General features: G+C 36.8%; 8 protein-coding genes across 18 annotated transcripts; 4 read left to right on the top strand and 4 right to left on the bottom strand.

The window, feature by feature from the left end:
• Positions 1-6,591: 6,591 nt before the first annotated feature.
• On the bottom strand, positions 6,592-11,036 carry LOC131428507 (uncharacterized). Its single transcript, XM_058592498.1, has 7 exons — positions 10,665-11,036; positions 10,422-10,577; positions 10,062-10,363; positions 9,749-9,872; positions 7,168-9,024; positions 6,975-7,098; positions 6,592-6,907 (listed from the first exon to the last, which is right to left on the bottom strand). The coding sequence occupies exons 1-7, from the start codon at positions 10,817-10,819 to the stop codon at positions 6,881-6,883; spliced, it is 2,745 nt and encodes a 914-aa protein (XP_058448481.1). The 5' UTR covers positions 10,820-11,036; the 3' UTR covers positions 6,592-6,880.
• An 8,739-nt stretch (positions 11,037-19,775) lies between these two features.
• Positions 19,776-21,055, top strand: LOC131431371 (uncharacterized). 3 transcript variants are annotated; one of them, XM_058597047.1, is made up of 4 exons: positions 19,776-20,041; positions 20,291-20,633; positions 20,685-20,794; positions 20,918-21,055. In XM_058597047.1, exons 1-3 carry the CDS (start codon positions 19,849-19,851, stop codon positions 20,791-20,793), a joined length of 645 nt encoding a protein of 214 aa, XP_058453030.1. In that variant the 5' UTR covers positions 19,776-19,848; the 3' UTR covers position 20,794; positions 20,918-21,055. The 3 variants fall into 3 exon arrangements, with proteins under 3 accessions (XP_058453030.1, XP_058453031.1, XP_058453029.1); XM_058597048.1 differs by having other exon boundaries at positions 20,895-21,013; XM_058597046.1 differs by having other exon boundaries at positions 20,850-20,982.
• Positions 20,677-37,776, bottom strand: LOC131428757 (dynein axonemal heavy chain 6). The gene is given in 17 exon segments (XM_058592799.1): positions 20,677-20,784; positions 20,845-21,190; positions 21,314-23,783; positions 25,300-25,566; positions 25,625-26,361; positions 26,421-26,562; positions 26,634-29,025; positions 29,082-29,651; positions 31,612-32,888; positions 32,947-34,792; positions 34,850-35,082; positions 35,138-35,443; positions 35,496-35,591; positions 36,441-36,870; positions 36,934-37,385; positions 37,442-37,612; positions 37,673-37,776. Coding segments are annotated over 16 exon segments (11,805 nt in total). The 5' UTR covers positions 37,744-37,776; the 3' UTR covers positions 20,677-20,784; position 20,845.
• Positions 37,777-43,539: 5,763 nt separating this feature from the next.
• On the bottom strand, positions 43,540-57,552 carry LOC131428535 (mitochondrial proton/calcium exchanger protein). 3 transcript variants are annotated; one of them, XM_058592537.1, is made up of 6 exons: positions 57,185-57,551; positions 45,092-46,749; positions 44,787-45,032; positions 44,619-44,723; positions 44,276-44,536; positions 43,540-44,107 (listed from the first exon to the last, which is right to left on the bottom strand). In XM_058592537.1, the coding sequence occupies exons 1-6, from the start codon at positions 57,243-57,245 to the stop codon at positions 43,919-43,921; spliced, it is 2,520 nt and encodes an 839-aa protein (XP_058448520.1). In that variant the 5' UTR covers positions 57,246-57,551; the 3' UTR covers positions 43,540-43,918. The 3 variants fall into 3 exon arrangements, with proteins under 3 accessions (XP_058448520.1, XP_058448521.1, XP_058448522.1); XM_058592538.1 differs by lacking the exon at positions 57,185-57,551 and adding an exon at positions 46,871-47,102; XM_058592539.1 differs by lacking the exon at positions 44,276-44,536 and having other exon boundaries at positions 57,185-57,552.
• A 23,981-nt stretch (positions 57,553-81,533) lies between these two features.
• LOC131430446 (serine-rich adhesin for platelets) lies at positions 81,534-85,501 on the top strand. The gene is made up of 6 exons (XM_058595451.1): positions 81,534-81,942; positions 82,004-82,179; positions 82,237-83,186; positions 83,327-84,319; positions 84,616-84,986; positions 85,051-85,501. The coding sequence occupies exons 1-6, from the start codon at positions 81,809-81,811 to the stop codon at positions 85,358-85,360; spliced, it is 2,934 nt and encodes a 977-aa protein (XP_058451434.1). The 5' UTR covers positions 81,534-81,808; the 3' UTR covers positions 85,361-85,501.
• LOC131430447 (U6 snRNA-associated Sm-like protein LSm1) lies at positions 85,448-86,168 on the bottom strand. Its single transcript, XM_058595452.1, has 3 exons — positions 86,018-86,168; positions 85,775-85,959; positions 85,448-85,717 (listed from the first exon to the last, which is right to left on the bottom strand). Exons 1-3 carry the CDS (start codon positions 86,064-86,066, stop codon positions 85,547-85,549), a joined length of 405 nt encoding a protein of 134 aa, XP_058451435.1. The 5' UTR covers positions 86,067-86,168; the 3' UTR covers positions 85,448-85,546.
• Positions 86,169-96,880: 10,712 nt separating this feature from the next.
• LOC131429937 (exostosin-3) lies at positions 96,881-100,605 on the top strand. Its single transcript, XM_058594470.1, has 3 exons — positions 96,881-97,310; positions 97,370-99,958; positions 100,028-100,605. Exons 1-3 carry the CDS (start codon positions 97,164-97,166, stop codon positions 100,130-100,132), a joined length of 2,841 nt encoding a protein of 946 aa, XP_058450453.1. The 5' UTR covers positions 96,881-97,163; the 3' UTR covers positions 100,133-100,605.
• A 19,661-nt stretch (positions 100,606-120,266) lies between these two features.
• On the top strand, positions 120,267-266,954 carry LOC131428555 (regulating synaptic membrane exocytosis protein 2). Of its 7 annotated transcripts, none has more exons than XM_058592593.1 (23): positions 120,267-121,113; positions 150,716-151,485; positions 155,802-156,006; positions 164,294-164,413; positions 164,841-165,263; positions 165,338-165,581; positions 206,102-206,667; positions 221,270-221,468; positions 221,673-221,873; positions 222,124-222,395; positions 222,455-222,592; positions 222,663-222,800; positions 227,216-227,413; positions 228,250-228,384; positions 239,161-239,527; positions 239,585-239,789; positions 239,863-242,423; positions 242,486-242,644; positions 248,446-248,605; positions 256,905-257,091; positions 257,166-257,333; positions 257,401-257,603; positions 262,591-266,954. In XM_058592593.1, the coding sequence occupies exons 2-23, from the start codon at positions 151,376-151,378 to the stop codon at positions 262,754-262,756; spliced, it is 7,125 nt and encodes a 2,374-aa protein (XP_058448576.1). In that variant the 5' UTR covers positions 120,267-121,113; positions 150,716-151,375; the 3' UTR covers positions 262,757-266,954. The 7 variants fall into 7 exon arrangements, with proteins under 7 accessions (XP_058448576.1, XP_058448580.1, XP_058448578.1 ...); XM_058592597.1 differs by having other exon boundaries at positions 257,401-257,535; positions 262,591-262,730; XM_058592600.1 differs by having other exon boundaries at positions 120,269-121,113; positions 242,212-242,423.
• Positions 266,955-288,358: the final 21,404 nt, after the last annotated feature.

Genomic DNA, 288,358 nt, shown 5'->3' with positions numbered 1-288,358 from the left:
TTTAGCTCACCAATGAAAATGAAAATTTCCGGAGAATGTTTCACTTTTTTTCAATCTCATTGGTAATAAATGTTTATAGTGGCAGGACTGTGTAATTAAAATAGGCATCAAGCCGTTTTTCTTTTTAGTGAATTAAAGTGTAACCAAAAAAGATTTGTTAAATTAGTGTAAACTCGAAAGTGTGTTTAGTTTTACGAGAAGAATGAACTGTTGTGTTCCACACTGTGGTCTCATTAAGCATTTCTATCCAAACCTGACTTTTTCCGGTTTCCAAAAGATCTGGTAATACGTCAACAATGGCTTCGATTTTTCGTTCAACATGAGATATTTCGTGTTTTGTCATCAAAGCTCAATTAATTGTTTTTAAGCATTAATATATAATAAAGAAATGCATTCACCAAAACACGTTTTATGTTTATTTCAAATTAAAAACCTAAAGTCCAAAAATTGAAAAGTAAAATTTTTTTTCCTAGCATAGTTATTAAAAAAATCTGTAAATATGGCTACACTGTAGCCGATACGTTGGTATTTATTCCACAGGGCGAAAATGACGAGAAGGATGATTCGGAAGGAAGAATAAGAAGCCAGTTGTCAGGTCTTGTCTTAGGGGAATACAAGCGAGACAGTTTCATAAGAATCTGATTCAGTGTGTTGATGTACAAACACATCAAATCACAACTCACAAATCGTCTCTCAGTGGGTTCTAATATTTGATGAGCAGTCAGCGCTCATCTGCTGATTGCTTGACACTACGATGTTGAGACGCTGTTTTCTCTATACAAATGGGTACCCAGTTACTCAACTCGTTCAGCGATGCTTTTGAAACCGATTTGCAGGTGAGCTGAACTCGGTGATGATGAAGTACTGAGTTGATTATTGCCAGCCCTGCTGTCCGCAGTTGCGACCTAGCAGTAGTATTGGGTTTGTGAAGAGAAAACACACGCTACTGCCAGACCCGCCAAAATTCCTCCCTCCTGGGCCCGGACTTTTTCAGAGGGCCTGGCATTTCGGAGATTCAAAATTGTTGTTTTCATCCTTCATAACAAAACAAAATATCAAAAATCTAAACAAATTATAAAAAAAAATCTTGATACGATAATATTCCCATGCCCATAATGTTTTTCAATTACCATGGTTAAGGGCCCGTAATATTGCAGTCCCCCCGGGCCCGAATTTTCTCTCGACAGCCCTGGCTACAACTATAGAAAAATTTCGAAAATCTTGACATCAACTATGTGCATTAGTTTGAGTCAGTGCCACCAACGGAAGTGCAGATTGACGCAGCGACTTTTGAGGATGGTTGGAGGCCACACACTGCAGGCTAACATGCGCAGAAATATCAGTGGTAACCTTACTGGCTGGAGCGTAGCACTTGCTAAGCAACTCGCGATAAGACAAGTACTTCAGAAGTGTCGTGAATACAACGAATTTACAATCAGGGCCATCGAGAGAATGGGGAGAGGTGGGTATCCTGCGACACTCTTAAGTTCTATTTGCGCTTCGTTTACGATGTTGATATTGTGACACGTAACTTTGAGATGACGATGGAAGCATACATCCGAGTGCAAGCCGAAGCTAGGTGTATAAGAGGAAGACATGCTAAAGAAGAAACACAACGCTTGCGACCACGTATTTCAATATCGAGGTGGATGACGAGTTTCTGTTTTTGGGCTCACTGGTGACCGCCAACAATGATACCAGCAACGAAATACAGAGGCGTAATTTGACAGGAAATCGTGCGTACTTTGGGAACAGAAAGGTAAATAAAGTGCGCCACCCTATGAAATTGAATTGGCTTATTAGACCGCTTATGCTCTATGGTCACGAGACCAGGACTATGTTGACTGGACTAACGGCAACCCAGTAAAAGTGGTTCTGGAATCGTTCAAGAAAAATAGGAGCTCAGCGAGAAAAGTAGATCGATCAAGTGAAGGGTTATTTACAAAGTATCCGCGATGGTAAGTGAGTCAGTGAGACTCTACTGATTATTCAGCAAATGAACTTTTACTAAACTGATTACTGAAGCTTCACCTGTTTGAAAGTCAGTACAAATTTCATGTGATGCATAACAAATTTCAATTGCGTGAAAATCAATACAAAAGTTTTTTTGATTTTTTTAGAGTGTTATAAATTGAAAAGCATCAATCGAAAAGGTGAGTGGATTGAATATTTATGAGGTGAAATCGATCTATTTCGTGATTTAATACCAGATGCTATCAAAAATTTCGCAACCAAAGTTTTTTCCGTCTTTTTCAAAATGTCTGCCAATTACGGTTACATTTTTTTCGACAAATCGCGAAAAATTGTCAGTGATATGCAGAGATGTCAAGTCTGCAAATTTGTCTGTAAATTATCAAATGTCTTAGTTAACATGTAATTTTTTTTCGTTTTAAGACTTTTTACAGACTTTTAAAACTTCGATTGAGTGCAAACATTCGTCAGCAATTACAGACCTTTGGAAATTGGCGCAACACTCTCCCCTATATTTTTTTTTTATTTAATAATATAATAGACTTAGACTCTGAGATACCGAGGGCATCGCATTGGGGTAACGGTGATCTACTCTGGGGGATCCTGCCTCCATATGGATTAGTTAGTTATTAGTTGGTGGGTTTGAATTTATCCGATACATATCGATGGCGGCCGCATCCTTCAGTTTGCGGGAAACACCCTCGTGTCACGAAAACCCGACGACTGGTCGCATGCTGGTCATCGTCATGGGCGGCCCTTGGTAAGCGACTGTTGTTGATTTTGTCAGGCAAAAAAAAAATATAGGGATGTAAATGATACATAAAATAAATTTAACAAAGAGGAGGGGAGCGAAGGAAGCTAGAGTCAACAAAAAGATCTTCACTTGATTTTACGTTTCGTCTTAGACTCATTAGTGCGTAGCAGTTTATGTTGAACTGCTACCTCCGACCTGACGGTTCAACATAAACCGCTAGGCAGACGTAAAGTTAATGCTATTTGCAAAACACTTCTTTGATATTACACCTAAGTATAATATCAAAACCGACGTCCCGAACGAAACAAGTTTCGGCTTACTGGACGTACAGATTTCCTGATCTTTTGCTCAGAGAGGGGAATGGGCGCGTTGTATCAATTTGGTCGTGATACAGTTCGATTGGGAGTCTAGGTTTACCTGATGCTCAAAAGAGCCTGAGTTTATGGTAAACACAGACAATGAACAATCGAAGATAACGAAATGGAAACATGTACTAAAAGTAATATCTAAACAATGAAAGAGTAAAAGTATAATTTCGTAGTCTAATATCACTAAACGTTAGCTTCATGTTCACATTTCCTTATCCGTTGAACCATTCTGAGTGCAAAACACACATAATTGAAATAAAGTCCACTAACTCTTGACCTCTCCATTACACTTACTTTCATAACACATCTATGATGAGGGAAACAAACGGAATGAATCAGGAGCGCTTTAAAAAAAAACAAGTACACAGGGGAAAAGAAAGGATGAACATAATTATTCAGCACAATCAAAAAAAACTTTACAAACTAGGAATAGCAGGACCTAAACAGGAAAAAAAACATTTAAGGTATGTGTGACGGTGGACCCTCCGTTACTTCGTCGCTTGGTGACTGCAGCGAGTACGGAAACACGTCGAGCCGTCATGGTGGTAGAGCTGGCAACGCTGAGTCAGCGAGCCATCAAAGAATTGATTAACAGAAGAAGAAAACTAGAATAGGTAAAAGTTTACAAGTGAAAAGCCGCGATAAAAAGCTGTCTAAAGTTTAATAAAATCTGTATACATATTATATTATATTCCTAAAAATATAAATTCAGTTATCTTAAATGTAAGTTAAATTCTACAATATTTACAATTGTCACTTTGTTATTTACAATATTTACATTGCGAAGATCGCAGATACAGATTTCAGCTGGTAGATTTCACCTGCCACGTGTAGTCGTAACTAAAGATTTTCTGTATACCGGAACGGTACACCCAAACCACCGTTTACGAACACTTTTTATACGTTACCTCTTTTTACGTACCTCTTTTTACGAACCAAATCTCAAATAACGTAATCTTTTTTTACGAACAAAATCCCAAATAACGTAAACTTTTTTTACGAACCTACTTCGTAAAAAGAGGTTTTGTCATTCATCGAAAGCGATTTCCGACTCCATGGAAACTACTACAATATGGGTATTTTTGAAACGGGTTTAAAGAGTAGATTCCGGAAAATTATGTTTGAGGTATTTTGGAAATCCAAGATGGCGACTTCCGGTTGATTGATATTCCTCGAAAACCCTTGCAATATGAGTATTTTCGGAACAGAATTGATGAGTAGATGTCGGAAAATGATGTTTGAAGTGGTTCTGAAATTCAAGATGGCGACTTCCGGTTTGTTGATTTTCCTTGAAAACCCATACAATATGGGTATTTTCGGAACGGTATAGTGTTTTAAAGGAATACCAAGTTAAAGGAAAATGGGAAAAACTTTCAAAAGATACTAATAAACCGGAAGTCACTGTTTTGCATTTCAAAACCACCTCAAGTATAATTTTCCGACGTCTACTTTTAATTCTCTTTCCGAAAGTAATATGGTAAGGGGTTTCAAGGAATATCAACAAATCGGAAGTTACCATCTTGGATTTAAGAACCACCTCAAACATCGTTTTCTGACAACTACTCATAAATCCCGTTCCGAAAATACCCATATTGTAAGGGTTTTCAAAGAATATCAAGAAACCGGAAGTTGCCATCTTGGATCTAAGAACCACCCCAAACATTGTTTTCTGGCATCTACTCATCAATTCCGTTCTGAAAATACCTATTATGTAAGGGGTTTCAAGGAATATCAAGAAACCGAAAGTCACCATATTAGATGTCAGAACCACCTCAAACGTCGTTTTCTGCTATCTAATTATCATTCCGGTTACGAAAATATCCATATTGTTAGGGTTTTCAAGGAATATCAACAAACCGGAAGTAGCCATCTTGAATTTCAAAACTAACTCAAACATCCTTCTCTGACATCTATTCATTAATCCCGTTCCGAAAATACCAATATTGTAAGCATTTTCAAGAAATACCGCCAATACCGGAAGTCGCCATCTTGGATTTCAGAACTACCCCAAACATCGTTGTCTGATATCTACTCATTAACCCCGTTCCGAAAATACCCATATTGTTAGGGGTTTCAAGGAATATCAACAAACAGGAAGTCACCATCTTGAATTTCAAAACTACTTCAAACATCGTTTTCCGACATCTACTCATCAATTCCGTTCCGAAGATACCCATATTGTTAGGGGTTTTATGCAATCTCAATAAACCGGAAGCCGCCATCTTGGATTTTGAAACGAGCCCAAACATCATTTTCTTGCACTTACTCTTCACATCCGTTCCGAAAATAAACATATGATGCGCGGTTTCCACAATAATCACACAAAACTTTTTTACGAAGTAAATTCCAAATAACGTTTTTTACTTTTTTTACGAACCAAATCCCAAATAACGTAAACTTATTTTACGAACCAAATCCCAAATAACGTAAACTTTTTTTACGAACTTCCTCTATTTACGAACCCCCGTTTAGTTCGTAAATTAAGGTTTCGGTGTATAATTCCACGCAAGTGGTTTTTGATAAGACCCGCTCATTAATCCAACCGGTTCACCAAATAATTGTAAATAAACTAAATGAAAATTGTTAAAACCTAACCTAAAATAAATATAATTGCAGTTGAAGCATTCCGAATTAAAACCGTGTTGGTGTTATCACCACCTCCACAGTATGGATTATAACCATCTATATGATGGATTCAACAGTGCTGGTATGATCCACATATAGCTCCCAATTGGTTAAATAACAAAACAATTAATAATAACATCAGAATTGCACGTCTCAACTACCTTGAACACATTATAAGAAGTTGCGGAAACGGAATTCTAAAGAAAGCTCTGAAATACAAAATACCACTTCCAAAGAAGAGAGGTTGGCCGGCTTACTCGGTAAGAAATAACATGTTCGATGACATAGATAGGAGTGGAATTCCTCTACAGAATTGGCATGAAACAATACTAAACAAACAAAAAATGAAGGAATTGACAAAATCATTGTTTGAAAAAATGGTCGAGACAAATTACGAAATCAGAAGAATATAGCTCGGACGAATGAGGACTTGTTCCCTGGCGATTCAGAAACAGTATCATTCATTATCCACTACGACCATTATTATTTTGTGCTTTATTTTTGCCTTGTATTAATAGGAAATTATGTTAAAGATACATAAAAGGACAGTGACCGTACCCAGTAAGTATAATTATAATTAACATTTTTGGTAAATATTTCAGCAACACATATCCTAATTTACAAATGGGGAAAGGATAAATGCACAATTCCGGGCTAACGCCAGTGTTTAGTTGGTCAACATAGACTAGTTCGTCAGGCGTTGAATTGATATTGTATATCCTGGATCCATAAATGGGTCCGGTTCAGAATTTGCGCTATTCAGCTGCCCGACCGGTGAACCCACAATAAAAAAGAGAGGAGGGGAGCGAAGGAAGCTAGAGTCAACAAAAACATTTTCTCAACATTTTCAAGCAAATTGGGATGTTGTAGTAATTTTGGCTATATGCAACATTTATTCCAACTAACTAGATAGTAAGTATTAATCATAATTAATGCAGTTATCTTTATGGTAGTAAAAATAATAAATTTCCTGCGACAAATTCCAAAACTATCGAGATTATAAACAAACAGAACAATTAATAGATGGAAAACTGAAGAGGGGCATGTTTGGGCATGGGTATTGTCTCCGTCATTAAGCGGCGGATTGATATTATCAATAATGTTCGGTCCGAATGGTGTACGTAGGTCCTCATACACTCAGTGTACATACGGATTCGATAATTCAATAATACGCTCTGCGGGGATTATTCTAAATCAAGAATTCAAAAGAAATAATTACAAACCACAAATACTCTATTATGTCGTTGAAAACATACCAACGGATTTGGTCGAAATCTGTAGGCAAGCATCATGCGCTTACGATACGCATCATACTCGTTATCATCCACCTCGGGATTATCTGTTACAACTCCCAACCCTTGGTTATCACGTTGCGCTGCTCTGTAAAATAAAAAAGAAAGATTTCTGTCGCTGTTTTCAACACGAAAATAAATAAACTATGAAATTTACTTGTTAATAGGATCAACAATACCGCTGCCATCCGCTCCCAACCCCTGTCCCTCTTTCCAGCCCAGCTTCTGTAGCATTTGAAAGCCAACGTTGTCCTCTTTTAGTTTATATTCCTTATAATCACTCAGACTTGGCAGACGATTGTTCTTCTGAGCATCATATTTTTCCATGAACTTTCTAAGCTCCTCCGGTGGCAGAAAATCTCCAATGTGATGCTTTCCTTCGGATTTCTTTGTAAGCTCACTGGCCCACAATTGTGTTGCTTCCATTTCTTGCGATCGAAGTTTATGTTCCCAAGTGCCCCCTGTGGTATCCTCATCCGAATCATATTCGTACTTGAACTTCCCACAGGCAGCCAATCTGTCAATTTCTTGGCGCTTCCTCAACATATCTTGGTACAGAAGGTTTATTTTGTAATGATCTTCTGCTTTCTTCCAATCTTCTTCCGATAAGACAGTCGTTCCAAAATTTTGCCTTACGTAAGCCAACAAGGCTGGATCCGTACGACCCACTGTGCTAAGTTTTGGAGTGCTAAAGTTCGAGGAGGAAGGACCGGGAGTTGGTATTGGCATTGGTTTAGGCATTGAGGAAGCCTGTACCGATTGGTTTTGAATTTGATCACCCCAACGGCTTCTACGACGTTTGATATTTTTGTCATTTTCATTCGAAACGGAACCTAGTTGCTCATTCCCATCCATGTTTTCTACGTCCTCTCTTTTCATACCAAGGAAATCCGAATCAGTAGAACTATATTCTCCACGGGAATTTGTTGAAACTATTTTTGCTTGTTCAAGTTTGAATTTTTTGTAATCTTCAAAATTCGGTTGACGATCACTAGTTTTTCGATATTTATCAAAGAAGCTTTCATATTCATCTCGCATGAGAAATTCTTCCAAATTAACTACACCAAAACGTTCGTAGAATGTTGTGATTTCATTTATCCACAGCAAAACGGCTTTCATTTTGTCCGAATTCAAACGTTGGTCCTCTTCTACTTCTATCTGGCCGCCACCGGCACTGCGCATTAACCGATTGCTCATAAATCGTTCGTGGATTTGGATTTTGTTGGACATATCTTCATAGAGTAAACGGATTCTGAAATGCTCCTCTGCCTGCTTCCAACTTTCCGGACTAACATCCACAGTGCCGAAGCACTGAAATACAAACTGCAACAAACCGGGATTCAAGCGGGAATTCGGATGCTGCGGTTGTGTGCCGTGTGAGCTGGAAGGCAGCTCGGAATTGGCAGTAGTACTGTTATGGGAAGCATCTGCTGAGCCTTTGCTATCGTCAATCAAATCGTGACCTTCTGTACTCTCAGCATTGTCCCCCCATCGTGTTTTTTTCTTATGCTTTTGACGAACATTTTTACCCCCACCGGAACTTCCTCCCTTTTCACTGTGTGTGTCTTGCTTGCCCTCCGATGATTCGCCGAAATCGTCATCCGTATCGGTTGTACTGTCCTCTCGCACATTTCCGGCATTCATAGTTTTGCGCTTTAAATTTTTCAAATTTCTCTTCCGTGCCTCCCGGACATATTCGGTATCGGAATCAGTCTCAGTTGTAGATTTATCATCGTAAAAATGTTGCTCGTCGCCGTAGTAGTTGGGCCGCATCTGAATCGGTTCGTCATTCTGCGGTTCCTTTTGATCGACCATGACATTCGGCTCGTCCTCCATGTTGGTATCATCCAAAACATCTTCCGGGTCATACTTGGAATCATCCGCAGCCGACTCTGGAGCGTGAAATGGTTGCGGAGGCGGTAGAGCATGCTCTATACCTGCCGTTTTGAACAGTCTAGCTACAATCATATGCCGGTAGTTTCTGTAGGGCTCTGACTGTTTGTCAAACAAAAACCTACGCAATGAGAAGAAGGTTTAACATAGCATGAAAATATAAAAAGAAATTTATCATTTTTAACACTGAACTCTTGGTATATTACAAAATATACTGGCTTGACGGACAAGTTTCGATCGTTTTTCTACGAGTATGGTAGCTAAAATTAGATTATACTCAATGCTGTCACAAATTATTAAACCATGTATAACGAGGCGCTGCTTTTACGTATTAATGGGCGCGGGGGCAAGATTGATTTGTGAGCCCCTATCTGAATGACTTGTTTTTTTTTTCTTTAGATTCCGTCAATAGCCCTCTAAGACCGAGTAACGTGCCATTAAAAGCGGCCCTGATTTAATGACTCGATTATATCAGGTTAAAAACCCAAAAAAAAAATTTATCAAATTTAGTATACCTCTTGATTGAACAAAATATTTCTCAAAAATTTAAAAACAACCGTGAAGTTCTTCTCCTAAAAGCGACGGCGAACTTCTGGGATAATATTCGCATGTACTTAGAAAGTAAGCAAAATTACACATAACCATGTCTCCAAATAACTACCACAATTCGCAAAAAACAATCGAAACAGTTGCCGTCGTTTAGCTAAACCATATCTATGCTCCTGTGGGTCAGCACTGATGGCTTCTATCGCGTGTGCTCTGCTGTCTCCGTGCGTGCTTACAGTTGATTGTAGTTATTATGCAGTAGGAGAATGTAAGTATATATGTATAAGTGAAAAAATTACCAAAGCGATGGATGCAATTCATTTTTACGTGAACTTAATTTTTCTTCATAAACATCACCGATATCGGCAACCAATTCAACCAACTCTTCAACTGTTGTTGGTAATTTATCATTCTCTGAAAATACTATACAAAAATTATAACTAAAAGAACAGCAACTGGTCATTCTCAACAGTGATAGAAGCAGATAGTGGAATGGGCAAATCCAGTGAAACAATTTTTAATCGCAGATTATTTTGTTCTAATCGTTACTTTACCCGACCCCAAACCCATTCCACCATAATATCCTATCACGATAACTGCTTTCTTACTAACCTTTACAGTTGGCTCCCACCTCTGGTACTTGTTCTATCGCCGGTGGCTGTGTGGTTTCGATCGTATTTATCATCTGCTCAATTGGTGGCGCAATATCCACGATGGCATCTGGAATCGGCGGAGGCAATGGAGCTGGTTGCATCAGTGGCATAATTGGTGCAGGTTGCGACATATTATAGTACGTTGCAAACGCAACATCCACTGGCACCGTCGGGATACTGGGCGGAATAGGTGGTGCTGGAGGTGGCGGAGGAGGTGGTATTGTTATTAGCACTTCCTCATCCGGTTTAAATTTTTTTTCACTAGAAATTATAATCTTTAGGTTATACAGAAAATAAAATGATTCAGCATTTGCCGTACCTATTGGAAGCATCTTCTTCAGCTGACCTTTTATTCTGATCCTCGGTGCTTTTTGCAATTTTTTCACTAAGCTTCTTAAAGTTTTCTAAGAACGATCCATCGTTACTAAAAGGTATCTTCAGTCCGCCTGGTTTATCCGGTTCCGTTTCTTCGGTACTATTGAGAAAATACGGCATATTATATAAGGTATCTATTTTTCTTTGATACATATCGCTGATCTATTCAATGATACTTTTTACTTACTTCGCATTGTTTTTACTAGCTTCAGCGACAATTTGTTTAGCCATTTGCAGAGTTCGTTGCTTTTCTAAAATCTGCTGTCGCTTCTGAGCGATAAGTTGCTCTTGTTGAGACATCTGTGCTATTCGATCAGTTCTGGTAAAATTGACGCGAGGCATTTTTCTATTTTGTAGTTGTCGACTGAATAGGATACAACACGTACACTTGTGATTAAGTGATTAAGAATTTTAGTGTTTCGAGTGCCTAGCCACGAGAGTAAGATAATTATTTCTTCCTAATATAAAAAAATTGATAGCAAAAAGCCTATACAGGAATTTTCAATATTGAAAATTTGCTAGTGGAAAAACTTATCAAATCTGCTAATGACGTTTCGTATGTGACATCCAAGTGACAGTAAATAATCAACACGTAACAAAGGGGTTCGTCAATGATGTTACATTAAAACCTACACTGAAAAAAAACATGATCAGCGAATGTAAGCAGAGTGATCCCGACGACACGACCTGCTACCAAAGATATTATCTTTGCTGCCACCAGTCGCGTGTTTTCCTCGGTGCTTATATTTTATTTTCCGAAAGATACATAGCATTACGCACCCTGTTCCAAAAACATATCAGAAACGTGTTGTAATTCATCAACATTAAAATATTGAAAAGAAAGTGCTTACAAAATGAGCTCTAACAACAAAGCTCAGGACAACCAGTATTCGATTAAACGCTTCGTGGACTAAAGCTACACATTTTGACTAAATTAGGATCCACAAACGAAGTTTCGGAGAAATCGTGAAATGAAAATGAGTTTGACTCACAAAATAATAGTTGTATTTGTGTCACAGACTCACAGACAGGACACTCAAATTAGATTCTTCAATCATTTTAACGGTCATTTCGAATATTCCTTTAGTTGGGACAGTACACGCATATGTCATGATGTCGCCACGTTACCTTATCAAAAACATCCTGTCTGTCATCTAGACTGTGTTTATATTTTTCATTTACCAACAAAGTTGCCATTTATACAGAATTACCTGTAATGTATTGATTTGTATACGTCCATGCGAATTTCATGCAGGATACAGATTTAATACATATTGCCAAAACTATATACATAATTGTGCTATTTCTCATCCTCCAACGCAATACAAAATCGAACCCGTTTTGTTACAATATTTACTTGCATCTGGTCTGCGCCACTTAATTTCGGGTGAAAATTACCAACACAATAAAAAATAATCTAAATGAGAAACGTTGAGAAAAATAAATGGTTACCTTCCAACATCGCTAAAAAAGTTAAATATATTATCAACGTAATCCAATAATTTATTGTGATGATTCATTTTCAAATATGATGAAATCAGGCATCCCTGCAAGCAGCTGATCAGTGTTGACAAACGAGGGGTAACCAACTAGTAAAAAAACTCACATAACACAAGGGGTGTACCGATAGTAAATAGTTCGCGCAGTACAATATAGGTGGAACTAGTGTATCACGAAAAATTATTTTTATAAGAATTTACTCATACTGTCATGTCTGTTAGTCTATGGTTGTGTAGGGGCAAACCGACGACACGACCAGGTACTCCGAAGGAAAATCACAATAAAAAGTGTTTGTGAGAGATTCACGTCCAGTTACCACAAATCGGATATCCCCTTGTAAATCAGTAAAAATATCTTCTTAGGCAACACTGTTCTAGTTCCTACAAGGGGGCTACCACGTTTGGCATAAAGTCGTTTGGCATAATACCGTTTGGCATAACGCCGTTTGGCATAATAGTTATTTGGCATAATGGTTATTTGGCATAATGGTCATTTGGCATAACAGATGAACATGCTGCTTAATGGAAATTGTTTTTATTTACTGAAATTTTGTAAGGTCTAATGAGGCTACGCCTCATCGTTTTTAATGACCTGCTGTCCGACCTCGCTGTCGCTCGTTCGGACCTAACTGAGGGATGGCTCCTAGCTTTGGGTGATCCGGGCAAACGCCCGCAACTAGACAGAGGTGATTTCTGCGGGGGCGCTGCCCCCCCGCAGTGGTCGGCGCTTCCGACGGCGGGTCGCCACTAAGTGAGTTGCTTATATAAAATGACAGAGTGCTATTCACTACAACATTTTAAAAATAAAAAATAATAATGCTATTTTACGTAATATCGTTCGAGTTTTCCTTGCAAAACATCACTCTATCGAGAAATAAACGAAAATTTACATTAGAATAAAATATTACGAATCCAATTATTATTATGACAAATGGCATTATGCCAAATGACCATTATGCCAAATGGCCATTATGCCAATTAACTGTTATGCTAAATAACCATTATGCCAAACGGCGTTATGCCAAACGGTATTATGTCAAATGACTTTATGCCAAACGGGCCGCCCCCCCTACAAGTTAGTTACATAGGCGCCCTAGTAATATAAATAAACAAATTGAAAAAGTTATTCTGATTTCTAGTATCGATCGAATACTTCTGGATAAGTTTAATAATAATATTTCATTATTTTCGTTAAAGTCTTGCATCTAGTAGGATATCTCATCATGAGTAAACCCGAAACTTGGTAACAATATTTGTAAGCCGATAGCACCAACAATCTCTCCAATTTTGTAAGATACAAAACCGGTTCATAATACACGCTTCTGTTTTCTGCATCTGTAGATTTGTATTCTGCTCTTAGAATCGAAGTTTCAAGTAGGTACCATCTCAGAGTTTTGAAATCTGAATGCCCAAGATTTTGCACGAAGTACGATGTTTTTGTGCAACTATGACATATACCAGACTTCGCATGAGAAGCTAAAATTTGAATGTTCTTAAGTATGGATATAATAGTCCTAGAATACAGTCAGTTACTAGACCTGAACGTGTTCATTCCATAAGGTAAATATTGATCTTACCATGCACGAAATGCAGCATGGAAATGTTTATTTTATCCATTTCTACTGCTTTCAGAAAATCATAAGCTGATCATATTTAATATATATGCAGCAACTATCATCGGTTAGGTGCTCTGCTATACGTCCTGTTCCTGGGTGTCTGATTTCACAAGTACAGAGTGCTAAAACACGGATGAACCAGTTAAGGTATGACTCTCGGCACTCGTAAAACGCTGTGAAGCTATAAGAAGACATGGGGGCGCGCGTACAGATGCATACTATTAAACAGCAGGCCCGGTACTAGTTTTCTGGAAGGACTAAAAAATCTAAGAGATTGATTATTAATTTTTTGTCTCCTAATTAATTTTTTTGTCTCCTAGAAATTATAACAACAGATGGCCAAAGAAAAACAGCATCATATCAAAAAATACTCTTTATTTTACAGAAAATTTACTCCATTAATCAATCTTAGTGAAATTAGATAGTTTTTGGTTTGAACCAAAATTTTCCTTATTTTATCTTAACCATTTTCAATTCAATACGAATTCGTCTTATTTTCCTCCTACGAGTTTTTATCCACGAATCGTTTTATCAAATCGTCAACCATATTCGATACAGTTAGTCAATTTTCAATTTCATGAACTCTGATGGCTTATTTGAAAACATTTGTTTTATTTTCCATTGTTTCTATGTTTTTTTGAACCGCATTCTGATTTACTTTATTTAGAGGATCTTATTGTATATTTATATTATTCAATTGAACCAAACAAGTAGCCATGGTTCTCGTAATTGTTATTCTAAAAACAACATTTTATCAACCTGGGTTGCCAGTTTAAAATATATTTTCAAAGCTTTCATTATGACGTTTCGAGTTACTGAGGGGTAGTTAAATTTACGATACAGTTTTGAACAGCGAGTGGCAGGTCGTGTCGTCGGGCAAACCAAACCATCAATAGATTTTTCCAACGAGCTGGTTAGCTACTCCAGAATCTGAAGTGAATCAGGTTAGTTACAAAGTAAAAATAATGAAATGAAAAATTTCAAGAGAATGTTATTCTCCTTATAGGTAATATTGACACTATCCAATCGCGCGGAACAAAAAAAAAGCTGAGCTGAGACAACAAGTGAAATCTACATCAACGGTAGAGTAAAACCGACTTCAGATTTCTTTTTCTGTAGTGATTAATCACACTGGTGACATTTGAATTGAAATATTACTTACAACGACCTCTAATGCGAATCATTCATCCCTTATTTTTATCTGCGATTTTCTTTATAAGAAGTGAAATTCAGAAAGTTCGTTATTTTTTCTAAATACTCGAAGCAGAACTGTTTCAAAAATATGTTTAATAATGCTACCTAGAGAATTATATAAAATGCTTACCTATTTTAAAATTTATGGATCAACATTATTTTCAAACAAAGAATTAGCCAAATTTGTAATGAAAGTCTTTTTTGTGCCTTTCTTTTTGTTTTTCACGTTGCCGCATTTCTAATGCTTGGGATTTGGGATTTATAGAATTAAGAAGTCTTGAATTCACGTTTCCTTTTAGATTTTGATGCACTACTTTCATTATCGAGAATAGGTTTGATTTCAGTATGTTTTAGAAACTGTTTGTTTATTTATGCTGGGGTTCCTTGGAAACTAGTTCGCAGCAACTAGAACAGTGTTGCCCACGCAAATTATTTTTATTAATAACAAGGGCTCACTAAAACTGTGGTAACTGATGGTAAATAGTTAACGATCACTTTTTATTCCGATTTTTCTATGGAGTGTCTGGTCGTGTCGTCGGTAAAACCTTATAAAAACAAAGCTTTGAGTGTACTGGAATCTCAAATTATAATGTTGGTTAAAGTTACGGTTGGCTCGGGTTGGCGGTTCAATGCATACGGCATTGGTTTTACAAGCCAGTTGTCATATGTTCGAGCTCCGACCTGGAAGGATTAATAGTGTCGTAGTACTAGCCATGCAATGATTCTGTACGCCAAGAATCTGCAAAGTCTGTTGAAACAGAAAGGCCAAGTTCCACAAAAGGAATGTAATGCGAAGTGAAAAAATTAAAGTTGCGGTGGAATTGTTGTTCAGATGGATCCAGACCTTATTAAACATATTTTGTCGTGAATACGACTTACTTTACTATGGGGCGCCTTTTCAAAATTTACCCTCTGAGAGAGTGATAAGTTCTTGATCGTGAATATCTCATGTTATATCTAATTAATCAACATAATTCTTGCTACACGCCATCGGAAATATGATGACAATTTTATAATAAAATTTTCAGTTCTGTGACATATTCTCAAATAGTTCAAAATTAAACTTTTCTGAAATGTTTGTTATAAACGACTATTAAAGAAGATAATTCATAAGGCGCGTTTGCTTTTCTCGTATTTTGAAAGCTCATAGCTCAGTGATCTGTAGAAGGATTTATATAATCTAACTACCAATAGAATCGAAAAATTTTAACTTGAACGTGTATTGCAACAACATTGAAGTTTTTCAATAGTACACTATTGAAAAACCTGTTTGATTGAACCCATGAAAGCACCAGCCAATCAGAACGCGAGATGTCTGAATCTATACAAGAGCATTCATATAAAAGTTGAGTGGTTCATTTTTCCTACCATTTGCTGAGCAACTGTTCCCGAAACAAGACACACGAGAGCAACATCGAGGACCTGTCGTCTCACTGTTTCCCGATCTGAATGCACGAGACACCGTCAGTACAATGACACCGAAAATTGGTAGAAAGGCAGCCAAAAAGTCCAGCAAGGCCCATTGCTGAAACAAGACACACACGAGAACCATATCAGATCTCAATATTTCCTACCAAAAGATTCATCAAGATGGAAGCTAAATTAATTTACACCGTCACTAACACATTCAATTACGAACGGCAATGCGAAAGCGAAAGTGATGATTTTGAACACATCTTTATACTAGTATACAAATATGCCGTGCGAAACAGAGTTGAACAAATTGAACAAATGAAAGAGATAAACATATGTTTCCACTTGATTTGCGCATTCTACTTCCCAGGCGTATCAGAACGGGCTAAACTTAAAGCAATCCTAAATATTTCTTCATCACAGTGATGTGGTCGTCCTGAAAAGGACGGGGTTTTCAACTCCTCATCGTTACGGATGGCCAGCTGCAGATGGCGAGGGATGATTTTCGTTTTCTTGTTGCCGGCAGCATTACCGGCCAGTTACCAGTAGCAGGTATAAAATGAAATGTGATGTGAGAAATAGCGTCATTTAAGTTAAAGCAGCTACTCTGAACGTACGAGACACCGTCAGCTAGATGGTACCGAAAACCGGAAAAAAGGCAGATTTGTACCGTATCTAACACATTCAATCACGAACGGCAATGCGAAAGCGAATGTGATGATGTTGAACACATCCTTTATACTAGTATGGGGCCGTGTGAAAATATGCCATGCCATATATACAGGGTTGCCATATGTACAATTTAATCTGTATTATTATTATTATTATTATTATTATTATTATTATTATTATTATTATTATTATTATTATCATTATTATTACTATCATTATTATTATTAAAATGACTTGCATACCGAAGATCGTCGATACATTTCAAACCAGGCCATTGTAATTGTTTCGTACTGAATTCAGATATCTTCGAACTTCATAGCTTCAATAAAAATAAACTACAAATTTGTCGTACCTAGCCTCCTATATTGGCAAATTAAAAAGGAATTGTTTCAAGTTTGGAATATATAGCTGTAGAATAGTAGCTGTTTAATATAACTAATCTGTACTTTAATGTAGGTGCATCGATTCAAACTCTATTAGTGAAAAAGGGGAACGCTTGCACAATTCATACAATCAATCAACTGATATTCGGAAAAGTGATGGGAGCGTGCCAGTTTTTTCGTATTCACGACATCCAGTTATGTCTGACATTACCCACCCGCCTTTTTTTTATAAATATTTTGTTTTCATCGACATAAAAAATATCTGCATTCCCGTCACACAATGAAGAACGTCGTTCACAATGGCACATAATATAACACATTTCCGATTATCAGAGCCCACACTCGAAATGTTGTGCATGTTTGTGTGTGCAAAATTGAAATGCTTAATTCTCATAGATGACTGAACCGATGGTTGCAAATGAAAGTGATTCAAAAAATATTTACGCTATTGTTCTTGGTTTTATATTACTTATCGAGTTATATAAAATTTGTTGTAAAAACAAGCAATTTTTTAAGAATATCTGTCAAAATTGACCTTGTAAACAAAATATATTTCAGACTTAGATTTCATACGGTAATAACGAATGTTTCATAGGTTTGTTTTTTTTCAAAGGGAATTACTCTATTGTCTGAAAGTTGTTTTGACAGTGAAGGTGACGTCTCAAATCAGTATTGTTTGGCAAATCATCAAGAATAGGTTAACTCCAGAACAACGCTTACAAATCGTAGAAAATTATTTTCATAATCAGTCTTAAATTAAATCTGTTTATAAAGCACTTTGTGAATTTTATGGTGCACATAATCGTCCGTCTGAGATCGCCGTTCTTTATTTCCAAATTTCGGTTCACATTCACTCTTTTGGATGCCAAACCATCAAGAATTACCGATGCTTCCCGATAAAAGTACTGTTTTGTGCGGTCTATGAGCTGGTGGCATAATCGCTCCTCATTTCTTTAAAAATAAGGAAGGACGACTCGTTAACATGAATGAAAATCGATACAGAACCATGATCAAAGATTGTTTGTTCAGTATTTGCAATGACTGAGTGGAAACATATATTGGAGAAGCCAAATGAATGAAAAACAGGCAGAAAATATGATTTTTTGTTGCCATTATGAATGTAGACGAAATGTGGTATCAACAGGATGGTGTCATTTGTTGTGCTACGGCGAAACAATTGGCTTATTAAAAGAACATTACAACCACATTGTTTCAAGAAATGGACTGGTGAATTGGCCTTCGCATTCGTGTGATTTAGTCTAATCACTCGATTATTTTTTGTAGGGCTGCGAGAAGTCATTGGTTTATGTGGATAAATCGGTAACGATTGATGGTTTGGAAACCAATCCTCAACATGTCATTGCTGGAATACGTTATCAAATAATAAAAATGTTGACCATTTCATAATTTGGCATCTGTTTTATTCATATTTCAAATCACCAAGCTCTTGAAAAAATATATTTTTTTCATCGTGATACTAGTGCTATGGTCATTCCATTAGTAGAAACTCCAGATTATTCTGTCGATTACTCGACTTTCAATTACGAATTGTGATAAAATCGGATACAATGGGTTGTATGAATGAAATGTAGTTAAATCTGCTGTTTGTAGTATCTTCTTAAAAACAAATTCAACAGAGTATAACGCGGTTTTGTATGAATAAATAAACATGTTCGAATATGTGGTTAATGCTGCGTTCGAATTTGAGCATTTACTGCATGCCGTATTACCACTGAGCCTGGAAAAGCTGGAATAAACATGTAGGGTAACAGAGGTATTTTGGCCCACTTCAGGATTGATTTTATTTTGGCCCACTTTGTAAAAATATCCACCAAATGTTGTAATATCTTTGAAAACCTCTTCCGCAATAGGTAATTTAATGTGATTAGCTTCAAAATGATGCAACATGAGTTACTTAACATCGATAAAATCCGATGAAATCTATAAAGTTTGTTAGGTGGGCCAAAATATATGAAGTGGCCAAAATACCTCTGTTACCCTATAAAGAACGAACGTACTTACTGCGGCAAAAATGCCACTTGTTCAATTTTTCTACTTCACTTTATCAGTAAACACACGAGTAGCAACCTCTAGAGCTACCTACCGAAAAATTGCAGTAAATACTACAGTTTGTAGCATGTTCGAAAGTTGTTGTGTAATAAAGTCTCTGCTTGTGGCAGGAACGTGATCCACATGTAGCATTCAGTACCGAAATTCAAGCTTGCTACGCTTTATTCATGCGTCCTAATAACTTTGCTGCAGTTCTAAGAAGCAATACCGAACAAAAAATAATTTGAAAATTGCTCCTATTTTCAGCTTACCCTTCAGACCAATCAATCAGAGACAGCAGATCCCACTCTAATGGTTTTTGTATATGAGATGATTATCGGGGCCATTACCCTATATGAAACCATTAATTTGTTTTTTTTCTCAGTGCAGAGTATTGCGTAATTGTTTTGTCTCATCTCATGTTGAGCCCCCCGTTTCGCTTCATTATTCCGTATTTACCATTACCTTCTGAAATAGTCTTGAGTTATCTCAAAATAAAAGATTTTAAATGGCAGTTACAGTTTTGTGTTGATATTTAAGTTAAAATGAGCGATATGAGGCATTCGCATAATCAAAGCGACTTGAATACGTCGTGCGCAGACGAGATTAGGATTGAATTACTGAAATTACACAAATCTGAGTTAATCATTAAAATATTGAAACTATCGGGTTGTCCTATATCCGTTGAAAACAGAGCCCTTCTCAGTATATATCAATATGATGGCTCACTTCCCTTCGGTAATGGTTTTGTAACAGATAAAAGCAACAAGAAGTCCAACGAAAGTGTTCCAATATTGATTCCGTGTTAAGTGATGGATGTTGGACCGGAACAATCCAACACTCGAGCATAGCGCTCAATATGACTCCTGTACTGAAGCAATATTCAACCATTTTTAAACATTTTTATTTGACTTCTTACTGGGAATACATTCAACGTTAAGAAGTATTAAATGCATTCTTTAAAATATTTTTTCTCTCATTCGTTAGGTTTGGAAAATATTCGAAATGTTGAAACTGGATACCACGAGAAACTATCACTAACACGTTTTATCGAGACAAATATATTAGATATGGCACGTCCAATTATACACAACGCACTCAAATTAACAGATAACAATTTGAACGCTCTTGGAGTGTCAGTTTATAAAGATTATGTAAATGTTCTTGAGCTAGAAGCAGAAAAGAGAAAATTAACAGAAATGTTGATAAAACTCAAAAATCGAAAATTACATTTCATGAATTTGTGCGCCGAAATGCGAACGGGCCCATACCAAAAAAATAATATTGAAACAAAGAATGCTGAGAGTAAGGCATTACAAATAAAAGCTGAGTAGGTATACATATTTTTATTACGATTTTATCAAACAGACTTTCCTTCCAGGACTATTCAAAGAGTTATGATCCACGAAGTAATCACAAGCACGGCACACGCTGAAAAGGCTGTAAAGGAAGTGGAAACCAACATTGATGCTCTATTAAGTCTGAAATAAAGTAAGTAAATCCGTCATGATTTCTCATGTCCATATAACCGATATACCCACCTTAGTCGGTTACATGAGTCACTAAAGCAGTTCCTCGTAAAATCCAATAGTCAGGAGGTTTGCGTGTTTCTAGCAAAATCGACAGAACAAAGTTGGTTGAATGACCGGTTGTCGATAATACTCCTGCACGAATGCTGGTTTTGTATAATGGAGCTTCATACCTGCCTCCAACATCCAATTTTACACACGGTTTCAACCAAACTACCGGAAGACGGGATACGAGCTCTCCGATCCTGGCATCACATAAAATTCCTTCTCGACCATCCCAACGACCAGCTTCAATAAACAAACCGTGCACTAATACACCATATTCCGGTATTTTAAGGTCCTCGAAAAAAGAGTTGCTCTGTAATTAAAAAATAACAGTTTAGTGTAAGAACACAGAGTGCGATTTTTTCATTGATGATAGTTGATGACGGCCGATAGTGTACTTTTGACGAATCATACATTTCATACTAGCAAAACTTACTTTTTGTCCACGAATCCTTCGTTCGTAAATGACTTGCTGATTCAGGGTACAATTCATTATTTCAAAATCAAAACGCAACGTGTCAATTGGTATGTCATTTTTCCTCGAATACGTTTGTAATGTTCCCGTTAAGAAAGATTGAGGAAAGAACAGGCCGCAAATCCACGAAGAAATTGGAAGTCCGTCATCGATCCAAGATTGCACATAGTCGATACGTTGTTGCAAATCTAATATCCAGCTGCCCAATGATTTGGTAGATAGGAATCCTACCTTATGCCACAACTGTGGAACTTGATTGTTGGTAAATGCCCGATAGATGGTTTCTAAACTTTCTGACATTACCACGAAACCTTGAATAGCTTTCTCTAAATCGTTAAGACTGATGTGAATAACGTTTAGCAATTTATCGAATCGTTCAATTTCTTGCAGCAGTACTGTAGTTAAAGATGGTATTCGATTTTTGCCATCACGCTTCATTAGATCCGGGTAGGGGTTGTCACTATTGATATTTTTGGCGATTGCTGTTCGTATGGTTTGAATTTTTTCTAAACATAACTTATCCATTGCTGCCAACGCAGCTTCACCCGAAATCTGACCGCCACTTATGCTGTTCAAAAGTGTGTCCACGAAAAACCTGGTTTCATTTCGATTAAATATAATGTTGGCATTTTCGTGCATTCCGAACACTTCAGGTGGGTCATGAATTGGTAGACTGTTGGCATATGTGATATACTCCTCCAAGCTACGGTTATTAGGGCAGTAGTAAAGCCCACTTTCACTATATTGGTATGGGTCAGACAAAATCTTTCTTGAAGAAAATATTTTCAAAATCGATTTCAAACATCTTTGGTCCCAACTATCTGTCACTCTTCCACCATACGTTATTTCCCCGTTGATGTACTCTAGTGCGTCCCATGGGATGGGTTGTTTTAGTTCCCGCTCGCAATAAATATCCAAGGTCCGTAATGCACATTCCCTGTCACTTTCATTGAATTCATAAGTTATATTCCATCCGAGGGGACCGAATTTTCTTCGCTCTAGAATTATTCCATGGAACATGCACAATCCAAACACCATGCTTCTCCACTGCTGTCCCAACACGTGTAGTTCGAAGCTTCCTTTCTCTAGATCATCCAATGAGCGAATCAAATTTGCGCGCAGACCTTTCGGTGGTTCATTGGTAACTTTGACGGAATTTTGCAAGACACTGATAGGAAACGTCTTTACAGGCATCGAAGATAGAAACAAACGAAACGCTGTGTTAACTGGCTTTATGCACATGGCAATATTCGTCACTATTTTTTCCATAGACTCCATCCAAGAGGTCGCCAGGTGACAGTTCTGAAGAAACACCCAGTGGCCGTGTTTGGTGCCGTTCTCAATAAGGGCTTCAGCGGCAGGCCCTTGGCCCTGACCTAACGAAATGGAAAAAAGTTTCTCGACATACTCCTTTTCTTGTGCAAATTTGATTAAAGCGGTCATTGGATCAGACCCCGGAGACAAAACAAACACCAGAGGAGTCGTGGACGAAATGTCTTCGTAGAGTGAAGGTAAAGTTGTGTTTTTCGGTGGTTCGGTATAAATCTTTCCCAGCTTGAATCTTATGAATTCAGTAATCGCTATGACAAGACTTTCCTCCTTTAATGCTGCTACGAGCATCAATTTTTCCGACACAGATAAAATGCTGTTCCAAGGTTTTGTCGATTCGGCGGCTTTGCTAGCAAAGGAAAAATTCGCCGAAAAGTCCTGGATTGAGATTTCAATAATCTCTTTCAAACAACGAGATAGCCCCGAGAAATTTGTAAACTTTTCCTCTAAGTATCTACAACTGTACCACTGGTTGTCTGTCACATATTCGAGTTTATCATCAAGAGAGTAATTTCTGTTTGCGGGACCTCTCAGAATAAAATGCAATTGATCGTCAGTGAATTCATTATCTTCCTTGCAAATAGCAACAGCTAGCAGGAAACAATAGATTATTTTATGCTTTTCCAGCAGACCTCGAGAGATGTTTGAAAATACGGTAAATGTGATATCATCCAATAGACGATTCAGTCTTTCAGGAAGTTCCACTTTTTCATGGGGTCGTGCGATAACTGAACAGTACACGTGCGAAAAATACCGCAAACTAAACTGATACATCGGATCAATTTCTGCCAGCGATGAAACGACAAAGTATAGAACTGCCCCACGTGAAGCGAGAATTCGATATTTTTCTCTGGTTGCCGCGATAGTTTTTTCAGTTTTCTCCGTTTCTATCAGCCGATCTGCTATGATTATCGAGGTTTCCTTGGACTCATTCAGTGCGTCTACCAACTCTTCGTCATCCAGAATGTTTCCTGTCGAACTGTAAAGTAATTTCAGCACCTTATCCTCCAGCAACAACAATTGCTGCTTGTCAGCATTTATACGAACGATCAAATCACTACGCTGAGTTTCCATTTCCGGAAGTTCGATTTTGATGATATCGCTGTAAACGAGAATAGAGAAAATATTAGTAAGTAATTATGGTGTAATCTGGCTTTCGAATATAACCCAATTTGATGTTTATCTGTTTTAACATGTATTTGTTTCAAACAAGTCGGATCTAAAACATCATTTTTATTCGAAACGATTAATTTATGTAATCTTATTCTATTGTTTCACAAAAACATAAACCAGGATCAGCAAACCTTACACAACAATATACAAAGCGGATTAGGATTACAATTTTCACTTTTACAATTCAATTCGATATAACCTGTTTTATGAGTCACTGTTTCGATCTGAAAAAATCTCGATCTCGCTGATCTAGTTTTTCTGTTTAATATAGAGAACCCATCAGTCCTTGATTGGTTATGGCCTTTCTCATTATCATTTATATGAAAAATCGATGTCATTTCTATTACAGAATTATTATTTTCAGTGTTTACGGGAGACCAACTTAGCAGAGGTAAATTTGTTTAGCCGTCAACTAACAAAACCTTACCAGCCGAGATTCAAACATCGGCATCTGGCTTATTATTCCAGTGGCTTATTTTCTGAGCCGCCGCCGAATAACACCAGTACTAGAAATTGGATGTGAAATTAGGAACCAATGTTGAATCCCGTATGAGACAGATTGTTACAGTAAATAATCCCGCAATTGTTTTTGTTTTCTAATTTTTCTTCGTAATGCATGAGCGAAAATAAATTGAAAAGTCAAATAAATAAAAAAAAACCTTAGAGGCAGTTTTTTTCCTTCATTTGACTTTTCATTAAGTTTTCCACTAAATAACTAAAGAATAAAATAGTTGAAAAAAGTGTTCGCTATGCGAGATATTTTCAGCAAACTAATAAATTCTGAGAAATTTTCTATTCTATGAAACGACTTCCGACGAAATAAGTTGTGGTAAACAGTTTGCAAAATGTGTTACATGGACGAATGAAAACTTGGACCGCGATTAGAGCTTTTCTAATGAAGAAAAAAGTTGAAGCATTTCCGAGTGTCAAAGAGTAACTTAAGTTTGTGGCAAACATAACTGTTTCAACACATACAAATATATCAGAATCCGTGAACGTTGTGTTAAATCGGTTGTAAAAATGTGTCATTTTAGATGCTCGAATTTGTTGGGTCTCAAAAGACGTAAAATAATCACGATTCTTTTTCTAACAATACACACTTAGAAAAATTTACATCCTAATAGATGCACATAAAAGGAGCGTCGCGATTCACTTACATTCACAATTCAAAATATGTAAAAATAAGACATCTTTAACTATCTTTAACTTCACAGTTAATTTAGCTGAAGCTTACATCGATACAGACGCAAAATTTATTTTTACATGTGAGTAGATGTAATATAGTGTCATCACCGAAGAAATTACGGCATACTTGAATTTACGCCAAGCGTAAGTTTCATTTTTTCTAAGAGTGTAGATTCAACAGTAAATAATTAAATGTTTAATAACAGACTACTGAGCTTTCGATATATAATAATGCATGGGTAAGAATAACTGATACTTACGCCAGAAGCTGATCCTCCAAACCACTTCGTGATACCAAAAAGTTCACCAAACACACTTGGATGCAAATCTCAGGTAAAAAATGTGGATTTGCTAACTTTGTTGTCATGTATAATCTAAAGCTATTGTCGTAATCTACATCAACATCACCTAATTTGATCATCGGTCTTCCATTTTGTATGAAAATTCTTTTCAGTAGAACCGATTCCAGTACAGGATCTAGAGTCTCTTGTATATCTTCTATAAGCATTGGAATTCCTTGTCTTATACTAAAAAAAACATTAACGTTTTTAATATGATTTGTGGGAAAACCATACCACAAAATACCAAATCTCCAGTATGCGCATCATGTTCACATCGCTTAATTTTATTATCTTAAGCTCGTTCTCCGTTTCCATGTTGCGTACCCAGCGATTTGCTTGCTCCTGTGGATCAATCATCAAAGGCCATCTACCACCCTGTGTGGAAATGATTGCATTTTCTATGGAGATTTCATCTCGCGGTAGTCCATACATATTCCACTGTCTAATTTGAAAGGAATCACCCAAAATTTTCACCAGATCGAAACTAGCACTACTCGGTATATTCAAATTACGACACTCTTCTACCCATTTTATGGAAAGTTCGCGTCTGTAGTGCATGGGAAATGCCCCAAGATAAGCAACGTACGCCGAAGCCACTAGTACATCTCCAGGAACAGCGAATTGTTCCGCCGTTAGTTCCTGAACTGTGTCACGCCATCGAATCTCTTCATCGGCTAGGGCGGATGTCAAACGACCAGCTCGATTCAGACGTGTAGCCGTTAGGTCATTATGATCCTGTAGAACTTTCATTTCACGTTTTTTCTCATCCAGATTTGACATTAACATGAGAATTTTAGCCTCGATTTCCGCTAGTTCATTTTGCTTCGATTTCAACAACTTCATCACTTGACTCAGTTCTTCTTCGGCCGCCTTTTGCTTTTTTATTTTCGGTTCAACCAGTTTGTACACTTTGGCATATCGTTCGACAGCTATCACCCAAAGACACATGGACTTGGCTACTTTGGATACTTTTTCTATGATCTAAAAATATATTTAAAAAGATAGGTTGATAATCATTGGTGCTAATACGAAATACTGACCGGAGGTTGAAAATCTTTATGGTCTATGTATGTCTTGAGTTTCTTTAAAATTGTTTCAGGAATGTGTTCCTTATCGTATTCTTCGAGTTTTTTCAAAAAATTAACGTCTGCCATTACCACTTTCGCTGAGTTCCAGTCGGTTCTATCAATTAATTATATGTCATATTTAAGTGTATTATTATAATATCTAGAAACGCGTTGATTTGTACTTACTTCGATCCCAATAGAATAAGTACGGCCTCCATCACAAACTGTACCAGCCTAGGCGGTTTTTGAAATACTCGTAGTTCATTAATATCATTTTTGTTTAATGCTTTAAGAGCGTCCTGTGCCGCTTGCAATGTTGGCATCACAGTTTCAAGATCTTTAGCTGCTTCATCGGCAATCTCCTGTGTTTCTGCAGCTTTAATTTTCGCTTCTGCCTCGTCCTTCGCAACACTTCGCTTGACACCCTCGGCGATGGTATTATCTTTATCAAGTTTAGCCAGTAATTCTTTCATATTTCTTGACTTTTCCTCCAGAATGGGAACAAACTGTTTCAATTCTTCTCCCATTTCTGCTACCACCACATTTGTTTCAAGTATTTTGCTCAAACCATTTGCAATTCGGTCCTTTTTTTGTATGATTATTTCTATCCGCTTGTGAACCAACACACGATATTGATTAAGCAACTGTAGGTAGCTGCTCGGAGTTGTGTAGTAATAACGTCGCATTTCTCTGTAAAATCTTTCGGAAATCGCTTCAACACTCTCGTGCATCATGACACAGATTTGTGCAAGATGCTTACTTTGCGTTTCATTTTCCGAGACGTCTTTCAATGAGCCGACTGCCACAGATAACAGTGCCTCGGTAGGCCATTTCACAAACCAATCGATGGTGCAACAATTCACTAACGAAGGAAACATCCTGCAACGCCGCCTAAACGTATCACCAACAGGGCTCATACAAATTGTCACATGCAAGTTGGCACGAACTCGTTTTATGAAAAATTCAAATATTCCGTCGCGGGTGGTGTTAGCGAATCCACTCTCAATGCACGGTTGCCTCGCATTCAAGATAATTTTTTCATATTCATCTCCTTCGAACAAATTAGGAACTTCTCCGGAGTTTAAAATATTATTTATATCTTCCATGAACTCTTCTCTTACAATTTGTGTGTCCGTAATCAGGAAAACGATCGGCTTATTCAGTACACCAGCGATCCAGTAAATTTTCCTCAAATCTTCATGAAAGCATGCGTGATCATATCCACGACGTAATGCAATTTGATTGCACTGATAACCATTAATATGCGCCGCTAGTCTCGACAAACTTTGCTTCCCCATTCCAGACACACCAACCAGAAGACCATTTCCACGCTCCGACCTCAAAAGCCGTGCCAAGCGGACGATGTGTTCGATGGCATCCATGAAAAACACCAGATTCATCTCCTTACCTCCCATTGAGTTGTAATCTTCTAAATAGTCCAAGAGAATGCTTTTCAGTTTCTTCATGTCCTTAATCTCCTCGTATATACGATCTTCAGACGCTTGTCCATATATCATGAAATCTCCAAACAACACGGTTTCGTCCGGATGAACGACAGTGGTTTCAAAATATTTTTCGCAACAATCTTGCAATAACTGAGTAAAGTACGATTTATCACTTTCACTTATCAAACGATCATAAAATATTCGCATAGATTCGTGATAGAATAAGCGCAGTATTTGAATCGGATTGACACACGAGGACGGATCTGCTTGCAGAACTCCTTGAATACACTTCGAAAGATCGCGTAGATTGAAAACGTAGTGGGACTTTTTCGGTGTAGGTAGCAATTCTTCCGAGATTCTTTCATAAACCGCAACAGCAGCCTCAATTATTGGTTCGGCTAGTGGTCGTATAACACTGCTGAAGTCGGCTAAGAATCCCGCTAGTATTGCTTTGAAAATGGTCTTCAGCGTGTCGCTGTTAGGTGTCGGAAGTGAAAGAAGAGCAAAATGCCGAATAAACCGCGGTGTCAAAATATTCCGACCTCCGCCTGGCGGGGCACAAGCAGCACCTAGAGTAACATCAACGATGCTTTTCCAATACATTTTTTCCCGGTCGTATACTCCTTGAAAGTCCAAGAACTGCCGCAGCAATTCGATAGGCGGTTGGCTTCCATAGACGTCCAGTTTAGGCATGTTCACATCATCGATAAAGATTATAATCTTTTTATTGATTGGTGCACCCAGAAGAGTCTTTTTGCGTCGTTCAAGTCTAGATTCGATAATTTCCTGAGTTCGAAAACTCTCCGATTGTGCCGAAAAGTTTACGAAAATGGGTATTACGTTTTCTCTCATTAACTTGCTTAAAATATTTCTGGCCAGAACTGATTTCCCAACTCCGGTGTCTCCAGTGAAAAGTACAGGGTATTGATTTTTAAACAGCATTTCCGCTACGAATCCATACTTCGTTGTATCCAATGTTGGAACTAACAGATCAAAATAAGCAATATTCGAGTTATAATCAAATTTTGAGTGAACAGTAATCCAATTCTCCCACGTTTTTGCAGCTGGGTTGATCCGGAAGTCCCACAATGAACCATCGGGTAATCTAAAAATAATAAATTAGGCATAAATCGCTTAATAAACATACTAATTTGTTATTACTGGGAAGTTTCGTGTTGGTCGAATAAACTTCTTAGAAATTTTTCGAAACCAATTTTCGATTCATCCGACAAGTTCCCCGCAAAGGACCACAATGCACACCAGGTAAACAATTTGAAAACATAACTTTTCGCATCTCCTCGTTCCATTAGATTGATGTTTTGCGTATCTTTCAGGAGCAATAACATTAGTTTCGTCATCATTGAAAGTTTGCTAATATTAACTTGATGGATATTCCAGCGGCACTTCCTGTTTATGTACCTGACCATGTCATCATAATAACGATGGTAAAGCACTTGAATATACTCTTTGAGGTCCATATCCAGATGGACTTCATCGACGGTGTTCAACCATGATACCACTAACGGCGACCATCCTAAATGCAACGGATCCAAATACACCATGCCGCAGCGAGATACGGTCGCTGGTGAAGCCTGTGCTAGATCTTGTACCTCGAAAACCATGTGCACCCAACTTGTTAGCTTTATACGTTCGGAATTGGCCAAACAAAGCATCTTATTGTCATCTAGGACAGTGTTGAGATTTTCAATCCAAACTGCGTCTACCGGTCCGTCACAAACTACCCACTGATGTTCCTCTTCTGAAATGATAGAAAGAATTTATGCAATGATCATGAAACCTTAAGATTAAGGAGCAATTTAAAATCTTTGAAAAACGGCCATTATTGCAAAACGCAAAAGCTGTTTTTTTCGCAGTCGTTGAGCGGAAATTCAAAAGAAAAATTATGTTTTTACCTTTTTTATAAATATAAAAAATAGGTATAGAATTCGCTCAAACTTTAGAAAAAATTTCCGAGGCCCGGAGGGCCGAGTGTCATATACCAATCGATTCAGCTCGACAAACTGAGCAAATGTCCGTGTGTGTGTCTGTATGTGTGTTGTCAACTAAGAGGTCGAGATCTCAGAGATGGCTGGACCGATTTTGATCAAACTAGTCGCAAATGAAAGGCCTCCCCGTCACCCAGAACGCTATTGAATGGTTTTCAGATGTTTACTTTTTGAGTTATACGAAGTTTTATGTTAAAATTTTCAGTTTTCTGCCAATATCTGTCACAATTGACCTTGAAAACAGAATATGTTTTTAGACTTAGATTTCACACGGTAATAGCTATCCAACAAGCCATAGACTGTTAAAATCCGTCCATTTTTAACGGAGATATCGATATTTTTGTGTAAGTGACTTTTCGCCTTATTTCAGTAGTAGGAATTTTGAGCGTTATATGATAATGCAATGCTTGGGAGCAACGTGAAACACGATTTTTTATACTGTTACATACGATTGTTTCTAAGTACCACTAAGACTGTGTACAAAATCCTTTTTCATGACAGTTTGTCTCGGACCGATTTTAGCACGGTTCGTTTTTGGCAACATAATCGTTCGAAGACGACATATGTAAATCAGATGATGGCCAAGATGGCAGCATTTTCGAGTTAAAAACAATTGCATAATTATATTGATTTAAACTACTGACAGTAATGAATGCTGGAAGAACATGACACCAATATACCATTCGAATCAGTTCGTCGAGATCAGCAAATGCTTGTGTGGAACATAATTTCACTCAATTTTCTTGGAGATGACTCAATCATTTTCTACAAACTCAGATTCATACGAGAAGTGCTTCCAAACAAAGTTCCTGAATTACGTCTGGATCCGACTTCTGGTTCCTGAGCTACAGGATGATATGTCAAACGAAATTAAAATAGTGTAACTAATTTTTCTCATAGATGGCTGAACCGATCTAAGATTCAAATGAAATCTAAGAACCATCTAAGATTCAAATTAAGGGTCTTAAGATTCTATAAAACATCTTGCTTTTTAGTCAGTTTGCACTGATTTTCGAACATTTTGAATCAAATGTAAATTATACAACTCCTCAGGTGAATTTAACTGAATTTCAAAAACAAATATTCAAATTATAGGATTTATGGTCCCATGCAAAATTGATTAATTTTATCCGATTTTGATTTCCGATTTTGGAATTACAGGGTGATGAGTTTTTAAAATTCAAGCCGATATAGAAGATGACAATTCTAAAAAGCTCCAAAGTTGGACTCAAAACTATTGCAATTTTTTGGCCATACGAATCGTTTTAGGTTATGCTGGTTCCTGAATACCGGCTCTGGAAGTACCGTAAATAACCGTAAACTCTAAACTGAAACTTTCTTCGACATCTCATGGAATGTTCAATCGATTGTCACACGTTTAGATTCAAATTCGATCCGATTTGCAGCTTCGACATTACAGGGTATTGATTGATTAAAATCACAAATGCCGCTTAAAACGACGGTCATTGAAATAATGTCATGAGAACTAAAACACCGAAGAATATTCATGCAAAAAACTCATGCGGATTGATAAAAAGGTATCATCTCACTGCTAGGTGGATTAAACATGTTTTTCCTTAAAGATTCATCAAACAGTAGCGGAGGAATCTGCTTTAACGTTTTTCAGCAATGGCTGTTTCCCTGATATTGTAAATAGAACCTGAAAACAAACAACGTTCGGCTCGTTGAGAATTCATTACAATTTTGACTTACCTACAACGTTCACCGCAGCGCGTATAGCGAGTCCTAGTAACCCATCCTTCCACTCCATGGTGGCAAGGTTTACGTAACCGTACAACTCATCCATAGTTATCGCTTTTGGATTCAAAGTTTGAACATTGACCGGCCTGTAGTATGGACCATCGACGATATCAATGTACAGTTTTTCCAGTGCACAAGCAAGTGTATGAAGTACACTGGTTTTCCCGCTTCCAGTGGGTCCAACAAGCATCACACCCCAACGCACCACCATTGTTTCGTATAGCTGGAGTGTTTTAAGAACTAACTCTGGCACTGGTTGCAAATTTCTATTCTCCATGCAAGCTTCGATTCCACCCTGAAGACTACCTCTCTCTGGCTCGGGTAGTTCCACTCCCGGAAACAAATCTCCCAAGATCCCATTGAAAAGAATAGCGTCATTTGCTAGAAACTTTGGAAGGTTTGAATCTCTTAACGCACAAATCAGTGTTATATTTTCGGGTTGGTCAGGTGAAGCTCGTTTCAGTGCTCCTGCCATTACTAGGACGCTTTTCACCGCTCGCATTCCAAAGTCATAATGATCTTGCTGGCTAAGCTGTTCGCTACACAGTTTGTACATCTGTACCATTTTCTTGGCTAGAACCTTCGAGGCTTCAAATCCTTCCGAGTACAAAATAATTTCCGCTATCAGCGCATAGTCGGGCACCATCATAGAAATGGGCCGAAACAGCGCTTTCAGATTATCTGGAAGCTCCGTTCTACCCGCATAACCTGGATTCATTGTTATGAATGCCGCACACGAAGGCTTCAACTTGATTTCCCGTCCTTCAAAAAGAAATCGCTTCATTTTCATTGCTTTGGCATTTCTAATCGTAATTAATTGCTGAGCAATTACCGACAGTACTTCGATATCGATTCGATTAAACTCATCGAAACAACACCATGCGCCCGACTGAGCAAGTCCGGTGAAAAATCGTCCCATCATTTTATAATCGAGACCATCGGAACAGTTGAACACTACACACTGTATTGCCAAAGCCTTTGCCAGATCTTTGGTAGTCTCTGTTTTTCCAGTACCCGCTGGGCCTGCTGGAGCTCCGCCTAAGTCCATTTGCAGTGCACCCATTAAACACAAATAGCAACGATCAGTCAGAGGAGTTATAACCAAAACACCTCCGGCTCCTAAATATTCATAGAAGTAGGGTAAATTTGCGGAAGCCATTTTTGTTTCAACGGTGTCATTCTCAGTTATCCAATAGTAGCGAAGCATTTTCAACCATTCAAAATCGGATCTAAAATGATGAGTCAATGTTAGTTCTTAGTTAGTTGTCAAACAACAGCAATTCTCACGATCGAGTAATTTGTTTATCAACCATGTGGCAAATTGTATCCATAGCGTGGACATCGATGGTTATCAAGGCACACAAAACTTTACGAACAAGTTTAGATATGTTAGTACGAGCAATTGAGGCAGATATCGCCAAATTTTTTACTAGTTTATCTCTGAAATTTTCCATCTGTTTGATGACGTTTCCATCACCGTCAAGAATGGAATGTACAGACGCACACCATTGTTGTTGTGAAACAGTAAGTACTACTTGATTGGGGTGCTCCTGCATCCAAAATGATCGATCCTTGGTTGGATAGCAGCGATAACCTAACCGCATATATCGTTTTACTGCTAGGAACATTGCTTCTTCTACCTTGGATAACCAGTCCTCGACAGCTCCACGTGCTTTCAAGCCTACTCCAAATGTTAATCTTTCACCTTCCGGAGACATCATAGCAACTATGTCATTAGTCATCACTGACTCGCCGGTCTCAGTTTTCTTCTTTCCAAACTCAATGCTAGCTATTGCGTCGAAACACTTTCGCAGATGAGGCTGTACTGCATGTGGGTTTTTAGTCTGGGCCAAGATTTCCAGTAATTCATCGTTCGAAAGAAAATAGAATCTTGGAAATGCCATTCGTTTCACCTCGAGATAGGCTTCCAAACATCTAGTAACCTTCTCGAGTAAAATGTTGTTAATCTGCAGTTGCTCCAATACCCCCTCAGCAGTCATGGCACTTAACGCCAATGGAGATTTTTGTGTTCGTCGCATGATATCCTTCCAGCTCTTATCAACTTGTAAAAACATCTGCGTCTCGTGCGGAAGTTGACGTTGGATGTCTGGGGCAGAAAAAATTGCTTCTAAATAAATCCATGACTGCTGACAGATCATCCATTCATCCAAAGTACGCGAAAATAGATCCAGCTGTTTGCTCCAATCATCTACTTTCGGTTTAATGGGACCAACATGTCTCGATGCCGCTATGGTACTGACATTGATGCTGGACTCGTCCAAAATAGTTTGCAACTCATCTACCCCAGCAAGAATGAATACGTCTCGTGCATCTCTGTGGCTCACTACAGTTAATTCCAACTCCTTCCACGCATTTTCTACCTTACTGAGCAGCGTTTCAAGGCCAGCCTCAGCACTTGCCATATTAGCAACCTCCATCAGCTCCATAGCATTTTCTTCCTCGAATGCATTCGCATCCTCAAACGTGTGCAGGAAAATATCATCTTCACCGGCAATTCTTCTATCTAAAATTTGTTCAATTTTGATCCAGTGTCGATTCTTCAATGCTGGATTTCTAAGATATGAAAGCACCGGTATTTTCTCCTTGAAATCTTCTGCTTCGAGTTTCAACTTTGGAATAATATCATTCCTTGGCAAGTTCTTATCAAGCATGGCACAATTTTTCAAAACTTTTGTATTCAAAGCTTCAACTTCTTCCACGTTTAATTCGAAAAATTTTATCTCATTCCATAGTTCCACGCTGTCCTTCCATTGTTGCACACTGTCCCAAAGGGTCTGCCGTAACTTTACCTCATTCATAACCATAGCTAGTTTATCAAAACGGGATACTTCCAATCGAAATTCTTTTTGATATTTTTTGTACTCTTGGGCTTTGCGCTGACACAAATTAAGACGCTCCGACAGGTCGATCAGGAAGTCACGAATTTGAGCCGGATCCGAATTTACATCCAACAGCCATTCCTGGAGAACCTGTTCGCTGATATCTTCCACCTCGGAAAAGATCTTCGCTATATCTGTCTGAAGGCAAAGATCGAATTTGTTTATCAGTTCCTGTTTTTGATTGCGTTTTGTGTTCATTATGTCCATTATTTGCACCGTTAGTTCTTCCATATCTAGAAATACATAAATGTTAGAAGACGAGTTATCGTTAATGTTAAACAGCTATCAACCCAAGTATTTATCTTTATCTTCGTTTTTGAATGGTACGTTATAAATTTTCATTATTTTCAATGCCTCGTATGCATAGTTTAATTCTTTCTCCAGATTTTCTACGTGTTCGTGACATATCTCAAGAAAGTTGAAATAATAGATGTAGTGATTTGTCTCTTCAGGTATGATCAAAAGCTTGGTAGAAATTTCTTCACCCTTCATTTCTACGTAGTTTATTTTTTCCAATGCAAGTCTGAAATTAATTTGTCTTATTAGAAACGACAATGATTTTCCCAATGTGTGAATACTTTGGCAACGTCTCGTCAAGTACTGATATAAGATCTCGACAAACCGGAATGATTTCTTTACGGAAAGTTGCTTGCTTGACCTTCAGTAGTCCCAAATGCTGCGACTCCTGTATATTCTCCAATGCGACCATTTCAGTGTTGTAACGTTCACAAAAGCATTTTAATTTGCTCAAGTCGGTTTCATTCCGAATTATGTTTCGATCCATCAATAAAGCCTCCAGGAAATTATCTCTGATCTTATCAAATTGTATTATGTATTGATCAACAACATCAAATGCTGCGTTGATGTTGTGGATGATAGATTTCCTAAAATTATTCATATTAAATCAAATATTCGTAAGGAATGATGTCCACTTACATGTTATCCAATAATTCAAAATCGTTTTCTATGATGAAGTCGAAACTAGGAGGAGTTCCACACAGACGATCTTCTCGGCGTCCCATAATGACTGGTCTGTTGAAATTTCATTTTATTATGATCTTTCGTAGAAGCTTGTATACTGTTTGTTTTACTCCTTGATATATTTCTACTACAACAAACGACCTTCTCGAATACCGAATCTGTTATTTCATGCGAAATTTGGTCGAAAAATCAACATCCGTTTGTGAGCATTCACATACACTACTATGTAAGAATTTGGACCCATTTATACCATTAAATCTTCGGAACCGAAAGTGATAGTCAATTGATCTTCGAACTGGACTCACATTAAAGAAGTAGCTTTCAAACGAATCAAAGCTTTCTAAAATCGGCTTAGCTATCTTTCAGAAAATTGAGTGGAGCAAAATAGCGTTTTGTCGATTACGTCGATTACCGCCGGTGACCGCCAACTGATCTTTGAACTTGATTCACATCCCAAGAGTAGCTATCAAACGAGCCTAAATTTATTAAAATCGTTTCAGCCATCTCCGAGAAAATAGTATGGAAATAAAAATCTTTGAAAAGTGCACACACATACTCATTTTTAGATCTCGTCGAGCTGAGTTGAATGGTATATAACACTAGGGGTCTCCGGAGCTCAGATCAAAAGTCGGTTTTTCTAGCAATTCAGCATAAAAAAAATTTTGATTGTAAAACGGCCGTGTTAAGCTTAAGTGCAAAAGAGTCGAATGAAAAAAAAAATCTCGAGTTGTGATCTCACACTCAAGAGGTGCATTGATATCTGATATTTGAAAGCTTGCACGCAGGAGGTATTCGCGTGTATTTGCCAAGTCAGTTTGTTTAGCAAGGACCGATTTTAGTGACCAGATCGGTGATGGATATAAATTTATCGAATTTTGGTACGAATGGAACAACACTTACTCGGTGAACAGTACAAAGTATGGGTCACTCTGAAACCGCTCGATACTCCTGGCAGATTCCGTCACCATCGAACAAATCTGCTGCAGAAATGACACAGATATTTCTCTCGATGGGTCGACAGCGATTCCGGTCGATTTCAGAAGCAGCTCGACATTCATGAAAGGAAGCTTTTGATTTAGATTATCCATTTCATAACCTTTGAACACGTTTGATAAATTGCGAAAGGATTCGCTTAGAATTTGATGCAATAAATTGATCATCATGTGATCTGCGTATCCAAGAAATCGGGTCAGCAGGGCACACAGCTTTCGCTTGTTGGCCCGTTCCGTAAAACTCATAACATCTTTTCCTTTTTTCTTATTTGTGTAGTTTAGTGCTTCATCATGTGGCGAATATCCTCGATCGATTAGAGTGTTGGAACATGCATCAACTAAAAATAAATTCGGTATTGATTTTAAAAGCATTTACTTATGTTCAAAACGCAAATGCTTACACAATACTTCCTTCAATTTCTTGTCCAGTTTTATCAGAAGATCACGAACCTGTTCAAATGTAGTCATCTGTGTTTCCACAAAATAAGGCAAGTGCCAGTTTTCAGTAATAGAGACATCGAAATATCGAAAATGCACCAATTGCATGTACTGCTCCCGCATGTACAGAAGTGCCTTTGCTAGTCGCGGCATTGCCAGAAACAAATTGGTTGACAGAATGTGTCGTGCAGTAGAATACTTTTCCCATTTTATATTTTGGCGCCATTGACGGAAGGCTTTGGCGTAGCGATAGTGCCGGAAGAAATTAAGTTTCAATAACGTTTTATATTTCTCATAATCTATCAACCAATCATCCAGTTGACTGAAGTGATTATCTGCATCGCTCCAGTATGTAACTCCATGCCGACTGACCGTGAAGTATTCGTGCTTATCGACTTTGCTGAACGGGACCTCCCTAAAATGTGTTCTGTAAGACATTGATGATTTCTAAACAGTCAATGATCACTATACAAAAACTTATAGGCTCCGAAGTGTTCACTAGTTCTAGGATAAGCATACGTAAGAAAAATAAAGCTGTTGTCCTTTAATTTCCGTATCTTTTTTTCGATCAGCTCCTCAATGTTGATGGGTGTTGTTCGATGAAGTAACATAGTTCGAGCGGCAATGCGCTTCTTTCTGTCTCTGGAAATAGGGAAAAAAATGGTTATACAAAAGTATGTTTCATATTACTATCCTACATACTCGTTAGTTGTGCTCGATATTTTTACAGTTTTCGATTTGGCCAAATGGGCCCTTGTTTTCAGCTTCTCCATTGTTCAACTGCCGGCTAGATTCACTTGATGCCAGTAACAAAAACCGTAGTCAAGTCGACTGCCATGGAAACGCCAAGCACTGCATCGAAGTAATATGCACAACCAAACAATACGCGCAACACGTGGGTCTTGTATTCGCAAACACACTCTCCCAACGGTATGAAAATGTTTATAGATTAATGTTCAGTGAAAATTATCAAATGATGATCATTTGAAAACTATACTGCGACTATCTCCTAATAACTCTTTGTTTTTCGAAACCAGGGAAGAATGTACTCCTACAAGCACAAAAGATACGATTATTGTAACTGTTTTCCTAAATTTTCATAATTTCATAGATTTGTTTGATCGACTAACTTTAGAAAACATGTTTCTTTTACCTTATATTTTCATGAGCATCTGCATATGCATCATCTTTCAAATGTTTCAAAAAAGAAATCCGTGCGGTTTATTTCCTTTGTAATTATTCGGAGCAGTGGTTGTCGGGTTATGATAGGCTCATATTCCGAAAGCATGTTTTCAAAAAAAACACAATTCAAGGTTTTGCTGGAGATCAATATCAACGTCCTTGTCGATAGAGCACTTCAGGCAGAGAAAAATATTGTAGAAATAACCAAATTTGGGTTTTACACAACGAACAATTTTATTGAAATAGTGACAGAACTAAATCTGGGTAGATATTGCAAATATTGCTACTTGAAACTACAAAACATGATGATTAATTTTTCTCAGTAGATTAGTTTGCTTCAATCAATATTTTGATAAAAATAACATAGATTTTACTTGTGCGTTCCTGTCAATTTCTTGTCAAACAATTTCACAGTAAATTCAATTGGAAAAATTTGTTTAAAATGAACGAACTCTAGTTTAAGTTAATTATTTTTAGCGCTTTTAGTTTACAAACATTTAGTTGAAATGAATGAATTTAAATTCAGCTATTTCAATTAACGCTTATGTTTGTTATAATCATATATTTTTGTTTGTTTTTAAGACAAATGAATTCTTTTCGAATCCGAGTTACGATTCCGGAATTACAGGGTAATATGTACAAAAAATGAAAATAAGGGCACTAACTTTTCTCAGGGACGGCTGAACCGATTCTCACAAACGTAGATTCGAATAAAAGGTTCAATTGCCCCATATAAAGTTCCTGAATTTTATCAAAACTGGATCCTTGTCACTTTTCTCGAACCAACTTCGGTTATACTGGTTCCGGGATTCCGATTTTGGAAGTACCTGCAATAGTGGATCTCACTTCGTTTCTTCAGAAATAATTTAACCGAGCTGAGTACTGTTTCACTCTGTAGGTTATACTAGTTTATGGACAAATCTCTTTGTTTTCTAAGAATCAAATAAAATTATTTCGAAGAATACCACACATTTATATATGAGAATATGAAAGATATGAGAAAGGCATCAGGGTTTCTTAAAAAAACATCTTTTGTTTTTCGTTATTTTTCAAGTAAGACGAAAAAAGTATGGTCGGACAAATAACTGGTCTCTTCTCCGATTGTACTTCAAGCGAACAACATGTTTTATTTAACAAGTACCGAAATACCTGATTTTTTTTGTCGTGAATACGTCTTACTTTACTATGGGGCGCCGTTTTAAAATTTACCCCCTGAGAAAGTGGTTGAATATCTCTTGTTGTATCTAACGTATCAACATAATTTTTACTACATGCCATCGGAAATATGATAACAATTTTATGATAAAATTTTCAGTTGTGTGATATAATCTCAAATAATTCAAAGTTAAACTTTTCTGAAATGTTTGGAATCAACGAGTATCAGAGGAAAACACATGACAATTGTTTGCCTATCTCGTGTTTTGAAAGCTCATAGCTCAGTGGTCTGTGGAATGATTTATATAATCTAAGTACTAATAAATTCAAAATTTTTCAACTTGAAAGTTTTTTGAAATATTGCAACAACATTGAAGTTTTTCAATAGTACACTATTGAAAAATCTATCTGATCCATTTCAGCATTTCAGAACGCCAATCAGTACGCGTTCCGAGGAAGAGAACAAAATATGTGCTGCTCCAGCGTTATAAAAGCTGAAGACACACACGAGAGTAACATTGGTCCGGCCACACAGCGAAACCTCACCAGAAGGCTGCCGCTGATGTCATCAGTCGTCAAGGAAGAACTGCTCAGTTAGGTTGTGGGAGCAACATCGAACATTTCACGCTGAAATGCAGCGAGCGATAGTCGCAGCCGGGCCGCGGCCACACAGCAAAACCACACCAGAAGCCTGCCAGTTGAAGTCATCAGTGTACACGCAAAGAACCATCCGGGATCTAAATCATCCATCGGAATTCGAATTCAACTCACTCTCCAACACGAACGCCTATAAAAGAAGGGTCTTTTCAGAGCCACCATTATTTTAGTATAAAGAACTATACTGATTATTTCATAATAGTAGTGAAAAAGGGGAATGCTTGCACAATTCATACAATTGATCAACTAATTGATATTCGGAAGTGCTAAGGAATATGTCAGTTGTTTTCGTATTCACGACATCCAGTTATGTCTCTGACATTACCCACCCGCCTTTTACAGATTCATATAGTTTCGGACATTATAGATACTGCATTTTTTATTTGCAGGTCACATAACATTTACAGGACAAAATAGATGCAATTCATTGAAAATTATGTGCTTTGCACTTAGCTTTCAACTTATACACATAACTTCAATGGATTTGTAATCAAATCGAGATCGAGTGATTTGTTAATGATTTTTCAATGAATACTTTTCTCAGTAGTAAAAGGGGTCAAAGGTGCACGACATCCTGGAAAGAGTGACAAATATCATATCATACTGTTTGTATTGGCAGTTTGATTGACTTAGCTCTGGTTGTCACAAGCCCCGACCTCATACCTACCCGGTGTCAAATGACTGGTGACTCCTGTTTTTGGCAGAATGAGGCGGTGCGGAGTATTAGCAAGCGGTGGGACAGAGTGCAGCTGTTGATAAGGTACTAACATCCTACTATAGATGTGATAACTCGACTTTTGGTAAGTTGCGATATGGCGGGAGAAAAAGGTAAATGCGCTACTATTTTGATTATCATTTTATTATTATTATCATTATTATTATTAGTATTTTGCCTTTCTTCACTGTGAAAACCGACTTTTGAACCGAGGCCCGGAGGGTCGAGTGTCATATACCATTCGATTCAGTTCGTCGAGTACGCAAAATGCCTGTGTGTGTATGTGCGTATGTGTGTATGTAACGTTTTTTTGCACTAACTTTTCTCGGAGATGGCTGTACCGATTTTCACAAACTTAGATTCAAATGAAAGGTCTTGTGGTCCCATAAAAAATATTTGGATCCAACTTCCAGTTCCGGAGATATAGGGTAAAATGTGCAAAAAAAAGAAAATATGTGTTCTAACTTTTCTTATAGATGGCGCGACCGATTTTCACAAACTTAGGATTCGGAAATATAGGGTGAAGTGTGTTAAAAACTTTTTTACCATCACTCAAAGGCGCGAAAAATCGTAAAAAGTTTTCTAAATCGACCTCAAATCTCAAAGTTTTTATCAGTAGACGGTCATGCAAACTGATTTCGAATCGAATTATTTTGAAGAATACCACAGTATTATATATGATAGTATGATTGATATGAGAAAGGCATCATTACACCACTAGGTGGATTAAAACAGGTTTTATTATTATTATTATTATTGTTCCGTACGCTTCATTTTCAGCCATAAACACAGTAGTTAGTAGTAGTTAGTAAGCTTCTAAATGCTATATTTCCCTATTTGTCTCCACTATCCCTAATCTAATGTATCTGAAACCAGTGAGACTCAATCAACAACAACGGTCAGGCTTTAGTAGGCTCACAACCAGCTTGTAGTGAACCTCACTCAAGCAGATGGGCGGACACTGTCTGCCAGGTTGTGGGCTGGTAAAGTACAATCACAAATTACAATTACTTTTTTCAGTAGTAAAGAAAAACCGTATCCATACGGAGGAATCCTTGATCGCAAAACAAGTAAAATGTTAGTTATTTCTTTGAACTTGTTTGATTAACATTTGACACAACTGAAAGATTGTTGATTTTTTTAAAACATCATTTTGCATTTGTTTTTAGCAGTTTAGCAACGACAAACATACCAATCGAGTAATGATACACTTTAAGCAGTAACCTAAGATGAATCAGCCCGTGATACCAAAAGCCTGTTATGGTGTTTAGGCAGTCCGAAAAGACTTTCTTGGTGAAATATGTCCGTTTCGTTTTTATTTCGCCGAAAATACTTAATAAAATATAACGTTTCCGACCGAAACTAAGAACAAAGTCTCGTTAACAATAAGACCATCGAAATGAGTAAACCTAACGAACAAAAAGCACCGGTCGTTGTCGTTGATCTCAAACAAACTCGTCTTACTCCGTACAGCAGATTGAAGCAGTTTGAAAATTCTTCGTTGGTTGCAGTCGTATCTTAGGAATCGTCGTTTAGCAGTTAAAATTGACGATCATACTTCCGGGGAGCTCCTCGCATCATCCGGAATACCACAGGGAAGTCATCTAGTGTACTTCAATGATATCAATTTTGCCTTGAAAGGTCCTCGCTTATCGTTTGCTGATGATGTCAAGATCTATCACATCATCCGCAACTTAAAAGACGCAGCCTTTCTCCAGCGGCAATTGTTAATCTTCGCAGATTGGTGTAAAGTTAACCGTATGATTGTAAATGCAGACAAGTGCTTGGACATTACGTTCACAAGGAGAAAAATGCCATTGCATGTCGAATACTTTCTGGATGGATCCTTGATTGGAAGATCGACTAGCGTTAAGGATCTTGGCGTCCATCTCGATGAACAACTTACATTCAAGCATCACATCAGTTACATTGTAGCTAAAGCTTCCCGTAGCTTAGGATTCTTAATGAGAATAACTAAGCACTGTACAGACATACACTGTCTAAAATCGCTTTACTGCTCGCTTGTTCGTTCAACTCTCGAATATTGCTCGGCAGTTTGGAACCCATGCTACCTGAACGGTGCTTATAGAATTGAGGGAATACAGCGCAGATTTGATCGCTTCGCTCTTCGCCGATTGCCGGGGACCGATCCTCATCAACTATCTAGTTATGAAAGTCGCGGGTTATTAATGGGTCTCGACTGTCCCGTTTTGCTCAACGAAATTAATGTGCGAACCAGAGCTCTCCGCAACAGTGCTTTTCTTCGACTTCCTATACGACGTACCAACTATGACGCAAACGGTTCTATTATTGGTTTACAGAGATCGTTCAACCGTGTTTCATCTGGGTATGATTTTAATGTGTTACGAAGTAGAATACGTACAAATTTTCTGAATATTATTAGGAATTATCATTAGGACCAAATTGTGTCTGTTGATTGTAAATAAATAAACATCAATGTGGGAATGGGTTTAGCATGGTGGGTTAATCGATGCCTTTCATGCAGCCCACCCCAATGGGGGTTCGATTTCCAACCTCGCTCATAGGATCAGAAAGTTTTTCTGACCCGTAGAGACGAATGATCTTAAGGGTTGAAGGGATATCACTTGGAAAAGGCACATTTGCTTCCGCAACATATTAAACAGAGTTTCCTTTACAGTTTAAATTGAGATGCATAATTTCAACAGCAGTCCTATCTGATTTAATATGCACTAGTGCGTGCATGGCAGAAAATGAAAGAAAGTTATTCCTTTTGAAGGTTTCGTCAAGGTGTGAAAATTTTCACGGGATGATATTTTAGTAATAATTTGAACCCACGTACCAAACATTACATAAAGATAAGACAAACAAAATCACGAAATACATTATTAAAAATTTTATTTCTGAACAGCAGAAAAGGTATTGTCAATGTTTAACAACATTGGAGGATTGCGTTATTCTGTGTGGAAACAATAAAAAAAATATGTTAGAGGATCGGGTTTTAAATAAATCTTTTTTACAACGCATAATTTACAGTTACATTATTGTTCACAAATATTTTCATAATCACTTGTTCAGACACTGAATTTCAGCGCAAAGTACTATCAGCATTGCTGTGTATTCAACTATTCTGATCCACTAGGAATACGGCCTGATGTCGTTGCTCAATGTCCTTTCATCGGACTACTCCATTATTCACCTGGTACTAGGTTTTCGCAGATTGGCTATTTGGAATCAACAGTAGTTTGTTTTTGACTGCGTCAAATTCGTTTATCTTGTGTTGAACTGGACGACGCTGGTGGAGGAACGATTGTTGATGGAATTTTTGCTGTGTTATTCCCCGATGCCGACGACGAGTTGATATCGCTGGTTATACTAGCGTCAGACAACTTTTGTTGTTTTTTCCTATCGACAGCGTTTTGTTGAATATCAAGAATTGGTTCATCAAGCTGGTGGAGAGAACGGTAACATTTTCAATTTTAGAAGCGTCAGATTATCATAGCAGCTGAGGAAAGCTTTCGGTTAGCATTGTAAATAAATGGTAACGATGCAGTTGATGGAATGTATTTTTAGTCTGTAACCTCACTTTAATAAATGTACTGACTTTATGAACCGACCTTCGTATCGTTTCCTTTACTTGTTTGACCATCGGCAGGGGAAAGACTCAAATCAGTTGCTTTATCCTGTAGTTCCATCAACTTCTCTTTCTCTCTTCTCTCCTGCTCCTTTTGTTTCTCTTTGGCTTCCAGGCTCTTACTGAGGGCTTTTTCGATCTTATCCTCAGCCTCCAGAACCTCTTCCTTGTCTAACAAATCAATTAGCTCATCAACTTGTTTGGCATTCAAATGAACATTTTCCTTGCCGATAGTTTCGATCACCTACAAAATATGGATAAACACAGGTCATGCCGTTAGCACAAATGCACAATGAAATGAATTTTCTGAGTCGTCGAGTCAGTACCTTCAAAACGTCTTCCACTTTGATGTGCCCATCGTGATCGTCGTCTATTTTGCCAAGGATTTTAGAAATTTGGTCTAACCGGGAATCATCAGGAATCTGCTGAATCTGAAAGAAAAATATTTGAATTATTTATTTTTTTTAATAGATTTTTTTCATTTTAAACCTTACTTTTCTTATAACGGACATCAGTTCATCGATTCGCACCAATTCCTCGCTAACAATGCTTGCTGGTCCATCATTATCGGTAGTACTTTCTTTGACAGCGCTGACTTGTTGCTGCAGTTCCTGTTCCTTCTTCTCTAGATCAGCAAGCACTGTGTCCATTTTACTGATCATTGAATTAACTTGTTTGTACAGCATTTTGGCAGCGCGCGATTCTTTTACCTTCATCTCTCCAGGAGCCGCGGTTATGACCTATTTCATAGTAAAATAACATTGAGTTTTACAATATCTAGGATGCGATTATAGTTCACCTCTTGAAGTTCCTGGACGTCTTCTTGGTAATCAGCAATTTCCTCCTTCAAGTCCTTAATCTCTTCTTTCTCTACAAGCAATGTCTTTTTATCCTTACTCAAAGTACCCAGCGCATCGCCAAGTGCTTCCAAGTCTTTGCTGGATATTTCCTCCGCAGCCGAAACCACAGGCTGTTCTGCTACTGGTTTAAGCACCACAGGCTCTTTCAAATGGATAACCTTCTCTTCGGTGACAATTGGAGCTTTGTCGACCAAAATTTCGGCGATCTCTTTCTGTTTTTCTTTTTCTTCTTCAAGCTCTTCCTTGATTCTACGTTGTTCTTCCTTGATGACTTCGATTTTGGTTTTGTTATCAATCTTTCCTTCCCGTTCACCGATAGCGGCCTTTGTAACGGTAGCAACCGAATCGGGAAGGGCAGAGATAGTAGCCTTCAGTTTATCACTCGTAGTGACATTTTCTGGTAACATCAGAGCTCGCGAAAGTAGTAGCAGTGATGGAGGTACTTTTTCGTTTAAACTAAGGTTAATCCACTCTCGAAGTTGTGCTTGTAGACGTTCCTCGGTAGCACCATAAGCACGCATGCCACGTGCACGACAAGCTGCCTGCAGCTCAGATAGATTTAATGATTCGATGCCTTCTTTCTGTATAGTGCGATCATCTGCAGCTAAGCTACGCAACTTCAGCCTTAGTTGAAAACGCAACAGATTAGAAGTTCCAATCGGAGACATCTCTAGCACCCGACAAAGTGCTTGCAGCTGTAGCCGCGACAGCGAATCCAACGTTATTTCATCCTCAAACAATTTAGAGTACTTGATGATATCCTCATTAGTCACAGTAAAGTCGTCCGTGGTACGCAACTTGGCGAAGAATTCACTAAAATCCTTTGCTGCTTGTGAGCGGTGATCTTTATTTTGCACAGTCATGTCATCCAAAGTCTTCTGCAAGAATTTGGCCATTTCTAGTTTCACCTTAAGGTTTTGTTTTATTTTGTCCTCCCGTTCCGTTGCAGTTTGGAACGTTGATGGTAGCATTCCCGGGAACAATTTTATCGCTAGCGGGAGAAGCAATTCCATAAAGGGCACTATGATGAACACTGAGAATGGTAACAGACGGAACATATCCGAGGTGGTTCGTACGAGCAGTCGGTGTTCGCGGCGTGTCAATGTTTTCCCATTAAGTACCCGCCATATAAGCTTCCGACTTACATTGATATCAATAAATAGTAACCGAAAACCATGATAGTAATGCACTAATTCGGCCCATATCCGTTGCTGGAGTGTTTTTTTCACCGGTTCTGTTACGACAACTTGTGTGGGTGGAACAGCTGCCTCTGCTGTACTCGCACTGGTTGCCGTAGACACTGTGGCAGCAGTAGCTTCGACGCTTTGCTGTTGCTGTTCGTGCTCTTTTTTCGATTTTTTGATCGTTTGCACTGTCACCTCCACCTTGGATGACGGTTGATCAAAGTGCACCACACTTGTCGATATACATCTAATAGCACCATTATTACTAAAGCTATATCCTAGCGCATCAATCAGTGAAGGAGAAACTGCCAACACAGCCACGTTTCTGCCACCAGTGGAAAAAGTACTGTAGCATTGCTGATATAGACCTAACCGTTTGGCTCGGTAGCTTACAACTCGGTTCCGAACTCCCACTAAAAATAAAGAAAAGAAATATTGCTGAGTATTTTTTTTTAATTTAATGAATGTGATTTCACATAAATATTGTCATTCGCTGTAAGATAAAGAGACCAACACATATTATCATCTAATTACCACGACTTCCTGGGCTGGCAAAATGTCCCAACACAATCAATGCCTTCATATTGAAAAACAAAAAAATAGTTATCACGCTCTATTGTCACTTTAAAACGATAGCTTTTGGTTATCGCTTATTTCAGGAAGAAGCGGAAATTTCCTACGACGTCGGTATAGTTGCAAAAAAAAATATTAAAGAGGACCGATAGTTTGCGCACAGACAGGTGGACTACGGCAATGCCACTGAGCAGCTGTTGTAGACACCGTCAAGTGCAGTATCTGATGTTCGTTGAAAGAGACTTGAAAACGTGAGAGGTGAGAATGTCAACAGTGATCCAAAGGGCAGCACTTACTCGAGTGAAAATATCACAAATACAGTGCAACATCGTTGAATCATGTTCTATTATTATTATTATTATTATTGGTATTATTCGAAGCTTTATTGCCGGCACGGAAAAATATACAGGCCGCCGTTTCTCACAACACAACACTAAAAAATGCAATAAGACACTGTAGCATGTGTTGTTGGTATAGGTTTAAGTTGAAATCTTAATTTGATATGGGTTCAATTAAAATCTTAATTATTTGGTATATTCACTAGATTTGATTTGATTTCCTTGGGATTTAGGTATGATTAGGCTTCTTAAATGCAACATGACAAAGAAGAATATTGTTCACTTTTTCCCCCAAAAAATTAAAACTCAACAAGCGTACGAAAATAGCGTGATGGTAAGTCGATGCTTCTCATGCAGCCGGCTTGAGTTTGTCGATTCCCAACTCAAGGGTAAGAAAGTTTTTCTGACCATAAGGTTGAAACCTCTATAATCAAAACAAATAAACAAAAATGAAGGCTTTCATTGTATCATCAATTTATTTATTTATTTATCTATTGCAAAATCAACAAACCCATTGTAGTTCTAATGATAATTTCTATTCCTTAGTAAAACGATGCACAGTAGGGAAAAAACGATCAAAAACGCGACTTTGCTCAATAATTTTATAAAAACATGAGCAAATATTTTCAAAATTAGTATTTCTTATGCAAATATTTCTGTAGAATCGATTTATGATAGTTAGAAGATCCGCAAAATTCACTATCATGCCCGTTTTGCTCCAATTCTTCCTTTTTCTGACTTTACTTTGAAAACTAACTGTGAAACTCAGGAAAAAATTCAATTCCACCAATCGGAAGGTATTCCTGACATGCTCATAAGTTAGATAAATGGATTATTTTTAATAAGATTGACCGCAAACAACTGTATCCTGTTTTACCCCCAGTCATCTTCTTCCGCGAATTTACAGAAAAAAAAAGTTCTACTGATCGGTGTTTGGACCAATTTTGGTTAAACAAGACAGTTCTATGTTTCGAATATAACCTCAAATAATAATTTACAGATAGTGTTCATGATCGCACGCTTCGTGCTACATCGTTTTACCCCAATTTTCCGACAAATATAATTTTATGTTGAATTCAAATTTACAATCCCAAAGCAGATCCAATATGACCTACCAATACTGGTTCATATTACGTGCAAAACATCTATGATCCAATTAAACACAATGAGAATGACAGTACTAGCCTGTTCAACCCGTTTTACCCCAATTTAATTCATAAGTCGTATTTCTGGTTAAACTTTCTTTTGCATACCAAAAGCAGGCTGATTGCCGTTGATGAAGATCGATTGATATTACGAAGAAAGACCTGAAATTAGGATTACAAATGAATTCAATGACCGCACGAATCTTGTTATACCATTTTACCCCAATTTATTTCATAAGTCGTATTTCTGGTTCAACTTTCTTTCGCATACCGAAAGCAGGCTGATTGCGGTTAATGAAAATCGATTGTTATTACGAAGAAAGACCCGAAAATAGGATTACAAATGAATTCAGTGATGAAGAAAGACCTGAAAATTGGATTACAAATGAATTCAATGTGGAGCAAAATCTAAAGACTCAGTTAAAGGATAAATTGGGGTAAAACGGTATAACAAGCTTCGTGCGGTCATTGAATTCATTTGTAATCTTATTTTCAGATCTTTCCTTGTAATATTAATCGATTTTCATCAACCGCAATCAGCCTGCTTCCGGTATGCGAAAGAAAGTTTGACCAGAAATACGGCTTATGAAATAAATTGGGGTAAAACGGTATAGCAAGATTCGTGCGGTCATTGAATTCATTTGTAATCCTATTTTCAGGTCTTTCTTCGTAATATTAATCGATTTTCATCAACCGCAATCAGCCTGCTTCCGGTATGCGAAAGAAAGTTTGACCAGAAATACGGTTTATGAAATAAATTGGGGTAAAACGGTATAACAAGATTCGTGCGGTCATAGAATTTATTTGTAGTCCTATTTTCAGGTCTTTCTTCGTAATATTAATCGATTTTCATCAACCGCAATCAGTCTGCTTTCGGTATGCGAAAAAAAGTTTAACCAGAAATACGACCTATGAAATAAATTGGGGTAAAACGGTATAACAAGATTCGTGCGGTCATAGAATTTATTTGTAGTCCTATTTTCAGGTCTTTCTTCGTAATATTAATCGATTTTCATCAACCGCAATCAGTCTGCTTTCGGTATGCGAAAAAAAGTTTAACCAGAAATACGACCTATGAAATAAATTGGGGTAAAACGGTATAACAAGATTCGTGCGGTTATTGAATTCGTTTGTAATCCTATTTTAAGGTCTTTCTTCGTAATATCAATCGATTTTCATCGACCGCAATCAGCCTGCTTTCGATATGCGAGAGAAAGTTTAACCAGAAATACGACTTTTGATATAAATTGGGGTGAAACGGGTTAAACAGGATAGTAATGTCATTCTCATTGTGTTTAATTGGATCACAGATGTTTTGCACGTATTATGAACCAATATTGATAGATCGCATTGGATCTGCTTTTGGATTGTAGATCATATTTCAACTGAATATTATAACTAGAAAAGAAATGGGGTAAAACGGTGCAACGAGTTTTCTGCTAAACTACATGCAATCGATTTGTTAGACTTTTTTACATCGGAAACACTCTATTCGCTCTTTTGCAAGTTCTTCGGTTTCATGTTATATAGTTAAGCTTGAATACAATGCAGTATAAAAAGGGAACTTGGGGTAAAATGAACATGATAGCGTTTCGTGCGGTCCTTCTAAATACATGGAATTGATTTTACTGACCATTTTACACCAAAAAAGTGCTTTGTGGTCAGCTGTATCATGCCTCCAAAAAAATCGGAGCGTTTTTGGTCCATTTTTCCCCACTGTGCGATGGCTTGAATTGTGCTACGTAGAAGGTTGAAGTCGAAACTAGATGATACTCAATAGAACGATCTTTGTAAGCCGATAACGGAACCGTTAATTCCATAGAGAGGTTAATTTCGGCGTAGAGGTAGTCGAAGAAAACCGTTGTTACGTAGAGCACGAGGATGAACATTAATATTAACTTCAAGGAGCAAAGCGGGATCAATCCTATCGTTCAATACATCTGCTATCATTGAAATATGCGACATTTTCCTTCGCACTTGTAGGTTGTTTAAGACCAATCAACAACCCACGATTTCACAGCTCGGTAATTGAAGAGGATTCTCCCAAGGCAAACAACGAAGAACAAATAGAATCTGTATCGATTCTATTCTCTGAGTTTCATTGAGGTAATGAGGGTTCCAAACTACTGAACAATATTTTAAAACAGAACGAACGAGTCAATAGTATAAGGGCTATAAGCAATGCATATAAGTAAAATGCTTAGCCATCCTCGTCACGAATCTCAAGCATCGAGAATAAAGCACAATGTAGTTAATGTACTGTTTAAATTAAACTGTTCACCGAAACGGACGCCAAGATCTATGACTCATGTCGATTTGCTAATCATGAATTCTTCAAGACATTATTCGAATCTGAACGGCACTTTTTTTCCTTGTAAACGTAATGGTTAAGCATTTTTCGGGATTCAGTATTATGTGATTGATTTTGTACCAATCTGCAAAGATTGCCAACTGCCGTTGAAGGAAGCCCGCATCATCTGAGCTGCGGATAGTATGATAGATTTTGAGGTCATGTGCGAAAGATAACCGCGGTCCATCTAGTGAAAAATTTACATCGCTGAAGTACAGTAAGAAAATCTGAGGGCCTAGATGACCTAGATGGCCCTGTGAAATTCCGGATGTTTCAACAAATTCTTCGGAAACATATCCGTCCATCTTGACAGCAAAATGTCCATTGAAGGACGTTTGCACCGAAGCCGATACAATCTATCAAATGTAATGTCAAATAAAAAACTAAACCAAAGCTAAAACAGAAATGTAGAGTAGTACTTGGTATGTTGTACGAGAAAAGGATTCCGTAACGAAAGTTTCGTTACACTAGCGCCGCTTTAACGTGTTAACGGGCCCGGGGCAAGACTTATTCGTGTGCCCCTAACTAACTGAATGAACTTGTGTCGATTGGTGACATCTAGGGCCCCTAAGACTTTGGGCCCGAGGGCACGTGCCCCTTTGTCAAAGTGGCCCTGTTTTACACATTATTGTTGGGCCACAATAGTTTTAGGAGGGTTTGCCCTCTTTCTCATTCTTGTTTGTTTTTGTGGATACATTTTCGACTGTTTCTCGACTTCTTTCGGGTTTCGTTGCACGGTTTTGCGGGTTTCGTGCTCAAATCGTGCGATCTCCTAGTCGTAGTACATAGTCTAGAAATTATATCATTGTTGGCAAAAGTACAAGTAAAAGTAATTTTGAAGAGCTATTACAGTAATTGCAGTTTCACTAATATCATTCTAAAATACAGAAGTGTGTACATTGAGCAACAAACCTTACTTATTACTTATCTCGAATGGAACCCTACACTGATAAAAATTGTCACTACCGATTCATATGTGAATAGGACTTCAATTTTTCACTTAGCCTAGATGTGTTTGCTTGTAGTGTGTTCTCCAATTGAACCGAGCTACACTGCCCATACTTGCATAACAGTCCCATTGGGAAATCGGCATGTCGAAAAAACGACGATCAAAGTTTCATATCCGAAGTATTTGATTTATTGTGCTACCTAATGCAAAATCATGATATTGTTACATGAAATATCGGTAATACACCTTTGCAATTTCAATATTGCAACAAATGAAATTATTGAAATTTACACTGAATGGGACTGACATGCGGGTACTTTGCATATGGTACAGACATGAGTTGATATTTTTTTCACATTTTACTGAACAAATCCTCAACTTTTATTGCAATTTCTGATACTATGAGGATAGATTTCATTCCTCTAGCTAACTCAAAATTGGCGAAAATCGATATGGGACTGATATGCGAGTAGGCAGTACAGGCGTTAAACAATTCTTTTCTTTTCATAGTGGAAATGAGCTCAGCACGAATGTATATGAAAAGGGCTTAATTCGATCAACTGTGATTCAATTGAAATCTATACGGAAAATCAGTGTTGGTGATTGCCGAAAATTTGACAGAAGCTGCTATATTGCTATCTATATTGTATACAACATTTTCAATCCGGTAGAAGTTGCTACAAGAACTCGAGTCTCTCAATGCATGAACCGTGAGAGAATTTTGCTACATTTCTTCGCTCCACTTCATACTCTGAGTATTTCACGCCCTTAAAAAATTTACAGTCTCGAAGAAAATCGAATCGATGATTCAACTTGATGATTCTCATACTAGGTTGCAATATTTCAAAACCCTTGTGTGGAGCATTCACAGACATTATATGACAGGTTATATGCACATAGTTAGAATAAGCGGCAATAGTAAAATGATTCTATCGCCATTATCAACTGCCTGTATAGAATCGGATCACGCAACGTGAATAAGCGACCGTTTGTTGCTTCAGAGAGGATCCCCACAGCAGCGTGCTAACCTTTGATTTTCAGAAATGTCATCGAGAGAAATTCGCTCTCGCACTGGTGTCGTATCTATGCCAAACGACATTCCGGGTTTTTGTTGTTGCGATGATATCCGTCTCTCTTTGGTGGCACTGATTCAATCGTATGAAGAATTGCCATGGAGCGTTCTTTGATACGATAAGAGCTATCCTTGCGGAAAATATTATTCCATTCATATGAAATTTGTACAGAATATGTCGGCAACGATATTTCTTACTATTGTTATTAGATGAGCATTTCAAATAAATGTATTTTCACAAAAAAAAATCCGTAGTTTTTGCACTCATTAGGTGAATTAAGTGGAATTTTGGGGGGACGGGTATAGCGTGATGGGTAAACCGATGCCTGTCACGCAGCCCACCTGGGTTCGATCCCCAACCCCGCACATAGGGTCAGAAAGCTTTTCTGGCCCGAAGAGGTGAATGACCTTCAGGTTAAAACCTCTATAATTGAAAAAAAATGGAATTTTCATGAATTTCAAGTATTTTTCTAATAAATGTACATCAATGTCCTAATTTTTCGACAGTCCGATAAGGAGGATGTCTTTACTTCTCAAGCGACCCGTAAAACTATTCCCGATCAGTTAAACATAAAATTATTTAGTGCTTGTTTTCTATTACGTAACATAATTCACCACATCATTGAGTTATTTTATTGTAGGAGAGACCGGGGCTAGTCCGTACATGGGTTAAATCGGACGGCTGAAAAAATATCTTCTAAACCAGCAATTATTTCGATCCATGGATTGACTTTGTAAACGCGCTGTCACGTGACAAATAGGCGGCAGTTAGCTGGATGACAATTCAGTTTGGCTTCAATCGTGTTCGTGTCAAGGGTGTATTTTTACTGAAATTTTCTATTTTCTCGGGTATATTTGATTCCTGTGCATTACAATGACATGGCACAATCGAACACAAATACCTAGATATGGATATCTATATATTTCAATTTTACTTCTTATCACCAATTAAAACTAGATTTACTACAAATTTAATCAAGTGTCCGGCTTAGCCACGGTCTTCCCTATGCTTATGTTAATAAATTATAGAAAAGCCGAGTTCTTATATTACTGTGGGATTCTTCAAAACACTTTGCATTGAATCTTGAATAAAAGTAAGAAAGCGTGTTTGGCCAGCAACTAAACTAACCAATGAAATTTAACCAAGTTCAGCAGATTTTCTGCGAAATTTTGCTCTAAAATTTACTCTAAAAGACGGTTTTGAAACTTAAACTTTACCCTATGATTCCGGAACCGGCAAATCGATTCTAATAAAATTGAACAGTAGCTTTTGGCACCTTAAACCTTTCATTTTAGACCCAGTTTGTGAAAATTGGTCCAACCACCACCAGAAAAGCATTTGTTCTCGTTCGACACGTCAGTAGCGACATAGCACTTTGGTGCGAAATTTGACAAGTAAATAGCATTTACTTTACGTCTGATTGACAGTTTATATTGGACTGCTAAGTGGTATTAGGAATTCAGCATAAACTAGAAATGCACTGATGAATCGAAGACGAAACGTTGCTACATCCCATCTAAAATACGATCATCAATTTATGATAACACTTTCAGTTGTATGACATAATCACAAATATTTCAAAATTTAAGTTTTGTTTGATATCAACGAGTATCAAGGAAGAAATCTAATGACGCCTTTCTCGTAACGGAGCAAACGGTTTTGATGTAGTAAGCGACATTTCATTTCTGCGTTACCTACTGGGTAGGAATTTGAGATTAATACGGATCAATCCGCACAGAAAGGAGTTCTGCTGCGGGACGTTTGCAGTACAAGTTTCGTTTCCAAACATGATCGTGTCATCCAGCTGCTGGTCGTTTGCATTGGAGCAAAGTACAACGAAAAGTGAACAACGATGGAGAACATTCAACAAAATCAGACTTTCTAAGGGCTCTGAATGTTATCTAAAACGAGCGTCTTCATAAACAGTTCTTTTCAAAACCACCATAATTGAAGATGAACATTGGAAAAGGTCCCAAGTATAAAAGATTCTCTTCTCTTTGCTTACTTTCTCTTTCGATTATTGGGGTCCAGTTAGCAATCTTTCCAACTAACACTTCATATAGGATAATAACAACAGCCATCAACTTTCGATATGCACTGTAGAATTTTTCGGAAATTCTGTAATTTAGTGTAGGTGCATCGTATTTCGAATTCTAGTTGTGAAGAAGAGGCAAACTTGCGCAATGCACACAATCGATCAATTAATATTTTGATGTGTTCCAGTTATATGCGGATTCACGTAATCCTGTTATGTCTCTGACATGACCCACCTGCCTTTTTGCATTGTCGCTCAAAATGACGGTTTGAAATTTCAAACACACGTCACCTTGTCACCAACTAACAAGACCTGCACAATTCATGACTATTTGAAACGATAGCGCACACGCTTTAGAAATCTATTTTTTTACTTATCAGCTTGTAATTCCAGAACCGGAAGTCGTAAATGGATAAAATTTTCCACATTTTACTCCGTTACTCTACAACCGGAAATCGGATCCAAAAAAAATCAAGAGTATTTAAATCTGAGCTTACGAAAATCGATTAAGCGGTCATTGAGAAAATCCTGTCCATTTTACCCCATTACTATGGAACCAGAAATTCGATTCTAATAAAATTCAATAGCAGCTATGGGACCTCGAGACCTTTGATTTGAATCTGAGTTTGTGAACATTGGTCCAGTCATCTTCGAAAAACCAGGGGATATTTTCGCACACACATATACATTTCCCCATCTCATCGAGCTGAGTCGAATGGTATATTACACTGGGAGGCTGTTTTATTAAAATATCGGGAGTAGTTTTGCGCTCGATACACAAAATCGAATCGAAAACAAGAACATAAATTTGTCTTAAAATGACAAGTAGGATAAAATGGAATGTAATCGCCTCGCACGCATTAGAGTAAACCGTATTAGTAAAATTTTTCTTGTGCCCGGATGACGGATAAATACCAAACATGCTAGACAACAAAATTGACCAGACGTTGTGATAGGCAACAAAAAAGTTCTAGACTTTAAGATTCACTCGTCAATAAAATAAACATTGTATAATACTTTCTTTATACATTCACAAATACCAAATAAACTTTTTATCGGTTTTGCGTCATAAACGAAAATAAATTCTAGATCGAACCCGCTATTAGATGATCATCGAACATCACAGATTTTGCATCTAATTTAATCCCAAATCTAATGCCTGCCTCAATGTGCAATGTGATATCGCAGTCCATCGAAACGGAATGCTTTTGAAAGCTCTACACAAAAGCTACTTGCATAATAGTGCTATAAAATTGATACTCAATTTTGTCCCATGTGCATAGAGATTCAACTGGAAATGAGATGGTAATGCGAAAAACGACAGTACAATGCTGATGTCGTGAAACCGTACATTAAATTCTACATGCGGAGCATTACAAAAACTAGAATACGTTATCATTTGTGCAAATCCAGCTCAATCATAATTTTAGACGCTATCGATGAAACATTCGTGATAATGAAATTGATCAAGCGATACGATCATACTTGTTATATATGATGAATGAATACTAAACAAGAAAAACGATACATCACAACCACATGTATGGTCATTCAATCAGCTGCTTGACGACACACTTCACACTTTGTTCCGCAACAAATACAGCCACTAAATAACACGACCTATTTTTCACACGCCGGTATACCGATACTTTTGCGGACGCGCGACACAGGTTTTATAATTAGAGTAATCCTGTATTGGCAATCATCTGTGCCAAAATAAATACAACTAGGATCAGTGGCGATCATTCCGATTCACGTGTTGGGATTTACAGTTGATTTAAAGGGCATTTTTTGACACGTCGACGAAGTTGAACTTTGAGTGTTAGAACGACATTTGAAAAAAATATTGGGTATATGATTAACATGCTTTTCTATACAGAATTGTCTCATTTACATAAGGAATAACATTGAATGGGACTAATATACGAAAACCAATGCTGCCGAATGTTACATCAACAAGCATCGTAGTGGTGCGTAAGATAAAACACTACTACACACCAAGCATGTAGCAACATCCTGATCGTATGATTTTTCTCTACCTTCTAATGCAAAACTAGTTTTTGCTTTCATCGTACACGGCATCGATTCCCGTAGGTTAGAACACTCTAGGTCATTATTAAATTTGTAAACACACACAGCAGCGCAACACGAGCTTAACTTTCACAGCTCATTGGTACACAAATTTTAAGTCAGATTACATCAGCATTGTATGAAAAATCTATCACTGCTTACGTATTCGGGTAGGATTTACGGATAGAAGCTACCTTATAAAGTTTCATGAAACATATTAGTATTTCTGTTATACTCTTTACGTTACGTAAACGTAAAAGCACTTTTTTTAAATAGCGACAAAGAATATCTCTAACGATTATAAACAGTACTCACAATCCAGGTAATACCGGTTCAGTCCAAGTACTAGCTTCGGAGCTCTGAGAAATGCACTCATTTTGAATTTATTGCTGTAGCGTATTGAACTTTTCCTTATTCATTCAAACAAATCAGCATAGATCCTTTACTTCAAGTAAACTTCCTGGGTACTTTTCCGATGACTTGAGTTTTACCGCTTACTTTTCGCGAAAATGCCGTTTTGGATACAATAATTTTCTGTTAGTAACAAATTATAACTTGCTAGACCTTGGATTCGATTTTTTCGCGAAATTCTTCCAATCGAAAGATTTTTTTTCCATTTCCAGCTAGAACAAATGCGAACTACAACATCACGTTTGAAAGCAGAAAAGTCGAAATGAGCAATAATGATGATGATGACATGAGTTGAAGAAAATTTGTTATCCAGTTTGTCAACTGTGAACCCACTGTTAAAGCGTATTGAAGCATTGGTGTACACGCTTAAAAAAGTTACTCAAAGTTTGAGTACTAGTTACTCATTTTCAAATGATACATGGAAACGTCAAAAATTGAGTACACGCTTAGAAAAAGTAACTCAAAGTTTGAGTACTAGTTACTCATTTTCAAATGATACATGGAAACGTCAAAAATTGAGTAGTTATCATCAATGATATTGAGTAACTCCTACTCTAAATTTGAGTTTAACGCAAAATCTCGTTTTATAGTTACTATTCGCATTCGCGATGAGTCTAAAAGTTGTAATAACCATTTGTAGCAACAGGTTGTATTTTTTGTTAGTGAGACGCGTATTTCGAGGGTGAGTCGATCAACACAAACGGTGTTGTGTCTGCAAAAACCGGAATGATCAGCTTCGTGTTGTGCTTTAGAATGGAAACGAATATGCTCAAATGTCATTTATGAGGAATAAGTGTATGATTGGTGCCTGAGCATAACACACTACTCCAAGCGACCACCACTTGATATAGTATTGAGTTCAATTATTTAACATTTTAATACAATACACTCAGAAAAGGAGCAATTTTTGTGCAAATTTGGTATATGTGAAATAGAATTTCACACAAAATTTGTCTGATAGTTACTCTGTTTTTGTACATGTACGAATAAAGTATTACTCAGTAAATGAGTAGATTTTACCCAAATATCGTTTCCAGTGGAAGAACTCAAATTTGAGTAACTTCGGAGTTACTCTAAATTAGAGTTGTTCCACTTTTTCTGTAGATGAGTGAGATCTTACTCATTTTTGAGTAACTATTTTTAAGCGTGTAGTTATCATCAATGATATTGAGTAACTCCTACTCTAAATTTGAGTTTAACGCAAGAACTCGTTTTTTTTGTTACTATTCGCAAGATCAGTCTAAAAGTTGTATTAACCATTTGTAGCAACAGGTTGTATTTTTTGTTAGTGAGATCGCGTTTTTCGAGGGTGAGTCGCTCAGCACAAACGGCGTTGTGTCTGCAAAAACCGGAATGATAAACTCCGTGCTGTGCTTTAGACTGGAAACGAATATGCTCAAATGTCATTTATGAGGAATAAGTGTCTGATTGGTGCCTGAGCATAACTAACATGTATGTTAATTTGCGATTGACACACTACTCCTAGCGACTACCACTTGATATAGTATTGAGTTCAATTACTTAATATTTTAATACAATACAATCAGAAAAGGAGTTATTTTTGCAAATTTGGTATATGTGAAATAAAATTTCACTCAAAATTTGAGTGATAGTTATTCTATTTTTTGACACATGTACAAATAAAGTATTACTCAGTAAATGAGTAGATTTTACCCAAACATCGTTTCCAGTGAAAGAACTCAAATTTGAGTAATTTCGGAGTTACTCTAAATTAGAGTTGTTCCACTTTTTCTGTGGATGAGTGAGATCTTACTCATTTTTGAGTAACTATTTTTAAGCGTGTATGTCGTTTGGCATCAGAGATGCCAGATATTTTCATAGAAAATCTGTATTGCTACACTCAGAAAAATAAGATAATAACAGCTACCATATGGGAGGTTAGTTTAACTAGAGTGACTATAATCAGAGTGGCGACAGCTGTTCGTTTGGAATGACAGCTACCAGTTCCAAACGAGCAAACGACCTGTCAATTCAATGTAAAGCTAATGGAATTTTTTTAATTGTTGCCAGCATTACGGATGAAATGTCGCCACTCTGGTTATAGGCACTCCAAGTTTAACCATACGAGTATAGTGGTTTTCAGCACACAATAAAATCAGATGATGGTAACAATATGCAAGCTTACTTTTACTATGAATGGTTTTGGCTCTAGAATAGTAAAATTGAACTGTATATCGTATGAATAACTACAATTGAAATGTTTAGCATAACCGTGAAAGCATCTTATTTTTACATTGTACTTATTGTTTTAACTAGTGCCATGGTATTTTTGACATTTCACATCTGGTTCTTTCGAAACACGGAATTATGGTTAATTTGACAATGGTGAATATCATTCGAACATGCAAGAATATTCAAAAGTTATATTTATTGAAATTTAGGTGCAAAAATAACAAGAATACATTGAAACCTGCTTTATTTTTCTAATACATTTTTCACTGATTTAACATTATAAATGTAAGATCATCTATAAAATTTTAAAAATTTATTTATATAGGGTGATTTTTTAAGAGCTTGAGAACTTTTTTAAACAATGAAACGCATAAAATTTGCAAAATCTCATCGGTTCTTTATTTTAAACGTTAGATTGGTACATGACATTTACTTTTTGAAGATAATTTCATTTAAATGTTGACCGCGGCTGCGTCTTAGGTGGTCCATTCGGAAAGTCCGCTTTTTTATCGACAAATTTTGTTCAGCGATGAGGCTCATTTCTGGTTGAATGGCTACGTAAATAAGCAAAATTGCCGCATTTGGAGTGAAGAGCAACCAGAAGCCGTTCAAGAACTGCCCATGCATCCCGAAAAATGCACTGTTTGGTGTGGTTTGTACGCTGGTGGAATCATTGGACCGTATTTTTTCAAAGATGCTGTTGGACGCAACGTTACAGTGAATGGCGATCGCTATCGTTCGATGCTAACAAACTTTTTGTTGCCAAAAATGGAAGAACTGAACTTGGTTGACATGTGGTTTCAACAAGATGGCGCTACATGCCACACAGCTCGCGATTCTATGGCCATTTTGAGGGAAAACTTCGGAGAACAATTCATCTCAAGAAATGGACCGGTAAGTTGGCCACCAAGATCATGCGATTTGACGCCTTTAGACTATTTTTTGTGGGGCTACGTCAAGTCTAAAGTCTACAGAAATAAGCCAGTAACTATTCCAGCTTTGGAAGACAACATTTCCGAAGAAATTCGGGCTATTCCGGCCGAAATGCTCGAAAAAGTTGCCCAAAATTGGACTTTCCGAATGGACCACCTAAGACGCAGCCGCGGTCAACATTTAAATGAAATTATCTTCAAAAAGTAAATGTCATGTACCAATCTAACGTTTAAAATAAAGAACCGATGAGATTTTGCAAATTTTATGCGTTTTATTGTTTAAAAAAGTTCTCAAGCTCTTAAAAAATCACCCTGTAGTATTTCTGTTTATGAGCCATTTTTTTCAGCAATGAAACGAGCGACTTCTGGCAATTGAATTTGATTTTGAATATTCGTTGCCTTCAACTTTTCTATGATGATAAAATTACCTTCACTAGTTAGCGCAAGAGCTTGGTTTTTGAACGCTTGTAGACAATTTCTTGGGGAATAATACTGTTCCTATAAAAGTGTGAAAAACGTTATATAAAAATTACTAATAGAAGTATTTACACAGAAACTTAACGGAAAACTCAGCAAATTTTTCGAATATTATTTCCGAAGAAGCTTCTATATCCGCTAGAGATATTCAAGTGTCAGACGCTTTAATTGACAATTTGTATAGTCGCACTAAGAAAATACATAGTCGATTGAAAAACACTATACGACGATGTTCTTTCTAAATAAATTATGTTGATATGAACAATATGTATAGTGCTTTCAAACTGGACAATCTCTATCCAACTATATGTTTATTCATGGTAACATTATTATATTCTGAAGAAGAACTTACTCACATGGTAGTCATAACTATATCACTTCTCAACTTTATGGTGACCGAAAGCTCAATTTCACCTTACTTGTAATTGTCATTGGGTCTTTTTCGTTCTTATTTTAATGATTGTCAGAATTACCACGCCAGAAAAGTCATAAAGACAAATAGTATAGTCAAGTGGTAGATTTTTTATTCTAGTGCTTATTACAATACAGATGGTAAATAATCTGATATCATGGTCGTTACTATTATTTGAGCGCATAGTTGAAATGACTATGAGGAACAGGTTGCGGTTACTGTAATATTTTTCTGAGTGTATGTATAAAAAATCAGTATTAATCTGTATTCACTAATAAAATGAAAATCTTACAACAAAATGATGCCAAAAGATGTTATTTCAATAGATTGTGGTTGTAGGTAGGTAGATTCAATCAGTCATTGCTGCACTCACAAGAATATTCAACGACGAAATTTCATAGTTTTTTGTTTTTATTTTTTTATCCACAACAATTGAATTGTAATTACGTAATTTATCTAATTTGAAATTGTTGACTTCATAATTTGAAATGGAATTTCAACGCCCAATATGCAACGTCAAGTCGGGTCATACAACCAGCCCGGTGGCAACAATAAGGCGCTCCAGCTAGTGCTATCGTAACCAACATCTCAGTCCTTCGGGGCCATCAAAGCTAGCAAGTCAGTGAGAGCAAAGTAAACAAAATGAAGTAAAATACAACACTTCATTGATTGTGAAAGTCAGTATTACAATTTGGCAGCGCACGTTTCATAACGATATCACATTTATAATCAAACATTAAAAAAATCAACTTTCACAGCTAAATATCACATATATTTAGCAACAACGAACTTACATACTTCTTCATTGTTTTCGTCTTTGCGGAAAAGATGATGGTCACGAAAACATGGCGGCCTAGCAGGGACTTGCATACAACTCTCAGTTTGACAGTAAAATTTCATGATGCCATTTGTTCCATGAATATCAGTTCAAATTGGTTTCAAATTATAATATAAATGGATTTCACAGCAGATTTCCATATGAATTTGTGATTTGTCCGTTGATTGAAAAACTTTTTTTTCATCACTGGAATCAAATACTAAAACATAGCTTAGACAGAAAACTTTAATTTTTTCTTTCTTACTTTTTGTGAGATCTGTATAAATCTGTATTAAATTTAGGAAATCTGTATAAAATCTGTACTCTGTATTAAATCTGTATGAGCATATAAAAATCTGCATAATACAGATAAATCTGTATAAATGGCATCTCTGTTTGGCATACATTTTTTTGACGTAACAACACTGCTAAAAATCAACACTTTTTTGAAATGTGTTTCTCTAAGTACATTTCATATTTCTAGAAGCACTAAAAATCCAGTACGCTTCATTTGAGAATTAAAAGCATATCGCATACATGTAAAGTGTGTCGTCATATGACATGTACAAATGTCATCACATTTAATTCTCAAGTGTGAACATGTTGATATCGAATGATTTGAACATAAGACTAAAGTGTGTAGCTTTATGACATATGTCGATGTCATAACGTGTTGGTTTTAAGTGTCACCATATTGATGCATACACTGAGCAAAATACAATAGTAACCGTAGCCTGTTTTCCATTGTCATTTCAACTATACGCTTAAATAGTAGCAATAATCATGATATATGACTATTCACCATCTGTATTGTATAAATTACTAGACAACAAAGACTACGACTTGACTAAACTATTTGTATTTTTGACTTTTCTGGCATGGTCATCCTGACAATGGTAGTCATCTCAAATATAAGAACAAATAGTTAAAATCACAATTTATAGTAAGGTGAAATTGCTCTCGAGCCTTGGTATATATGAGGAGCTAAATAGTTATTGCTACCATGTAAATATGTCCACAGTATAATAATGTTACCATAAATAGATATATGGTTTAAAAGAAATTATGAAGTTTGAAAACACTATTCATGTAGTCCATATCAACAGAATGTATGTAGTAAGCACATTATCGTATAGTGTTTTTAACCGACTATGTTTTTCATTTGAGCTGACTATACAAATTGTCAATGAGCGGGTGTACTGTTATTGTCACATAAAGTTACAATTTAGCAAAAAAATTCGTACATGGGTAACACATCAGTGATGGATTAGAACAAAATATTCTATATTGTGACTGTGTACTTTGGTAGGTCTTGCAGGTAGGTAAAGTTTGTAGCCTTACTAGTTTCCTAGGTTGAAATTCAATTTTTCAACAGTTTTTCCGGCAACTGTTATGTTTTCCAGTGAAATCAACATCTCGTATACGGTTTATTATTCATTATCGGTCGCTGTAGAAACAACATCAAGCAATTGATGAAAAGGAAGATTATCATTTGATTCCCGGATTCAATTCGCTCGAATCCCACGGAAAATCGCAGATGGGTATCGAGGTTTGCATCTGGACTTGACTAATAATTTCTTTCCTGCTGCTAATTCCTGCTAAGCAATATTTCACCAGGTATATTATCATTTGATTTGATGCGAAAATAAAATAGAGTTTAATGAAATTATTTTGGTTTTCTTGTTTTAGAATTTAAATTCATATAACTTTTCAACATTAGCTCATGTTTTGCTAATCTTCAGCATTGTTGAATCAACCACTGCTTTTAGTTTCAAAATAACTAGAAGTGAAATGTCAAAAATACCATGACTCTGGTTATAGCAAGAACTACAATGTAAAAAAAATATTCGGTCATGGTTAGGCTAACCATCTCAATCGTATTAGTTATTCATACAATACACTGTTCAATATTACTATTCTAGAGCCGATACCATTCATAGTAAACATGAACTTGACCATTGTTGAAATCATCTGATTTCATAGTCGGCTGAAAACCACTATACGCTCATGGTCAAGTTGGCCCTCTATATAGTAACAGTTACCATACTATTTTTCTGAGTGTATATCTCGGTTAATTTTTCAAAAGGGCGTATAAGCAAGGGACAGTTTCTCTTTTTTTACTTTCTCTTCTATTAATTACCAAGCGGTTTCCACGTTTATCACTTAATTCATTGCATGAAATGATACCCGTAACTTTCGACTTTCAAACAGAATAGTGATATCAAAGAAAATCTTTTTAATCACATCACAATAATCGAAAGAGAGAGTGATTAAAGAGAAACTGTCACTTGCTTATACGCCCTAATAACAAAATCAACCGAGATATGTCTTATCAATAGTATTTATTTGTCCAGACAATTGCGACAGTATTAAGCGTCAAACATATAATAATGATTCGCACAAAATGGCGGAAAGAAGCATTAAGAGTTAATTGAATCTAATGGCGTTTTCGTTTTTAATTTGCACTACACTGGTGCAGTGCTACACCATGGCATGAATAAACGAACAAAAATGACGAAAACATAAACAGTAACCATTGACTACAATAAACGATTCCACTGCACAGAGCTACACCAAACTTTTGATGAGTGCTACACCAGTGGTATCGGTGCAGAAAAAGTGTAGCACTGATGTAGTGCAATTGGCAAAAACGAACGGTTTCAGTGCAACCTTACCTACACCGCTGTAGTGCAATTTAAAAACGAAAACGACATAATTTTCTATTATGTCCTAAAAATTGTTTGCACAGTACAATCATTTAATTGCTGATAAATTTTTATGAAAAACGCTTTTCTATCATCCAAACTAGGGGCTGGGGTCCACTAGGAGATTGATAGTACCTATTAGCTCTCTCCGGACTGTACCAGCCTAGATGCCGTGTGGAATCCGGCGGAAAAAAATGAACCAAGAATAGATCCACTGGGTTCCTGCTTCCATGTCGTAAAAGGCGACAATTGCAGGAGTTTCTTTTTCCTTTCAGTTATCAGATATTTTCAATGTTTTATTTCTGATTACTCTATTTTACTAAATCATCTCTATTCAATCTATCAATTTCCGTCTAGCTTCGGAGAAAAGTTTCATTAGGAATGATTTCTTCTTCCATGTTATTGATTGTCTTTCAGGATTATAAAATGAATGATAAAAATAAACTATTGCGCAAATCCGTTTATATTACAAAGTTAATAACAGAGATAACATATATCGGTATATTGAATACATAGTAAAAAACACTTGATATTAATATTTCAAACAGTAAATTAATATTTTTCTCGGTAGCCGGCTGCCCAGATCAACTAATATAACCAATTAATAATTTCAATAAATAATTAAAATAATAAAGCGGAAATAATAAAGAATCAAGACGCGCGTGAAATCTGTTGACCTCTGTTTGGTGATTTAAAATGATTTTATAATAACTGTTTAGAATATTTCAATGCAATGAATCAACTTTTTTGTCTAAATCCTATTCGCTCGTTTATTTTGTATCACGTAGTTTCATTTATAAAAACGTGCTTAATACACCTAGCAGTGAGATGATACCTTTTTTTTATCAATCCGAATGTGTTTTTTGCATGACTAAAAAAACGCGAAAGGTAGATGCATGAACGAGTGACTGCATACTCGACAGCCGGCTGTCCGGAGTTTTGTCAATTTCGGAGATTGACTGTTTCGTGCATTATATTGCCAGCACAAAGTAACACATAAAACGATAATACTTTAAAACATTCTTGGTAGCCGGCTACCCAGAGCAATAAACACATGATAACATTATTAAAACATTTACTAACAAAGTATCCTCTCCTGTGATGCATGTGGGAATGCAGAGGATTCCTCGGTTCTTAGTAGCAACATGCATCGAACTAACAATCCTTTCCCTCCCAAGCAGTGCTGGAAACGGTCCCTTCACGTGACAGTTTTAAGTGAAATTCCTATGTTGGTACCTAAAACTGTAGATGTTTACTTTGAATGTCGTGTGCTGGAAACTTTCATGTTGCCTACTATTCGGGCTGTCACACATGAATGTCGCACGAACCATACAGATGAAAGTCGCATGTGACAGTCATGAGCGAGCGTTTCATGAATGTAGTGGCGGCAGTATTACTCGTGTTGGACGATGAATGTAACGAAAGAATGATAGTCCTCAATATAATCGGCTGCATTTTGTCTTCGGTGCGAATTTCATTTCTGGCAATAAACTTTCATGAAGAAATCCAAAACGCCGTCATTAGTGATAGTTTTCATCTCGATACTGTTCCATGAAATGGTCAAATTTCATACCATTATTGCAAAAGGAGAACGTCAATGTCAATGAAAAAGCGCGGGTTAGGGTTGTCAATCAACGAAAATTCTTAATTTTTTAAAAGAAAACATGAATTAAATGGAAAAAGAAGTGAATATTAATCGAAAATCACAACATTTAAACATTTACTAGATGCATAGGGTTGTCAACTAGCGCAAATTTTCAATTTATGAAAAAAATGTAAAATAGCAATAAATAAAAAGTAAGTCTTTAGAGTACAAAATTTACTATATTCATGTACTTTAAAAGGGCATAGAGTTGTCAACCAGCAAAAATTTACTACTTTTGAACAGTTTCTAGTTTTGTTTCAATAAAAAGTAAAGTCAATAGTTAAAGAAATTTACCAAGAAAAAATTCAAATTACTTTCGTAATAATCGAGGATGTTAACAAAATCAAGAAACGAAAAAAGTTTATGTAATTTAAAATTCATTACGTAGAATAAGTTGACGATATTTCAGATTTTCCACATAATTTTTATCTTATGTACATTATTCGACATAATATAATGGATATTCATATCGACATTTGTAACAAACCATAGCAATATGAGTATTTTTCGAATGGATTTGATAAGTGGATGTAAGAAAACGACGTTAGAAACCGTTTCAAAATCCCAGATGGCGGCTTCCGGCATACCGATGTTCGTTATAAACCATCACAACATGAGTATTATTCGAACGGATTTGATGAATGGATGTTAGAAAACGACGTTAAAAGTCGTTTCTAAATACAAGATGGCGGCTTCCGGCAAATCGATGTTCGTTACAAACCATCACAATATGAGTATTTTTCGAACGGATTTAATAAGTGGATGTTAGAAAACGACGTTAGAAGCCGTTTCAAAATCCAAAATGGCGGCTTCCGGCATATCGATGTTCGTTACAAACGATCACAATATGAGCATTTTCCGAATGGATTTGATAAATGGATGTTAGAAAACGGCGTTAGAGGCCGTTTTTAAATACAAGATGGCGGCTTCCGGTAAATCGATGTTCGTTACAAACCATCACAATATGAGTATTTTTCGAACGGATTTAATGAGTGGATGTTAGAAAACGACGTTAGAAGCCGTTTCTAAATCCAGGATGGCGATTTCCGGCATTTTGATATTCGTTACAAACCATCACAATATGAGTATTATTCGAAAGGATTCGATGAGTAGAAGTTGAAAACGGTACTTACAGTCGTTTCAACATCCAAGATAGCGGGAATGAGAATAAGTTGCATTATATTTTTGGTGCAAATTTCATTTTCGTTATAAACTGTCATAAAGAAATTAATAACGACGTATTCGTGATTGTTTTCATTTCGATACTCTTATAAATCTTATATTCCTGCTGTGGAGGCGATCAAAAACCGCAGTGGTTTTTCAAAAAGATGTTTTTTTTGGCACAAGCACACCAGCATGATGTAATGGCTTGCCTACTGCTGGTTGTCACTAGTATCAAAATTTTCGATCGTTCTGAATTAAATGCTAGCGAGTGATGCTGGTGAAGAAATTCAAGATATCGACAGAATGAAAATCTTGCACTTTTTAACGGAATTCATGATTTGTTCTGATAAATGGAGACAGTATAAAAAATTAGGAATACAGATAGTAGTATTATACAGCAATATTAGTATATATTAATACAACAATAAATTTCACAACAAATGCACATCTTGTTTAGAACGATTCAAGTAGGATTTCTTATTGTTTGTAATATGACAAATGCTGATTCAAAAATATTTTTAAGAAGTAATAAGTTTGGAATGATATGTTATTGCGTGCAACGACTCTGTTTTTGAAATCCAAAGATAAATTTTAAGCAAAGTCGAAGTTTGCTGGGACAGATAGAAGAGTATAAATTTAAAAACCCGAAAAAAAGAGAATTTTTTTATTGGTATGACTGTTGACAAGTGTCTTCTTATTAGACTTTATCAAAATATGCGACAATTTTCTTATTTCGCTCTTAAATCGAAATTAGATTATAGCAATAAAAAGTCCATTTGAAAAAGTATGATGTTTTTCTACTACAAATCAAATCAAAAATAAATTCAATCGTATCGTGCAACATTACCTGGAGCGTTGCGATGTATTCTTAATATTACCAATTGAAATCGATTTACTTTCCGATTAGCGTGTACGTGTTTTATAACAGCAATAGAAGACATCATATAATCAAGATATTCAGCTCTCATATTTTCCGAACAAATCATTAGCGACATACTTTTTTGATAGCATGGTGCTGCCAGTCGTGTCCGCATCGTAACTCGTACATACAAGTAGATGAGAAAATGTAAAATTCGCGCGTGAAAATAACAGCACTGCATACAGGGCTTGTATTGTGAATCCTCAAACAAACGAAGCAACAAAAAAACACCCGCTGAGAATACTTTGCTTGACATAACTGAATGAGAGTCCTATATTAGAGAGAAACTGGATGCGTGAGAGTATATGCTACTGAGCAGACCAGTTCCCTTGTTTGGTAAATTGCCTGTGCTCTTAGTCTCAATTAACACATGAACTAAGCAATCCATGGCAATGCAATGAAATGAAGGGTTCGCTCTCGTTTGTACTGTACGAGAATGAAGAACTTTGCTTCACGGCGTGCTACAAGATGCGAAGCAAGGTCATACAGGCAATATTTACGGTGTCTTTTTAGTGTAGGTTTGCAGAAATCATTTTTGAACATAACGTTTGTACTCCAAGACCAAATTTGATCACATTTCAAAAATATTTCAGACATTTCATAGCATAAATTTTGCATTTGAGTCCGTTTTCAAACGATCCATTTTTTTCTTGGAAGATTAAACTGTGTATATATCCTACAAACACAAGAAGCAATGTTTTTTCAATTAATATTCATTGGAACTAAAAGTTATCAATCTAGTTTTCTCATAGGCATCTTCAATATGCGAACCATTCATCAAAGGCTAACCTCATGAAGCATACTCATCAGCTGGCAGACATGTTCAGGAACTAATGAACGTACGAAGCAGCTCTCCTTGCTTGGGTTGAGCTGTGAGTTCTACCTAACATACGAATGTATGACATACACTTGACATGATATGTCAGCTGTTTTTCAAAGAAGGGCGAATCTTACATAAGTAAACAAATCGAGTTGGCAAGCGTTTAAATTATGCTGGTGTGCTTGTGCCAAAATACTGGCAGCCAACAGAAATGCAAACTGGCCATATCGTAGTCATATTGGCGTTCTTTTCCATTCAATTCATGTTTAAATTTTTTTTGGATGGTTGTAAACATTCGTTGGTATGAGCAAAATCTAATGATTTTCGATCCCTTAATCCGTAGTTCAAATATTATTACAATGTTATTTCTTCAAAAATTGTTTGCTTTCGAAAAAGTACTACGATTTTCGATCGCCTTCATAACAGCAATATAAGATTTGGAAGAATATCGAGATGAAAACAATTTATGAATTTCTTTATGACAGTTTATAACCAAAAACTAAATTCGCTCATTCTGTCCACCATCTAGGATGTTGGAATTACTGTAAGCATCATTTTCAAGTTCTACTCATCGAATCCGCTAGAAAAATACTCATATTGGAATGGTTTCTAACGAATATCGATACGCCGGAAGTCGCCATCTTGTATTTAGAAACGGCTACTAATATTGTGATCGTTTGTAACGAACATTGATATGCCGGAAGCCGCCATCTTGGATTTTGAAAAGGGCTTCTAACGTCGTTTTCTAACATCCATTCATCAAATCCATTCGAAAAATAACCATATTGTGATCAATTGTAACTAACATCGATATACCGGAAGCCGCCATCTTGGATTTTGAAACGGCTTCTAACGCCGTTTTCTTACATCCATTCATCGAATCTGTTCGAAAAATATTCATATTGTGATAGTTTGTAACGAACATCGATATGCCGGAAGCCGCCATCTTGGATTTTGAAACGGCTTCTAACGTCGTTTTCTAACATCCATTCATCAAATCCATTCGAAAAATGCTCATATTGTGATAGTTTGTAACGAACATCGATATGCCGGAAGCCGCCATCTTGGATTTTGAAAAGGGCTTCTAACGTCGTTTTCTAACATCCATTCATCAAATCCATTCGAAAAATACCCATATTGTGATGGTTTCTAACGAATATAGATATGCCGGAAGTCGCCATGTTGTATTTAGAAACGGCTTCTAACGCCGTTTTCTTACATCCATTCATCGAATCTGTTCGAAAAATATTCATATTGTGATAGTTTGTAACGAACATCGATATGCCGGAAACCGCCATCTTGGATTTTGAAACGGCTTCTAACGTCGTTTTCTAACATCCATTCATCAAATCCATTCGAAAAATACCCATATTTTGATGGTTTCTAACGAATATCGATATGCCGGAAGTCGCCATGTTGTATTTAGAAACGGCTTCTAACGTCGTTTTCTAACATCCATTTATCGAATCCGTTCGAAAAATATTCATATTGTGATGGTTTGTAACGAACATCGATATGCCGGAAGCCGCCATCTTGGATTTTGAAACGGCTTCTAACGTCGTTTTCTAACATCCACTCATCAAACCTTTTCATTTTATTATTCAATTATTATTTGATTTTTTTTTCAAAATATCCCTTTTTGCATTCGTTGACAACCCTACGCACCTTGACAAAGTTAAAAGCTACGGTATTTGATCCCCTCCACAGCAGCAATTTGAAATTCAACCATTTCATGGAACGGTATGGATATGAAACCCGTCACTAATGACGCCGTTTTGAATTTCTTCATGAATGTTTATTGCCAGAAATGAAATTCGTACCGAAGACAAAATGCAGCCGATTCTATTGAGGACTATCATTCTTTCGTTACATTCATCGTCCAACACGAGTAAGACTGCCGCCACTACATTCATGAAACGCTCGCTCATGACTGTCACATGCGACTTTCATCTGTATGGTTCGTGCGACATTCATGTGTGACAGCCCGAATAGTAGGCAACATGAAAGTTTCCAGCACACGACATTCAAAAAAAATGTCAGCAGTTTCCAGCACTGCTCCCAAGTAGATCTGCATTCGGACGTGGCTGGCGTCGGTATTGATCAGCATGCATGATTCAATACAGTTTGCACAGTGTGAAACAATGTGTTATTCCCAAACATGTTACTTCAAAAAATCATTTTGCAATCTCAATTGGTCCAGATCAATAACGGAGTAGCAACACACGGGCGGTCTCTAATTCTAATTCTTCTTCTAATTCTAAAACGCTTTTCTATCATCCAAACTATTTGTATTAAAAATATAGTTATCGACTGAGTATTGTAATTTTTGTGAGAGAATTATGATCGTACCGCAAAATCGGAAGTAAAGTAAAAAACAGAAAAACCATATACAAATAATAATACTCGTAGGTTTCATATAAACGGATCACCATTATTTGGTTCGCCAAATGATCCATTTAACCTAGCCTATTTTTCTATTAAGCCTTGACAAGGAAGACTAAGCGAAATGTAACTGGCAACTTTATTAGAAGTTGCTATGGTTATATTATTTCTGTTAATTTAGTTTTGTTCACAACGAATGTTTCCGCGAATGTTGTCGCTGAAAGATGAAAATAATTAGTAATAATTGAAAAGGACGATCGTAAGCATATACCCGGGGAAGAACATTATCCTTAATTACATCAATATTGTAAAATTATTGTTTCAATGAGCTTAATCGATCACTAACGTTAGAACGATGTACACTGACTCTAGGGACCAGCCGAGCTTTTCATTATTGAACGAGTTTCGTCTATTAAAGACTTGGGCATTATTCTCGATTGCAAGCTTTGTTTCATCGAACAGTTTTCATTCGTTACTACGAAGGCCTATGCAGTTTTGGGACTAATCAAACGAAACACTCAAGACTTCAACGACGTGTACTGCCTCAAGACAGTTTACATCGCACTAGTACGCAGTATTCTGGAGTATGGAGTTACAATTTGGGCTCCGTATCACGGTGTACACATCGATCGGATCGAAAGGGTGCAGAAGTGCTTCGTCCGTTTCGCACTCCGAAGACTACCTTGGATAAATCGTTCTCAACTACCTCGTTACGAGAGTCTCTGTGCTCTCATCAACCTACCTACTTTACAAAACAGACGAATACTCCTTCAACAACTCTTCGTGTTCGACCTACTGAATGACAACATTGATTACCCCATACTACTGGAAAGAATTAATTTTAACGTTCCGGGAAGATCATTGCGAAGAACGGATTTTCTTCGTCGCTCACTTCATCGCACACAGTATGGCCAAAACAACCCAATGGATGTCTGTTGTCATCGTTTCAATACCGTGTATCATTTATTTGATTTTAATATGAGCAAAGACACATTCAAATCGAAAATAATATTTTAAGTTAACATAAGTGTGCAGCAATAAAGTAAAAGTCTGTGCGATAGGTCACCTCTAGTCGAAGACAATAAAGAAATAATAATATAATAATATTTATCATGACATTCGAATTGAAATGCTGCTGCAATTTGTTCGGGGCTTCATTCATATATAGTAAAACAGCCAAATAACAATCCAAAGTATATTTTTGCGACGTGAGAATGTTTTTCATCAATGCGAAATAATAAATAGTGACCATGGAAACGCAGCTTGTAATTCATTTCGGTATTCAGCGTTGCTAGTTTTATATATAATTTATCAAAGTACACTGTCACTCTAACAATGTATCTAGACAGTGTACCTTCTAGCGTACAATGTGTCCACGAAAATTCACCTGAGTACTCCGTATTATAATTTGTATTTGGAAAAACTGCCACTTGCTGAAGCAGCTTTTTGAATAAATCACCAGAGTTGGTTTTATTCTTATTTCTATGATTCATAAAATGATTGTGTTTTCAACTAATGGAATTGTGGAAGGCCAAACAAAATCGCTCAATTCATTCAGAGAATTTGTGTCTGACAACGATGGTGATAGTCATCGTTTTACAATGTATAGTATAAAAAAAGTACAGGTGTGTAATGTCAGAGACATAACTGGATATCGTGAATACGAATAAAACTGGCACTCTTTCTTTATACTTCCGAATATCAATTAGTTGATCGATTGTGTTAATTGTGCAAGTTTTACCCTTTTGCACTTCTAGAATTTGAAACGATACACCCAAACTACAGTACAGATTAGTTACATCAAACATTCAGACACACAAATATTACAAAATAACCAGTATAGTCTTTATGATAAAATATTGGTGGTTTTGGAAAGAACCTCTTATGAAGGCGTGCGTAAAGGGCCAAATTGTAAAATTTTCTAAGATATTAAACACTGATTGGGTATAAACGATTTTGAACACTGTTTCGAATTTAGAACTGTGAAAATTGCAAAAAAAAACTGATCATATTATCTTAGATTTACACTGCACTGCTAATTTTAATTTTTGATTTACAAAGAAGTAATCTTTATAGTTCTTTATGTAACATTTAAAGCCATTAGAAAGGCTGATTTTGCATAATGTTCCACATTGTTGTGCATTTCCCGTTGTATGCAAAAGGCCACCAACAGAATGATGTAATCGATCTTCTTCGAAGGGACACTGGCTCTGCGACCTGAGCGTTTGAGGTTTGGTACCACACAAAAGGTCTGCTTTCATTGACGACTGCTCCACCTGACGACTGAAGTCCAAATCAGAGTTGCGACCTGAGCGTTTGAGGTTTTTAACCACGCAGAAGGTGCGCTCTCCGAAGCTGCTAGTCCCACGACGTCTGCTTCCGTCCAACGCACAAGAAGAAATGATCGATTTTTTTTACCACGGTTCCCCTTTTATACGCAGTCAGTTGAAGATATGTGCCTGACTACCTCAAAATCGTCGTCCTTGCGCGAAAAAGCCAAGCAAAAGTTAAGAGTTTTTCGCGTTGTTTTCAAAGTTTGAGAAAACTTAATTTTTGAGTTGTTTGTGGTCATCTCACACTGTTCAAAATATTATCCTCAATTCCTGATCATATTTTTGATGAAATGGTGAAAGAATTATGTTGCTACCATTAATACAAGTCTAGATATTCACGATTAAGTTCTGCCCATTCTTCCATATGGCTAATTTTGAAAAGGCACCCCATAGTAAAGTAAGTCGTATTCACGACAAAATGGAATCAATCTGGTGTTTGCTAGATGGAATGAAAGTATATTATTTTCTGAGTATCCACAAAAAGTAAAATTTCTAGCAATCATTTTCCGTTCTCTAATTTAGGATGGTTAGCCTTTATCATAGATGATTTGTTTCACACAAGCTCAAAATAAAACGTTTTACAGTGTTGCTTTGTCTTTTATACTCGAAAATGTCAAACCAGAGCAATCCTTGTCACCAGTGTTTTTCAATGATTAAACGTCACGAGTCTCCGTTTCGTTTAAAACTTCTATAAAGTGACGATGGTAGAATCTTGTTTACCGAAATCATGACCTTAACTATGCAATGCAATGCATATCACGGGTAAGAAGTTTGGTGAAAAGTGAATACAAATGACTGAGAAGGAGAAAGGTGTTTAATATTCGGTAATCATTTTCGAACGATCTTAAATATTTATTATTTAAATTAATAGTTTCGCTTAGAACTAAAGTGACGCAGGTTGCCGGTCTCTGCGTTAAAAAAAAACACGAGATTAACAGCGTAGCGTTGTGACAGTGTAATAATCCCAGAAATCAACTACAAAAATGATGGCCAATTAAGGATCAACTTTCTCCGAAATAGACTAAACTTTATATACTGTTTTAGTTTGATAACCGAAGACACGACCAGACACTGAACAAAAATTGGTTCGAAAAGTGTCCATTGATGATACCAAAAATTGAGCGGTGTCCGCTAGACACCCATCATTCGATATTCGATTGTTCTCCATCGGATACGGATCTGAGAAGTAAAGATGGGTCTCCGTTTCCTTCACGATGCGTTTAGTGAATGAATGAACATCCATTTTCATAACGACTTACTTTACTTACCAGACCAATAACAATGCACAACTACGCCCAATCATAAATTCAAATACTTTTTTCAATCATATGCAATTTTGTCATCCACACACGAAACTTGTATCTTCCTATGACAACATTGGACACTAAGGTAACTGTTATTTGAAATCAACAGTTGTTGGTTTTTGTTGAAAATTTCAATAAATTTTCAAACGATTTCATTTTGACATTACCAGTTGCTGAGGGGTAGTTAAATTTGCGATACAGCTTTGATAGGCGAGTGGCAGGTCATGTTGTCGGTGAAACTTTGAATGGCTTCTGGCTGAACCACTTCGTGTTAAGTTACGAGTGTCTTTACGTCCGTTCTTGACAATGGATAGTATGAAAAAGAGGACGATCGTTGGTCACGAGTATTCTGGTGTCAAGGTTGACCTTGCTATTAACATTTTTATTACAAACCTCAATAGGTTATTATACCTGTATGTAACAAGTGAAAATTATCCTCGTGTATGGTGTAGAGCTGGGACAAAATAATATATTTTATATATTCGACGAACTAATAATTACTAAGTCGAACGTGTAACTGTAATCCAAGAATCTGAATTGGTCCGGCCTCTTCATAAATTCACACGAGAAGCAATGAGTGTAATTTTTACATTTAACCATGTGTATGATGAGTCACAATATATTTTTGCTATATTTGGTATGAAAATATAGATGTTATGTTCCTTGTTATGAGCTACTCCAAATGTGGATTACAATAATTCAGTTGGGCTGATGTGAAATAAACCAATTAACCATATGCATTATATCACTGCACATTTACAACTCTATTTTTACATTGTTAATGTATAATTACACTAATCCTACATACTTCAAAGCAATGTGCATAAACTTTGTATTCAAAATGTAGCTGAGCATTATCTTACAATAACCTTCCGCCGTGCTATATATCGACATCCAATGCTATATTTTGTGGCTATGAAACTTTAATAATAACAATGCAAGGAAATCGAATAGCTGCATTGAATCAATGTTTTGGTCTTGATTAAAAGTGGAGTAGTTCTATGGTTAAAAGCTAGTCTAAATTTATCTTTATTTACCAATATGTGTCGGTAGTACAGAAGTAAAATGGATTACCGAGGAAAATTTGCCTTTTACTTACATCGGAACATTCGAAAACAACACTATTAACATTCTGCAGCGTTATGCATTGGGAACATATACAAATGTTATGTAAAATTGTGAAATTACTAGGTATAATGCAATTAGTTATAAAGCAAGATTTTTATCTGCGAACAAAACATGTCGAGGTTCCAGGTGAAAGGTGCTGACCACGAAACCAGAGAGCTACGGTTTATAAGATCAAATCCAAATGAATATAGAACTAATACGCCATAAACAACATTAATAGTGATCTTCATTTATTCATGTTTAATATTAAATATCTCTTACAATATTTTAATTTCATTCGTAACTCATTATTTAAGCACTTGTATTGCTTTGTGACATTTATAATCTACAGTTGAAATTGTTACTGTTATAATGCGTCGTGGTTATTTGGGATATAAAACTATACTACGATTCATATCAGATGGTTAACCAGAAGTTCTTTATATTTATTTTAATGACCTGTAATTTTTTGTTACTAAAGCATATTATAAAATAAATATATACTATATTGCAACAACAAATCATATTATCTGTTTACAATACTTTGTGCTCATTATAAACCGTGTTTATTAGGCTCTCTGACAGCTCACTTACAACCACAAATGCAAATGAGATTAGTTTGTTTTCATCAGGAAACGAATGCATTAAACACAGTTCAGACGATCAATCAACTTCGGTCGACGTCCAGATTGGTTTATTAATTTTATTTAGCCGAATATTGCTCACGTAGCCGACGTTAAAAAGTTCCGTGAACTTGTCCTTTCATATGAATTGCTTACAATTAATGTTGTTGTTCCGTAATCGTTCCATTCAGATGATAGCCGCTTGATGCTGCGTGTGAATCGCTTTAACATATTGTTTTGTTTTCATCAGGAAACGTGTTGGCCACCAATTTTTCAGTAGGGCCGCCGTTAATTTTTCACCGGGCATAGAAACCTCAATAGTTGAATCTAACACATACCATAAAAAATTAGGTTACCACACACACAAGAGATTTAATATATTTTTTGTTATGCCAGTTGCTATTTTTGTCGTGAATACGACTTACTTTACTATGGGGTGCCTTTTCAAAATTAGCCATATGGAAGAATGGGCAGAACTTAATCGTGAATATCTCGACTTGTATTAATGGTAGCAACATAATTCTTTCACCATTTCATCAAAAATATGATCAGGAATTTAGGATAATATTTTGAACAGTGTGAGATAACCACAAACAACTCAAAAATTAAGTTTTCTCAAAATTTCAAAATAATGCGGAAAACTCTTTACTTTCGCTTGGGTTTTTCGCGCAAGGACGACGATTTTGAGGTAGTCAGGCACATATCTTCAACTGAATGCGTATAAAAGGGGAACCGTGGTGAAAATCGATCATTTCTTTTCGTGCGTTCGATGGGAGCAGACGTCGTGGGAGTTAAACCTTCAACCAGCAGCGACGGAGAGAGCGCCTTATGCGTGGTTAAAACCTCAAACGCTCAGGTAGCAACTTTCATTCGCTTGCTGGCCTTCAAGGTGAGAAGACTGCCATCGCGAGATTTAAACCATCAACCAGCAGCGACGGAGAGAGCGCCTTCTGCGTGGTTAAAACCTCAAACGCTCAGGTAGCAACTTTCATTCGCTTGCTGGCCTTCAAGGCGAGCAGACTGCCATCGCGAGAGTTAAACCTTCAACCAGCAGCGACGGAGAGAGCGCCTTATGCGTGGTTAAAACCTCAAACGCTCAGGTAGCAACTTTCATTCGCTTGCTGGCCTTCAAGGTGAGAAGACTGCCATCGCGAGATTTAAACCATCAACCAGCAGCGACGGAGAGAGCGCCTTCTGCGTGGTTGAAACCTCAAACGCTCAGGTAGCAACTTTCATTCGCTTGCTGGCCTTCAAGGCGAGCAGACTGCCATCGCGAGAGTTAAACCATCAACCAGCAGCGACGGAGAGAGCGCCTTTTGCGTGGTTAAAACCTCAAACGCTCAGGTAGCAACTTTCATTCGCTTGCTGGCCTTCAAGGCGAGCAGACTGCCATCGCGAGAGTTAAACCATCAATCAGCAGCGACGGAGAGAGCGCCTTTTGCGTGGTTAAAACCTCAAACGCTCAGGTAGCAACTTTCATTCGCTTGCTGGCCTTCAAGGCGAGCAGACTGCCATCGCGAGAGTTAAACCATCAACCAGCAGGGACGGAGAGAGCGCCTTTTGCGTGGTTAAAACCTCAAACGCTCAGGTAGCAACTTTCTTTCGCTTGCTGGCCTTCAAGGCGAGCAGACTGCCATCGCGAGAGTTAAACCATCAACCAGCAGCGACGGAGAGAGCGCCTTTTGCGTGGTTAAAACCTCAAACGCTCAGGTAGCAACTTTCATTCGCTTGCTGGCCTTCAAGGTGAGAAGACTGCCATCGCGAGATTTAAACCATCAACCAGCAGCGACGGAGAGAGCGCCTTCTGCGTGGTTAAAACCTCAAACGCTCAGGTAGCAACTTTCATTCGCTTGCTGGCCTTCAAGGCGAGCAGACTGCCATCGCGAGAGTTAAACCTTCAACCAGCAGCGACGGAGAGAGCGCCTTATGCGTGGTTAAAACCTCAAACGCTCAGGTAGCAACTTTCATTCGCTTGCTGGCCTTCAAGGTGAGAAGACTGCCATCGCGAGATTTAAACCATCAACCAGCAGCGACGGAGAGAGCGCCTTCTGCGTGGTTGAAACCTCAAACGCTCAGGTAGCAACTTTCATTCGCTTGCTGGCCTTCAAGGCGAGCAGACTGCCATCGCGAGAGTTAAACCATCAACCAGCAGCGACGGAGAGAGCGCCTTTTGCGTGGTTAAAACCTCAAACGCTCAGGTAGCAACTTTCATTCGCTTGCTGGCCTTCAAGGCGAGCAGACTGCCATCGCGAGAGTTAAACCATCAATCAGCAGCGACGGAGAGAGCGCCTTTTGCGTGGTTAAAACCTCAAACGCTCAGGTAGCAACTTTCATTCGCTTGCTGGCCTTCAAGGCGAGCAGACTGCCATCGCGAGAGTTAAACCATCAACCAGCAGGGACGGAGAGAGCGCCTTTTGCGTGGTTAAAACCTCAAACGCTCAGGTAGCAACTTTCTTTCGCTTGCTGGCCTTCAAGGCGAGCAGACTGCCATCGCGAGAGTTAAACCATCAACCAGCAGCGACGGAGAGAGCGCCTTTTGCGTGGTTAAAACCTCAAACGCTCAGGTAGCAACTTTCATTCGCTTGCTGGCCTTCAAGGCGAGCAGACTGCCATCGCGAGAGTTAAACCATCAACCAGCAGCGACGGAGAGAGCGCCTTTTGCGTGGTTAAAACCTCAAACGCTCAGGTAGCAACTTTCATTCGCTTGCTGGCCTTCAAGGCGAGCAGACTGCCATCGCGAGAGTTAAACCATCAGCGACGGAGAGAGCACCTGCCATCATTTGGTTTTCGGTAGTCATAACGAGAAGTTCAATTTTCAGATTGTAGTTCCACAATATAGGTTTAGAATTCAGAGCCTGCGTGCTGAAACTGGATTCTGGAACTGTATTCCGGAACTAATTTGAGTTTCGAAATTGCAATTCTAGAATTGAAACTGGATTCTGAGTCTGTTATTGGTTCTAAATTTAGTTCTTGAACTCAGGATCCAGTTCTTTATTCCAGACTTCTTCTATTCGGTTCTTTTTAGAACCATAATAATACTCCTAAAGAATTATGCGGAAATTTACTTTACTGTACTCTATAAAACCCATTCTGGTAGTCATGGCGAAAAATCGTCTTCATGTTTTAGAGCTTAGTTCTGGAATATGTGTTTAGTATTCAGAGTCTGCGTGCTGAACTAACTAGGCGCATCGTTTAAATTTCTAGTAATGAAAGAGGGGAAAGTTGCACGATTCAAACAATCGATGAACTACCAATTCGAATTCGGAAGCAAGAATAAAGCGTGTCATATTCGTATTCACGACAACCAGTTATGTCTCTGACATTACACACCCGTACTTTTTTTAATTGAGGTTTCTATGTCCGATGAAAAATGAACGGCGACCATTTTTCACTAGGGTCGGCTTTCAATTTTCACCGGGCATATAAACCTCAATTCTCGGTTGATTTTCAGACGGCCGTAAGAGCAAGTGACAGTTTCTCTTTGTTTACTTTCTCTTCTATTAATTACCAAGCGGTTTACACGTATATCACTTAACTCTTTGCATAGAAAGATGCTCGAATCGTTCGACTTTCAAACAGAACTGTGAAATCCAAGAAAATCTTTTTAAATCACATCACAATAATCGAAAGAGAGAGTGAACAAAGAGAAACTGTCACTTGCTCTTACGGCCTTCTGATAAATCAACCGAGAATTTTCACTCATATTTGAGTTCATTTTACTAAACATTGAGTTCTTTCACCTTAGAATATTCTATTTCACAAATTGTATATTTAACAAGTTTCATAATTTTACAAATTTCATAAATTGTATATTTGACTAAAATGGCGTCAATGTCAGGAAAGGGTCTTCGAATCATCAATGAACAACAAATTTATTCAATATATTCTTTACAAGTGTTTGTATTTGAACAACCCGACGGTTAGATTTTTTTCACTCAAATATTTGAAAACTCAACGCTTACTCTATAGCGCATGAGTAAATGTGAGAGAACTGATAACTTGAGTTAATTTTAATCAAACCAGAACTCAAATCGACCATTCCACGACAAAAGGGTCTAACTGCAAATGACAGTTTCTCTTTGTTTACTTTTTCTTCCACGATTTACCGAACTGATTTTATATTTGACGCTTTACTCTTCGCAAAATTTTCAATGTAAAACTACAAGCTTTCGATTTATATTGGAAAGAGAAATTGCAAGAATGGCTCCGTAATAATCAAAAGAGAATGTAAAAAAGAGAGGCTCTCATTTTGCAATCAGGCCCTTCTGTCGTGGGACTATCGAAATGTTGACAGATTGCTTCACTGTATAGATTTGAGTAGTCGCAACCCAAATTTGGAGTCATATCCAATGAACGTGTATGAAAGTCGTTTCTGATGACACTGTTTTGAAAATTGAAAGGCCTTTTGTTCGAACGATTTGACACTAGGATCATTTCGGTTTATAAACGGCGCACGAACTTTTTAATTTTTTGAATCCGGTTTCGGTTCCGAAGTGTTTAGACAGTATAATAAATTCAACTGTATTGATTTAAGTATTAAGAATCATGGATCTTACAGACGAAACGTTAGACATATTATTTCGAATGATTTAGGGTTGCTAATTAAAAAGCAGTGATTTGATCGTTAAACAAATTAATATAATGGCATAGCGCATGTAAAATTCCTGTTTATTAAATAAATAGTTGTGTTAGATTATGTGTGAAACCGAGGGATCAATCCTGTTGGACCAGGAGATTGCGCACCGATTGCAAAATGAGCATCCTGAGCAGTTCAACACTCTTGTTAGAATGCACCTGTCGTTCGAACTCGATTTGAATACTGATACTGAGTAAATGATACGAGAGTAGAACATTGAAGCATAACATCTAATATTTGGATAATAATTTCAGGAACGATCCAGCAGTAATTGAGAAAATGAAAAACAAGAAATGGAAAGGCTTTCATAAAAAGGCTAAGTCATGCGCTTCCACTAAATCTACTTCACCGGAAGCGGTCAAAACTGTACTTACCAAACAGAACATTCGTGATGTGCAACAGCTGATCCAATTTCTCATACAGGATAAAAGTATTAGCGCTCAATGCACTAGCGTTGCGTGTTTAATTGCATTATCTAATTTTACAGATGTAACACAGGAAGGTATTTTTCGAAAGACAGGTTCGCTCAGTCGACAAACCGAACTGAAGAACGCTTTAGTTCAAGGTATTCCTATATGCCTCGAAAATGGAGACTTCACAGCCCATGATTGTGCTAGCGTTCTGAAGAGTTTCCTAGCGGATCTCTCTGAACCTCTACTGACAGAGTTGTACTATTCGGCATACTGTCAGGTGGCGGAATTTTGCCATTCCAAAGATTGCGTTACAGTTCGCGAGGATCGGTTGCTGAATGCGATTCAGCTTTTGTTTCTATTACTGCCGAAGGAGAACAGTACACTACTGCAATGCATTATCGACATGCTGCACACCACTATCCAGCACGAAGCAATGAACAAAATGTCTGCTGATAATCTAGCCACGTTGTTCACACCTCATCTGATATGCCCCCGTAAGCTCTCTCCAGAAGGTCTGCACGCAACAGCCCAGCAGATGTGCAGTATTATAAGTTTTATGATCAAAACGGGACCGAGATTATTTCATATTCCACCGAAGCTAGCGACAGACATACGTGCATTCTATGCTGAGCGGAAACGTCGTAAGACGATGTCACCAGATCACATACTGAACGAATCGATTACTTCGGATTCGGTTGCCAATACGGTTTACACATTCGTGGATCGTGAAAAAACCGCCGAAGCTCACAGTATGAACTCGACCGACACCGCACTGGCACAACTGTATGCGCACATCCAAAGTCTCCCGGAATCATCTCGGAAGAAAAAACTGATCAAACAGTTCAACCGGGAAAATGGTCACGGAACGCCGTTACAAGTGTTAATGTTAAGGGAAAAAAATTCCGGAGGTTCGACTGCGAAGGCACCCAAATCGATTGGTGATTCTATCAAGAGACACATCTTTCACAAAGGAATGATATCGAAAACTCCGAAGCGGAACAGTCAAACTCCGGTGTGCTTCCAGGTAAACGTTTTTCAATGCATGCTCAAATCGTTATTAATATAACTTTGTAACTTCTTTTTCCATATCATTCACCATCATTGTTGCTAACGCATGCATAATTTCACATTATTTATTGCTTTTGCATTGAACGAATGAATCAGACTCCAAACGGAGCAGTTTCTCACATCCCGAAGCAACGGGTGCTATTTCAGACACCAGTTTCCTCGGCATCCAACTCTCCAATGGTGCTAGCGAAGCGTTGTTCGACGATCTCTAGCTCATCATCTTCGTCTTCTGAAACGGGACTTACCACATCCCGGTCATGTTCTTCTTCACCAAACCGAAGAAGTACCAGCAGCAGCACTTCTGCTGCAACCATGCAATCGAACCGACACGAAACAAAGCGAACCGTAGAATTTGTCGATAGTGAAGAGACGGACATAAAAAGGACTCGATTCGAATCGGTAGATGGGGAAGAGGAACCACTGCCTCCCGAAGACGACGATGATTTCGTTGAACAGGAAGGTGACGACATCGGAGGCTGTGATGACGAAGTTCATGAAAACATCATACTAGAGGAAGGCAGAACGCTCAGTGACAACGAAGAAGATCGATATTGTTCACCGAATCTAAGTGACAGTAGATCGAAATATAAATCCGAACCCAATTTGAGCACCATAATGACCGAACAACCATCGGCACAAGCGGCCACTGGCAAAGAGAGAAAAATTTCTTTTCTCAAGAATAAACTAATCAAAGGTGTTTCGATGGGAAATTTGCGGTTACCCTTTGGCCAGGAGAGCCGTACGGCCAAGAAATCGTCGTCCTCAACGTCTCTGCTGAAATGTTGCTTTGAAGATAACCTCAAAAGTGCCAAAAAATCTATGGAAACCTGCTCCATGTCCGGTTCAGTTGGTTCTGTTGTTTCTCCGGATTGTCGTTTGATGGCTTTATCGACGATTCTCGGTAAAACTGGTCAAACTAGACACGGACAGGAGGAGTACGATTTGGTCAACATGGTGAACGAAAACAACGCAAATCTAGATGCGAACGGTTGGAGTCACGGTTGTTTAACAAGCACTCCGGCGCTGAGCGGACGCGAATCTATGTCACCGATCACCAAATCCACCCAGCGGATGCCGAAATCAATGCAGGTCGGTAACAGCTTTTGCAATGTTCAATTCATCACACGTCATTCCATTCATTGTGTGAACAAAATTTTCCGATCATTTCAATTAAATCTTATTCAAAGGCAGTTTAATGGGAGCTGTAAAAACCATTTTGGAAGTATCCGTTTTCGAATTTACCAAACTCAACAAAAAAAAAGTATAAATTTTCGTTTGTTAATCCAATAGATAAGAAAAGTTTCACCTTATTCGTTTTGTATTGGCTAAATTGATCCAGCCAAACACTCATTTATTTAACCAAATTTTCAAACTTCACCCATCAGGAATCTATCATGACACCAAGGTCTCGCAAACCGGTAATGCTCCTGGCGGGCCTGAACGTGGGAGAGCAGCAACAGTCTTCGTACGCAAATCAAAACAGCTTCTCCAGTCTACGTGAAGAAGATGAAGATGATGCTGCCGAAATAGCGATTGCCACATTCCAGACACATGCCGGCGAGAACTCTACCCAGCCCGATCCCTGTTCACGGACGGGAAGCCTTAGGACTAGGCAATTGAACGATACTGGAATACCGGCGTTTCCAAGCGAACGGTCTGCAGTGGCCGAATCTGGCTTATCCATGGTTGACGGTGCCGTCAATGTAGGAAACAACGGCGCTGATGAACAATCAACTTCTCTAACCAGTACGTTTAGGTAAGTATTGGCATTGATTGATGTTCCTTCAGGAATGATAGTATGTCACTTCGATTGATTGCAGAGATTATTTGTTAAGCCGTAGTGTGATGACCGACGATAGCCCAGCGGATTTGTCATTCTCAAGTCAGCCTGACGACTACGACTCCAGTGCCGAGTTAGACCATCTGAGTGAGTCAAAAATGAGCGAAAGTCTACTGTTTTGTATGAATGGAAATAAACCTACGGAGGGAAATTACGACAAAAATCTGGTCAAACTACGACATCGTAATGTACATCAGGTTACTTCCGACCCATCATCTCGAGAAGAAAATATCTCCTCGAATCAGTTCCCAATAAGCAGTGGAACAGAATTGGACGAAACATCTCTTTAAAGAGCTGCGATGCATAACCGGAAATTGGTTCAATCAATTTCACTTTATCTTACAATATTGCAGTTAATCAAACCATCAATAAACATATTTTTGTTGGAAAAAGAAAGTAGACCTATAATAAACCTTAGCGATACATCGAAACGTAGTTTCTGCTAAAAATGTATAATATGAAAAACAGTTTCCTGCCTAAAATTCGTCTTGTGTTAGTTCAGAGTTCATGTTTAGACCTCGTTCTTTTAGGGCTTTCGATATCAGTCGATGCTTCTCCTGTTTGGCTTCTTGTTCTCGTCGTTGTGCATCCAAGATATCATCAACAGAGATTTCTTTAAGAGGAAGATTATTTTCCTTTTCTCTGTCCTGTAAATAATTTTAAAAATAATAAGATTGAAATGGTTGGTTGAAATTTTTACGTACAATTTCGCCTAGTAGTACAACGTTTTCACCCCGTATTATGAATACGCCACGTTGAATATCACCATACTCGTTCCCAACGTGTATTCGCTCAATAGTACGGTGCAAAACTAGGTTGGCAAATTGATCGACACTGCGTAAGTATCCTATTAATGTCCGACCATCCCTTAATAAAACCATCAATTTCTCTACAAAAATATGCATTATCCTAAGGGTTTGTACAGAAATTTTATTTCTAAATCTTACTATCCACTTCATCCAGTAGATGTGCTGTGCCAAAAAGTGGATTTTCCATGTTCAACTTGCAACTTGAAACGAATTTAACAGGATAACAAACAATAAATTACAATAAAACGAGTATACTAATCACAAACGAACAAAACCCTAGACCGAACCGGTAAATGTAAACAAAATTTGACATTTCATTCCGAAAAATTTCCTGAATAGGCTTTCTGTCCAATGTTAAATAGTTCGACTGTTTTCAAAGAAGGGCGAATCTTCCACACGCAGAGAAATTGAGCATGCTTAAAATAACAAAACAATTTGATTTATATTCATTTCAAGCTAGAATATGATTGTTACAAACCAATTTCTCCCTTCAACAAAAAAAAAACGATCTCTGTTTGATTTGAATCAAAATTTTGGTCCAACCAAACCAAAAATTTATTTGTTCCGGCTGAGTTTATTGTTGAAATAAAATAACATTCTTTTACATGTCAACCAAAGTTGAGTTAATGTTATCGGTAATGTCCTCGTTGACTCAATCCTGCTATACCTTCACATCAAGAAAAAAATTGGTTCAATTTCTCTATGATATTATTTGTGTAATGATACAATTAAGTTTACTGTTTAAATGAACCGCGTTAGTTTTATTTCATATAAACCAGAACATTTTTTTCTCGCGCGTATAAACCACAGCATTATTGTCTCCCACGGAAGAAGTTTGTACGCGTTTCATAAGTAAAATTTGATCTGCTTCTTCCATTTCCTAGGGGGTTTCCAACAATATAAGTGTATGTATTGATGATTAAGTATATTTTACAAATTTGCATAACATTACATAACACATTTTCTTTACAAAAATATTTGATGCAGGTTCTCTGTTTTGGTCAGACTGAAGGAGCACCGAATCGTTTGGATGCTATAAAAATAAAAAAAACAGGGCTTTACAGCGGTATGTGAATAATTCGATCGTGTAAAAACGGGAATGAGTAAAATTGATTATCATATTTTGTAGTTTCAAGCAGCAATATTTTCTATATCAAACAAGATTTTCTTTTGTCACTATTTTAACAAAAAAATCGTTGCGTGAAACCTAAATTTGGTTACATTTACAATTTTTTTTCTCTGCGAGCAGAAGCAAAAAATCGAGTTTCTCTTTCATACGAATAAATCAACGAAACCATATTATCTGGATGTCTTCAGCTCTCACATTTTACAAACAAATTGTAAGTAACATACTTTTTTGCGAGCATGGCACCCTTAGACGAGTCCGCATCAAATCTTGTCAAATCCGTGCGCGCCTAAACAGCACACAAAAAATAATGTTCACACTAAAATTTTTTAGCTGAGTCTCGGCAAAAAAATTTCAAGATCCGCAGAGCCGAGTAATCAGCAATCATTTCGGCAAAAATTAAAATTACTGAAAATCTCAAATTTGACAAACGTCAAAGCAGAGAAATTGAGCATGCTTAAAATAACAAAACAATTTGATTTATATTCATTTCAAGCTAGAATATGATTGTTACAAAACAATTTCTCCCTTCAACAAAAACAACGATCTCTGTTTGATTTGAATCAAAATTTTGGTCCAACCAAACCAAAAATTTATTTGTTCCGGCTGAGTTTATTGTTGAAATAAAATAACATTCTTTTACATGTCAACCAAAGTTGAGTTAATGTTATCGGTAATGTCCTCGTTGACTCAATCCTGCTATATCTTCACATCAAGAAAAAATTTGGTTCAATTTCTCTATGATATTATTTGTGTAATGATACAATTAAGTTTACTGTTTAAATGAACCGCGTTAGTTTTATTTCATATAAACCAGAACATTTTTTTTTCTCGCGCGTATAAACCACAGCATTATTGTCTCCCACGGAAGAAGTTTGTACGCGTTTCATAAGTAAAATTTGATCTGCTTCTTCCATTTCCTAGGGGGTTTCCAACAATATAAGTGTACTGTATTGATGATTAAGTATATTTTACAAATTTGCATAACATTACATAACACATTTTCTTTACAAAAAATATTTGATGCAGGTTCTCTGTTTTGGTCAGACTGAAGGAGCACCGAATCGTTTGGATGCTATAAAAATAAAAAACAGGGCTTTACAGCGGTATGTGAATAATTCGATCGTGTAAAAACGGGAATGAGTAAAATTGATTATCATATTTTGTAGTTTCAAGCAGCAATATTTTCTATATCAAACAAGATTTTCTTTTGTCACTATTTTAACAAATAATCGTTGCGTGAAACCTAAATTTGGTTATATTTACAATTTTTTTTCTCTGCGAGCAGAAGCAAAAAAATCGAGTTTCTCTTTCATACGAATAAATCAACGAAACCATATTATCTGGATGTCTTCAGCTCTCACATTTTACAAACAAATTGTAAGTAACATACTTTTTTGCGAGCATGGCACCCTCAGACGAGTCCGCATCAAATCTTGTCAAATCCGTGCGCGCCTAAACAGCACACAAAAAATAATGTTCACACTAAAATTTTTTAGCTGAGTCTCGGCAAAAAAATTTCAAGATCCGCAGAGCCGAGTAATCAGCAATCATTTCGGCAAAAATTAAAATTACTGAAAATCTCAAATTTGACAAACGTCAAACATTGCCGAAATCGTCAGAAAAAGATTTATTGTTTGTTCAGTAAAACTTTCACTGAATATTCGGCAAAGCAATGAAATTTAAAAAAAATCGAGTCAGCAGTAATTAGTAATTATCCTATTGATTTGGCTTGTGATTGATCAACGTTATACACACGCCATGTAGGGTCAAAATATCATTTTATTTGCACTTAAAGGAGGTTTAAGATTTTTTTGCAAATAGAGTTAAAGTCTCTATCTGAAAACAAGTGGCACAAAAAATAAATAAAATTAAGTTGATACCTATGGTAGAGTAATCTAGCCACAAGAGAGAACAATAATAAAAAAATACATCGTGAAACAAATATTATAATAATTGAATTACTAAGTAATCCAGATACAACTCAAATAATATTGTAAACAATAATTATATTGGTTTACTAAATGACGCAATATAGTTTTAGCATATTTATAGATTGTAGTCTAATTTCTATAAAACAACGGTAATTATTGCGATACAGACAAACTTCAATCTAAGTAGTCTAAAACAAAAAAAAAGAGGATTGACTCGACGAATTTCATGAAGAACGGGTGCATTTTCCTCCTGAAAATTTAAAGGATGAACAAAGATAGCAGAATTCCAAAAAAAAATCACGAAAATACCGCATACTTTAAAAGCCATGCAAAGAGTATTAAATGCTGACAGTATTTCCGATTCGATGCGGATTACTACTTTTCTACAAACTAAAGATCAGTCTCCTTCACCAATTTCTCAGACATCCCTGTTAACTGCGGCTTTTCCGGATGCGGACGCTTTGAGCCAAGGTGGAAGTATGAAAATAAAGAAAGGTTTTAGTATATTTATTTTAAACTTCCAACATAATGTTGCATATACGGTATTGTTCGATTTGAACGAACTTTGATCCATTTAACTATTCCTTGCATTGGGTTAGTTTATCGTAATCCCCCTAAATTTTGTATCGAGCACGGAAGCGAAAACGTAACGCGGCGTACTGAATTTAGGCAACAGCTAGCGCATATTCCGAAATCTCGGCAAACGTATCTGCTGATGTCGGCATATCTGTTGTTTACTGATAAATTCAGCAAGCAATTATGTCAAACTTGCGTATTGATTACTGAGTAATCAGCAAATTAACGTGTTGCCGTTCTGTTTCGACATTTTATTATGAGAAATGGTTTTAAGTGTGTTGGTTAATTTAAGAAGATCGTTGGTAAATTTAGTTGGCTCTATTTTGCAGATAGTAAAAACTATTAGCTTATGAACTGAAATACTTTAATTTCGAGAGTAGTTCTTCATTGAGTGTAAAACACTAGAATGATAGTGTGCTCATATTAATGTATAAAATAGCTTTTAAAATCGGCTGCATATATTGATGGGGAAATGAAAGTCGGAGATTGGATTCTTACCCAACCGAAAGGATTGCAATATTTAGCACTATTCAATAAGCTCTCAGGAGTTGATGAAGGAGAAATGATCTTCTCTCGTCTAGTACTGTCGCTACATGGAGAAAAAAGCAGTAGATTCATCATCTCCCGAGTTTCGATGCGATACGAAATAGTTAAGTATGTTTAATAACAACAACATACACTCACCTGAAAATATCTTCATTCGGTAATGTCTCCTAACCTTTGCACATTGTGCATTTCGAAGATAAAATAACCCAGTGAATTTTGTCGAGCCGCAGCGTGCCAATTATTGAAGACATATATGTAATAAACAATACTGCAATGCCAAGAGAACAGTTGAGAAAGGCATAAAACCGTTTATGAAACTCTATAACACGTAATGGAACTGGCTTCTACTTGGTTCATAAGTTCATAGCTTATGAAACTCTATATGCATTTTCCGCAATGCATGATTATGAGACAAAAATGTTTTTACCGCAGTGTAAGATTGAACCTACAACAAACTTTGACTTCGGCTCGCACACATTTTAATTTCGTGTATGAATAGATTTGTGCACAGCTCACTTACAATCACAAATGCAAATGGGATTGGTTTGTTTTTATCAGGAAACGCATGCATTAAGCACGATTCAGATGATCAATCAACTTCGGTCGACGTTAAGATTAATTTATTATTTTTTTAGCCAAATGTTGCTCACGTACCCGACGTTGAAATGTTCCGTGAACTTGATGTAGTGTCCCTTCATATGAATTGCTTACAATTAATGTTTTTGTTCCGTAACCGTTCCATGCCGGCGATAGTCGCCTGATGCGGCGTGTGAATCGCTTTTACATATTGTTTTGTTTTCATCAGGAAACGTAGGGTAACAGAGGTATTTTGGCCCACTTTAGGATTGATTTTATTTTGGCCCACTTTGTACAAATATCCACCAAATGTTGTGATATCTTTGAAAACCCTTCCGCAATAGGTAATTTAATATGATAGGCATCAAATTGATGCAACATGGGGTTCTTAACATGGATAAAATCCGATAAAATCGATAAAGTTTGTTAGGTGGGCCAAAATATATGAAGTGGCCAAAATACCTCTGTTACCCTATTGGTCACCAATTTTTCAGTAGGGCCGCCGTTCATTTTTCACCGTGCATAGAAACCTCAACAAGATTATACCAAAGACATCATATTAACAAGATATCCAGCTCTCACATTTCCCGAACAAATCTTTGGCCACATCCTTTTTGCGAGCATGGCGCCCTCAGGTGAGTCCGCATCGAATCTCGTGCATAGAAGTAGGGGAGAGAAATGTCAAATTCGTACGCGCCAAAATAGCAGCACCGCGCACCCAAACAATTGACATGACATGTTGAATGAGACGCCGTGCGAAGGCGTTGCCGAACTGAAGATTGATTTCGCTCCAAGCTGACAGGGTCTGATCAAATAGCAATAATAATACCCCTAAGTCCCATATAAACGAATCGCCAATGTTTGGTTCACAGCATGAACAAGTAAGCCTAGCAAATATCTCCCTTTCGTTGCGATAGTGTGAAAATGTGAAAGGAGATCGTTTCTGGCAACGCTTTATGCTAGTTGCTACGGTGCAAAACAAACTTGTTTGTTTATCGTTGCTGTATTAAACTGCAACAATCAATCTAAATATCGCCGGCTAATAAACCGAGAAGCCTTCGAAATGGTGAGAAGTTGCTTAGTAGAGGGATGTGACACACGAACAGGGTCGTCCGAAATTTCGCTCCATAGTTTTCCTAAGGATCAAAATATGTAAGTAATATGTTTACATATTTTTCACTATAATAAACAGTAACTATAGTGAACTTGTTCTTACCCTTCAGTGTTGCTAGTTTTATAGAAAATTCGTTAAAGTACATTGTCACTCTGACAGTGTATCATGACAATGTACCGCACGATGCAAAATGTGTCCTTGAAAATTTGTCGGAGTACTCCGTATTATAATTTGTATTTGGTCTGATTATACCCTGCAACTCAGATGTTTTTCAAAGAAGGGCGAATTTAACATTGAAAGCCAATGGAGAAATACATTGATGAATGTTTTGACTATTTAGAAATTACCGTATATCGTATATTCTTAGAATTTTTGATAAATCGATGAACTGTTGGTTTATCTTTAAAAGGAATGAAATTTATTCCACTTTTCCTTTATATCAACTGAATAGATCAACATAAAAATGATTTCGCACTCTTTTGATTTGTTTACTTCTATGCTCACTGTGTGAATTGCGAAGTTACTCCACGCTAATTTTTCGTGAAATGGGCAAGTTTCTGCGACTAAGACAAATCTGCGGGTAATTTTATTCTTTCGTTTACTATTTCGGGTAGTAAAAAGATCGGAATCCATCTAAAATATCGAAAATAAATAGTTTCGCCCTGTTTGTTGGCAAGGGACACGAAGGGCGAAACTTACGTAAACAAATGAATTGATAATTTCGCCCATTACATTTTTTTTTATTACTAAGATTGAGAATTTTGTAGAATCCGAAAGTTTAGGCAAAATTTTAGGATTGTGAAACATTTATTCGAACGAGAGAGAAACTCGATTTGTTTACTTTAGTAAGATTCGTCTTTCTTTGTAATACAGCTGAATTGAGGTTTCTATTCCCGGTAAAAATTGAACGACTACCCCAGCGGGAAATTTCCGGCCAATATATTTCTTGATGAAAACAAAACAATATTCATGAGCGATTCACTCGTGACACCAGTCAACTATCACCGACTTCTACACACTTAAATTTTATAGCTGAGTCTTGGCAAAAATATGCCGAGATTCGCACAGCCGAGTAATTAGCAATCATCTCGGCAAAAATGAAATTACTGAGCGTCTCGGCATCCTCAAATTTGACAAACGTCAAATATTGCCGAAACCGTCAGCATAAGATTTACTGTTTGCTCAGTGAAACGTTCACTGAATATTCGGCAATCCAATAAAACAAAAAAATTTCGTTCAGTTTGCTGGAATGGTTTGTTGTTGTTTTTTCTCTTGCAAATATAGTGTGAAAATTAAGAGTTACCTTTTCATAGAAATAAAATTTGTTGTTATTCTACGTGAAGTAGAAACAAATACAAATTATAATACGGAGTACTCCGACAAATTTTCAAGGACACATTTTGCATCGTGCGGTACATTGTCATGATACACTGTCAGAGTGACAATGTACTTTAACGAATTTTCTGTAAAACTAGCAACACTGAAGGATAAGAACAAGTTCACTATAGTTACTGTTTATTATAGTGAAAAATATGTAAACATATTACTTACATATTTTGATCCTTAGGAAAACTATGGAGCGAAATTTCGGACGACCCTGTTCGTGTGTCACATCCCTCTACTAAGCAACTTTTCACCATTTCGAAAGCTTCTCGGTTTATTAGCCGGCGATATTTAGACTGATTGTTGCAGTTTAATACAGCAACGATAAACAAACAAGTTTGTTTTGCACGTAGCAACTAGCATAAAGCGTTGCCAGAAACGATCTCCTTTCACATTTTCACGCTATCACAACGAAAGGGAGATATTTGCTAGGCTTACTTGTTCATGCTGTGAACCAAACATTGGCGATTCGTTTATATGGGACTTAGGGGTATTATTATTTGTATTTGGTAGAAATATTGTGCAGGTATGTAGTGTTAGTTTAAAAAAGTGGAAAAAACTTCTCTCCAGAAATTCTCCAGTAAAACTAGTCCAACGGGGCTCCAACTCCTCATATTAAAAATGGCTCAACAATGGACCTCTGTCTGCCGGGTTTGTTGAAAAAAAAAATGGCATTCGGTACAACGGTCTGTTTCAAAATCGGCAAACGAAGGTCCCGTGTTGGCCTCCCGTTGAACGATTGATTGGACTTCCATTGGACCAATGATCCTACGTATTGGACCAATGAAGGACCACCGTTGAACGTTTTTTTCTAAGAGGGATGCCATAACAAAGCACGCTACCCATTTTTTACGATCAAGTCAAAATTTGAGTAGATACACTGAGCAAAATACCATAGTAACCGTAGCCTGTTTTCCATCGTCATTTCAACTATATGCTTAAATAGTAGCAACAATCATGATATATGACTATTCACCATCTGTATTGTATAAATTACTAGACAACCAAGACTACGACTTGACTAAACTATTTGTATTAATGACTTTTCTGGCATAGTCATCCTGACAATGGTAGTCATCTCAAATATAAAAACAAATAGTTAAAATCACAATTTCTAGTAAGGTGAAATTGCTCTCGAGCCTTGATATATGAGGAGCTAAATAGTTATCGCTACCATGTAAATATGTTCACAATATAATAATGTTACCATAAATAGATACATGGTTTAAAAGACGATTATGAAGTTTGAAAACACTATTCATGTAGTCCATATCCACAGAATTTATGTAGGAAGCACATTATCGTATAGTGTTTTTCAACCTACTATGTATTACATTTGTGCTGACTATACAAATTGTCAATGAACGGGTGTACTGTTATTGTCACATACAGTTACAATTTAGCAGAAAATTTCGAACATGGGTAACACATCAGTGATGGATTTGAACAAAATATTCTATATTGTGACTGTGTACTTTGGTAGGTCTTACAGGTAGGTAAAGTTTGTAGCCTTACTAGTTTCCGTCGTTGAAATTTAATTTTTCAAAAATTTTCCGGCAACGGTTATGTTTTCCAGTGAAATCAACATCTCGTATACGGTTTATTATTCATTATCGGTCGCTGTAGAAACAACATCAAGCGATTGATGAAAAGGAAGATTATCATTTGATTGCCGGATTCAATTCGCTCGAATCCGACGGAAAATCGCAGGTGGGCATCGAGGTTTGCATCTGGACTTGGCTAATAATTTCTTTCCTGCTGCCAATTCCTGCTTCAGGAAAAACTCCATCGGACAGAGCCTTGGATCAACTGATGCTATCAAGCAATGCTAAGCAATATTTCACCAGGTATATTATCATTTGATTTGATGCGAAAATAAAATAGAGTTTAATGAAATTATTTTGTTGTTCTTATTTTAGAATTTAAATTCATAAAACTTTTAAACATTAGCTCATGTTTTGCTGATCTTCAGCATTGTTGAATCAACCACTGCTTTTAGTTTCAAAATAACTAGAAGTGAAATGTCAAAAATACCATGACTCTGGTTATAGCAAAAACTACAATGTAAAAAAAATATTCGGTCATGGTTAGGCTAACCATCTCAATCGTATTAGTTATTCATACAATATACTGTTCAATATTACTATTCTAGAGCCGATACCATTCATAGTAAACATGAACTTGACTATTGTTGAAATCATCTGATTTCATAGTCGGCTGAAAACCACTATACGCTCATGGTCAAGTTGGCCCTCTATATAGTAACAGTTACCATACTATTTTTCTGAGTGTAACAACCTAACTTAGGGTAGCTTATAAAAGAGCTCGGCCGACGACACGACCAGACACTCCGAAAAAAAATCGGAATAAAAAGTGTTCGTGAGCGATTTACCACCAGTTACCATAAATATAGCGACCCCTTGAAAATGACAAAAACTAACTATTCAAGCAACACTGTTTAAGTTGCTATGAGCTAGTTACCAAGGAGTACCAGAATAAATAAACAAACAGTTTGAATGAGTTGTGGAATAATTCCACATTTCATGATTATTCAAAATCATTTACAAAAAACTGCAAAAAATAACAATAATTCATTCGAGGCTAAATTGTGTATAAAGTTTGTCAAACGCTGCTTGGTGAGTGGTTATCTTCATATATTCTAAACGCTAACTAAAACTAAAAACACATAGTTCGATCTCGAAAAAAGAAATTATGATGGATTGATTAGTATCATTACTAGTGAAGTTGTCTGTAGCGAATTATCAAAAAGTCTACATTCAATCGGCTTGGTGGACTAGTTTTAGACCAGGAAGCTCGAGCATTGGCTTCATTCCTTACGGGAGGTAATCCTGGTCCGTTTGCGATAAGCTTGAAAGATTGCAACAAATAGCGACAATTCTGAATCTAGAGAGCGTTTCAGAATTACCTGAGTATTAGGATTCGTCTTCAACAACATGCCGTCTGACACCTAGCGAAGTCCGGACAATTCTTGCGTTAAGGTAAGCATTTACAGGTCATTCTGATCCCCAACGCAAAAGCAAAAATGTTCTAGTACAGATATATTTTTTATTGAATCTGCAGGCTGGACTTCAAAATAGACGACATAAAAAGTTGAAACTTTAAACGAGGAATGTAAGTATTTCTGGGAACGTTATGAATGTGATAAATGCTTAATTAGATGAATATATTCCCTCTGAAGATAACACACGATAAGTTTTTTATTGCCCTAAACAACCGAAATCAATTTTTTGGTGGTGAATAATTTGCGTTGCCAGTACGGTACGCCACTTCAAATTACATTTTCGTTATGAGACAAGTACTCCAGAAATGTCGCGCCATTGACTTCAAAGCGGCATACGACACAATCGCTATGGCAGATTATGCAGCTATGGCAGATCTCTGAAAGAATAAATTTAATACCTACCAGCCGGCCAACTACACTTAGTGGTTTCGTTTTAAGTGAGAATCTCTTGTTTATGTTTACATTTCATATGTGGTTTCCAAGGATACTGGTAACTGTTTTTCAAAATCAATAATTTACCAACTTGTGTTGCCAGTTCCAACATTTTTTCAAGCGATTCCGTTTTGACATTACCAGTTACTGAGGGGTAGTTAGATTTGCGATACAGTTTTGATAGTCGAGTGGCAGGTCGTGTCGTCGGCTCGGCAATGAGTCATTTCTTCTCAAAACAGAGTTAAAAATTATTTTCAGTGTATGCTATTCATATATTTCGCACTGGGATGAAGTGTCAAATATGTAAACATTGTTGAAAAATATCGAAAAACTCCAAAAAATTTACTTAATAATTGTTTCAAAACTAAAAATCAGCGTAAATTTGTGTTAAATGTAATTGTTTGTAAAGTGTAATTGATATGTTCATGTGGCCTAATATTCCATTGTGAAATTTCTAGTGTAAAATTAGAGCATACCTCAGATTATTTTGTAGAGATTTTCCTCACTTAATAACTAGAGCACTAGGTATTCAATTAGTTATTACCTTCACTATGATAGGCAATTAAGTGAGGGCTATGTCTAGCTACGAATCACTACTCGGGAACTCCACATCTAGTGGAATTTGTAACTGGTTCAAACGTAAGAAACTTTATCGGATTGGTGTCATAATCGCTGTCTGCTTATTGTTGATTCCTTTCGTATTTTATTGTTTGCTACAAAACGTAAGTTTGAAGTTCAAAGGGGATTCTTTCTTGAATTTTTAATGGAAAATTTGTTCCAGGATGAATCCAGCACACCCAGCAATGATATTCACAGAACACGATCGCAGCTTGAGGCTTTTGAGGATATCAGTCCGATTAAGGCAGCAGATTTGAAACTTCGGATAGATGAAATGCTTAGGATAAAGGGGACAGTTTCGTTGGAATTACGAGATTTAGAAGCCAGGCGGCAAAAGCTGCAGTCCGATATAGGGCTTTATAATCAAAAAATAGATGAGCTCAAGCAGGAATTGGGCAGACAACAGACTGAACTGGAAAGATTGAAAATATCTGTCGAGCAAGCACAAGTTGCACAACAAGAAGCAGTTCTGCGAAATACACCTGAGCTAGCACTACCGAAACCACTGTTTCCTGCATCGTTACCAGATTTGAACCAACCCATTAGCATATCGCAAGTACGAGGATGTAAAATGAGTACATGTTTTGACCACTCTCGATGCAGTCTTACGTCTGGGTTCCCAGTTTATCTGTACGATCCAGATGTTGCTTCGGTTGTTGGCCAAGGTTTCGATATCGAAGGATTTCTGAAGACGACAATTAAACAGACGCTAGGGTACAATGCGCATCTTACCAATGATCCCAAGAAAGCGTGCGTGTTTTTCGTGCTTGTAGGTGAAGCGCTGTCCGAACAGGAAACAGTGAAAAACGGCCGCTACGGTGCTACAAATCTGGATAACACCAAACGTTTCGCAAGTTCCAGTTTGAATATGACGAAAATAAAACAACTACCATACTGGGGTGGTGACGGTCGGAATCATGTATTGCTAAATTTTGCCCGACGAGATTTGAATGTGGGAGCTACGAACGTGTTTCGGAATGTGGATACCGGTCGAGCAATGGTTGCGCAGTCCAGTTTCGAAGAGCGTCAATTTCGACGAGGATTTGATTTGGTTGTACCACCAATTCTAGGTCCCCCGGGAGGGGACATCTGGCAGGACTGTAGTCCAATGTTACCGGCCAGAAGGAAGTATTTGCTAAGTTTTCAGGGAGAGATAAACGTTCGCCAGAACCAGTCATCGCTGAACAATATCGACGAGGAGGCGGAAACTGTTGATGATTTTATAATCGAGCACATGAAGGAAATGTCATCTGGACACACACAAGATCGTTTCTTGCTTCAGTTTGAATGCATTCCTGCTACAGAACTGCGAAGTTCTTCAACGGTTCGGGATTGGTCCCTATGCGGGACGGATAATTCGCGAAAGTCAGTGCTGAAGGATGCAACGTTTACACTTTTGTTGTCCCCTGGTGGGCTTAGTGTAAGTACAACATTATTCCAAGCACGTTTGTACGAAGCTCTTCGTGCAGGTGCTATTCCGGTGATTCTGGGAGGTGATCAAATTGAGCTGCCATACGCAGAGACAATTGAGTGGCGACGTGCGGTTGTACTACTACCGAAGGCAAGAATTACCGAGTTGCACTTTTTACTACGAGCAATTCCCGACGCTGATCTTTTAAGCATGCGTCGTCAAGGTCGTATCTTCTGGGAAAGATATCTTAGCTCAGTTCAGGCAACAGTTGATACTATTATTGCCAGTATACGAGATCGTCTCGGTATTCCACCGAAGCCAGTTTCATCCGTTGTGGCTCATAGTGTATTCAATTCAAGTTTCATTCCGCTAAAATCAGATCCTGTTCTGGATGCGGAGCCGGAAGAATCCTTAGGACCGATTGAACCACCCTATCCAAGTCCAGCATACCGACGCAATTATACTGCTCTCTTGATACAGTCTCGGGAAGCGTGGAATGATTGGGCAGATCCGTTTGCTCTTTATCCACAGCTTCCGTTCGATCCCGTACTACCATCGGATGCAAAGTTCATTGGTTCGCATATGGGTTTCCGTCCCATTGGCAAGGGTGCCGGTGGGGCTGGTAAAGAGTTTGGGGAAGCTCTCGGTGGCAACTATCCCCGAGAACAGTTCACAATTGTGATCCTAACATACGAACGCGAACAAGTGTTGATGGATTCACTCAGCAGGCTCTACGGACTTCCTTACTTGCATAAAGTCATCGTTGTATGGAATTCACCCAAGCCTCCCCTGGAAGATTTGCGCTGGCCGGATATAGGAGTTCCGGTACATGTTGTTCGTGCGCCTCGAAATTCGTTGAACAATCGATTCCTACCGTTCGATGCCATTGAAACCGAAGCAGTTTTATCGGTTGATGACGATGCCCATCTACGACACGATGAGATACTGTTTGGTTTTCGCGTGTGGCGAGAGCATCGGGATCGTGTTGTAGGATTCCCCGGACGCTTTCATGCCTGGGATACAAATACTTTGGACGCATGGAATTACAACTCTAATTACAGCTGTGAGCTAAGCATGGTACTGACAGGGGCAGCGTTCATTCATAAATACTACACATACTTGTACACGTACGTGTTACCCCAAGCCATCCGTGACAAAGTCGATGAGTATATGAACTGTGAGGACATAGCGATGAATTTTCTAGTATCACATGTAACTCGAAAACCACCAGTTAAGGTAACATCTAGATGGACATTTCGTTGTCCCGGTTGTCCTGTGTCCCTCAGCGAAGACGATACACACTTTCAGGAGAGACATAAATGTATCAATTTCTTCACAAAGGTATTGTAGAACATTTTGAAATCCTGTTATCCCAAGATAAAATTGATTGAATGCTCTTTTCTTTTACAGGTGTTTGGTTATACACCCTTGCTAAATACTCAATACCGTGCCGATTCCATCCTGTTTAAAACGAGGATACCACACGATAAGCAAAAGTGTTTTAAATTTATATAGACTGTCGTACAAGTACGCCATGTTTCATAAAACAAACTGCACCATCACAGTGCGCCTCGTCTCGTTTACCGGAAGCGCATATTTCCGTAGTTAGAGTCCATTCCAGTTGATCTCTACCACCAGCACCAACGTCACAAGTTCTGTAGGGCACAGACGGAAATACATTAGACCAAAAACTAAACATAACTTTTAAATGACAGTTATAAAACTAGTGACAAGCAATTGTAGTTCTGTAGGTAGCCTTGTAATTCTGTATTAGATGTGTAAATTGAGTTTATCTAACGGCAGCTTGTATTGACGATTTTACAAGAAAATAACTAACAATTTAGTTTACAGGTTATGTAGAATTCATTTACTCAGTGGTAGTGCAAAATCGTGCAAATTCTTATGTTTTTAGTCGTTTTTATGTAAAGTGATTCAGTTTTATTCGAACAGTGCCAGATTATTTTTAATAATGTATTGAAAAAATAAACAGAAACGATTTTTTTTCTATCATTTACCATCTTATTCGAATCTGATCACGTAATCCTTTTCCGGTGGTTGCATCTTACAGCGTTTCCTTTTGCTGACCTGGTCTTGTATCCTAATTTGAACATATGTGGTCTTTAACAAGAGATGTCTCTAGCAGAAACTCTTGTTGACATTTGCCAGATCTAATACGCCCCATCGTTATTTCTGTCGTTTTGAAAATACCAACATGTATCAGCATCATTTTTTTTCTGTCAAGATGTTATGTGCTTAGCATGCGTCATTTGCGGAAACTTTGATTTACTACTTTGAATATACGACAATGTTTATAAAAGGCGGGTGGGTAATGTCAGAGACATAGCTGGATGTCGTGAATACGAATAAAATTGGCACGCTTACTTCACACTTCCCAATTTCAGTTAGTTGATCGATTGTGTGAATTGTGCAAGCATTCTCCTTACTCAATACTAGAATTTGAAACGATGCACCTACACTTAAGTACTGATAAGCTACATCAAACATTTTGACACGCAATCATACATTACGGAATAATTTTTATAGTTCTTTATGATAAAATAATGGTGGTTCTAAAAAGGGCCTTTGATGAAGACGTTCGTGTTGGAGAATGACGAGTTGAATTCGAACTCCGATGGAAGCCGCTGACTTCCGTCAACTATTTTCAAGCTGACCTGTTATCCGTGGATGATATACTGAAAGGGTTGATAGCGTTCACAACCGATTATAATCTTCCAATGAAGCGAACAATAATTCGCTGGGTTGAGTAACTTGTGAAGGAACAGATTTCATATTTTTACCAGCATATCAAAGGGGGCGTACTTGATTTCATATTCCGCATAGAAACATGAAATATATTAAAAAAAACTTTTTAAACAAATGTGGATTTATATCGGTGCTAAAAAATGCTTTCCTTTCGCAACATTTAAATCTGTATTTTTTCAGGAGAAATAAAATACAGATTATTCTGTATATGTGGCAACCGTGTTTCGCACGGCATATTTCGCACTAGTAGTACAGTTCGCTTTCACATATCATCCAAGTCAGTCGATATAACAAAACCGCTTACGTACGGGACGGAAGAAACCAAGTACAGTATTGTGTAGTGAACAATAGAACGACCTCGAAATGAGTGAACCAAACGAACAAAAGCTATTGCCGACACTAAAGAGTACAATTGTTGTTGACTTCAGGCAGTGCAAAATTCGACCTTCGATAAGAGAACTTGTAGGTTTGCTTAAGGAGCAAATGCATCTTGACATTAAACGTGTGCATTTACTTCAATGCAACAAGACAAATAATGTTGTTTACATCCAGTTTAATAAAGAGTTGGATGCAATCCAATTCGCAAAAGACAATAACAATATGCACTATGTGGAGTACGAGAACATTAAGTACAACATTCCAGTATATATGGAAGATAGTGCTACAGAAGTGCGTGTGCATGATCTTCCCTCAAGCGTCACCGATTCTTATATTCGCAAAACTATGTCCCAATACGGAGAGATTCTCTCTATCGAAAAAGAAAAGTGGAAGAACTTTTTTCCCGGTATTCTAAATGGCGTACGTTTGTTACGCATGCGCTTGAAGAGGCCTATACATTCTTATGTGACTTTCGGTCAGGATACAAGAATTCCGTGCAAATCACTTGTTACCTATGACAATCAGATGGCCACATGTCAATATTGCCAAAAAGCTGTTCACTACGGTAAGCCATGTGATAAACTGGACAAGGAGACAACCACACCAAAGGACAACGGTGCTTCCTTCACACCAACCCCAGTACACCTGTGACAACCACCAACAACAATGAAGCATCCCCTTCAACGAAACCATCAGTATCCCCTATAGAACAAAGTACACCAGCTGCAGTTAACAGCTTACCCTCCAACCAACCAGCAACTGCAACCAATGTACAACAAGGCGCATTTACAGTAACTCTCAACGAGCCCAAGACTACGATCAACAAGGAAAACGAAAAGAAAACGGAAATCACATACAACACCGACGATGAAGCAATGGATGATGAGATAAGCCGCGGACAAAGTGACCCCCGATCCTCGTTGGATGGAAATGGAAACTCATCTCCCCCTAGAAAAAGGGTGACAACGAGATCCAATAGCAAAAAAAATTGTTAAGAAACAAAAATGTAAGCCAATCGGCCACGTAAAGCTTTTACGCAAAAAGGCCAGAATAAAAATTTTATTAAAAAAAAACTAGTAGTAGTATAAAGATGCGTTCTACATCAATACTTTTATTCTTGCATTGCGTGAGAGCGCTGCCGTCGTAATTGAATGTATTAGTGACGGCGCAAACTTGTTCAACATCCATTTGGATGAATCAGATGTTTTTGGTGGAAAATGAAGAAAATTCATTTGATTCGTAATGATGATCTGTGGGACTGAAAAGTGCCTTTGAGGGCTGAGGACCAGTGCTGTAAAACTTCATTCAATTCAATTGAAACTGAATGTGGAACACATTGACGATCTCTCGAATGCAGTAAACTTCACTCTCTGACACACACAATTTTTGCTGACGGCCCGAACGGGCAGCATTCAGTCATCAATCGTTTCTCTTCAATCGAGGCTCAGTTTAACCACCGTCAGTTGATCTCTTGAAGTAACAAAATATCTCTTTCAATAGTGTGAGAGCGGCCTTCAAATGAGGTTCATGTAAACATTCCAATTGGTTCAAGATAATAGATGAAAGACAAACCAGATTGCTGAAATATCAATCACAGAATACACATAAATTAATTGTTTCCTCCTTCAGTTTTCATTTTTAATACTTTACTCCACTTATAATTCTATTCGTTCAAATTTGCTTACTACCAAGAGCGAAGGCAATGAAGGAGCTACACTACTCCGCACTTGAAACTGAGCAAGCAAAACTTCAAATGACTATCAACGATTATTCAACTGACGATGAATTCCGGGAGCTTCACTTGAAAATGGCAGCAAAAGTCAAATGAATTAGTAGGGATATGCTGACGGTCAGCGGCCATAAATTTCGTTTTCATCTTATATTATTCGATTGAAAATGAAATTTTACCGCACTGCTGAGGACAGTACCGTAAAGTGGTAGGTTTTTTGATATTTTCCCGTTTCAAATTAAATTTTCTTGGAAACGGTGCAGAATATAGAAAAACCCACCTGACAATGTCTTCGAAATTTAGTTGAGAATATTCTGTGAAATTTTCAGAATGATTCATTGAGTTTAGCGGTCGTGTTCTATTTTTTCTGACTGAAGAACTGCTGAAAATTGGAACGCTCGGAAATGCATACCTCTACTTGTTCATCGAATATCTTGGCTTTGAAGGCTTGTATCATAAATCTACCGTGACAAAGTCTAGATAATTTAGTTTAGATGCGATTAGTACATAAAAACATATATGTTATCGCGATAAAAATAAAGTCTAGTATTTTTCTGTGAAACAAAGTCAGTTTCAATGCATCCGCCATTTTTTTTTACTTTGGTTTCCTGATAGCATTCTGAAAAAGGAGAGAGAAATAAAATTGGCTCGACAAGGCTGCCAAACACACAGACATTCAATCTTTGAGAAAGTTGAATATTTTTTCATTGTTCATTGGAATCCATGTAATGTCCAACTCATACGATAGATTTATGTGATAAAACTTCTCATCAAAATAATAAAATGTATGCTGGCAACCCGGTACAGTTTGCTCATGTACGAGAGAGTACAAGAGAAATACGATGCTCAAAGGGAATTGAGCGAGCCACGTGGTCGATTTAAAACTCAACACGTGACCCTCTGTCTTCAGACCTTAATTGTCACGATCAACAGGATCTGCATTTAGAGCTGAAATGGTTTTTGACGTGTACACTCGGTAAGCTCGCCCAAGATTTGACTCGGAATTAATTGTGATTTCTAATTGGGTTCCAAAGATGAAACAATCCATTTCGGGCGAAAACAGTAGGTGCATTTGGAACGCACAATGAATTCCGACTTAAATTCCGGACAACTTAACTGAGCAGCGCTCCCATTACGACTGACGACATCCACTAGTAGGTTTTTAGTGTGGTTTTGCTGTGTGCCCGGATGAGACTGTTCTTCGGCACGATTCTACTGTTCGGCGATCGCAGAATTCAAAAAATCGTGTGGTCTTCGATGTTACTCTCCCGTACGTTTCGCTTCGATAAGCGTTGCTCAGAAAGTAATGGAAAAATGTGGACAAGAGATATTCACGATCAAAAACTTATCACTCTCTCAGAGGGTAAATGTTGAAAAGGTGCCCCGTTATAAGGTATGTTGGGGAATATCGACTGCTATAGTCTTCTTAATGTCGGGAAATATCGACTGCTATAGTCTTCTCGGACAGCTCGGAATAACCTTCAGCAGTACGGTAATATTTCATTTTCAATCGAATAATATAAGATGAAAATGAAATTTATGGCCGCTGACCGTCAGCATATCCCTACTAACTCATTTGACTTTTGCTGCTATTTTCAAGTGAAGCTCCCGTAATTCATCGTGAGTTGAATAATCGTACCTAGTCATTTGAAGTTTTGCTTACTAAGTTTCAAGTGCCAAGTAGTGTAGCTCCTTCATTGCTTTCGCTCTTGGTAGTAAGCAAGTTCAAACGAATAGAATTATAAATGGAGTAAAGTATTAAAAATGAAAACTGAAGGAGGAAACAATTAATTTATGTGTATTTTGTGATTGATATTTCAGCTGGTCGTCAAATGGTGAGATAACTAAGTCCTCACAAGTCCCTATCTCATGCCTCCCCGAGCGTCTATGATGACATTTGGTCAATAGAACGGCGTCGACTGGGTGCTATCGCCTTCTGCGTTAGTAGCAGAATGAGAGGGTGCGAAATGGCTTGTAGGTTGAAGCCCATCATAAAGTGCAGTGTTTATCATAGTATATTACAACATAGAATTCTGTTGTTTATTACATAATGTATTATTATTATTATTATTTTTATTATTAGAAGAGCGTAACTTACACTGCGACATTACCTGTTATGTTGTATCATAGCATATTATTTCATATATTATCGTCTTACACTATTTTATGTTATTATATACTATGTTGTATGGTATTATACTGCATTGCATTGCATTATATCATATTATATTGTATTATATTATATTATGTTATATTGTATTCTATTATATTATGTTATATTGTATTGCATTATGATGTATTATATTATATTATATTATATTATGTTATAGGGTTTATTATGAGTAGTACTACGTACCTCTGCGCAAAATATAAATACTAAATATCAAGGTCGTCACAAGGTGAGCTTGGTCCTCACTGGTTCCTGTTTCATGCCTACACGTGTGTCTGTGGTGACAATTGGTCGATGGAATGCGTTGATGGCAGAATGAGAGGATGAGAAATGACATATAAATTCAAGTAATATAATGTCATAGCATATCGCAACATATCATTTTTTTCATTCTATTATTTGTTATATAATTCATTGTACACTGAGGTCTTTTTTTGTGCGGTCTTTTTTTATGCGAATTTTCAGAGTTATGCGGTTTTTTTTATGCGAAGTTTCAGAGTTATGCGTTTTTTATGCGAAGTTTCAGAGTTATGCGGTTTTTTATGCGAATTTTCAGAGTTATGCAGTTTTTTTTATGCGGTACGTAAATTCGCATAAAAAAAGACTTCAGTGTACTATATTATATTGTTTTTTATTATTATTTTCATTATTATATTTATTGTGATTATTATCAATTTGTCATCAATAATAATAACATATATTATTTTTATAGATGTGGATATTATTATTGTTATTAGAAGAGAAATATTCTACTTCCTGCAGTATTGCGAAGATAGAAGAGCATAACTGACATTCTACATTAACTGTTATTTTATATATTGTTTTATAATATATTATATCATAATTTTAATTTCATTACACTATGTTTCATTGTATTTATCAATATAAAACATTTTGCACGGGGGCGTAAAGGGGAGGGAGCATCAGGGCATCGGACGAATTGATGACTGGACGAGGGATTGTGGATAGCCAGCCCAAGTCACTTGAAGGAAACTTGTTTCCTTCTGAAGGTTTGAAATGAGTCTGACGCGCCCTTCTCAAACAAACCATCAGGCGGGTTCAAGCATGTATAGCGATATGCTTCATCTATGCACTGGATATTATGGTTGGAAGAGCATCTTTTATTCCCGCGGAATACGAGTAAGTGACTCTACTTACGTATCCGCCCAACCCTTTTTGTTCGCTTTTCGGTAACAGCTATAGTAAGAAGGTGAATGGATGAGTCATATCGGGGCTACTGTAAGTCTACCCGCATCCACTGGCAAGTCCTTGAACTGATGGTGGCTTCACTTTACATCACATCACATCACATCACATTCTGTGATTGATATTTCAGCTATCTGATTAGTCTTTCATCTATTATCTAGAACCAATTCGAATGTTTACATGAACCTCATTTGAAGGCCGCTCTCACACTATTGAAAGAGATATTTTGTTACTTCAAGAGATCAACTGACGGTGGTTAAACTGAGCCTCGATTGAAGAGAAACGAGTGATGAACTGAATGCTGCCCGTTCGGGCTGTCAGCGAACATTGTGTGTGTCAGCGAGTGAAATTTACTGCATTAGAGAGAGCGTCAATGTGTTCCACATTCAGTTTTAATTGAAATGAATGAAGTTTTACTGCACTGACCTTCAGACGCAGATCTACAGATTGCTGAAACGAATTACACGTTGTACGAATACAAGCAATCAAAAATTGCACGATATAAAAAAAAATTTTTGGCGATAAAAAAACACGTAGAACATTTGGAAATTTGAGTATTCCAGAAGTTTCTTAGTAGTTCGTTCAGTCATAGATAACATATATACAGGTTCCAACAAAAATTTCCAATATCCTGTGTAAATTTTAATTTTCTACACGTCGCAAATAATGAGCTCACTAGCGGCCCTTACACGATCATTAAAAGTGTCATTACTAAAAAGTAATGTCACTTTTAATGATCGTGTAAGGTCTACGAGTTCAGTAATGACACAAATAATGATGGAATTCCGGATTTTCCATCATTACCAACATTATTTCTTCTTCTTATTTTTTTGTGGAAGTGCTGAATATCTTTAGAACTATACGCGAAAAAATGACAAAGTGTAGATTTAAATTGTTAATATTTCATCAACCTTAACGCTTCAATGGCAAATCACATTTATTTTCAGCTAAACGAAAATAAAAATATTGCTATTGCTATTGCTGGAGTAGTTATAAAAACTCATCATTAATAATGAACGTGTAATGCTAAAAAGAAAAATGATGTACAGTAATGACGAGCGTTTGAGCAGAAGTGTCATTATTTAGTAATGACACTTTTAATGATCGTGTAAGGGCCGCTACTACGGCCACCTACTCGACTATTCGCCGCGATCTTTCAAACGGTGACATCTGCAAGCACGACGTAAAATACACTGGTGGCGTAGTAAGACAGGTTTGGTTGTGTTGGTAATTTTCTCACGAAATTAAGTATGGCGCGCCGGGATTCAAGCATGTAAACATAAACAAATGACCATTTCAGATCGGGATTTCACTCCTAAGTTACTCCAGTTGTCGCGCAGCCTGGCGAATCTTTGGCACTAATTGAAAATCTGGACATTTTTTCTTCAAGGGCTTGCAAGGTAACGTCGAAATATAGAAAATTTTACACACATCCGATTCTGTTCATTTCGTTGGAGGAAGGATTTGGCGGATCGCACTGTGGTATCTATTACAGTTATTATGAATAATGGAGTAATTGTGCTGTGGGTGGTATTTCAAATGCAGGTGATGAAAACGATTGAAACATCCCGGAACAAAACACCGCATTTCACTGCCAATATTTTCGCAAACAGAACCAACTCTAAATATTTTCATAAAAACAACTCCCGAAACGTCATTTGTTTATGTTTTTTTTCTTCACGTCTCTCTGTTATTCCAAAATAAAATGACAACCGCACTAACACATAGAAAAAAGTGATCACCAGGTATTTTACATCGTGATCTGCAAGTATACGCCACGACGAATAAGTAAATTTTTAATGCAGTTCAGATGCGAGCCTGTACAACTGTTTTCTGTGGCAATACGTTGGAAATACGCTACCTGCTCCACCTGCTCGACTATTCCCCTAAGTTTAAATAGCTCCTTCTTTGTAAACTTGAACATCGTGCGCATCGTGCACGAAAGAGTGTAGTTTTCCAATTGTTATAGTTGAAAAATCCTATAATATAGGGTAACGGTACCCTCATTCATCTCAGCTGCAGTAGTCTTTTCGTATACGAAAACCATTAGTTAGAGTGACATCTATTGTCTCTGTTCATTTGCTTCGAGTTTTCGCGAAGCAGCATATAAATTCAAAATGTATGGAACTTATTATTTTTTTATTCAATAATATAATGTTTATGTATGGCACTTAGTATTAAATTCACTTGACACTTACTGTCGTGATGTCAGATAAGTGCATATGAACCGATGAAAAAGATTAGATTTTAACAGATTTATATCTAGTTCTCATGTAGAATTTGAATTTTCATATGAGGTGCATAGGAATTCGAAATTGAAATGTCATCATTTAGATAAGAGGTTCTAAACTTTTTGCTGAATATTGTTTGTTTATATGTTATGTTATATAATTTTATGATGTTAATTTTTAATTTTGGTTTTCGTCGACTTATATAATAACCTTGAAAAAATTGAACGTTTTTGTAGCAACCCATAGTTCCATTATCGCTGGAAACACAAACATTTCACGAGTCCTACAAATAAAAAAGGAACCAATTATTGCTAAATTTTTTTGAAAGACGCATCAGCAAATGACGGTTTCTTTTTGTTTACTTTATCCTTCAAGTTCAAGTACCAAGTTACACACTTTAGTCCTATGTTCATAGCATTCGATATCAACATGTCCACACTTAAGATTAAAATTTGATGGCATATGACTGAGCCTTTTGACGACACACTATACATTTATGCCCTAAAGCTGTGAAGAACAAATGAAGCGTACCTGGTATCCTAGTGAGTCTAGGACTTGAAATGTATTTAGGGAAACACATTTAAAAACATTTTTTAATCCACCTAGTGGTGTAATGATGCCTTTCTCATATTACTTATGTTATCACTAGAAGATTTTGTCATGGTTTTCTTTTTCAAACTTGAATAAAATCAAAGAATTTCTTTGGTGTAAACTACCATCACCTTTTCAATTTGTAAACAGTTATGTTAAGAGCAAATTCAGCAGCTAGAAGTTCTATATAAAAGATCTATAATAGAACAGAAACTGGAACAAACATATCCCCAGCAAGACGTTCTAGTTTTATTTATTCGAGCAGTTCTTCTGTCAAATTTAAAATTGGTCTACAATGCCGTTCTATTTTTCTTGTTATAAAATCCAGATTTAAATTTTGTAACTGACATAAATTATGCATCTAGAACTAGAACACTACTTAATATGCCCTATGTTAATAAAGATTTAAATGTGGCAACCGTGCACGCTATACAAAATTGAACAAAGCACGCTTGGTGGGTGCGTTTTCTTCTTCTTCCGTACCAGTATGTACCGATGCGCACCGATTTTGCATCATTCTGAATGACAGTTTGAAAGTTTTGATACTCATTGCCCTATAATTTTGGAACCGGAAGTCGGATCTAGATGAAATTGCAAAGTGTCTTTGAAGACACTGAGAGCTTTAATTTAAATCATGATTTGTGAAAATCGGTTCAACCGTTGCTGAGAAATCGTAGTGAGTTCCGTTTTTGGAGCTTTTCTCTACTATTACCGGTGCATTTGGAAGCGAAAACCGGGCACTAGTAGTCCTAAAGTATATTTATAGATCCACTAACTAACAAGATCTGCCAACTAGATAAATTTACCAGTATTGCACCTCGTATCACCATCGCTTGTGAGAAAATACTCACGAAATTGAAAATGTTTACTGGATCAACTTTTCTGAAACTTTTCAAAGAATTTCAAGACCTTTCATTTGCATCGTAGTTTGAAAATATCGGTTAAGAAATTTCCGAGAAAATTGAATGCGCATTTTCTCATAGATTTGCACATAATGCCTTGTAATTCCGAAACCGGAAGTCGGATCGAGATAAAATTCAATCTATTCAACCAGTCACGTACCCAGAGGCGGGGGCCCGGGGGCCCGGGCCCCTCCCGAAATCAAAAACAGATATATAATTATTTAGAAGGTCTAAGACATGTGTTGCAAAAATAACAAGACAGTAAACGTGAAGAAATGTAATACAATAACAGTTCCAGTGGAAAAGTTTGAAGTGTCTGTTAAAAGAACTCGTAAAAGGCACACCGAGAATTAGGTACATAAGCAATCTTCAGTAACATTATTTTTTATCTTTGGGCCCCTCCCGAAACGAAATCCTGGGTACGGGCCTGTATTCAACATCTTACAACGTCGGATATTTTCCATTATGTACACGCCGCCCAAAAATTATCTAATTCAAAATACTTTCCATCCAATCCATCCAAGTCCTGGCATTACATTCCTTTTGTGGAATTTGACCTTTCTGTTTCAACAGACTTTGCAGCCGATTCTTAGTGTACAGAATCATTGCATGGCTAGTACTATGGATCCTACTGACACTAAGAATCCTTCTAGATCGGGGCTCGAATATACGACAACTGGCTTGTAAGACCAGCGTCCAGAGAGAAGTTGTGTGCATGGACTAAATTAAGTAAAAGAGGTAGATGTTGGTTCTATGTAAAAAAGTATTCTACACTCTCATTCAACACAACTCAAAATTGAGTGACACACCACTCAAATTCATAAAAAGTGCACATACTCTACTCTTGAGTTACCATCTATCTACTCATTTTTTAGTTAAGAGACGAAGCTTTAAAAAATTTGAGTATTTTTACTCAAAATATGAAAGAAAATATTTTTTTTCCGAAATTTGAGTTAGTTTAACGCAAAACTTGAGTTCCTTGTACTCAAAATAAAAACATTCTTATTCGTAAATGTTTATATACAAAGCCATTCTTCTTTCTTTTAAATGGAAAGCCCAGAAAAGTGATTCAAAACCGTTTCCTTTTGACCGGTTTAAAGTCGAAATTGAACGATGTTGATATCCTTGTTTTGTACTTCTCACTTAGCATAATTGAAACCACAAAATTTCTATGAAAACATCTATGATTGATGGTTCATGGTTTCAAAAACCAGATTTAGACGTGGCAATGAAAAACGAAGTATTCTTGCATTCGATAAGAATATTCCGATAAAGAACTCAAACCATGAGTTATGTTCAAAGAGCGTGTACAGCAAGTTGGTTGAGTTATTTTCTATTCAACGTGAGGTTGAATGTGGTTTACCTAATTTTTAACATTTCGCAATGAACTCCCGCCGCTAGGTGGGGGTTTGCTCTTTGTTTTCTATCAGCAACTCAAAAACAATCAAAAGTAGGTGAAAAAACTCAGTTGTTGTGTATTTTTTTCTCTTCGGCATACGGACTATTATTATTTTTTTTATTATATCGTTTTTTGCGTCGATTCCATCGCATGCTACACCCTCATTGAAAATAACTCAAAATTAAGTGACACACCGCTCAAATTTATAAAAAGTGGATGTACTCTAGACTTGAGCACTTGAGAGGTCCTACTCATTTTTGAGTTAAGGGACGAAGCTGTCAAAATTGGAGTGTTTTTTACTCAAAATAAGAAAAGAATATTATTTTCAAAATTTAAGTGTTTATATACATGGATTTCTAGTTAAACTAATTCTTCTTTCTTTTAAATGATTTATGTTTTCTGATTTCAAAAACCGGATCTAGAAACGGCAATGAGAAACGACGTATTCTTGCATTCCTAAATTCGATTAGAATATTCCGAAAATAAAACGCACTGAACTACGAGAAGCATTTTTTGCACTCAAATGTTTGAAAACCTTACACTTACTCTAATGTATCAATTAATGCGAGAGAACTCATAGCCTGAGTAAATTTTACTTAAATCCATACTCAAATTTTTACATATTGTTCTTGTTTATGAATTTGAGTAATCGCAACTCAAACCATAAGTTATGTCCAAAGAGCGTGTATGTTTGCTGAAGAACAAAATAATAAAATTTGAAGAGAAACTCTCATTAGCTTTTACATCCTGTCATTTGCTTTTACAACCTGTCGAGATCTTCAAATGATTTGTGAATTTGAAGGTATTTGTCGACTCGACGGCATTGAAAAAAATTGCATTTCTTTTGAACAATCTTTGCCGCCCTGTCGGTTGATGGTAGTTCGTTACTAACATGAAATACTATGAGGCACTTATACTATGTATCGTTGCATGGTATTGTGAACCGGAAATTTTTTATGTAGAAAATTCCTTCCATTTTTCCTTCGCCCTGATATAGCAGCTTTTCCTCTTATTTCACATCAACGATTGTTTAAGTTAAATGTATCCTGAATAGATTATTCTCGTTACTACCTCACACGTTCAAGTGCACCTATTATATGATTTATATTTACTATAGTGCGAAAAGTGATTGCGCACAGTGGGAGCATAGAAAGAAAATTTAAACAAAGAAAGGCTCTTATTGTAAAAAAAAATAAACTACATTATTAACGAAAAGTAAAAAAAAAATTGCAAAATTTGAATAATTTCTGCTTATGGGAAAAATGACCTCCATCCAAATTTCGTCAAAAACATTTGATTACTTGAAAAGAAAAAAGTAACCTCATTTTTGCGTCGACAATGTAAATTTTTGGTTTCAAAATTTTGTATCAATGAATTAAATTTTTAGTTTTTATCTTCAGTTTCATTATGCTCGGCAAATGAAATTGAGTATCAAAAAATATGATTCTATAGATTTAATTACAAATCGAAAGTTGCAAAAAATGATAATCACATGAAGTTCTGAAAATCACCAATCGAATGGCTTGGGTCACAGAGCAGTACACTGAAAATCATTTCTACCTACTTTTTGAGGAGAGATCACTCATTATCGAGCTCTTCTATAACCTACACTCAGAAAAATAAGATAGTAACAGCTACCATATGGGAGGTTAGTTTAACCATACGAGTATAGTGGTTTTCAGCACACAATAAAATCAGATGATGGTAACAATATGCAAGCTTACTTTTACTATGAATGGTTTTGGCTCTAGAATAGTAAAATTGAACTGTATATCGCATGAATAACTACTACAATTGGAATGTTTAGCATAACCGTGAAAGCATCTTATTATTACATTGGACTTATTGTTTTAACTTGTTTTTTTTTTTTTCATAAATACGTTTATTTCTTAAGGCAGTTTACATAAGTTTTTCTTCGCCGCAGCTTCACTTTTACATAATATTCTTATCCTAATTTAATTCTAACATAGTCACAACGTTTTGCATTTATTAAAACATATTCTCTTATTACTTAAATATCATCTTAGGTAACTCGTTTTTAATTATGAAATCTACTCGGAAATATTATTTGAACCAAACGATTAACTTCTATAAATTATAAAATAAGCTGTTATTTTCAGACATTTTGTTAATAATTTCATAAACTGTTTCGAGTTTGTTTGTATCATTACATTATTTTTATTCTAATTTAGCTATTGGTTGAACTCATGGACGCAGCTGGGATCAGAACTAAGTCTTGAAAGGGGCCTTTATTAAATTGAAACTCCAGTTTTCTTTATGAAATGATAAATAAGTTTCATGTATGAAAGGTCACGACAAGCAAGAATGTCTCGAACTGGGATATTGGATAGTCTACCTTGGGTACGCAAAGAATTTATTAGTTGAGATCTGACATCACGATACTCCACGCATGTCCAAACGACATGATCAATATCTCGATAACCTTCGCCACAAGCACAATGATTAGTCTCGGAGAGCCCAAATCGAAGGAGATGTGCATCTAACGTGTAGTGATTGGACATGAGTCTGGACATCACACGAATGAAATCTCTACTCACATCCAGTCCCCTGAACCATGCCTTTGTCGATATTTTCGGAATAATTGAGTGCATCCACCGACCCAGATCATCTTTATCCCAAGAAGCTTGCCAGCTGGCAAGTGTTCTTTGGCGAGACGAGCTATAGAATTCGTTGAAAGCAATTGGTCTCTCATAAATTTCACCCTCAATAGCACCACGTTTGGCTAAAATATCGGCTCTTTCATTGCCAGGAATGGAGCAATGAGCCGGGACCCAGACAGTTTTAACTTGTGTCATGGTATTTTTGACATTTCACATCTGGTTCTTTCGAAACACGGAATTATGGTTAATTTGACAATGGTGAAGACCATTCGAACATGCAAAAATGTTCAAAAGTTATTTCGGTGCAAATATAACAAGAATACATTGAAACCTGCTTTATTTTTCTAATACATTTTTCAATGATTTAACATTATAAATGTAAGATTATCTATAAAATTTTTAAAATTTATTTATAGTATTTTTGAATCTGAGCCATTTTTTTCAGCAATGAAACGAGCGACTTCTTCACTAGTTAGCGCAAGAGCTTGGGTTTTGAACGCTTGTAGACAATTTCTTGGGGAATAATACTGTTCCTATAAAAGTTTAAAAAAAACGTTATATAAAAATTCCATATCCGCTAGAGATATTCAAGTGTCAGACGCGTTAATTGACAATTTGTATAGTCGCACTAAGAAAATACATAGTCGATTGAAAAACACTATAAAAAACTTCTTGTTCTGTTCTGTTCTGTTGTCCTGTTCTTTCTACATAAATTATGTTGATATGAACAATATGTATAGTTCTTTCAAACTTGACAATCTCTATCCAACTATATGTTTATTCATGGTAACATTATTATATTCTGAAGAAGAACTTACTCACATGGTAGTCATAATTATATCACTTCTCAACTTTATGGTGACCGAAAGCTCAATTTCACCTTACTTGTAATTGTCATTGGGACTTTTTCGTTCTTATTTTAATGATTGTCAGAATTACCACGTCAGAAAAGTCATAAAGACAAATAGTATAGTCAAGTAGTAGATTTTTTATTCTAGTGCTTATTACAATACAGATGGTAAATAATCTGATATCATGGTCGTTACTATTATTTGAGTGCATAGTTGAAATGACTATGAGGAACAGGTTGCGGTTACTGTAATATTTTTCTGAGTGTACCTAAAATTAGGTCGTTATCTACTCAAAATTTGAGTTGGTCGGTAAAAATGGGTAGCCAACTTTGGGCAAACTCACATTTACCCAAATTTTGAGGTCATCACTTGTTACCTAAAATTGGGGAGATGCACTTTAATTGATTTAGGGTAGGTCTTGACCCAAAATTATGTAGCGGCTGGTAAGTGTGTAGGCAGCCTTGGGCCACTGCTCGTGAACAGAATAAAAGAGAAAGAATCAACAACAGTCCTGAAATGTTTTTTTTTTAACAAAAAATCGTAAGAAGTTCTCAACACCTAGAAAATCAGCAAAAAAACGTAAAAAAAGTGAATGAATTGTGTCAAGTGTAGAAAACAATTTCTCTTCAAATAAACATGTTATTTTTTATTTTTACTTGTATGATATTATGCATAATATTTTACGATATGATGATAGTTAGTGCGCCAAATATCAACAAATTTACATTTTAATTTTTTATGTATAAATTATCAGAAAATCCTTTTACAAAATATTTACAGTGTGGATAAGGAGCGCGGAATTTCTGTATATATTTCATTTATAAAAAATGTTAAGTGACAAATGGTCTAAGGCTACCGATTTTCCCCAAGATACCTTGCGAGCAATGTTGCCAGTAGAATTAGTTATTCGTTCTGGTAGCATCTCCCCGTATTATACGCAGAGCTGCCATATAAAGTTCTGTGAATCAAAATTAAAAAGGCGGGTGGGTAATGTCAGAGACATAACTGGATGTCGTGAATACGAAAACAACTGACATGTTCCTTAACACTTCCGAATATCAATTAGTTGATCAAATTTATGAATTATGTAAGCATTCCCCTTTTCCACATTTTTCGCAAAAACAAGGAAGGCTTCACTTGATCTAGATTACTGTGAATTTCACACAGCGAAAAGTGCAAAAATCAAATCGAACAGTTCTAGATTTGCACTAAACTAAGGATATTTCCCTTCGATTTGCGAGCAAGAAATCCTAATAGTTCTCTAAAAAACTTTTAGAGCCATTAGAACGACTAATTTTGTGTAATGCTCTCCAGCGTTGCTTCTTCACCAATGCAAATGACTGGCAACTGTGACGTAATCCCTTTTGTCGGAAGCGAAACTAGCTTTGCAAACGACACAAAATACATCTGCTCGCAGTGGCGATAGAATCCAAACTGATCCTATTTTTGTTGAGAGGCTTGTTTTTACCTGATTTCGTTTGTAGCTTTTTCACTAATGGGCGGTCCTAGCGGCTATTAAAATAGCAGCATATAGAATTTTAATTTCGGTATTTCATTTCGGATTTGAATTTCATTGAAAGAAACTATCCGGATGCTATACGGGATGCATTCCTGCTTTTCAGAAGGACCAAATTGTGGAACTCACTACGATATTAAACACTGTTCGGAACATTTTCTCGAACGATTTGTTGTACAGCAGCAGATATTTTGTTCTCTTCCTCAGAACGCGTTCTGATTGGCTGGCGTTAACATGGGTCAAATGAGACAGGTTTTTCAAAAGTGTACTATTGAAATACTTCAATGCTTTTTTCACACGCTTAAGTTGAAAATTTCGATTCTATTGGTAGTTAGATTATATAAATTCTTTCACAAATCACTGAGCTATGAGCTTTCAAAATACGAGAAATGCAATTGAATTATGAATTATCCTCTTTGATACTCGTTTATACCAAACATTTCAGAAAAGCTTAATTTTGAATTTTTTGAGATTATGACACAACTGAATATTTTATCATAAAATTGTGATTATATTTCCGATGGCATGTAGCAAAAATTATGTTGATTCGTTAGATAAAACAAGAGATATTCACGATCAAAAACTTATCACTTTCTCAGAGGGTAAATTTTGAAAAGGCACCCCATAGTAAAGTAAGTCGTATTCACGACAAAATCTTTTCACCATCTGCAATTCACGCATGAATTGCATACAAATCTGTGAAAATCTTGGTGAAACATAAAAAAAATCAGGCAGTTTTTCGGAGTTATCATGAAAAATTTGAAGAACCCTGTGATTTTTTTCTATAATGTGAGAAAATCTGTGATCTGTGTAGCAAAGATGAGTGCAAATCTCTAGTTGGTCAGAAATTTGTGTGAATATGGTAACCCTCATTACATTCGCAACGTTGTGATGGATTGCTGTTCTAAAATGACAGGCTGTCGAATAATTTAAAACTATCAATAATAAAACTCGAGCTTGATGATCTCAACGCGAAGATTTAAAATATGTTCTACATTTGCCTGGTCATGTATTGGTGTTATGTAAACACACTGTGATGTTTCAAATCAGAAACAAACAAACAAAATAAATGATTTCGAAAACGATATAAAGGTTTGTCACGAACTTCTAGAGAACATTTCTCGATGATAGTGAGCTACAGTGCTTTTATTAACACTGTATTATTCAGTGCAAAACATTCCTGCTTATTCTGACAATTTTTGATATGTCATTCGACGCTTTGACATTTCGTCTGTCAGATCTCGCTAACCACACTCATTCACTATTTTTTACCTGGAGCTGTTAGCGGAATACATTCAATAGTTGCACTATTTATGTACTATTTAATTCCACTATTTCACTGTCACGTTATTACACTTTCACAAAGTCACCATACTTTAATGAAGCATAACAAACGTTACAATACAGATACGCGTATTTCGGAGTGTTATTTACATCCTTCTTCAGTGTATCGGTTTTATAAGTTTGCCAGAAAGAATGCTGTAATGCTGCTCCTTTTAGGTATACGAAATGTCTTATTGTCAACGGGTAAACACGGGAAGAAACAGGTTTAGTACGGGTAGGACGGTAGTTTGATCGTCAGCGGAGGGTAACAAACTGAAGAAGTGGGAGATTAAGAGATTAAGTATTTTCTAAATTTATTTGTATGTGTCGGTAATAACTTGAATAGCCAGGAGGGCTTATTTCCTTGGTCACGATTTAATAAAGAAACGGAGTAGGTTTTAACTTATAAAACCGATAAGCTGATACACTTTCGGAAAAATAGTGACTTTGTGAGAGTGTAATGACGTGATATAGTGGAGTTCAACGGTACAACAACAGTACTATTAGTAAGAATATTCTACTAACAGCTCAAATAGAAATAGAGTATTTTTGAAGATTTCTAAACTTTCGGCTGTGTCTAATTTCCATGGGTTGGAAATTTGTCTTCTGATTTTTATGTCGTTGGTAGTGAGTTCATGATCTTCAGAAAAGGCATGTTCAGCTACTTTTGACTTGAAATGATGTGGTAGTCCTTTCTCTAATTCTTTAGATGCTTTCGCTATTTCAGCGACGTGCTCTTTGAAACGGATGTCTAGAGTTCTCTTTGTTTGTCCAATATATATTTTATCACAATGAGAGCACGAGATTTTGTATACCCCAGATTTTTTCAAATTATCCGTAGGATCTTTTGCAGAACCTAGTAAATTTTTCAATTGACAGTTCATGCTGCTGAATACTAAATCTAAACCAAATTTATTTAGTTTTGATTTCAAGGGATGTGCAATGTTTGGATTGATTTGAAACAAATTCGTCGAGCAGTTTTAAATCTGTTCCAAATTTGTACTCGAAAAATAGAACTAGATCTCAGCGTTGTGTTTAACACGGTTTAGTCGTAGATTTAAAATAGATCAACCCATACGTAATAAAACAGAGTTGCGAACAACCTTATGGTGCAGCTGACCCAAAGTGAAACGAATTTCATCTGAATGTGAATATTGACAATACAAACAGAAATTGAGATCCACGACACTTTGAGATATTGAATTTCGAATAATTTTTCAAAATTCAACATTTCACGCATTTTCTTCGACAAAACAAAAGATCTTTCGACATTCATTTTTAAGAGAATGTGGAGTTGATCGGTATTGTTGATGGTAATTGATTGCATATCAATATCGACAGCAGATGAAAGAGAAAATGATTAACTTTAACCGGGTACCAAGTGTCCTTTAAGAATAAGTCTTAAATGTGACTGATGGTTTACCGAGCACTACCATAAAAAAGTGACTTGCAATCGATGATAAAATGTGACCATTTTGGAGCATTGTCACTCACTGTCACAGGTTTTCCACCCTCAGTAAAATGTTTCTGCGCTTGGTTCACGACTTTTGCTTCCCACTGACTGCTGGCTGCCTTTATAGTGGTATTGGTTTTCCTAGGTTAGCCCGGAGTGTTTCATTAAATTCGGCGTGTGATAACGATAGTTAATTATTTGACATTAATGTTACTCCTCGTTGGTCGGCCGTCATCACCGTCGTCTGTTGAGCCGTGCACTGCCTGGTGGACTCGTTTCGGAATCGATCCCGGTGTGTGAGAGTAAGCACTTGCGTGTGGTCGTGTGCTGGCCCCAGAACGGGTGGTTGTGGCATAGATACACCAAGGCAGCAGCCCATCGCCCTGTCGAGCAACAGCAGCAGCAGCTTGCTAGCCTAAAAAAAGGGGGTTCATCTAATACAGTTTTCTTTCGTGTTGTCTCTTTCTAGCTGGATGTTCGCTCAGTTTCTTGCAGTGATGAGTCGGGACGGAAACCACAAAAAGAATCACACACCTACGACAAGTCGAAGCGCAACCGTGGCCGTCACTAGCAAACAAAACCATTTAACGTAACTGTTAGTGTTAGCATTAGAAAACATCCCAGAAACAATATGTTCCGGTGAAGGCCTAAGCTATTGCGAATTACGGTGCCAGCAGAACCAAGAATTATTACTTTCTTCGGTGACAGGACAGTTTGGGAAAGTTTAGTGAACTCACAGTTCGCATTCGATTACGACGCGCTGCTGACGGAATCACGGAACAGAGATTTGTGGTAGTGTGTGTGGTGGATTGTGTGTGAGTTTCACTGTGTCGAATCGGTGGGGTAGAGAAAAGCTTTTGTGTGCAGCCAGTGAAAATTTTCTCGGTTTTTCACCAACATACTTGAAGAGGGGTCGAAACGTGTGTCCCCGATGAACTAGCTTTTATCGTGGAAAAATGCTGAAAAGTGCACGAATGTTATGAAAAAATCGGAAATTTTGGTGAAGACAAATGTTTAGAATTGCCACAAGTGTAATTCCGCTGCTGGTGAATGAAAAAAATGTGATGCGAAAAACGATGATCAATTTCCTAGTATCGAAGAAGAAAAAAGATGGAGAGTAGAAGGAAGCATGTTCGTGCGAGGGTATTTTCGTTGAAAAGTGATTATAATGAAGGCAATTGAAACCAAATTGTTACAAACCAGTGATCCTTTTCATGATCTACGTGAAGGATAACCGTAGAAAATTTAAACGTGACAATGGAAAATGAAATTTTCTTCGGTATTGGAATTGAGTTATGAGCGAATGCCCAGCTGTGCAATGGAACTAGTGTCCAAGCTTTATCCACCGTAGCGCTGCACAATGGTAAATCTAGTTTTTCCTCATCCTCTATAGTACAAGTTTTATCTTGCAAACGTTGAATATGGCCAGGTTTTATTGCACATCTGAAAACAAATGAATAAAAAATCAGTATTAGAAATGAAGGCTGTCGTCTCGCACTGGGAGAAGAGAAAGAAAGCTAACTAGTATCTGAGTAGATAGGAGCGGTAACGAGGGAAACTCAAGTGAAAAATCAATATGTTGAAAATGGAAGATAATTATTATTAATATCGTTATCTTTTGGCCTTGTACGTTACGCATAGGGGAATACATTCGGATTACGATCATCTTGCTAAAACATGGCGAGGAAATATGCAATTGATAAGCGACAGGACGAATAGTTGGCCTCAGAGGGTCGAACCAGTTAGTAACAGCTGTGACCTCCTTTATTGTCTGTGCAGTTTCCCACACTCTCCGTTGTGATTGGCATGCATTAGAGTCATCGTGTGAAATGCCATACACAACCGAGAGGGATTCGATGACGACGTTTTGGTTTGATCTTAGTTACATTAACATGAGATTTATGAGCTTTTGGTTTCCCTTTCAAAAGTTTTATGATATAAACCTCGGAGCGGTAATTGTAATCGCGAAACTTTCTTTGTGCTCTGGAAAACTGCTGTGAACGCTGATAAAATTTCTTAAAATGCATGTTTTCATCAGATTACTTACTTATTTTGAATGTGAGCGAAAGTGAATTATCATGAAACTAGAGAAACTCCAATATATCTGTTTTTTAACGAAAAATATGTTAACATTCGACAGATTGTACTTTGAATTACGCGTTTGATTCCATTGGTTCGAGATACATTTTAGTCTCTTCACAATTGTGCTCAACGCATGCATACTGGTTTCGATAAATTTGGAAACCAGAAATATTTGGCTTAACGGCACATTTTTCTGGTAGCATAAAATTGAGTAATATCATCCTATAGAAGGGGGAAAATAGTGTCATGAAAGAGAGACGTTGGCTTATGGTATTAAAAATGTCAGCTCCTAAGTCATGTTAAATGTTATTGCTGAGAACCGAATTAGAACAGGAGTTGAATTGAGTTGTTCGTAAACGCAACATCTTAGAAGTAACCATAATAATCTTTATAAGCTTAAAGTTAAAGTAAGAAACATATTTAAAATTAAGAAACTATCTATTCGGAGAGTTATTGCGTTCAATTATTGGATGTCAAACCTCGTGAATTGTCTCGTGCATACAAATTTGGCGTTAACAACTCGAAATATGCTGTCACAGGAACAATGATCATTGACCAATAGATAATGGGAAAGCCATCGACTAGTAGTCAGCTTCAAAAGTGGATTGTAATTAAAAGGGGTCGTATTGAAATAATCACCTTAGCATTTGGTTTAGCTCATATAAACGGCTGAATGCAAAAATCGAATAAGTTTAGAAAACCTCGTTCAAATAATTTTGAGTATAAAAACCGCATAAAAACTTAGCAGCATTTCGCATAATACCATTTGGCATAACGCTGTTTGGTATAAAGTCATTTGACATAATCGTATTTTGACATAATGCCATTTGTCATAATAATTATTGGACTCGCAATATTATCATCTAATGTGAAATTTTTTTTTGTGTTTCGATCGAGTGATGTTTTGCAAGGAAAATTCGAACGGTTGGGGGCGGGGTCTTCAGCCCCCTTGCAGAAATCACCTCTATTTAGTTGCGGGCGTCTGCCCGAATTGCCCAAGCTAGGAGCTATCCCTCAGTTATGTAGCGATCGACTGTAGGCGATTAAAAACGATTAGACCTTTCAAAATGACTAATCTTTACGTTACGTCTTCGACTCGTCAGTGCAGAGCAGTCCAAATTGAACTGCTTACTGTAAAAACACAAACAGTTCAATTTGAACCGCTAAGCAGACGTAAAGTTAACGCTATTTGCGATATACTTTTTATATTGCGCCGAAGTTTTAGCACTCTGCACTGACAAGTCGAAGACGAAACGTAAAGAATAGTGAAATCGGTTAAACGGCTTTTAGCCAAACCCGCAAATAATCTTTCAAAATCTCGGTTATACCAAACGACCATCCCAAAGATTTGTAAATATAATGCCAAATGACTGTTATGTCATATGACCATTTTGCCAAATATCCTTTTGCCAGATGGCCATTATGCCAAATGGCTTTGTGCCAAACGGAGTTATGCCAAACGGTATTATGCTAAACGACCTTATGCCAAATGGGATGGCCCCCAATTTTGCATTCAGCCGTTCATTTATACGAGGCACGTCCGGAAAGTAAACGTACTCAATTTATGTAGGGTTAAAAAAAATATTTTCAACATAGTCCCTATCCCTAAACTGATGGACCATTTGAGTAGTACTAGTCTACGTAACTTTTGTGAAATCTGTGAAAAACTTTTTGCTGCGACAGAATTTAGCTTGGTTCGTGACCTTTATTACCTGTTCAACATATATTTTCCATGATGTTTTGAATTCAGTTCGCTTTCATATCTCATCCAAGTCAGTCGATAAAACAAAACCGCTTACGTTCGGGACGGAAGAAACCAAGTACAGTATTGTGTAGTGAACAATAGAACGATATCGAAATGAGTGAGCCAAACGAACAAAAGCTTCCGCCAATACGAAAGAATACAATTATTGTTGACTTCAAATGCATATTGACATTAAACGTGTGCATTGACTTCAATGCAATAAGACAAATGATGTTGTTTACATCCAGTTTTATAAAGAGCTGGATGCAATTCATTTCGCAAAAGACAATAACAATGTGCACTATGTGGAACACGAAAACATTAAGTACAACATTCTAGTATATATGGAAGATAGTGCTATAGAAGTGCGTCTCCATGATCTTCCCTCAAGCGTCATCGATCCTTATATTCGCAAAACTATGTCCCAATACTGAGAGATTCTCTCTATCAAAAAAGAAAAGTGGAAGAACTTTTCCCCAGTATTCTAAATGGCGTACGTTTGGTACGCATGCGCTTGAAGAGGCCTATACCTTCTTATGTGACGGTCAGGATACAAGAATCCCGTGCAAAACACTTGTTAGCTATGACAATCAGGTGGTCACATGTCAATATTGCCAAAAAGCTGTTCACTACGGTAAGCCATGTGATAAACTGGACAAGGAGACAACTACACCAAAGGACAACGGTGCATCCTTCACATCAACCTCAATCAACCCTAGTACACCTGTGACAGCCACCAATAAAAATGAAGCATCCCTTTCAACGAATCCATCAGTATCCTCTATAGAACAAAGTACACCAGCTAACAACTTAACCTCCAACCAACCAGCAACTGCAACCAATGTAGAACAAGGTACATCTATAGCAACTAGCAACGAACTGAAGACTGCGAACAATAAGCGAAACGAAAAGATGACGGAAATCAATAACAATACCATTGATTCGGCAATCGAAGACGTGACGAACCACGAACAAAGTGCCCCTCAATCCTCGCAGGAGGGAAATGGAAGCTCCTCTCTCCCTAGAAAAAGGGTGACAACGAGATCCAATACAAAAAAATTTGTATTTAAAAAATCGGCTCAATCGGCCACTTAAAGCTTGTACGCAAATTGGCCTGAATAAAAATATCTTTTAAATAAAAAAAAATCATTCAAACTCCGCAGGTGCTCTTGTGGCATTTTATTCCAGGCTGCCGAAAGCTGTCGTTTAGAGCTTTTTCATGATTTTTAGACCAGATTTCGGTCTCTAACATACTCCTGACAGCGAAGTCCATAGGTTGAGGTCCGGTGAACTCGCTGGCTACTTCGAGCAAAAATTGAACCTTTAAAATGTTCCGCAATTCAGAATTAGATTGTCTTTCCTATATGAGCTTCTTGGAAAACACTATCTCTAGAAAAAGTGATCACCAAATAGTAACTTAGCTATGGAGGCATTCCGAGCATTCTAGTAGACGTTTGTGCGTTTGAGCTTGCATTTAATTGCAATTCAATGGAGTAAAATCGTACGCAACGGGGAATTTTAACAAATTTTCTCTTCTGAGCTTTACACATTTATTTAAAGGAACTTTTCTCCAGTTTAGATTTCTGTTCTAAATGTCTGAATTGAGTCTTTAGTAGATTAAGTATGGGGACTTAATGTAAGCTTTATGAGAATTGCACAAGTCAAGTACTTATGGTAGACAAGTACAAGATGAGACTCTCGATTGAACGCCTGAGAGCAAAAATCGGATAGGTGCAACTTAGTTTGGAAAATCCGTTTAAGTATTTTTGAATGCAAAAATCGGATAAAAACATTGAGAGCAAAAAACGACAAAATAACTTTGAATGCAAAAACCGGACAAAAACTTAACCCGTTCTTCCAAAACAAATGTATTTATCCGGTTTTTGCATTCAAAATTTTTACCGACTGTCGCTGTGGACGAAGCATGGTTTGCTTGTTTGTTGAGGGCAAAGGTTTTTGTCCGGTTTTTGCATTCAAAGTTATTTTGTCCAGTTCTTGCAGAAATGATGTTTTTAAACGATTCTTGCATTGCAAAATCCATGTCCGTTTTTTGCTCTCAATGTTTTTATCCGATTTTTGCATTCAAAAATACTTAAACGTGTTTTCCAAACTAAGTTGCACCTATCCGATTTTTGCTTTCAGCCGTTCAATTGTCTTTACAAAACTTACTTTACAGTATGTATGATGCCACTCTCAACAGCTGTTTTGAGATCTTTTCCCGTAGTTCTAGTTTATTGGTAGTTCACCAACTTTTCATTATTTTCATTATTCCCTACAGAATGCGAAGAGTCGTAGTTTAGGCGTTTCTCTTAATTCTCTCCTCCAAACGATTTTAAGGACTATTCACACATATCCGATCCGGTGCAGTGCCGGCACGACACCGTGCCTGGATACTAATATTATCGATTTTGTTTTAGGCTTTGTTAAGACGTAAAGCCATCCCCGTCCCTGTTCACCATCTTCATTGGAATTAACAAGATCTTTTTTTTTGTCACTAACTTTTTCGTTCCCCTTTCCCTGTTTTTTCACCATCTCGATGGCAACTAATTAGATCTCTGTCGTTTTCAAACATTTTGTTCCCACACCCCTTTTTTACCCCGTTTCCCACAATATTTACTTCTTTTTTTCATTCTCTTCCGTAACATCACCATCACCGGAAGACCGCTCCAGTCAATGACCAGCATGCGGGCCAACCGCCGGGCCTTCGTAGCCTGGGGGTGTATCCCGCGGACCCTCACGGACCGAAGAATGCGGCCAACATAGAAAATTACCATCGCCATCTGGAATCATCTCATCCTAAATTCAATTCACCGGCCACTACCGATCGCCAGATACTATATTACATAATGATACTACTCTAGTTTTAAGTTAGACGATAATTAAGATTAGTAAATACCCTTGGCATCTTAGAGCTTAAGCAGTGTGCCTTAATATTATATTATATTATTGAATAAAAAAGACGTAAAGCCGCTTTGAGCTAGTTTTAATATGATCAGTATCTAACGGGAAACAGATTGGAAAACCGACATGTGAACACAATGATGTAATGAAAACCGCGAAAATGTTACCGCAGAGACGGGACTCGAACCCGTAGCTAACTCCTAACCGGGGAAATTGTTTTACCAATTAAACTACCCTGCATATGAAAACACATGAAGAGAAAGTCCAATTGATTGGACGAAACTAAGCATGCTTCGCTCTACTTAGCCACTAAGGTATTCACTTACAGTCCCGTATCGACGGAAACAAATTCAACAGAAACACATACAATGATCACGAGTCTATTTCTACCCATCTGCTTTTGTCGCACGATACTGATTTGAGACTTTTGTTTTTGTCTATTTCGCTATCTACGGGATAACACACGATAGTTTCATCCATCGATTTAATGGATCTCCACTAGTGTGTGGTAGCAGCAGTGACGATTGTGTGATCTCAAACACAATGGTAAAGGTAGACAAACCTTTTATTGTCCTTCAACGATTTTGTTTTAGGCTTTGTTAAGACGTAAAGCCGCCTTGAGCTAGTTTTAATATGATCAGTATCTAACGGGAAACAGATTGGAAAACCGACATGTGAACACAATGATGTAATGAAAACCGCGAAAATGTTACCGCAGAGACGGGACTCGAACCCGTAGCTAACTCCTAACCGGGGAAATTGTGTTACCAATTAAACTACCCTGCATATGAAAACACATGAAGATAAAGTCCAATTGATTGGACGAAACTAAGCATGCTTCGCTCTACTTAGCCACTACGGTATTCACTTACAGTCCCGTATCGACGGAAACAAATTCAACAGAAACACATACGATGATCATACTAATATTATTTCATTCGTTTTCTATGGGCGCATTCACACCTATCCGACACAGGGCCGTTTCAGTGCAGATCGCTGTCAGTGTAACGTCCGTCCAGTAAATTCAAATTCGACGTCACCGATATTTTTTTATCTTCACTCACGTCGATATGTCACTGCCATTGCTGTGCCGGAACGGAAAGGTTCCGACAAAAAAGACCACTGACGGCACACTGAAGGCATTCCCACTGAAACGTCACGGAACTGAACCGGAACGGAAATGTGTGAATAATCCTTTAATCTATCTAACGGTGTTATGCCGTTGCTTTCATGAGCGTACGTGAGAAATAGACTTCCGTTTTGGAGATTTTGTTTTCTACTTAGGGTGTATTCGGAAACCGTGAACCAGCATAACCGAAGTGAGGTTATTTGGCCATCAATTAATGGGATCCTCTATAGGACTTCTCATGTTGAGATGTCGTATGTTTAAAATATCACAATTTGTAATTTTCAGCACTCATCATACCGGGATTTCGGAATAGACATTCGGATCCGGACATAATTCAATAGCAAGATTGAGATTGATGTGAGTTTCAGTAGGCGTCTTCTGGTCCCTACTTCGGGAATTATTATACTGATAAGAACATCAAATTAATATAGTTTATATGACATTTAATACTCCCCCATGAAGAATTTTTTTTAAATTAAGTTTCATGAACAATAGAGTACTTATTATATTAAAGTGCAAATAACTTGACAATTCATACTACGTTTTCAGAATTTTTTTACAGTTTCAATATTGTGGATGACGCAACTTTCTTTTTCAAATTTTGGCGCCTTTCCCACTTTCTGTCAAGTGTTACTGGAAATGCAGTCATCGATGTTACGCATTTGTATAGTGCGTGTCCGAAGTACCGACTACCACCGCTCTCAATAACGCGCATCTTTTCTCTAGAGTAAAGTCCAATACTTACATGCAGGGGAACTATTTCTTTTATCGTTTTCGCTAAAACATGTTCGACAAAAAAAAGTACAGGTGTGCAATGTCAGAGACATAACTGGATGTGGTGAATACGAATAAAACTGACACTCTTTCTTTATACTTCCGAATATCAATTAGTTGATCGATTGTGTTACTTGTGCAAGCTTTCCCATTTTTCACTACTAGAATTTGAAACGATACACCCAAACTACAGTACAGATTAGTTACATCAAACATTCTGGCACACAAATATTATAAAATAACCAGTATAGTTCTTTATAACAAAATAATAATTTTCGATTTACAAAGAAGCAATCTTTATAGTTCTTTAGGTAACATTTAGAGCCATTAGAAGAGCTGATTTTGCATAATGTTCCACATTGTTGTCCGTTTCTCGTTGTATTTCTCTCCAATGCAAACGACCACCAACAGGATGATGTAATCGATCTTCTTCGAAGGGAAACTGGCACTGCGACCTGAACGTTTGAGGCTTTATACTACGCAAAAGGTCTGCTTTCATTGCCAACTGCTCCACCTGACGATCGAAGTCCATATGAAAGCATTGCCGACTTCTCCACCTGACGATTGAAGTCCGAATGAAAGCACGACCTAAGCGTTTGAGGCTTTATACCACGCAAAAGGTCTGCTTTCATTGACCACTGCTCCACCCGACGGCTGAAGTCCAAATGAGAGCACGACCTGAGCTTTTGAGGTTTGGTACCACGCAGAAGGTGCACTCTCCGAAGCTGCTGGTCCCACGACGTCTGCTTCCGTCCAACGCACAAGAAGAAATGATCGATTTTTGCATTTTTTTGCATAAATATCTGTTTATTAATCTTATTTTTGTGTATTACATCAACATTTTACAGTACAAGTGTTTTGACCCTTTGGCCTTTCATCTTTGTTGTTCATACGATTCGTTATTAATATTAGGTGTTTTAGTTACTCTTGTTTTACATACTAATGTTTAATCATAATATTTATTTTAATTATTTATAAAATGTCTACCTACTTATAACTATCCTTAACCTAATACGTACAAATTTTGAATTATTTGTATTTCAGAGATTGAGCACCTCTCTTCAAATTTCGTGCAGTATTGTTCGAATTTTTGTTCTAGTATATCCAGGGAGGCCATCTCATGTACTTCACTAGTTCTTGTCCAAGGGGGTAGATTTAGAATCATCTTTAAGATCTCACTTTGAATGCGCTGAAGCCTAAGTTTGTGTGTTCGTGCACAGCCCCGCCAAACAGGGACTGCGTATTCAATTGCGGGGTAGATGATTTGTTTATAGACAGCCATCTGATTCTTCAGGCATAGTTTAGATGTTCTACAAATCAGCGGATACAGAGACCTAATGAGTATGCTGCATTTTTGAACGATTTTGTCAACATGTGGCCTGAATATCAGATGTCTGTCAAAGGTGAGTCCTAGATAGATAACTTCGTCGGACCATTGAATGACCTCATCACCGAATCGTATTCCGCATTCGTCTGATGGAACAAGTTTTGGAGATCTTGAATGTGGAAACAAGATGACCTGAGTTTTTGCTGCATTGATCACAATTTTCCAGCTTGTAAAATATTCCGTTAAAGCGTCCAGACCTGTCTGTAGTTTATTCTTCAGAGCATTAATGACACGACCTTTGTAAAGAATGGCAGTATCATCAGCAAATTGTGACAGAACACCACCACCTGGAAGAGGTGGGATGTCTGATGTAAAAATGTTGTATAGAATGGGACCTAGGATACTTCCCTGGGGTACACCAGCAGGAATAGTAAATCTTTCTGAAAGTGCATTATTCAGAGAAACCTGGAATGCTCTATCTGCAAGATAATTTTTGATAATTTTAATAAGATACATGGGAAAATTATACCGATGCAGTTTAAACACCAGACCATCGTGCCACACATTATCGAATGCCTTTTCAATATCCAATATTGCCATGGCAGTCGTTTTGGACACTGATTTGTTTTGCTGGATGACGTTGTTAACCCTTGTGAGTTGGTGGATGGTGGATCTTCCTTTCCGGAACCCAAACTGTTCTTCCAGAAATATATCCTGTTCATCTGCGAAAGCAAGAATTCGCCTTTGTATTGACTTTTCAAACAGCTTGGATAGGGCAGAGAGTAAGCTGATGGGCCGATAGCTCTTGGAAAAGGAAGGATCTTTCCCCGGTTTCAAAACTGGGATAATTTTAGCTAACTTCCACATTGAAGGGAAGTAACCAAGCTCCCAGCACCTGTTAAAAATTTTAGCTAAGAAGACAAATGAGCGAATACTCAAATGTTTCAGCTCAATGTTGAATGTGTTGTCGAAACCGGGGGCCTTCATATTTTTGGTTTTTTTCACAAAAGCCATCAGCTCATTCGCAGTGACTCTACTTTCCTCAGGAACCAAGCTGTCTGATTGGTCAACCTCAGCTACGCTATCAGCAACGGCTCTTTCATATGGACTAACAATGTTAAGTCCTAAATTGTGAGAACACACAAACTGCTGGCCTAGCGCATTTGCCTTCTCTACTGGTGTGATTAAAGGTATTCCTTCAGCTGCGTCCTGGGGTGACATCAGAGGAGGAATAGGCTTCGGTTTTTTCTTAAGCACCTTCGTTAAGGACCAGAAGGGCTTTGAATGTGGGAGAATTTCTCGAAGCTTTTGCTGGAAGTTCCTGTTGCGAAGCTCAGATATCCTTTCCTGGATTATCCTAGTTAGGTTGTTATAAGTAGTCTTCCTATCTAGGATGCCAGTTCGTTGATACTGTCTCCGGTAGATATTCCGAAGTCGGATGAGTTTCTTGGTGACACTGTCGATTTGAAGAGAGGAACTCGGCATATGTTGTACTGGAACCGTCCTATCACGAGCGACTGTGATTGAATGCTGGAAGGAAGATAGGGCCGCATCGATTTCCATCGGGGAATCAAGTGGCAGATCAATATTAATATGTTGGTCGGCGATTTGTTGAAATTGGACCCAATCGGTGCGATAATAGTTCCTCCGAGGTTGAATAGGCACTGTTTCTGGTGAAGATCCCAACGTCAATATTACTGGAAAGTGGTCAGAAGAGAGCGCGTTGAAGACAACTGGAGAGCTGTCTATGGCGATGTTGCTGATGAATATATCCAAAATGGAATGAACTCCCGATCTGGAAAGTCGCGTTGGTTGATCCGGAGCGAAGATGTTGTATTGTCCAGCTTCGTAATCTTCGGCAAGTACGAATCCGTTTCGATTCTGTCTTCTGTTTCCCCACAGATCATGCCGTGCGTTCAGGTCCCCAGCAATGATGAATTTGTTCTGTCGTCGTGTGAGCATAGCCAGATCTCGCTTCAATGATGCACACGTACCATCTCGGAGATTGGTTTGTTTGGGGCAGTATGCTGCAATGATGATGATGGGTCCCATCGTCGTTGTAATCTCAATTCCGATGGCTTCTATGAGTTGCAATTTAAAGGCTGACAGAAGCCTGTGCTGAATGGATCGTTTAATGGCAATGGCAACTCCCCCTCCTCTGGTAGTTGCCCTGTCGAGCCTGTGAATCCTGTAATTGGAAATAAAAATAGAAATTTCAGGTTTAAGATGAGTTTCAGTTAAAATAGCAATATCGGCATTCTTCTCTTGAAGAAAGTCGGACAATTCAGCAGTTTTGCTCCTGAGTGAGCAAGCATTCCAATTTACTATAACCAACTCATTATATTGCATATTCGATGATGAATTTGCCTAAGGCGTTGATTTGATCTAACCGCGTTCTGCAGTTTCGTAGTTTTGTTGTCATTGTTTCAAAAATGACGATCAGTTGTTCAGCAGAAAATAAATCACCAGAGTCATCCTTTGCTTGTGGTTGATTATTGCCCCATCCAGGAGGGATTTTTGAGGAAGATTCTTTTTGTGATCCAGCGGCTGAATCTTTCGGAAATCAAAGGCTTTAGTCCAGCCTCCGACAGTGCCTGCTTTAGTTCGGCTTCCATCATGTCGGGTAGTCCTCGAAGTACAACCTTCATAGGTTTGTTGGCGGCAATATCGTGTGTGAAGTATTCCGCTTTCGTCTGCTTCAGATAGCATTCCACTCCTTTGTAGTGGTTCAAAGCCGGAACAGTTATTTTGTAGCCTTCAGTACATAAACGGATTGTTGCCTGTAGTCCTTTGCTGATCAGTGTGTTGAAATCCGAGCGTAGAGTTGGTGGGAAGCCCTTCAGGTAGAAAGGCGGCATTTTTTCCTTCTTCTGCAGTTCCTCTTCGACATCAACTGGCAGATCAGCATATTGGTTTTTACTCAGCAAACGGTCGTTCACCTGTACATCACTTGGTTTCAGACGCTTAGCATCCTTTGGATCCTTCTCGGATCTATGGCGGTTTTTACCCATAGCTTGGGTAGGTAGACAACTGCGAATAAAAAAATAAAACAAAATCGAAATTAGTCGTAGTAGGTTATTCGTCTATCCACAACGAGTGTTAGATGACGAATTTGATCGATTTTTGACCACGGTTCCCCTTTTATACGCAGTCAGTTGTAGATATGTGCCTGACTACCTTAAAATCGTCGTCCTTGCGCGAAAAAGCCAAGCAAAAGTAAAGAGTTTTCAAAGTTTGAGCAAACTTAATTTTTGAGTTGTTTGTGGTTATCTAACGCTGTTCAAAATATTATCCTAAATTCCTGATCATATTTTTGATGAAATGGGGGAAGAATTATGTTGCTACCGTTGATACAAGTCGAGATATTCACGATTAAGTTCTGCCCATTCTTCCATATGGCTAATTTTGAAAAGGCACCCCATAGTAAAGTAAGTCGTATTCACGACAAAATCATATTGGTTTACCCATGAATGGGGTATTTAAAGAGCTTTTATGGTTTTCGATCAGACGAGCTTCAGTGGATCTATACAACTATTGTTAGACAAATTTAACATAAGAGTCGAATATTAAGTAGTTCTTATGCAATAATCTTAGCTATAGGAAAAAAGTTGGGATGAAAGTGTTAGGAGTGAAGAAGTTTTCGGCAATACAAGGTGAGATGAAAAAACTGCAACCAACTTCAGACTGCTGTCATTTCTAAACCGCTCGTCCCACAGCTGTCAGATTTATTCTAGTGACAGCTCATTATATTATTTACAAGCGCACAAAAGCATTTTGGTGGGAATTTTTCAGAAAAAAAGTTATTTGTGATGGAATTCAAGTGTGATAGTGTGATTGCTTTGCATTTGGCTGGAAAACCACAAGTGGCTATCGTTAGAGCCCTCCAGCATTTAAAAGTGAATAAATCTTTTGTGTCTCGTACCATCGCTCGTTACCGTGATACTGGTAGCGTAGCCCGACGTCAAGGAAGTGGACGAAAAAAAACAGCAACATCGGCAGAAATGGTTCGAAAAGTGAAGAAGCGAATTGAACGAAATCCGCGTCGCAGTGGCCGAAAAATGGCTCGTGAGCTGAACATATCGCAATATGCCATTCGGCAAATATTGAAAAATGAGCTTGGACTAAAGCCATTGAAGTTCCAAAAAGTGCAAGATCTTACTGATGCGCAAAAAAAAGTTAGACTCGAGAAAGCTAAAGAGTTGCTTCGCTTGGCCGAAAGTGGTGAACTGCCGAATTTGGTTTTCTCCGATGAGAAACCATTCGTTATCCAGCAGTTTGTAAACAAACAAAATGATCGTGTTTACTTGCCAGAGAGGTCAGCTGAAAATTTGCAACTTCGGTTGGCCACCAGAACTCAAAAGCCGGCCATGGTGATGGTGTGGGCCGCCATAACAGCCGATGGTCGCTCGCCGCTCGTATTCATCGACCGTGGGGTCAAAATAAATGCGCAAATCTATCGCGAAAATATTTTGGAGGGAGTTCTGAAGCCCTGGGCACGCAAACATTTCGGCCGCAGACCTTGGACATTCCAACAGGACTCAGCACCATCGCACTCAGCACGCGCCACCCAAGAATGGTTAAGAAATGAGGTTCCTCGCTTCATTTCCACCGCACAATGGCCACCAAAATCTCCGGATGCCAATCCGTTGGACTATTGTGCCTGGGGTATTTTGGAAAGCAAGGTTGGCACTAAAAAATACCAAAGTGTCGATCATCTCAAGCAAGCGCTTCGCCGAGAATGGGACAAAATACCGCAGAGCCACTTTCGGGCAGCGTGTGATGGTTTCATTGGCCGTTTGAAGGCCATAGTTCGTGCCAAAGGTGGCCAATTCGAACAAATCTAAACCGATTCTCAAATTTGATGTTATTTCCGACATTTTTTGCTTTCATTCAATAAAATTTAAAAAAAAAATGAAAAAATTATGGCGTTTTACTTTGTTGCAGTTTTTTCATCTCACCTTGTAATTACAATGTGTTCAGAGATGATCGCAATTTACAAATGTCTGATAAGAGATCGGGTGGTGGAGTACTAATTGCTATTTCTACAAAATTTAATGCTGAGATCATAACCACTAGAAAAATTAAAGAATTCGAGCACGTATAGGTGAAAACTCGTCTGGCAGAGGAAACACATATTTTCTGCTCAGTGTATTTTTCCCCAAACAACACCCGTAAAGAAGTATATGAACATTCAGTAAAAACCATTCAAGCGAAGAGGTTGTGTTTCGATTGTACTGGCTCGTGAGTTAACGGCTGCTACCGAGACAATTCTAAGCTTCAGGTAGTTAAACTGCCCATAGCAAACGCAATATTCGGGGCGTTTCCCGACTGGAAAGCTAGCAACGAAGGCCATCCCGTTCATACGCACAGAGGTGTAGAGACACAGAGGTGCGAGAGCATAGAAGTGACGAGTCACAGAGGTGCCATCGCATAAAGGTGCGAAGACGAAGGGGTGCAAAGGCACAGAGGTGCTAAAGCAACCCAGTGCTGATCTACCAGGTACCAGAATTTGTACGCTGCGTAGGATCAAAAGAGACGGCATATATCGCGAGGTGCTACACTGCAAGCATCGCATTTGATCGCCACCAAGAGCAAAAGCACTGTACCTGGGGTCAGGTACAGCAAGTGCAGTGGTGTTCACAACGACGGCAGAGCAACTGAGATAGCAGTAAACGACAGAAGACTGCCAATTGGAAACAGCAAAAGACTGCCAATTGGAAATCGTTGGAAGAGCTTCACGTCGTTCTTCACGATAAAGGAACAGAGACATCAGCTACAAGGTAGATTTAATTTAATTTATTTTTTATTTCTTATATCTGAAATTTTACTAAACATAAGTTTTTATTTTGGTATTATTAATTTACAAAAAAAATTTAATGTAATGGATGATCTCATGGAAGATCATCCGAATCCGATTCCGGATACTAGTAAAAGTTTAAATACTCCGAGGGCTAAACATTATCCACAGGGTACCACTGGGCCATGGATAGTCTATCTTCGAAAAAAAGAAAAGATTTTAAACTTGATGCAAATTACAAAGGATTTGACATCACATTTCTCTGAAGTTAAAGAAATCTGTAAGGTTAATAGAGATAAAATTCGAGTTGTAGTTAACGACTTGAAACAGGCAAACGATATTGTAACCTGTAAATTATTTGCTATTGAATATCGAGTTTACATTCCATCGAAGGAGGTAGAAATTGACGGTGTTGTGACTGAAGCAAGTCTGACAGCAGATGATTTACTTAAAAATGGAGTTGGCCGTTTTAAAAACTCCATGCTTGAGGGAGTTAAGATACTCGAGTGCAAACAATTGTACTCAGCATCTATTGTCGATGGAAAAAAGTCTTATCGTCCCTCAGATTCGTTTCGCGTAACATTTGCCGGATCTGCATTGCCTAGCCATGTCTATATCGATAAAATTCGTCTTCCTGTTCGGCTTTTCGTACCGCATGTTATGAATTGCACGAACTGTAAAAAATTCGGACATACAGCTACTTACTGTAGTAATAAGTCCAAATGTATCAAATGTCAAGGGCCTCATAAGGATAATCTTTGCGATAAAGATGTTGAAAAATGTGTTTATTGTGGGGAAAGCCCTCTTGATGATCTTTCAGTGTGCGCTGCATTTAAGCTGCGTAAAGACAAAATGAAGCTTTCTTTAAAAGCACGGTCTAAGCGCACATATGCAGAAATGCTCAAAACGGTCATACATGTCTCCCCTTTGGAAACCGAAAACGGTTTTTCAAATCTTGCGGAGCCAGAGGAATCTGACTCTGACGGAAATAGTGAAGATACCTCGTTTGTCACTCCTCAAGGGTCTGTTAAGAGGAGATTAACAAACCACAAAATACCAAAAAAGACACCTAAAATTATACCTTCAAAAAAAGATCCCCGTGTTAAAGCTAAAAAGCCAAATTTAAAACCAAAAACTGTGCCTCCTGGTTTGTCAAATTCACAAACCAATCCAGGAACTAGCTCAAGAAAAGACAATAATCCAGTGGGCTCCATTTCACATTCACCAACAGGATTACTGAAATTTTCGGAAATTGTAGAATGGATTTTCGCTGCATTCAATATTTCTGAACCTCTAAAGACCATCATAACAGCATTCCTTCCAATAGCTAGAACTTTTTTGAAACAGTTATCAGCTCAATGGCCAGCTCTTTCAGGTTTTGTATCATTTGATGGATAATTTATCATCCGCCGCAAATGATTCAATCACTGTCCTGCAGTGGAATTGTCGAAGCATCATGCCAAAACTTGATTCATTTAAAGTTTTGTTGCATAGTCAAAAATGTGATGTATTTGCTTTGTGCGAAACATGGCTTACATCAAACATAGCCTTAAATTTTAATGACTTTAACATTATACGTCTCGACAGAGACTCCCCGTATGGTGGAGTGCTTTTAGGAATTAAGAAATGTTATTCCTTTTATAGATTAAACATTCCTTCGACTTCTAGTATAGAAGTTGTTGCTTGTCAAATAAACATTAAAGGAAAGGACATTTGCATTGCTTCGGTATATATTCCTCCAAGAGCTCAAGTTGGACAACGACAGCTTAATGAAATTGTCGAAGCCCTTCCTGCTCCACGTTTGATTTTAGGAGATTTCAATTCGCACGGAATGATGTGGGGTTCCGTTTACAATGATAGCAGATCATCTCTAATATATAATATTTGCGACAATTTTAGCATGACGGTACTAAATATGGGTAGCATGACACGGATCCCAAGACCTCCTGCACGTCCAAGTGCATTAGATTTATCTCTTTGTTCGACTTCAATTCGACTAGATTGCACCTGGAAAGTATTTCCTGATTTACATGGTAGCGATCATTTACCAATCATCATCTCAATTAGCAGTAACAAAGGCATTGCTAATTCAGTTAATATTCCATATGATTTGACAAAAAATATTGACTGGATTAAATACCAAAGTAATATTTCAAGTGTCTTAACTTCAATGGAAGAGCTTCCCCCACTTGAAGAATATGACTTCCTCGTTTGTTCGATTCTGGAGGCCGCAGAACAAGCCCAAACCAAACGATTTCTTGGTCCATCGTCTAACAGAAGACCTCCAAATCCTTGGTGGGACAAAGAGTGCTCAGATGCTAAACACGCGAAACAAAATGCTTTCAAGACGTTTTTAAAACGAGGAGGAGGAACTCCTCAGAATTTTGAAAAATTCTTGGTTTTAGAAACCAAGTACAAGAACATACTTCGGGTTAAGAAATGCAGCTATTGGAGACATTTTGTGGAAGGTTTGTCAAGAGAAACCTCAATGAGCACTCTTTGGAATACGGCCAGACGAATGAGGAATCGTAACGTAGGAAATGAGAGTGAGGAGTACTCGAATCGATGGATATTTGATTTTGCGAGGAAAGTTTGTCCAGATTCCGTTCCTACGCATAGCATTGTTAGGGAGTCTTCTTCAAATGATGATTCCATTGATAGCCCCTTTTCAATGATGGAATTTTCCATAGCACTCATGTCTTGTAACAATAACGCTCCTGGATTGGACAGAATTAAATTCAACTTGGTGAAGAATCTGCCCGACCTCGCAAAAAGACGTTTGTTGGAATTGTTCAACAAGTTTCTTGAGCAAAATATTGTTCCACCTGACTGGAGACAAGTGAAAGTTATCGCCATTCAAAAGCCGGGGAAACCAGCTTCCAATCACAACTCATATAGACCCATTGCGATGTTGTCCTGCATCAGAAAATTGTTCGAAAAAATTATTCTACGACGTCTCGACACTTGGGTCGAGACGAACGGTTTGTTGTCAGATACTCAGTTTGGCTTCCGTAGAAATAAAGGGACGAATGATTGCCTTGCATTATTTTCGTCTGACATCCAAATTGCCTTCGCTCAAAAGCAACAAATGGCATCTGTATTTTTAGACATTAAAGGAGCATTTGATTCAGTTTCCATTGATGTTCTTTCAGACAAGCTCCACCAACATGGACTCCCAGCGGTTATAAATAATTATTTGCACAACCTTTTGTCAGAGAAACGCATGCATTTTTCACATGGCGATTTGGCAACAATCAGAATTAGCTACATGGGTCTCCCGCAAGGCTCATGCCTCAGTCCGCTCCTCTATAATTTTTACGTGAATGACATTGACAGCTGTCTAGTAACCCCATGTACACTAAGACAATTGGCAGATGATGGCGTGGTTTCAGTTACTGGATCCAAAGCTATTGATCTGCAAAAACCATTGCAAGATACCTTAGATAAATTGTCCGTTTGGGCTGTTCATCTTGGTATCGAATTCTCTGCGGAGAAAACAGAGCTGGTCGTTTTTTCAAAAAAGCATGATCCCGCGCAACTTCAGCTTCATATGATGGGAAGAATAATCGAACAGGTTTTGACTTTCAAATACCTCGGGGTGTGGTTTGATTCCAAATGCACGTGGGGAGGACACATTAGGTATCTGATAACGAAATGCCAACAAAGAGTAAATTTTCTTCGAACAATAACAGGGTCTTGGTGGGGTGCTCATCCGCAAGATCTAATAAAATTGTATCAGACAACGATACTTTCAGTGATGGAATATGGATGCGTTTGTTTTCGTTCCGCTGCAAATTCTCATATTATCAAACTTGAGCGAATTCAGTACCGTTGTTTGCGAATTGCTTTAGGCTGCATGCATTCGACACATACAATGAGTCTTGAAGTTCTGGCGGGAGTTCTTCCATTAAAAGATCGATTTTGGGAGCTTTCATCACGCCTGCTAATAAGATGTGATGTGCTGAATCCCATGGTAATTAATAATTTCGAACGACTAGTCGAGCTTCGATCTCAAACAAAATTCATGACAGTATATTTTAACCATATGTCACAGGAAATCAACCCTTCAAGATATATTCCTATCCGTGTCAGCCTCCTAAATGTACCTGACTCAACTTTATTTTTCGACACATCCATGCAGCGCGAAGTGCGTGGAATCCCGGACCACCTACGCTCTATGGAAATCCCAAAAATATTTTCAAGTAAGTTCAGGCATATTAACTCTGAGAAAATGTTTTACACGGACGGATCGCGAATGGAAGAAGCGACAGGGTTTGGTATGTTCAACAATAATGTTTCGGCCTCATTCAAGCTTCAAGAACCTGCATCTGTTTATATAGCAGAGTTAGCAGCAGTTCATTATAGCTTGAATGTAATCGTCACATTATCTCCAAACCATTATTTCCTCTTCACAGATAGTCTGAGTGCAATTGAAGCCATTCGCTCAAACGCTGCTGGCAAAAATGAACCGTTTTTCTTGGGTAAAATAAAACAGTGTCTGAATGACATATTGAATAATAATTATCTAATCACAATAGTTTGGGTTCCGGCTCATTGCTCCATTCCAGGCAATGAAAGAGCCGATATTTTAGCCAAACGTGGTGCTATTGAGGGTGAAATTTATGAGAGACCGATTGCTTTCAACGAATTCTATAGCGCGTCTCGCCAAAGAACACTTGCCAGCTGGCAAGCTTCTTGGGATAAAGATGATCTGGGTCGGTGGATGCACTCAATTATTCCTAAAATATCGACAAAGGCATGGTTCAGGGGACTGGATGTGAGTAGAGATTTCATTCGTGTGATGTCCAGACTCATGTCCAATCACTACACGTTAGATGCACATCTCCTTCGAATTGGACTTTCCGAGACTAATCATTGTGCTTGCGGCGAAGGTTACCGCGATATTGACCATGTTGTTTGGACATGCGTGGAGTTTCGTGATGTCAGATCTCAACTAATAAATTCCTTGCGTACCCAAGGTAGACTATCCAATGTCCCAGTTCGCGACATTCTTGCTTGTCGTGACCTTCCATACATGAAACTTCTTTATCATTTCATTAAATCCATTGGAGTTCCAATTTAAATTTTATTTTATGTTAAACTGTTTTCTCTTCCATGAGTTCAACCAATAGCCAACTATAGGATATTGAATATAAGTGGTGAACTGATACAAACAATCCTGAAATAGTTATAAGATCATGTACAAAATAAATGTATTTTATTTAATGTAATTAAAATAGCAACTCGCTTGATAAAAACAGTGTTTAGATTAACTAATGAGTACCAACATACTAATATGATATTCGAAATGTATTAGGTTTAAACTACTATGTATTGTGGATGCCACGGCGAAGAAAAACTTATGTATATTGCCTATGAAATAAACGTATTTATGAAAAAAAAAAAAAAAGAAGTATATGAAAAGTTTTTCCAGATTGCTGAAGAAATCATAACTAACCTTTCGAAGTGAAAGTACACATTTATGGTGACTTCAATCAACGTTACATTGACTTTTTCCCAGACTCAGAAAATGAGAGCATCCTACTACCAGTGGTAGGAGAGAATGAAATCCTCCAATATATCTTTGATTTGATCATTTTCAGGGAGTCTAATGTTGAAACTTATGTGGAAATGTTTTATAAGTTTATTTGATACTATTAATAATCAGGTACCTTTTAAGAGAATCAGACGACGACTTAACTATAAATATCCAATATGGTATAAAGATAACATTAAAAATCTAAAAAATCGAAAACAGAAGGCCCATAAAAAATATAAAAGAGACAGTAGTAGCGTCAACTTAGTAACTTACTTACAAACTTGTGATCAGTTGAATCTGGCAATTGAAATCGCTTCCGAGGAGTACTATTCAAAAACGGAGAGTGAAATCAAATCTTGCCCGAAGAATTTCTTCAATTACGTAAAACAAAATCTGAAATCTAATAATTTTCTCTCAAAAATGTTTTTCATGGGTAAGACTGCTGACAACTCGGAAGATATTTGCAAATTACTTCCAAGAAACCTATACTACGTTTTCCGAAGAGAATCGAGACCGTGAATATTTTAATTTCTTCCCTGAACATGCTTGTGATATTAATATTCATCACATTAGTGTCCAAGATATTATGCAAGCGCTCAATAAATTAGATATCTCTAAAGGTCCCGGACCTGATGGAATTCCTCCCATATTCATGAAAAAACTATCGTTAGAACTAGCCACACCCGATTTACCGATTTACAAAAGTGGAAAAAAAATTCAGATGTGTGTAATTATCGAGGAATTGCAATTATCTCCTGCATTCCTAAACTTTTTGAAGCGATAATCAATGAAAAAATGTTTTATCAAGTTAAAAATAGAATCACTAATATTTTTTAAGGGTCGCTCGACTAATACAAATTTACTCGAATTTGTCAATTACTCACTGGCTGCTATGGATAAGGGTAATTACATAGAAGCTCTCTATACTGACTTCAGCAAAGCATTTGATCGCATTGATATACCTATGTTATTATTCAAACTACAAAAAATAGGAACTGGTCCTGAACTACTCAAATGGCTTGAGTCGTATCTGACTGATCGTCAGCAAATGGTTCGATTTAAAGGGAGGATATCCAACCATGTCTTAGTAACCTCAGGAGTTCCACAAGGTTCTCATCTAGGCCCTCTCTTATTCATTTTATTTGTAAACGATATATCTCTTATTTTAAAACACATAAAAGTGTTGATTTATTCCGATGACATGAAGCTCTTCCTAGAAAAAAAAGTGAGGTAGACAAGGTGGTATTTCAAGATGAAGTGCAAACGTTCCATGTCTGGTGTAACAAAAGCCTTTTGAAACTAAACGTCAATAAATGTAAAGTAATAGCTTTCAGTAGGAAACAAAACACACCAGATATCACAATTAAACTAGGCGAACAAACAGTAGAAAGATATATTAGAATTAGAGATCTAGGAGTAATTTTAGATAAAAAGTTGACTTTCATCGATCACTATAATACGATAATAGGCAAAGCTACACGGAAAGACCGAAATTAGCATTTTGGCGAAAAAATTAGTTGATTTTCTGATTTTAGTTAGTTATTTTTTGAGACAATCAAAAAAATCTTACTTTTGCTAATTTAGATTTTTTAATTCTAATTTTCTTAATAATAATAAAATATTTGTTGAAATGGCTATTTTTTTAGTTGAATTCACCAATGAAACGTGCTGTCATTTCTTAGCTAAGGCACGCTTCATATCCATTCAACTAATTTTTTAGTTGAATTAGAGAAATAAAACGTTGTTTTCAACCAACATAAATGGTTGAATTGGTTTCTGCAATTAGCAGCTGTATGGCGCTCGTTAGCACCGTAATGACTACTAGCCACTAGATGGCACACTACTACCGAAAAAAATTTCAGTCGCGGTTATCTTTTCTATATTTGCAGGTATAAATACGATGTTGTATTGGAGAAAAAGACATAAGCGAGACATAAACTTCTTTTTGAAAATTTTACTTCTAAATCGCTGTTTTCTTCATTCGACTTCGCGAAATCGACTCCCTCACTGAAAACTTTGAGCACTCGGAAAACAAAAACCGAATACAAGTAGTACACCGGACGGCGTAGCCCGGAATGAGAAGATACAAAAAAAAAAATCATTTGACGTGTACAATTAGAGTGCAACATTCGAAACTCACTTCACTGTTTCGCGTAAAAACATTATTACGCACAATCGCTTTAACTGCGCACAAATTCTGAATAAATACACTTTCCACTAACAGTTTACGGCATTTTTACATATCGGTTTAGAAAATTATATAGGGATATATCGTAACACATGCGAAAAACATCTAAACAATTTGCGAGCAGTTTCAACAAGACTGTCCCTTTTAGCTTTTTAATGGATTGTTTTGCTTTGACACTGCTGTCCTTCAGTAATGACGGTGATAGATAAATAGAATCAAAGTTTCTGATTTTAATAACGAAATTAGTTGTCAATGAGAATTTCGTGTTGGATTGAAATATTGCTGGTTTGTGTCCAGAATATTCGCCAACTAAACACTTTCTCTAAAAATAAGAGTTTTTTCAGCACAGTAAATTCTACATTTTAACTAATTTTATAGTTATTTTGGAAATTTTGTTGTTAAAATCAACTAATTCAAAAACAGTAATACGAATTAGGCGCAGAGCTAATTTCGGTCGTTCCGTGTAATAACATGCTTGCATTTATAAAACGCTTCAGCTATAATTTTTGCGATCCTTACACGATTAAAACATTATATATTACCTACGTAAGGTCTATACTTGAATATTGTAGCATTGTTTGGTCCCCATTCTCAATCACTCACAAGGAACGTATAGAATCAGTTCAAAAGCAATTCCTATTACACCCAAACCTCCATTTACGTAACTTATATATGTATAACAGTTCGGCTGAAAAGTTCGTATCGTTTAATAGAAACACACATTTTTTTGCCAAAATTCGTTTTTATTATTCAACATAATTGCCATCAGAGGCGATACAGCGATTATAGCGATCTTCCAACTTTTCGATACCATTTTTGTAGTACGATTTGTCCTTTGCCTCAAAATAGGCCTCAGTTTCAGCGATTACCTCTTCATTGCTTCTAAATTTTTTATCAGCGAGCATTCTCTTGAGGTCTGAGAACAGGAAAAAGTCACTGGGGGCCAAATCTGGAGAATACGGTGGATGAGGGAGCAATTCAACAGCTCCAAACACTTCTCAGAATTATCAATTCGTTGTTGTTTTTGATCGATTGTGAGCTCACGCGGCACCCATTTTGCACAAAGCTTTCTCATATCCAAATATTCGTGAATAATATGTCCAACACGTTCCTTTGATATCTTTAGGGTGCCAGCTATCTCGATCAACTTCACTTTACGGTCATTGAAAATCATTTTGTGGATTTTTTTCACGTTTTCATCGGTAACAGCCTCTTTTGGACGTCCACTGCGTTCATCGTCTTCGGTGCTCATATGACCAGTAAAAAATTTTGCAAATTACTTACGAATTGTTGCTTCGCCCGGTGCAGAGTCTGGATAACACTCATCAAGCCATTTTTTGGTATCGTCGGCACTTTTTTTCATCAAAAAGTAGTGTTTCATCAACACACGAAATTCCTTTTTTTTCACAGTAACAAAAGTAGCTTCACTCAAAATGCAATATCTCACAAACTAATAATCAGACAGCTGTCAAATTTATACACGTATCTGTTGAAGGTTGGTACTAACTTAAAATGGTATGGATTTAATTCTAGTGGCGCCCTCTCATAGAAACGATACGAACTTTTCAGCCGATCTGTTATATGAATTAATATAAGTACGCATGTGTGCAAATATTTGTATTTTCTAATACATATAAATATTGGTGAAGTAAAAGTGATCATTTATATGTACAAATATATACACATATACGCAAACGAGTGAGTGTGTAAGCATACATACATACATATATAAGGTTCGTAAATGGAGGTTTGGGTGTATTTGCACTCCGTAAGTTAGGTTTGGCAAGATTTCCTCTACCTTCATACAAAGCTCGTTGCATGCTCATTGACATCCACACACTAGAAGAGCGTCGATAACAATTAATGGTTTCATTCATACATAACATCGTTACACATCGGGTTGATTCATCTGGACTTCTGCCTAAACTTAATTTTTATATACCTTCCCGACAATTACGAAACCGAGCTATATTCTATATAAGTCATTATCGTACCAACTATTCTAAATTTGGCCCATTAAATCAAATGATGTCAACTTATAATAAGCATTCCGGAGCAATTGACTTTACAATGACGACAGCCCAGCTCAAACAATATTTTAATTCAATACGATCTAGGTCCTAGAACATAATGCACATTAATGTTTATTTTAGAAAATATCACACGTGTTAAAATGTAATCAATACAATGTAATGGTCTACTATAGTTTGACGACAAATAAGTAAAAAAAAAAGAATGGATACTGGTAGCTACTGTCGAGAAATAAGATTAGGGGAATCTTTTTCACCAGGCCGATACTATACCGTGATCCAACAGATATATTCGATATATTTTCAAACTTAAAAGAATTTATTCCTTGTCCCGATAGTTAAACGGCTTAAAGACACTGAGTTAAAATAATTTGAAGTCAAATTTAATGATTGCATGTCGAATTCAAACCGCAGAATTTTTTATAAGTATCACTGAAAATTTATGAAAAAATCTGTTGGCTAGCACTATTAGTTGAATGGCCCTAAACGTTTTCGTTGATCTAGAATTAGCCTAATCTCTGTCAACTCGTTCGATAAGGCACAAGATTCGCTCTTTGGCTGTATCCGAACATGCAGGACATTGTCAAAACATGCAAACTAACGCCCAGAAAAATGCGAATGTGAATCTGAAAATCCAACTGATCCAACTGACAATTCATAATCTTATTTGTAAGACCAACTCAGACTTGGTATTGAAAACTCAATTATCAAATGGCGACTATAACCTTTTTTTCTCCACACATATTTGATCCTGTTCTTGGTGAAGGATTTACAGTCGTTTTCACCTGAAGTTGCAAGTTAGAAGGAAAAGTAGTGAATGAGTCTTTGTTATTCTTGACCTTAGAATGTTATTGTAGAATATTTGGCATCATTCATAGAGTGAGTTATAAATCTTTTCGGCAAACGGAATTCTTCTGCGTTCATCATCCGCTTGGAAGTGCAGTATAATTTATTTATGCTTATCACAGATGGCCATTTTCTTCCTTCCTTAGCTAGAAAATTATATGAAGCCAAAATTGTCAAATAATGAAAAGAACGTATAATCTAAGACAATTTGTTTGGTTTTCTAATTCTTAATAGAAACATATTCCAAAAACGTGCTTAATCCACCTAGCAGTGAGATGATACCTTTTTTTTATCAATCCGCATTGTTTTTTGAATGAATATACCACTCTTCGGTGTTTCAGTTTTCATGACATTATTCTAATGTCCGTCGTTTTAAGTGGCAATTTGAGATTTTAATCACTCATTACTCTGTAATGTCAAAACTGCAAATCGGATCGAATTTTAATCTAAAAGTGTAACGATCGATTAAACATTCCATGATATGTCGAAATAACTTCCACTTTAGAATTTAGGCTAATTTAATGTACTTCCAAAGCCGGTATTCAGAAACCAGCATAGCCCAAACCGATTCGTATGGCCATATGACGAATAAATTGCAATATTTTTGAGTTCAACTTTAAAGCTTTTCGGGAATGTCATCTTCTATATCGTTTTGAATTTTAAAAATTCATCATCCTATGATTCCAGAATCGTTAGTCAGAATTGGATAAAATTGGATTTATTTTTATTTGAACTTTTGTTTCTGAAATTCGATTTGGATTTTTCTGAAAAAAAAAAAAACGATTGAGCTTTGAGAGACGATTCGATACAGGAACCGGAATTCGAAATTCGGTGTAGCCGAACTCAGACAAATTCACCTGAGATGCTGTATAGTTTACATTTGTTTCAAAATGTTTGAAAATCAATGTAGACATCTTTGAGGAATCGTAGTGCGAATTAAATTTTTGGGTGCCTTCCGAAACGAAAACTGAATACAACCAAAAATAAAATAAGTTTACTTGGTTATCGACTATCCAAATCTGCTAACCCGATAAACCTGATTAATTAAGGTGAAATAGACATTTTTATACTAATCACCCTGTATCTCCGAAACCGGAAGTTGGATCTGACTGAAAAAAACAAGATGTTTTATAGAATCTTAAAACTTTTCATTTGAATCTTAGATAGTTCTTCGATTTCATCTGAATCTTATATCGGTTCAGCCATCTACGAGAAAATGAGTTACACAGTTTTAATTTCGTTACACATATCATCCTGTAGTTCCGGAACCAGAGGTCGGAAACGAACATAATTCAGGAATCTTGTTTGGGAGTATACGACTTTTCGTATGAATCTGAGTTTGTAGAAAACGGTTGAGCCATCTCCGAAAAAAATTGAGTGAAATTATTTGCCACACACGCATTTGCTGATCTCGACGAACTGATTCGAATGGTATTAGCTGTTGTGTTCTTGCAGCATTTATTGCTGTAAGTAGTTTAAATCAACACAATTATGGAATCGCTTTCAACTCGAAAATTCTGCCATCATTTCGTTTACATATGGCATATTCGAACGATTATGTTGCCTAAAACGAACCATGCTGAAATCGGTCCGAGGCAAAATATCATGCTGTACACAGTCTTTTGGGTACTTAGAAACAAATGTATGTAACAGTAGAAAAAATCGTTTTTTATGTTGCTCCCAAGCATTTCTTTGCCAGACAGCGCTCAAAATTTCTACTGCTGGAATAAGGGAAAAAGTCGCTTACACAAAAATGTAGATATCTCCGTTAAACATGGACGGATTTTAACAATCTATGGCTTGTTGGATAGGTATTACCGTGCGGAATCTAAGTATGAAAATATATTCTGTTTTCAAGGTCAATTGTGACAGATACTGAAAAAAACTGAATATTTTGACATAAAACTTCGTATAACTCAAAAAGTAAACATCCGATCTCAAAACCATTCAATAGCGTTCTGGGTGACGGGGAGACCTTTCATTTGCTACTAGTTTGATCAAAATTGGTCCAGCCATCTCTGAGATCTCGACCTCTTAGTTGACAACACACATACAGACACACACACACACACACATATATATATATATATATATATATATATATATATATATATATATATATATATATATATATATATATATATATATATATATATATATATATATATATATATATATATATATATATATATATATATATATATATATATATATATATATACAGACACACACACACACGGACATTTGCTCAGTTCGTCGAGCTGAATCAAATGATATATGACATTCGGCCCTCCGGGTTTCGGAAAATTTTTCTAAAGTTTGAGCGAATTCAATACCTATTTTATACTTATAAAAAACCTGCATTAATCCACCAGATTTTTTTTACATATTCTGTGTCACCGAGAGAACCTAGTCAGATTATTTGACATATACACATACTAAGCAATGTCTCAACCAAGAGTGGCAAACACTCGCTCATAAGATTCGATTTTTTCTATTCATCAGCTCACCTCATGATTTACGATGCAATCCGTAAAATGATGGTAAAGATGAAACTCATCGCTGATCTAAACAAACACACTCACCTATACAGAGCACCGCTGACATCAAATTATAATGGTGTTGATGGTTCTCAGTTTTCATTTCATAGCATTTAACTCTCATTACTAGTTTTAAGAAGTGAGTACTGAGTTTGGCATCATCGGTGAGTGTATGCTTAAACCACAGAGCTGCCAACACAACTTCGGTTTTGTTTTTGCTGGAACTCAAAACGAACCCGAACATTAATGTACGAAAACAAAAGTCGAACTGTAGCGTGATGTACCGTAGCGATTGAATTTCATGTCTCGAGCTAAACACAACTGGCTACTGGACCGAATGCGTTTTCCAGCATACGAGAACATGTCTTGAGAATTGGATTGAAATGGCATCGATTCAAACGTTGGCCGCCCATAGCAACTCTGGTGTCATAAGAATCTGATTCAATGTGTTGATGTACAAACACATCAAATCACAACTCACAAATCGTCTCTCAGTGGGTTCTAATATTTGATTTGCACTCAGCGCTCATCTGCTGATTGCTTGACACCAGAGATGTCTATCTCCTCTGTGTGACGAAGAGCAAGCAAAATTTCTCCCCTCGCACTGACAACTTCAACGAGAGCTCTTCTCTTTCACATTTATACACCACTGTTGTGTAAGTGTGCACGCATCATGAGTGCGTTTGTTTATTTCCTTTTACCTCTTCCACTGAATCGCACCAAAGTGCTAGAGCATTAGCTAATAAATTCTCTAAGGTGGATGCAGATACTTTCACAGAGGTGTATACGCCGGTGAGCACTCTGCTGTATGGTTTTCGTAGATGAAGCGTGGACACGCAAAATCAGCAAAATAAAACAATTTATCGTAAAATTTTCGGTTTTCCTTGCAAATTTTTCATAGCAAGGCCAGATCTACTCTCTATTAATTGAAGTTCACAGAAGTGTTCGCTCAACATCACGCGCCAGTGGTCACTTGGGTGTATTTAGAAAATGGATATGATAACTTGTTCATAAAAGGCGTCTGATTTGTAATACTCGAACTGTATCTATAAATTCCTAATAAAATGTTTCTGTTTGAATATCTGGGTAGCAGGCTACCGAAAGAGACAACCCAATCTCTAGTATGCCGTGCTGATATTTTGCTTTCTAATCTTTAGGCAGTCGACTACCGAGAGAGAAATATGTGGATTTTTCAAATGATACAAGCTAGCCGTGCAATGGTTCTGTACGCTAAAAATCAGCTGCAAAGTCTGTTGAAACAGAATGATCAAACTTCACACAAGGGATGTAAAACCAAGGCATTACTAGGCTTCACAATTTGAAATGATGGTCATTTAACTATAAACTGTTGTTATCAAAAGAAATTCAGACTACTGCTTGTTGTTCTATTTATCAGACAGATGCCGTGAATAAACATGAAAAAGACATGAATACAGATATGTATACTCGATTAGCGACACCCAACGGATACTAGTTATCCTACAAATAAACCATTGTATTACATACATATTCTGATTGTTACGGAGTCCGTAGAAAATTTTCTTCTGTTGTTGTGGCTTCAACGCAACACGCTTTTTCACTAAGCCGCTAGCATCATTATCGCAAGTCAGTAGTGTTCCAAATATATGTGAGCTTGTCGAAAACCCCACCCATTTCGGCCTTCGACCCAACACATTCTATGTATTTGGTAAATGTTTTCTGTTATTTGGAACGGATTTCCACTTTTTTCAGTACAATTAACAGTTTCCGAATTACAGCGATTTTAAGAAAGTCTTGAGATGAATTGATTTCTTCGTTAGGACAACATAAATGGTTTGCTAAGCTTTATCCAAATAACTCCAAATATCGATCGTAAAGTCTGATGATGCGTTACGCATTTCTGTTGCTTTGATAGAAAATATTTCCTCTCAAAGATTGACCATAACTAGGTTAAAGCTGTGGTAAAACATATAAAACGATATAAAATAATATAATAGAAAATTCTCTAACGCGAATGTTATGGAAATTTTATTAAAATCAAATCAAACTAACCAATGATAACCGCTCTTTTTTTCTTTTTTATTTCCAGGACACATAGCCGGTGGCACCGGCATGCACCATAGAGGAACTCCGGTCCTGCGAGAGCTAGGTGCAATTTGTCAGTCGGAGATTGTTCCAACGCATGTTGCTATTCGGGGAAGCTGTGAAAATGTTTACCAAAACTAATCGCGACATTCGTTTTTCAAGTGTAGCTAATGGTGAAGACAATGATAACGACAGTAGCGGGTATCAATTTTCGAAATGTGAAACTAAACTGAAAAAATACAAAGTGGCAACCTCCGATGTGGGCTCATCGGTTTTATCGGTGATTAGTGATACATATAACGAAGTGAACGAAAGCGCAAATACTTGCAGATATTTCCTATAACGATAGTTTTTTTGAACCGGTAATCGGCGTAGTAGTGCTTAGTGTGTAAATAGAGTGAAGCAGAACGGTATCTAAGGATCGGTGTGTAGTCAAGCATACGCAAAAAAAATAACGAAATAGCTTTTAGGTCATACTCACAAATAGTGCTTCATTATTATTTTATTGAAAAGCATTGCGTACCTAATAGCGCATATTGAACGTTGAACGGGCATTTGAAAAACACAGAATCTAACTATACAAATTATTAACCAGTTCAAGGCTAACCAAATTGTGAAATACGTTAGAAATCGTATTTCTTGTCACGGCTAGGATATAACCAAAATGGCCGATATGCCTGATTTGTCTCATCTGACACAGGAGGAGCGCGCTATAATTGAAAATGTTATGCTACGGCAGAGACAGGAGGAGGAGCGGGAGAATGAGATTATGCGGTACGTATTTTATAACATCTTGCTAATAGTCTATCGATTTGGATAGCTACGACCTGGATTTAGACTTTAAATATTTATCATAGACATCCGTTGCAAATCTTGAAAGCATTGTATTGTGGCAGCCTTGTGCAAAGAATTTTTGATTTTCAAGCACTTTGAACATTTGGAGGCTGCTTTATGTAATGTGAAATAATATTTTAGCAGAGCCTTGTGCGATTGGTATGGTGTATAGTATTGATTGAACCATGAAATCAATTTGACTTCAATTCTTCATATTTTCTAAGAATTTCCATCAAAACCCATCGCAAAAAGATTGAAAAGGAGAGCGACTAGAAAATTTTTAAAACTGAAACAAACAGATTTTCTTCAATTCGACAGTCCCACGACAAAAGGGCCTACCTGCAAATGGCAGTTTCTCTTTGATTACTCTTTCCTTCACAATTTACCAGATGGATTTTATATTTGACGTCTTACTGTTCGCAAAACTTTCAAGTTAAAACTACAGCTTTCGATTTATATTGGAAACTTTCATCAAGTTGCAGTAATATAACCGTAATTATCAAAAGAGAAAGTAAACAAATAGAGGCTCTCATTTGCAGTTGGGACCTTTGACGTGATACTGTCGAATTCTTTGAATATACTCTCCAAATTTTTGAAAATTGCGCTTAACGTGCCCGGGTTGGCAAATCAATGCGCATGGCGCTGGTCTTTCAAGTCAGTTGTCGTATGGTCGATCCCCGACCTGGAAGGAACCGTAGTGTCAGTAAGATCGTAGCGCCAGCCATAAATGGTTCTGTATGCTATGAATCGGCTGCGAAGTCTATTGAAACAGAAGGTCAAATTACACAAAAGGAATGTAATACCAAGGCTTTGCTATTACATGACCATGATTGAGTAGATCTTACGCTTCAGGTTGGCCCACCAATTCTCGACGTGACGCAGCTGGTGTTTCACCGACTTGGGTAGCACATCGATATTCAGCCGCTCCATCTCCTCCAATGATCGCTTCGAGTAGAGGGCCGACGCAACATCCGGCCAGAACACCGAGTCTTAGCCCTTATGGTATTTCTTGATAAATGACGCAACTTCCGGCAAGCATTCCGTACAATAAATTTCCCCGTTCACGGCCAGTTCGGAGCGAAAGAAGAGCGATTTGGACATCCCCTTCTCGCTGATTGTCAGCCACAGCAGCACCTTCTTGGTCGACTTGGTCTGTCACTTCGGAGCTCACTTCTTTCGTAGGGTAAGTAAAAAAGAGCCAGTCGTTGCTATCCAAAAATGAGATAGGTCTTGTCGTCGTTGTTTTTTAAAGCAAACGTTGTGAGAAAGTTATCCGTACACCACTAGGTGTATTAAAAAAGGTTCTTGTATAACTCGTTGTTATCGTCTTCCTTGAATGAGAAGCGTTCTCATTGCTATCTAACGAATCAAACGAGGGTAATGGTTCGCTATTCACGCTTTTTGTTTTTATGGCTGTCACAGAAGAACTGGGATTGTTTGTGGTCGGCGTAGAAGAAGCACCGTTGTCTTTGGGGGTGTATGTTCAGTTCCTGTTCAGTTTTCACAAGGCCAACCGTATTGAATAGTGTTTCGACAATATTGGCAAGAGCCATCTCATTGTCGTAGGTGACAAGCGATTTACATAAAAACCTTGTGTCTTAGCCGAAAGTCCTATAAGAAGGTACGGTTTTCGTAAGAGCGTGCGTAATAAACGATCACCATTCAGAATATCGGGGAAAAAGCTCTACAACATTTCATTTTCGATGGAAATAATCTCTCCGTACTGGGACATATTATTTCGAATAAATTGATCGCTAACTGCACGCACTCTTATGGCAATATCTTCCATATAATCTGGGTGATTGATGTTTAACGATTTGAATTGTTTCCATCTCGTTATAAAACTTGATGTACACAACATTATTTGTTCTGTTCAGTTGAATCAAATGCAGTTGTTTGAAATCTAGATACATTTGTTCTTCAAGCAAAGCTTCAGGTTTTCATATCGAAAGTCGATTTTTTTTTGTGGTGAACCTGGTTTCGGTAGCTTTTGTTCATTCTAACATAAGGGGTTTTCCATTTACCTATGAGAACTGCTATTATGATAAGTTATAGCTTTAAGTGATTATGTATTATATGGATCATTATAATCTTTTGAAAGAAAGGAAAAGTATATATTGATTGAAGTAGAATTATTTATTTCTACTTAAAACATGAAATTATATTTTGAAGTTCTAAACTAGGTAAATGCTTCTGTTTCAGGTGCTGTTTTGCTTCAGTAGTCATTTGTCGATCTGTGCGTCTGCGAAAATCTTTGTTTCCGTTAGTTGCGAAGTTCAAGAACGGCTGCAGAAAAGATAGTTGCACTGATTTTCATAAATTAGATTCATATAAAACAGTTTTATATTTCCAGGGGTAGTTATCAAACTACATTCGGGTCTAGTTTTCGGTTCTGATTAGTGGTGGGCAAAACGGATCAGGGTTATTTCGTTGAAAGCCATTTCACTGAGAGCCGTTTCACTGAGAGCCATTTCGCCGAAAAAATAATTTTGTCGAAGGCCATTTCGCCGAATTCGTCATTAGGCTTAATATCGTAATTGGAATTAATAAAAAAGATCAATAAAAAATGATTATGTTTACTCCCGTTTTGTTGACCTACATTCGTACTTCTGATATGATCCAGAGACTAGAATAGTTTTTGTAGGTTTATTCATGATGCTCAGATCGGAATTCCCAAAATAACTTGATGACTTTATTAGTGTACATATCAGGCAATTATTTGCGGTACTTTCCGATAACTGTATGCAGATGGAAAAATATATAATGCGGCTTCACCACATCGTTTTGTTCGTATGCTATCCGACCTCGCTACCGCTCCTTCGGACCTAACTGAAAAAAAGAAACCCAGCTTTGAGTAGACTGGGCAAAAGAGGCGGTTACAGGTTTCTTTGCAAGAGGCCGCCGCTTCCGACGACGGGTCGACGGCCAACTCAGCTGGGAACGCCTCGGCGGCCAACTCAGATGGTGTCGCCTCGGCGGCTTTGTGCCGTCAAGCCATCTTGGCTTCGGTTATGTAGCTGCGCCACATGCGGAGATATAATAACAAAAAGATATTTTTGACCCTAAAAAAATTACCCTTTCGGCGAAATGGCTTTTTCGGCGAAATGACCCTTTCGGCGAAGTGACTATCGTTTTTCAACAAAGAGCTGTTTTTCGCTCAATCTTCCAGAAGGACTAGTCCTTTTGAGCCATTCGCGAACGGATAGTCCATCTCTAGTTCTGATATTGTTGGCGCGAAATCGGTCCGTTCAGAGATTTCGCGCCAACAATATCAGAACTAGAGAAGGACTATCCGTTCGCGAATGGCTCAAAAGGACTAGTTCTTCTGGAAGCGTTCAACTGGCCAACTACTACCACACATTTAGCTGTTTATCAGGTGCATATATAGGAAATAATTCAATACAATTACATATATAGGAAATAATTCAATATTCATTACTCTCTATATACTTATTACGAAATAAAATCGGATTGAATTATAAAGGGTGATTTTCTAAGAGGTATAGGATTTGATTTTCAAAACAATAAAACACAAAAACTATGAGAAAATTGATGAAAAATCTATCGGAATCGATAGAACGATCAATATAATTTAATGTTTGAAAATAATTTCATGTAAATGTTGGCCGTGGCTCCGCTGTAGATGGCGCAACGTCTTATTTTGGCACATTCTCTCCAACATTTCGGCCGGTATTTAACGAATAATGCCACCGGCCCATAATCCACTTCAAACAGTGACAGTAGGATGCATTGACTTCTGACTGGTCTTCACTCCAGATCCGGCAATTTTGTTTGTTGACGTATATCCATTCAAATAGAAATGAGCTTCGTCGCTGAACACAAATAAAAGAGGGAATCTTACTCCAACTTTACCAGCGCCCACTTATGCTTAAATTACAGACCAAACGATGATTCATGATTAAATTATAGACCAAACTGAACAAGTTTGACAATGACACAAGACACGAATCACGCGTGATGTGTCAAAAACAGTTTTGCCAAAAAGATACCAACAAAACATCACCCTTTCTAAGCAACATAATAGGCGTATTGACTAATGAGATGACTGTTAGTGCAATAGTTCTGCACCTTCATTATGTTCAGAGCATTTGTCTACAGTTTTGTGCAAATAAACTATTGTACATAAATCTTCCTCACGCAAAAAAACATTGAAGTGTGATCAATACTAATTATCTTAGCGTTGAATCAAATGAATAATTAACCAATATCATATTTATTTTCATCTGTTTCCACAGGAGAAAACAAGACGAGGTGGCTACACTCGTCGACTCCATCAGACAAAAGTCTGAGCAGCAGAAGAAGTCTGGGATTGAACTCGACGCGACTTGCCACATTTGCCTCAAAACCAAATTTGCGGATGGCATCGGGCACATCTGCAATTATTGCAACATTCGTTGCTGTGCCAAATGCGGAGGCAAAGTCACGCTGCGTAACAACAAGGTTAGTAACTGCCATCTGCTGTTTTCTGGTAGCCACTACGGTTGCTGTGACTGGGATGGGATAGGATTTCACAGACCGAGAAGAAAGTGCGTGGAAGTAAGCTTCGTCATTTTGGGGTGGTACGAAAGATTTGGCATGAGATAAGCCGGAGGATAAAAAAAAACTAGTGATAGACAAAAGATAATAGTCTGCTTCATTGTTGGCTGGCAGACGTTCATTCAAAATAGCAGGCACCAGAATTTGAGGCGCCTTCGGCGTCGAAGGGATTTTGCCCACGATTTGGCGTTAACTGCGCTAGCACGTGATAGACAGATAGACAATGCGATGAGATGAAATTGTTTATTTCATTTTTTATCGGAGAATGAAGAAAGACATTTTCATTATTTCTCTATTGTTTTAGTTTTTCCAGCGTCTATATTAGTTTTCTCTGGAAAAATATAAGTACAAACTAGATGGAATGTTTGCATTTGCTATTTCATATACACGCTATTGCAGCCGTGTGCTGAACATGTTCTAGTAAATGTTTGCGGCAATCACTGCAAAAGGAATAACACTGAAATCAACAATGTACTCTAAGCCTTAAATTAGCTTGTGAGGTTTTCAAAATCTACCACTTCATTTAATATTTAAAATGCGCTATAGCGCTTGGAAGCACATGGAATAATGGGTACCAGTGCGTATGCTGTTAGCAAAGTTATATGTTTTCTACAGTACGTGACTGAATATTTTGTGTTTGCTTAGCATGTACTGTCAGTCTTAATGCGTCTGTTGATGCATTGAAAAAATTCAGGAAATTCTGCCACAACTTAAGCGGGGCATTCTATGAAATGTTTAAAAAAAAGATCAATTCTCTTTATTTTGTTGTACAGGAACAAAAATAAAAATCAGGAAACATCTGTTTGGAGTATTCGTTAATAGAGGGTAAGAGAAAAAATATCAAAAAAATCATATTAGCTGGTATATTGAGAATCTCTAGAGGCTGATTAAAAAGGTGTCTTTCCATTGACACATCGTCTGAAGTTGAACTTTGATTCATCCAAATGATGTTTCAAATTGATGAGAAGTCTCACATAATGAATGAGTGTTAAACAATCTGCAACATATAACCATACCAACATATATACAACGAAAACTCAATTTACGCCCAGAATTGGGTGCTCAAAAAAAAAAAAAAAAAAAAAACGTCACGGTATTTCAAATATTCAGCGTAAAAAGGTGTTTTCAATTACATTTGATTTTGGTATAAATAATACACAAACCCTAACTACGTTTCATACGCAATAGAATCTGAGTATATTCTGAGACTATGGAAACCCATGTTCCAATATCCAAGAACTACTTGGAAATTATTCTCATTAAATACACACTCATACTTTTAGAACTACACATTGTTTATTTGTCTACCTCGATCTGTTCTAGGGATACTCTCATTCATTCAAGAGCTTCTGCAAGAACAGTTATTGGGATCTACATAAAGGCTATAGCAGAATAAGCATGTGAAATCTGCCCCCAAAAAAAATTCATATTGTTATACCACATTCGAAAGGTCATAGACTGGAAACAATTTTCTCAAAGTTTCAACCCTTTAACTGCCATATTGACGGAGTTGCATAAACTACTATAGCAAAGCACCATGCGTTTCCTTTTAACAGAACTTGATGGGAACGCATGGTCGACTTTTAATTATTTTGTAGAAAAAATCAAATATTTTGGTCGTCTACATTTTAAAAAATATGAAAATATATCACTTTAACATGTCAATTCTTTATCTATCACTAAAAAATCCAGGGTGGTGCAAAAATTGGAAGAGGGAAAAAATATATTTCAAAATTTTCTAGTATTTTTTAATGGAAGAAATACATATTCAAAAATTTTGAAAAAAATTGTAAACCTTCCCCATAATGCCTTAAACATGCCTGATTTTTTTCAAATTTTTCGGAGGAGCAGTTTCTTCAGAAATCAAAAAAAAAATAAATCAATAGAACCACCCTAGCTCCGTCAATATGGCAGTTAAAGGGTTGAAACTTTGAGAAAATTGTTTCCAGTCTATGACCTTTCGAATGTGGTATAACAATATGAATTCCCTTTGGGGGCAGATTTCACACGCTTATCCTGCTATATCCTTTTGCAATTTAGTTCAAAGTCGTGGAGCTACATATTGCATGTTGTTTTTGGTTGATCCAGAGCATCTACAACAATCCTATTAATTGAATGCTGTATCATGAGTATATATCGTACAGAAGAATCCCACTTTTGTCATCGGTTACAGTGGTAGATCTCAAGGCCTGTAATCATGCAGTTTTTGGATAACCTAGAACATTTATAATTAGCATGCTAATTGCATGTGAGCATGGACTGTGTACAAGAATACTTTTAATTCACTTTCTTATGCTGGTAAGGCCTTAAGGCCTTTACTCCAGGCAGCTTTTGGGTGAACCAGCATGTCCTCATAATTTATCCAAAATGATCCCATTAGTTGAATGTGATACCACGGGTATGGACCACAAACAAGAAACTTACTAATGTCATCGGTTACGTTGGTAGACAATAAGGCCTATGTTTCAAGGAAGTTTCGGATGAGCAAAAACTTCTACACGGATTGAGCAAGAACTTAGGGTCCAGTTTGGCTAAAAATACGGCTATTCATAGGTAATTCTTATTCAGTGTGTGTGTGCATTTAGAAAGCTGAAATCGAATTGATTTATAACAGATGAGCTTTCAGATTGTAAATATAGAGCTATGAGAATTTTCGGTGCTCTTATAAGGCAATTTTACAGACATTATTATAGCATACTGGTCGTCTGGGAAAACGCGTAGAAAAGTCGTGTAAATTAAGGTTCTAGTGTAGAAGAAAAACAAACATTTTTTGATGTTCGTGTTCACTGTGAGAATAGGCGGTTTCGAGAAAACGGGCTTCAAAGTTTAGGTGCTTTAAAGGAATGGCTGAGCGCGAGTAAATTCCAAGATCAATATCTTCGGAAGTACTTGAAGTTTGATTTTGGATGTTTGTAATTATGTTCTCTGACATTATATCTATCGAATGAAGTAACTTTAAAATAAGTCAAATTTTTGTAGAGTGATCTTTTAATTCACTGAAAAAAACTTGATTTTGGAGGTCTCTAATAAACAATGCATCATATAACGACACTAATGCCTCTAAAGCGTTCATGTCTTAGACATGTTTTCTTGTTTAAACATGATCTACAACTTTTTTAAAGACGCATTGTATGCAAAATAATTTTTTTAACTCACTTGTAAGTGGATTAAGGGGCGGGTAGGGTCTAACACTTTTGAAAAATCACTTTTTGCCTTTCTTATATAGAAAGGTTATACAATCACTGTGAAAACCGAATTTTGAACCGAGGCCCGGAGGGCCGAATGTCATATACCATTCGACTCAGCTCGACGAACTGAGCAAATGTCTGTGTGTGTGTATGTATGTATGTATGTGTGTATGTGACAAATAATGTAACTCGATTTTCTCAAAGACTACTGAACCGATTTCCACAAACTCGGATTCAAATGAAAGGTCTTACGGTCCAATAGATTTCTATTGAATTTTATCTCGATCCAACTTCCGGTTCCGGAATTACAAGGCAATATGTGCAAATATATGAGAAAATGCGCATTCAATTTGCCCGGTTTCCGCTTCCGAACGCACCGATAATAGTAAAGAAAAGCTTCAAAAACGGAACTCACTTCGATTTCTCAGCAACGGTTAAATCGATTTTCACAAGTCATGATTCTTTAAAGTGTTTTTAAAGACACTGGGCAATTTCATCTAGATCCGACTTCCGGTTCCGAAATTATAGGGCAATGAGTATCAAAACTTTTAAACTGTCCTACCAAATTTTGCAAAATCGATGCGCAACGGTACGCGCTGATACGGAAGAAGAAGAAGAAAACGCACCCACCTAGCGTGCTTTGTTCAGTTTTGTATAGCGTGCAGGGTTGCCACATTCAAATCTATATTAAGAGCAAATTCAACAGCTGCAGGATTCATATGGGTGGTCTATAATATAACAGAAACTGAAACAAGCTTATCCCCAGCAAGCCGTTTTAGTTTTATTTTTTCGAGCAGTTCTACTGTCAAATTTAGAACTGGTATACACTGCCGTTCTATTTTTTATATATTTGAAACAGATAAAACGCTGTTGGGGCTGGCAAGTTATTTTGTTATAATTTATAGATTTAAATTTTAAAACTGACATAAATAATGCATCTAGCACTAGAACACTCCTGAACATGCCCTAACTTGACATAACTGATTACAAATTGAAAAGGTGATGGTAGTTTACAACAAAGAAATTTTTTGATGTTATTCAAATTTGAAAAAAAAATCTTGACAGAATCTTCTAGTAATAAAATACATAAGTAATATGAGAAAGTCATCATTACACCACTAGGTGGATTAAAAAAGGTTTTTTTTATATTTTCTTATAGTAAAACATTTCATGAAAATTCTGTTAAATATTCAAGTATATCGGATCAAAACTCAGTAAGTTATGGGCCTTTATCTTTGCTTATATCATACTGTGAAGAAGAAAGAGCTCGACGCACAGGCCCAAGATTTCGGCTTCAATTGACCATAAAACTTGACAAATATTCTTGAAATGTTTCATTATAACAAAATACAAAAGAAAAAGTATAATGTTTTCAAAATGTTAGACCCTACGGTCTCCCTAGAGTAATAAATTGTTTCCTTCGATTTTATAGACAAAAACCTTTGAACTCGTTATTCTTGAAAGCAGGTTTTGAAAGTCCGTGTCCATCGTCGGTCAAAAACTACTGCACGAATTTATTTCAAATATTGCACACACTTTCCACATGTAAAATGCCACTCCCCAACGTTTTTTTTTTCGTTGTTTATTACTTTGAGGAGGTTTTACAAATACAAAATGGCGGATGTTTTCGTGAAAAATCGTAGTTCTGACTTAAAACAATCACCAAAAGGTAACAAAAAATTAAAAAATCCAACAGAAACGTTGGGATCTATAAACACATCTACTCTATCTATGCTGCTTTGATTTATTGACTTCGGATTAGTCTGCGTTGAGGTACAGTGGACATCGCAAATCATGATTTTTATGAAGCGTCCTCAAAAAAACCTCTTTACCGACTTGTTCCTCAATATTTTTCCACGAAAAAATTATAACATGTTGTTCGAATGATGCTTTTTATTAAGCAAAACATGTGAATTTATTTTGTTGAACGATAATTCTGTAAAAGAAACGCGAAAAGTTATGATTTTTTTCATCATTTATATCCTAACCCCCTTGACAATTCTTCTATATTGCACAGAATAATAGCTAAAACTATTATTTCTCAATCTGAGCTGAAAAAAATATCGAAAAATACAGTACTATTCTGTAATATTCGAAAGAGAAAGTGAACAAAGAGAATCTGTTATTTGCGCTTGTCAAAAATAAAACTCTAGCTTGATGATCTCAACGCGAAGATACAAAATATTACTTCTTTTCTACGAATTCGCAGATTTTGAACGGTTTTGACGGCTTGCAACGGGTTTTCGATAAATTAAGATTTTGTATCTGTTCTTGCTGTCACAAAATGAGTACATGTGCAATTGGGAAAATGGGTAAGAAAAAGTTCACCTCGGTATTGCTGTTCCACAAATGAAATGGGTAAAATTTCACTTAATAATAGTTGAAAAATGTTCAGCAGATTGAGATTCTTTAAAAGCGTTCAGCGAATATCACGGTGGTTTGATTTGGTATCAGTTTAAAAGCAAAGGATACTTTTGAAACAATGGATTTCATACAAAGAAGGAGTGGTAGTTATGAGTAGTCGATTATTAAGTATATTTTCCTCGATTGCACTTCCCTTTATCTTTTCAATATTTACTTCAGAAATTGATACTCCCTTCGATTGCTTGATTATTTTCGCCTTCCTCATATAAAAAGGTTATGCAATCACTATGAAAACCAATTTTTGAACCGAGGCCCGGAGCGCCGAGTGTCATATACCATTCGACTCAGTTCGACGAGTACGCAAAATGTCTGTGTGTGTATGTGCGTATGTGTGTATATAACGTTTTTTTGCACTAACTTTTCTCGGAGATTGCTGAACCGATTTTCACAAACTTAGATTCAAACGAAAGGTCTCGTAGTCTCATATAAAATTCCTGAATATTATTTGAATCCGACTTTCAGTTCCGGAATTATGGGGTAAAATATGCAAAAAAATGAAAATATGTTTTCTAGCTTTTGTCAAAGATGACGCGACCGATTTTCACCAACTTAGGTTTAAATGAAAGGTTCTGTGGTACCATACGTAATTCTTAAATTTCATCCGAATACGACTTTTGGATCCGGAAATATAGGGTAAAGTGTGTTATAAATTTTATACCATCACTGAAAAGGACGAAAAACCGTACACGGGAGAAATCCGTTACTGCTGTTATGATTAGAAAATCATGAAACCAATCATTTTAACTTAGCATGAAATCATGAGAAATAACTCTTCTCCCATGAAAATTAATCATGGTTCGAAAATGCGTTGCTTAAAGAATGCAGTTCTTTCAAAGCTCGTAACTCTAATTTTCTACCCGGATATCACATTGAACCCTCTGCCTCAAGTGATGTGATAGATTAATAGATTAATGGTAAAGCAGACATTGAAAAGCAAGACCTACTGAGAATGTTTACTTGATCCTGAAGTATGTTATTTAATAATCGTGTTGTTTTACCAACATAACATAAAAATAAAGATAATGAACCGAAAATTGACATCATAAGAGACATTTTTCATTTGACAAACATCAATGTTACATTTTGTTCGAGTGTATTCTTACATATTTGATGTGATCGTTGTTGCTAGAATAATATTCCGAGAAATAGCGTTTAATTCGATTGTGAATTTGGAACACCATCTAACGAAAATCAGAAAAATAATTTTTTCGACCACTTTGATTAATTTGTTTCATAGATATAACAACACAAGCTGTATTGATGCACCTAAATATTATGAATAAGACGATTTTTTTGCAAGAATTCGACATAAAGTTTCTTTTTAAGAGGCTTGATTCACTCGTGTTTTTTCATTTCGTTCGTTTTTCTGAAACACAAAATCAAAACTGAAGTAATGAACGCAAGTAAACACGTTATCTCTTGCGTCGTCGTTTTTCAAAAACAGAATATTTTAATTTTAAAAGAAATTTGTCGTGCTTTTCACTGAATTTATATTGCAAAAATGACCATCGCTGCAAAAATCACACATAACGCCGGAATTTATGTTTCAAAAATTACCATCGTAGCAGAAACACTCCTGAAGTTATACCCAACAACTTCAAGTGCATTACGTTTAAATTTCATCGAAATCAGTCCGAATGGATCATGATCCGAGGAATTTTAATCATGGTGTATTATCATAACATGAAAATATATTATTTTCCACAAATCATGACTCGTTTTGCTCATTTCTAGAATCGAAATTTTGCCCGTGTAGAAAAATTTCTACATCGACCTCAAATCTTCTCCAATTGATAGTTTTTATCGGTAGACGGTCAAACAAACCGATTTCGGTTATTCTATTAACAATCGAAGAAAATTATTTTAAAGAATACCATAGTATTATATACGATAGTATGATTGATATGAGAAAGGCACCATTACACCACTAGGTGGATTAAATCAGGGTTTTTTTTAAATTAAAATGGCATACTATCAAGTTAAAAAAAAAAACGTACGAATTCCATTAATTTATTCAAACTTGCGATTTTTGCCTGCATAATTGAATCTAACAGTAAACGTTCGGCTGATCATGAGTTGTGTTCTTCATCCATTAACAGCGAAAAGGGCAGTGTAACATGCAATTTTCAATCGTTAAACAACTTCAAATCTGTTTCAATTTTGTACTCGAAAAGTAGAACTAGATCTCAGGGTTGCGATTTCTAAGTTTAAGTCGTAAATCTAAAATAGATCAGCTTATAGAAAACAGCATTGTGAACAGCCTATTTGCGAACCCTACTCAATTTCGCGAAAACTATTTATTTGATGAAGCTACCCTGGGTCAGTTTTAGCTTTCTCGACCGAAAACGACATAACGACTTTTGTTAACGCAGAAGAAACTAGCATCCAGTCGACGCCGTTCTGTTGATCAAATGTAATTCTAGACTCACGGGAAGGCATGAGATAGAAACAGCGCTTGGTTATTGCTAATCGATATACAAATTGTATGTCGGATCACTGAAGAAAAATAATTAAATGACTAAATGTAATCTTTTCAAAAGTTTTTGTGCTTCAAAATATTTTTTTTTCTTCCTGAACAGGTGATATGGGTGTGCATCGTATGCCGAAAGAAGCAAGAACTGTTATCCAAAACAGGCCAATGGATAAACAAAAGTACCAGTCCCGATGGGATCGCTCGTCGGATCGATGGCGATTCAAGGGTAATTCTTACGATATGAGCCCCAATCCGACGAGGTAGCAGGCTATAGGCAATATATTGTTGTTTAAAATGTTTTTTTTTATTTTTTTTAAATTCCTTTACACTAATTTGATCACTGCCACTATGCACGTCCTACACGTTTGCCAGAATGTATGCACACATGTACGTATTTCGGCTACTACTCATGATCATCATCAGTGTAGTGCAGTTACTGAAATATGTTGTTGTATATCCACTACATGGTTAGGATTGTGGACTTTTGTGAGTTGTAGATCTCAAATTAGTGTAGTTGAATTAAAAACAAAACCCTTAGGTGTATAACTAATATTGCAAAAAGCTACAAAATATTGCCTGCTGTAGACTACCTCGTCGGTTTATGACTTTTCTGTCAGATCAGGATCGTGAATCGTTGTCTGGTCATTTTCTAGAATCTTCCCCATCCATCGCTCGATCCACTCGATCCTTCCGACAAACGACCAAAATTGGAACGGGCACGAAGTGCTGCCGAGAAAGAGAACGATCCCATGCAGCGTTCGGGCAGTCAACTGCGGCGTCAATACTCGCAACAAGATCCATCGCCACGCCGGATGTCCCAGTCGGACAGTGGAGTGGACATATCTACCGGACAACCGCAGGCGCGCCTACCGATGCCACGGATGCACCCCCAAGCTATTCAGCATCAGAGTTCATACGGGCAGTATTCGACACATGCTGGGCTTCCACAGCCGCCAGTACAATCGATGCCCTATGGACATCATCAGTCGCACATGACACCCCAAGTGCAGATCACTCGACCAAGCGGCAACGCAGGGATGAGCGGATATGGTCAAGATGATCCTAGCTACTACCAGGTATTACAATCGACGGTCGATATCTTACAGAGTTCTAATTCTCTGTCGTTGTTTTTTCACATTTCTTTTCTTAGGGAGAAATCGAAGACTTAATGCGCGCACATCCTCACTTGGTTCATCCTCGACAGCAGCAGCACTACGCAGAATCGATGCAGTCGGCAGCACCAAGCTACGGTAGTGGAAGCAGCAGTGGGATGGTGCTTTCTGCCGAACCAACGAAGAAACATAAGCGCCCGATGGGCAGTGGTCCTTATCTTCCGCAGCAACGATCCTTCAGTAGCTCCGACGAAGATATCCGCTCAACACCGGAGTATGAAGGTCAGTGAACTGTTTGCTGTCATTTAGCCTATCTGTACAAATGCTATTTAGTTTCTCTTAAGTTTTATTCTGTACTTTTCTTCACTAATCTCTGATTTGAAATATTTTATTCTTAATCCCTAATTTTACCTGAACGAATTATGTCAAGTGGTGGGGGGTTCAAAACCGTGTGTAGGAGTAATTTTTTCATACGACATTTACTTAACGGTAGACAGACGAGTTAAAAGAGTTAGATAAATCATTTCTGTGAATGAAGGAGTGTATGAAAGAAGGAAAAATGATGCATTGAATCCTATTGATTAGGTGTTTCTGGTCTATTTTCAATAAGTCTCTTTTTTTTAATTTATTTGATAGTACAGTACATGATTTTTCAATTACTTGAATTCATAGATTTTTTTCTGATTATTTCCATGATTTGAATTACTGTCCATAAACTACAGTGAGATCTGCAGTCTCTACTCGATCCATTACCTCTATGGGAAAGGTGAAAATAGGTCCATTCGCTTCAAGTTTCCCGTGGCATTGTATTCGAAGTGAAGACATTGTATTCGATTTTATCGTAATTTGTTGAGCAAAAGTCGAGTAATCCGCAAAATAACATGCAAATCTTTTTAGATGACTATTGGTACACTAACCCTATACGCAAAAAAAATGAACTGTTGGGTAATTTCCAGTGTTTCTAAGTCGAAGCTTTTGGTTCCATCCATTGTTACATGAACAAACATTTATCATTGCAGTGGTTTTACGTTAGTTTTAAAGTGCGGGAAAATGTTTTTATTAATGCTCCGATAAACGAATTTTACGAAAAAACCGGCTTAGATATATCGGTTTAGGAGATGTTTGAAGTATGTTGACATGTATTTTGGCAGGTCGAATCCTTTAAGGAGTGTATCGAAAATAAACTATCCACAAATTTTTCTTTCAAATTATGATAAAAAACGATATTTTATTCAAACTAAGAATTGATCTTTTATTGTACGCGGTTAAACTTGAGCATAATGAAAACCGGATGAAAATTAATTCACGAATTTTCGAACTTTTGATCGAACGCTCTTCATCAAGTTGCGACACTTGTCCAGTGTTGCATCGCATTTTTTTGGACGCTTGAGCTAAATATTGTTTGAACTCCTGCATGTTCCCAGCTGCCTTACCAGTCTTCTTGAAGGCCCTCTTCACGATTGCCCAGTAATCTGAGCATAAAAAACATTACAAAAAAATGCGTACAACACAAATGAATGTGGATAGCTTATTTTCGATACACTCCTTATTCGAGCTCAAGATAAAATTATTGGTATGGAATTGTCATAAATGGAATTAATTTTGAAGTTATGGATTTTCGGTTTCATAATCTGGATAAGCAGAATTCTAAAATTAAAACAAATTACTCCTTAGAACTTTGAATAATCACAGAATGAAGGTTCGACTTAGTCAGTTGGTCAATTGTATTTACAGTTGATAAGAGCAATTAAGAAATTCTAAAAAGCTAGTTGTTCCTTGTTTTTGGAAACACGTAAAACAAGATAGAAGACTGGCAAACAGAAGGCAAACATACAGAAGACAGTAAAATAAAAACAAATGACAGGCAGAAGACAGACAAGAGACAGACAGAAGACTGACAGAATACAGACAAAATAAAGATAGATGGCATAAAGAATAAAGATGGAAGAAACGACGGAAGACATAAGAAAGACAGAAGACAGACAGAAGACAGACAGAAGACAGACAGAAGACAGACAGAAGACAGACAGAAGACAGACAGAAGACAGACAGAAGACAGACAGAAGACAGACAGAAGACAGACAGAAGACAGACAGAAGACAGACAGAAGACAGACAGAAGACAGACAGAAGACAGACAGAAGACAGACAGAAGACAGACAGAAGACAGACAGAAGACAGACAGAAGACAGACAGAAGACAGACAGAAGACAGACAGAAGACAGACAGAAGACAGACAGAAGACAGACAGAAGACAGACAGAAGACAGACAGAAGACAGACAGAAGACAGACAGAAGACAGACAGAAGACAGACAGAAGACAGACAGAAGACAGACAGAAGACAGACAGAAGACAGACAGAAGACAGACAGAAAACAGACAGAAGACAGACAGAAGACAGACAGAAGACAGACAGAAGACAGACAGAAGACAGACAGAAGACAAACAGAAGACAGACAGAAAACAGACAGAAGACAGACAGAAGACAGACAGAAGACAGACAGAAGACAGACAGAAGACAGACAGAAGACAGACAGAAGACAGACAGAAGACAGATAGAAGACAGACAAAAGACAGACAAAAGACAGACACAAGACAGACAGAAGACAGACAAAATACAGATAAAAGACAGACAAAAGACGAACTGAAGGCAGAGACCTACAGAAGACAGGCAGTAGTCAAGCATGGAGAAAATAGACAGACAAAAGACAGACAAACAAAAGAAAAATGAAATGAATTCTAACAAATATTAATATATAGAACTCTGTTATGGTGTCCTGGAATCACTGATACTGTTTTGGTTGATGAACATGGAGTTACTTATTAACTGCAATGCACTGGATAATGGAACAATTTTCATATAAATTTTCCGGCCAACAACCGCAAATGGGACCACTGCTTTGTTTGGGTCATCTAAACATGCACGTTGTCGCAAAGAGTAACGTCGAAATTTTTCAATGATGTTTTTTTTTGTTTTGAATCTAAAACCGGATCTGTGCGGACCCGTTTGTGTATGAAATAGTGGCTATCACACTGCAGTATCTTTTGTGGGTATCGTTCATAAATTATGTGTTGTTATAAATTTCTTCATTGACGTTATTATTTTTACCATCATCGTAGTGATGCTGCTCAGGTTGCTGCACCGGATGGCACGCTGCTGTTGGTTACGTTTTTATCGTCATCCCGATCAGTTCGTTGTTATCGAAAACTTGTTCTCTTTTATGTTTTACAAGGTTCGACAGGAAAGAAAGACAAGAGCACATATTGCAGTAACAGCAGCAAAAGAAAAAAAAAAAAAGATTGTGTAGTCTGCTGACCATCTGAACCGTTGGTACGTGTGTTGGACTTTCGAGTGCAATTCGATGGGAACGCGTGGTGATTTGTTGCCTTAATTCTGCTGGAGCTCGCGCAATACAGTGCCTGTGGGGCGGGCAAAGCAGATGAGCATAAACGTTGGAATACACATTCATTGACAAACCATTTTTCTCTGACAACGCGGTATTGGTGAGGTGTCGTTACACAGAGGAGCGCAAGGCTAATGAATGTTTAACAATGACCTTGGATAAGGGATGCTGAAATCAATGTGAGAGAGTTGCGATTTTCTCAGTTTGATTTCGATGTAATATTCATTCCGGTAAGTGCGGTGTTGCATAACCGTTACTGCGGTATCGATCAAATTAATCAGTTTCGCTCGTCGTAGAAATAAAATCCAATGTATAAATGTGGCGAACTGTGCGTGCTTAGAAGACTTGCTTACATTTTATACGCTTTGATGAGGGTGTTTGAGCTCCTTGTACAGTAGCGTTACGAGAGAAAGGAAGAGGATGAGCAAACCACAGGCAGGAGCAAATCCGCAAACTGATTGTCACAGCTGGCACTCACGAGTTACACCACTAGGGATGTACAATTTATATCTATTATACTACTATTTAGTATTTGAAAATCGTGTTAGGAATTTTAGGCTTGATCATATTGACTTTAATTGATGACTTCAAGTAGAAGACATGGAAAGTTTTTATGTACTGCTGTTTCGAGGGACTTTTTTTTTGTAAGAAAGCGAATATTTTCTGTTAGATGTAAACGCATTTGCAGTTGTGTCTCGTGCAGAATTGGAAGAATATAAAGAATCGCATCCATAACAACTGACTGTCTAGTAAAATCTATACAGATGGAGAATGTGGTTTGTACACCTTGACACCTCATCCCAACTAAACTCCAATCCTCACTGCAATGTTTTGTTATTCACATAAACATCGAAAAGATCACTCATTCAGACTCATAGAGCTCTATGCAACAGTCTTCTAGGTGCCACCCAGCTTTCCTTCAGTAATTTAATTTCACTCTTTCTGGAAACTGTTTTCTATTTTTGGTTCCTCACATTAATGCAGTTGAACTATGTTTATTCGCTAATTAGCGCGCTACTCCTGGTTGAAAGGATGTTTCTATTTCGAGAGAAAAACAGACTACATCCGGTCTTTCCTGTGCAGGGGATTCCTTCCCTGAACATTACATGTTTCATAAATGTCGATAGTCACAAAATGAAATTAGTAACTTCGCTTGGAATTATAAGGGTAATGAAAAATCGAATCGTAATTTAAACGATAAAGAAAAAAATGAATAAAATCGAAGTTTAGTGGGAAGTCGTGTTTTGTTTTGAATACCAAAAATGCGAATACGAATCAAATGGATGGTTCTGGTTTTTTGATGTTGAAGAATCTTAACTCTGGACCTGGAATTCTGGAGCTGAATTTTTGAGCCGAATGCTTGAACCGAATTCTTAAACTCAATTTTGATACTGTATTCTGGAACTGAATTATAAATCTGAACTCTGGAACTGCATTCTGAAACAGAAGGCTAGATATGGATTGTTTATCTGATCACTGAATTTGTGTTCTGGAACTTGATTCGAGATGAGGATTCTGGTTCGAGACTGAACACCGAAGTTTGGATCCGGCTGCTGGTTTGCAACAGAATTCTGATCCAGAATTAAGTTTTCAAATTCGGATCCAAAATCCAGCTCCGAAACTCAGTTCTAGAATCATGATCCGGAACAAAGTTCAAAAATCATCTAAATCTTGAATTCAGTTAAATTTATAGAATTATGGAACTGTATTTTGGAACCAAACTCTAGATCAGCATTCTGGAACTGAATTATAAACCTGGATTCCGGAATGCATTTAAGAACTGAATTCTGGATCCGATTTCCGGCCCTGAACTTTGGTCTCTGGTTCAGAACTCAGGTTCAGAAATCTGGCTCTAAATTTGAACTCCGATTTTGTGAAGAAGTTCTGAACAGAACCTCAGTTTCAACTTCAGCATTCTGTTTCACAATTCAAATCCAAGTCTAGAATATATTTCCGAAATTTCCGGGTCCAGATCTAGAATCAAAATCCTGGTTTATAATCAAGTTCTGAAATTCGATTTCAGTTCCAGACTTCTGGAACTCGATTCTGGCGCTGGATTCTGAACGAGGTATTGAATTTCAGAGCTGGATTTAGGAAAGAAATCTGTCCGTGGAATCTAAAACTAAATTTTGGAACTGAATTCTAGAATTGGATTTAGGACCTACGCAGAATTTATAGAATTGGACTAAACTACGCAATGAACTTAGCATCAAAATCGGGTTATTTGTGGTCATGTCGTACAACTGAAAAATATATTCCAAGCTGCTGATCTTATCTCCGATGACTTAGAGAAAAAATATGTTGATACGTTAAATAAAATACGAGATATTCACGATCAAAAACTTATCAATCAACCATATGGTAAATTATGAATAGGCGCCCAATAGTAACGTGAGACGTATTCACGACAAAAATGCGAATTTAGAATCTATCAAAATGTAAACCATCTCTAAACTGATTATATTCACTTTCGATTTGCATATTTCAATAGATAATTAATTCTAATAGTTCTTTAGATAACATTTAGATCCATTAGAAGGGCTGCTTTGCATAATGTTCCCCATCGTTGTTCACTGTTCGTTGTATTTTTCTCCAATGCAAACGACCAGCAGCAGGATGACGAAATCGCTCCTGTTTGAAGCGAAACTGGTTCTGCGAATGTTCCACAAATGATTGAATACTGAACTGAGCTCTGGGCCTGAGCCAACCGGCTAGAATGAAGGAAATATATCAAATGCCATGAGTTTTCTTCTTTAATACTCGTTGATACCAAATATTTCAGAGAACTTTGATTTTGAATTTTTTGTGATTATTTTATACAACTGAACAACAAGAGATATTCACGATCAAAAACTTATCACTCTCTCAGAGGGTAAATATTGAAAAGGCGCGCCATAGTAAAGTAAGTCGTATTCACGACAAAAGGGTAACGGAATTCATCTAAATTCCAGTAGTCATCTCATATACGAAAACCATAAATTAGAGTGAGATCAGCTGTCACTGTTTGATCTATTAACTTTAAGGGTAAGATAAAATTAGATGAGTTCGTTTCGAATTTTTTCTTTTCTAAGGTTCCAAATAGGTAGTTACTATCGACTGTTACTCTTCTTTAGTATTTCAATTTTGAGCATTTTTCCTCTACTTTTCAAAAATCTTAGTGCCATCCTGCACATTTCTGCACCACACAAAAATCAGAATATGTGCTAAACTTAAACGTGTTGATCATGTTGGGTGTTTTTTAACAAATTTTGAATGTAAATGTTTTCCAGAACTTGCATAATTTCATTATTTTGAGCAAATTTGTCCTTAAATAATGATTCTTACATGCACTATTTCGTCGTTGTTAATGGTAATTATGAACTCTTTAATCTATCTAGCAAGTTTTTGAAATGGAATGGAAATTTTCAAGCATATTTGTTAAATTTGATAGGAATATGTTGAGTTATTTCAGAGTTATGCTGGAAAAAATAAATATGCCAAAATAGCAGCACTTCTTATATATATACATTAGAAAACCGAAATATTTGGGGGTTTTCTAACTTTTATATGGGGTGACATCATTGTGGAGCGGTTCAAACTTTTCGGAGGAATCAAGAAGAATAAATAACTGCAGTTGAGACAAATTTTCGTAGAAAACGCGAAAAAACGTGACACAAATATTAAAAGACTCTGAATTGCAATGAGCTTCTGGCAGCTTTCAGGACTTCTGGTTTTTACTGCTACTGCACTAGTTTGATGCCTCTGAAGACGTGACAATGCAGAAGATGTCAACGTTTGCCAAAAAAATGCACGATTTGGCAAGCAATTTGTTTATGTAGAAAGCGTTGCACTCAATTTGTGACAACCGAGACGATCAATGGACAGTTAAACATAAAGGAGTGTTTCCGAAAGAGTCTACTTACACATCATTTATTGTCATTACTCGAAAGATGTTTCGAAGTGGTACAAGGATAATGAGGTCACTTTCATGCCTAAGGATTTCAATCCCTCGAACGCAGCGGACCAGATGAGAAGTACTGTGCATTGAAAAAAGTCGAAATAATTTTCAAACAGGACGTGTCAGCAGTAGTGTTTAGCTGAAGTTTAGATATTCAGTCTGTTGCATAAGTGCGTGGTCAATGTTATGAAAAAAATGAAAAGACTCAACACGAAAATTCTTTTGAATATTATTTTATTAGATCTGAAACTTACATGCAAATATATTAATAGCAAGTCCAATCCTCTTCATCGTTAATAATGGCTTGACACCTTCGACCATACTTTGAGCGAGATTTTGCGCGTGTTCTTCTGAAAACGATTTCCAAATTTTGTGAATTCGGCGAACAAGCTGTTTCAAATTGAGTATTCGGTTCTTCCCAAACTTCATCTTTATTTGAGCTTTAATTTGAGTCCAAGGTCACGACACCATTTTGCTCCTTCCATAAGCGACAGGCCTTGCTTCGATGTTTCGGGTCGTTGTCCTTCTGGAGAATCCAATTGTCATCCAAATGTCTATATGTGTACGATATATTCGAACCTTTTTTGGTCAATTTTGAAGTACCATTGCGCAAAGCTATTGTCGGATTCTTTAAAAACAGATCACAAATCACATTTTCGTCTTTTTCCGACAATACACCGACCGAACCGCGATTTGGAAAGTCATCGAAATTTTTCACCGATTCACCCACTTACTCACAAACTGTTTCGACTTTTGCATGTATTTCGCCGCCGCAGCTTGGGTCATTTTGGGATCTTAGAAGTGCGAAGCGTACGCGGTACTCATTTTGGACAAATGCTGAGATCGAGTTCTAAACAATAGTCAGCTGATTTATTGTCGCATTGCATGAAGGACACTACTTCCTTCTGTGTTTTTGGTTATCATCTCATCAAGAGTATGAAATGTAGTCTGGGGTTTCATTCATTGGACAATTCAAGTGACGAACATCCATACAGTGGCGTATCTAAAGGGGAGGGGCGAAGGGGGCATTCACCCCGGGCGCAACGTTTTTACGGGGCGGCAACTAATCCTTGGGACCTTTTTTTTTCTTTTTTTTATCGACCAATAATCTTTCCAGAGATGGAGTGTTTTTTTTTGCTCACTAACCACTCTTATTTTGCCCCGGGCGCCAAATTTTCTCGGTACGCCACTGCATCCATATGACCATTTTAAATCGTACTTGTTGAATAGTTTAATATTGTGATTTGATATGAAACATTTACTTCCGGGTAAAACGTAGAAAGTTCAGTACTTTGAAGTCGGAGATCATCACCATCTTTGGCGGCCTTATTTAGACTGTTATTTTTCCATGACAAACTAATATTTTAGAATACAAAAATTCAACGGTGTTCCCTAGAGAAGCATCCATGCAACATTGAGAATTTTTATTTGAAAAACGATCGGGTAGTTTTTGAGTACACCTTCTTGTGGTAGATAGTATATCTGCTCTTGTTGGTGGATCAATGCATAGGGCGCTGGTCTTACAAGCCAGTTGTCGTATGTTCGAGCCCCGACTTGGAAGGATTCTGTTTAGGCCGTGGACCATTTCGCAAATTATTTTATCTTATAGTTAAAATTTTGTAGTCGAGCAGTTATTTTTGATCGAGTAGTTAAATTTTACCAAAACTGCTGCCCATTTCAATAATTGATGAATGGGAAGTTATTTGGATTTATTTTGCACTGCAAATAAATTGATATTGAGAGGTCCCCGGTAACCAATAAGCACATACTAATGCCGTATTATGGCAGCAAATAGTTCCTAATTGGTATTTCAATCGCACTTGAGACTAAATTAAGGCCGACTTTGGAAAAATATACGACTATTAACAAATAGTGCCTATTTATGGCTGGTGTGCACTATGACAGCTGAATTCTGATTGATTTACAACAGATGAGCTTTCAGATTGCACAGCTATAAGCATTTTTGGTGCTCATAAAAGCTATTTTAATGCCATTATTAGTGCTTACTGGTTACCTGGGGTATTATAATTGCAGTACAGAGAACGTACGAAAATCTTCGAGAAAAACTGACTATGTTTGATAATGTTTACAAACTTTTTATTGAGATATTCTCTATGGCTAGTAATTTTCACAACAGATCTGAAAATAGAATTTTTCGAAAGTTTTTTTTTTCAGTGTCAGAAAACAACTATCGATTTGTTAAAAATATTTATGCTTTCGAGCAGGATTGTTTTCGGCAACGGCGAAATAATTGCTCGATTGTCAACTTCAACTAAAAGTTAGAATAATTCGAATTAGAATAATTCGAGAGATGATCCACAGCTTTAGTATCAGTAGGATCGGATAAGAATCGGCTGTGAAGTCTGTTGAAACAGATAGACCAAACTCAACAAAAGGAATGTTATGTCAGGACTTTGCTTTTAGAAGGTAGTATAAAGTGGTATCGAGGAAACCTGTTTCAAGTTTTCAAAGTTGACTAGCTGTTACAAATCGACATGTTGATAATAAATCCTGCCAAGATATGCATTTTTGTGTTACAATACATATTAAGACTGGTCTAGATTATAGATTAGGCAAATGAAGAATTATGGAAGAAATCATTAGTGTAGTGTTCCCCTTGAACTGATTTTCTTGAATTTTGTCATACCTCAGCAGTCGTTATCGAGCAGCCTAAATAACTCCATCTGTAAGCTATAACTCGCATTACAACAGATTACAAAATAACTTGACCAAAAAAGTGTCTTTCAATCACATCAAAATACGATCGGTCGGGCTTGTTATACTAGTATTCTCTAACTTTACGTTTACTTACCTACCTTACCTAACAGCTATAGTCCTGGGGTGTCCTTTGCTGTATCAGGAATACGTCTTCACATAACTCGGTCCATGGCTGCAGCCACTCAAGACACGGATGCTTCGGAGATCACCCTCCACTTGATCGATCCACCTTACTCGCTGCGCGCCTCTTCTTCTTGTACCAGTCGGGTTTGATTCAAGAACCGTTTTCACTGGGCTGTCGTCCGACATCCTTATGACATGCTCAGCCCATCGTAGACGTCCGATTTCAGCTGTCCGTACGATGGATGGATCTCCTAGCAACTGTTGCAATTCGTGATTCATACACCGCAACAGTTGCTAGGAGATCCATCCATCGTACGGACAGCTGAAATCGGACGTCTACGATGGGCTGAGCATGTCATAAGGATGTCGGACGACAGCCCAGTGAAAACGGTTCTTGAATCAAACCCGACTGGTACAAGAAGAAGAGGCGCGCAGCGAGTAAGGTGGATCGATCAAGTGGAGGGTGATCTCCGAAGCATCCGTGTCTTGAGTGGCTGCAGCCATGGACCGAGTTATGTGAGCCATGGACCGAGTGAGTTGCAATTCGTGATTCGCACGAATCGATCTCACGTGCTCTCGCCTAAATACACCCAAGTGATCACTGGCGCGTGATGCTGAGCGAACACCTTAGTGAACTTCAATTACTAGAGAGTAGATCTGGCCTTGCTATGAAAAAATTTGGAGGAAAATGAAAATTCAACGATAAATTGATTTTTTTTTAAAAGATATTTTTTATTCAGGCCTATTTGCGTACAAGCTTTACGTGGCCGATTGAGCCGGTTTTTTTAATAGATTTTTTTTTTGAGTTGGATCTCGTTGTCACCCTTTTTCTAGGGGAGAGGAGCTTCCATTTCCCTCCTGCGAGGATTGAGGGGCACTTCGTTCGTGGTTCGTCTCGTCATCCATTGCCACATCGATGGTATTGTTGTTGGTTTCATTGCTAGTTACTGGAGATGAGCCTTGTTGTACATTGTTTGCAGTTGCTGGTTGGTTGGATGGTAAGTGGACAACTGCAGCTAATGCACTTTGTTCTATAGGGGATACGTTGGATGGTTTCGTTGAAGGGGATGGTTCACTGTTGTTGGTGACTGTCACAGGTGTACTGGGGTTGCTTTGGGTTGGTGTGACGGAAGCACTGTTGTCCTTTGGTGTAGTTGTCTCCTTGTCCAGTTTATCACATGGCTTACCGTAGTGAACAGCTTTTTGACAATACTGACATGTGGCCATCTGATCGTCATAGGTAACAAGTGATTTGCACGGAATTCTTGTATCTTGACCGAAAATCACATAAGAAGGTATAGGCTTCTTCAAGTGTATGCGTAATACACGTACGCCATTTAGAATACCGGGGAAAAAATTCTTCCACTTTTCTTTTTCGATAGAGAGAATCTCTTCGTATTGGGACATAGTTTTGCGAATATAATAATCGGTGACGCTTGAGTGAAGATCATGCACACGCACTTCTATAGCACTATCATCCATATATACTGGAATGTTGTACCTAATGTTCTCGTGTTCCACATAGTGCACATTGTTATTGTCTTAAGCGAATTGAATTGCATCCAACTCTTTATAAAAATGGATATAAACAATATTATTCGTCTTATTGCATTGAAGTAAATGCACACGTTTAATGTCCAGCTGCATTTGCTCCTTAAGCAAACCTCCAAGTTCTCGTATCGAAGGTCGAATTTTTCACTGCCTGAAGTCAACAACAATTGTATTCTTTCGTGTCGGCGGTAGCTTTTGTTCGTTTGGCTCACTCATTTTCGAGGTCTATTGTTCACTACCCAATACTGTACTTGGTTTCTTCTGTTTCCAACGTAAGCGGTTTTGTTTTATCGACTGACTTGGATGAGATGTAAACCCGAACTGATAAATTGATTTATTTTGTTGATTTTGCGATACACCAGAGTGTTCACCGGCGTGTTCACATGTAGAATTTCCTCCTCCCAAATCTTAGAAATCATCCAGTGCAGCGCTCTAGCCAGTGCCTATCCTCCAGGTTTGAGTAGCTCGCCTGGTAACTGGTCATTGCCTGCGGCTTTGTTGTTCCTTAGCTTGCCGATCTCCTCACTTATCTCCGACAGATCAGGTGCTGGGAATCTGTCGTCGGCTGAGCGTGCACCCAGATTGATTCCTGTGCCGTTCTCTGTATCTTGTGCTTCACCATTCAGATGCTCGTCATAGTACTGCTTTCACCTATCGATCACCTCACGTTCGTTCGTAAGAAGATTACCACTAGTCTTGTGTGCTGTACGTTTAATGGGAACAAATTAAGTTCTGAACAGCATTACCAGTCCCAGTCACTTCGCAATGCCCAATCACTTTCTTATGATTTTTGTTCTCGCATTCCTGATCCACCTTACAATAGTGGCAAGATGCCAAATCGGCTCAAAAAGCTACAGAGCTCGTGCGATTTAAGATGGAAGGAAGTTGCCTTTTTGCTGATACTCGATGACGTAAAATTGTTTGATAATCGTTCCTAGGGGTATGAAAATTTTTCTCTTCAAACCACTTTAAAAGGTGCAAAGAGTCTGTCAAACCAAGTAACCAAGTTAGTTTTAGTGGAAGTCGCCAACTCAACAGCTTGCCGTGTTGTAATGTGGTATGAAATTCAAGATCAGGAAACTGTTTGACATTTGTCTCATAATCCATAACCACGCAGTCAAAGTTTGTTAGTTGTACAGCTTGTTGCACTTAGTTTCTTGACTTTTTCAGGCTCATCACGGATGTAAACGTTCGGGTTTCGCCTAATCGGCTTAAGCAATGCATTTTGCTGAGTTTTGAAATTATCGTTCCGTTTGCCACCAAATCCTGGGTTCCGATCGAGAATCATCCGATCCCGGGAGTGTTTTGAAACGCGAGACGGATTTTCCACACTTTTGTGGAAAAGCTGCATTCCAGAAATGAACCCGTTTTTGGCTTGGAGTCTGTACTTTGGTTAGAAAATTCGCATGTATGGCATGTGTTTAAATGTTTAATTGATGTTATCATCGATTTATTTTTTTGTCGGAGGAAAATGCTTTCGTTAATAATGTTGCTGAAGTAAGAACTCCAGTCGAACTCCCCAAAAATACGCAATGATGATAGCCTCGAAACACACAATGGTGATTGTATCACACAAATTTTCCTTCTCTGGAAAAAAGCGAACTAGTCTTGTGTTCTTTGCAAACCAGCAGACGGCACGTGAGTGTCTCACGTGTACATTTGCGTGTACTTGGCTGAGTTCTCGGGGATTGCTCACATAATATCCCCGGCGTGGGACGCATTACCGTTCGAGACACAGTACCGAGAACACTTCGAAGGCTGAGACTGGTTACAGGAAACAGCGAGAGAGAGAGAGAGAAAATGAGCGAAAGGAAAAGCCTTTTCCACATGTACTGAGTGTCCAGACGGAGAAAGGGCAGCTCATGTAAATTTTCCTTCGCATATTTAGTTAGCTCCTGCCAGCTAAACGAGACAGTTACTGAAAAACGAAAAGCTCGTGAGGAACGGTTGGAAGTAAAATTGTGCAAAAAATCGGATTATCTCTAACACAGGATTTAGGAATCACAGTAGTGCAAAGGAATTAACTGCTGTGCGGATTGTCATTGTTGACTAGAGTAGTTGCCACTCGGATTGTAAATCTCCTTCCTATGGAAAATGTATCACGGGAGGACTGTGGTAGATAGCTTAATTTTTCGCAATCGCTTTGGGTACGTAAACACCGGGCGTTGTTTCGATTTTCCATAGCCCAGTACGGAAAAAGAATATTGTGGAATGATAAAAAATCTAGTGGCGCTAGTTCTTCGTTAATTCCAGTGATTTTTTTTCGACTTTGTGAAATTGAAAAATAGTTCTCCTTCTCAGCCAAATAGTCACAAAACAATGCTGCAGGGAATGTGATCTCTATTAGTGCTTTTGCCATAAACTGGTGCGTAGTTCTTGATTCGATGGACCCGAACCGCCAAAGTCTCTCCGCTCTCTGGTGATGCTCTCGGTCTATATTTAACTGCGGAAACTTTGCGTACAGCAGTGTGAGTGTACTGAACGTGCTAAAAATAGCCACGATATCATATGAAACGGGCAAAACGTAACTTACAAGTGTTGTTTATTGATTTACTACATTCGTTTGTACCGGTCCGGTCCGTGTTCTTCCGCTGGATAGCAAGGACAGCAAGCAATCGGCCCAGCCGAAGGAAGGGAGACTGTTTGCCAGGAACAAAACAATCTGCAACAATTAATCTGGTTTCATCTTTCAAACCGACCAGGACAATCCCGCCTGGTGGCCACGACGCGGCCAACGGAAAGCTAATAGTGTGATCAATTTATGTAACTTTGGATAACGATGTCGGTAGTGATCCTATTTGCGCTAATGTGAGTTTCGCAAACTTGTTTTTCAATGTTTCGTGACGTAGAACACTTATTACTTGGTCAAGTTGCACTTGTCGTTATGAGTTGGTCTTCCGTAGAATTGTTCAGTTTTATTTTCCCTTCGTAAAGTTTCTTGCTGATTTTGTTTCTTAGATTGTTTGGACTTTGAATCTAGTAAAACGAGATGCGACTCGAAATATTAATACATTCTGGAGCTGCTCATGTTGAAATATAACTGGCTCGAGAGTATCCTTTATGATTTTAGAACATATGTTTAAATTATGCAATGCTAGAAGTAATTCATTTAGGCTTCAACATTTGAAAGTTCAGCCACTAAAGCATTGGGCTTCAATTGCAATTTTGGAACTTTTTAGGACATTTCTTAATTGGGATTCCTATCCTGAATGTCGCTTCCGTTTTGTTAACATGCTGTAACTTGTTAATGTTAATAATACGAATTTTTCTAAAAAGATGTTATATGTGATACTTCTATTCAGTATTAAGAAGTACTGTGAATATCTTCATAAAATTCACCTGAAGATTATCTAAGTGAATATTTACCAGATGTTTCTTAATATTAAATCCAAGTGAATTTTTAACAGAGGTTTGTTATTATAAAATTTTTGCTTTGAAAGGCAATCATTTTACTCAGCACGAAGCAGGAGCAAATGTAAATGATATACTTAAAATTTATTACCAGAAACTAATACGATTTTTTTCATTGATTCAACGATGAAAGGTTATTATTTTGCATATTATACAGATTATATCAGGAAAAAATTACAGGCTTGTGTATGAGACACGACTGAACATAATGACATTAGAATTGCAATTTTGAAACTCTCTCATTAACAGATTCAAATTTGAAAAATAGACAAATAAACACACTAAATTTTAACAATAGGCAATGAAACACAAACGTTACTAATATATCACCGTCAATTGCATTCAAGAAGCATTTATAATAATATATTTTTTTGCAATCTTCAGCTTCCGTTCGTAAATTGAGATTTCTGTTAAAAGACAGCGCAATTTCAACCTAATCTAATGTTTATAGAGAAAAAATATAGGCATAGAGCTATTTGCCGGGCAGCCCGGGCCGCATGTATGTATTTAAAACATTAGTTTGACTAGTGACAATCTAAAAAATATGTAGTTCAAACAATTGAGCATTAGGACGGGTGCCCATTAAAGTCAAAATTGTAAAATGGAACATATTTATAGATTCCCATTTGTGCGAATGTTCATGCGATGCAAAAGGGTTCTTGTATGACGTAAATACTTCCTATACCGAAAAATCGATAGAATCACAACATTTGTTCTGATATGATTGGTTAGTGGAAACATAGGTCGATTCAAACCAATTTTTCAATTGTATGCTATCGAAATTCTGAAACGACGTTGCCATACATGATCAAGTTAAATGTTTCCGAATCGATTGGTAGTTAAATTATGAAAATCCATCCACAGAACACAGAGTTACAAAAAAAAAATTATGACAAAAAATCTAACGCAGCTAGTTTTATAATTTTTTATTGACACCCGGCTACGTATAGTGAAGAGTTAGGCATTTTAATGCCAAAAACGCACAAGATTTTTTTTAATACTAAAGTTTTTTTTTATGAAAAGACACAATAATACAACGCAATCACTTTAAACTAGTCGATAATCAGAAGCCACCCAATTTCTCGAATTTTTCGTGTCAGCTGCTTGTAATCATGCATTGGTTTGCGCGCGGGTTGGGACTTGACAATTCTCCACACACTTTCAATGAGTAATTCCAGATATAGATAACAATTCATTTAGCTTTCTCGACCTATTCCGATTTATATGAAAAGCTGCACACGTCTTCAATATTACTAACAAATTATTCGACACCGAGGAGAAGTTCAATTGATTTTTAATGCATACTCATTAAATTGTTGTGTCTTGTAAACTGTTTACGGTGTCCAAAAAGAAGTTTCCATATTTTTCGGTTAGTTTTCTCATTCTTGAAAAGCATTAAATTTTTTATTCGATAAAGCAGCATACTATCAAGATATCCAGCTCTCACATGCTACGAACAAATCATAAGCGACAAACCTTTTTTCCGAGTATGGCGCCCTCAGGCTGGCCGCATTGAATGTCTTTCATATAAACAGATGAGAGAAAAGCCAAAAAAGCAACACTGTGCATCCATACAATGGACATGATATGTTCAATGTGATGCCGTGCGATGGCGTAGCTGAGCTGAAGACTGATTTGTCTCTAAGCTGATATGATTTGATTTATTTATCTCTGAGTCAGAATTCGTAAAATCGCCCAAAAAAATCATATTCTAATTTTAAATTCAAGTATTGTTAATTTGGTTCTATGTGATCACTAAAATGAATTTCTGAAAAAAACATTCTGAATTCAGATAGTTGTAAAACGAAAATTTTTGTCAAATTTTCAACAAAGTCATGCCATTCTTTAACAAACAAATATATTTGAAACTATCACAGATCGTAGATAATACAATTTAAACTTATTGTATTAAAATTACAAAAAAAAAATATAATTTTTTCTATACAATTCTTGAAAATAATATATTTTTTTTGCAATGTTCTTGATTAAAAAAAAAACACGGGAAAATATGTCATAACACCATAAATAATCGTTGAATCTAAATATGTTGAGAAATTAGTGGACCAGCAATTAATTCAAAACCTAAGACGAGAAGTTTCCCGGCATGGTATGACCCCCAGTGTTGACAAATTTTAAAAAATTTCATTTTATAACTTTCAGAATTTTTTTTTCAACGTTCAACTAGAAATTCATTCTAATGCTCAAATAGAACCAAATTATTAATACTTCAACAAAAAATGGGTATATTGATTTTTTTAGAGCGATTTTACAAATTCTGACCACTTTCTCATACAGAGAGTTTACTGTGAAAACCGACTTTGAAATCATGGCTCGGAGAATCAACTGCAAATCAAGGAAAAATATGCGCACTTACTTTTTTCGGAGATAGCTAAACCGATTTTGACTAAATCTGCTTTAAATGATAGAACCTAAAATTTCCGAATTTCGTCCGGATCCGAGTTCTGGTTTCAGAACTACAAGGTGATTAGCACGAAAAAATTCAAATTATAGATAGTATTTTTAGAAGTAATACAAAAAGAAGAAAGTATATCCACCAATAGTAATACATTTAAATTTCTTGCTATGTAAAGTGCAATAGAAAATAAAAAATTACCTTTGTAACCCTTTATATCTCTGGAAGCAATTGATGATTTTTATTTAAAATTTGTGCAAAAGTACATCCACTCAATGTTCAATATTTCTTAAGCTCGCTTTTTGCCTCCATAATAGATCCACATCGTTGTGCCATAGATTCCAAAAGCTTTGCAGTTGTAACCGAGTCGATTTTACTCCATTCACTGGTAATAACCTGCCTTAATTCTCGAACACTTTTAGACTGACGCTGCTGGACCATTATCTTCTGGATAGACCACAGATGTTCTAACGGATTATGATCTGGGGATTGTACCGGCTATTCCACAATGTTCATTTTGCGATCTTTGAATCAATTTCATACCAACTTCGAGATATGCTTTGGATCTCCATCTTACTGAAATGTGTATCTACGACCTACCATCAATTTTCGCACATTTGTTGGTAGATTTCGTTTCAGTCTGTCCACACAAACTTCCCTTGTCATTGTTCCATCGATGAACTTGAACTCACCGAACCCTAACAAAACCATTGAACTCCAAACGAAGATACTTCTTGAAAATATATTAATTATATATTAAATACAAGTTTCTAAAGTACCGATATTACTTTAAATCAAAGCTTTCTTCTGGCCCACTCAATTTGCGTGTGATACCATTAGATATCATATTTTAGTTTCGTTGTTTTCCAGTCGTACATTATCCACAAGATATGATCTTGTGCTCATTTCAACCTTTTTTATTATTTTTTGCTGACAGCCACGGCGTCTCTAGTTCAACTGTACCCTTTAAATGATGTTCGTGCAGCCGATTCCGTACTGTTTGTGGTGACTAGAGCTTAAAATTGCCTCGAATTTTCCATGAAAGAATCCAATTCAACAGTCTCATATTCGTTGTTTTACTGTTTCATTCGTAAGTTATCGCATCCATCACAAACGAAAAGAGACGAAGCGTTTTCGCCTCTCATTGCAGCAAAAGAGAGTATCAATGCCAACGTCACTCATTCCTCTACGTCAAGGCGATACCAAAAAAAGAAAACGTCTGCATGAAGAATGAATGGAATTTAAATTCTCTTTCTTACTTCGATACAATGAAAATCTATTCAGTTTGACTATACAGAGTGTCTAAAATATGGTAAATCTAAGTAATTACTCTCCAGAACATCTTTGGAAACCAATAATACGGCAGATACAAGCACTACCAGGTTCGATTCCCAACCCCGCACATAGAATCAGAAAGATTTTCTGGTCCGAAGAGGTGAATGACAATGAGGTGCTAAAACCTCAATAATTGAAACAACAAAAAAGCACCAACGCAACGGGTAAAAATCGTTGAGAATCGTTTTCTGTTATTTTCTATTTTCGCAGTTTCGGCTGAAAAATAAAATCGATACTGCACAGAATATGATTTGCATTGAAAACCGAAGATGACTGGAATGACATACAAAGGAATAAATACAATTTTGAACCTACTATTCCGCTCTTATCGTTGACTGGACATGGATCTCATTCTCAAAATTTGCAAGCGGAATTGAGAGTGACATTTATTTTTCGTCATTTTCGTCTATTTTGAGTCAGTGAAAATGACTTTAACACATGGATCAATAAGTCCCGAGACTAACAATGGAAACAAAATATTTTTTTTCAAATTTTTTTTTTATTCATCAACATAATCACCTTTTAGGGTGATACAATGGTTCCAACGTTTTTCCAATTTTTCAATACCATGTTTATAAAAAAATTTTCTTTCGCTTCAAAATAAGCTTCAGTTTCAGCGATGACCTCCCCATTTGAGCGAAATCTTTTTCCCTGGAGCATTTTTTAAGATCAGCAAAAAGCCAGTAATCACTGGGGGCTAAATCTGGCGAGTATGGGGGGTGGAATCAGAACAAATTGGCTCAAATGGCACGTTCTCCTTGATGGGGGGTGGGGAAACAGATCAAAGCCCAATTCGTTCAATTTCGCCATTGTTTTCATCGGCTTGTGGCAGGGTGCATTGTCTTGATGAAAAAGGATTTTTTTTCTCTGCATGTGCGATCGTTTTTTTGAGATTTCCTAAGTCAATATAATAATCACTGTTGATCGATTTACCTTTTTCGAGGTAGTCAATGAAAATCACGCCATGCGTATCCCAAAAAACTGACGCCATGACTTTGCCAGCAGACTGCTGCGTTTTCGGACGCTTCGGACGGCTTCCGCCAGCTGTGCGCCACTCAGATGACTGCCGCTTCGACTCTGGAGTGTAGTGATATATCCATGTTTCGTCCATGGTCACGTAACGACGCAAGAAATCTTTTTTGTTGCGAGTAAATAGCGATAAACTGCTTTCTGAATCATCGACTCGTTGCTGTTTTTGTTCCATCGAAAGCAATCGCGGCACCCACTTGGAAAAAACCTTTTTCATGCTCAATTTTTCATGAAAAATAGTATATACACTTCCATATGATATCTGTGTCATCTCAGCAATCTCACGGAGCTTCACTTTACGATCTTTCATTATAATTTTTGTCACTTCACTCACATTTTCCGGTGTAATGGCTTCCACAGGTCTACCCGAGCGATCCGCGTCATTTGTGTCGGTACGACCACGTTTAAACTCGGCGAACCACCGACAAATCGCTTTTGATGGACAAGAGTCCGGATAACATTTTTCAATTCATTGTTTCGCTTGCACGGTGTGTTTACCCATTAAAAAACAATGTTTTATCAAAACACGAAACTCGGTTTTTCCATTTTTTAAACAAACTACAAAACGACTTTACTCCAACCTCGATAACTCAGCTGTTTCTGGTCGGATCGACTTAAAATTTTGACCCGTTTCAAGCAAAGGTTAGTACTCTAGAAAGACGTGGTTACTGGTTTACTACGTGCGCCATCTCTGCTTTAGTCTCAGGACTTATTGATCCATGTGTTATTAGCTTTGGTGGTGACACTTTGATATCGTGCTTATCTTCCGGTTGCCTAGTCAATTTAGGCGCAAATAATCGTCGGTTTGGTTTACCTTCTTCAAAATACCTCTGTCTCTCCCCGGAGTAGTTTTCTTTATGTGACCTTGTCGACGATAAGAGTGCCACATCATACTTTTTGAACCTTTGTACAATTTTTGCTACGGTATTTTTGCGAAGTAGAAGGATCTCAGCCATTTCACTGTAGCCTTTTCCGTTTCAACGATGTTATATTATAAACTGTTTTATATTCTCTGGAATTTTAGCGTTTCTTGGCATTTTGAAAACAAATCAAAGTAAATGTTGATCCAAACCAAAAATCAAGTAAACCTAGATTTCCCACCGTATGAAAACACTGACAGCGCTACTAGTGAGAAACGGATGTACTTTTCTTCCATTGGCTACTGTAGTTGTGTTAAATGCGCAGGTAACTTTATACATGCATTTTAGGAGCATTTACACACCTATTTTGCACCAGACGGCGCTTTTGTTGTCACGGGTTGCTAAATTACTCCAATCTTACATTGGAAAAGATCTAGATGCATTTTATTTATGTCTAAACTCAATCCAAACGGGGCGAATGTTTCAATTCATTATCCGAATTATAACGATGGGCTAAAGAGCTCACAATAAATTCGTTTACTCTTTTTTAAAATTTTTGTTTAGTCGAATTGTTCTTTTCGTCGAACTGTGGTGGTCAGTAGCGCTTGGAACTTATGCGGTCGGAAAAAATCTAGTTGTACCGTACGAAAGTATCTGCATGCTTCCAGTAATGATTTGTATGAGTATTCTTGGCAAATTTTGAACGAACAGTATCGGTGCCTGTAACTTATTGCATACGTCGAAAACGAATTCTTCATAGCGATGCTTAAATGAAGCTCTAGTGATGTGGTTTGTCCCCTAAAAATAGTAAATTGTTTGGAGTAATACATTATGCGGGCTCGCGGTTTTTGCAGATTATTAATGGATAATTGAGCTGTGTTAATATAGTTAATGGTACGGTTTAGTTATGTTTACATAATATTTATTCAACTGACAAGACAGTTTAGTTTTTGAAATTTTAATAACACCGAAGAATAGTGATGGGGACTGGATACAGTTGGATATTGATTATTAAAGTCATAGAACAAGTCTAATATTTCTATCAAATGAGAGCTATAGCTTCCATTTCTGTTGTCTATAGGAATCGAAAGTTCTTTTGTACAATCTATGACAGAACGTTTATCTTGGTAGGTAGTGTAATCATACTACAAGCGGTATTACGTGATTTAATTTATAGCCAATAGCAGAGCTTAAAATTGACACGCATTCTCAATGAAAGACAATACAACAGCCTCATTTTCAATATTTTACTGTCTCATTCGTAAATGACCGACACCAGAACAAACGAAGAGAGACGAAGCATTTTCGTTTCTCATTGAAAAAATGAGAGAGAATAATTGCCAACGCCACTCTTTCCTCTAGCAGTGCGGTAAAATTTCATTTTCAATCGAATAATATAAGATGAAAATGAAATTTATGGCCACTGACCGTCAGCATATCCCTACTAATTCATTTGACTTTTGCTGCCATTTTCAAGTGAAGCTCCCAGAATTTATCGTCAGTTGAATAATCGTACCAGGTCATTTGAAGTTTTGCTTGCTCAGTTTCAAGTTAATTATAAATGGAGTAAATTATTAAAAATGAAAACTGAAGGAGGAAAAAATTCATTTATGTGTATTCTGTGATTGATATTTCAGCTATTTGGTTTGTCTTTCATCTATTATCTTGAACCAATTCGAATGTTTACATGAACCTCATTTGAAGGACGCTCTCACACTATTGAAAGAGATATTTTGTTACTTCAAGAGATCAACTGACGGTGGTTAAACTGAGCCGCGATTGAAGAGAAACGAGTGATGAACTGAATGCTGCCCGTTCGGGCCGTCAGCAAACATTGTGTGTGTCAGAGAGTGAAGATTACTGCATTAGAGAGATCGTCAATGTGTTCCACATTCAGTTTCAATTGAATTGAATGAAGTTTCACTGCACAGGACAAGACGAAACCAAACTAACGTCTTCAGGGAGCATCAGCAGAATTTCAATTCTCATTCTTTAATTGATGTATTGAAAATCTGACGCTTGGGTATAAATAGTGATTAAAATATGACAAATCGAAGTAATTACAGCAATTACCTCTTTGGAAACCAAAACTACTGCAAATTCGAGCACCAACAGGTAAAAGTTATTGTGAAACCTTTTTCTGTCAGCTTCGGTCGAATATCGTCACTGCATACTATGGGATTTTCACTAAAAACTTCAAATGACTGAAAGGTCAAATGAAAGAAAAAAACCTATTTTAATCCACCTAGTGGTGTAATGATGCCTTTCTCATATCAATCATACTATCATATATAATACAGTGGTATTCTTCAAAATAATTTTCTTCGATTGTTAAAAGAATAACCGAAATCGGTTTGTTTGACCGTCTACTGATAAAAACTATCAATTGAAAAAGATTTGAGGTCGATTTAGAAATTGTTTTAAGGTTTTTCCCCATTTTAAGTGAAGGTATACAATTTCCGGATCCGGAAGTCGGATCCGCATGAAATTCAGGAATTATACATGGGACCACAGGACCTTTCATTTGAACCTAAGTTTGTGAAAATCGGTCGCGCCATCTATGAGAAAAGTTAGTGCACTTATTTTCACAATTTTTTGCACATTTTACCCCATAATTCCAGAACCGGAAGTCGGATCCAAATAATATTCAGGAATTTTGTATGGGACCACAAGTCCTTTCATTTGAATCTAAGTTTGTGAAAATCGGTTCAGCCACCTCCGAGAAAAGTTAGTGCAAAAAAACGTTACATACACACATACGCACATACACACACATACACACACATACACACACATACACACACAGACATTTTGCGTACTCGACGAACTGAGTCGAATGGTATATGACACTCGGCCCTCCGGGCCTCGGTTCAAAAGTCGGTTTTCACAGTGATTGCATAACCTTTCTATATGAGAAAGGCAAAACACAATTTTGAAACTACTCTCCCGCTTATGTCATTGACTGGACATGGATTTCTCATAGTTTGCAAGCAAAGCTGAGAGTGACAGTAATTTTTCGTCATTTTCGTCTATTTTGAGTCAATGAAAATGACTTTTATTAGCTCTGGCCAATAGAATACTTAGGGTTTCGTACAAATTCTCTCGTGTTTAGTTAGGTTGTAAAGATGCTCACTCACGCAAAATGGTTTTTGAAATTCTTCAAAGTTAAGGATTTTATTGTATCATAGCAGCCATAAATTCGCTTTCAAATTAAATGAAATTCTATCTAACATCCTCTAATCACTAGAAAAAGTAATTTTTGACCAAAGATTGTTTATTCGGAGTATCTGTAATCAGAGTCAATGTATAAGGTGAGGTATCGACAACCATACAGAAGAAATCCACTTAGGGCCGTGCATTGTCATGATGAAATAGTACGGACTCGTGTCTGTTCTTTAATTGCTGACATTTTTCTTCCAGTGTTTGCGTCAAACGAAACAGTTGGTACTCAGAAAGGCATAGCATTGTAAAGAACGTAATGTTCACATTTTGTTCGGTTGATGGGAAGTTCATTTTTCTGTTTCGCTTCATTGTTGTCATTTCGCCAGACAGAACTCTTCACACAATTTCCAGTTATTTGACGTCTTGTCAAATACTGAGTTGGGTACTGATATGTAGCACTTTTGTTATGTCTCTTTTGTCGCTTGAATATACCAGTTTCTTCACTAACACAATGACATCGGATATTGTATATTAGTGGCAGTAAAAATTGTAATCTTGGTCCTACAATATAGCAGACAAATCTCCATTTTTGCCTTTCTCATATAAAAAGGCTATGCAATCGCTGTGAAAACCGACTTCACAACCGAGTGTCATATACCATTCGAATCAGTTTGTCGAGATCACAAAATGTCTGTGTGTGTATGCATGTGTGTATGTGTGTATGTGACAAATAATGTCACTCAATTTCTCAGAGATGGCTTAACCGATTTTTACAAACTCAAATGAAAGGTCTTCTAGTTTCATAGACTGCTAATAAATTTTATCCTGATCCGACTTCCGGTTCCCGAATTAGACGATGATATGCACAAAATAAAAGAAAAAAATAGTCACTCACGTTTCTCAGAGATGGCTGAACTGATTTTCACAAACTAAGATTCAAATAAAAGATCTTATGGCACCATACAAAGTTTCTGAATTTCCTTTGGATCCGACTTCCGGTTCCGGAATAACAAGGAAATATGTACAAATTTTAAATAAAAAACTACGCACTCAACTTTCTCGGAAATTTCTTAACCGATTTTCACAAACAAAGAAACAAATATATAGACATGAAATTTTTCAAAAAGTCCCTGAAAAGTTGATTCACATCCGGATTTCCGGTTCCGGTATTATAGTGCGATTAGTGGAAATTTTCCATTTCATGATAATATTTTCACAAGCGATGGCGAAACGAGTTGCAAATTTTGATAAATCTTACTGTTAAGTTAATCTAGTTGGCAGATCATGTTAGTTAGTGAATATATAAAACTACTGTTGGACTATTAGTCCCCGGTTTCCGCTTCCATAAGCACCGATAATAGTGAAGAAAAACTCCAAAATTGGAACTCACTTTGATTTCTCAGCAACGGTATAATAGATTTTTTCAAATCATGATTAAAATTAAAGCTTTTATTGTCTTAAAAAATACTGTACAATTTTATCCAGATCCGACTTGCGGCTCCGAAACTATAGGGCTATGAGTATCAAACCATTCAAATCGTCATTCAAAATGACGATGCAAAACTGGTACGCGTCGGTCGGAAAAAGAAAGCATCACCGGCTTTGATCCGCTCGCAGCGTGCTTTGTTCAATTTTGTATAGCGTGAAAAATATGTAAATCTGTAAATCTTTTATTCAATTTGTACCTACTTGTTAGTATTATTGCAAAATCATTATAACGATGCTTTTCTTTAAAAGTACACTTATTGCCTTTCTCATATAGTAAGTTTATGCAATCACTTGAAAAATTGACTTCTGTAAATTGGTCCGGTGAGCTAAGGGTTCTTTACCATTTGACACAGTTCATCAAGCTGAGCAATGTATGTGTGTGAGTATGTGTCAAATAATATCACTCATAAAATAAAACGGGAGCGGGCCATTGCGCCGAAAGCCATTTCGCCGAAAGTCGTTTCGCCGAAAGTCGTTTCGCCGAGTAGGTCATTTCGCCGAAAGTCGTTTCGCCGAAAGGGTCATTTCGCCGAAAGGGAAATTTCGAATACGTCAAATTATGTTTTATGCCTCCTGTATAACTGATGTGGCGCAGCCACATAACCGAAGCCAAGATGGCTCGGCGGCATAAAGCCGCCGAGGCGACGCCGGCTGAGTTGGCCGCCGACCCGCCGTCGGAAGCGGCGGCCTCTTGCATACAAACCTGTAACCGCCTCGTTTGCCCGGTCTACTCAAAGCTAAGTTTCTCTGCTTTAGTTAGGTCCGAATGAGCGGTAGCGAGGTCGGACAGCACACGAATCAAATCGATGTGGCGAAGCCGCATTAAATATTTTTTTATTTAGTAAACGGAAAATACCACATACATTTGCTTGGTAGATACCTATGGAATTGCTTTGATGATTAGTAGTCAACAAGTTTCTTTGGGAACTCCGTTCTGAGGTTAATGAATCAATCTTTATTCAAGAAGTACAATTGTAGGTCAACAAAACGGACGTTAACGTTATTATCTTTAATTTGTCTTTATTTTTAATCGATCCCCATTACGATTATAAGACATTTGTAGGAATCGGCGAAATGACCCTTTCGGCGAAATGGCTTTCGGCGAAATGACATTCGGCGAAGTGGCCCATTCGGCGAAATGACATTCGGCGAAATGACCCTTTCGGCGAAATGACTTTTGGCGAAACGGCTTTCGGCGAAATGGCTTTCGGCGACATGACCCTGATCCAAATAAAAAATCTCATAGTCCCATAGGTTGCTTTTGAATTTCATTGTGCTTTCGAAGGGTAAAAGGGATTCAAAAACCTGTTTTAATCCATCTAATGGTGATGCCTTTCTCATATCAATCATACTCTCATATATAATACTGTGGTATTCTTCAAAATAATTTTCTTTAATTCTTGGAGGAATAAAACCGAAATCGGTTTCTTTGGCCGTCTACTGACAAAATCTATCAATTGGAGAAGATTTGATTTTCAGTGATGGTATAAAATTTTTAACACAATTTACGCTATATTTCCGGATCCGGAGGTTGGATCCGGTTGAAACTCAGTAATTCCGTATGGGACCACGGGATATTTCATTTGAACCTAAGTTTGTGAAAATCAGTCGCGCCATCTATGAGAAAAGTAAGAACAGATATTTTATTTTTTGCACATTTTACCCCATAACTCTCAAGCTGGAAGTCAGATCCAAATGAAACTCAGGAATTTAGTGTGGAACTTGAAGAGCTTTCATTTGAATCTAAATTTGTGAAAATCGGTTTAGATATCTCCGAAAAAAGTTGGTGCACTTATTTTCACAATTTTTGTACATTTTACTTCATAGCTCCGGAACCGGAAGTCGGATCCTAATAATATTCTGGAATTGGGACCACAAGACCTTTATTTTGAATCTAAGTTTGTGACAATCGGTACAGCCATCTCCGAGAAAAATTAGTGCAAAAAACGTTACATACACACATACACACATACACACATACACACACATACCCACACAGACATTTGGCGTACTCAACGCACTGAGTCAAAAGGTATATGACACTCGTTCGAAAGTCGGTTTTCAAAGTGATTGCATAGCCTGTCTATGAGAGAAAGGTAAAAAGGATAAAACTCTTCTAGATGCGGCTCAAAACTGATCCAATATAAATTTCAGTTACATACTAAACGAACTGACTGCGGCTATACCGGTTCCCAGTACCTAGTTCCAGAAGTACCGGAAATAGTAGTCAGAAACTCTAAAACGAGACTCGCAATTTTCGCAGAGATCATTTGATCAATTTCCACAAATTTAGGCTCAAATGAAATGGTTGCTGCTTAATTTTATCCGGGTCCGACTTCCGGTTCCAGAACTATAGGGTAAAGTGTGTTTAATCATTCAGTGTGACGAAGCAAAATAAAGAAAAATTCTTGTTAACTTGACATAACTGTTTACAAATTGAAAAGGTTATGTTAGTTTATACACAAAGAAGGTTTCTTATTTTATTCAAGATTAGAAAAAAATTCTTGACAGAATCTTCTAGTGACATTTTTGAAAATATAAGTAATATGAGAAAGGCATCATTAGACACTAGGAGGGTTAAAAAAGGTTGTTTAATCTGATTCGTAATTTGTTTCGTAAAGACGCCTTGAGCTTAGTTTAACTTTCTATCAGTATTCAACAAAAAATAGCCTGATAAAATATTAATAAATTACTTAAGTAATTCGTAGTACACGGAACCATTGTGTCTCCATCATCTCACGATGATTTACTTTATTTCTCGTAAATATAGCATCGATAGAAACACGATTGCAAAGTCAAAAGTTAATTAAAATAATATTCTATAGCTATTGCAATTTCTGGAAGCAGAAGACGGAAGTAACTAAAGTCAATGGGAAGTTAGTTGGTCAATAATTTCTGAGTAATGTAGAAATTTTGCCTCATTACTTCCGAAACTTTCGAAACTGTAGGACAGTTGAAAAATTGTAATAATGCTATCGTGAAGTACTTAATGCTGTTCAAGCTGGTCGATGAAATATTCAGATGTAATTCTTCCAACAAAAGGCAAACATAGAGTTTGAGAATTTTACTACTATTACTAAATGACACCCCAGTAGGTAACAAACGGCAAGGCAACAACTATTGGCCCTTTAACTTTACTGCTTGTTACTGATTGTCTGTGAAGGTTATATCTTTCTGTGAAGTTCGTTGCACATATTACTGCATTTTGCACGGGCGAATCGAGCCGAAGGTAGGAAACCCTCTTTCTATATACATAGTTATATACAAGCAATTCGATTTGATACAATATGATTCTGATAGTATGATTCTCGAGAATGAGTACATACAACTTATCGCTTTCACGGCGACTGCTAAAAATAGGCCTCGAAAGTAGATCTTTATTCGATAATGGTCCTATCACCGGGAAGCTTCTCCGAAAGAACGAAGAAGTAATAATGAAAAAAAGTAGCAGAAGTATGTCAGTTTTTTTTTGTAACGGATGCTGATAAAAATAACAAGTACTTGTATGGTTTTACCGGCCAGGGCACTTGCGGTCACCCACTGTTGTATCGAGTATCGAGGCTCAGTCCTAGACGTGGATAGACTACGAAGTTTTTGAATCGATATAGCGCTGTAAACGTAAGTACATCGGTACTTGGTTGGAGTGGTATGGATTGTCTTTTATTTCACGCTGAAGGATGCATGTGCCTTATTATCATCGGACTGGAAGGTCCTTTTGGAAGGTATGTGCAAAGTCTATGTCGCTAGTTAATTGTCTGTTGGAATCATTGCGAATTTCTATGCGGTAATTTTGAAAGTCATTCGTCTGATCTTTAATGGTATTTAAAATTTGGCTTTATTCTGAACAGTTAATGACCTTTAATTGAGGCATGTTTTGTAAAGTATGGTTCGTGATGAGTCGTTTATCGGTCAATGATATGCTTGACGGATATACTAAGTGATCAATTTAAAAAGATGATCAATAGATTTCAATAAAAAATATTTCAATTTAAAAAAAATCAAAGCTAAAACGTAACAAGCTGGCTGGTCACATAGAACAACAACATTTATTTATCAATCTACTTTCGTATGAATGATTGAGTACCATAACTTTACAGTCTATACTGGGGTCTCAGCAGAGATGCCAGGTAAAAATATCAAATGTCTCCAGACAGGGTTGCAAAAGTCTGCAACAAAAAATGTCTGCTGCACTTCATAAGAAATCTAAAGATTTGCAAGGATAATTTTTTTAATATTACCATTTAATTCTGTTATAAGTATATCACGTCACTATACAAATTCACTATGTATCTCACATCACTATAAATTATGTATAATAAACGTCACATCACATATACGTATTTCGAATACAATTTGTGTCAATCTTCAGTGTATTAGCGGTTTTTTAAATTGTTGAAAGAATGCTGCAATGTTGTTCCTTTTATATGGTATAAATACCTCGAAAAATTATCTAATTTGTTTAGGGTAGGGAGAGGTTAAGTGTTTTCTATGTTTGTCTGTCCCCTGTGTGTAGGTAGTAACTTAAAGAGCCAGAAAGACCTATTTCCTTGGTCTCTGTTTAGTAAAGAAGTGGAATTATGTTTGAAAATTTCTAGACTTTCTGCCGAATCCAATTTCCATGGGTTGGAAATTTGTCTTAAGATTTTTATGTCATTTGTAGTGAAATCATGGTTTTCGGAAAAGGCTACTTTCGACTTGAAATGGTGTGATAATCCCCGTACCAAAACCTTGGATGCTTTCCCTATTTCCGCTATGTGTTCCTTGAAACGGATATCTAATGATCTCTTTGTTTGTCCAATGTACAGGGTGATTTTTTAAGAGCTTGAGAACTTTTTTAAACAATAAAACGCATAAAATTTGCAAAATCTCATCGGTTCTTTATTTTAAACGTTAGATTGGTACATGACATTTACTTTTTGAAGATAATTTCATTTAAATGTTGACCGCGGCTGCGTCTTAGGTGGTCCATTCGGAAAGTCCAATTTTGGGCAACTTTTTCGAGCATTTCGGCCGGAATAGCCCGAATTTCTTCGGAAATGTTGTCTTCCAAAGCTGGAATAGTTACTGGCTTATTTCTGTAGACTTTAGATTTGACGTAGCCCCACAAAAAATAGTCTAAAGGCGTCAAATCGCATGATCTTGGTGGCCAATTTACCGGTCCATTTCTTGAGATGAATTGTTCTCCGAAGTTTTCCCTCAAAATGGCCATAGAATCGCGAGCTGTGTGGCATGTAGCGCCATCTTGTTGAAACCACATGTCAACCAAGTTCAGTTCTTCCATTTTTGGCAACAAAAAGTTTGTTAGCATCGAACGATAGCGATCGCCATTCACTGTAACGTTCCGTCCAACAGCATCTTTGAAAAAATACGGTCCAATGATTCCACCAGCGTACAAACCACACCAAACAGTGCATTTTTCGGGATGCATGGGCAGTTCTTGAACGGCTTCTGGTTGCTCTTCACTCCAAATGCGGCAATTTTGCTTATTTACGTAGCCATTCAACCAGAAATGAGCCTCATCGCTGAACAAAATTTGTCGATAAAAAAGCGGATTTTCCGAATGGACCACCTAAGACGCAGCCGCGGTCAACATTTAAATGAAATTATCTTCAAAAAGTAAATGTCATGTACCAATCTAACGTTTAAAATAAAGAACCGATGAGATTTTGCAAATTTTATGCGTTTTATTGTTTAAAAAAGTTCTCAAGCTCTTAAAAAATCACCCTGTATAATTTATCACAATGAGAACATGAAATTTTGTATACCCCAGATTTTTTCAATTTGTCAGTAGGATCTCTAGTAGATCCTAGTAAAGTTTTCAACTGGTAGTTAGTACTACTGAACACTAAATCCAAGCCAAAGGGTTTTAATTTTGATTTAAGTGGATATGCCATGTTAGAGTTGAAGTCTACCGATATTCTTTTCAAATTTTCTGATAGGGGGGTCAAACTTGTAAGTATTTTCTGAATGTTGTCCAAAAACTATGATATTACTTGTTGAAAGAGATATTTATTACAGCTGTATGAAATCATAAAAATCGGAAAAAATTTATGCCAGATATCTTAGAATTGCCTGAAATTTCGAGATTTAAAATCTCATAATAAAGCATTTTTTTAATCGACTGTTTGAAATTTCTGAAACGAACATTTTGAATTTTCTGAAACGAACATTTTTTTATGCCAAATATCTTAAAAGAATGTAAAACATTGGGATCTGAACTTTAATTTTTTTTTGTAAATCGAGATCTAAAATTTTAAAGTTTATTTTTTTGAAAAAAAAACTCGACTCTAGAACTGTGAATTTTGTGCTTTTAAAAATCGAAGTATTTTTTAGGGCAAATGTGTAAGAATTGCATGAAGCGTCGAGATCTACTGTCATCTCAAATGCTTTAAAAAAATCCACTTAGGGAATCTGAAATCGAAATTTTGTTAATGCCAAATACTTAAGAACTGCAAAAATCGTCGCTATCTGGTATTATCTCGACGTTTAAGTCAATTTTAAGATATTTTGTATCAAAAATTAACTCACGATCTCGGGAATCTTAAAATTCTCGATTCATTTTTTTTTTGAGATGACACTAGATATCGATGTTTTAGACAATCCTAAGACATTTGGCATTAAAAAAACTCTCGGAACCCAATGCCTAATGTCACCCCTGATAAGAATCATCCAACACTCGATGGTGGAGGTCATTCAGCATCTCAAGTGGAAAAAATCAGCAGAACTCCAGCAAAAATCATTACCTCTCATGCAAGGCGAACGGCGCATAAAAATGCACAGAAGTTTGACGAGCATAGAATCCATTTCCACAACACAAACGAATCGCACAGAATGTAAGACTAATTTCAATTGTGTGAAAAAGCTCAGTTTAAATAGTCCGTCCATTCTATGCGAAATGCAAAGAGATTTAACTTATACGAAATTGTCGTCTCTGTTTGGGGAAGTTATGAGTACGGCTTGGTAAACATGCAAAATTATACATTGTTCGTTATTTATTGAAGTATCGACCACCAACTACACTCTTGAAAAAAAAATGAAATTTACGCTTGACGTAAATTCAAGCATACCGTAATTTCTTCGTTGATGACAAAATATTACATCTCCTAACATGTAAAAATAAATTTTGCGTTTGTATCGATGTAAGCTTTAGCGAAATTAACTGTGAAGTTAATTGTATGACTTATATTTACATGCTTTGAATTGTGAATGTAAGTGAATCGTGACGCTCCTTTTATGTGCATCTATTAAGATGTAAATATTTCTAAGTGTGTAGCTCAAATATGAAGTATTCTCTATTCGAATCGATGCGACCTGACCACTTTTTTCATTGTTTCTTCCGTATTTTTTCGCATTCCTGTATACAATTCGAAGAGTTCTCTTACGTTTAAACGTGTGATATCAGTGCACTGAATATTTGTACAGATATTTACGCACTTGCACATTTAATTAAATTTGGATCTCCCAATAGTTAATTTTCGGGAATGATAATCCCTTTCAGGGAAGATGCAGAGTCTTCCCAATACCTTTAAGAAAATGTAATTTTTGCTCATGAAAAATAATTGTTACGGTCGTAGCTGAATGGCGGATCGGTATTCTAAATGACTGTAGAATTGCATTTTCATGTATATCAATGATAATGATTACGGTTGCATTTCATTAGAGTTTTATCGCAGTATTATACTAATCGTAAACTCATTATTAAATTTAAAAAGTTTTCCCGGAGAAGTTAATATTCTCATGAACTAATTGTACAACAATTTTTAACCAATTCTATCATGTTTTGGCGCCCCATGAATTTTGGAGCCCGAGGCGGTTGCCTCACTCGGCACTGCGTTCGCATTAGTATGCAGCGAGGATTGGGGGAGCGGTGGTTAACAAATCACATTTTCGTCCATTTGTTCACCGACGTTGTTGCTGATTTGGAATTGCCGGAAGTGCTTTGCACGATTTTTCTCTTTAGTACTTCTTGAAACGTACCAATCAATGCTGATTGTAGCGGATTAGTCGTGTTTTACAATAGTTACAGTTCAAACTTTAGTAGATGAAAACTGTTTATGTTCGCTTGTCACATTGCAATTTACGTTGATATGAACATAGTTTTTGGTGATGAGAAGTCCTTATCTGTGGGTCAAGGTGACTTCTTTGCAGTTTCGTCGCAGGGTTTATCGTAGGTTGTTCACGTAATTCACATGTAAACACTTGATTTTCGCAAGTTACCAGTGATTTACATGGATATACCGTACTATCACCAAAATTCACGTACGAAGCAGTAGCCGAATGAAGGAATATATACGTAACACTTGCATGTCATTCCAAATACCAGGGAAACAATCTAACACAAGCCTTTCGACGAAAAGAATCTTTCCGTACTGCGTCATGACGTTTCGACTGTAAAGAAGGTTATGTACACGCTCTTCTCCCGTGTCTACGCTAGTTGCTAGAGCTAGATCGAATCAGAGAGTAAGATGTTTAGTTTTTAATACTCAGCGAAACTCTTCTAGTCATTTGCATAACCATAAAATTTGCAAATTACATAAATCTGATTCTGTGGGAATGGAATCAAAGATCAGTGACTGAATTGTTTTACTCGTAAAAAATTGAATGTTCCCAGTGAAAACAACAACCCCTTTTTAAGCAGAAACAATTTCTTTGGGTTTTCTCACGGTGTGCCAAATAAAATCAGAGATTTTTTTATTTCTAATTTCACTACTCTTGCACTAATTCTTCTTATTTTCGTACACCAAACTATTCATTTTTAAATATCAATGCCATCACTTGCAAAAAACGGTTTGATGTGTGTGTGTGGTCGTCGTTTTCCACTTTGCGATAATTTTGTTTAATATTTAGTTTTGATTGTCTGTACAGTTTTTCCGTAGAATTTCACCAACGTTCAAATGATTTGTAAGAGACAAGCATTGGCGCGCTGAAATAAAGGATAATTCGTTGGTATCCAAGCCATTTCTGGCAAAACTTCTGATAAAATTTTATTATTTTGTTTAAACTGGCATCAGCATGAGTAACTCGTAATGCGCTGTGTACATCTTCCCTATTAAGGTTCTCCCTTAATTCTATGTTTCATTTTGCTCTTTGATTGTCTTTTCCTTTCTGCTCGTACCAGTATCTCTGACATTCCAGTAATGTGCACTCTCTGTCATTTTTCAGTGTACCTACTCATTTTTTTCAAACTCACACACAATTTTCCTCTACTGTAGACAGTGTTATCACATTGATTTTTAGAGTAAACTATATTATTGAATTTAATTTCCCGTTAACATAATTACCTAGAAATACAATAGCAGTGTAAATATTTTGATAACCCACGAGTCAAAATCATATTTCGAAAATGATGACAATTTTTATCATTTCAGTTACTCAGTTTTTTTTTTCAGGTGACTTTAGGAAGTTTTTTATGCTATTTTTGTAATGTGGTCTTACAAAACTTACAAATCAATATAGGTTTTCCGTAGTAACTGGGTAAAGTAGCGAAATTCAATTCTAATACATTAGTCTAGGATATATTTTTGGAGAAGATTTTCTGGAAGCAGAAAGAGTATTGAAAGAAGAATCTGAGACATCATCATGTGTTCACTCGCTTACATAAAAGAGAGTGTCGCGTTTCGTGTGAGCTTTTCAAGTACGCAAATCTTAGGGAAGATTCAAACAGTTTCGCTTATCATGGAGACAAATGACACTAAGCTTCAGACAGCTTCAAACGAAGCAAGATATACAGTTTTGTTATGTAATATTAAATAATTATTCTGGAATTGAACAGCGGTTTAACTGATAGAGTGTTTAATCTGGAATCTTTTGAAATGGGAAAATTCGAGATTTTCTTTGTTCAAATGTTGGATATACTAACTGCTGTATGGTTTTGTGGTTGCTATGCACGTTGAAGTGATTCCATGCTGTTACAGTAAATTTAAATCCTAATAGGTATTTCATTTCATGTAGTCAATTTAAGTTTTCGCAAACATAACTGCACTATTATACTTGAACTGTTGCGTCCTATAGATATGTAAGTTCACACACAAAAAAGTGTTTATTTGTGTTCGAAACATACATTCGAACGTCACCAATCTGTGCAATTTTTGCTCATGAATGGTGTATAAAAGACTCCTTCAGCTTTAATCTTTTTTGTACTTTTCTACGTGAGACCATTTTCATTCTTTGGAACCATACACGTCATGTAAAATCGTAACTTTCTCTTATTCGTTCTGCCAATAGAACTACTCTGGATGTGATGAAACCCATATGAGCAAGTAATATAATTGAACAGTACTACGCTCTAGAGATTGTCAGGGATACAAGTTCTTGAACGTGACCTCGATCCGTATCAAATTAAAAAAAATATTCATCCGTTCCTGACCAGAACCAAAAATTGTTTTTTTTCTTATAGTAGAACCCGACCCGTACCAGATTGAATAAAAAAAATGTTTACCCGATCCCGTTCTTCTTGGGGTAGCTAAATCTGAATCTTTAAATGCAATTTCTTAAATCCTATCCCGATTAGTGCCCGTTAAACAATTGTTGCTCGTACCCGACTTGAACCCGAAAAATTTTCATTTTTATTACCCGAAGCGTCGGGGCGGGCTTGGGATCAAAATTTCCGAGTCCCGATCATTTTTACTACGTTAATGTTCGAATTCCTAGTGTGGTTTATGTTATTTTTTTAAACAATTCGGCTTAAAGGGACTTCAAACTATTAATTTTGAATATCTTGCGAAACGTTAAATTGGAAATTTGTAATATATATATTGATGGCGCTCACCACACGATTATGACGAGGCTCATCTGAACCCTACGTTGTGTTTAAATTGTACGGAAATATGAAGTCTGGGACGGCTTCCAACTTAAGCCTGGGACGGCTTTCGTGCAGATTGGGACACTGCGGACACTTCCAATACATTAAGCCATGGCGCGGCTTTCGCACGGATGGGGACACCGCGGAACACTTCGGATGTGATGTAATGAAGTGGTACGCGTTCATTCTTGATTAACTGACTAATATATTTTAACGAACTAGGACAACACTTGGACGGCATCGAATTACGACTACGACAATCACGACGAATATAACGTAAACTTAATGTGCTATCGAAGTACCTAGTACTGTAGTACCGTAATACCACAGTACCGTAATACAGTAATAGAACAGTATCGCAATACCGTAATAGAACAGTATCGCGCCTGATCTGATCTACACTGCCCTTCTATAGTCTGCGTACATTATTATATGAACAAAGTTTGTCTCTACCGGAAAGCATATTACGTAGAATATGCCGGAAAGTCTATATCGCAGACGAATGTAATCGCAAACTCTCTCAACTACTAATAAAACTGATCGAATAATAACGTTGATAGATTTCTACTTCATGTACAGTGAAGCTCACTTAACCTGTCTATTGATATCACAATTGTGCAATCAATTTAATATATTAAAATATTGCACATTTACATGAGAATTTTTTAAGACCATATTCAATTAAAAACATTATATTCCCAATAAACAAGATAATATTTATCTGAAAATAATGTATGAAACGAGCAGGGTTAATTCGATGAACGCCATTTCGCAACCAGGGAAACTTTCTGATCTTATGTGCAGGGTAGGGAGTCATTATGATGATGCACATGCAAATTTTTCTTAAAAGACGTTGTATGGCCCTGAGTTTTCACGTATTTCGTATGAATTTGTCCGTTTTAGGAACTTTTGGTTTCGGTAGATCCTCAGAAAATAAAGTTCGACACTTTTTTGTGCAAAGCGTGATTTATAAATCCTTTTTCCTTGGAACACTTTACAAATTTGTTTGTCCAAATTAGGTTTAATTTGGATAAATCATTTGATGTATAATGCATATCTACACGTTTGATGGCATTTTGGACTCACTTTTGTTCTGGTAGTTTTCTTAGATATATCAATTTTCGGTGCAAAACTCGGTCACAGTCGGGTTTTGCTCTTCTTATTTTAGCCCTCGTGTTAGAAAAAAGCGTGTAAATTTATACCTTCTGAGATCGTCATACATCCAAGATAAAAAATGACATTTTTACAACTGATTTAACACATTTTTCTTGGATTTTGATGTATTTCTAAGTACTGAAACATGTAATTTTACGCAGCTGATGCAGATTTAAGCCATTTTGACGAATTACGATTTTACGAATTGTGTCACATGTGGATATGCGTTACCTATAAATTACATATAGTTTTTGCTGTGTATTCTTCTTCTTCTTTCTTCTGGTTGGCGTCATCTTACTTGAGATGACGTCGATTGATGACACAGCAGCTTAGGCTATATTGGCAATTATTTTCGTTTATAGTCCAATGGACTTTCTTTCCACTGGACAACAAGCGAAAAATCCCGCTGTGTGGCTACGTCGAGTCGCCAAAGTACGGATAAAAATTCTTTCTTTCTCGCGAAATACTCGAATTTTCACTGCACTAACATGATACAACGTGGTCACCCGTTGAGAGATTCACCGGAAGTGTTGCTATGTATATTTTGTTTTGTTTGTGGCTAGTAAAATATTATTCATAGGCGGCTCTTAGAAATAAACTATAAAATAGTACAACAGATTACTAAATCATTATTTTTCATCGAAATAATCTATAATTCTGTAGAAAATCTCACTTTTGTAACACTTTTACAACACGTTAGTTGAACATAGGGAACATATACCAACCTGTGTTTAAATCTCAATTCCCTTCTTGTAGTGTCAGAAAGGTTTTCTGTCCCAAGCAGAAAATAAGCACAAAAGTAAATCCTCTATAATCGAAATAAAAACGTATATAATATCAAAAATGGCTCTCCCGAGAATGGTTTAGTGAAGATTTCCCAGACGATGACGATGAAGACAATGACGAATGCTGAATTTTTCCCGGATCGAACTGTGGAAAATGTGAAAAAAAAATCTCGATTTTCGCAGAGATCACTTCACCGATTTTCTTCAACTTGGATTCTAATTAAATGCCCCTTAGTGTCATCCCAAGTAACAATTAAAACTTGTTAAAATTGGCTTGTTTCACAATTGCTACAGAACGGTTATTCATGTTAGATATGTGTAACAAATGATTTTACATGTTTTTGTAACAAATGTGGAAATCATTCATATTACTGCTTGTGAAACCAAATCAAAAACCTACAAGGATTAAGTTCCACATCGGTTTATTTGACTGATTCTACAATAAGTTCTTTTGCGTAGTTTCATTTTCGGTTTCTACTTAACAAATATCACTTCTACGAAACATATCAAACAAGAAACTTCATGCAAGCAAACTGCATTTTTTCAATCGCACAATCGTTGAGTGCGAAATACAATGCTAGAACAATGTTTGCTACTTGGGATGGCTTGCTGTTGAATTTCGTCTGGATCCGACTTTCGGTTCCGAAGTTACGGGGTAATTTGTGCAAAATGAACTAAGGAAGTGCACTCGGTTTTCTCAGAAACCGCTCATCCAATTTTCACAAGCTTAGGTTCAAATAAATGGTCTTACAACCCCATAGAACCCTACCAAATTTCATCCGGATACGACTTTCGGTTCCGGAATAACAGGCTGATAAGTATAAAAATGTCATTTTCAGTAGCGTTGTTTGGTACATAACGCGGAAAAATCAAGCTAAACACATTCAAATAGCCGTATATCTATTCAATCAGGCAGGTATGGTTAGTTAATGGTCAAATACTTTGATTTTGGGTATACCGGATCATCGTTCCTAGTTCCTGGTTCCGGAAGAATGCTCGTGTGCTCCAAACCGGATATCGCTCCAATTTATCAGAAACGGCGCGATGGATCTTCACAAGCTCAAATTTAAATGAAAAGTATTATGTTTCCATAAGTTGATGTTAAATTTTATCACGATCCGGCTACCGGTTCCGGAAATACAAGATAGTGAATCTCACTTCCGGTGCAGGAACAACAGTGTGAGATGTGTTTAAAATTTTAAACCGTCATTAGAGCGAAAATGCGAAAAAACAAAGAATTCATTAACTTGGAGCATAACTGTGAAAAATTGAAAAGGTTATGCTAATGTATGTACATTATATTGCATTCGATTTTATCACGATTTGTCGAATAAAAGTCGAGTAATCCGCAAGAAAACATAGTGGTTCTTCTAACGAAATGACTGTTGATACAATGACCCTGTTTGTTCACAATGAAGTGAACAGAGACAAATGGAATTGGAAACATACTTATGGGTCCAAAACGCCTGCAAATTAGTAGATTCGACTGACGTGCCGATCGAAACAAAGTCACGACTTTCTAGTCATCAATAGTAGTCATTTATAGTTGCTCATGACAATTGGTATGTGCAAGATGAACATGCTTATGTTGTTTTCGCTTGATGCTAAACCTAACCCAGTTTACACCCTAACTGCTGTCAAACCGTTTGTTTGAAGGTAGCTTCGAACCTTGTTTCAACGTTGTTGAACTGAAAATCAAGTCAGTTTCGAACATGGTTTTTATATCAGAGTTGCTCACATCCCCGTTGCTAAGTGCGAAACCGAACACAGCTTCGTAAATAGTGTTTGTTTGATGAAATTTCGTTTAGAAATTAACTATGTTAGATTTTTCGATTCAACGGAGGCACTATTCAGTCTATTGCCTAATAGTTACTTACTTATAATTTTGAACATTTTGAAAGAATAAATGTATTCACTTGCTTACGCGTGTTTCTCATTTTGGTCTAACAACACGCTTCTAATTATCTATTGCCTTTAAAAATAGTTTCCTTCATATTACATCAGGACTTTAAATCGTGTTGATTTTGTCATACACTTATACTAACGAAGTGACCGGAATGCTTCAAAAATTCTGAAATTGATAATGACCACAATTGCAATTGAAATTGGAGTTAATTGACAAAACTAATTTTATTGCATTACGATATTCTAGTAGAATTGTGTTTCAGTGCTTGTAGTCTCATATCTTTCTATTTTTACAATCGTTAAGTTGGAGTAGGTAACTTTCGATTTGTATCGAGTTTTATTTTCATTATCGAATTAGGAACTGTAATTATTTGGTTGATAATCATTGGCAAATTTTCAGTATGCAATAATAGTGCGACTTCCATGAAAATGTTTAAAAAAACGTCAATCAAATTGACACGGTGAGAAGGGCGAGCTGTAGTTGAATATTCCCTGATTTGTTTTAATAGAAATCAAAGTCAATTGAATAAGAGTTAAACGTATCGAACAGGTAAAACTAGGGATTCTGGTTTTGTTCCCCATTGTACCGTTCTGTTATCGTATTTTTATGTATTTTGCTTATGTTCCCTCGTTTGTAGCGTATTTCGCTTGAGTTGATATATCTGCTAACTAGCTAACTAGAGAAACTTGATGTTGAGCGTTGTTCGCTTTGAACCCTTCTTGCAGCCGGGCACCAAAGACAGTATTTTGATAATCACTCCCGATTGAATCCAAGCGTTCCAGAGTATCGATCGAGAAAGCTGGATGTACAGCAAAGAAATAGTTACAACCGAACGAACCACAATCGGTATCAAAGTCAGCAGACGCACTCGCACAGTCTGCAACCACTACCACAGGTAGTGGTTGCCGATACCACCATTACTTCTTCGGCGTACGATAACAATAATCATCAACACAGTAGTAGTCATCATCAGCATAGTCACCAGTCAGTGCCGCAATCCCATCAACCCCATAATAGCCAATATCAGTATATACAGCAGAATAGTCGGTATCATTCCAGTTCTGCTGTCAACGAACAGCCGGATCCGTACTGGGATGAACCGGCGGACAGCCGACGGTTCACCGAGCGGAGAAAGAAAACGGTGAGATTCGATGGGCAGGATACCGACGATTGGGGCCGGTGGGAGTCGGAACGACAGGGCAGCCAAGATTCTGCCACTAAGGATTCCGGCATCGACACGAGCAGCACGTTCACCAGTAGTGAAGATTCGAATCGCGGCGATGGCCCAAAGGTACCTTCATATTGTACATCTGAACACACACACACCGAAGAACAGCTTTCGTTCCATACACTATATACAGACAGTTTAATCCAATTTGTTTCTTTTCAAGTTCTTCAGCCTGTTACTACACATCTATTCAGCACTTTATATTTTTAGTTCTGTTTCGCATGAATGGTGTTTGCTTTTGCATGAGCTTCCGTGACATCGTTGCAACAGCAGTGCAATGACTAATGCTTCGTTACATGATTTTCCAGTTTTGATTGTACTTTCGATCGGCAGGTTCGTGATGACGTGTAAATATCACAATGTTTCCCAAACTGGAAGTCTAGTCGTTTCATCTGTTGAGTGCTTTTAAGCACAACTCATTTTTGGAATGCTGAAAAAAATATTATTAATGTGGTAATTTGTTTTAATTGATGAAACCTTACTAAACAGAGCACAGAAAACTTTCAAACTATCGTAATTAATGCTAGATTTACGTTGGGGATTAAATTTAAACTCATCTGTGATACCAACATTATTGAATATCCAGGCCCGTACCCAGGATTTCGTTTCGGGAGAGGCCCACAAATAAGAAATAATGCATCGAACTGATGATTATTGTGCTTTTAGTATTTTTTGTTTATTTTTTGAAGAGTGAGTGCAAGTAATTAGCAATTTAAGCAAATATGTACTCACATATTTTGGATTGGACAATGCGGGATTGAAGCAAGAAGTTCTATGTGTCAAAGGGAAGGAATCGATTTTTTACATTTTAATTCTAGTTCCGGAAAAACTGAATGATGAGTATTAAAACCTTTAGTTTCGAGGGTGTTTTCTGTCAAGTCACGATGTAAAAAGAAGCAAATATTTTGAAACTATTCAAGCTCTTCTAGCTTGCAAAATTTGTTGATTATTTGTCGAAACGATTTTAACAAATTTATATTCAAATGAAGTGCCTTATAATCCCACATGATCCTATTTAATTTCATCGAGTCAACTTCCGTATCTGGATCAGAGATGCCAGACCTGCAGATGTGTTTGTAAATCAGCAGATTTATGAAATAAGCTGTAGACATGTTTCAGTCGCAGACTTTTTTGAAGACTTTGGAAAATCACCTATTTTGAAGACGTTTGTAAAGATTTACAGACTTAAGAAATAACTGCGGGCCTTTTTTCGCTATACCAATTCCGTGCATCAGACTTTTTCAACCCTGCATAAATATATTTGAAATTTTTACTTTGCATCTCTGTTCTGGATATACATGATGATGAGTATAAAAATTCTAAATCGTCATTGGCAGTCACGATGCAACTACAGAAAATTCACAATTTACACAAATTTCTTAGAGATGGAATTTACACAAATTTCTTAGAGATGACTAGGACGATTTACACAAGTGTAAGAATGGATTCTAATGAAAGGTTTCATAGACATGTATTCTGTTTCAACCGAATCCGGCTTCCGGTTCCGGAAGCAGCGGTCAGAATTCCAAAAATTAACACTATGCTCTTGTTCATTGTCTTGAAAACCCGATTTTTAATCGCTCCAATAATGCATACTTATACGTGCTGTCGAAGGTGTTTTTCTTTTTTCGAGCTAGTCCACAAAAAGTGACAAGCCCAAAGAACCCAAAGAACCGACAAACCCAAAGAACCGACTTCATAACCATTCCGCTTAATTTAGCCTCCCTAGCAGAGTTGCCAGGTTATTTTTACAAAAATCTGCCTCTGACTCAAAAATGTCTGGGTCTACTATATACTTGTCTGGGTCTACTATATACAAGGAAATTTTGACCGGGCTACATTTTGAGCTAGCAAAAAATAAAGGTCTCACCACCTATCGTATAGACAACCGGGAAAGAACCAAGAAATCTGACAAAATGTGAAAGTTTGTAAAATCTGGTAAAATTTGAAAAAATTGGCAAAAGATCTGGTTAGTTGGTGTCTGGCGATGCGAGAAAAATCTGGCACCGCTGCTACCTAGGCCGCTTCGGAGTACTCGTGCCGATTTCAGTCTATTTTCGGTTATTCATTCTGTTCTCTGGCGTATAATAATGGAACTAGACTTCGTCAACAGTAACTAACAGATACCGTCAACATCAGCATAGGCGAACATGCTTCCGAAGTGTACTCGCGTTCATCTGTTTAAACCTGAGTATGCAAGTGCGGCATCCAGCGGCAGGACATCTTTTTCATTCGCAGAATTTTGCTAAAACTGTTATATGTTTGGTCAGTACTAATACTTTAATTTTGACATTGATTGTAATCACTGTGAAAACTGACTTTTGAGCTTCGAAAAATATTTGGTTATCTAAAACTGGTTGGTAAAATATTCTAATTAGCAGATCTTGTTAGTTGATGGTCAAAAACTCATTTCTGTTCCTAATTCCGGAAATAGTGATTAAAACCAAGAAATGGAAATTACTTTACTTCGATTTCGGGAGGGGTCCGGGCCCCTTGTGCCCCCTTCTGAGTACGTGCCTGTGAATATATCGATAGAATCAAAAGCATGTTATTTAAAAAAATGTGCTGTAGCTACTAAGTACTTCAATATTAAGCAGCAAGTTATGATATGTTAATAACCGGTTAGCTAATTCCATTTGTTGTTATATTTGGGTTTGTAGTGTAACCTAAAATAAATCAATCATCGCTTGAGGATTGCTCCCAAAGAATTAATTTTAGGTGTTTCTGTGTTGTCGTTTATGCAGGAGTACGTTTTTTTGTAAAGTAATACGTGTAACGTGGATCAATTTATATATGGTTTCCAAAAACATGGTACCATTGGAAAGGGTATTCATTTCTATTTTTGTTAATCGTGATTGTTCTCGAAAACATTCATTGGGGCAGGTTGGCCGAGTTTTGTGCGGGGTTGGTTGGTCGAGTTGTAATTTTGGATTAGAGTAAAGTGCACTTGGATTTTCGTAAAATGTTATCCTTTTTTGGACGGAATTGGATTCTATGTTTTATATTGATGATCATAAGGAAAAATATACATGAGAAATAAGAAATGGAAATAATTTAAAATCATTGACAAATAGAAATAAGAGATAAGAATCATTAAAAGTTGGAAATCGTCGATAGAAAATATGATTCCAATATTTTATGCATCAAATACCATCAAAACTTTTAGCATTTAGAGTTCCTGACAGGATTTATCGCAAATTGACCCAACCCCGAACAAAACTCGTCCGTCAGTATAGAATCTGCTGCAGATGTAAGCCATCCTGGAAATAAGAGACCTCTCCCCAAGGCTGATTCGGAGGAGCGTCGAGGTCGTGAATCTGGAATTAATCCAAAATTTTAAATTCTCTAATAACAGCAGCATTGGAGGAGTAAAAAATGAAACTACCCAGGTAACCAGTGAGCAAATGCTAATGCCGCATTATGACAGCATATAATCGCTAATTGGCATTTTAATCGCTCTTGAGATTGAATTAGGGTCGACTTTGGCAAAATATACGGCTATTTATATAAAATGCTTATTTATGACTAGTGTACATCCAGCGTCCCGGGTTGGCGGATCAATGCATAGAACGCTGGTCTTACAAGCCAGTTGTCGTATGTTCGAGCCCCGACCTGGAAGGATTCTTAGTGTCAGTAGGATCCATAGTACTAGTCATGCAATGATTCTGTACACTGAGAATCGGCTGCGAAGTCTGTTGAAACAAAAAGGCCAAATTCCACAAAAGGAATGTAATGCCAGGACTTTGCTTTGTGCATCTAGAAAGCTGAATTCTGATTAAGTGACCATTGATTAGTGATTAAGTGGTGAGCTTTCAGTTGGCAGATATAGATCTATGAACATTTTTGGTGCTCATTAATGACTACTACACTGCCATTATTAGTGCTTACTGGTTACCGGGGTAAGCGTAAGCGTGAAGACTGATGGAGGAAAAGGCAGAAAGGTAACTGAAAAAAGTTCACTAATGCGGTCGAAACTAATTCCAGAATAGTTAAAAAGACTCAAAATCCAAAAAGGGGAAATTTTTCACGTACTTACATAATAAAAATGATGCATACAGACTTTTTTAACTAATGAAAACGTTTATTGATACAATTGATGTGTTTCATATATTTTTTAAAACTCGGCCAACCTACCCTGACTCAGTGGTTGGTTGGCCGCTTTTTTCCCCTGTATGTGATTGGTAATAACTATTTTCCTGATTTTCATACAGGAATGAAAAAAAAATCACACATGTGCTCAGAAGGTGAACCTTCATGACAGAGGAAAGCGTTTATCGAAATGTCTAACCAGAAAGCGTACAGAAACTCCGAAAGCGAAACTCAGCCAACTAGCCCCGGTCTCCCCTATAGCATTTGTATTTATCAGAGTTTAACTTCGGACGACATCGTGTAAATGGGAAGATGACTTTTGTTTTGTTGTAGCTTGACACATTGTACGTCATTTTAGATTTTTTTCAAAACGGTTTTCCTTCCCATCAAACTTACATCTATAGAAACAGAAAAGGGGTTATCCTTTTTCTATTTTTGTACAATATATTTTTTTAAATTGACCAGTTTTAAAGCGTCTCATAATGAAATTTTTACTTTTCAAAATTCAAAATTCATAATACTTAATTAATAGTTAATTCCAGCAGTAATTAGATCTGTATCAAACATAAAATCCCTTCCCGATCTAAGTTTCTTTGGATTTGTGTCCATTGTATCACCAAAAATCGTTATACAGAGGATGTCTGACAAACTTTTCTGCGTGAGCCAGTCACCGATGATGAAAAGTAAATGCACTACTTTTGTGCAAAAGATGAAATCAGTAAAGCCTAACTAGTTATGAACTGCTCATACCTAGCTCCTACTAATATTAGATATTGAATTAGATTTAATTAGATTTGGCAATAGAAAATTTCTTCAGTTTCTATGCCCTTTGTCAGGAAGGTTATAAATGGTAGATTAAAAAGAACTTTAACTTTCTGTTTTTTATTCACATCCATCAAAAGTAGATAGAGAGATAGACATCCCGACAGTGAATATAGAATAGTATTCACAAGAGACAGGATTCCAATCTACAATCCAGCGAACGGCCATAATTAGGTTAAAGACGGGTCTAAATATTAAAATTCTGCAATCGAAGATTTACGCAATTGAGTGCCTCTTTAATCGCCATTGATTAATTCTTTAATCGTCTTGGCGAAACAGTAAATTGCGGTTATCCTAAAATTAACAAATGTTCGCTAATGCCGATATTGTTAGCAATCGTTTAACTTCTACGATTTTTCGTCATCAATATTAAAGTACAAAAAGACGGTTGGTTAATATCAGAGAAATAACTGTGTGACGTGAATACGAATAGAACTGACGCGCATCCTTCGAACTTCCGAATATCGATAACCGTTTTCATTAGTTTGATTGTGTGAATTGTGTACAAAAATTTTCCGACCACAGAACTGCGCATGGTGAAATAGGAATTAATACTGGTGCTAACTTTTCATCAATAGCAAAAAATATACCTTTGGGATCTATTTTAGTCTCCTAAATGAACTGATAAGAATGCAGAGCTTTGGCTTTATAATGTTGATGGAATTTCATTTTCTGACAGATGATCGTGTTTATATCTGGCGACCGCAGAACTACACACGATGCGAAATTATTCAATTCTGACACGTAGTGGAATAAAAAAGCTCTCTTTAAATATTTCGTCATTATGCGTTTTCAATTAAAGAGGTGAAACTAATGAGAGCAGAAGTGGCGCGCGCACTGGCTTTTATTAATTTATTGAGAGTAGAGCTGGCTTTGCTATGAGAATATTTATTGCAGTAGGGAAAAACAAAATGCAACGATAAATCGTATTATTGCTGAATATGCGAGTCCCACACTTTTCTTAAGCGTACCGTACACCAGAGTGTACACCGGCGTGTACACTACGGTGAAAATACCTGCGTCCAACTCAGAGAATTTGAGAGCACTTCTCTAGCACTTTGGTGTGATCCGGTGCTAAATGTGAAAGAAAATGAACACGCGCTTTCATGATTCGTGCATACTGTATATGTGGTTTATATGTGTAAAAGAGAGGAGCTTTTGTTAATGTTGCCAATGCGAGGGGAGAAAATACACTTGCTCTTCGTCACGCGTTAGAGGAGATGGACATTTTTGTTGTTCAGTGAACCGAAGAATTTGGTTCATTCAGTTTAGTATTGGTATCGGTATCGTAAACGTTCCATGGTTCACAACGCAATGATCTTTCCGCTTTTTTGGTTGATACTCCTTGAATGTCATGATCACTCAGGATCCAAGGGTATGAATGAAGGATCTCGTACATTTTACAGATCTATCGTTTCAATGGATAAAGATTTTCGAAAGAAATGCTCGAACCAGTTTGTATGTCTTTAACATCACTGTAATCTCTGGACTGATTCTGAAAAAAATCGATCGATGTAAACATTACACTATTTAAGGTTAAACCAAAGCAATTTTTAGCGCATCGATAAAACGATACGAACAAATGAGATCGTGATGTATTGCTTAGCTCCGTGATGTATTGCTTAGCTTAGTAGTGGTAGAGCATCTCCACGGTAAGGAGGAGATTGTGATTTCGTGTACTGCCAAATTTTATTTTTGCGATTTATGGGGTCCATGAATGACTATCCAGGCTTTTGTCAGAGATGAAAAGTAAAAACTGAGTTCAAAACACTTTCAAAACCCAAAATATATCATTGAATATGTTAGTGTATCGAAAGTGTATAGCTTAGATAAATCGTAAAGGAAGTTTCGGTGTACTTACAAAAAGCGTTAAGATCTCAAATAAACCTTCAAAACATTCCCATTCTAGAAATTTTCAAGAACAACGTACACGATCTTTGATTGCGGCTGTAAGTTATAGTAATGAACGGTTTTCATTGCAGGATTCAATATCTTTACTAGAACGTAGTCATTTTATATGTGGCGTCAGGAATGGCAGCACAGTATAGCATAATGATTTTGGATTTTGGGTAGTAAATTTTTAAACAGTTTTAATCCTGAGAGATGTTACAAGTGCAAACTTAAATTTTTGGAATATGAACTCTCCAGTTTCCTTTGTAAAAACTATGTTACATAAGAGTGTTTAATCATCTTTTTTGCGATTATAATACATTGCGATTGACTAGAGCCTGTCCTTTTCCGTGGTTTTGTGTGCATATGAGAAGAACTGATCAAAAATTAATCACATCTCTTGGTTTCATTAAACAGTTAACCGACCGGAAAATTGTATTTGCAACATCTGAAGAGGTTGGTTGTAGAAAGTCGTCATCCCTGTCACACGATATCGTTCAAAGTTAGAGCTTGATACAAACACAGAAAATAGATAAAGAGGCTCGATAAATATTTCCAAATATCTGTATAAATTTCAAGTTTGCAACGTTAAAAAAAAGAGCTCATTACCGACACCTACATTGTAGTTGAAGTACATTTCATATGCATCATTTTATTATAATTCCGGAATTAAGTATAGAATTAAGCAGTTCAGAAATGTTTTTCGTTTTAAACCAAAACTTTAAACTTTTTAATATTACTAAAAATCAAAATGGTATTAATAAATATTCTACATTGCTCAAATATATACTCAGGAGACCAACGACATTGTGTTAAGCATTATGGAATATCAAGGTTAATTGGTGCCACTTAATCGAGTCAGTTCTACGATAGTGAGTCATTGTACAAATATTCGCCCTTATTCTGCATAACGTCGTATTGGTTTTTCGATCGAATATGGTTCGGTCGAATTATAGCTACCTTTGATTTTGCTAGCGTTATTAGGAATACGAATGAAATACGATAAAAAAACGATACGTCGTTATTCAGAATAAGGGCGATTAAATTTAAACTTCCATTTAACAAACGAAAACGTGATAAAGTCGCTTGTTGGGTTTTATGAGTAGAATTGTAAAACACGATCGCTCAAAAAGCGTGTCGGCATGGTGCAAGAATATCGGAGAGGAAATATCTTTGCCAGATTGGCAGATCGGTCAAAGCCGAAGACGAAAAACAAACGAATGTCGGGTCGGTCTGATCGGCTAAGTGCGAATAGACCTTTTTGAAACACCGGTTCCAACAATCGTGCACATACACCGACACCGGAGTTTCATTTGATGCACATGGTGTTTGCTATAGAGTTCTGGCACGGAGAACAGAGTTGAATTCTTTCGTGTTTGTAAGAACGAGTGTATCCCGTACGAAACGGTGCAGTGTTTTGATCATGCCTGGTCAGACTTTATAGGAGGTTGACTCAATTCAACACATCTACAAATCGCCTATCAGAACAGAAACCGTTAAAACTGTTAATGGTATGGTATGGTAAATGGTTTCAGAGACGATCAAATTGGATTCAGTACCGATCAAGAACTCTTTCCACAGTGTTTGTTTAATATCACATTTGATAATCTATTTTCTTCCCTCATGACGTTTCACGGATAGATGATCCTTTCGCGTTGCACCTTTATTGCAATATTTTTCTCCGCAAAGTTCAAAAGTTACAATTACTGTTCGATTTTACCAGTGAAATAACTGTTGAAAACCAAGGGAACTCGGTGTTTTTGGGTTCAAGTCGTACAGAATCCAGTTTGCTGGCTTCTGAATCAGTCCCATTGCTTCGAGACGTTTTGACATGGCTTACTGAGTCACCTGCCACTTGGACTGCCGGGTGCGTTATCTTCGGATAACTTCTTTCTTTCATAATCATACCAATATTCGGTCTCAAAAAGTGATGGAAATTGTTCGCGACACGTTCTTGTACTAAAAGCAGTCTCGCCGTGCGTATTTCTATTAAGGGCAAAGGCCAGTGTGTTGTAGGGTGATTTAGAGGGCTATTTTCACGCTTCAAATCAGATTTTCTCAGAAACGGTGACGAATATCAAAAAACCCAACTGACAATCTCTTAGAAAATTAGTTTAAATTATTCTGTGCAAATTTCAGAATGATTCATTGACTTTAGCGGTCGGGAAAGTCGTTTTTTTCTGAAGGAAAAATTGCATAGCTGAAAACGCCGTCTTTCAACTTGTTCATTGAATATCTCGCCTTAAAACGCATGGATCATAAATCTATCCTGACAATGTCTAGATAATTTAATTTAGATGCGATTAGTGCATAAAAAGATATATGTTGTCGCGATAGAAAATGAAGGGAATGTCATTTTTGTGAAGGTAAGTCGATTTCTATGGTGACGCCATTGTTTTCTGCTCCAGTTCCCTAGTAACGTAACGAAACATGAGAGAGAAATAAAATTGGCTCAGCAAGGCTGCCAAACAAGCGGTAGCTTTATTGGATTTTATGTGATGTAGTCAAACTTGTAACAGAAAATATCAAAACTATCTTGGCCACTCGGCCACATCGAGAGTCATTTTGCACATTTGCGAGAGAACATGGAGAGAAATATAATACGCACAGCGAGCCACGTGGTTTTACGCGACCTACTGGCCTCAGCCCTTAGGGTATGAGGACAGAGGGTCGCGTGTTGAGTTTTGAATCGACCACGTGGCTCGCTCAATTTCCTTTGCGCATCGTATTTCTCTTGTACTCTCTCGTATATGAGCAAACTGTACCGGGTTGACAGCATACAATTTATTATTTTGATGAGAAGTTTTATCACATTAATCTATCGTATGGGTTGTACATTACATGGATTCCAATGAACAATGAAAAAATATTCAACTTTCACAAAGATTGAATGTCTGTGTGTTTGGCAGCCTTGTCGAGCCAATTTTATTTCTCTCTTCTTTTTCAAAATGCTATCAGGAAACCAAAGCGAAAAAAATGGCGGATGCATTGAAACTGACTTTGTTTCACAGAAAAATGCAAGACTTTATTTTTATCGCAATAACGTATACGTTTTTAAGTACTAATCGCATCTAAACTAAATTATCAAGACTTTGTCACGGTAGATTTATGATACAAGCCTTCAAAGCCGAGATATTCGATGAACAAGTAGAGGTATGCATTCCCGAGCGTTCCAATTTTCAGCTGTTCTTCAGTCAGAAAAAAATACAACACGACCGCTAAACTCAATGAATCATTCTGAAAATTAATCTCTGTCCTCAAACCTTAACTATAGCTAAATTTTTTTCATTAGTGAATTAATTTAAATTTGAAAACTTATATCTAAGAATACTGGTAGAGGTTTGCTTGTACTAAAGGCCAGCACTTGCTTTCAAAGACATTCTCTAAGAAAGAGAGGAAGTGATATGTTTCATATTCGCACAAGTTTATCGGAATAATCTGGCTTACTAGTAAGAAAAGTTTTTTTTATAAATTACACACAAAAACCCGTGATCGCTAAACAACTACAATGTTTGGTTTGGTAATATTTAGTACAACTACTCAATTCGATAGTCCCACGACAAAGGGACCTAACTGAAAATGAGAGCCTCTCTTTGTTTACTTTCTCTTTTGATTATTACGAAGCCATTACTGCAATTTCTCAAAAGTCTCCAATATAAATCGAAAGCTTGTGGTTTTACTTTGAGAGTTTTGCGAAGAATTAGGCGTCAACTATGAAATCAGTGTGGTAAATCGTGAAAGAAAAAGTACACAAGAGAGACTGTCATTTGTAGTAAGGCCCTTTTGTCGTGGGACTGTCGATTTGTTGTTTTTCCTAAGCTGTCATTTGCCATTCATCTTGCAGGTAGCTTACAATGCAATGCAACGTTACCCGGGTAGATGTGAATAGCAAACAAAGATCAAAATAAAGCTTGCTTCAGATAGAATTGGAACAAAGACAATTGCCTGTATTTCAGTTATTTATTATTGAAATCAAGATTTTTTTTTATACAAATGTAGCGTTTTTTTCATACTTTTAAGAAAAAATACGGATAAAATTATTCGTCACGGTTTCGAAGGAATTTTTGAATTTTTTTCTGTAACACGGCTCATTTGGCGGCGCACACCTTCTTCGTCCATCGTTTTAGCTATCTTATTCCACCAGGTCGTCATCTGATTGATGTCTTTGACAACCTTTTCCATTGCCTTGAGTCTCCTCTTCATGATTGCCCAGTATTTCTCAATAGGGCGGAACTGGGGGCAGTTGGGTGGGTTAAGGTTTTTCGGAACAAACTAGACCCCTTTCTCTGCATACCATTCTTGAACGACTTTGCTGTAATGACAGCTTGCCAAATCTGGCCAAAACATTACGGGATGGTCGTGGGATCGAATGAACGGCAAAATTCGTTTTTGGAGACACTCTTTTTGGTATAGTTCCGATGTCGATGTCTTATTTGTAACGAAAACTTTCGTTTTTTTGCCACAGCTGCAAATGCCATGCCAAAACATAAATTTTATTGCAAATTTGTCGGCAAAAACAAATTTAAATTTGGCTGCAACATCCCCTCGAGCCGTTGCCAAGTAAAATTTTTGACCTGGGATTCGCCCGAAGTCAGCCTTGACATAGTTCCCGGCGAATTTAGTCAGCACCTGGTTATATAGTTTTCGAGCATGAATTTTGACCACACTATTCTGTTTTATGGTCCGATTTGGCTGTTTGCTAGCTCGATACGACTAGATTCCTTCCCGGAGTCGAGTTCTCCTCACGGTACTATGGGCAGCACCGAATTTTCTGGCCAAATCACGGTCCGACAGTTTAGGATACCTATTAATCGTCTTCAAAATCTTACCACGCAGTTTCTGGTCGATAGTTCCACTCCGACGACTGGCTTGAGGCTTCCGAATCGACGTCAATGTTTGCTTATACCGTTTAATAACGCGCCATACGGTATTTTTGGGCAATTTCAGCTGTTTAGCTAGCCTAGATGCAGACCACAATGGATTTTCCAAATAACTGTGCACAATTTTTTCCCTTCTTTCGGCTTCCATGTTGAATGCTTACAAAGTACAGTCGATTTGCGGAATGTCAAAAATCATACGTTAAGCTGACAAAATTCCCGTCACGTGGGCGCCAAGAACTTCCAAATCCGTCCACCAGGAGCGCCACAATATGAGCAAAAGTTTGTTCCAATTCTAAATGAAGCAAGCTTTAGTACAAATTTTAACCATTTTTACCATCATATCTTGATGTTTCTGTGTTGTCATAGCGATACTTGATATTTTCTTGATGTTTCTTCGATAAAATCAAGAAATTGTACAATATCTGTTTAGCATCAAAATTAGTTATTATATCTTATTTCACTATTGATGAGGAATTCCAATTTTATTAAATCCAATTTATCCAGTAGATCTATCACCAATAAAATACAGTTGAAAAACTGCACTAGAATTAGATAAAAGAAATACCTACGATATTATTCTATCCTGAATACTAGAATATCAAAAACCGGAAAATTTCGTCGTCTTTAAATATTTTGTTCTTTCTTTAATATTACACTGACAGAATTTTATATTCTGTTGTTATTTTCTCATGCGGACTCTGTTAAATTTTGATATTTTAAATTCCTAATCAAACTAAATAATGTTAATTTCTACCATTGAAATGTTAGGTTTTAATCAAAAAATTTGCTTTTGGGTTGCAAAATCACTTCTACCCGAGTACAATGGAGTCTGACAATGCAGCGATGCCAGATAGTTGTAATGTCGTTTCCGTAGACTGACATTTTTCTTGGAAACTTCAACGGTGCAAAGCAGGGAAAGACCTTTTTTCTGGTAGTCAGGCAAACAGTTTCCATAGTTTTCCGTTTAAAAATATCAATTTTTATAGATATCTGTAGAAATAATTATATTTCCGTAGATTTCCGTACATCCGAAAATTTTCGTATCCGTAGATCTACGGAGATTTCCGTAGATCTGACATCACTAACAATGACCCAGAACGGAAGATGAAACGTTTCAATGAGGTGTCATTTGTTGAACTGAATAATGACACACTAACAGCAAAGTTACGAGTGTGCATTGGAGCAAAAAGTGTATCAGACGTTTCAACCAATTATTCAGTTATTTTAACTGAAATGCATTCTGCAGTGAATATTCTTTAACTGTTAGAGTCTTCGAAATATGTTTTTTACTTCAAATCAATCCAATTTTTGGGTGATTTTAGTTTATTTTGGTTAGGATTAAAAATCATCATCAAAAGTTTTTCTAATAAAGAAACCTATCCTAACCAACTTCATTAATCAACCTGATTTCTGATTAATATATCGGAGTCGGTCGGTTTCGGATTTTTAGTTGAAGCTAACAATAAATAGAATTGTTAGGTATGGAATGCTTCAAGTTACGTAATTTTTCGTTAATCGGGTACTTGAAAAATTTCATTGGCTTATATCGAACCTACGTTATTAGCAGTCACATATACTCTTAATAATTTGGTGTCATGAAGAAATGTCTTTTGTAGTCGTTAGATATGTGCAGAAATTAATTACATAACAATATGAACCTTGTGGCATATTCATAACTGTTCAAAGTAATTCAAGCTGTCGTTCAGATGTCGCTACAACTCATTGCATTACTATGCACGATCTAAATTATCGCGTAAGAAGTTTCGCCACTATCAGAGTATATTTTTGGATAATTTGGAACTCGCACACTTTACTTCAAATTAATCACAAATGCAAGGAGAAGTACTAATTTGGAAAGTATAATTGTTACAAAACAATCTGTAGCTCACTAACTCTTTAAGAATTGATCTTATTATCTGCTAAGCAGCTTTATATGCTGCTCGTTTATAGAAATCGCATTCCAACAACTAGTGCATATGAATATTTCACTAGACTTCAGACTTCCGAGAAACATTGTGATCCAAAAACGCAAACAGCGACCGTTATGCCAAATTGCTAGAATCGCCCTACTTATCCGTGACAGCAGTTTTCAGCTGATAAACTAATTTCATTGAATACGTAATTAACTGCTTTTAGTTATACCACAATAGTACAATCAATTCCGTATATGTTATGATTTTCGAGCATATCAGCTTTCGCAAAAAAAAAGAAATGCATGAAACGACTGGTTGAGATGTCATTCCATTGAACTTGACTCACTTCCACAGCCTTAGTTCTCTGCTGTACTTTGCCGTTACTCTTCTCAATAGGACTTCTTACAGTGTAGAGCTTCCTCGTGCAATCATCTGTTATTTGCCTGATTGATGCTGTCTACGTCATGCAACGTCTACATTTTCTTTCTCGATTCGACATGTTTGTATGTATTTATATATTGTATACCGAACCAAAGACCTAGTCTGTCTTCTTCTCTTGCTCGTCAGTGAAGGGCACTTGATTTTTCGCTCTCCGTGATTAAGTTCGATTCGAATGAATCGATTTTCCCTCACTTGAACTGTAAATACACTGAAATAATTTTCCATTTGGTCGGTCTTCGTATGCCTCTCCGTTTTGGTCCTTATTTTATCATTCAGTGTCGATGCCTGTTTTCGATGCACATCACTTCACTATTGTCATCTGTCTATATGCTTGTTTAGTTCACCTTCTCTACAAATTATGGAAAAAAAAATCTGGGTTCGATTCGTTTTGAATTTGATTTACACATCAACATGTCATTTATATTTTGTTTTACACAATTTAATCATGATATCACTAGAATAATTGGCCACAGTGTGTTACTGAACGAAATTGTTTCTGGTTATTGATTTGTTGGAATGAAAGTTCCGGTAGTAGATTTCCTTCAGTAAATAAGCGTGACATTCGATACACCAGTACATACAAAGTCAACGCATGAATGAAGCAAACATCGAATTTGAAATTTCACACAGAACCCCGTAAGTTGGCAAGTGTCGACAGATGGTAGTCGTATGATTGGTCACATGGTACTGCAAAGAAATATTGACGGTGAAGATGTTTTAGGACTTAAAGTTCGAGGTGGTCAGGTGCTACCAAACGACGAGAGAGCAACGATCGTTGAGCAAGTTCAGCGGGGCTCGCTTGCCGACAAGGAAGGACACATTAGGCCAGGTAATTAGCAAAAGCTTTTGTTTGCGGGAATCGGGAACTTGAATTTTTAAAGGTAGCTAGACGTTGAACTATAGCCAATACTTGAGATTGAACCCTTCGATTTATGGTTGAGCCTGTACCATCCATTACTGTAGCTGTGTGCTGTGTGGGGTTATTACGGATCAGTTTACTTGCAATTTTTGGTTACAATTCACACGTTTTCAGGTGACGAAGTAGTGCAATGGAACGGCAATTCGTTGCGCGGTAAATCTGCACTAGACGTGTACGAAATTGTTAGTGATAGTAGACTGGAACCGTCGGTAGAATTGCTCGTAACACGTGCGATACAGATAAATCGCGAAAATACTCAAGCATCCTGGCGGAACTCTCATTCTTCGATACGAGTTCAAACGCATCACAGAGAAGGTATTAGTTAGCAGATGAATTTTCCGTCAGTAGAAGACATTTTACGTAGTAACCAAACTTGGCAAACTCAAAATTTCGGCGTCAAACAGCAGTTATGTGCTACCTAAAAGGTGTTATTAGGTTATCCAAAATTAGGGATCTAAGAACATCAATGTCCTATTTTTTTTTCGTTTGGATTTTTATGTAATTGTTTGTGCCTACTGTGGAACTGAAAATGATCCATACTTACCATATGATATTCATTTCACAGAAAGCTACGAGCGACGTGATAAACCGAGTGTACTAGTGACGTCTCCTGGATCACCGGATTTACACAGTGTACGCAACTATTCCACCAACCTTCGTTACCCAAACAGACTGACACCGACTGCAACGGTTGCGCAGCAGGAAAATAGTGTTGGTGGACGGATTCAGTTGAAGCTGGGGTTTGAACCGAGCTCCCTTCAACTGATCGTGACAGTCGTCTGCGCAGCAGGACTTGTATCGAGAATCAACAGCGCAGCACGAAATCCTTACGCCAAAGTAAGTACCTTCTGATGCACATTGATCGCAATGATATTAAATCGATATTCTTTCAACAGATTTGTTTACTTCCCGATCGAAGTGAAAAATCGAAACGACGAACGAAAACGCTTGCTCTAACCAACGATCCTAGGTGGGGACAAACATTCGTGTACGAAGGCTTCCGGAGAGCCGATCTCCAAAACCGTCTATTAGAGGTGGGTGATGGACCGAACAGCATCGTACGGTTCCTGTATACACACTAACACTAACGAGTCTCTTCCACAGGTTACTTTATGGGACTACGTTCGATACGGTGCCAATGACTTCCTTGGAGAAGTGATTATAGAGCTGGCTACGCATCCGCTTGATGATGAACCGGAATGGTATATACTACAACCTCATCAGGAGTCCATTCGAGAAACAGTATGTATCTCACGTGCGCCCTCTGAAGGGTTAAAATCTCTTCACTGCCTGTGCTCTGATTTGCGTTCGTTCTTATCTGCAGTTCGTAGTGTACCTATTGCGATGTCTCTTCTGGTCTGACAGTAGTTTATTATTATTTCTAACTTTAGAGTTTCTGGGATACTCAATCAAATATCATTACTTCTTGGTTTCTTTACTTTCTCTCTAAGGCTCGCACTATAAATAAATGATTACACGATCGAACCACAGCTCATATGAATTTTACAGTCAAAGAGTGCTTCAGAAGGCTGATATCCTATAACATATTTGCAATCATATGAAGTTAAAATTTGATTATGCTCCTTGCTTTGTCAAAAAGTCTGATTGAAATGCGTGCAATGGTTCATACCACAAGATCTAGTATTTAATCCAAAGTTGGGCGTGAAGTTAAGATGAATCAGTCTATATTTCGGCTATCAAACCGAAATAGATTGGCGTTCACTTTTGATATGAACTATTTTTGTCACTATCTAGGTAACAAAATTAGTTCATATCAAAAGTGAACGCCACTCTATTTACAGGGTGCGGCCGGATACTTGAGCGACCACCCCTGGTTGCTACTTCGTTACTGATCGGGATTAGGTTGGCCGTTCAATGCATAGGACACTGGTCGCACAAGCCAGTTGTCGTATGTTCGAGCCTCGATCTGGAAGTGTCAGTAGGATCGTAGCACTAGCCATGCAATATGCTCAATAAATCGGCTGCGAAGTCTGTTGAAACTGAATGGTCAAATTCCTCGAAAAGAATGTAATTGTGTGTGTGTGAGTGTGTGTCTTGTGGTCCCATACAAAATTCATCGACGATGCAAAACACGCAAAAATTATTCTAAAAATATACAAAACTGCTTCAAGTTGTAGTTTCTGGCCAATCAAGCCTACTTCGGTTCCTAGTTCCTGGATCTAGAAGTACCGGAAATAGTGGTCGAAAACTCCAAAAACGGAAAAACGTCTATACCTATTTTCGACAGATGACTCCACCGAATTTTGCAAACTTAGGTACAAATGAAAGGCCTTACGGTCCAATAATCTACTATTGAATTGTATCCAGATCCGACTTTCTATTCCGGAATAACAGAACTAATCGATTTTAACATGTAGAGCGACGATGCAAAAAAAAACGACAAATTTGTTCTAAATTTGGCACAAAACTAGTTACAAATTGTATTTTATTTAGTTACTAGTCAAATGATCCGATTTCGGCTATATCGGATCCAATTTACCGGTCTCAGAAATATCGGAAATAGTGGTCAAATACTCCGAAACCGGAGCTGGCTTCATTTTTATTTTTATTCAAGATTCAATGATTTTTTTAAAGAATCCCTTAGTAATTATGAAAACAAGAATAATTTGAGATAGGCATCAATCAATAGGTTGATTAAAACAGGATTTTTGCTGTTGTTTCGTGATTTTCTTGTGTAACTGGGGATTCTCATGCATGAGAAACTGAGAATTTTTTCATTCTGTAAGTTATACTAGTTGATGCACGAACAATCTTTATAGTGTCTTGCAAGAATAAAAAAAAAATTTTGAACAATACCACAGTAGGTGGAATAAAACAGGTTCTCTGTTATATTCGTACTTTTAAACAGCGGGATCGATATGTATCTATGTAATAAAAACGTTGTGTACGTTTCGTCAAGGATATATTCGAATATTCTCTTGAATATTGTTTGGAAGATATACTTGAAGTTTCTCTGAAACCGTACATTTTCTACATTACTTCAATTCAATTTTTAGTGTGATAATGCCTTTCCTTTGCCGTGTAAATTGGTTCATTAAAACTTTTATACTAAAATATTCGGAACAAAAGGTGTTCGCCATGAACATTGTGAACTTATCAACTATTCTAATAGTAACTTCAAACTCGTTTAAGAATTTCGAAACGGAATCAGGCATCTTCGTGCAATTTTTACGAATTGAAAAACACTGTGATTGGTCTGTTTCGATGACGGTGCGTGAAATTGGGTTGAAAAAAAAAACTTGTTGAGCGATTTTTTGGTTTATTCAATAGTACTAATAGATATCAGCAATGAAAACAAACTCGGAGTAGAAGAAAATCGATTTCTAAATAATTACTAATACTTTTTTTTTTATTGTAAACTACAATTAAACTTAGAAAATCTTCGGACCAGCATTTTTTTTAAACAGAAACCAGTGCAATAATAATTTCTCGAGTACTAGAATGTTTAGTGATCGAGTACCATTTATTTTAGATATTTTGTTTGTTATTTTCGGGCATTTGAAAAATGACATTGAACCAAGTATAATGCTCAATTCTAAATAAATGTTATTTTTCTCACAATAAATTAAGATCAACATTACCACCTCAAAGTAAAAACTTTTTCTTCCACTTCTACTATGATATTTTAAATGAATTTCAAAGTAATTGAAAATTTTCCTACTGATTCGACAGCTCTTGCTGAAAATATCATCTCTAAACAAGCAGCGCATCTACATTTAATTACAGCGTCATTGTGCCAATCAATTTAGAATGTTTTTTTAAATACGAGGTCTGTTCAAAAAGTTCCCGGAATTTTTTAATTGCGCGCGTCTGGAGAGTCCGGTGGTCAAAATTTTTTTTTTTATTATTGTGTTGGTACATATGTCCCTAATGTATGGTGAAATTTTCAGCTGTATTCATTGTTTACATTCTGTCTTGTAGCGGCTGGTGTAGACGTGTTTTTTTGAGCTCGGCGATTTTTGTTAGTTTAAACAATGGACGACCCAGCACGTCAATAATCGATGAAAATGTGGGAAAAGTGGAAAAAATGATTATGGATGATCGCCGAATCACTATTAGAGAAGTTGCTGATGAAGTTGGCATATCAGTTGGCTCATGCCATCATATTTTTTCAAATGTTTTGGACATGGAACGAGTGGCAGCAAAATTCGTTCCAAAACTGCTCATTCATCGTTGCTTATTCGTGATTTTTCGGCTAAAAACAAGACTTTAATCATGCCCCAACCTCCTTATTCACCAGATATCGCTCCGTGTGATTTTTTCCTGTTCCCAAAGTTGAAGAGACCCATGAAAGGACAGCGTTTTTCATCGATTGAAGAGATAAAGGCAGAATTGCTGAGAGTGCTACAGAGCATTACAAAAAGTGACTATCAGGGGTGTTTCGAAGACTGGAAAAAACGCTGGAATAAGTGTATTATATCTAGGGGGGGATTACTTTGAAGGAGACTATATAGGTGTAGACGAATAAATAAATATTTTTTTTGAAAAATGAGAATTCCGGGTACTTTTTGAATAGACCTCGTATATATTTTTTTCAATTTCACACCAGCAAGCATTCGATTATCGAAAGTACCGAAATAGACTTTTGAATTTAACACCAGCGTGAATAAAAACAAAGGGAATTTTCAAACCGTTAGACATTACCAAGCCAAACATGTTGACTCCGCCCGAGTGTTTATCTTGGAACTTGAGCTTCACTTTCCCCAGGAGATACTTATGAAAGAGCTTTTTCGGTACTATGTAGAATTCGTGGTATACTTTTGGATCGTTTTACATGAGTTTGTATCTTTTTCACTTTTGTCGGTGATTTCGGTTTGGATACTCACTATGATCAAGCTCAATTTGTGTGAATTTGGAACAGTGCTAGTTTCCACCAATTCAACAGCTCTAAATGATTTGCCGTTTGTTGCAAACTTTTAATGAAATTATATTTGAGCAAAAATAGTCGAATGCCATTTCATCAACTAATGTTTTTATGACTGCGACCTGTTTGTCATATCATTTTTCATTGTACTGTGTTTTTGAATATATACATAGACATATATACATTTGACCCAAGCACGGTGTAGGTGACTGTTGACGTTTTTTGATCATTTGAGATTTGACTACGTGGTTTAACTGTTGCTTCTTTTTAGAATAGATCATTTTCACATACATGTTGACTAACTGAATGCTGGGAAACGCATCGTCAATAGATCCTCAAATGAGACTATTTTGTTTTTACTATCCATAACGCTGAGTTCATTTCCTGTTTGCTACAGTTTCTTCAAAAGAAATGTTAAGTAAAACATTCAATATTTGTTCAGTTCCTATGCACAATTTATTTTTCGAATCACAGAAATAGAGTACTTATCGGTGCAAATTATAATCAGATTATACTCAGTTCTGCTACTATGTATAAGTTTTTTGTAATTCTTACACCATGTCTGTAGCATAAACTGTTTACAACTAATGGAGTAGAATTTTCATAGCATAAGACAGCAATCTCTTCCGAAGCTCTTTGAACTGCAAAATGTATGTTTCATATTCCTGTATTAATAACTGTACCTACCCTTGATTTCACAGTGAGAAAAAAAATACGACCACTATATCTACGAACGCCAATCATACCAATTTCTTTTACAATCTATCCGTAGTTGCGTAGAGACGACAGAGAACCAAGCAATGAATTGGATATGATTTTAACACCGACCGATCATTTATCGCCACCGAGTACCACTTCAAGGCTGAGTGACTCTGACACGACTTCCGAATGCGATATCGATGGTTTGATGACTGGACGTGACGGCGCTAGTGTATCATCCCTGGGAAGCTCGTCAAGCCCTCCACCAGAGGTAAAAATGGACCTTTATTCTCTTCTTGTTTGTTCCTTCGCAGCCACAGGAGTCGTTTCAACAGTCAAGATAGTGTCAATACAAATACAGATGACCGTTTTTGTACTCACTGAACATATATGTAAATTAACACTCTCATGCAAAACAACACATACACATTTTGTTTTCTATTACTTCTTATTTGGGTAAGCAGTGCGAGATATATTTTGGTTAATGAACTCAATTAACACAGCTTTATTTTCCAGTTTTCAACTCGTACAGACGTTTTTGCAGTGAATACAATTTTTCCGTATGTTCTGGGTACAAACCATGCATTATTTTTGAAATCGATACGACGTTCTCGTAATTCGAGAATTTTTAACCGATAAAATGCGTACACAAAATATAAACTAAAGCATAAAATTACGCTTACTTCACAATTTTTGATTTTTCCATATATACAAAAAACCTCTGACAGTATAACCGAATTTTTATTTTCAATGTTGAACAAAGTTGCATATGACGCTAGACGGCAGGTTTATTTTTAGATAAACGCTTTTACGATCGCAACAGTTTTATATTACTATTTCGGCTTCACTTATTGTTATTCACTAGTTACGTGCTAAAGTTCCCTATGTTATGCCATATTTCAACACTAGCGTTACTACTTTTATTGAAGTTAATGTTATATACTGCTACGCTTTTTACCACATGTACTATTCTTGATTTCCCGATATGTTAACTAGCATAATATCCCAGCAACAAAAAAATAAATAAATTGATAAACAATTTTTAGCTATATATTGAAGGTTAAATAGCATGGTATTGACACCCCTTGCTTTCTCGTTTGGTTACAGGTCGATCTGCAGGAGCGGAGATCGCGAAGAGATATGTCACCGCAAGGACGGAAACGAGCAGCTGGCATGGTAGCAAAGGACTATCGAACGGTATCCGGTGTTGGGCAGGGATTTCATAATCAAATGAGTAATGAGGTAACTATAATATCAAGATTGGTTATTTGTGTGGCTCCAAAAAGTGATATTGAGTCTAGAACAAAGTGATCAAAAAGTTCGGATTTCGCAAAGGTCTACAAATCACACCACGTATAATCGTCAACAAAGTGGTGTGCTGCGCATATCTGGTCACTTCAAGCTACCCAAGTTGCATTTAAAACTGGTTAAAATTGGCATGTTTCACAATTATTACAGTACGATTATTTTTGTTGGATGTGTTAGACAATTGATTTTACACGTTTTTGTAACAAATATGTAAAGCATTCAAGCGAAAGTATCCAAGCGAAGTGCATTTTTCGAAATGCACTATCGCTTCGAGAAGAGTTGAGAAATACAATACAAGTACAATGTTTGCTTCTTTGGTAGAGTATGTAGCAGTAAAATGTAATAATATTGAGGGACAAATCCATAATTATTTAGGCTTCTTTTTTTCTTATATCAAAACCATAACTGTTTTAAAATACCAAACGAGAAAACAGACTTGGTAACACTGAAGTGTTTCTCGCTTGTAGTAACAGCTATCCAAATATGAACAAAACTCTACAGAGCCTTTGAATTCTTTGATGAAAGGTAGAAGCGTTTTTTCAGGTCATTCGGTTCGATGCAGATTTCGGTTTGTCTGCTTGTTAGAACGATAAGAACGGTAACCCTCACGTAAATAGACCCTCGAAACACTGCTTTTGCTGGAACTATATCTCATGGTAGTCCTGGATTTGCTCTACACCAAGGAAAAAGCAGTTGAGAGTTTGATAAGCTTTGGTTTTATGGACCAAGTATAATCAATAGCCCGGGCTGGCGGTTCAATGCATAGGACGCTGGTTTTACAAGCCAGTTGTCGTATGTTCGAGCCTCGACCTGGAAGGATTTTTAGTGTCAGTAGAACTTTGTAATATTAACGGATTTGCGCAATAGTTGATTTTTATCATTCAATTTATAATCCTGATAGTCGATGCCTTTCACGCTGCCCGCCTGGGTTCGATTCCCAACCTCGCACATAGGGTCAGAAAGATTTTATGGTCCGAAGAGGCGAATGACCTAAGATGTTAAAGCCTCTATAATTGAAACAGAAAAGAATAATCCTGATAGACAATCAATAACATGGAAGAAGAAAACATTCAAAATCAAACTTTTCTCCGAAGCTAGACGGAAATTGATAGCTTGAATGAAGAGATAATTTAGTAAAATAGAGTAATCAGAAGTAAAACATTAAAAATATCTGATAACTGAAAGGAAAAGAAACTCCTGCAATTGTCGCCTTTTACGACATGGAAGCAGGAACCCAGTGGATCTATTCTTGGTTCTTTTTTTTCCGCCGGATTCCACACGGCATCTAGGCTGGTACTGTCCGGAGAGAGCTAATAGTTACTATCAATCTCCTAGTGGACTCCAGCCCCTAGTGCGCGCCATCGATATTTTAAGCATTAAAACAACGACAAACACTAAATATTCATAATTTTATTCCCATCATATGCAATTAGGAGCTGATGACCAATGTGTTTGTTTTTCTATTTTGGATCTTAACGAATACGGTAACTGATATAAAATCATTACTTAATTTTGTCTTGTTGTCAAGGTTGCCACATATACAGATTAATCTGTATTTGACAGATTTTTCAGAGAATTCGTGACCAAGATTCTGTACATGCAGATTACAGGTTTTCGGCCAGGAATTCAAATTTGACAGATTCTCGATGGTGTGAATTGAAAAATGAACTATGATCAGTACTGTCTTTTCTCGAAGTAAACCAATTATTTTGATTTTGTGTTGATCCCAAAAGGAAGATGAAACTTACATAAAAGCGAACATCAAGGACGGTAAACACTACAAATGGTCCAATCTGTGTAGCGTAATTTTCTATGCTTTCAAAAATGTCTTCTGATAAGATGGAAAAAGCTCATTTCGTTGCGGTGACCAGTTGGCAACAGTCAATGCGAACATATCGTACGAATTAGGTTACCAAAAAGTCACGTTGGAACATATTGTAGTATAGTATGATGAGATGTGAATTCGTCACATTATTTTGATTTCGTTGGCACCATCATAATTCGGCTTATTTCGTTGTGTCTTTCATGCGACCCTTATGTAGGGTATGTTTTATTTTCTTCTTCTATGAACAAGTTGCAGGTGCTACTTTGGAAGGGAAAGTGGGAAATTTTATACCGTCACTTGGAGCGCCAAACAAAACACGTAAAAAATGTTTCAAATTAGCTTCAAAACTACACCAATTGGTAGCCATTATAAGTAAGCAGTCAAACGATCCGATTCCGGCTATCCTGGTCCCGGTATTCAATTCCGGGAGCACTGGAAATAGTGGTCATATACCATGTGGAACTCACTTTTCTCAGCGTTGGTTTGACTGACTTTCACAAACTTAGATTCAAATGAAAGGTTTAGTAGTCCCATACGGAATTACTTCTGGATCCGATTTACGGTTTCATAATTATAAGGTAGAGCGTGTTAAAAATTTTATACCGTCGCTTAGAGCGGTTAATCAAAATATGTAAAAAACTCTGTACTGGCCTCAAAACTACATACTCCAATTGCTTGCTATTATCAGTAGACGGCCAAACAAATCGATTTTGTCTTTCCTGGTTCCCGGTTTTCGATTAACGGCGGAAGATGATATGTTCATACTTAAAAATAGATCTAACTCGCTTTTCTCATAGTTCCGATATTCCTAATCTTACACGGAGAACCCGCAGATCACAAAATTACAATATTGCAATTGTTGTTTCTCGCCCTGGTTGTTTCAACTAAAATGTTGTTGATTTAACTAACATATCTGTTGATTTTGTCATAACCACTCAAGTAACCGAAATGGTTGTATTCAAATGCTGTCACTTGGCGGAGAACGAAGACAGCAAAACGCAGAACAAAAAACCTCTTCATTTCACGAGAAGCGTTTCATATTGAAAATTTTCAATGGTAAATGAACGTCATTTATGTTAGTTACGTAATGGTCGTTTTATGTAAGTGAAAGTATGCAGAAGAATATAACAGTTAATTGTAAAACAAGTTTTCCATGTGTTAAATAGATATTCCTACAGTATAAATGTTTTAATTTTATCTGAGAGTAATGTATTCTAGGACAGTTCATGTCAATGTTATTAAAACCGCTTAACGCTTAAAAATTTGCTGCTAAAGTGAAGTGGTACTATTTGTATTTTCTTGAAAGTGTATCTGTAGCATTAGGTTCACCAGCGAGCCATTCTGCATGTGAAGAAAAAATTTCCTGATTCCCTGTGACCATTTTTCTGGTGAATTCCCTATTGAGAATTGTAATCTTTTGGTTCATTTCCATATCCTTTGTGAGTTTAGTGATAAAGATATAAGCAGTTAATTAGGTAAAATTTCGTTGTTCAAGCAGTGAACGATTAGCTGCCCCCGAAGAGGCTAACAGTAAAAAATATTTATTGCAATTGGCGTTTTAAGTTCAAATAACTGAATAATTGGTTGAAACAACTGAGACATTTTTTTGCTTACAAGTAACTTTGCTAGGATTGTGTCTTTGCTCAATTGCACGAGTGACATCTCATTAAAACGTTTCATTGTTCGCTCAGGGTGTTTGGCATTGCTCAACTGAAACGTTTCTTTACTTGTTTGTTACTTGTTGGGTGTCATTGCTAAGCTGCCAGCACAATAAATCAAAAATGACAGATTAGTTAAAACAACAGTCGATTAGTTGTACCAAATTTTAACCAATAAAAATCAGAAAAACAACTAGTATTTTAGTTACTTTGCGATCGCTGGCTTTTCCGTGTAGGTTCAAATTAAAGATCTTATGGTCCTATCTAAAATTACTGCGTATTTTTCGGATTCAACAAAGATTTTCACATTTGATGTACGATGTCAAAATCGTATAAAATATTCTAAATTAAAAAAAAAATCTAGCAGAGTTTGTTTGTCATGTTAGTTGATGACCATACGAACCGACTTCGATTATACCGGTTCTCGGGTTCCGTTCCCGAAAGTACCTGTACTTCGTTTTCTCAGAGATGGCTAAACCGACCTGAGAACTGTTTCATTTTAAAGGTGATACTTGTTGATGCCCCAACAATCTTCTTGGTTTCGTTCAAGAATCGAAGAAAATTATTTTGAAAAATGCCATAGCACTATATATGATAATAGGATTGATATGAGAAAGGCATCATTACGCCACTAGGTGGATTAAAACAGGTTCTTCTTTTGATCAAAGCAAAAATTGAACTTTATGCTTAAGTCATACACTCGGCGAATCCTAGAAAGCGAAAATATTTGTGAGGTGATTAGTTAGTATAGACCTTTTATTCTGAATTTTTTTCCAGAAAATTGTTTTACAGTTGCTTCTTGAAATATTGTCTGCGAATCCAACTTCAAATTTTGTTACACAAATAAAAACCTGGGTGGGTTTATGATGCCTTTCTCATATAACTCATATTGTCATATAAATCCTTAGAAGATTCTTCCAAAAAAAAATCATATAAAACATGAACAAAAACTACAAAGTTTATTTGGGGAAAAAAACTAACATAACCGTTTCAATTTGTAAACAGTTATTCGATTAGTTTTGAAGATTTTTTTCTTTCTTTGCATAGTCGCTCTACGTGACAGATTTATAACAATTTTTAACACACTTCTTCCTGCAGTTCTGGAACCGGAAGTCGGGTTCGGATGAAATTCAATGGCAACCTATGAGATCATAAGACCTTTCACTTGAGCCTAAGTCGTTTTGGAGTTTTTTACCGCCGGTATTTCCGGAACCGGGAACTTCTAACCGGTACAGCCGAAGTCCGTATGGGGTTAGTAACTAACACAACCTATAAGTTGAGATGATTTTGAGCCGAATTGTAAGATTCCCTTTTTTGCATCGTTGCTCTAAATGACAGATTATAATTTTCAATACACTTCACTCTGTAACTCCGGAACCGAAAATCGGATCCGGATGAAATTCAACACCAACCTATGGGAACACACGACTTTTCATTCGAGGTCAAGTTTTTGAAAATAAGTTATGTCATTTCTGATAAAAATGAGTTACATTTTCTTACAAATACTCACACAGAGACACATGCACAAATATTACTCAACCCGACGAACTGACTCGAATGGTATATGACACTTGGCCAATTGTTACTTGTCGATTTTTCAAGTCATTGCCGAGAAAGGTCAAAACAATATTACATAATGATTATCACAAAACGAAACCTGTGAAATCCACTTCAACATTTATGAGAATGAGAATATTTTAAGCGTTAGACTAGAAAAGTTTTTTCACTGTTGCAAATATATGAAATACATTTATAATACATATTTCGTTTTATGACTTTCGACGATCGTATCGACTGAGTGTTATTGTTCTCAAATGAGCAGCCATTCGTTACATCCACTAGCTAGACATTTACTGAGATCCTTATAAACAATAGTTTTCGCTCATCGGAATGTTCGAAACGACTGCACATTTTACAGAATTAAAAACTTTCGTGATATTTTAATCTAACCTTGATTTTTAAATGATTTTCAACGTGGGTATCAAAATATTTTTTTTTCTTCTTTTGCAAACTTTTAAAAAAATATCTTTTACAACGTTGTGAATCCCTAAATCGTAAAAAACTTTAACCACTGAGCTGAGGATGGCTTTTTATGAATCTACTGAGCAATTCCAGAAATGCTTAGCAGATCATCCGACTCGACCTTCTCCGATTTGGATGAAACTTTGCACATGGCTTCAGTATGGCAAACCATAAGTTTTGAACCGAAGGAGAGGTCAATCCGACTCACGACTGATTTTTTAAAAATGCGTATGTATTTTTGCATATCACGAAAATTGCCTTTTTCAAATCGTTGTAACTCGGAAACCGTTAATTGTACAAAAAATCCGTTCAGGAAGAAGATGTAGGGAATCGATTGGGCACTCTAAAAAAATATACACTGAACAAAATTTTTGATTTTTTTTCTCAATAATTACAAAATAATCCGAAAAAGTTAAATAAACAAAAGCATGGTTTTATTTTTTTTTGATAATTTTTATTTTGAAGATCTTATTAAAACCTACAGATTGATGGCTGTCTTATTCGTGCCTTTTGAAAAATTAAGAAGTTACAGCTAAAACAATTTACAGATATATTCGAAATTTCAAGTTCTCATTGAAAGATAATCATTTAAACAGTAGAATAAATTTGTGCATGATATCATTTCTTCTAGAAGTAGCTGTTCTTGAGATACTTGGATATTTAATTATAACAATATTTTTTATTTTCCATGAATTGTTTGTTTGCTTGCTATATCTACAATTATTACATGTACATGAATAATTCTTAATTATATTTAAGGTTTTAAGGTCGTGGGATAGCCAATAATCTGTATGTTTTAATAGAAGCTTCAAAATAAAAATTAAAAAAAAAAATAATTAAAAAATAATTAAAACCATGCTTTATTTAACTTTTTCGGATTATTTTGTAATTATTGAGAAAAAATATCAAAAAAAATTTTCAGTATATTTTTTTTAGAGTGCCCAATCGATTCCCCGAAATATGTATTATCAATCTTCTTCCTGAACGCCATTTTTGTACAATTAACGGTTTCCGAGTTACAACGATTTGAAAAAGGCAATTTTGGTGAAATGCAAAAATACATACGCCCTTTTTAAAAATCAGTCGTGAGTCGGATTGACCTCTCCATCGGTTCAAAACTTATGGTTTGCCATACTGAAGCCATGTGCAAAGTTTCATCCAAATCGGAGAAGGTCGATTCTGATTTTGTCACTTTTTCGTCTACTCATTCCTGGAATTGCTCTACTGTCAAAACGTGGGCAAGAAACGCAGATTTAAACTGTGATCAAACATTCCTATTTCCTCTATTTTTTTTCGCGAGGTGACCGACTTTGCAATAATAGCAGCTATTTCTAACTAGTAGTCCGCGAATCCCAAAGAGTCGATAAAGTATTTTTTTGGGGACGCGGATCATTTTAATGAGTAATTAATTTTCTGTCAGTAATGGTTTCTAGTAGCATGTGTTGTTGTGTTCCCTTGAACAGATTATAATAATAGTTTTTGTCAAAAGAAAAATTTTGTTTTCGTTATTAAATTTGAAACGTGGGGATCATAAATCTTTTCAAAAACCCCTATTTATATTTGAACATTTTTTTGCAACATTCAACTAGTTAAACGCAACAAAAATCACTTTAAACTGAGCTTGTTCGGAAAATAATGATTGAAAGCACAGCCCAATTTAATATTAAAAAGACGGGTGGGTAATGTCAGAGACATAACTGGGTGACATGAATACGAATAAAACTGACATGCTTTTCCACACTTCCGAATATCGATAATCGCAATCAATCAGCTAGATGTTTTTTTTTTGTAATTTTTCAAAGCTTCACTTGCAGAATTACAATGATGCAAATATAAAGCGTAATACTCGAGAGCAGGGAACAAGACCGACTACGATGACATTAAAAATGCAATGTTCAAGTTCATTCATACATTCATTTAAATTCAAAAAATCCACAACAAATCGTTCGTGGCCACCTAGAATGTCTAAATGACAGTAATTTGAATAAAAAATATTAAAATATTAATTTTATAGCGATATATTAAATTTCGAAACAAATCAGTATAATATTCAGTCCAGTTTTCTTCAGATATAAACCTTTTCAACTAAAATTATTCCTTTTTGGGAACTTGCGAATACAGGTGCATTATCGGTGATATGCACAACACAAACTAGATGTTTGTTGTAAACATCTTACAAACCAGTTGTAATTTTATATAAAAGATAACTTTTTTAAATATTATTCATATCATTTATAAAATGATGCATAATTAGAATCAGCTAGGTTAAGTATTGTCATTATGCCACAGATTTTGATCTGTAACAAACAATGAACAATTTTGCTATAGGTGAGAGAATCAATGATTTTAATTATAAATTGAATGACTAAATTAGCCGTTTTAAACAACATACACAAATGTGTCTTTCTAGTATTAGTCAATTTAAAATACTCATGAGTTTTAACCATACATTTGTTTTATTCAACTATATATTTAATAAGACACACTGCCTTAGCTCTGAGATGCCGAATGCATATAATCATACATCATTAAGGTCATTAGCGAACAAAACGTGTTGTAAACCTAATGCACTCAATCACTGGAAATGTTCCGCATTTTTATTTGTTGGTGTTTCACAATACGCTATAATAATTTTACGCGCCTTATTTTTGCATTGAATTTTACCATAATGCTCGTTCACACCAAATATTTTAGAAAACTTTAATTTTGAGCTGTTAGTGGTTATCGTTTATTACTGAAAATTTTATTATAAATTTCTGATCATATTTCCAATAATATGGAAAAAAATTATGTTGCTATGTTGAATATAACAAAAGACGGGTATAGCGTGATGACTTTCACGCAGCCCACCTGGGTTCGATTTCCTACCCCCAGCACATAGAGTCACCCGATAGACGAATGATGTTATGGTTAAGAGCTCTATAATTGAAAAAGAGATATTCAGGATCAAGTTCTGTCCATTCTTGTTAGGAGTGAATCATAAAAGGCGCCCCATAGTAAAGTAAGACGTATTTAAGACAAATTGAATTGAAAATGAACGGTTTGTAAATTTTGTGGAACTTAATCCTTAGTTTCAGGAAGCACCATAATAAAAAGACAAGTAAATGTTTGAATAACGAAAAATATTACAAACGTTATGAATGTTGACAAAATATTTTACGACCATGTTTGTGGATATTAGGAACAATAAATAACCACATAGCTTCAACGCAAAAATTGGGGGAGATTTGTAAGTTGTATATCGACCTTCTTGCCCATTTATGTCGATTTATTTGAATTTTCCTAAGAACTACTAATGAATTATAATGTACAAAGTTTGTTTCATTCAATTTTGATTCTCATCCCGAATTCATGCTCCTTCCTTTTCACTGCACCCATCGAATTTTATGGAATCCCTGAAGTTCTGCTCGTTTTTAATAGGTTTGGGATGTTTAAGAATATTCGTCTTCACAATTACGCAGTATTTTCCAGTTGGGTAATGTTTAGATAACTTTAATGGGATCACAAACCAAACATTCACTTTAGGCCAACCAGTTTTTAAACTATCAGGAAATAAATGAATACAAATGTGCAATGTTTTTGCATTGTTTGTTTTAATTAACTTTATCCTTTAGAATAAACGCCCGAACCTTCGACTTAACACTTATGAAAGTCTTACACACTTTCATTTTTCTTAAATACTTTCATCCACTCTTTCTTCAAATCTGGATGGTTTTTTGAGGTATTCCCTGTTTTCTGGAGCTTGCCTTCCACCACTCGTATCACTCCAACACTTGTTTTCGCGTGATAGCACAAGGCCAAATTCTGTCAAAACATAGTGTCACCTTCGTGAGATCAGAGGATGGTGCTTCAGGAGGCATTTTCCTTTATTCACGGCTAGCTGAACTTATCACACCACAAATCGCCTGCCATACCAAGTACTTTTGGGCAAATTTGATGATTTTTTTTCTTCCGGAACTTATCGGAATATTTCAGACGAAAAACTCCATACCGGAAATCTGCTTGACGTTTGGTTTTGTCGTCCATCACGACAGAGAGTAGATAGTAGAGATTAGAGAGTAGAAAATAGAGAGTAGAGAATAGAGAGTAGGAAAAAGGGAGTAGATTGTTTTTATATCGTTAATTTATACCCGGTTTTAACCTAATTTTGGTCGTTCGCCGGGTTAAAAAAAGAGAGTAGGGAGTATAGCAGAGAGTATAAATTACAGAGTACAGAGTACAAAGTACAGAGTACAGAAAACAAAGTACAGAGTACCAAAATAGAAAGTAGAAAGTAGGGAGTGAAGAGAAGAGAGTACAGAGTAGAAAGTAGGTACAGATCCTTAATAAATATTTAGAACAAAAATGTTGAATAAATTTTTGTTTCTTGAAAGAAATTTGTGATGTGCTAATAAAAATTACACACCACTACTAACAACTGTTTCAATGTCTTTAGTTTTCATTACTTCCATAATAGGCTGGAAAAGATCAATTTAGCGTCAGTCTTTATTTTTTTTTGCATTTATGTATGATTGTGTAATTGCTGATAAAATAGTTTTAAGTGATGATAAATCATTCGGATCATTATTATCAGTTGATGCAAAAAGATGAGGTTTTATGCCAGTTGGAGAAAAGACTAAAAACAAGCTCCAGCTCCCTGCACCAATATAAACAATCAAATTTTCGACTCGAGTTACTCATAGCATAATTGATTTACACGTCGTTCACTATTCACACACGCATACAAATAATTTATGGTTTGTTTCACACTCGCATACAAATCATTACAGTTTGTTTTGGCAAGTGAAGTCTTTTCTTGTTACTAAGCATTCAAATTTCATGTAGGTAAAACCAAAATAGTCGTTGGGTATTCTGCAAATATTCTCTGCCACTGCATCCATTATTAACGTTTGTTACTACAAAAAATATAACATTTGGAAATGAATTTTTGGAAATCGAACCTTTGTCTTTTCCTGAACATGCCAATTTTACATAAGGAAATATAGGCAATTATTATTTCACTAATTTTTTAGTATTTGTCTCAATTGTGTTTTTTGGAGCAACACACAAAGTTGGGTAGAACGATACGATGAAAACTGAAAAAAATCTTGTACTATCTTCTACTTTTCGCATTTATATTTGGATGTCGCTTTTTCCAAACATTTTCTAACAATATAAATGAAATTACTGTACACAAAAATCCTATTGTATCTATTTCGCAACCAGGCAACTTCTTCCTACCGTCGAAACGGCACGATGGCGATGAATCAAAGGAGCCAATCAGCGGCACCGAGTGAAAACTATCGGGACGACCGCCGGGGTTCGCTTTCGCCACAAGATGATAGATATACCGAATATCCAGTTCTTCCATTACATCATTATGCGCCCAGATTTCAATCACGATCCGCGACCGCCACACCAACCGGTTCCCCGAAGAAACGACAATTACCACAAGTACCTCACGTGTCACGAAATGCGGCAATGCGAGAGCGTTTTATACAGGACTTCGAGGAGCGCAGTGGAGGCCGTTTTGCAAGGCACCGAGGCCGCCAGAGCCATCATCAGCCGACGTATCGAAGCACGGGGATGGGTGGTAGGATTGTTATTTTTTTGGCACTGTTCCACTAAAACATTCGATTTCATGTTCTAGGTTGGGAACGACACTATTCCGGACTTTCCGACAGTGATCTGACGACACACTCATTAGACAGTAGAATTAGACCTAGGCACTCGTTATCTCCGGATAAAGATTTCATGGGTGATTTCGGTGATTCCGATATGGAGTCGGTAGTTAGTGTTACTTCAAGTGCTTTTTCAACTCAGTCGGAGCGACCGCGTGGATCAAAAGGAATAAGGTATGATAAACCATGCTATTGTTCGTCTGTCACTGTTTCATTGTCCAATACTGACGATAATTTAAAACACAAGGCATCTTCGAGACAGGCGCCGTCAGTACGGAAGTCTTTCTCCGAGTTGGGCAACTACTTCCTTATGCATTCTCCCGAGCGAACATCTATTTGGTGAACCTATTAGCGAGTTCGAACAAATTATGAACATTCCTGAGGTTCCGGAATCTGTCATCTCCAAGATCGATGTAGTTAGGGCGGCTTCATCCCACTTGCCTGTCCTAACCACCGATATTTCTTCGTTTCCTTATGTAAATTCCAGTAGCTGTGTAGTTCTACCCGAAATTGCTTCTAACATTCCTGTAGCATCGTTTAATCCGTTGCCTCCTTTTTACAATGATCACTGTGTTTCTATGAATACTTTTCAAAGCACCGTTCCAAGTATTCCATTGAACCAAAAAACTATAATTCCGTTAAATTTACTGAAAGCATCATCAGCGGAACCGCCATCACGTGTTTTCAGCTCAGGAATCAATCGTCTGGCATCGTATAATATTCGTGCATCGTCATCCTTACGAAACAATGGGTTCCATAAAGTTCAAACCCTACCTAATTTCAAGCAGATCCACCATCCTGTGCAAGTTGCAACGACAAACACTTCGAACCCTAAGCTTAATCCGAATAATATCCGTCGGTTGGCTAAAGAAATAAAGAAACAAGCCGTTTCAAACCTTCGGAGAGCGCCAAATAAGGAACCCGCCATTCCCTTGGTAAACAAAATCATACTCCAATCGTCAAAACAAAAAGTTGTTGATCTTAGTTCGATCGCCTCAAAGTTATGTAACATTAAGTGTGCTAGCACCCAAACTGAAATCGAGCCGGAACTTGCTACCGAGTTTCGTTTGTCTATCGGAAGCCTGCCGGACCTATACGAAACTAGTGATCTGGAAATTGATTCTGATACAATGGCAACAAGTCCAGTGAAGATGTTAAAATCTCCTAGTGAGCCTTTACTCTGCGGTCAAATTGATTTTGGACTTGACGAGCTTCACTGCAGCCGAAGGGTTAAAATCAGCCGTTCGCATTCGTTGATTACCAGCGACCAAATTATAGATATTGAGTACGATTCGGATACGGGCTACAAAACCAAGAGTGTTCGTAGGAATCCTTTTGCGAAAAGCATTGATAGACATTCATCGTACAAAAGAACTAAGTCACTTGACTTAGGGGAACAGTTGAAAGAACAAGGTACAGAGACAAAAAAGATGGGCACCTTTGGCTCGAAATCAAGTTTGGACAAAGGTAGTATGACTTTAGACATTGTAAAACACATAGATGATAATGAAGGCTGGAATCATCATCATAATAGTAGACAAACGAAACAGGGAAAATCGGATACATCTGATAATAGCAAGAACAATCCTAAAGCAGTTTCGCGTCAGTCGAAACAATCAACTAGATCTTCTGAAGTGAGTTCACAAAAATCCCACGAAACAGCGAACGCACAGGCTAGCAATCCTACCCGAAAACGAAAGGTCAGTAACAAATCACGTATCGATGAGATCAAACTCGCTAGTAATGCTGTACATGGCAGTACTGAGTCGATAAAATCAATCATAGATGTAGTAAGACTGGAGCTAATACAAAAACAAAAAGCAGATTTTAAATTCTCAAGTGAAGAAAGTCTCGCGAGAGGTTGGCGCGGAAGCCAGTCATTTGGCGATGCACGAGATCACCAAGTTAAACGTGGAGGTGGTCATAAAAACAACCTCAATGAAGGTGAACGGTTTGATCGAAAAATGGTTCCTAATAAACATACCAAAGATAAAGCGGTTGCTTTTGAAAATGTCAGTGAAGAAGATATTGAACGAGCACACAGAAATGTTGGTGATAGAAAAGATACTCGCTTGCCCAGAGATGGGAGGTTAAATGAACTACTCCAAGAAGAGGACTATGAAAGAAATACGCTGCCTGACTATGAAGATGGCGTTTCTGACGATGATGTATTCGAAAGTCCATTTTCAAGATGCAAAAATTCTTCGTTTAACGGTCAAAGCTCCACTAGATCCAAATCTCGTTTTGACACACGTCGCACCAGTAGTTTAGAGGATATTGGCCAATTCATGTCCGATAGGGGCTTATATTATGATACCTCAAATGTCAGAAGTGATACTAATAGACATAGCTCGGTTAGCATTAATGATAAGCCAGAATATTTTGAGTATAGCAAGTCTCCTTCTTCACCGCGCTCCAGCTGTAGTAGTAGAAGTGCTAATTACGCCTCCAATTCTTCCAAATCCTTCAATGGCATTGCTTTGCTGCGTACTGAACCGAAACGAACTTCTCTGAAACATCCTGGTACGATCGGATCGGAAATCAACGATGCGTCACCATCGGAATCACCATCGTGGTCACCTGGGCAACCCAAAAGTGATTACGATATGAGAGACCGAAGTCGATATGGGCACAATGGCGGACGGGACTCGTATCGACGGCGTGATCGTGAACGAGAACGTGATCGTAACAACAGTGACCATGAGCGAGATCGTGACCTGAGTGATCGTGAACAACGAGATCTGCGGGAACGTTCGGATCTAGACCGAAGTCTTTCGAACAATGAAGGAACACCCGAGGATAAGATAGGTAAGTGAAGTGTTGAACATGTTCCGTTGGTTGTTTTGTATCGAAATGTTTGCTTTCGATAGATGGTAGCTTAAGTGACACAGCCGTGATACAGAGCTTGGATGCGAGGCGCAAGCTGGATCAACGTTCGCCCAAGAGTGAAACTCCGACGAGGGATCGCGAACGTTTCGGTGCCGGTATGGGAAAGAAAAGTAATTCCACCTCACAACTGTCGGCAACAGGTAACTTGCTCAATAGATTATCAGTGAATTCTGTTCGTTTTTATTTCTTAACTTTTCAATCATGTGAGAATATGTGCGTTTGGCGCGCGCGTTGCTAGGTAATACACGTTAACCAGAAAAACAAAAAAAAACAAAAAGGAATTGGGTTATACGACGGTGAATTGTGTAAACTGTATATATTAGTAAACCAGACAAGAGTGTAGCTTCATGTGTCGCATCGATGTTCAAGAATCTCATCACGAACATTTTTGAACTGACAATATTTTGATAATCATTTTCATCCAACATATGAAAAAGGTCGCAAACGTCGAATGGGGTTTGGTAAGCGTGGCAAAAACTCCTTCACCGTCAACCGAAGCGAAGAGGTGATACCTGGGGAAGTTCGAGGAGGTCTATCGCGTGGTTCTTCTGCGTCTAGCGATGGTGAAGGAAGCGCAGACGGCGACAGGTTCGCTTCAAATACTATCCATTTCTTAGTTATCATTTTTTCCACCGGCGTTAAGTTCGCTCTGTTTAACTCCTTACTACTAGTATCACAATCGCTCAGTGTACACTAGCAATAGTTTGTTTTTTTTTTGTGTTGGAGCCTTCATCTTGTATTGTTGCTGTAGTTGGTCAAGTAGAGTTTCATCTGTTCGCCTTTTTGGTTATCCTTGCAATTTCACATTTTATCGATCAATTTTTCACGTTTCCGTTTCATTCTTGTCGCTTTTCGTCGGCCTATAAAACCTGAAAGCCAGCATATGATGCTGACAAAAATAGTAATTTATCCGGTGAGGTTTTACGGGGAGAAATAGAAATTTGAACCAAATATTTCGTATACGTATTTTATAATAGTAGCATAAAGTGCTTCATAGATGCGAATGGTTTTGTGATTGATTGAGATAGACTCGCATATTTCATACATAGATGTAATATTCATAATTGATTCATGCAGTTATGGCACACCGTAACGATGTAAAACTATCAGAAGCTTACCCGAATTGATTGTAGCTGCAAATGCATCGTGTGCAAAATAACTGTTTAGCATAATGGTAAATACATATTTTTTAATGTTATTGTATTGTTTTGAAAATTCCACTAATTTTATCAGGTGTTCAACTTTTTTATTGAATTTTTTTTAAACGAACCTCGTGAAGCTAGCTCGTTTAACCTGTACAACTTCGAAAGTTATTTTGTACGGCTTAAAGTTCTACTTACCATCTTAGGTAAACAGTCAATGTTGAAATAAAGCAATGGTGATTTTCTCCATTACCTACCCCTTAACGCACACTCTAGTATCATCTTCAAGGTTACCGCTTCATATAGAGTATTTTGTTAGAATTGTTTCGGAATTGAATTCAGTGTAATTTTTTTTTTCAATTACGCTAACAGGTAAAACGAGCTAGCTAGGTTTTGTACTTGAATAAGTCCCGGAGAACTGTATTGTTAAAACAAAAAAAAAAACTTTTGGCGTTGATACACTGTTATGGAGGATTGCATGGCCGATGTATGCCTCGGGTAGTACAAATTCCTATACAAATATGGGTAAACTCCGATTGCTCTGCAATGAAAGATGATTTAGACAAAGTAGAATATTATTAATTTAGAAAAGTAATCATAAGGAGTAGGCGCGTACCCAGAAAAAAATTCCGGAGGAGTTTTCATAATATAGGGGAGACCGGGGCTAAATCGGACACTTTTTAGAAATTGAAAAAAACATCGATCAAAACTGTTTTTTTACCTTAGTCATCTTCAACCATGAATCGAAATAATAGCAGGTTTATAAGACTGCCCGGTTCGACTACGTGTCCGGTCTAGCCTCTGTCTCCCCTAATAATTTCTATAGTTGTTCTTAAACAAATACGTGCATTTTAAGCGCTTATGATTAAATAATTTCTAAGTAATATTGGAAGATCTAAAATGAGTTGTCATATAAATATATTTTATACTATACTTGACCATAAAGCTCAACTCACTTAATTACTGGATAGGGGACGAGTGTAGCATGAGAAGTAAGTCGATGCTTTTCACCCTTCTGAGTTTTACCATCATTTACCCTTGTTTATTTTCAGGAAGATTAAGCTCTTTTTTCAACTTTCCAATTTAAGATCATCTGAATCTGATTTCCTGGAAAGCTGATCGATTTTATTGGCTACAAATCAATAAAGCGTCTTCTTTGAAACATCTAAAAAGGCAAATTTTTGCGGTAACGGAGTGAGTTTGGGTTTGAAGGCCCCCATACACTTTCGCTTTTACGGACAGTTCTTGAATCGTCCTAAATTTGATGAAAAATTCGTTGCGATTTCAAACTGGATTCCGTTTCCAGCGCTACAATCGATTTCTAGTCATATTCCTAGAGGACTTGAAAATTAAAGCAATGAATATGAACAGAAGAGTTTCATTCGATGTACAATTCACACATATTCGAATGTTGTGCAAAATTCACAAAGTTACTAAAGCAAGAGCAAACTCCTGTGAATTGAATTTACCGTTTCGAAAACAGGTTAAAATGCAAAAATATATGCAATTCGATGTACAAAGGATTTTTCGAAAATGTGATATGTAATCATATTTGATCTTGATTTGTTCAAAAATAATTTCTAAAATCATACACTGGAAAACTACCGTAAGCATAGGCTATATGGACTTGCTTCGCATTTTGTAGCACATTATGAAGCAAAGCTCTTCATTCCCGCACATCTCTAATAAGAGCGAATAATTCAATTGATTGCATTGATATGAATAGTTTAGTATTCAAGCCTTTCTGCACACTGAGAGCACAGGCATTATACAGAGCAAGGCAGCTTAGTCTTCTTAGTAGCGTATACTCTCGTGAAACCAGTCTCTCTCTAATGTAGGTTTCTCATTCAGTAACGTCTACGAGGATTCACGATACAAGCCCTGTGTGATTTTAATCTTTATCGAAAGAAATATCTTAAAGTTTCTTGTCTGAAAATCGTATGACTAAAATTGATTGTTTGCTTTTAAAAAGCTTCAATTGTCACTATTATTTCCAAAAATATTTTTGGTTCATACATACGCAAATTTTACTACAGGACACTAAATAAAGAAACTTTCGAAGATGGTTTTGGGAGCGTTCCAGTTGAACAGTTCAACAATACATTCAGTTGATTAATAAATTCGGTGAAATTATGTTATTGGCTAATAACCATTATCCATTCGGCTAGACAACTTTTGGTGAAATGGCTTCCGGCGAGCAAGTTGAACAGTCCAAAGACAAAGAATGAGCCTGAACGCTAGTTTCAGGATGAAGAATTTGAGGACTTGCTCGACCAAGATCCGTTGCAAACGCAAGAACAATTTGAAAAATCATTTGGGGTTATTCCGCCAACCATTTGCCACCGTTTAAAAGCAATGGGAATGATCCGAATGGTGGACAATTGGATGCCGTAAGAATTAAAGCAAAGGGATGTCGAACGTCGTTTCTTCACTTTCGAACAACTGCTTGAATGGAACAAAACAAATGTTTTTTTTTGCATCGGATTTTTATTGGTGATGAAAAACGGGTTCATTACGAAAATCCAAAATTCGGGCAACGTATGGATACCCGAGCCATGCATCTTTATCAATTGCTGTTCAGAATATTCATGGTCTGAAGGTTATGCTCTGTATAGGATGGGACCAGCAACACAGATAAAAATATTTTGTAAATTTACAGCTTATTCCATGAACAAGAAATTGAAAATAAAAATATTTTACAGTTCTCCATTTTCCAATAAACTTTAGTGGCAAAACTAAACAATTTTCTTGAAAACGCAGAAATCAATGCATTCCAATTAAGTTTTTCATCAGTGATGGGTTTTATTCAAGTTTTCGTTTCAACTGATGTTTATTGCATTTTTAATCGTCTACGGTAGTTCATTTCATTTCACTCAATTTCAGTAGCTCATAACACACCATACTCACACAGAAAAAATAATGAAATTTTTACGACATGTAAATCATTAGTATTGTGAAACGGACATAAGTTGAATCGATAATTCGATTGAAAACCATACTCGATTTTAAGCTAAATTGGAATGGATTAATTTATATTGAAAAATAAAGATCAGTGACGTAACTTTATATTCAATTTCCTTCGCCAAATGTGTACAAGCAAATAGATGTATATTTACAACATATTTTATCTGTGTTAAAATTTTCTTACTTATTTCACAACAAAAACGAATCAATTTCTGTGAGATTCATGTTCTTTCCACAGCCCTGAATGGCTTTCGTTCCAAACCGGTTGTTCTATGTTCCATATGTTCATTCTCGCAGTTTCATATTCGATTTCCACACACCAAATATTGTTGCTGTGAAATATATCGTGATGTTTGATAAGTTGCGCAGTTGTAATGGGAACTTTCAAGGAAACATTTCCTTCTGACGAAACATTTTTCTGGTCCAGGACTGATACTTTTTGCAAATATCACTAGTTTTATAACACTAGCTTTAGAGTATTCTGTGAAGTCTCTTCACAAATTAGTTTTATTGGAATGGATGGCTGTGGCTCTCAGTTTCCGTTTTCGATTTAAAGATACTGGACAAAAATTCAGTTCGGACAGGAAAAGTGTTTGTTAACAAAAACCGCCTTGCTATCTATGAACTGTTGGTAGGGAAGATAGTTACATATCTTGGGACAACATTTCATAAAAATGGAAAATGGTGTATTTTTGCAAATCGGTTTTAAATTTTTGAAATCGATTTTTTACTTCGTAAGATTTTTTCATTATTTGGAAATTTGCCTGAAAATCACTAGTGTAACTCGTTTTTGTATAATTTGTTATTTTTCGAATCTAATCGTTTGAAAAAAAAATGGTAAAAGATGTTAGGCCCTTTTCAAAGTCAGTCTAAATCAATTTTGGAGAGAAAAAAAAAACAAAGTATGCAAAGTGGTTTTTTGTTACAAAGTCTACATGTCCAGAAAGTTTAATTAAAATCTGAGAGGGTACTGAACAGGAACAATGTTTCCTAATTGGGTTGAGTATCTCGTGAGAACCAGCTTGTGTGCTGATCATTTTGTTTTATTTTATTATCCAGCTGGCACAATAAGAGAGTTAGTTTTCGTTAAAATTTAGCACTAGAAATGAAGCATACTGACAACGTAATTTATGTTTGTATAGAATTTTCATTACCATCTAAGTGCAAATGACAGAATTTCTTTGTTTACTTGCTCGTTCGATTATTACGGTACTCTTAGTAATTCTTCTATCTAACTACTTGCAGAGAATAATGACTAAAACAATAATCTTTTAATGCGCACTTGAGAAATTATCGAAAAATACAGGACTATTCCGTAATAATTGAAAGAGATAGTAAGCAAAAAGAATCTGTCATTTGCACTTTGGTCATAATGAAAATGCTATACAGAACTTTTGTATCTAAGTCTTTCTGCTTTATCCGCAATTATAATAATAATGTCGAAGTAAAGCAAGAGCCGAATGAAGATTATTTATCCGGTTTATTCGGGGATTTGTTGCAAACCAAATTTCAATTTACGAACAGTTAGTAGAAGTTATATTTCAGGATATATTGTGTTTTTATAGAAAAGTACTACCAAAATTTTTGAATCTAGTAAATTACTGCTATGGAAATTTAGGGCTTTGGAGTTTACTCCAAATGTAATCCAAATGTTATTATAAAAAATTAACTTTTATTGTTTCAAAAATCGTTTGACAAGTGTAAGCTTCGGGGTTTAAGACAAAACACTATATTAAAACATGAACTGCAATGGAAAAACTTATAGGAAAACAAAAAATAAATTAAACCATACAAGCTATATAATACCTGTAAATACACCGCCTAATCACTCACAGACCAAGGAATATCGCCATCATCCTCGTCGTCCACATCGCAGCGCAAGCGCTCTTCAGCCGGCTCGATCCAACGATCGGTCGAGGTGACACCGATTCCATCACAGTCGGCGGCCTATCGTGCCGGAAGTTTACATTCAATCTCTAGCTCCGAGGGCTCCTCGTAAGTTCCCGCTTCCGTCGCGGTACTAAATCAGTGTTACCTTCTACTTTTTATCGTTTCCTCTGTTCATCACCATATTCGATATGATAATACTATATTTCCCTATTTGTACGTGTTGTGATGTGATGTGACTCACCTTTCGCATATTTAATCTTCTAGCTATTCTGTTCCAACACTTACTTCGTGATAGTGCAACTATTGCCAAATCTCCGTGTGTACTGCTCGCTTCCATTGAACTCTCCAGGATATTGTCGTAATCTTGACTGTGAACCTGGATATTGCTTATTGCATTTTCTCGTGATTGGATCCTTCACAGTGTTGCATCAGCAGAGTAGTTTACGACATTATTCACTGGAATTCGTTTCGACTTTGACCGCTGTGTGTTTGCCAAATTTGATCAAAATATTTGCTGTGTTGTCGGTTTGAATTTGCTTGCTTTTTGTTCAAATTTCAAGTCTTACTAATAGAACAGATTGTTCCGTTTTGAAAGTTTCCGTGCATTTTTTCATTGAAGAGACTCTATTTACATTCGAGGTACGATGTTCAGATATTCCGTTCAATCAGTTCAAGTCATCGCATACCTTAATAGTTTTATCATTATGATAGAATACACGTTTTCCACTTTTCTCCAATGTGGAAAAATTATTTATCTCGACCAATTCTATAATTTAGATCTACTTTGCATGGTAACGCGGTCCAGCCAGGAAATACCAATTCAGTCTCATTCAAAATCTCTGTAACCTGGTTACAGATATCATTCAAACAATATCATTGAATCTTTTTCTGGTTTGTTTGATGAACCGCACAGTGAAAAGAGCTGAAATTAGGATCGTTCATGTACAGCTCAAAACGAATATCACAACTTTTTGTTGTTCCAGGTCTGTTGCTGATTAAATCTATAACTTCAATTTTGCCTTCCACACATATAAATTTTTAAAAGTTTCTAACGTGTAAATGACATGAACTCCGCAATGTTTACATTTTTTTTTGTTTAACAGCTACGTCATATAATAATCATATAATCAATCACAATATAGTCTATAATCGCTTAATGAACTGCACTAGTCGTCCATCGGCTTACGTTAAAAATTAGAATACATGCATTCCAAGCTAACACTGAATAATATTTATAACACACTTTGTATAAAAACACCAATCTTGCACCTTTGGCTTCCAACTTGCACTGCAATATAGAATACAATAGACTAGGGTGAAAAAACTGCTTTTCCACTGAGTGAATCATCTCCTGCTGTTTTCGTGTGATTTTCCAACTGCATGCTCCACGACTCACCACTAGATTCTCATATATGTCAAACGTAAACGAGTGAAATCCGATAATCTATCTCTCCCTGTAATCCAGACTGATGAGTATTGTCGAATACGTCGTTCTTATTATAATTAGTACAATTTCAAATTCCCGACTGTGTGTGTGTACCAAGTCAATCTCAACTCAAATATTGTACTATGCACTGCGACTGTTCCTAGTTTCATGTACCATAAGCGAACTCAAATGAAAATATAATTCATTTAGATACTTCGTATTAGAATAATTGAGACAAACTCTCCGAAGGAATTGACAATCTACATGTTACACGTTTTTTTATTGAAGACTCATTTTCCTGCTTATTATACTTAACTTTTTCAGAAATGTAAACCTCGTTTCAAATTTTAGCATATTGCATGTGTTTAATAATGTGCTTGGTAAGAGCTATTATTTGGTGGAAGCTTATCAACATGTACTATTCTGAAGTGATTCTGTAGAAATAGATGTTCTCGGTTTCAGTCAGATACTTGAGATACCTAATCTGATTTCAAGTTGCGATAAGTGTTGAGAAAGTTTTGCATGCGTTCTTTAAGAAAAAGAACAGATAAAAGCCATTTTCATTTACTCAAAACTGGTAAAAAAGACGAATATATTTAATGTCAGCTCCGCTTGCAAATTATGAGAACAATTTACATGTTAAGTCATCGATAAAAGCTTGTTCATACTTTCGTTTTCCTTTTCATTTGTTTTCAGTTTTGAGCGATATAATTCTTTTTGCAGAAGTGACATTTTTCGGACTCTATTGTGGAAAAATTAAAACATGCATGCATTGAGAAAACAACTATTTTTGAATAACGGCTAAAAATTAGCTACAAATTTGAACTCTTCACTTAAATCCGGTATTTGTTTGATACTATCTTTACTTAATTGCGGTATTTGATAATTGTGTTGGTCCCCTGATGTCCTGAATCTTGCCTTAGTCGAAGAAAAGATGAATTTCGACAAGTTTGTTTAGCTGTTTATCAGGTATATAAGCTCCGAATGAGCGCTCACCAATTAGCGTCGATGTCACGCAGAACAGTAAAGTATAGTATTTTATGTTTTTTTATTCATCTGTCAACCATATTCATTTTATAACAGATCACGTTTTATACAATATAGTACGTTTTTGAGTCTACTGCAGTGGATTAAAACTGTGCTGCGTTCAAAGTTTTTTTTGCTACTCGTGGCCCAGTTTGCCGGTTTAATGCATAGGGCGTTGGTCTTAAAAACCAGTTGTCGTATACTCGAGCCCCGACCTGGGAGAATTCTTAGTGTCAGTAGCATCGTAGTATTAGCCATGCAATGATTCTGTACGCTATGAATCGGTTACGAAGTCTATTGAAATAGGAAGGCCGGATTCCACAAAAGGATACTTTTTTCCAAATTTAGACTTCATTTTTCAATATACACACAGAGAAAATTTATTATTTTTACTGGTGACAGAATTCTACAAACGATACACTTCATAACTACACTCTTAGAAAAAATGAAATTTACGCTTGACGTAAATTCAAGTATGCCGTAATTTCTTCGGTGATGACACAATATTACATATACTAACATGTAAATGTAAATTTTCCGTCTGTATCGATGTAAACTTCAGTTAAATTTACTGTGAAGTTAATGATATGACTTATCTTTACATGCTATGTATTGTGAATGTAAGTGAATCGCGACGCTCCTTTTATGTGCATCTAAGAAGATGCAACATTTTTTAAGAGTGTACCTAATTGTTCAAATGACGCAATATTCCACTCGCACAGAATTTTACACGCTCCGAGTGTAATTTGCACTCGGCTACCAAGTGCCGCTGTATGGATTTATATGTATCAATTATTCAATGAACAGATATGAGCTCTGTGGTTCAATCGAGTAACCGTTGTACTTTTGATCAAATTTCTTCGGTTCAAGTCGCGCTGCTGCTAACGATATTTTGTTTTTTTATTTCGGTCGAACTCAAGCCATGTAATTTTCAAATCACACAATTTTACATGTTCTTGAATAAAAATTCGAGCCCCGACCTGTAAGGATTCGTAGTGTCAGTAGAATCGTAGCACCAGCCATGCACTGGTTATGTGCACTCTGAATCGGCTGCGAAGTCTGTTGAAATAGAAGGTCAAATTCCACTACAGGAATGTAATACCAAGGCTTTGCTTTTTTGAAAAAAAATTTGTGTGTAATACAACGCTCCATTTATGTGCATCATATAAGATGTAAAATCACAAGATTTTTTCGAACTGTGCAGGGTTGCGCATAGGAACCTGACACTTTTTGTTCTCCGGTTGCACTGGAACCAAACAAGGGAAAAAGAAATCGAACACGGTATCGGAAAGTAGAAGAATAAAGGTGTATTTTCCTATAATAGCTTGTTTCCAGTGTATCCGGAGAACAACGCGTGTCAGGCAAGGGACAAGGACAGGTCAGGAGCCCAACCCTGTATATTACTTGAAGAGGGTTCGTTCCACGGCGTTTGACAATACCACACCACTTTTATACCACGATAATTTCTTCATATCAAAAAACACTTCAGTCTACGTGATGATCTCTTCATTCGATGCAAATCTCTTTCCAGCAATTTTTTCGTATATGCCAGCCCAAAATTGTCACTGCGTGCATGGGATTTAATCATGGTAATTTAATCATGGTAATGATGAGTTGTTCTTCATCTGTTGTGCGTAACTGTGGCACCTTCTTGTCAAACAATTTTTGACATATTTAAGTGTTCAAGAAAAATTGTGAATTGATTTACTTTTCGATTTTCTGTAACAATGGAATTAATTTTCGATGCACGAGGACGTAATTCGTAAAATAACTGACTTTTACAAGAATAATTGGAATATAGTTGGTTGCGAATTTTCCGTATGGCCGCCTTCTCATCTACCTGATTCACCATCCGGTTGGTCGCGGTCAAAAAGCAGCCTGGCGGAACAGTCTTCGTGGATTCGTGCAACGTGTTCAGCCCAATTGAGCCTTTCGAATTTCGCCTGAATATCGATAGTCTGTTATTCCAGAAAAGCGTGTAGTTCATGCTTTATGTGCCTCAGTTAGGTGTCAGTAATCCACCGTAGACCGTTCGTAGCACCCTTCGTTAAAAAAACTCCAAGAGCCTGGTCGTAATCCTGCCGCATCGCCTAAGACTCGAAGCCGTAGAAAACAACCGGTCTAATCAGTGTTCTGTACATCACCAGCCTCGTATGACATTGACAGATGTTGGGTCTTCCGTAGTCTAAAGTAAACACCATTTCCAGCGTGGATGCGGGTCTGGATCTCTTTTCTGGTATCCCAAGTACACAATATCGTTCACTCACATCTAGAGGGATAAGCCATGGGGGATCGTCAAACATGGTTACTAATTGTCTTTTCGGTTTTCCACGGTGGACCGGTTAAAGTTTAGAAAAGGATTCCTTGATTAAACCTAAATTGGAGCGAGTTTGTTCGGTGTTACACTAAAGACAAGTACTAAAACTCTGTCAAATGAAATGAGGTATCCCATTATATCATGCTAGAGTATAATCTAATCAAAAGTGATCAACAGGTTCTTTCGAGTAGATTTGATTTTTTTTCTGAATTGAAGCCATGAATGTAATCTACACTTCTAGTACTTCAGGTTTCTTGGTCAGTATTTCAATTTTTATAGGACCAATTCAAGTCGAATTATTACATTATTATGGGCTTTAAATCAACGTTCAATCATACTATCATATAGACTGTAGTAGAAAAAAATCCCACACCAATGATTGCAATATATAAAACTTTTAGAAAACGTATTTCGTACTTCGTTGTAGTTATGTTTCATCTTCGTTACATTATTCGAGTTATTCACCATATCCAGATGTCTACACGCTTACCTAAGCATTGTCTATTTGATTTTGAACAACGAAGAACTCCATAAGACTTTCGGAATTGCAGGAAGCGAAAAATTACATCCAACGTTTTCTCAGAGGTGACGAAGGTCCGAAACATCTTGCCATATCCACAGTCTGAGGATCTTTAGAGCCTAGCTTAGACTTCTGTTATTTATCCCAGTGGTCTTATGAATTATTCTTCTGCATTGGTGACGTAGAGTTTGTGCCAATCCAGATTTACCTTGGTTTGGTTACTCGCTATCGGTATATCTATCTGATATGGTCTTTGGACACTGTGTTTTTCTATCGCTCTGGTTGGTATCCAACGAACTTTTCAAACGAAAAATAACACGTTGAACTGAAAACAAAATAAAAAAGTACGGGTGTGTGATGTCAGAGACATAGCTGGATGTCGTGAATACGAATAAAACTGATACGATTTCTATATACTTTCGAATTCGAATTGATAGCTGATTGATTGTGTGAATTGTGATGAGAAAAAGTGCGCGAAGCAAATCAAATTATTTTGTATTTATATTAAACTGGTCATTTTTACCTTCGATTTGTGAAGAAGTAATCTTAATAATTCTTTAGTTTAGAGCCATTAGAACGGCTGATTTTATGTAATGTTGTCCACTTTTCGTTTTTCGTTTTCTTTCTCTCCAATGCAAACTACCAGAAACTCTGTTGCATGATGCAATCGCTCTTGTTTGAGTTGAAACTAGCGTGCCAAGTAATGCGAAACTGGTTTAATGCGTCTTCTCGCCTTGACGACCGGAAGGTAAATGAGGACTACGACCTGAGCCTTCGACGTTTTTAACCACGCAGAAGGAGCGCTCTCCGATGCCGCTGTTTGAATGCGTCTTCTCGCCCCGACGTCTGCTTCCATCCAACGCACAAGAAGAAATGATCGATTTTCGACCATGGTTCCCCTTTTGTAACGTTCAGTTGAAGATATGTGCCTGACTACCTCTAAATCGTCGTCCTTGCGCGAAAAACCCAAGCGAAAGCAAAGAGGTTTCCGCGTTGTTTTCAAATTTTGCGAAAACTTAATTTTTGAGTTGTTTGTGGTTATCTCACACTGTTCAAAATATTATCCTAAATTCCTGATAATATTTTTGATTAAATAGTGAAAGAATTATGTTGCTGCCATTAATACAAGTCGAGATATTTACGATTAAATTCTGCCCATTCTTCCATATGGTTAATTTTGAAAAGGCGCTCCATAGTAAAGTAAGTCGTATTCACGACAAAATAACAAATTCTCGTTATATCTACCCCATATAAATTAAAAGGTTGGGTTGATACAGTAAAATGTTCAATATACTCATGGCTTTAACCGGAGCTGTTGTATTGCGATTCTTATCGCTGATGTCCAAATGTGTGGTGATGTGATACTTTAATTTCACGACTTTTTATGCACTTTTTTTTTAAATATTGCGATTTATGATTTAATTTTTGAGATAACTGAGTAGAACAGTATTCTACAGCAAAGCACAGCATCGAAAAATACACATAGAAAAGTAAAGTCTTGGCATTACATTCCTTTTGTGGAATTTGGCCTTTCTGTTTCAACAGACTTCGCAGCCGATTCTTAGTGTACAGAATCATTGCATGGCTAGTACTATGGATCCTACTGACTGACTTAGAATCCTTCCAGGTCGGGGCTCGAACATACGACAACTGGCTTGTAAGACCAGCGTCCTATGCATCGAACCGCCAACCTGGGACAATACATATAAGCGGTTTTAATTCTTGTTGTGGATTCTAAAACGAACGCGAAATTTGATTTTCGCGAAACGATTGTGCGTAAATTGACGTTCTAGTTTATGCTTTAAGAGTCAGACCGGATTAAGTTAAGTTACGAATTACAAATAGTTTTCAAATTCATCTTTGAGACGCAATTCGATACACCCAAACAGCCGTTTACGAACACTTTTTTTACGTTACCTCTTTTTACGTAACTTCACGTAAGTCCCAAATAACGTAATCTTTTTTTTACAAACCAAATCCCAAATAACGTAAACTTTTTTTACGGACCTGCTTCGTAAAAAGAGGTTTTGACATACAATGAAAACGATTTCCGGTTCATTTATATTCCATGGAAACATTTGTTTAATGCACTTTGGAAATCTAAGATGACGACTTCTGGTTTCTTGTAATTCCTTGAAAACCCTTACAATATGGGTATTTTCGGAACGGGATTAAAAATGATGTTTAAGGTGCTTCTGAAATTCAACACTTCCGGTTTCTTGATATTCCTTAAAAACCCTTACAAATGGGTATTTTCAAAACATGATTGATGAGTAGATGTCGGAAAACGATGTTTGATCATCATCAATCCCGTCCCGAAAATATCCATATTGTAAGGAATTTTAAGCAATACCATGAAACCGGAAGCCGCCATCTTGGATTTTGGAACGACCCCAAACATAATTTTTTTTGCACTTACTTTTCACTTACGAAGTAAACCCCAAAATTTTTTTTGCGAACTACCTCTTTTTCCGAAACCCCGTTTAGTTCGTAAATTGAGGTTTCGGGGTATTCGAAATTCGTGTACACTAGGTTTTGGGGCATTTGCTCTCTCCGATGGCATGACTGTAATTACTTGAAGGATTGTGATGGAACTCCGTCAATGCATAAATCACACTGGTTGATTGGTTTTAGTCGAAACTTCAACAAGTTTTACTCAACCACCAAAGAGTGGAAAATGAATTCGTGTGTCCCATATTTTTCAAATACAGTCTTTATCATGTTCCTATGGTTGAAAACTTCAACTTTCTTGCAGTTTATTTCATAGTATGTTAGTAATAGCCAAACAGATATAGCTCTCGATTGTTTCATCGTCAGTCACTTAAAAGTGAACGAAGGAGATTGAAACAAACGTTAGTTTTTAATAAAGGAAATCATAGTAAGCATTGTCATGTATTTTGATAATAATACCGAAATGTTGTATTTGTGTATTTAGAAAATACTTGTAGTAGTACTAGAACTTGAATCAACTATTTTTTTAAACGTTTTCCACATGTATATCACCATGCATGATCCGCTTTGACCATTGATTGTAAAGAGTTTTTTTTCTTTCACTTAATCCTTACATCCTGTACGATTCGTATTGACTAATCGGGCATGTTTCTTGTACATAAAGGTGGTCACCATCGCTACGGGTGGCCGGTGATACGGGACCTCTGTCGGACTTCATCGAGGGCTTGGGACCAGGACAACTAGTCGGACGCCAGGTACTGGGTGCTCCTGCCTTAGGTGATATTCAACTGTCTATGTGCTATCAAAAGGGTTCCTTAGAAGTTGAAGTGATAAGAGCGAGAGGATTGCAGGTAACTCAATAGCTCCATCGTTTCCCACGCATAGACTTTCGTGCTAATGTTTTATTTTTCTCTTCACATTACAGGCACGTCCTGGCTCAAAAGTACTTCCAGCGCCTTATGTTAAAGTGTATTTAGTTTCCGGTAAAAAGTGTATAGAAAAAGCTAAAACAACGACTGCTAGAAAAACGTTAGATCCATTATATCAACAACAATTAGTGTTTAGAGAACCATTTGCTGGCTGCATACTACAAGTATTTATTATTATACTTTAATGTTTTTTTTTTCAGAGGAAAACTAATCTGGTATTCACTTTTCCAGGTAACGGTATGGGGTGACTACGGGCGGATGGAGGGCAAAAAAGTGTTCATGGGTGTAGCTCAAATAATGCTGGACAACCTAAACCTATCACACATAGTCATTGGATGGTACAAACTGTTCGGAACCACATCACTGGTCAGTGGACCACCTAGTTTGGGTCTATCTAGGCGATCCTCAATTGCATCACTCGATTCACTTAAGCTGTAAAACTCATTGACATCACTAAGTTTATTTTTCTCTTTTTGGTATCGTTTTTATCTTTTGGAGTTTGGTTTGGAACTGTGCCACTTTAGTTACGTACTATGAGTGAGGTGTTCAAAATAGCAAACTAGAATAGCTGCCACCGTCGTTGTTTTTTTTTGTCTGAACAAACCCATAGCTGGATGAAGCTAGAGCAGCAGTTTGTGTGTTTTTTTTCCTTTTCCGATAAACGTAAATTCTTAGATTAGACTGCTAACGAAAGCAGTGTTCTGGTGGAACGAATTTAAAACTATTCCAGGACATTTACATTTTCTACGACTGTGAACATGAGACGTTAGACTTCTCCCAAATCTAAGCCACAGATTTAGGTCTCATAGATTCTACCAATGTCCATCGCTTACATTCTGTTCGCAGATGCGATGACATTTGGATTACATTTGTTCCAATTCTAAAAACAACTTCGAAAATCCTCCAAGTACGATTTAGTATAGTTTAGATATGACCAAATATGTTCCATTCTATTTATTGTTCTTCTTAGTTATGGTTATCTTAGTTTCCTTATTTCTAACATGTACTAACAAACACTTACACCGGAATAGGTTTGCTCTTGGTTTGTGTATTAATCTTCCAATAGTTGCCCTGTTTAATAGAAGCAATGTTGAAAGCACTTTTACAATAGTGTGATTCTCATTCTCAAACAAATATCAAGATTCGATCGTTGAATTAATTCTGACTTGATAAATAGCAAAATGCAATGAGATTAAGCAAAAAACTAAAAGTGTTTTAGTTGACTATAGGTACGTTACAACTTTATGCATGTGTCTATACTTCATCTACTCTCAAATAGTTGAAATTCGATTGAAATTTACTTTTCTGGATCGTATAAACTAAAATCTTTACGTGCATGCTGAATAAATCGATTTTTGTTTGATTCATGCTTCGGCACTAGGTGCTTGCTCAATAGCGTATCCTAAATTCTGGCAGTTTTCGTTAACCTTTTTTTTTATTACCGACATTTACCATATCGATCATTACTGCTTAATAGGCTTAGATTAGTTTGACTTCTACTTTGTAGTTCTGAATGTTCATTCGAAGGGTACTTGGCAATTAGTTACGTGATAAAAATATAACGTTAGAGTAAAAATAAGGAAATTGTATTAATCAAACACTCACAACGCAATACTCAGTACGTAGAGCGGTCATTTCACTGTGAGCCGCTTTACTATAAAGCAGGTTTTCCGGGTCAAAACTAACTTTAGAGCTATCGTGTCATGCTCCTTGATCAAAATGTTGGTAGAATGAAGTTTTTAAGCTTTTTATTAGATGCAAGGTTCCGTCTAGTCATCACTAAATAGTCAACCCTTAAGTGCATGAATTAAGGCTAAATTTTGCTTCTGTGCACTTGAGGGTTAACATCACATTTCACTTCTTTTTGACTGATTTTCTAAATTTAAAGCTTCGTCTTTTCTTATTGTTGCGCATGAATAGCAGTAGATTGAGGATAAAGTTGAATAACAATTCGAAGAAATATTTTCAACACTCTTAGGTTCCAATATTCCCAGAGCTGAACAATTAAATTTCCTAAAATAAGCCATTTTCATTATTTTCTCTCGAAACCAAAGTTTTATGGGAAAAATGGTTACAAGTTACATATTAGAAACAACTCCTTTTTCTAGAGAGAAGCGAAATCTGATTAAGCAGTACAAGGAGTAAGGTCGACATAAGTGGCAGTCAGGTTTAACCAAATGCGTACCATCAGAAAAGTGAGGATAACGATCCGCAAAATAGCGAACAAGAAATTATTGCAACACTTTTAGATAACTATAAAATTTCCTATGATTATCAGATAAGTTGCAAAGTTGTTTTATACTTATAATTAGCTTAGTTTAAAGACACTAGATTGATGGATGGAGACTGTTTAGTAGAAGTCTCGACACATTCGCATCACATCATTCATATGAAATTGTACAGTCGTACTTAGAACCTTTTTCTTGTTGTTATTTCTGAGGATTCTAAGTTTGCATTAGAAAATTAACCTTTTTCGGATGGTGATAGAAAAAGCTAAGACAGATTAATTTCCCATGGAACTTGCAAAAAAATTGTACGCTCTTGCGAGCGGCCTAAACCGGTGGGAAACCGGAACGTTTATCAATTTCTCCTCTCCTCGCGACAAAATTGTTAAAGTTGGTCTTACACTTCAGGCTGGCCCAGAAATTCTTGATGGGACGCCACTGTGGAACGTTGGGTGGATTAGTCAGCTTGAGTACACCGAAACCTCTATTTACGAACTAAACGGGGGTTCGTAAATGGAGGTAGTTCGTAAAAAAAAGTTTACGTTATTTGGGATTTGGTTCGTAAAAAAAGTTTTGTGTAATGAATGTGGAAACTCCCAATTACATGGCCATTTTCGGAACGGATGTGACCTCTTCACTATGTCAATCTCTTCTTCCTGATAAAGGAACCTTTTCGACTCAATATTAATTTTTAGAATGTCGAAATTTAAGACCGTAACTAATCACTTCAAACATCGTTTTCCGTCATCTACTTATCAATCCCGTTCCGAAAATACCCAAATTGTAAGGGTTTTTAAGGAATATCGTCAAACCGGAAGTCGCCATCTTGGATTTCCGAACCACCTCAAACATCGTTTTTCGTCATCTACTCATCAATTCCGGTCCGAAAATACCCTCATTGTAAGGGTTTTTAAGGAATATCGTCAAACAGGAAGTCGCCATCTTGGATTTCCGAACCACCTCAAACATCGTTTTCCGTCATCTACTCATCAATTCCGGTCCGAAAATACCCACATTGTAAAGACTTTTAAGGAATATCTTCAAACCGGAAGACGCAATCTTGGATTTCCGAACCACTTCAAACATCGTTTTCCGTCATCTACTCATCAATCCCGTTCCGAAAATACCCACATTGTAAAGGTTTTTAAGGAATATCGACAAACCGGAAGTCGCCATCTTGGATTTTCGAACCACTTCAAACATCGTTTTCCGTCATCTACTCATCAATTCCGGTCCGAAAATACCCTCATTGTAAGGGTTTTTAAGGAATATCGTCAAACAGGAAGTCGCCATCTTGGATTTCCGAACCACCTCAAACATCGTTTTCCGTCATCTACTCATCAATTCCGGTCCGAAAATACCCACATTGTAGAGATTTTTAAGAAATATCGTCAAACCGGAAGACGCCATCTTGGATTTCCGAACCACCTCAAACATCGTTTTCCGTCATCTACTCATCAATTCCGGTCCGAAAATACCCACATTGTAAAGACTTTTAAGGAATATCGTCAAACCGGAAGACGCAATCTTGGATTTCCGAACCACTTCAAACATCGTTTTCCTTCATCTACTCATCAATCCCGTACCGAAAATACCCACATTGTAAAGGTTTTTAAGGAATATCGACAAACCGGAAGTCGCCATCTTGGATTTTCGAACCACTTCAAACATCGTTTTCCGTCATCTACTCATCAATCCCGTTCTGAAAATATCCATGGGACCGGAAATTGTTTTCATTGGATGCAAAAACTTCTTTTTACGAAGTTGGTTCGTAGAAAAAGTTTACGTTATTTGGGATTTGATTCGTAAAAAAAGATTACGTTATTTGGGATTTGGTTCGTAAAAAGAGTTACGTAAAAAGAGGTAACGTAAAAAAAGTGTTCGTAAACAAACCTCCGTTTACGGGTGTATCACATCGATATTCAGCCGCTTCATCTCCTTCAACGATCGCTTCGACGCCATGACAAGCTTTTTATCGCTCAGGGTAGCCCTCTGTCCGGAATCGGACTATCTTTTAATGCAGGAACGGGCGTATCCAGCGTTAATAAAGTTCCGCACGATGTCCGTTTTCGACGCGATTAGGTGTCGTTCTTTGAACGCGCACACTTTTGAACGGAGTTGCTTCACTGTTTTTTCCATCACGGTTAGAGTTTGACTAATAGAGCTGTCAAATTTTGTCTGCTGACTCATGTGTTATTATGATTGATGCTGCATGGGTAGTTTCGTCAGTGCGATTGAAGGTAAACACATGAAAAATCGGCAATTTTTGTCTATTGTTATTGGTCTTTCTGAATTTACGCATCACCAATCATCTGTAACAAATCACCAATTAGAGACTGCATTGTCCTGCTCTCAACATTCAGAAACGATCGCTATTATGGAATACTAAAGTCAGATAAGGGCAACTTACTTCGGCCAAACAATAAAGATTGACAATTCTTTTTAACAAATAGGCCCAATCTAATCTACCTTGCTTATGATATTCATAGGCTCGGCAGCCTCTGTGAAACATAGAATAATGTATTCCTGGGGAGTTTGTTTATAATCATTTGAAATTTATCAAATAACTTGGTTTTCTGGAACTTCACATACTAAAATTTAAAAGAATACTGCTACGTTTGAATATATTATCAAATATTTTTATATGTTACCTGATTCATTCGTTTATTCCAATCCAAACTTTCGGACTAGTGCTGTGTTTCTAATGTAGTAGCTTTGATTAAGTAGAATGAAAACATATGAGTAATGATAAACATATGAAACTTTAACGGTGATTGATAACTAGTGGTTGAGAGGTCAATAGCTGCTTAGTAACATTAACGCACATTATTTTTTAATATTTGTCATCAAGAAACCCCAAGAGATCAAGAAAACGGAAGCCATTTCCAGTGAACTATGCGCAAAATTTCATGAACTGCAAAACGAAATGATTGTATTTAAATTTTCGATTCACTTTCAGTTTCAATTATAGAAATTGGAGTCTTGTATCATTATTTAATTTGATTCAGGAGCTTAAAATTCAAGAATTTAGAGTGCATTGCATACCAGGAACTAAGTTGGGTAACTTTACAAATTTCTCAAGTTTGCGTAACTATTTTATCAGGATAAATAATTGCCAGGTTCCCTTTACACTGCGAGTTGTTCGACTAACTGAAACCTAACAATCCCACTGTTACCTTCTCTAATCCATTTTCAGTAATATAAACCTCGATAAACCTCAAAATAAGTTTCATCGGCGTACCTACCATCTGGTTTACAAGATCCGTATCCTTGTTTCAAGTACAATCCAAACCGCGTTAGTTAGTGCTAAAAAGCCAACAACCGATCGTAACAACATGTTCCAGTATAGGAGACTAGAATAAACAATATTATTATAAAACAGCGATGGACGACAAAAACCAAAAAAAAATCATCACTTAAACATACACACTAGTACGCAGAGCGGAAGCAATTTTCAGATTTTGATTCGCGTATTTATCAAAAAAAAAAAAAAACAACGTACATCTAAGGAAAAACAAATGAAACTCAAATCTGTGAATTTATTAAAACTAATATATAAAACAGTAATGATACAATTCATAAACCAAGGCAACTTGCAGCATCAGAAAATTCATGGCAAAGAAAGTTACAACTACTTTGTAAAAAAATGAAACAAATAATCAAGCCTTCCATTATATTTATGAAACAAGGAACGTTTAATTATTATTACTAAATTTATCGAAACAAATCTCTTGACATTGAGAGTGCATAAGCTCCTACAAATACGTCATTCCTAATCATTTTATTCAAGTTCCATCAGAAAAAATATAATACAAACAAATACGTTTACTCTAAAATAATTTCGCCAAATTATCACGCATTTTCATGTAATTTTCTCTTTCCTATTTCTCATTATTCTCATAAGACTAGGAACAAAACAAAAGCGACCGCCACTTAGTGTACAGCTGGTATGGAACATGAAAACCAAACTTTTTTCGAAAACAAAAGCAAGTAACAACTCATGAAACAAGTAAATTTGTACATCTATTACAACAGCTAAACGAGAAAGCAAAACAAAAATTGTACATAGCACTTAAACCTATCAAAGATCCAAACCAAAAGAAGAGAAGCAAAAAAGAGACATGACAACAAATACTGAGTATGGAGGAGAATAAAAATAAATCAACATAATTTTTGCCTTAGACTCCTACCTAAATATCGTGGATCGTGTAGTAAAAAAACGACACAAAACTAACACCCACACACACACAAATACGCGCGCGTTACGCCCTTCTACAGCATGATCTGGAATAGATCGAGTGAGCGATTATGCCAATCATCACGTGTTTCGTCTCTTTTTTCGTCTTCGGGACATTACTTGATGTATAACCACAGAGAACATACATCCCTATTACATTTTCTATGTGTGCAGAAAGCAGAACTGTCGTTTTAAAAACTCATCATCAAGTAGCAATTCGACCATGGAGGCGCTGCGAGCAGCCCAGCAAGTACTTGTGGGTACTTGTGTTCGAGCTTGCGTACAATGGATGTTCACATGTTCAAAAACGAATATTCATTTGAATGTTTTACACAGTTTCTTCAAAGAAAGTTTATTCTAGTTTGGATGTCTGTATTTTGCGATATGGATTCGGTAATGGTTGACGTTGTTATCGATTATCTTCAAGTATTATTCACTTGTTTCAAAAGTTAGCTGGTTGGAATATTTTCATTTTCAGAACCAATAAGCTTTCTATAAGCGCGTTGAAATGTTTACTGTAGCCCCTCTAACAGGTATTCTATTTAGAATTTTAGGGCAAACACTTTTTTGTAAAGCAATCAAGTGGATTTCCAGTGTTTAAAATTGCTTACAACGTAGAACGCATTAATTGTCTACAGTTCGTAGGCAAGTTTATCCATTCGGTTGGAAAACTATAGATGCAAATAACAAAAGTTGTGTAATTGTCATTTAATTAAATATTTCTGGTTATCAATCCAAGAGCATTGGCATTTCATATAAACTATTGAAATTTTTTTTGAGGTCATTCACCTCTTCGAACCAGGTGGGTTGCGTGAAAGGCGTCTACTATCCCATCACGCTATACTCGTCCCCTAAACTATTGAAATGTTTTTATTGAAAAACAATCAAAGTTTAATACGACATAAGGAAAAGCAGGAAGAAACTGAAATAATCAATTATTTTTGCAGTTTTAAAATTTTCAACATGTTTCGCACTCTTTGATTAAAATCCATGGCAATTTATTGCAAGAATGAGTTAATCATTTCTTGTCTGCATCAGAGTGCCTATTTCAATAATTTTCTAAATTTGAGCGATTCACTCCTAAATCGATATCAGCATATTGGAAGATTAAAAAAGAGCAAACAATCGAAATGTAGCAGTTATCTAAGTAAATAGAACGAGGCATTAACAAAAGAACTCGAAACAAAAAAAAAAACACGTAAATCCAGATCGAACACCTCGACGGCAAAATCGCTGAGAAGTACCATGAAATGTAGGTAAAACTAATTATACTAACAGGACTTCATCAAATCGTGAATGAGAAAGCAAGAGGACATTTCCCAAAAAGAAAAAAAAGACCCTAACGTAAAATATTTATCTTTAAACAAACCACAAGCCAAAACCATATCTTTAATATAAGAAAACTTTAACAATTAATTGACATGAATAAATTGAAAAATAGCTACATTAAAAAAAAAACGTTACGAAGAGGTATGATTTGAATGAACGCTTCTTGGGAATTGACGCTAGAGTTTCGCAACAGCTAGGAGAGGGATTCAGGAGAAGGCGAGAGGAAATTTAAGCAAATATTTTTATACTAACATTGTGGACTCTGTGAACAAATCAAAAGCATCGATCTGAAGAAGTCAGATGACGCAAAAGAGTGTGAACCATTAAATAAGGACTAATAAACTTAGAAGCTGTAACAAAAACGCTATCGACGCCTACTACCATTGCAACAAATTTGGTCAACATTTCCCGGACTCACTATAAATTAATTTGAATGTAATTAGGCGAAATGTTTTTTTTTTTTCAATAAACGCTTTACCAATCAACTAAGAAAAGACCAACTATGTATTACCATTACCTTAACCATTTAACTATTTGATTTTGATTAGTATGCATTTTGAGTATTTCATATTAATTTTCCTGGGCATAATCATTGTTAAAATTTATCAAACTCTAAAGCGTAAGTAAGCTTGGCATTTGTCTTCACCGTTACACTGGACAAACGATAGATTTAAGTCTCAAGAATGGAAATAATTCATCTAAAGTCAGATGCATAGTTTTGTTAAAGCTTCTCGTACATATAAAACAACGAAGTTTCTCTTTCTGCTTTTCAAATGGTGATTGCACATGTTGAAAATATGCTTTCAAAAAAAAAAGGTATTGAGCTATTTTTGTTACGGAATATGCAAAGAACCTTTTCGTAAAATTGTAATTTTTCAACCATTGGAGATGAGTAAATTTGTGTGCGTATTTCTGATCCGTCCATTGATTCTCGCAAATTGTTATAATACTAAATCGGCTCTATTTTCTATCCAGTTCCCTATGCGAAATAGTTTTTCCGAAGTGCTTAAGTAGCATCTGAAAGCTGCAAAGTACACCTGGATATACATATTTTACTCTATCATTGTTAAAACTCATTTTGATCAAAGATTTCATTAGAATAACAAATACGGAGGATTGTGTGCTTGGAACCAACAAGGCAGAAGTATCGAAAAAAAAACGCAGAATGCATTTAGAATAATAAAAAAGTACACAAAACAAAATACAACAAATGGCCTATTGAGTGTAGCTAATTTAGTTCTTTATCCTGGAACAGGATATGATTTTCAACTTAGCTTGGAATAACGAAATAAAAATGCTTTCAAGGAAAATATCTCCCGAGGAAATAATTTTCCGAAACAGTTGTTATATATCTATCATCGAACACTACCACTACCATTCCTCATAACAGAGATATTTTTGAATGACTACCAATCAGACCATTCACATGTAATCGGAAAACCAGATCAGATTCCTACATCCGAATGAGCCGAAAAAGCTGTTCAATGTAAAACATTTTCACTGTTCTTCAAAAACGTCGCTAGGAAACAAATAAACAAATATTACAAGATACCAGAAAAGAAGGCGGCGAGCTGGTTCAGGTGGAACTCCATGAAAATATTTGTATAAATTGAAAATGATAAGTTTTAATTATTTTATAAGGGATAAGTATTAGTAAGCAACTATTCAATCGCAATGGTAAACCAGAGAGAAGTAAGAAGGGGGGCATCAAACCAAAATATATTAATTTATTAGAGTTAATTTATATACATACGGAAATGATCAGAAGAGGCGATACATAGCGCGACTACTAAGGATAAATCAAATTAGAGTCAGAGAGAGAAGCATCAAACAGAAACAGAAAAAAATGAATTCAAGAGAATATTGTAAATTAAATTTCTATTATTATTAAACCATATATAAATATACTGAAATATATATTAAAAATGTATCCCCTCTCGGCTAAGAAAATGTCGAGAACGACAATAAAACTGTGAAAATTGAAAAAAATTAAACATGTTTATTTTAATTACTAGTGCAACCGAAAATATCCAAGAAGAGTCGGTTTATAGGGTTTTTGTACCAATAGTTATCTCATTCATAAAGTCGTCATGATGTTTTGCGCTTCACTAGACTTTCAATCAATAAGTTGTGATGAAATATTTTCGCTTCGGCTCTAAGAATTGACAATTGATTGATACTGCTGCATCTATTTTCATCTTTCCCTTAGAGTCACTGGATCGAACAGAGAGAGCAAATATCACTCAAACTTATGGTTTTAGTACATGGGATGAATTCATTAATTTTGGACTGGGTTGGTAATTAAACACATGACAACCCACTTGTTATGCGTTTTTGTCCCAACCCGGATGGATTCTTAGGATCAATAGATTTATATTTATATCTTCGATTTATATTTGGTTCTTGTTGGTTAATGATTTATGAGATTTTATTGAGTTTTTTCCACTTATTTTCGAACTGAATGTAATAGAAATTGAAGATTATACTAGATCCGGGTTTGAACATTTAATTCAATTAAGATGAAATAACTTCGAAGAGTTTTTCACTTGATGGACAGTAGAAATTATGATATCGACCGAAAAAGTTTGGGAACCACTGCCATCCCGTACCCAGGACTTCGTTTCAGGAGAGGCCCACAGATAAAACCTTTTTTAATCCACCTAGTCAAGTTCCTGTTTTTGCAACTTGAATAAAATCAAAAACTTTCTTCGGTATAAACTACCTTCACTTTTTCAATTTGTAATCAGTTATGTCAAGTTAATAAAGATTTAAATGTGGCAACTATGCACGCTACACAAAATTGAACAAAGAACGCTGTGTACTAGGCGGGTGCGTTTTCTTCTTCTTACGTACCAGCACGTACCGATGCGCACCGATTTTGCATCATTTTGTATGACAGTGTTGAATGCGCATTTTCTCATTGATTTGAACATATTGCTTTGTAGTTCCGGAACCGGAAGCCGGATAAAGATAAAATTCAATAGCGATCTATAGGACTATAAGACCTTTCGTTTGAATCTAAGTTTGTGAAAATCGGTCATGCTATCTCTGAGAAAAGTGAATGACATATATTTTCATTTTTAGGTGAATATCACCCTGTAATCCCGGAACAGGAAGTCGTATCGGGATAAAAATTCAATAGCGATCTATGGGACCATAAGACCTGTCATTTGAATTTGAGTTTGTGAAAATCGGTTCAGCCATCTCTGAGAAAATCGAGTGACATTTTTTGTCACATACACACATACATACATACACACAGACATTTGCTCAGTTCGTCGAACTGAGTCGAATGGTATATGACATTCGGCCCTCCGGACCTCGGTTCAAAAGTCGGTTTTCACAGTGATTGCATATATCACATATGAGAAAGGCAAAAACAAACATCTAACTAATAATGTTGTTACTTTATCTATCTAGTCCTAGACACGCATTCAGTATCTTTCATTTCTTAGAAGCGTGATTATATTTTAATCGAAAAAAATTCTGAATTCGCATTGAAAATAAATAAAAATTTTATTAATTAGTCTTATATTTTGAATGAGACTATGAGGGATTGGAACAAAAAGTTATGTGTTAGAGGGAAGAGATCGAGTTTTACTCGGATAAAAATCTATTAGCGGTACTCGGATTTTTTAATCTTGAAATCATGAACCATGCCTTCTCATGAAATTTCTTAAGCAAAATGATTGATATCATGAAAAATTTCATAAAAGATGTGTTATTGTGCATGATACCAATCATTTTACTCATGAAATCATGACTTATTATTCATGGTAGACCTGATTCATGATTTCATGATTTCTAATCTTGGTACCGGCAATGGATTTTTACCCGTGTACCATTCTTATATCATATAGTCCCATAGACAGCTGAAAAGGGTCCAACAAACTTATATATTATAGTTCCATATGATCCTATTTAATTTTATCGACATTCAACACCCAGGTATGAAAATACAGGGTGATGAGTGTTGAATATTTCAATGTTTCATTAGGAGTGACGATGCAGAAACAGAGAAATCTTCTTAGTAGCGGTCAAAATCTTTAAAACGGAGTTAACAAGAGTTTCTTAGAGATGAACACGACGATTTTCACAAATGTAACGAGTGTATCGAAAAAAAGCTATCCACATACATTTGTGTTGTACGCATGTATTTGTGATGGTTATTTATGCTCAGATCACAGCATGCTGTGCGTTTGGCTGTTAGCTTTCGTTTGTTTACTTGTTTGTTCGGTTGAAATTCTGCATTTTCAAAATATCGCGTATTGAAAGGGAAGTGAAAATTAAGGTTCTGGACACATGGCTACGTGAGAAGGGTATTACTATGCGAAAATTGACGAACCGGTTTGGAATTCATCATGCCAGTGTTAAAACCATCATTAATAAGTTCGGGGAACCTTATTCTTTGGATGAGCTACCAGGAAGAGGCAGAAACCCCGGTTCTTCCAACCCGAATCTAGACCAGAAAGTGGTATCCCTAATCATAATGAACAAATCAATGTAAATACGTGATTTAACTAAAAAATCAGGAACGAGTGTTGGAATGATCCAGCGTATCAAGAGGCGAAATCACCTGAAGACCTACAAGAAGCAGAAAATCTTGAAACAAAGTGTAGAACAGAAGAAGCGAGCAGCAACAATCGCCCGAAAATTGTATTCGCGTCTTTTGCAGTGTCCGAATGCATGTGTTTTGATGGACGATGAGACTTATGTAAAGGAGGACCCAAATACCCTTCCAGGTCTACAATACTTCACTGTCGTCTTTGGGGAGGATGCGAGCGATGCGGACAGGTAAATTCAAGTGGAGAAATTCGGTCGAAAGGTACTGGTTTGGCAAGCAATATGCACTGATGAGTCAATGACGAGACGTAAGCAACATGTTCCTGTGGTTTGAAGTCAACCATTTTTTACACTACTGGAACTATAAATGCAGAAATCTATCGATCTGAGTGTCTCCAGAAGAGATTGCTTCCTTTATATAACAAGCATAGTTTACCTCCATTGTTTTGGCCGGATTCAGCGTCGGCTCACTATGCCAAAACCACTCTCAATTTACTTGCAGAAAAGGGTATAAATTTCGTTGAGAAAAGTACCAATTCCCCAAATTACCCTCGAACGTTACTGGGCAATCGTGAAGAGAGTCTTCAAAAAAACTGGTAAGGCAGCTGGTAACATGCAGGAGCTCATAAAATTTGGACTCAAGCGTCCAAAAAATGCGATGCAACACTTGTCCGGAACTTGATGAAGAGCGTTCGATCAATAGTTCGAAAATTCGTGAGGTAATAAATAACATAAATTTCATCCGGTTTTCATTATGCTCAAGTTTAACCTCGTACAATAAAGGATCAATTTTTAGTTTGAATAAAATATCGTTTTACCTTTTTATATATATAAAAAATTGGTATATAATTCGCTCGAACTTTAGAAAAATTTTCCGCGGCCCGGAGGGCCGAATGTCATATACCAAACGATTCAGCTCGACGAACTGAGCAAATGTCCGTGTGTGTCTGTATGTGTGTTGTCAACTAAGAGGTCGAGATCTCAGAGATGGCTGGACCAATTTTGATCAAACTAGTCGCAAATGACAGGTCTCCCCGTCACCCATAACGCTATTGAATGGTTTTGAGATCGGATGTTTACATTCTTAGTTATTTGAAGTTTTATTTCAAAATTTTCAGTTTTTTTGACAATATCAGTCACAACTAACCTTGGAAACAGATTATGTTTTTAGACTTAGATTCCGCATGGTAATGGCTATCTAACAAGCCATAGATTGTCAAAATCCGTCCATTTTTAACGGAGATATCGATATATTTGTGTAAACGACTCTCCGCCTTATTCCAGTACTAGGAGTTTTACGCGTTTGATGATAAAGCGCTGTTTCGGAGCCAAATGAGAAATGATTTTTTATACAATTGTTTCTAAGTACCAGAATGACGGTGCACAGCATCTTTTTCCATGGAATTTAGTACGGTTCGTTTTAGGCAACATTATCGTTCGAGTATGACATGTAAACTAGATGGCGGCAGCATTTTCAAGTTGAAAGTAATATCATATTTATTTTGATTTAAACTACTTACAGTAATAGATGCTAGAAGAACATAACTTCCATATACCATTCGAATCAGTTCGTCGAGATCAGGAAATGCGTGTGTGACAAAAAAATTCTCTCAATTTTCTCGGAGATGGCTAAACCGTTTCCTACAAACTAAGATTCATATGAAAAGTAGTATACTCCCAAATAAGGTTCCTAAATTACGTTTGGGTCCGACTACTGATTGCGGAATCACAGGATGATATGTGAAACGAAATTAGAATAATGCAACTCATTTTTCTCGTAGATGGCCGAACCGATCTAAGATTCAAATGAAATCTAAGCACCATCTATGATTCAAATGTGAGGTCTTAAAATCCTATAAAACATCTTACTTTTTAGTCAGATCCGACTTCTGGTTTAGGAGATACTGGGTGATTAGTATAAAAATGTCTATTTCACATAAATTAATCAGGTATATCGGGTTGACTGATTTGGATAGTCTTTTTCAAATTTATTTCAGTACGATGGTAAACACGAGTACAAACACCATAAAACTGAGCGATAAATTCTTCTAGTTTGTTGAACTTATTAATTTCTGGGCACATAAACTTGATTCGGTACTAATAGTTTCCCATTTCCTGTTCCAGCAGCACCAAAGGTTGTGAAGGAAATCCAATTTTCACAAATCTTGATTTAAATTGAAGCTCATATTATCTCGAAAACTACTGTGAAATTACATCCAGGTCTGCTTCCCGGTTCCGCAAATACAGGGCGATGAGTGACAAAGCTTTCAAACCTTACTTGCTGATTTCCTCAGATAGAGCGTCAAACTAATTCCGGCTGTCCTGGTTCCCGATATCCGATTCCGGAAGCATCGAAAATAGTGTTTGAATACTCCAAAATGAAACTTAGACTATTTTCTCAGAGATGGTTTGGCCGATTTTCATGAACTTAGATTTAGAAGTACTTAGATTTAGTAGAAGGTTTTATAAAGCTTGCTTCAGATAGAATTGGAACAAAAACAATTGCCTGTATTTCAGTTATTTATTATTGAATTCAAGATCTTTTTTATACAAATGTAACGTTTGCTTCATACTTTTAAGAAAAAATACGGATAAAATTATTCGTCACGGTTTCGAAGGAATTCTCGAATTTTTCCTGTAACATGGTTCATTAGGCGGCGCACACCTTCTTCGTACATCGTTTTAGCTATCTTATTCCACCAGGACGTCATATGATTGATGTCTTTGACAACCTTTCCCTTTGCCTTGAGTCTCCTCTTCATGATTGCCCAGTATTTCTCAATAGGGCAGAACTGGGGGCAGTTGGGTGGGTTAAGGTTTCTCGGAACAAACTGGACCCCTTTCTCTGCATACCATTTTTGAACGACTTTGCTGTAATGACACCTTGCCAAATCTGGCCAAAACATTACGGGATGGTCGTGGGATCGAATGAACGGCAAAATTCGGTTTTGGAGACACTCTTTTTGGTATAGTTCCGATGTCATTGTCTTATTTGTAACGAAAACTTTCGTTGTTTGCCACAGCTGCAAATGCCCTGCCAAATCATAAATTTTCTTGCAAATTTGTCGGCAAAAACAAATTTAAATTTGGCTGGAACATCCCCCCGACCCGTTGCCAAGTAAAATTTTCGACCTGGGATTTGCCTGAAGTCAGCCTTGACATAGGTTTCATCGTCCATCAGAAGACACCCGTCGAACTTGGTCAGCACCTGGTCATATAATTTCCAAGCACGAATTTTGACCACACTATTCTGTTTTATGGTCCGATTTGACTGTTTGTTAGCTCGATACAACTTGATTCCTTCCCGGAGTCGAGTTCTCCTCACGGTACTATGGGCAGCACCGAATTTTCTGGCCAAATCACGGTCCGACAGGTTAGGATTCCTATTAATCGTCTTCAAAATCTTACCACGCAGTTTCCGGTCGACAGTTCCACTTAAACGACTGGCTTGAGGCTTCCGAATCGTCGTCAATGTTTCCTTATACCGTTTGATAACGCGCCATACGCTATTTCTGGCAATTTCAGCTGTTTAGCTAGTCTAGATGCAGACCACAATGGATTTTCCAAATAACTGTGCACAATTTTTTCCCTTCTTTCGGCTTCCATGTTGATTGTTTACAAAGAACAGTCGATTTGCGGAATGTCAAAAATTATACGTGAAGCTGACAAAATTCCCGACATGTTTGTGCCAAGAACTTCCAAATCCGTCCACCAGGAGCGCTACAATATGACCAAAAGTTTGTTCCAATTCTAAATGAAGCTAGCTTTAATCCCGAATAAAACTCCTGATTTTCATTTGGATCCGACTACCGGTTCCGGACCTACTGGGATAAGCGTTACAAATTTTATACCACTAAATAGAGCGACGAAACATAAGAGTGAAAATTTAATTTCAATTAGAATCAAAACTGTTTCAATTTGTAGGTCATATTTGTTGCTTGGGATTTGAACTAGCTTCGACAATTCCGGTCCTTGAAATTAAGTTTCGGAAATATTGGAAATAGTGTCCAAAAACTGCTAAATGGATCTATCGTATTTATGAGTAATATGAGAAAGACATTATTGCACCATCAGGGGGATTAAAACGGATTTTTTGTCATAATTTTATTTTAATTCAATTTTGAAGTACCAGTCGAAAAAGTACAAAACTACGTGATTCTTAACATACGAAAACAGTTATCATAAATTTCAATATACAATTTCAAGTACCATATTGTTTTTAACTTTCCGGATGACACTTGATCTCGATGTATTTCTGTACAATATATTCGGTTTTACTATGGTAAAAAAATTCAAATATCTCAATGTTAGACTAACAAGTTTTGCTTATAAAGAAATAGTCTGTGCTGCGATTTTTAGTAGAATCTAAAAAATATAGATAAATGATACATTTGAAAAAAATGTTGGTTAAAATTTATATAGAGCCCGACTCGGATTAAACAGGGGTTGACATGGAAAACTTCAGCCGTCAACGAAAACATCTACTCCCTTCAGTAAACAGTGAACATGAACCATTAAAATTTACCTGTGAAACAGGCATATTCGTCGAAACACGACTTGCGCCCTTTCGAAAACATTTCACCGAAAGCGGTATCGCTCGCACCTCGATTTATCCGGATTTCGAGGGTGGCATTGATAACCAGAAGGGGACTGTATACGAAAGTTCTGCCAGTGTCACTCGATATTTGACGTTTGTGGGTCGTACGGAGCCTGCGCGCAACCTTTCATCCATTTTATCACTCAATTTCCCTACTCGTATCACATACATATCACTGAAAACTGTGTACACGACAGCGGGCTTTGGGAGCTAGTTGGAAATTGTACGATTTTCGGTAACCGATACATATCATTAATATCAAATGTAAGCTAATCTAACCTGAAGGTGGAAAGTGTAACACTGATACATATCATTAGATTAAGGAAAACTTGTGTGACAAGCGATGTTTTTGGAAAAGTCAGAACGGAAATCAATGTTGAATGTTATTCTAGTGTAGTGATTGGGAAAACTTTGCGAAGGAATGAAAACCGGGAAAACTTGACTTTGCAGAATTTCCGGAAGAATTGAATCTGAATCTATTAAAACTGTATGATTTAGTGAGGAAGGGTAGAATTTTGGTCATCTACGAGAAATTACTATCTAAGATATTTTATATTTTTACTACGCCTCCAAATAGTACTGTAGTTCTTAATGCAGTTGTGAGAAGATGTTGTAATATTTTTCTGTGTATGTGTAAGCATAATGACATCCAACTAGATCCTAGGTAATGAAATGAGCATCGAAAGATTGAGTTGTTCAACATTTTTTTTATGATTACATTAGAGATACCGTTTATACTACTCGTGAACAGAATTTGAAAAGTGGTAAGTGTTGAAATGCGTATGTTTGGAATGACTAGTAATTCACTAAACCTTCGTTTTTATTTTTCATGTACGTTATGTAAACAAAATTTGGTTTGATTAAAAAATATGATTACTCGCTGTAATTTAACATAGCTTGACTAAATAAACTAGGGGTATGACTAAATAGGACAAAAAGATTACTCGCTTATATTCTTCTTAGTTTTGTAAGTTTGTTAGAATTCTTCCGAAATAGTGTAGAATGGTTAAACCTGTCAATTTATTAGTACACTATTACATTTAAGACCTCCGTCCTCTTCTCATCAGTCCAACCATCAAAACACGTAAAAAATTTCTATACCAGCCTCAAAACTATTCCAATCGGTAGTCATTATCAGTAGACGGCCAATCAAACCGATTTCGGCTATTTTTACAAGAACTGAACAAAATATTTTGAAGAATACCGCAGTATTATATATGATAGTATGATTGATATGAGAAAGGCATCATTACACTAATATGTAGATTAATATAGGTTTTTACTGTTACTACGCTCGGGGATTTACCTCCCCCATAATTTGATTAGTGAGCAAAAGAAAGGCTTAACTTCAGATTTTGAAGTAAAACAAAATTTGCCTCGCGCTTTCGGCTCCGGAACCGAAAGTTGAATTCCAGTGAAACCCTAATCCAATATGCACCTTTTCATTTTCATACTAGTTATGTGGAAACCGGTTCGGGAAACTCCGAAAAATCTTTTGACGTGAATGCATCTTACATTGCTATGGGGCACTTTTAAAAATTGACCATTCAACATGCAGAGCAATAAGTTATTGATCACGAATATCGCAAGTTTTACTAAACATAATAACATCATTATTTAATAATGCCTTCGAAAATATGATCCGAAATTTATGATTAAATTTTTAGTAAATTTTGAAATCAACGAGTAAAGGAAGAAGAATATGTCCGCTTGCTTGATTTTCTCGCACTCGGAAGAAAGTTTTGATGTAGTCAGATACATATCAGCCCCTTCTTTTGATAATTTCCTCTTGTGCGTAAGAAGAGAAGGGCAAGCGGATTTACAAAATTAGTTGCTAGTCACAGTAGCATTATTGTTCTTCGCCAGAACTAGTCGTAATGGCAGCTTGGTGGCTTTGTGATGTTATGTTATGTTTCGTGTATTGAAATTATGTTTCTTGTATTGTTGGGCTCTCTAGCCTCGCCTTATTGACTGCTAATGCGAAATGACGCAAATATTTAAAGAGAGTCTATTCATTCAGCTAGCGAGAGTGACCAGACATCAGTGAGGTGACCAAGTTGGATGATTTCAGAAACTCTATGAAAATCTATTATTTTTTAAATTTTTTGTGTTGCTTCAATCGATAAATATATTATCTTGGACCAAAATTGCAAAGTTTGAAAGTCGAATTTCGAACAAATTCTAGCTTCTGGAACCAAATTGTTGGAACTTGTTTCTCGACTAGATTTTGAAACTGAATTATCTAGAGCTTATCCTCAATTCTGATTCAGAAATTCAACTTTCGATTTTTGGAACAAAATTTATGATATAAATTCTGGATTCTAGAAGCATAACTGTGGAACTGACGTCTGAACCATGCTCTAATTCCAGAGTAAAGTATCAGAATGTACTTCTTAAATTCAGTTTCAGAGCTCATTTCCATAATTCAGATTCAGAATTAGGTACCAGCATGCTGTTATTGAATTCGGACCTTGGGTTCTAGAAATAGATTATGAAACTGCATCCAGTTCCTTAGTTCAAACTGGGAATTCAAGTTCAGATTTCAGTTCTAGAATTAAATTCGGAATTTGGCTTCTGAAAAAGAGTTCGATTCCAAAATTTCAAATCTGGACTCCGAACATGAATTGGGAAAACGAATTCGGAGCCAGTTCCAGGTTTCGAATTTAAATCTTGAATTAAGTTTCAGTTCCGTTAAAACAAAGAGGTTTTACTTGAATTTTTCTTTTGCGTGAATTAGTTTATTAAAGCGCATATAATGATGACATCCAAATCCAAGATGATTTCTATATTGAATTTTAGATTTTGAATATTTAGTATTTTTATGAAGAATATCAAAGTTTGCGAGATTAATGTGGGACAGTAGTGATTATTAGAAACAATTTTTAATGTTTTTAGGTCAATCCGGCCACACAGAACTATGTTGAAGTTTAACTCAACTGAACTTGCTATTTCATAACTTCAACTTTTTTTCCATTGGCTCCTTACACAAGTAACATTTTTAATATTAATAAATACTTGTAGCTCTCCTCAATGCTACATCATGAATTAAAACTTCAAACACCACGACAGGTAACAGAAAACCATTATAAGAGCATATTCCAGTCAAGTGGACCATTCTTCATAGAGTTTATAAAGCAAAGTAAAGAATCAGTATAAATCAGCGATAAATCTTTTTCGAAATATTTTGAAACCCGCTCTATGTGTACGTCATGTTTGTTTTGAATGCAAGCAGTAAGAATTTTTTAGATTGTAATTACGAATTTGAGGCTTTTTCGGAATGCGAAAACTTCATGCACTTTAATTTTTGTCAGGAATGTATAGATTTAAATTAAATGTAGAACTAATCGCCTTGAAATAAATGCGGTCTTTGCGAAAGTCTTCATGATTTCTAAAAATTGAATTATGTGATTCTTCGTACTTTTTGCATAAATCTATTTCGTTGTGTCAAAACATGAGCATACGTTCTGAAAATGAATCGTATTTTCTGGTTTTTGTATTTCAAATTTTTTTTGATGTCAATAAATGCTACGGTATAGAACATCAAAACGATGGTGATAGTAGACCGAATAAACCAATAAGTCAATGTTGCACATGATATGGTTATTTGACTAATTTATATGACTGCCTTGTATTCAAATTAATTCATTGTTCATGTACTAATTAAAGTGTAGTATATTGGATGCAACGGACATTTGAATTTTTGATATATCCAGAAATTTAGTATTTTATTGCTAAATTTATAATAGAAACTTGATACCAGTGTTGGTGATTGCCGAAAATTTCACAGAAGCTGCTATATTGCTATCTATATTGTATACAACATTTTCAATCCGGTAGAAGATGCTACAAGAACTCGAGTCTCTCAATGCATGAACCGCGAGAGAATTTTTCTACATTCCTTCGCTCCACTTCATACTCTGAGTATTTCTCGGCCCTTAAAAAAAATTGCAGTCTGATAATGATCGCCGCTGTGTAGAATTTACCAAGAGAGAATCGCAAGTTGACAATTATCGCAGAAAATCGAATCGATGATTCGACTTGATGATTCTCATACTAGGTTGCAATATTTCAAAACCCTTGTGTGGAGTATTCACATACATTTTCATAGACACAACTTATACAAAGATTATATGCACATAGTTAGAATAAGCGGCAATAGTAAAATGATTCTATCGCAATTATCAACTGCCTGTATAGAATCGGATCGCGAAACGAGAATAAGCAACCGTTTGTTGCTTCAGAGAGGATCCCCACAGCAGCGTGCTAACCTTTGATTCTCAGAAATGTCATCGAGAGAAATTCGCTCTCGCACTGGTGTCGATTCTATGTTAAATGAGCCATGCCGGGTTTTTTGTTGTTGCGATGATTTCCAACTCTCTTTGATGGCACTGATTCAATCGGTGAAGAGTTGCCAGCGAACGTTCTTTGATACGATAAAAGCCATCCTTGCTTGATACTGTACTTGACTCGCTTTGTAACAGCGATCAAGCACCACTTTGTAACCACCCTAGACTTTGTAACCACCCTAGACTAGCGGTGAAGGATTCTCAGATTTTTCTTCTGATGATCTCCAATGATTCGACTATTGGTTTGAAATGCCCTACTGCACCTGGCGAGCTAGTTACGAGGCCAGCCATTAACGAAATCAGTTTGAATAAGAGTAATCATTCTTCTAACCTCTAGTAAACTTAAAAAACGGCTTAGTATTCAATAGCATAATAGATAAACAAAGTCACTTGCTGATACGCCCATTTGAAAAATTCGCAAAATAATTTTGGTCGAGGCGAAGTTCGACGGGTTAGCTTGTAAGATATATTTTATCATGACCCCTATCATATAGATATATTTTACCAGAAACCCCTGTTAGGGACAGGGCCGGTGAAACATGTAAAACTCAGGTGGGTAATTTTTCATACCGGGGGAAACGACCCACTATTTACGCAAATTTAATTTGCCGACTTTTTTCACGCGCTTTATTCGAAATAACGCGATTTCTTATTTAATTTACGCGATGATCGCGTAAAAAAAGGTTTTTGCATAATGATGAAAATTTCAATTTATATAATTACAAAACAATCTAACATACGTCAGGAAATTGAATATTATGAAATGTACATTAATGAATTGTTTAATTACAAAGAATCTAAATAAGAGCGTGGGCATCCAAGAATTATCTGGAAAACAAATATTGTATACAATCGCTCTTATATAACTATTAGGTGCGGTATGTACTCGTAGTACTATTTACAGAAAATTGACATACTGTGATAAGATCTGTAGAAGAACTTGCTAATTTAAAACCTCCTCGGAAACGGCCTCAAGGTCTACCAACGTAACCGATGATCCAGCCAAGAACTTCCTGGAGTGTAGGCCTTAAGATCTACCAGTGCTCGTATTGATCTTAAGATCTGTTTACACTGAAGTTCTTGGACGACTGGGAACCTACCTGGAACAGCTAAAAATAAACAAGTAAACAATGTGTAGCTCTAAAAGTTTGAACTACAAACAAAAAATGTATTAGCTGTTGTAGTTCTTGTTGTGACACAGTGTAGTTCTTAAGGACAGTACTCCAAGTAGTTTTTGGATCTTGGAACATCTCTGAAGCATTTACATAGTAACAGAACATACTCAGAAGGTCCTCAGACGCTAAAGCATTGGACGTAGTAGGATTGTTCATGTTATTTACACTAAAATCAAATGAAATTTGAAAAACCTTGTTTTACCCAAAATATTTGAAATAACGCTATGGTTTATTTAATTTACGCGAAATTTTATTTACGCACCACGGCTCTGCGCGTAAATTGAGGTTCCAGTGTAGTCCTTTATTCTAACGGAAATTATATTTATCCCTTAAAAGTGCAAAGTCGTTTTTTTTAATGTTTTGTTTCTATAAAACATTGCATGTAACGAAGGACTACCCAGCTAGTTTCTATACAAAGGCAGCAGGCTTTCGTGATCCGTTTTAACTTATTCGTGTCTGCAAATTTTCGAAATTATTTCTTTGAGAATTTTCCAGGTCATCCAGCATTTCCTCGAATACAAAGAAACAACCGATCTTCAATCAAAATGTGGCGCCAGTCGAACGGCGCATAAATCAAATCGATGAACAGTCCAGCCGCTGATGTACATAACGCATTGATCAATAATTCCCGGGACTGACCAAGAGATGACGTTTGTGATGTCGAACTAATCTCATTTTTCGAAAGTACCAACCTTCAAAGAACATGTGTCAAATTTTCACATTAATACCCACCTTATTCACAAACACTGAATATAAGACGTTACATATGAGCGGCGTTACTAATTCATTTATGAAAAAAGGAAATAACGATAAAACATTGATAAAACCTTGTATTGATAAAACATAGCATTTTAAAGGGAAAAAATCTGTGCAAACCCAGCACTAGCTTGAGAAGTATTTCCCCCACTCGGATCCATTAAAAAATAAAGGCTTGTAGTGTTCTGATTTTGAACGTGGCCAAATGAAACAGTCAACCGGAAAAAATTAAGCAAGTTTTCATAAAGTTCATTAGATTAGATATGTTGAGTAGGTTAGCACATAAACTGGAAGTTCTTTTACGATCTTGTACGAAAATCTGGGCATAAAAAAGATCTTTTCCAAATGGATGCCGCATTCGCTCACAATACGTTTGTATGAAGCAATGGACGAAACATGGATCCACTATTTTCATCCGGAGTCATACCAGTATTCATACTGGAAAAGTCACCCGAAAACGTACCAGGTAGTTGAACAATCATGGCGTCTGTTTTTTAGATGCTCGAGATATCATTAACATTGACTTCCTTGAGCTAGAAAGTACCTTCAAAAGTGATCATTACAATGATTTATTGATGCGTTTGAAGTGCGAAATCGTAAAAAACGGCCCCATAAGATGAACCAAAAAATCACCGTTAACCAAGACAATGCATCGTGACATAAGTCAATGAAAATATTTAACGAATTGGGCTGCAATCTGTTTCCTCACCCACCTTATTCACAATAACCTAGCCCCAGTGACTGATTGTCCTTTACTGATCAGAAAAAGACACGCAAGTGAAAAATATTTGGCTAGAACGAGACAGTCATCACTACAACTGAAGTCTATGTTCAGGTCATTGACAAATAATTCTATAAGGATGGAGTCTATTCGATACAAAATATTGTTTTGTATGAGTAATTTTATTCAATGCGAACGCACTCATTGAAACCCAGAAATCTTATGAAAACCGTGTACAGACAAAACTGTTTTATTTGCTAAAGGAAACCATGACAATGATTTTCGTTCCCAACTGAAGTTCCAATCACCAATTATCTGAAATATGCGTAGAAATATTTCCAAGCAGTTTGTATGATGTTTGTGTTTGTGATATTGAAAATCAATTCAAAATGATTGAGATATTAATGTTCAAAACCTGTTTGTACGGTATTATTTTTTGTATTTTGAATTTGCACACCGGTATAGAAAACATAAACGTAGACCTAAGTCAAAAGATTTTGAGTGATTTATTTATGTGAAAATATAGAAGCTGAGACGAGACAAGTATCTTAGTATCTTAGCTTTCACTATATACCAAAGGAGTTGAGCTTAAACATCTGCCGGAGAAATCCCGATAAAGCACTTCTACCATTTACTATTAGATTCGTCAAAGCTACCAGAAGTTGTTACTTTCTACTGCATTCTTCTTTTGCCGGGTCGGATAATAAAGGGTAAAAGACCTTTATCGGTACTTTTCGGTATATCGGAGTGGTTTACATTGATGAGATGCTTAAGCTCGGCTGGAAGGGGAAAGTCAAGTTACTAAAAGATTTCTGCTTGCTCAAATGATCCTTGTCAAGTCTCATCTTAATAAATATATTGTTAAAAAAATTCACATCCTTTCTCTACCTTGAGAATTAGCATTCTATAATTTGGATTTTATTTATTATTCCGAATTACAATAATAATACTAATGTTGTTTTTCGTTCGAAATTTCAGGTGGGTAATTACCCACCTTTGGAAATTTCGGGTGGTTAGTACTACCCACCGTAACCACCTCTTTCCCGGTCCTGGCTAGGGACACCTGCTGCACTCTCTCCCCCTCCAAAATAATCATTTCAACCTATTCAAAAAGGTTGATAATAATCCGGTGAGTTGTTTTAGAGTCATTCCGTTACAAATATATGAACATACGTCGTTCTTTATATAGGGGAAATTCTTATAAAGCGCCCCTGCTAGCCAAAATGCCCCCTTTCCTTTCTTAAGCATTGAAGACTTTTCTGAACCAAAGTTTTATCACTAACACTATCTTTTCGTAGGATCTTTCTGCTATGCAAGTTTGGTGGTTGTCGTTTGCAGGAAAGTATGAAAAAACTAAAAATTTCATTTTGCAGCTTTTCGATGTAAGGTTTTGCTTCGACTAAATAGATGTTTTATCCGCCATTTCTTTGACGTACTGATTATCTCAAAACAGTAACTTTATGGACATTTCAAGAAGCATAATGCATCATTGTTGTGGGATGAAATGTCTTTTGTTGTGTGTCATGCCACTGATTTGTTGTGAGGCATATTTTACGGCTGCTGGGGCATTATGTCTGAGGCGAGCCAAAAAAACTAAGAATGTGACCGATTTGGAAAATGTGTTTATATCAATCAATTCTCATCTTTTCTATTGGAGTCATTGAAAATTATGTTCCTCATCCGTATTGCAATGAAATACTTACATTTTCGAGGAAAATATATCAATACACTTGGAAATATCTCAACGTTTTCTTAAGGGGGGCATATTATAACACTTTACCCTAAACATGATACGATATGAGAAAATCACCATTGCTAAGTGGACAGATTTCAGTTTACTGTAAATCTTTTCAGTAGCTTTTAACCTTTTAAAGATTATAAAAAAATAAGGTATCGCATCTGACTTCAGCCGCATAAATGCGTAAAGTTCGAATATGATGGAGCAGGCACTACATTCAGTGTAGAATAAATCTTGTTATTCATGTCACTAACAAGGGCCAACCATTGATAATAACATTATTCGGAGATTGTTCAAGCGTCGATGCACCCTTCAGGCAAATCTTTTGCCACAAACTTCACAGGTCGTTCACCAATATGACAACGAACGTGCAATGTTAGCTCGTGAAATGTAAAATTACATTACATTACATTCTTTGTTACATACATCACGCTGATGCTGGGCGATTGCAGTGTCAATTATCAAGCTGAAATTGTTGCTGACAGGGCTGGGAAAATGAAGATAAGAAAACCGTCAAATCGACATCACTCCCGAAGAAGATCGCTTGTGATGTTTCCCAATAAAGCTCACTACTGATCTGATCTTTCTATGTTAAGTTGATCAGTGAACTTTAAATCATATCGATAAAAATCGGTACTGATTTTCCGTTACATAAAATCTGTAGTGATTCAGAGCTAAAATGATTCTTGATTCATGTAAGAGCAATCATTGGATGATTCGATTAGCTTCGATCATTGTGGAGTAAAATCACATACGATCCAGATCAGACATGAGTACTGATTGATTTACGTCTAAAATCGTTGATTTACCGGTGAGGGGTGTGTAAATTAGTAACAATAATATTCCTACAGAAATTTATAACTAAGGATAACGCTTGTCGATTTTTGACATTGACTTTCAAAATCATGGAAAATTGTCAATTTCGTAACATTGGGGAATTTAGTTATGGGTGGTACAGAATATTAAAGGAGCATATGCATCAATTATTCGTGTCAATTTAATGCAGCCTTTCTCATATTATTAATTTTCTCCCATATATTACAGCAGAAACTCCCCGAAATACTACAATTTAAAAGATTTTGGAAGACTTTTATATACAACATTCATATACTACATTTGAATTTAAATTTGTGAAAATCTATTCAACCATATGTGAGTAAATGAAGTGGGCTCTATTTTATGACGTTTGATTACTATCGTCAGTACTTCCGGAACCCAAAGCTGGATATCGGCGTAGTCACATTCGGTTCATTCAACCATACATTAATAAGACTTATAAATTTGACATTTTTACACTAAGCACCCTACCTCCGGAACCAGGGGTTTGATCCGAATTTAAATTGGAATATTCTTATCGCATCTTAAGACCTTGCAGTAGAATCTAAGATGGTGAAAATCGGCTCAGCCATCTCCGAGCAAAGTGAGTGCCATTATTTTCACATTGTTGAAGCATATCACTGCAAATCCGAAACCGGAAGTCGGATCCAAATGATATTCAGGAACTTTATATGGCACTATAAGACCTTTCATTTCAACCTAAGCTAGTGAAAATCGGTTTAGCTATCTTTAAGAAAAATGAGTGACATTATTTCCACACTTTTGGTGCATATCACCCTGTAATTTCGGAACCGGAAGTCGTATCCAAATGAAATTCAGGAACTTTGCATGACATTATAAGACCTTTCATTTGAATTTAAGTTTGTGAAAATAAGTTCAGTCATCTCCGAGAAAAGTGAGGGATATTAATTCCATTATTAATAATATTTCCGCATACCATAACTTGTAATTCCTGAACCGGAAGTCGAATCCAAATGAAATTCATGAACGTTGTATGGAAACATAAAACCATTCATTTGAATATGCAGAGTGTGAAAATCGGTTCAGCCATCTCCGAGAAAAGTGAGTGACAATATTTGTCACGCTGAGTCGAATGGTATATGACATATATGACATATTATTCAAACTCGAATAAAATCAAACACATTTTTGGGTGTAAACTACCTTAACCTTTTCAATTTGTAAACAGTGATGTTAAGTTAATATAGATTTAAATGTGGCAGCTTTGCACGCTTTACAAAATTGAACAAAGCGCACTGTGTGCTAGGTGGTGGTGTTTTCTTCTTCCGTACCAGCACGTACCGATGCGTACCGGTTTTGCATAATTGTGTATGAAAGTTTTGACACTCATCGCTTTATGATTTTGGAACCAGAAGTCGGATTTGGATAAAATTACATAGTGTCTTATAAGACAATGAGGGCTTTAATTTGCATAATTTTTTTCAAAAATCGGTTGAACTGTTGTTGAGAAATCGAAGTGAGTTCCGTTTTTGGAGCTTTTCTACACCGGTGCTTTCGAAAGCAGAAACCGGGGACTGGTAGTACCAAAGTAGATTTGTATATCCACTAACTAACATGGTCTGCCAACTAGATGAATTTACCTGTAAGTTTTATAAAAATTTGAACCTCGTTTCGCCATCACTTGTGTTAAAATACCCATGAAAATGGGAAGTTTTTCCCACGATAAGTGCTGTAATACCGGAACCGGATGTCGGCTCTGGGATCATAAGACATTTCGTTCGAATCTTAATTAGTGAGAATTGGTTCAGCCATCTCCGAGTGAGTGACAATTTTTTTCATTTTTTTGTGCGTATCACCCTGTAATTGCGGAACCGAAAGTCGAATGAAGATAATATTCAATAGCAAGCTATGGTATCATAAGACCTTTGGTTCGAATCTAAATTTGTGAGAATCGGTTCAGCCATCTAAAATCGAATGACATTATTTGTCACATACACACAGACATTTTGTGAGCTCGATGAACTGAGTCGAATGGTATATGATACTCGGCCTTCCGAACCTCCGTTCAAAAGATTCACAAGACAGAAGATTTTGTTTTACTTCCAGCTGGTTAATGCAGATGATATTGTTCATGCACTATTTTGATTACACCGAATAAAATGCCTTTTGACATGGATTTGATTTATAGAAGTTACAGGAGCGCAGAAAATCGTTGCTCATCGAGAAAATCGTTGCTAATTGGATTAACTTTCAGGATATATTCCATAATCAAATCACAAGCAATCAATTCCGCCTGAAACACCTTCACAGTTTGATACGAAACCAATGGGAAGTAAAAAATGTGAAGATAGAAAAGTGTACCCCATATTACGCTAGTCATCTCAACCACTAACTGACTAACTTAACTCGATTTCGATTCAATGGCAGCAAATTTAATTCAATTAAATTATTGATAATGTCAATTTATTGTATCGCTCCATTCAGCTGCTCTCGCGGTTGCTTGTGCGTGCCTTTCTGTACTTGGTAAGGCACACTCTGCCTTCGATACATTAATTGATTTTTATCGATTGGGTGCATTCGAACACGAAACGACGTACATAACACCGCCGAGAACGCGACGGTTCCTTTTGTTTGTATATGTTCTCTCTAGGGAAAGATGTGGTCACGAAGGTTCCCTACATAACAATACCTTTTCGGAGGGATCTGCTAGTCATGGGTTAGTGAAATTTGTCCATTCAACTAGCCTGGAAGCTATTTTTAACTGGTGCTAGTCATCCACTGGAAGTCGCCGAGTAAATCGAAGTCATCCGATTTTATAAATTATTTCATTTTCCTAAAACATCATCCATTGCAATAGATTGGTAAGGTGTGCCAAGATTGAAACTGATACTGATACAAGCTTATATAGTTTTAGTTGTGAATTTTTGTTTAGTTCATCAAATGAGAATAATTCCAAACACATTTTTTGGGTCACCTTACTGTTCAGTAGTCATATTTCATGGTTTCAATTTCTATAGCTGTTACCATGCTACATTAACCAGAACTAAGTCGTACTTGATTTTCGGTTTGCTTGTGTAGGTAAATATTTTTTCTTTGCCCAATATATTGATAATAAATTAGTTACCATAGCGACCATAACTCCCGATGGCTATAAACATTGGCTCGCGCGGTTCTTGTTCGAAAGCTACCAACAGACCAATTACCAACCAACCTACCATCCCATCTACAGCCGTTTTCAGCGGGAAGAAAAAAGACGACTGTTGGTATGACCGTGCGAAGGGCGGGCATGCTTTCTAAGGTTTGTGTTCCGAGTGAACGGATTTGAGACGTTTCCAACAGAGCACTATGAGTTAAAAGCTTTGCATTCTTGCCCCTAAAGGATATGATATGGTTTTAGTTGATGCAGTTTGTTATTGTTGCGCTTCTAATTGTAATGCTAAAATGAGGAAAAATCGTGTTAACTATAGATATTAAAAATTTTTCCGATTTGCAATGACATGAAAATAAAATTATTTTAGAAAGACTATCCGACGGTGACAAAATGTGATTCTCAACTTTCAAAGTATATCCTCCATTAAAAATCATGTTGCTAATTTTGAGCTCAACAAGCCTCATTTTTGCACACAGTGCCGTCAAAATGAAAATGTACGTACTCGGTGTTGTTGTTATGTTCGCTTTTCATGCCTATCGCAGTGCCGTTCATCGAACTGATAACGTTTGCCGTGTTTTGGCATGGAAATATTTGATGGCGAGCTCAATAGTTGATGGGTGGTTCAATGAATTCATAAGCAATATTCGGTTATTGTTGTATAATGCCATGGCGGTGAATAATACGATGGTTGATGAGCACGATTTTCATTCTGTGTTGTATAGTTCAAGCTTATATTGTACCGGTCATAATTTAAACAGATTGGTCTGATGTAATTTTAGCTAATTTCGATTCGGATTGAGGAAGTTCTTAATTCTGTTGAAATAATTTTCTCACAAATATTCCAACCTTTCTCTATCGAAAGGATATACACTAGCAAGTAAACTGACTTTTGAACGGAACCCTAGAGACCCCTGGCAACGGAGATATAAGCGTATAATTAGAATAACCGATAAACGGCATTTTTCTCATCCATTCAGTTTTCCCTGAGATTGTTAAACTGATTCCAACAATTTTTGGCTCAATTGAAAGCTATTGTTAGGTCATAGATTAAGTTCGAAGATCAGATGGCTGACACTGTCCACACCGGAGATATAATGTTAAAAGTCACATCACCGACAAACCGCTTTTTCCACCCGCAGAATATTTCCGGACATTACCAAACCTATTGAAACAATGTAAAGTTCGTTTCAAGTTCAGCTACGATTGGGACATTGATCAAGTTTGAAGATCAAATGGCTGAAACATTCTGTTCCGGAGAAGTTGATATAAGTGGCGTAACCGAGAGATCGCACTTTTTTCAATACGCTCAATTTACTTTCGCTTCCGGATATATAATAAAGGTGACATAACTAGAGATGGGTTAACCGTTCGTGAACGGTTCAAAAGAATCAGTTTATCCGGTAGAGTGAGTGAACAACAGTTCTTTGCTGAAAAACGAAAGATCTCTAATTTTCACAAACAAATAAAACTGATTGAATTCTTTAAGGAAGTGTATTAACAACTATATTTCGAGATGGTTGGAGTTTTCAAGAATGCAGTTCTTTGTTTTATAT

This window comes from Malaya genurostris, chromosome 2 (genome assembly GCF_030247185.1).
Source record: "Malaya genurostris strain Urasoe2022 chromosome 2, Malgen_1.1, whole genome shotgun sequence".
Lineage (NCBI taxonomy): Eukaryota > Metazoa > Arthropoda > Insecta > Diptera > Culicidae > Malaya > Malaya genurostris.
The sequence above is the reverse complement of the archived record's forward strand: the minus strand, read 5'-3'. Positions and strand labels throughout refer to the sequence as shown.

Bases quoted from the DNA above. Each gene is read 5' to 3' on its own strand.
- LOC131428507 (XM_058592498.1), bottom strand. From the start codon at position 10,819: ATGCCTCGCGTCAATTTTACCAGAACTGATCGAATAGCACAGATGTCT. The intron at 10,364-10,421 runs GTACGGCAAATG...TATAATTTCTAG, and splicing joins GAAGAAGATGCTTCCAATAG to TGAAAAAAAATTTAAACCGG. The intron at 6,908-6,974 runs GTATGTTTTCAA...TTCTTGATTTAG, and splicing joins GATTTCGACCAAATCCGTTG to AATAATCCCCGCAGAGCGTA.
- LOC131431371 (XM_058597047.1), top strand. From the start codon at position 19,849: ATGAGCGATATGAGGCATTCGCATAATCAAAGCGACTTGAATACGTCG. The intron at 20,042-20,290 runs GTAATGGTTTTG...CTCATTCGTTAG, and splicing joins TGATGGCTCACTTCCCTTCG to GTTTGGAAAATATTCGAAAT. The intron at 20,634-20,684 runs GTAGGTATACAT...CTTTCCTTCCAG, and splicing joins GCATTACAAATAAAAGCTGA to GACTATTCAAAGAGTTATGA.
- LOC131428535 (XM_058592537.1), bottom strand. From the start codon at position 57,245: ATGAGTGCATTTCTCAGAGCTCCGAAGCTAGTACTTGGACTGAACCGG. The intron at 44,537-44,618 runs GTACTGACTCGA...CATATTTTGTAG, and splicing joins AAGTGGAAGACGTTTTGAAG to GTGATCGAAACTATCGGCAA. The intron at 44,108-44,275 runs GTCGGTTCATAA...TCTCTCCACCAG, and splicing joins GTAAAGGAAACGATACGAAG to CTTGATGAACCAATTCTTGA.
- LOC131430446 (XM_058595451.1), top strand. From the start codon at position 81,809: ATGTGTGAAACCGAGGGATCAATCCTGTTGGACCAGGAGATTGCGCAC. The intron at 82,180-82,236 runs GTATTAGCGCTC...CTAATTTTACAG, and splicing joins ATTTCTCATACAGGATAAAA to ATGTAACACAGGAAGGTATT. The intron at 83,187-83,326 runs GTAAACGTTTTT...CGAATGAATCAG, and splicing joins AAACTCCGGTGTGCTTCCAG to ACTCCAAACGGAGCAGTTTC.
- LOC131430447 (XM_058595452.1), bottom strand. From the start codon at position 86,066: ATGGAAAATCCACTTTTTGGCACAGCACATCTACTGGATGAAGTGGAT. The intron at 85,960-86,017 runs GTAAGATTTAGA...ATATTTTTGTAG, and splicing joins TCTACTGGATGAAGTGGATA to AGAAATTGATGGTTTTATTA. The intron at 85,718-85,774 runs GTACGTAAAAAT...AATTATTTACAG, and splicing joins TTGTACTACTAGGCGAAATT to GACAGAGAAAAGGAAAATAA.
- LOC131429937 (XM_058594470.1), top strand. From the start codon at position 97,164: ATGTCTAGCTACGAATCACTACTCGGGAACTCCACATCTAGTGGAATT. The intron at 97,311-97,369 runs GTAAGTTTGAAG...AATTTGTTCCAG, and splicing joins TTTATTGTTTGCTACAAAAC to GATGAATCCAGCACACCCAG. The intron at 99,959-100,027 runs GTATTGTAGAAC...TTTCTTTTACAG, and splicing joins GTATCAATTTCTTCACAAAG to GTGTTTGGTTATACACCCTT.
- LOC131428555 (XM_058592593.1), top strand. From the start codon at position 151,376: ATGGCCGATATGCCTGATTTGTCTCATCTGACACAGGAGGAGCGCGCT. The intron at 222,593-222,662 runs GTGGGTGATGGA...TCTCTTCCACAG, and splicing joins TCCAAAACCGTCTATTAGAG to GTTACTTTATGGGACTACGT. The intron at 242,645-248,445 runs GTAACTTGCTCA...AATCACTCACAG, and splicing joins CTCACAACTGTCGGCAACAG to ACCAAGGAATATCGCCATCA.